Consider the following 255,584-nt stretch of genomic DNA (forward strand, 5'->3'; position numbering starts at 1 on the left):
TTTGTTGTAAAAGAAGTTTGCAATTTATTCTAATAGCAATAGCTACTGATGTGTTTTCAGCAGAGTGACATGGTTTGACTTGCAGGTTTCAAAGATCACTTGGGTGACAGGGGGGTAGAGGGGTGGGCAGGAGTTGGAGAAGACACCAGAGAGGAACTGGCTGCAGCATCAGGGTGAGAGGTTGATGTGAGCTTGGAATTGGATGATGTAGGAGAAAGGGATGGATATGGGGTGCTAGGAAAAAACTTCAGGAGATTAGTTTGAAGTGGGAAGAAGGGAAAGTAGAGGTTTTGAGCTGCTAGGAAGAGGGCATTATCAGGTTTGTGGGTATTATAATGTCTGTAATTTGCTTCAATAGAAGCATTTGAGTATTACCTAAATGCCAACTTATGGCAGTGATTTTTCTTTTTCTTTTTTGGCACCACAAAGTTTGCAGGATCTTAGTTCCCCAACCAGGGATTGAACTCTGGGCCTGGCAGTGAAAGCACCAAGTCCTAACCACTGGACCACCGAGGAATTCCAAGTCAATGATTCTTAAAAGTGTAGGCTGTTAGACGAGCAGCATCCTCTTTGCCTGGAACAGGTTAGCAATGCACATCCTCCCCTCCCCAGTGACTGAAACAGAAATTCTGGCTGTAGGGCTGGCAATCAGTGACTGAACAAGCCCTGCAGGTGGCTCCGATGTATTAGCATGCATGTGGGCTCAGTCTTCTGTCGTGTCCAACTCTTTGAGACCCCATGGACTGTAGCCTGCCAGGCTCCTCTGACCATGGGATTCTCCAGGCAAGAATACTGGAGTGGGTTGCCATTTCCTCTTCCAGGAGATCTTCCCAACCCAGGAATCAAACCTGAGTCTCCTGAGTCTTCTGCATTGGCAGGCAGATTCTTTACCACTCAGTCACCTGGGAAGCCCCAATGCACTTTTCAAGTTTTATTTATTTTTTTTAATATTTATTTGTTTATTTATTTGACTGTGTTGGGTCTTAGTTGCAGCACAGGGGGATGTGATCTTCATCGCATCATGTGGGCTCAGCAATTGTGGAGCTCGGGCTTAGTTGCTCCAAGGCATATGGGATCTCGGTTCGCTGACTAGGGATGGAACCTGCGTCCCCAACATTGCAAGGTGGATTCTTAACCACCAGACCACCAAGGAAATCCTAACATTCTCCAGTGTCAGAACCTTTGGTTTAAGCCCTGATTTGGGGGGATGGTTGCTAACTGGCTCTCAAGAATGCACAACACAGGAATGACTGACCCATCATCACAGAAATGGCCATGCTGCCAAACTAAGAGAAAAGTGACTCTCTGAGTTGTTCAGTTGCTAAGTCGTGTCTGTCTCTTTGCGACCCCATGAACTGCAGGCTTCATGAACACCATGAACAGGCTTCTCTGTCCTTCACTATCTCCCGGAGCTTGCTCAAATTCATGTCCATCAAGTTAGTGATGCCATCCAACCATTTCTTCCTCTATCTCCCCCTTCTCCTTCTGCCTTCAATCTTTCGCAGCATCCGGGTCTTTTCCAGTGAGTCGGCTCTCTGCATCAGGTGGCCAAAGTATTGGAGTTTCAGCTTCAGCATCAGTCCCTCCAATTAATACTCATGGTTGATATCCTTAAGGATTGACTGGTTTGATCTCCTTGCAGTCGAAGGGACTCTCAAGAGTCTTCTCCAGCACCACAGTTCAAAAGCATTAATTCTTCAGTGCTCAGCCTTCTTTATTATCCAACTCTCACATCCGTACATGACAACTGGAAAAACCATAGATTTCTTTGACTAGACCGACCTTTGTTGGCAAAGTGATGTCTCTGCTTTTTATTATGCTGGCTAGGTTTGTCATAGCTTTCCTTCCAGGAGCAAATGTCTTTTAATTTCATGGCTAAAGTCACCATCCGTAGTGATTTTGAAGCCCAAGAAAATAGAATGTCACTCTTTCCACTTTTTCCCCATTTATTTGCCATGGAGTGATGGGACTAGATGCCATGACCTTAGTTTTTTTAATGTTGAGTTTTAAGCCAGCTTTTTCACTCTCCTCTTTCACCCTCATTAAGAGGCTCTTTAATTCTTCTTTGCTTTCTCCCATTTCGCTTTCTGCCTCTTCCAGTATTCTTGCCTTCAGAACCCCATGAACAATATGACTCTTTAAGTGGAGACAGGTAAGAGACAAAGGGAGAGCTCTTAGCAAAGGCCCTTATCAGAGAAAGGGAAACAATGCTGGAGAGCCTGGAACAGCTCTTATAGGTGTGGTTCCCTAAACCCTGGGAAAAAAACAGGCCTTATCTTGAAAAGAGGAAGAATCGGATGCAAAGAAGTTTGCAGCAAACAATAGCAGTCCAGGCCTTGTTGTGCAAAAGTAATGAGGAAAAAAGGTTTTGTTTTTTCAAAAGCAGAGTTCTGACCAGAAAGAAAAAAAAATAGTATACTGTGGAGGGAGGTAAAAAAAATCAGTTTCCAAGAACAGAGAAGACAGACCAAGAATGTAGATTCAGAGGGACATGGGAGACCAGAGTTAGAGTCTGGGTTCACCAATAAAGGAGCAAATATGACCTTGACCAAGGTACTTCTCCTTTCAGTGATTTCAATACTTTCCCCTCTAAGGGGCTGGGCTGTCAGCTCTCATAAATTTAAAAATTATTCCCAAGAAGGACACACACACTATCACCTTTGTAGTACAATATTTGGCCAAATGTTTAACCGGAATCTAAACCTGGAAAAACAATCAGACAAATCCCAAACTAAGGGACATGGTGTAGAACTAGCCTAGACTCTGGGAAAAAAAAAAAAAAAATCATTGTCTTGAAAGGTAAAGGAAGGCCAGGAGGCTGGATTGCATCTAGACTAAAAGAGACTCAAAGGGACTTCTCTGCAGGTCCAGCGGTTACTACACTGCACTTCTACTGCAGAGGGCGAAGGTTCAATCCTTGGTTGGGGAAGTAAGATTGCACACATGGCCAAAAAAAAAAGAGAGAGAGAGATTCAAAGGAGCTGTGGCAATTAAAAGCAATATTCGATTCTCGACTGCTGATTTAAAAAAAAAAAATAAAAGGCAGCTATAAAGAAGTTTACTAGGACAGCTAGGGAAATTTGAGCACAAGAGGGTATCGTAGAAAACAGTTTTATGTTCATGATGAATTTCCTGAACGCGATGATGAATGTACTTCCATGAGGGAGGGCAGGGACCTTGTTCTCAGCAGATAGATGCTGGGTGACCTACAGGTGAAAAATGGGCTCTGTGTACATGGAGCTCTCAAACTGTGTAGGAGGAAAAAGCAAACCAAAAGTATCTGAAAGAACAGAACTGTTGCTTCTTTTAATCTTTGTCTTTTGAAATCTCCCCTCCATCCTCCAAATCTGAGCTGAGTGTGGGGTGACCAACTCCTCCCTATTTGCCCAGGACCTTTCCTGGTTTTAGCACTTACATGCCAGAAACCACCTCAATCCTGGGAAAATTAGGATAGTTGATGACTCTGAGGGGAGACCTAGATATTCTCAGCTGGGCATAATAATTTCCTCTCAACTAACATGAGGATATGTGGGGAGTTGCCTGGCATTCCAGTGATTAGACTTTCACTGCCCGGGTTCGCTCCCTGGTCAGGGAACTATCCTGATCTTCCCTGTAGCTCAGATGGTAAAGAATCTGCCTGCAATGCAGGAGACCTGGGTTTGATCCCTGGATCAGGAAGATCCTCTGGAGAAGGGAACGGCAATCCACTCCAGTATTCTCGCCTGGAGAATCCCATGGATACAGGAGCCTGACAGGCCACAGTTTGTGGGGTCGCAAAGAGACACAACTGAGTGACTAACACTGCTACTGCTACTGCAGGCAATTAAGCTCCCAGAAGTCACACAACACGGCCAAAAAGTTTTTTAAATGAAGGTATTTGGTTTTAAAGCCACCGTTTAGCTTCCCCTGGGTCCAAAGCGTTTTCTCTAGGATCAGGTCCCTACATATCTGAAAATCCTTGAGAGAGAAGCAAAAACAACAATGACTGTGCTAAATTTCCAGTTGCCAATGAGCTATGGAAACCAGGTGACCAGGACCTGGCGTCTGGGCCTGAGTTAAGTCCTGGGAAAATGTAAGAAGCCCTGTAATTGTTAAATTCAAATTAGTTAGAAGTTTTAATTGTGTTCCAAGCATTATTCTCCTAAGAAAGCAAATGCCCACAGACTAAATCCCTTCAGCCCTCAAACACCCTGCAGCTCCATGAGAACTCTGGTGTTGAGGAAGATGCTCTGTATCGAGGATGAATCAGCGTCCACTTCCTGGTTGTGATATTGTACTATACGTTTGAAAGATGTTGCTATGGGGGAAACTTGGTAGAGGGTACACAGGACCTATGCAATTTCTTACAATTTCACATGAATCTTCAGATATCTCAAAATAAATGCTTAATTAGGGGGAAAAAGAGGATATAAGGCCAAGAAGAAGCAACAGTTAGAACTAGACATGGAACAACGGACTGGTTCCAAATTGGGAAAGGAGTATGTCAAGGCTGTATATTGTCACCCTGCTTATTTAACTTCTATGCCGAGTTCAGTTCAGTCGCTCAGTCATGTCTGACTCTTTGTGACTCCCTGGACTGCAGCACGCCAGGCCTTCCTGTCCATCACCAACTCCTGGAGTTTACTCAAACTCATGTCCATTGAGTCAGTGATGCCATTCAACCATCTCATCCTCTGTCGTCCCCTTCTCCTCCTGCCGTCAGTCTTTCCCAGCATCAGGCTCTTTTCAAATGAGCCAGCTCTTCGCATCAGGTGGCCAAAGTATTGGAGTTTCAGCACCAGTCCTTCCAATGAATATTCAGGACTGATTTCCTTTAGGATGGACTGGTTGGATCTCCTTGCAGTCCAAGGGACTCTCACGAGTCTTCTCCAACACCACAGTTCAAAAGCATCAATTCTTTGGGGCTCAGCTTTCTTTATAGTCCAACTCTCACATCCATACATGACTACTGGAAAAACCATAGCTATGACTAGACAGACCTTTCTTGGCAAAGTAATGTCTCTGCTTTTTAACATGCTGTCTAGGTTGGTCATAACTTTTCTTCCAAGGAACAAGCGTCTTTTAATTTCATTTCTGCAGTCAGTCACCATCTGCAGTGATTTTGCAGCCCCAAAAAATCAAGTCTCTCACTGTTTCCACTGTTTCCCCATCTATTTCCCATGAAGTTATGGGACCGGATGCCATGATCTTAGTTTTCTGAATATTGAGTTTTAAGCCTCTCCTCTTTTACTTTGATCAAGAGGCTCTTCAGTTCTCTGCTTTCTGCCATAAGGGTGGTGTCATCTGCATATCTGAGGTTATTGATATTTCTCCCAGCAATCTTGATTCCAGCTTGTGCTCCATCCAGCCCAGCATTTCTCATGATGTACTCTGCATATAAGTTAAATAAGCAGTGTGACAATACACAGCCTTGACGTACTCCTTTCTCTACTTGGAACCAGTCTGTTGTTCCATGTCCAGTTCTAATTGTTGCTTCTTAACCTGCATACAGATTTCTCAAGAGACAGGTCAGGTGGTCTGGTATTCCCATCTCTTGAAAAATTTTCCACAGTTTGTTGTGATCCACAAAGTCAAAGGCTTTGGCATAGCCAATAAAGCAGAAGTACTCTATGCAGAGTACATCACTTGAAATGCCAAGCTGGATGAATCACAAGAAGGAATCAAGACTGCCAGAAGAAATATCAATAACCTCAGATATGCAGATGACACCACCTTTATGGCAGAAATCGAAGAAGAACTAAAGAGCCTCTTGATGAAGGTGAAAGAGGAGAGTGAAAAGGCTGGCTTAAAACCCAACATTCAAAAAACTAAGATCAGGGCATCCAGTCCCATCACTTCATGGCAAACAGGTGGGGAAACACTGGAAACAGTGAAAGACTTTATTTTCTTGGGCTCCAAAATCACTGTAGATGGTGACTATAGCCATGAAATTAAAAGACATTTGCTTCTAGGAAGAAAAGCTATGACAAACCTAGAAAGCATATTAAAAAGCAGACACATTACTTTGCCGACAAAGGTTTGTTCTTAGATGCAAACTATTTATAACTTTTAGAATGGATAAACAACAAGGTTCTACTGTATAGTACAGGGAACTGTGTCCGATCTCCTGGTATAAAACATAATGGAAAAGAATATAAAACAGGAAAGTATACATGTGTATAACTGAGTCACTTTACCATACAGTAGAAATTAACACAACATTGTAAACCAACTATATTTCTATATAAATAAATAAATACAAAGTGCGGTCCATGAAAATATAGGCCCTCACGCCCCAACTCAGATCTGCTGAATCAGAATCTGCATTTTAAAAATACCCCAGGGAATTCCCTGGAGGTCCAGTGGTTAAGACTCTGTACGTTCAATGCTGAGGGCCTGGGTTCAATCCCTGGTTGGAGAACTAAGATCCCACAAACCACGTGGCATGGCCAAAAAAAATTTTTTAATAAACAAACAAAAAAATAATCCCTATTATCCAGATTTAGCAGTATTTAACAGTGTTGTAGAATAAAGATGCACTTTTTAAAATCAGTTTGCACTTTTCACCAAAATAATCCAAATGAGGTATGATTTTAGGGAGACTACTGGTGCAAACCGAGGTCAGAAAAAACATGCTTAAACTTCCCCTCTGGGGTGCGTCGGCACTCTTTCTGCCACGTCAACCACCTCCAAAATAAATATGTGATGCTCCAGGGATAAATCCAAGCTGACATGAGCCATGGTTCCTTGAAATCAGGTGTTTATAATTGAATGAGTCAAAGAAGAGCAACCCAGGACAGACACACACAATCTTTACAGCACTGAGTGGGGCTTAAATCTGCCTGGTCAGCAAAGGCAAACTTCCAGAAAATAAACCAGCTAGGATCATTCCAGGCCTCAAATTCTGGACGCTACTCTGGGGTCTTGCCTGGGCTGCTAACTTTTATAAGTGTGTTTGGCAAGACTTCAAAAGCCAGATGCCTTGGCCGCTTGGTTCTTGCAACTGGCAGTTAGTATATGCCTTCTCCTCTCCCAAATATTAAGGTCTTATTCGGAGGAAAACAAAAATTGCCCCCAGGTTTTAAAGAGGCTGTGAATAAAGGCTGTTTGGACTCTGAAGCCTGACCTGGAGGAAGCAGCAGCTGTCTGTCTTTGAAAGATTTCTCTAGCACCAGCTTTCATGCAAGGAATCTTTGTCCAGCTCGGTTCAAAGTCCAAAAGAGAGCCTGGCTCTAGCAGAGTTCCGCAGATATCAGTCGGTCGTGTAATGCCTTTAGGAATCTTGCCATGGCCACAAACCACTTTTTTATTCCTTAATAGTTTTTTTTCTTTAAGTTGATTCACCTTTTAATTTACATTTCTTTAAAAAGGAAAGTTCATATTTTCTGATTCTCCTCCTAAGCCAACTGTGGCTTCCTTTAGAAGCTGAGAGCATATCCAGGAAGCACTGTAATCCTTTGCTACTCAAAGTGAGATTCACGGAAACCTAGCATCTCGGGTTCCAACTCAGAGATGCTGAATCAGAATCTGAGTTTTAAAAAGACCCCCACCCCTTCTCCCTACCCCAGATGTAGGCTTTGGGAAGCAGTGGCCTAAGAGGCTAAGTACAGAGAAAGAGAGACCAAGTCTCAGTCTCAGGGAGGAATCACTGAAGGAAACCAAGAAAGTCTGAGAAGCTCCAGAATGCTCTGCCTTGGACAAAGCATGCTGGGACCGGGAGGTGCCCTCAGGGTCATCCAGTCACTCCAAGTCCAGTTTAGTAGCCTTCTGGCTTCTTTTCCCACATTATGAATCTGTTTTGAGATAGTGATGACCTCATGTTCAAGAGGTGAACACAGGATTTATGCTTGGCCAGTGAGACTGTGGCCAAGGACAGAGTTGTGATCCAAGCCAATTCTTAAACTTTTGTTAAAACAACTGCCTAAGAGTTGCTAAGTAAGGAGTAAGCTTGTTACTTCTGGGGCCATCTCTTAGTGAACTTTTGCCCAAGAATAAAGGGCAAACAGAACAAGAGATGAAAAGTAAGAACATGTATTCAGGACATTGTTTCCTGGATCCAGCCATATCTGAAGATGAAGCCCTTGAACTTTTGAATTGTGCAAGCCCATCAATTTCTCCCTTTTTTTGTTCTTTTTTGAAAGTTTTCTATTTTTTGGAATTGACCAATATGCATGGGTGCTCAACCACTCAGTTGTGTCTGACTCTTTGGGACCCCAGGGACTGCAGCCCACAAGGCTCCTCTGTCCTTGGAATTTTCCAGACAAGAATACTAAAGTGGGTTGGCATTTCCTACTCCAGGGGAATCTTCCTGACCAAGGAATCGAACCCAAGTCTCTTGCATCTCCTGCATTGGCAGGTAGATTCTTTACCACTGAGCCATGTTGGAAGCCAATTGACTGATATAGCTATACACAAATAAGCATAATTAAATATTTATAATTGCAGACACTATATTTGCCTACTCAAAAAAAAAAAATTCTTGCTATTTACATCGGAATTCTGGTTGTGAACAGGTTTCCTTCTGGTGGCCATGTATTTCCAGGAAGATGGGTCCTGGTCCCAGCCTCAACCTGAAGAAGAGAAGCATGAGCGATAGAGCCAATCATGGGGACGCAGACACCTTGCAGTGATTGGTGGGGCACTGTCACGTGATACCCTCTAGACCAATAAGAGGAGAAGTCTGCTGAGTGCTCCTGGGAAAGGTCTTTCTTGTAAACAGAGGTATGTGACATTGTGATTAGGATGTTTTGAACTGTGGGTTACGTTTTGTCACCACAAGTGAGCAAAGCTAAGATGCTGAGTGAAGCAGAGAAGAAATGCAGAAAGAATGTTAAGTCCTGACCCTGCTTGAGCCCCTGGGAACCATCTCTACCTGCGGCTCCTTGTCAGCTCCAAGCATTGTTGTCTTGTCAGCAAAGTGATTTCATGGAAGCCTCACAAACCTACAGCAACAACTGGACAAAGAGAGAATATATTCAGGGTTCTCTCTCTGTTTTTTGGCTGTGCTGGGTCTTCGTTGCAGTGTGCAGGCTTCTCTTATTGTGGAGCATGGTCCACCCAAGAAGGTGTGGGCTCCATTGTTGAAGCTCACAGGCTTAGCTTCCCTGAGGCATGTGGGATTTTGGTTCCCCGGTGTGTGTGTAAGTCACTCAGTCGTGTCCGACTCTGCACCTCCATGGACTGTACCCCGCCAGGCTCCTCTATCCATGGGATTCCCCAGGCAAGAATACTGGAAGGGGTTGCCATTCCCTTCTCCAGGGGATCTTCCTGACCCAGGAATCGAACCCAAGTCTCCTGCATTGCAGGCAGATTCTTTACTGTCTGAGCCACCAGGTTTCCCAAGCAGGGCTCAAACCCACATACTCTGCATTAGAAGGTGGATTCTTAACCACTGGACCACTGGGGAAGTCCCCAGGGTTCTCTCTTGAAAGAGAAGGAATTGTTCCTGTGCAGGAGCCTCAGCTACAATCCTATATCATGTTGGCTCTGACTTGGTTATGTGCCCATCTGTGACCCAAAGACTGATGTTCAGTTCAGTTCAGTTCAGTCACTCAGTCGTGTCCGAATCTTTGCCACCCCATGAATCGCAGCACGCCAGGCCTCCCTGTCCATCACCAACTCCCGGAGTTCCCTCAGACTCATGTCCATCGAATCAGTGATGCCATCCAGCCATCTCATCCTCTGTCGTCCCCTTCTCCTCCTGCCCCCAATCCCTCCCAGCATCAGTCTTTTCCAATGAGTCAACTCTTCGCATGAGGTGGCCAAAGTACTGGAGTTTCAGCTTTAGCATCATTCCTTCCAAAGAAATCCCAGGGCTGATGTCCTTCAGAATGGACTGGTTGGATCTCCTTGCAGTCCAAGGGACTTACAAGAGTCTTCTCCAACACCACAGTTCAAAAGCATCAATTCTAAGGAAGATGAAAATACATTGATTGATTTCAGTCAGTCTGAACCCAAGACTGGAGCATCAGGTAAGGTAACTACCCCAGAAGACATGGGATGAGAGTATGAGAGCTGGTGTTTTGTGGTCCAATAAATGTGTCTTGGAAAGGTTACAAAAGGATACTTAAAATCTCTTCCAATCCACTGAGCCATATGACTTCAGAAGAAAAAAGATACAGGGTGCTTAGCCTTATGGGGGATTAAGAAAATGTGTATCCTATGATCTCTGCTCTCAGAGAATTTACAAGTGAGATTAACTGTTCCTTAACAGATTAGCTTGGAAAATCTGCACTTTGGAGACTATATTTTTGGTTGAACACTCTATTCGAATCATATGAGCCACTGTAACAAATAAACCCCAACGTTCCAGGGTTTGCATAACAGACTTTTATCTCCTGTTCGTGGGGCCATCCAGTGCTGGGTTGCCGGTTGACTGACAGTTTTTCATCACTGTCTACATCCAGAGGGGGCAGGGAAAAGTGTGTGGAAAGAGTACGTGTTTCCTGACTGCCTCGCCTCGAGCTAACATACATTACTTTTGCTCCTTCTATTCGCAAGAATGAATTGTCTGGGTGTGCCTAGATGCAAAGGAGGGTGGGAAAAATTCCTGGCTGAATAGCTTCTTTCCAGCAACAATCCTATCCCAAGGGTAACTACTCATCTCTGCTACTCAGATTTTGCCTATAATAACGGCAAGTATCTATGAGAATGCAGAAATCCTTGGACATGCTTAAGCAACTTAAACCCTATACCAGTTTCTCATTGAAATATGGGGCCAGATAATTCTCTGTGGTGGGGACAGTCCTGAGCACTGGAGGATGTTTATAGCATCTCTGGCCTCTATCCACCAGATGCTCGTAGTCCTTACTCTCACTGCTGGTTGTGACAACCAAAATGGCTTCTGGGGCACAGAACATTTCTGTCCTTTAGAAAGTTGCCTTCTCCCCCTCCCCCAAACCAGTTAGCCCCCATTCTGACCTCTATCACCATTAGCTTGGCCTGTTCTTGCACTTGATATAAACAGAATCATACAGAATGAACTCTTATGCATCTGGGTTCTTTCACCCAAATAATGTTTTTCAGATTCAATCATATTGACTGCTGGAGGTATCAACAGTTTCTTTCTTTTTTAACTGTTTCTTTTTATTGCTGAGTATTCCATTTTCTGGTGGCACAGACAGTAAGGAATCTGCCTGTGATGCAGGAGACCAGCGTTCAATCCCTGGGTCAGGAATCCCGGGAGAAGGGAATGGCTACCCAAGTCCAGTATTTTTGACTGAAGAACCCCATGGACAGAGGAGCCTGGTGGGCTACACTCCACGGAGTCACAAAGAGTTGGACACAACTGAGCAACTAACACTTTCATTTTTTCATTCCATTTTCTGACTGTACCACCATTTACTTATCTGTCCTCTTGTTGGTGGACATTTCCAGTTTGGTCTATTATAAGAAAAAGCTGTAATGAACATTCCTGAACAAGTTTTTTTGTGGTCATGTGCACATATTTCTCGTAACCCCAGAGTAGAATTACCGGGCAATGGCACCCCACTCCAGTACTCTTGCCTGGAAAATCCCAGGCTGGATGGAGGAGCCTGGTAGGCTGCGGTCCATGGGATCGCTAAGAGTCAGACACGACTGAGCGACTTCACTTTCACTTTCACGCATTGGAGAAGGAAATGGCAACCCACTCCAGTGTTCTTGCCTGGAGAATCCCAGGAACGGGGGAGCCTGATGGGCTGCCGTCTATGGGGTCGAACAGAGTCGGACACGACTGAAGTGACTTAGCGGCAAGGTAGGTATATGTCTAACTTTATTAGACATTGTATTGACCTTTTAAAAGAACTAGTCTATTATTTTTATTATTTTAAAAGTAACACATATTCATGCAAAAATACCAATGCTCAGAATCAGATCAGATCAGATCAGATCAGTCACTCAGTCGTGTCTGACTCTTTGCGACCCCATGAATCGCAGCGCGCCAGGCCTCCCTGTCCATCACCAACTCCCAGAATTCACTCAGACTCACGTCCATCGAGTCAGTGATGCCATCCAGCCATCTCATCCTCTGTCGTCCCCTTCTCCTCCTGCCCCCAATCGCTCCCAGCATCAGAGTCTTTTCCAATGAGTCAACTCTTTGCATGAGGTGGCCAAAGAATAACACTAGTTAAAATTTGTTGGGTGTTTACCATGTGACAGGGCACCATTCTAAGTGTTTTGTAGCTGTTGTAAGCGTTTTAGGACTGTCTTAAATCATTTAGGGGCTTTCCTGGCAGTCCAGCAGTTGAGACTTTGAGCTTCCACTCCAGGGGCATGGGTTCGAGCCCTGGTCAGGAGAACTAAGATCCCGCAAGCCACACAGGGCAGCCAAAAACAAACAAAAACTTTAACTCATTTAGTTCTCAAGCAACCCCAGGAAAGCAGACATTGATCATCATCTCCGTGTGAATAGGGAAACACTGAATTGCAGAGGAAGGCAGTCACTTGCTCAAGTCATTAGCCAGTCAAGTGGTCAAGCCCCACGCGAGTTTGGGTCACCTGGCTCTGAATCTGTGCTTTGATCTTAGCTACAACTGTGCTATTATCACCTGTCTGGCCAAAGTAGTAGGTGGACACCAAAAGCCTTCTTGCACCCTTCCCCTCACACTTTCCCCCTGCCCAGGCTCCATCCCCTGAGGGAACCACCTTGAACTCAGTCTCTGCTGTCTTTCTAGAACATTTTTTGTGTTTAGGCCGCTGGCCTAATAGCGGTTAAGAGACTGAGGTTCAAAGGCAGCCCACACCTAGCAGTGTGACCTTGGGAACGTCTCTGAACTCTCTGCAGCTTCCTCATCCCTAAGCTGTGCAGAGGAACAGCACCCATCCCCCAGCATGGTTGCAAACACAAGTTCCAGGCAAACACTCCAAGATGTTAACTTCCAGTGTCTCGGGAGCCCCTAGGAGGCCAAAGGCGGGGCGGGAGGGGGGGGTGGTGTCGGTGATACACACCTCCTTCCCTCCCCATCTCAGTCCAGAATGATAATACATGAAAGTGGAACCCAGGGAAGCTCCCGACATTAACATGAGAAAGAGATGTGTGTCTTACAAAAACACTCCCCTCTGAGAACTTCAGAAAGCCAAGTAGCCTCCTGCTAAAGCAAGTGAAATTGTTAGTGGCTCAGTCGTGTCCAGCTCTTTGGGATCCCATCATCTGTAGCCCGCCAGGCTCCTCTGCCCATGGGATTCTCTGTCGATGGGATTTCCCAGGTGAGAATATTGGAATGGGTTGCCATTCCAGGGGATCTTCCTGACCCAGAGATTGATCCCAGGTCTCCTGCATTGCAAGCAGATTCTTTATCATCTGAGCCACCAAAAAAGCCCCAGCTTCCTGCTAAGACAGCTCCAAATGCATTCTAGAGTGTTGCCATTTCAAACCACAACATCCCCAAGAAGCCCAAGATTGCAAGCTCCATCCAGGCCCAAACTGGATTCGGGGATGGGCAGAGAGAAGAGGGACCCAATCCCCTGATCCCAGCCACCCCACGTCTGTGTGCGTTTGTGTGTGTACATGTGTGCATGTGGCTTGTGTAGCAGTAAATTTGCTTGGTAATCCTGCCCACTCTTTCAGGCTCTGTGGGAATAAATGACGGTATTGCAAATATGTGCCAATAAAACACATTGTTTTTATACCAAATGGAAATACAGTGTGTAGACTGTTTTGTAACTTTTTTATTAATTTTCTTAGACATCTTTTCCATAACAGAAGACTTTTTTTCTTTTTAAAGCCTGCTGTACACCATTTTATAGACAGACCACCATATCTTCGGCAAGGTGCTTCTCAAATCATCAGATAGATGATGGATACAGGGCTTGGTTATATTCTTTTCTCTCCTTTTGAACACGTCTGAAATTTTTCATTATAACATAATAATACAATAAAGGAAAGCACCATGCTATAATAGAATTTTTCTGTGTCAGCCTGTAAAGCTGACTTCTCTCTAAAAGTCATCCTCCTTCATATGGATAGAAAACTACAGTTAAAAATCTAAGCACTATAAATGAAATTAGAAATTGGTGCATTAAAGCTGTCCAACCGTGAACTGGCGAAGGTTGCTTTCACGCTTGTTCAGAGCTCATCTTGATGGCTTCCTGATTCTCTGAAGACTGTTGGATAAGGCAGAGAACAACAGCTCTCAAAAGATCATGTGGTATCTTAAGAAAGTGACTCATTGGAAACTTGAAGTCAGGCCCTGTAGGTTACTTACAATAACAGTTAACTCTTATATAATGCTGTGCTGTGCTTAGTCTTTCAGTCGCGTCCAACTCTTGTGACCCCACAGACTGTAGCCTGCCAGGCTCCTCTGGTCCATGGGATTCTCCAAGCAAGGATACCTGGGCTTCCCTGATAGCTCAGCTGGTAAAGAATCCGCCTGCAATGCAGGAGACCCCGGTTCAACTCCTGGGTCGGGAAGGTCCGCTGGAGAAGGCAACAGCTACCCACTCCAGTATTCTGGCCTGGAGAACTCCATGGACTGTATAGTCTATGGGGTCGCAGAGTCAGACATGACTGAGCAACTTTCACTTATATAATAGTGATAGAATGCCAACCCTTCTTGCTTTATGCAAGTATTAACCCACTTGATTCTTCCATCAATTTCCAGATGTATATTCTAGTATTATGCCCATTTTAAGATGAGAAAACAAAAGCACGGAGAGCTTGGATGACTTGCCCAAGATCCCACAGCTAGTAAGAGGTAGGACAAGGATTTGAAATCCATGACCATACTCTTCATTCTTATTTTCCACTGCCCCTCTATTAATTTGGCAATGCATTGCTAGCAATTTACTAAGTATCAGATAACAGGGAACTGGGGGCAGGTTGGCAAGAACAATGAAGATCATTCTGTGCCATTCGGTAGAAATCTGGTGTCCCAATAGCAATAAAAATCATCAATATTACTTATGTTCCCTGGGAAAGCTATAAAAGAATAACCACCATTTTAGCGAACTTCTGAGTTCCACAGTGCTAGGAGAAAAATACATTGTGATCATCTTATTTATGTCAACAAATATTCTGTGTACCAGCTCTGTTCCAGGCACTGGGGAAACACCGTGACATGGTTTAAACCCACGTGAAGCTTATTGGAACCCGTTTCCATCAATATAATGAGTAGAAGGGATACTGTACGAGTTCTAGAGCTCAAACCTTGAAAGGCCTTGCAGCTTCTATGTTCACTCACTTGGAACTCTGCCGTAAGTCCACCAGGTCACCAAAAGCACTGAAGGAAAGACCTGAGGTGAAAAAGAACCAGGCATCTGGCTGTCCCAGCAAACCCAGAAGAACCATACCCAAAGACTCATAAGAAAAAAACATGTTTTAAGCAATTGCGTTTTGGGATAGTTTTTTTGTTACACAGCAATAGGTAACTGTTACAATGGACTATAACAATGAAATTGAATAAATACTGTGCAGCAAAGCTACTGGATGCTTTCAAATCATATAGTAGAAGAATCTGACTTAATCAGAGGAAGGAGGAGGGCCTCATAGTAGAAAGAACATGAGTTCCTAAGCCAGACACACCTCCATTCATACCCAAACTGTCGTTTCTCCGCTGTATGACCGTACGTAAGCAAGCTAGCCTCTCTGAACCTCATCTGCAAAATGGGGATAATTAAACTTAGCCTGTTAAATGAATGGCAAATAAGATAATACATACAGAAGCTGTGACACAAAAAGTGCATATTCAGTATATGGTGGTCATTTCCTTTATACAACAAATCACAACACATCATTCACAATCTACTTTGTGTGGGGTCAGGGAAACCAGGTCCATCTCAGATCACAGAGGCCCAAACAAGGATCAAAAAAGCTGGAGTTTTTTTGTCTATTTGTTTTGTTTTTGCTAATTTAGAGCTGGAGCCTCAGAAATTAATAGATGCATTAGAGTTTCAAAGCCAGCTTTGTTTTTCTTGGTGCATGAGGAAAGAAAACAGAGGGGGGAAAAAAAATTGCATTTCATCACTTGCTTGGTTTAAGGAGACCAAACAAGTCAATTAACTTGAAAGTGAGTGTCCAATCACTAGGCCAGCCCCCCTGCCAGGCACAAACACTTACAGGAGAGTGGATCAGCACTGGCAAAGTTTCACCTGATCACTGTCAAAATGTTTAAATACAGCACCACAGTGCACACACAAAACTTTATCTCTTTGTCACTCCTGGAAACCTCTGGTTTGATTCCAGCAGTTTAACCTTCTAAAGAAATGTTGAGTGAAGGCCGTGAGGGAGGAGCTGATGCTTACACCATCCCCCCAGGCAGGGCAGGCCCTCAGCTAGCAAGTTCCCTGGACTGGGTCCTATCTTCTTCCAACCCTGCATGCAAAATCTCTAACACTCCCAGTGTCACGAACAGCAGACTTATTTTGGGACCAGAGATGGACCCAGGTTTAGTGGGACCTGAAGATTTTGCTATCTGAGGAAGCCTTCCTTAAAAACTAGCAAATGGGACTTCCCTGGAGGTCCAGTGGTTAAAACTTCATGCTTCCACTGCTGGGGGGCACAGGTTCAATCCCTGGTTGGGGAACTAAGAACCCATATCCTGTGAGGTATGGGCAAAAAGAAAAAAATAGAGCCAAGCAAATGAACAGAATGATGAACACAAATTTAAGTGTAAAGGTGAATACTGACTTAAAATGAGAAATCACCAAAAAAAAAAACCTATGGGAGAGGGGTTTTAGTAGCCAAACCCCAAAATGGCCCCTAGTGATCCTTTGTTCCACTGGCTTTCACAGCTCTGTGCAGGCCTCCCCACTCCCACACGCATAGCAGTGGGCAGGTCTGTAAGACCAAGAGAATCAGGCAGAATGATGATACATTGTCGCTTCTGAGATAAACTTATAAAAGACACCAAGTAAGGACACCAAGTTTGTCTCGGTTGCTTTCTCTTTTTTTGGGGGGGGGCCACTCTATGTGGCACGTGGGATCTCAGTTCTCCCACCAAGGATCAAACCAGTGGCCCCTGCACTGGAAGCGCAGACTGTTAACCACTGGCCCATCAGGGAAGTCCCCTCTTTCTCTTCCTTAAATCACTTGCTCAGCCAGCTGCTCTGCCAGAAGCCAGCTTATGAAGAGGCCTGTGAGGCGAGGGACCATACTTCCTGCCAACAACCACGTAAAAAGAGCTAGAGCCCCATCCTGCAGTCCTACTGAACCTCAGGTGACTGCAGCCCCCAGGGGGAGACCCTGACCATTCAGCTAAACCCTCCTGGATTCCTGACCCCACCCCAGAAACTGTGCAAGAAATGTTGACTATTTTAAGCTCATAAATTTCGAGGCAGTTTGTACCATCTGCTAAGTCTGCTAAGTCGCTTCAGTCGTGTCCGACTCTGTGTGACCCCATAGACAGCAGCCCACCAGGCTCCCCTGTCCCTGGGATTCTCCAAGCAAGAACACTGGAGTGGGTTGCCATTTCCTTCTCCAATGCATGAAAGTGAAAAGTGAAAGTGAAGTCGCTCAGTCGTGTCCCGTGTCCGACTTGTCGCGACCCCATAGACTGCAGCCTACCAGGCTCCTCTGTCCATGGGAGTTTCCAGGCAAGAGTACTGGAGCAGGGTGCCATTGCCTTCTCCGAGTTTGTACCATAGCAATAGATAACTAATACAGTGGCCTTCGAGACTTGTGTTCTTTCCTTCTGAGGTTTCTGTAGGTAATTTACCATAAAGGCTTCCTGTTTACTGCCTGGCTTCCATCTGCACCAAAATCCTTGTATAACTCACAGGGTTACTGTGAGGCCCTACTTCCTAAAAGAGTATGGGGGCACAGAGCAGAAGCTCCAACTATGTTTGTTGAATAAATGAGTAAGTAAACCACCTGATGGTCCAATGGTTAAGAATCCACCTGCCAATGCAACAGACACAGGTTCAATCCCTGGTCAGGGAAGGTTCCACATGCTTTGGGGCAACTAAGCCCATGCTCCACAGCTATTGAAGCCGACACACCTAGAACCCGTGCTGCACAACAAGAGGAGCCACACATGAGAAGCCCTCGGACTGCAGCTAGAGAAAGTGCAGCAATGCAGGCCCAGCGTAGCCCTTAGTTAATTAATTATTTTAAAAAAGACTGGCAGGAATATAGTATATAATATAACATATTATATAGGAATATAAAATATCCTTATTTTACATTCAGGAAACAGAAGCTCAGAGATGTTAAGTAACTAGCTGAAGATCACACAGCCTGTCACTGAGAGAGTCTTATTCCTCTATGGATGGTCTGTAGGGTCCATTTCTTTGATTTTTTTCATGTATCAAGTCCATACTAAGTGTTTAATAAATGCAGATGGACTGAAAGGGTTAATGATATGGCCCATCTTTCTCTCCTCTGGGTAAATGTCTCTTTAACCAAGAAACTGGAACAATCTGGGGTGGAGGAGGCAGAGGAATTGTTGCCTTCTTTATCACAGATGGTGACGGAACAATGCGGGACTTAGTGAAGCAAAACCTAAAAAACTAACAAAATCACTTCAAAAGTATCCAGAGACTAAATCTCAGAATAAAAGTGTTTGTGTTTCATTTCAAAGCATTATAGTCAAAAGTTGGTTTTGTTGGCCTCAAAAGGCCTATGTAAAAACAACTTTTTGAAGGCTATGTGAAAACAGTTCATTACCGTCTGGTTTGAATTTCACTCTTTTGAACAATTACACAATCTCCAGATTGACGCACACAGTTAGGGGGCAGGGTCCTCAAGAGTAACCATGGGCAACGCTTGGCGAGCACTTTCTTTCCTTGAAGTGGTCATTATAAGTCAGTCAAGTTCAAAAGTTAGCTGTGTGTCCTGGGAGCCTGGGGGTGGGGGTGGGGATTGTGGTGAGTCACGGGACTGCTCTGGCTTCCTCTGAACCCTGGAATTCTCCGAAATTGTAATGATCTGGGAGGTTTATGGATATTCTAATTAGGCCATGGGTAATTTAATTTTGGAGTGGTGGAACTGTCTCCTACATGTTCACTGAATAAACACGAAAGCCTTTGAAAATTAATGGACTTGTCCACTGAGTTATTATTCACAAAAGTCTCTACAACTTCAAGCATATTCTCTGACCCATATTTGGTGCTCAATAAATTAACAAAGTTGTCAACTTCAATGGGACTTCATTAAATACCTAAAAGCTCTGACTTTTTTTATTACCTCCAGGCCTCTGGACTTTCTGTTCTGTCTGATGATCGGATGGCTCCTCAATGCCAAGGATAGTCAATAAGTCCATATCTGCTGTTTTCAACTCCCAATATCCATTCTCCTCCTCTCAGGAAACAAGACTTTATTTTCTTTCTAGGCATCTACCTCTCCCCATCCCTCTCCCATGTAGTTTTGGAGGACTGATTTCCCTCCAGAGACGGCCATGTACCTGGGCCTCCTCAACCTGCGTGCTCAGTTTCCCGGCCACACTCTGGATCAGAGAGAGGCATGTGAGCTAAGTTCATCTAGTCAGGCCCAAACCCTCTGCTTTGTTTTTTTTTATAGATTTAATTTTTTTTTTTTTTTTTTTTTTTTTTTAGAGCAGTTTCTGATTCACAAGGATTTCTGTACCAGTCCAGTGGCTAAGACTCCATGCTCCCAATGCAGGGGGCCTGGGTTTGATTCCTGATCCTCAAACTAGATCCCACATGCCACATCTAAGAGTTCTCATGCCGCAACTAAAGATCCTGCATGCTGCCACAGACTGAAGATCCTAGGTGCCATGACTAAGACCTGGAGCTGTCAAATCAATAAATATAAATAAATGCATTTTTTAAATTGAATAGAAAGTACAGGGCGTTCCCATATACCCTCCCTCCTAATACACACACACTTCTCTACCCTCAGCATTCCCCACCAGATGGTACGTTGGCTAAAATCTGTGAACCCACACTGACACATCATTGTCACGCAAAGTCCATAGTTAACCTCAGGGTTCAGTCTTGTTGGCAAATATTCTATGCCCGTGCGTGCTCCGTCGCTCAGTCCTGTCCAACTCTTTGCAACCCTGTGGACTGTAACCCACCAGACTCCATGGCCTGTGGACTTTTCCAGGCAAGATTATTGGATTGGTTTTGCCATTTCCTACTCCAGGGGATCTTCCCCAGCCCGGGATCAAACGCTCATCACTTGTGCCTCCTGCATTGGCAGGCAGGTTCTTTACCACTGGGCCACCTGAGATGTAGGATGGCATGGCTCCATGGCACAGGACTGTCTCACTGCCCTAAAGGTCCTCTATGCTCCACCTGTTCATCCCTCAACCACTGGTTGTTTCACTGTCTCCATAGTTTCACCCTTTCCAGAATGTCCTATAATTGTAACCACACAGTACAGAGCCTGTTCCTTTGCCCTTGCTGCTAAGTCGCTTCAGTCGTGTCCAACTCTGTGCGACCCCATAGACGGCAGCCCACCAGGCTCCCCCGTCCCTGGGATTCTCCAGGCAAGAACACTGGAGTGGGTTGCCATTTCCTTCTCCAATGCATGAAAGGGAAAAGTGAAAGCGAAGTCGTTCAGTCCTGTCCAACCCTCAGCGACCCCATGGACGGCAGCCTTCCAGGCTCCTCCATCCATGGGATTTTCCAGGCAGGAGTACTAGAGTGGGGTGCCATTGCCTTCTCTGTCCTTTGCCCTTAGTGATATGCATTGACGTCTTTCCGTGACTTGGCAACTCATTTCATTTTAGCACTAAATAATTTTGCACTGTATGAAAGTGGCACAGGTTATTTATCTATTCACTTAACGAAGGACATCTTGCTTGCTTCCAAGCTTGGCACCTATAAACATTTATTGAACTTCCCTGATGGTGCAGTGGTTAACAATCTGCCTTGCAAAGCAGGGGACACGGGTTCAGTCCTTGGTCTGGGAAGATCCCACGTGCCGAGGAGCAGCTAAGCTCCTGTGCTACAACTACTGAAGCCCTCACTCTAGAGCCTGTGCTCCAAAACACAAGCCACCACAATGAGAAGCCTGTGCCCCACAACTAGAGAGAAGCCCCTGATTGCCGCAACTAGAGACAAGTCCGCATGTAGCAACAGAGACCCAGGCTCTGTGCAGATGTAAGTTTTTAACTAATTTGGGCTAAATACCAAAAAGTACGATTTCTGGATTATACAGTAAGAACATGTTTAATTTTATAAGAAATTGCCAAACTGTCTTCCAAATGGCCATTCCGGGACTTCCCTGGTGGTCCAGTGGCTAAGACTCTACGCTCCCGATGTAGGGGGCCCGGGTTCAATCCCTGGACAGGGAACTACAGCCCACACGCTGCCACTAAAAGATCCTGCCTGCCGCAACTAAGACCGAGAGCAGCCAAATAAATAAATAAATAGAAATAAACACTTTTTCAAACGGCTGTACCATGGTCACACTGCTACCAGCAGCGAACAAGGGTTCCTGCCGATCCCCAGTCTTGCCAGCACTTGGTGCTGTCAGTCATTTGGATTTTAGCCATTCTAACAGCTCTGTAATGATATTTACTTACAGTTTGAGTTTGCATTTCCCTGATGACATTGCCATTTGACTATCTTCTTTGATGAGGAATGTGTTCAGATCCTTTGCCCATTCTGTAGATTGTAGGCTTTCTTATTGTTGAGTTTTAAGAGTTCTTTGTCTATTTTGGAAAACAGTGTTTCATCAGGTACGTCATTTGCAAATGTTTTCTCCCATCTGTGCCTTGCCTTCTCATTCCCTTGACAATCACTAGAGTTTTGTTGGATCATCTAGCGAAGTGGTATCTCCCTGCTGAGGTTGCTGAGAGGATGAGACAGAAGCCAGGAGCAGCTGGTAACTATTTTACAACCATAGGGAAGAGGCATCCTGAGATTAGAGTCAAAAAAAAAATGAAAACAGCTCATAGACAGATAAAGGGCAAATGGCTCATAAACGTATAAAAATAAGATCATCTCTTACAAGAAATGTATTTAAAGCTATAAAGTGGCATTGCTTTTCACCTACCAGATTGGTAAAATGAAAAACTTTTAATAATACTAATTTTAATTATTTTTTTATTTTATTTTGTGGCTGTGATGGGTCTTCGTTGCTGCTGGGGCTTTTCTCCACTTGTGGCGAGCCAGGGCTACTCTGTAGTTGCGGTGGCTTCTCCTGTTGTGGAGCACAGGCTCTAGAACACAGGCCCGATCTAGTTGCCTCCCAGGCATGTGGGATCTTCTCGGATCAGGGATGAAACCCATGCCTCCTGCATGGCAGGCAGATTCTTTACCACTGAGCCACTAGGGAAGCCCTAAGAGTTTAACAACTTAAATAATTTTTTTTTTACTAATAATAATTTGTAATTTTTAATACTTTTACCGATTTTTAATTGGTAAAATGAAAACAATGTTTTTAACATTAATTTATTTATTTTTTATTTTTTGGCTAGTGCAGCTTGTGGGATCTTAGTTTTCCAACAAGGGATTGAACCCACACTTCCTGCATTGGAAGTGTAGAGTCTTAACCACTGGACCACGGAAGTCCCCCAAAATTTTTTTAAATTTGCTGAGGGTGTGGGGAAAATGGCACTGTCAACTGAACTGGGGTTTGGATACAAATAACAGAGGCGTGACAAACTGGTGGCGTAAGTGAGACAGACGTTCATTCCTTCTATCATGTAAAAGAACTCTGTAGGTCAGCTGCCCAGGGCTGGTATGTTAAGTCTGTTTCCCGGAGGGTCCTGGTTTCTTTCTCTTTGCCTGCTTCATCTAGCCTTCCACTCTTAAAGCCACAGGACTCAGGATAGCGGCTGGAACACCATCTGTCCTATCTGCATCCCTGCAGCAGGAAGCAAGGAGAGAGAGAGACAGGTACACCCTTTCCTTTCTGGAAGCCTCCACTCGCTTCCACTTACATCTCACTGGCCAGAACTGAGTCATGTGACTATACCAAACTGCAAGGGAAGTTGGGAAATTTAACTGTGATTCTAGGTGACAATAAGCTATACTAGAAGTTGGCGGTCTGTTAATATGAAGGAACAAAAAAATGGATGTTGGGAAATAACTAGGCATTCTCATATGTTATTTGGCAACAACAGAAATTGGTATAACCTTTATATTCGTCTCAGTTGCTTTTCAATAAATTGCTTCACTTCACATTGTCAGTACTTTTTTTTCAGATAAGAAAACTAAGGCAACAACAGATGAAGTAACTCACCCAAGGACTGTATTAATCAGGATTCTTGACAGTAAGGAACAGAAATCCAAATCAAATTAGCTTACGAAAAGAGAAGTCACAGGTCCACTGGATTGCAATCACACCGACAGTTCCAGCTTCAGGTATGGACCTATCCAGAGGCTCAAAGAGTAAGATCATGATCCTCCCTTCATCTCTTGGTCATTTCCTTTGCTTTGGCTTCATTTCCAATAAGCTTTCCTCGGATGGTGGCCCACCAAAGCCCACAGTAGGTACAACCCTATATCCTATCATCCTTTGATGGAAAAAGAGCACGCTTCTCCAAGACTTCTAGTAAACATCCCAGAACTGACTCTCACTGGACTGCTTTGGGTCACGTGCTCATCTCTGAGCCAATCACCGAGATCAGAGAAGAGCTATACTGGGGACCAGGCAGATCTGAGTGACTTGCTTATTCATGGAGCCCAAGGGTTGGTTGGGGTAGGGGGTGGGGGACAGGGTCAGCCCCACCAGAACCAGTGACCAAGTGGGGAGGGGAAATTCCCCTGAGGAACCCTGGAGTGAAGTTCCTACAAGGAGGAGGAAGAGTTGCTAGGTGGACCAAACTACAGACATCTACTATAGTCATGTGGTGAACTTGGGCAAGGTCACGCCAGGAGCCCAGTTTCCCAGTTCCTAGTTCTCTGTGCACAACCAGGACCCCAGCTCTGCTGGTTGCCTAGGAACCCACTTTTAAGAAATCACAAAATGTAAACACAGACTAAAGGAGAAGTAATCAGAGGACAATCTTACACGAAGGGGAGAGGTTGAGAAGGCTCCCGGAAAAACGCTCAACTTTTGGACTCTGTTACCATATTCACCTTGTCAAAAAGTTTTTAAACTGATGAATTACATTCCAAAGGACTGAAATAATTTGCAGATGTGATCGAGGAAATGCTGTTAGTAATCTTTGAGAAATTGTAGCAAGTGGGAATGGCTAGAAGATTGTACTTGGGCAAATGTTTGTTGCTGTTTTAGTTGTTCAGTGGTGTCCAACTCTTTGCAACCGCATAGATTGTAGCCCACCAGGCTCCTCTGTCCATTGGATTTTTCCAGGTAAGAGAAGTGGGTTGCCATTTCCTTCTCCAGGGGGTCTTCCCAACCCAGGGACTGAACTCTGCTCTCCTGTTTCTCCTGCACTGGCAGGTGGATTCTTTACCACTGCAGCACCTGGGAAGTGTCTCTCACCCACCTCCAAGTCTATAGATTGACTCCAGGAGAAGAAGCTGAGAGTCAAGCAAGGTCAGTAATTTCCTTTTTGCTGAAGCCAGGGGAAGTTGGAATATGAATGTGGGTGTTTGTTGTTATCTGCAACCAAAACAGTCCTACCTAATACTGTGCATTTTACCACCTGTTTTTTAAATACAAAAATATATTTGGGGGAACCTTTCTGCATCAGGACACAGACTTTATCCACATTTATTTTAATGATTATATAATTACACTGTACACTTGTATCATATTTCACTTAAACAATTTCTTTGAACCATTCTTTTTTTTTTTCCACATTCTTTTTTTTTTTTCCCCCATATTGCCGGCATGGGGGTTCTCAATTCACCCCCCAGGGATTGAACCTGGGTCACAGAACTGGAAGTGCCAAGTCCTAACCATTGGACCGCCAGGGAATTCCATACACCGTTCTCCCTGACACTGTTCCTAAAGAGTAGAGACCAGTGTTTTTCAAGCCTCACATCTCAGTCCATGAATTTCATAGTGCATTAGTACGTTCTGAAATTAATTTTCCGAGTTATGATTAATACTTCATTTACAAGCAAACTAGACTAGACCAAAATGAAATGGGAAATAATGAAATGAAATAGAAGATATCACAATGCACTAAATGACATACATTGAAACCAGAACTTTTATTTCAGCATATGGGTACTTACGTGTATACTGGATCATAGTATGAAATTTATATTGTACAGGGGATCAGTGTCCAAAAGACTGAAACACACGGCTGTTGACTGTCCAATTGTTACCTAACTTTTTATATGTGTTCATTTTCACTGATATACCAAGAACTGAACTTTCAGAGTGGGTAAACTTTTAGGCTTGTTTTATTGGGGACAAAATACTCTTCTTACCATCAAACCAACAAAAACCAAAGCTTTGATTCAGTCTTAATAAAGGTTAAAAGAAGTTCTAGGCCATCTGGGGCTTTTTGTTAACCTCAAATACTTGGAATTTTTGGTAAGATAAGGTTGGGGGTTGGGATACTTCTTCTGACTCTGATGACCCCTCCAAGCTTAGAGAACAAGGCAATCCAGACAGGTGGTAAAGGTCTTTTTTTTTTTAAAGTTAATTTTTATTGGAGTATAGTTGATTTACAAAGTTGACGGGTAAAGGTCTTGAGTTTACAGGGGCCCTGGCTTTTCTAACATTCTCTAAGAAGAAGCCAGAAAACTCCCAGTTTCCTTTTGAGTTCTTCATGAGCCATTTAGTTTTTTTTTTAAAAAAAGAAAAAGGACATGTCACTCAATATGTATATCTTAATTTATTTGACTGCATCAGGTCTTATTTGCATCATACAGGATCCTTCATCAGCGCAATGAAGAGTTGACTTTCTAGTTGTGGCATGCGGACTTAGCTGCTCCAGGCATGTGGGGTCTTAGTTCCCTGACCAGGGATTGAACCCCATCCCCTGCAGTACAAGGAGAATTCTTAGCCACTGGACCACCAAGGAAGTCCCTGGTCATTCGATATTCAGTTAAAATATTCTATTTCTAGAAGCTTGCCAAAGATTGTCTTGTTCTTTAGTTTAGAACAGAGATCTACAAACTGTTTAGATCAAGGGCCAGATAATAAATATTTTAGGCCTCTTCCTCAGTGATTCAACTCTGCCACTAGAGGCCCCAAACAGCCACAGACAAAACATAAATGAATGAATGTAGCTGACTTTCAATTCAGTTTATCAACATGGAAACTTGAATTTTATATCATGTATTAAAAATTATTCTTCTTTTGATTTAAAAGAAATCAATTTTATTTTTTATTTTTAAAAATAAAAACCCTTCTTAGCTCACTGATTGTGAAGTGAATGTCTTTGTGGTAGTAAAAGAAATCCATTTGCTTTTTAAATTTTAAATGTTTACTTAGCTTTCTGAATAGGTAATTTACCATGGGTCAGAATTCAGAAGGTACAAAGAAAAATATTCCCTGAACTGCATTCCTGAGCCACACAATTCCCTGTACCAGAAATAAGCACTGGGGTCAACTATCTTGTTGATCATTATACAGTCCATGAATATACATTGTTTTTATACAGGTATTTTTTTTCTTACAAATCCATGTCGTTCTGAACTTGCCTTTCTTCACTTATTCTTGCAAGTCATTGAGTAACAAAACATTAATTAGCAGCTCATAATTACATTGCATAAGTCAGAGGCTGGCAAACTAAGGCCCATGGGCCAAATCTGGCCATTGTCTGTTTTTTTGTAAATAAAGTTTTATTGGAACATAGCCATGGCCACTTGTATAGTGTATGACTTCTTTTGAACTACAGCTGCAACAGAGACCGCATGATCTGCAACACCTGGAATATTTACTTTCCAGCCCTTTACAGAAAGAGTTTGCTGACTGCTAGTATAGGTGTTCTATAGTTCAAACATCACTTGACAATGAACATTTAGCCTCCAATCTTTTGTGACCACAAATAATATTGCAATGCATAATCTGCCTACGCACAATTTTCCACGCACATTTCTCATACGTAGTATAAATCTTAGAAGTGGAATTGCTGGGTCAAAAGGTATGTGCATTTGTAACTGTGATAGAAATTGCCAGATTATCTCCAAAGAGATTATAGGTGGATCTTTATACGCATGCTCCCATCAGCAAAACATGACAGCAATAAATTTCCCAATGCATCTGCCAACTAAGTGTGTTATCAGACTTCTTGATCTTTATCAAACTGGCAGGTTAAAAATGGCATGTCAGTGTGATTTTAATTTTCATTTCTCTCCTTGTGAGTGTGCAATGACAAATTACCGCAACATTGATGGCTTTAAACAACAGAAATGCATTCTTTCACAGTTCTGGAGGCTAGAGGAGGAAAATCAAGGTGTTGGCAGGGCTGCACTCCCTTCAGAGAATCCTTCCTTGCCACTTCCAGCTTCTGGTTGGGCTGGCATTCCTGCTGTTCCGTCTTGTAGATGCATCCCTCCAATCCTTGCCTCTGTCTTCACATGGCCTTCTCCCCTGTGTGTCTGTGCCTCTGTCCAAATTTCTTTTTTTTTTTTTTCAAATTTCTTTCTTCTTATAAGCACACCATTCATATTGTATTTAGGGCCCATCCTAGGGCTTCCCTGGTCGCTCAGCTAGTAAAGAATCCGCCTGCAATGCAGGAGACCCCTGTTCGATCCCTGGGTCGGGAAGATCCGCTGGAGAAGGGATAGGCTACCCACTCCAGTATTCTGGCCTGGAGAATTCCATGGACTGTACAGTCCATGGGGTTGCAAAGAGTCAGACGTGACTGAGTGACTTTCACTTTCACTAGTCCAGTATGACCTCCTTTAACTTGATGACATCTACAAAGACCATATTTCCAAGTAAGGTCTTGGTAGACATGAATTTTTTACAATTTTTATTGAACTATCATTGATTTACAATGTTGTGCTGGTTTCAGGTATACAGCAAAGTGATTCAGACATATATATATATTATATATATATTATGTATATAATATATATTCTCTTTTAAATGCTTAGCTATTATAGGTTATTACAAGATATTGAGTATAGGTCCCTGTGTTATACAGTAGGTCCTTATTGGTTATCTGTTTTAAAAATAGCTCTGTGTATATTTTCATCCCAAGCTCCTAATTTATCCCTCCCCCAACCTTTTCCCTTTGGTAGCCATAAGTTTGTTTTCTGACTGTGAGTTTATTTCTGTTTTGTAAATAAATTCGTTTGTATTGGACATGAATTTCTGAAGGATGATATTCAACCCAGTAAAATTTGCAATTTGCTCATGTTTTACACCACAAATGAATCGTATTAATCAGACATCACTATTAGATAGTTAGATATCTAATTCGTTATATAGTTAGAAGTCTTTAGTCCTCCAAGTCTACCTTCTTTCCTAGACCAACACACAACTCAAATAAAATTAAAACAGTGGCTCTGAGGGAGTTCCCTGGTGGCCTACTGGCTAGGAATCAGCACTTTCACTGTTGTGGCCCCAGGTTCAATTCCTGGACGAGGAACTGAGATCCCCACAAGCCGTGTGGCGTAGCCAAAATTAAAAAAAAAAAAAATCAAAATAAAATTTTAAAAATGGATGGTAGCTCCAGCAGATCTGATTCCAAGCACAAAGTTTGGATGTCTAGAAAGGACACAACCAGTATTTGATGAATTAAATTGGACTGTGAGGGGGGAAAAGTTTCCTTCTAAAATAATAACAGCTGATATTATTATTACTTATTGTTATTATAATCATGCTATTATTATATAGTATTTGTGAGTGTTTACTTAGAGCCAGGCACTTGTCTATAGGTATTAATTCAGCTAATCTTTCAAAGATAAACTGAGGCACAAAGATTTCCAACTAGGAAGGGGTAGAAGCAGAATTTCAACCCAGGTGATCTGACTCCAAACCACGCAGCTAAGCTTCTTGAATAAGTCTCAAAAGGAAGGCAGAAGGCTTCAATCTTAGAATTAAGAAGCTTTGGGGATTTTTTTCCCCCATCTTCTGTTAGATTTTAACATATGAGACAAAAATACAGTATATAGCTCAGCCTGTGATTTCGAAGTTTCCTCCTCTAATGGACATCTAGGATGGTGATCGTTCTGACTTTTTCATTTCTTTTTTTCTTTCTTCTTCCTTTTTCTTTTTTTAATCCTATGCATGACTTCCTCAACACTCTTCCTTTACCCTAAGTTGCTAGTTCAGATTGGAAAGATTAAGAAGCCATAAATAACTTTTCTGTGAATTATTCTACAGGAAGTTCAGTCTGATCAGATCCTGTTTGCCAGTGGTGAAGCACAAACAGACCAATACAAAACCCAAGTCAGAGTTTCTGAGTAAAAGACAAGCGACGCAGTCAGTCCCAGTCCTCACTACATTCCTCCCACAGAGAGATCCAGTGCAGAAAGTGCTCGAACTGCCGAGTAACTGATCAACTCCCCTGCTTTTTACATACAACGCACAACTGGAAAAAAAAAAAGTAGGACACTGCAAGGATCAAAAGTTGAATAACATACTCATGCATTACATTAGACTTTGCAGTTCCAATACTTAAAAATACATCACAGATCCATAATTATATTTTCCTTTTAAGATATAATGACAGAGGTCCATGTTTAGCACTTACACATGCTCCTTGATGGAAGCTTAAACATCCCTCCTTAACATAAAGACTATTTAATTTTTTTATGTTCAATTATTTTTTCCTGGGAGGGACAAGAGATGGCAGGGAGGAAAACAGTTTTCCATCTCTTCGGCCTGGTGGGCTGCAGTACATGGGGTCGTGAAGAGTCAGACACGACTGAGCGACTTCACTTTCACTTTTCACTTTCATGCATTGGAGAAGGAAATGGCAACCCACTCCAGTGTTCTTGCCTGGAGAATCCCGGGACGGGGGAGCCTGGTGGGCTGCCGTCTATGGGGTCACACAGAGTTGGACATGACTGAAGTGACTTAGCAGAAGCAGCTAGTAAATGTATTCAATTGTATAAATGTGCTCCAACGTGGAACCGCAGATCCTGAAAACTACTAGCAGTCATGCAGGCTGGATGGGCTGTGCCCGTTACTAGCTGTGTGACTTTGAGGAAATTAGTTAACTTCTCTGTGCCTCAGAATCCTCATCAACAAGTGAGCAAAATTACAATACTTCTATCATAGATACATGGTATGCAATATACTATACATAATATAAATAACTCAATGGACATGAGTTTGAGCAAGCTTCGGGAGTTGGTGATAGACAGGGAAGCCTGGCGTGCGGCAGTCCATGGGGTGGCAAAGAGTCGGACACAACTGAACGACTGAACTGAACTGACTGATGCTATCAATACATATAAAATACATACTAATATAAGATACCATATGCTAATAATGTATAATTCATAAATATTATAAAAACCATGTAGCAATTGGCATAGAGCAATGGCTCTTGAGAAATCTGTATGCAGGTCAGGGAGCAACAGTTAGAACTGGGACGTGAAACAACAGACTGATTCCAAATAGGAAAAGGAGTACGTCAAGGCTGTATATTGTCACCCTGCTTATTTAATTTATACGCAGAGTACATCATGAGAAACGCTGGGCTGGAGGAAGCACAAGCTGGAATCAAGATTGCCGGGAGAAATATCAATAACCTCAGATGTACAGATGACACCACCCTTATAGCAGAAAGTGAAGAGGAACTAAAAAGCCTCTTGATGAAAGTGAAACAGGAAAGTGAAAAAGTTGGCTTAAAACTCAACATTCAGAAAACTAAGATCATGGCATCCTGTCCCATCACTTCATGGCAAATAGATGGGGAAACAATGGAAACAGTGGCTGAATTTATTTTTCTGGGCTCCAAAATCACTGCAGATGGTGGTTGCAGCCCTGAAATTAAAAGACGCTTACTCCTTGGAAGGAAAGCTGTGACCAACCTAGACAGCATATGAAAAAGCAGAGAAATTACTTTGTCAACAAAGGTCCATCTAGTCAAGGCTATGGTTTTTCCAATGGTTATGTATGGATGTGAGAGTTGGACTATAAAGAAAGCTGAGTGCCGAAGAATTGATCCTTTTATACTGTCGTGTTGGAGAAGACTCTTGAGAGTCCCTTGGACTGCAAGGAGATCCAACCAGTCCATCCTAAAGGAGATCAGTCCTGGGTGTTCATTGGAAGGACTGATGTTAAAGCTGAAACTCCAATAGTTTGGCCACCTGATGCCAAGTGCTGACTCATTGGAAAAGACCCTGATGCTGGGAAAGATTGAGGGCAGGAGGAGAAGGGGACGACAGAGGGTGCTATGGTTGGATGGCATCACTGACTCAATGGACATGGGTTGGGTGGACTCCGGGAGTTGGTGATGACAGGGAGGCCTGGCATGCTGCAGTTCATGGGGTCACAAGGAGTCGGACAAGACTGAACGACTGAACTGAACTGAATGGCTCTATTAGTGCTTATTATTATTTTATAATATTCATTATTATTATCATTGGTATAGTAAAAATCGTCATACCAGACCACTAACCTTCTGTTATTGAAAAAGGACCATCACAAGGAGAAATTACTTTTTCCCAATCATGGTCTTTATGGGCATCTTTTACCTCCATATTTTTATCTAAAGGCAGAAGTTTTCTGAACAGAAGACCTTTATGCACTTGTCTGAAGTACTTGTAGTTGAAAAGCCTACATGTTTGGACTTGCTGCCTGTCAACTCGTCAAAAGAATTTGCAGACAGGTGCGTCTACAAGGTACACAGCTTAGGAACAAGAAAGAGAAGAATTGAATTCATGCCATTAGGTTTAACATTCTATGCATTTTTCTGCCCCTCTGGTGAGAGAAGGGGTAGGCGTGGGGGTGGAAGAGTCAGAGCTCACTGAGGTAGTGTCAGCAGACCCCCAGTGAGGAGAAGATCTGGAAGTTTCATGCTGAGCACCGTTTTGGAAGTAAGGAGCCAGCATCCTAACCTTGCTCCACATCACATCTCCGCTCCTAATGTGCCATCTGCTGTAAATTACTGAACCCCTCTGAGCCTTGATCTTGGTCTCAGATGGGCTGCCCCAGGGAACAGTCCCTGAGAGGGCGATTAGCAGGTGGAACGTTTACCAGGGGATGTTCCTGAAAAAAGAGCTATGAAGGGGTGAGGGAAGCGGGATGGGGCAGAGGAAGAAACGGAGCTACGAGACAATTACAGGGACCTCGGCCAACTCCATGAGGAGTTCTAATGCTGGAATAACCCTCAGTGATGTTCTGAATTGCGGCTGGGGGCCAGCCCTTTGGACCCTTGCATTAAGCAGGCAATGGATACAGCTGTGGTCCATGATTCAGGGAGGGGACCAATCCCCCCACCTCAGGGACACTTGGCAATGTCTGGAGACATTTTTGATTATTGCAAGTGGAGGGGAGACCTCTAGAGGGTAGAGAGCAGGGGTGCTGCTACACAGCCTCTAACACACAGGGCAGCACTCCCACCACGAAGAAGTATCATCCCCAGATGTCTGAAGCCGCAGAGGTTTCTCCAAGATTAAGGCTGCCCTTAGAGAGTTCTCCTAAGCTTAGACAAGGCAGCTTCCTTCAGCTAAGGGCGATTTCTAAAGAGGGACACAAGCGTGAGTCATCCCGGGTCCTGAACAGGAAAGTGGACAGCAAATCACAGTATCCACAACAACCTTTTATTAAAAAATCAATTTTTAGCTATGCAAGTAATATTGAATCTTACTTCCTTATAAAAAGCAAAATGTTCTAGGTAGGGGCTTCCCTGGCGGCTCAGTGGTAAAGAATCCACCCGGCCATGCAGTAGACTCGGGTTCGATCCCTACCTGGGAATATCCCAGGTCACAAGGAGGAATTAAGCCCATGCACAGTGATCAAGCCTGTGCTCTAGAACCCGGGAGCCACAACTGCTGAAGCCCACGTGCCCCAGAGCCGGTGCTCCGCAACAAGAGAAGCCACCGCAGTGAGAAGCCCGAGCACCAACTAGAGAGTAGCCCACACATCAACAAAGACCCAGGACAGCCAGAAATAAATAAATAAAATTGCTTTTAAAAAAAGGAAAATGTTCTAAATCAGGGTTTTGCAACCTCAGGTCTAGTGGCATTTTAGGCTAATACCTCTCCTCTGCTGTGGAAGTTGTCCTGTGCATTGCAGGAGATTTAACAGTGGGTGACCTCTACCCACTAGATGCCAGAAGCACCCCTCCCCTGACTATGACAACCAAAAATATCTGGAGACACTGCCTAATGTCCCCTGGAGGGGCAGAATCACCTCGGATGAGGATCCGTCTTCTAGATTCAGTGTAGGAGACCCGGGTTCGATCCCTGGGTCAGGAAGATCCCCTGCAGAAGGAAATGGCAACCTACTCCAGTATTCTTCCCTGGGAAATCCCATGGACAGAGCAGCCTGGTGGGCTACAGTCCATGGGGTCACCAGAGTCAGACACGACTTAGTGACTAAACCTTCTAGATAAATCCAAAATAGCCTTTGATTACTAATTTGCAGTCTGAGGCCTCTCCCCAGAAGTAAGCACTAATATAAGTTTGCAGTGGATCCTTCCAGTATTCTTCATATAGATTTCCCTAGACATATACGCCACCAGAGGAAATACATAGTATTTTTCACATAAATGTGAAATTTAATCATAGAAAATAGATCATACTGTCTTTGGAGAGTGCTTTAATTTTCAGGCCAATCACCACACTACCCCTGCCCAGAGCATGTATCTTAAGGAAAACTGACTGCACACCCACTTTGGGGGCATATAGTATACATCCAAATTAATTCACATAAGCCAATATCCGGGCCTAAATTCTCAGATCAAGGCTGGGCACACAGCTCAACTTAAGCCCACGAGAAGCTAGATTTTCTGGGGCATCTGGGAGAGGAACAGTCTCTCTGCACATGACTGAGGAACCATGAAACAGGTTGAGCTATGGCAGCCATCTTGTGATCATAGGGTTGGAAGTCAGCTTTTACTACTAACTGCTACCACAGGAGAAGATCAGATAAATGGGAAGGAACCTTGTCCTTGACAACACCATCAAGCCCACTCAACAAACTGAACCACACCCACCCATGTTCCCATGTACTTTCAAGGTTTCAGTAATACTTTATGGGAAAACACAAATGAACTTTTTGACCAACCCAGCATCTTTCCTGATTTACATGCTGCAGTCCAGCTTTCCCAGCACCACAGTCCTGAAGGTGCTGTCTTTTCCCCAGTAATGTACTTTTGAATTCAGACTTTTTGCTTTACATTTCTTTGACTCTGGACGATAAACAGATCACTCATTCATTCCACAAACATATTACGGATTCTTATGACCAACCTAGATAGCATATTCAAAAGCAGAGACATTACTTTGCCAACAAAGGTCCGTCTAGTCAAGGCTATGGTTTTTCCAGTGGTCATGTATGGATGTGAGAGTTGGACTGTGAAGAAGGCTGAGCGCCGAAGAATTGATGCTTTTGAACCGTGGTGTTGGAGAAGACTCTTGAGAGTCCCTTGGACTGCAAGGAGATCCAACCAGTCCATTCTGAAGGAGATCAGCCCTGGGATTTCTTTGGAAGGAATGATGCTAAAGCTGAAACTCCAGTACTTTGGCCACCTCATGCGAAAAGTTGACTCATTGGAAAAGACTCTGATGCTGGGAGGGATTGGGGGCAAGAGGAGAAGGGGACGACAGAAGATAAGATGGCTGGATGGCATCACTTACTCGATGGATGTGAGTCTGAGTGAACTCCGGGAGTTGGTGATGGACAGGGAGGCCTGGCGTGCTGCGATTCATGGGGTCACAAAGAGTCGGACACTGAGCGACTGATCTGATCGGATCTGATCTGATTGTACACTCATCTAAGTACTGAGGCTATAGAGGTAAATGGTGACCAATCTCTGCCCTCAGGGAGTTTTGATTCTTGTGAGGCAGATAAACTAAAAAATAAAATACAATATATATAGCATTACAAACTATAGCATTATAAAATAATACAATGTAACATCACACAAGAGCACAGTACATATTATATGGAAACACAGCTATGAAGACAAAGGAACAGAGTGATTGGGTTTTGCTCACTGTGACTTAAACCCTGGCTCTATTTTCTAGGAGGAATTCAATAGAGAATTCTGAGTATATACAACCCTCTTTACACGAGGAAAGTCAAACATTCAGTTGCTTAGAGCAAACTCCAGGGTAATATTTCAGGATGTGACTGAAGGTCAAAAGCCCCCAAGGAGGTGAATTCTCCAAGTCAAGCCATTAGCACTTGTTAGCACCCTTCCTTTCTATGAAAACAGCCAGGGGATGGCTGACAAAGTCCCCTTTCATTAAGTCTGATCATCACCAATAATTAACACAGCCACTCTCAATATGTAATCGGATTATTTTTTGAATCACATAGATTGAGACAAGTTTAAGGAAAGGCTTTCAAATCAGAAGCCCCAAGGGCTAAGAAGGCTTAGCTCTTGCTCAGTTCAAGATAAATGAAGAAGGTTAACTCCAAGAAGGGACTGGTTGGAAGTGGGAAATGTTGAGCCAGGATTCTCCTTGCTGTTACATTGAGAGGGTTGTATGTCTAGAGCTGTTGCTTATTGCTTATTTTATATTTTTCTCCAGGCTATTTAGCTCTTGACATTAAAAAACAGTTCAATTTGCCCTTTTGTCTGGAAAGCAATTGTGCAATCACATTAATGGCCTTTGAAAGACTTTGGAAACTGTCCCTCCCTTCTCCCCATCAAAACCACCAGGGGCATTATTCAGCCCTTAATTGTTGCTGGGATTTGGTGGGGTGCAGGGAGGGGGAGGGGTCTTAAGAAGCAACATCCTCTTCTCTCACCGAAATTCAGAATGTTGGTGAGCTGTATTGTAATTTACAGGAAAAATATCCATTTGGTCATTCAGATGACCAATATACCTCTGCAGTTCCTGGCTCACAGCCCCCGAAACCCTTGTAATTTTCTGAAAGATAAGAACAACAGGGGGACTTCCCTGGTGGCCCAGTGGATAAGAATCCACCTGCCAATACAGGGGACACGGGTTTGATCCCTGGTCCAGGAAGACTCCACTTGCTGCAGAGCAACTAAGCCTGTTCGCTAATACCAAGCCAGCGAGCTGCAGCTACTGAAGCCCTAGAACCTAGTGCACCTGGAACCTGTGCTCCGAAACAAGGGGAGCCACGGCGACGAGAAGCTCACTAGCCGCAGCAAGGAGTCACCCCTGCTCACCACAACTAGAGAAAGCCCTCGCACAGCAACAAAGACCCAGGGCAGCCATAAATAAATAAATAAAGTGGTTTTATGTTAATTGCATTTTAAAAAAAAGAATAAAGCGATATGGAATCTAGCAGGATGGTACTGATGAATCTATTTGCAGGGCAGCAATGGAGACGAAGACAAAACAGAACAGACTTGTGGACACAAAGGGGGAAGGAGAGGGTAGGACGGACGGAAGGAGAGGGTAGGACAGACGGAAAGAGGAGCATGGAAACATAAACATCACCATATGCAAAAAAGCCAGTGGGAATCTGCCGTAGGACTCAGGGAGGGTGGATCAAGAGGGAGGGAACATACATGTGCCAATGGCTGATTCATGTTGATACATGACAGAAACCAACACAGTATTGTAAAGCAATTACCCTTTGATTAAAAATAGATAAAAAATTTTTAATTGAAAAAAGAACAATGGGATAATATTTGGTCTTTTTGGTGGGGGGGGGGGCAGGGAGGAACAATGCCATGCAGCATGTGGGATCTTAGTTCCCAGCCCAGGGACTGAACCTGTGCCCCCTGTATCCCTGCATTGGAAGTCCCAAAATTCAGTCTCTTGTCCTCAGTTCCTTACTCAAGGGCAGGGGGCTGGTTGCCAGGAGCAAATGTGATTAGAGGGTTGAAATTTTCAGTCTCATCTGAGCACTGAAGAATTGATGCTTTCAAACTGGTTTTGGAGAAGACTCTTGAGAGTCCCTTGGACTGCAAGATCAAACCAGTCAACCCTAAATGAAATCAACCACAAATATTCACTGGAGGGATTGATGCTGAAGCTGAAACCAATACTTTGGCCACCTGACGTGAAGAACTGACTAATTGGAAAAGGCCCTGATGCGGGGAAAGACTGAAGGCAGGAGGAGAAGGGGATGACAGAGGATGAGATGGTTGGATGGCATCACGGACTCAATGGACATGAGTTTGAGTAAACTCTGGGAGTTGGTGTTGGACAAGGAGGCCTGGCGTGCTGCAGTTCATGGGGTTGCAAAGAATCAGACACAACTGAGGGACTTTAGTTTACAACAACAGGAGGGACCTGAGGTTGAACCAGTCTGCATTGGCCAATGACTTAGTTAATCGTGACTATGGGATGAAGCCTCCATAAAGCCCCCAAAGGACAACTCTGGGGTCCTTTCTCAGAGAGAATGCCTCCATGTGGCATTTTGCAGGGCCCCCACTCCACGAGGACAGAAGCTTCTTCGTCTGGGACCTTGCTCCCTGTATGTCTTCATCTGGTTGTTGATGGTGTGTACTGTGCTCAGTCATGTCTGACTGCAAACCCATGGACTGCAGCCCACTAAGCCCCCCGTCCATGGAGTTTTCCAGCCAATAATACTAGAGTGGATTGCCATTTTCTCCTCTAGGGGATCTTCCCAACCCAGGAATCTAACCAACGTCTCCTGCATCTCCTGCACTGCAGGCAGATTCTTTACTGCTGAGCCACGGGGGAAACCCTGACTGTTGACTTATACACTTTAATATTCTTTTTAATAAATCAGTAACTCGGTGAGTACACAGGTTTTCCAGGTTACTTCATGACTGAGGGGTTCACGAGTGACTGCAATTTCCAGAGTCCTCCTAAACACTGGAGATGGACTTGGAACATTAGCCACTGAGTTTGGGGGTACCTACTGGACACACCTGTGATTCTCCACCTGAGAATGTTCTCTGGCACGCATGGGCCCTGCTCTGGGCAGGCAAGAGTATTGGGAAGCTGTCCCAGGAGCAGCCCTAAGTGATAGGGGTGGCACTCATCCCTCAGGTGGCATAAATCGGTGATACGGCCTATGTGCCTTGGAATCTTCCAGAAGTCCCTGTAGGATCTTGCCTTGCACTTGGTAATGGAGGCAGCCTGTTCATCAACACAAATGTGGTGGCTTTTTCCCCTCCCTTGCCTTACGTCCTCCTTCCTTCGTGGAGCCTCCTGGAACCACCTTCCATGCTGACTATTTGCACCGCTATCTTTGCATCTGGCAGAGAGGAAGCTAGCCCAAGACACCATCTTTCCAAAGGTCCGACCTATGACCTCACTGGAGGGTTGACCACAGGAGCTAAAACGTGGCCGTGGGGAGGGAAGTAGGCGAGACCATCTCAGCTAAGAAACCAGGTTTCACAGGGCCTCTCAGAGGCTGAGAAGAGCCCAAGCCACTTCCATCTTCTGAGGCGCTCAAGTGATGAAAAACTGGTATTTCTTTCTTGCCCACGCCACACGGTCTGCAGGGTCTTAGCTCCCCGACCAGGAATCAGACCCAAGCCCCCTGCAGTGGAAGTGCGGAGTCTTAACCACTGGACCACCAGAAAGTCCTCCACCAAAGTTTAAAAAAAAATTTTTTAATAAATACAAATTTTGAAAAAAGAACCGAGTTCACAATCAGATGAGGCCAAACTGCCTCTTTAGCCTCCACAAATACAGTTATCAAAGACAGGGTGGGTGTGGGGCATTTCCCCCCACCCCCCCTTTCTGTATCTTTCCTTTCCTGGGGCATGAAATGCTGGATGTTCAGGCAATGCAGGGACAAAGCACTGCACACTGCAATGCTACTCTGCCAGGGCCAAGAAGGACTTGATTTTTCCATGGAAAAGCGTTAATTATTATAGAAGAAACCATTGTGTGGGGATTTTCTGCTGCTGCTGCTGCTAAGTTGCTTCAGTCGTGTCCAACTCTGTGCGACCCCATAGACGGCAGCCCACCAGGCTCCTCCATCCCTGGGATTCTCCAGGCAAGAACACTGGAGTGGGTTGCCCTTTCCTTCTCCAATGCATGAAAGTGAAAAGTGAAAGTGAAGTCGCTCAGTCGTGTCCGACTCTTAGCGACCCCATGGACTGCAGCCTACCAGGCTCCTCCATCCATGGGATATTCCAGGCAAGAGTACTGGAGTGGGGTGCCATTGCCTTCTCCGGGGGATTTTCTAGCATCTACCTAATGTTTCTGGGAGGCTAGTTATACTTTTCCAAATATCTGCATCCATTTTCCTATTTGATGCCTACCACAAACAGGGCAAGAATCTTTGACCTTGTGTAATAATGGGGCTTCTCTCATAGCTCAGTTGGTAAAAAAAAAAAAAAAAAAAAAAATCTGTCTGCAATGCAGGAGACCCAGGTTCAATCCCTAGGACAGGAAGATCCCCTGAAGGAAATGGCAACCTACTGCAGTATTCTTGCCTGGAGAATCCCATGGACAGGGGAGCCTGGCGGCTTACAGCCCATGGGGTCGCAAGAGTCAGACACAACTTAGTGACGAAACCACTACCACCAATAAACTTTGACCTCAGCTCTAAGCAATACCATTATCCTAGTCGCCTGGGCATTTGTGAGCACGTATATGACTAAGAATCCCCACCTTTGTGGTGATCATTTTATAATATACAAAAGTATTAATCACTATATTGTACATTTGGAACTAACAGTGTTTTAGGTCAATTATACTTTAATTTTTTTTTAAAGGGGACTTCCCTGGTGGTGCAGTGGCTAAGACTGCATGCTTCCAATGCAGGAGGCCTGTGTTTGATCCCTGGTCAGAAAACTAGAGCCCACAGGCTGCCTCTAAAGATTCCGCATGCTGCAATGAAGATGGAAAATCTTGCGTGCCACACCTAAGACCTGGTGCAGCCAAATAAATAATAAATTTTTAAAAATAAGTTAAAATTAAAAAAAAAAGAATTTCCACCCCCTCAGTACCCTAGTTTTTACTTCAAAGGGTCCGTAGCTCGGGAAAAAAGTCAATCAGCTACCCAGACCTCAATTCCTCCCCTAACCAACAAGTATCTCCCTACCAGCCAGAGCTTGTTCTGATTTCATGGTGCTAACTGGCTTTGCTCTCTGACTCCTGATCTTTGGAACTATTTAGAATTCCTTTTGGCAAAGGTGTACTGGTATAAAGGCTTTCCAGGGCAAGGTGGTAGGGGACACTCTGATTTGTAGCATTTTCCAATTCCTGTGGTGTAAATACACAATCGTTTTGCCATTGCTGATTTCAAGCTACCTGGAGTTCAGCAACTGGCTCCTAATGAGTTTTGAACAACTGACTCTCTGGACAGGAACAGCCTATTTAGGCACACTATTGCCTAAGTATAACGCATGAGAAAAGATAATCACTACAGCACTGTTTGTAGTAGTAAAAAGTTGGATGCAACCTAAATGTTCATTAACAGGAATGCTCTAAGTCAGAGAGCCAAAGGAACAGCATGCAGCCATTTAAAAGATGAGGCAACTTTACAGATAGAAAAATCTCTAAGAGACATGATTGAATGAAGAAAGCGAGGTGTAGGATGGGAGAGCAGAGCTCATAAACCAAACACTTCATATGAGTTGTAAAGTGAATGAGTAAATCTAGCTAATAGGAGACAACAGGGCATGGTGGGGACTGTGGAAAAATCAGGACCATACGCTCTGGCAGCAGCATTTTGTTGCCTTGTAGAAATGAGATGCTGTCCTTTCCAGATCTTACTTTTAAAGAGGAACAGGAAATTTGGGTTTTTATGTAACAATTGTCTTTGCATCAAAATACTGCCTGGACCAAACCAAATAACTCCACAGGTGGGACCTTGTTCATAGACTACAATCTTTGGGCAGCTCCCACCTTGTGAAGAAAGTAAAGAATGTTGAGTTTATACATATTTTTACAGGCTACCTCCCCCAGCCTAATGAGAAGGGACTTTTCTGTAAGTTTTTAAAAGGTCCCCTCTGGGGCCTTCCCTGTTGGCTCAGTGGTAAAGAATCAGCCTGCCAATGCAGGAGACACAGGTTTAATCCCTGATCCAGGAAGCTCCCACATGCCAAGGAGCAACTAAAAAGTCCCCTATGAAAGGCTTTTTTTCCCTCCTAACAGAAGCACAAGATATAAAGAACAGGTGGCAAGAATACACAGAGGAACTATACAAAAAAGACCTTCATGATCCAGATAATCACGATGGTGTGATCACTCACCTAGAGCCAGATATCCTGGAATGTGAAGTCAAGTGGGCCTTAGGAAGCATCACTATGAACAAAGCTAGTGGAGGTGATGGAATTCCAGTTGAGCTATTTCAAATCCTAAAAGATGATGCTGTGAAAGTGTTGCACTCAATATGCCACCAAATTTGGAAAACTCAGCAGTGGTCACAGGACTGGAAAAGATCAGTTTTCATTCCAATCCCAAAGAAAGGCAATGCCAAAGAATGCTCAAACTACCGCCCAATTGCACTCATCTCACATGCTAGTAAAGTAATGCTCAAAATTCTCCAAGACAGGCTTCAACAGTATGTGAACCGTGAACTTCCAGATGTTCAAGCTGGTTTTAGAAAAGGCAGAGGAACCAGAGATCAAATTGCCAACATCTGCTGGATCATAAAAAAAGCAAGAGAGTTCCAGAAAAATCATCTATTTCTGCTTTATTGACTATGCCAAAGCCTTTGACTGTGTGGAATACAAAAAACTGTCATAAATTCTTCAAGAGATGGGAATACCTGACCAGCTCACCTGCCTCCTGAGAAATCTGTATGGAGCTCAAGAAGCAACAGTTAGAACCAGACATGAAACAATGGACTGGTTCCAAATTGGGAAAGAAGTACATCAAGGCTGTACATTGTCAACCTGTTTATTTAACTTATATGCAGAGCACATCATGTGAAATGCTGGGCTGGATAAAGAACAAGCTGGAACCAAATTGCCGGAAGAAATATCAATAACCTCAGATATGCAGATGACACAACCCTTATGGCAGAAAGGGAAGAAGAACTAAAGAGCCTCTTGATGCAAGTGAAAGAGGAGAGTGAAAAAGTTGGCTTAAAATTCAACATTCGAGAAGTGAAGATCATGGCATCCGGTCCCATCATTTCATGGCAAATAGATGGGGAAACAATTACAGACTTTATTTTCTTGGGCTCCAAAATCACTGCAGATGGTGACTGCAGCCATGAAATTAAAAGACGCTTGCTCCTTGGAAGAAAAGCTATGACCAACCTAGACAGCATATTAAAAAGCAGAGACATCACTTTGCTGACAAAGGTCCATCTGGTTAAAGCTATGGTTTTTCCTGTAGTCATGTATGGATGTGAGAGTTGGACCATAAAGAAAGCTGAGCACCGAAGAATTGATGCTTTGGAACTGTGGTGTTGGAAAAGACTCTTGAGAGTCCCTTCAACTGCAAGGAAATCCAACCAGTCAATCCTAAAGGAAAACAGTCCTGAATATTCATTAGAAGGACTGATGCTGAAGCTGAAACTCCAATACTCTGGCCACCTGATGTGAAGAACTGACTCATTTGAAAAGACCCTGGTGCTGGGAAAGATTGAAGGCAGGAGGAGAAAGGGACAACAGAGGATGAGATGGTTAGATGGCATCACCGACTCAATAGACACAAGTTTGAGCAGGCTCCAGGAGGTGGTGAAAGACAGGGAAACCTGGCGTGCTGCAGTCCAAGGGGTCGCAAAGAGTCAGACACAACTGAGAGACTGAAATGAACTGAAGTTGACCAGTGCAAAGCTCAGTTTTCAACTCCTTCAGACAGGTGCTTTTCTGCAGTTCACATTCAACACATCTGTCTGTGTGGACCCTGCATGTAAGCTGTGTCACCAAAGAACTTTTGATTAGAATCCCAATTCTAATGAAAAGTGGGCAGGACAGGGTGTGGAGAAAAGGGAACCCTCCTACACTGTTGGTAGGAATGTAAATTTGTACAGCCACTAAGGAGAACAATGTGAAGTTTCCTTAAAAACTACTACATGATTCAGCAATCCCACTCCTAGGCATATATCCAGAAAAAAAAAACAAAAACAGGATTTGTAAAGGTACACACATCACAAAGTTCACTGAAACACTATTTACAACAGCCATGACATGGAAACAACCTACTTGCTCATCAACAGATGAGCGGATAAAGATGTGGTGCACATATACAGCAGAATATTACTCAGCCGTAAAAAAGAATGAAATAATGCCATTTGCAGCAACATGGGTGGACCTGGAGATTATCATACTGAGTGAAGAAAGTCAGAAAGAGAAAGACAAATATCATATGATATCACTTTTATGTAGAATCTAAAAAAACTACACAAATGAACTTATTTACAAAACAGAAACAGACTCAGGGACATAGACCACAAATTTATGATTACCAAGGGGAAAGGTGGGGGCGGGATAAATTAGGAGTTTGGGATTAACATATACACACTGCTATATATTTATAAAATAGATAATCATCAAGGACCTACTGTATAGAACAGGGCATCCTATGCGATATTCTGTGATAACCTGTATGGGAAAAGAATCTGAAAAGGATAAATAAATGAATATTTACAACTGTAAAACTTTGCTGTACCCCTGAAACTAACACAACATTGTAAATCACTATACTCCAATATAAAATAAAAACTGTTAAAAAGAGAGAGAAGCTTGGAGGTAAAAGAAATAATGTTGGCCTCGTCTCATTCTTTACACCAGTGGTTCTGTTCCTGGCTACATACTAGAATCACCTGGGGATTTTGAAGGCTCTGATACCAAGACTGCACCCCACAGAAATGAAGTAAGAACCTCTGAGAAGGGGGTTCAGGCACAGGCATCTTGCTAAAGGCCCAACAGATGCCATTTTCCAGCCCCGACTGAGAAATATAGTTTTTAACAGTTTACTTGGGCAATTCAGGCTTTCCTTGGAGAAGTCAAGTGAATACCAAGCCCTTTAGAGCTGTTTCTTCCCACGCTTAGTCTTCTCCAGCTGCTCTGACAAGATACCTTAGACTGGTGCTCAGACGAGACAGTTATTTCCTACAGTTCTGGAGACTGGAAAAGTCCAAGATCAAGGTGCCAGCCAATTCCACTCCTGGTAAGAACCTTTGCCCTGGTTTATCGATGGCTACTTATTTTTTTAGCTGTGTCCTCATGTTAGGGCGGAGAAGGCAATGGCACCCCACTCCAGTACTCTTGCCTGGAAAATCCCATGGACGGAGGAGCCTGGTAGGCTGCAGTCCATGGGGTTGCTAAGAGTCGGACACGACTGAGTGACTTCTTTGACTTTTCACTTTCATGCATTGGAGAAGGAAATGGCAACCCACTCCAGTGTTCTTGCCTGGAGAATCCCAGGGACGGGGGAGCCTGGTGGGCTGCTGTCTATGGGGTCACACAGAGTTGGACACGACAGAAGCAACTTAGCAGCAGCAGCAGCATGTTAGGGGAGGGCTTCCCCGGTAGCTCAGAGGTAAAGAAACCGCCTGCCAATGCTCTTGTTTGATCCCTGGTTCAGAAAGATCCCCTGGAGGAGAAAATGGCAACCCACTCCAGTATTCTCGCCTGGAAAATCCCACAGACAGAGAAGCCTGGAGGGCTACAGTCCACAGAGTCTCAAAGAGTCCAACATGACTTAGCTACTGAGCACAGCGCAGCATGTGAGCAGGGCAGGGAGGGCAGAGGACAGCAAGCTCTTTTCTTAAAATAGACACTAATTCCTTCAGAAGGACCCTACCCTCATGACCTCATCTAAAACTTACTACCTTCCAAAGGCCTCATCTCCAATGTCATCACATTCAGGGTTAGGGCTTTTGTGTATGAATTTGTGGAAGAAGGGAGAGACATAACTCAGTCCATAGTACATAGTACTTAGAGAAGTACCTTCTCTAAGATGTTCCAAAAAAGCATGATTTAGGGTTTGGGACACCAGCAAAGGGGGCATTTAGCTGGGGATGAGTGGGGATCTTCCAAGAAATGCTGGCTGGGTCCCATCACAGGGCTTTCTCCTGGCGTCTGCTGCCCCAGGCTAGACTGTGGGCTCAGTCCAGTGCTGGAGACCTTCCTAAGTTGCTGCTCTAGCCTTCCCCCAGGCCCTGCTGAGGCTGCTCCCCAGGACTTACTTGCAGGGTCACCTCCAGCCAAGCGATAATCTACCCCCTAGCAGATAGCATGCATGAATGCCTTGGGAGTGCCTGCCATCTGCCTGTCCACGCGCTTGCACTGTCTTTCATCAGCAGAGGCAACTTTACAGAGCCCCCTCCACATGGAGTCCACATCAGGCATGAGCGAAAGCCCTCTTCTCCCGTGTTCCCTGCATCTCACACCATCTCCGCTCCGGGCTTTCAGCTCCCTGGCTGTTCCCCCATCACGACCCACTAAGCCAGAAAACTTCAGGCTTTCTCTTCCCCTCTCTCAATTGTCTTCAAGCTTTTTGGTCATTTCTTTTCTGAAGGCATTCTCAAAAATGATGCAGGAGAACAGACTTCTGGTTGCCAAGGGGGTTGGGGGATGGGGAAGGGAAGGAATGGGAATTTGGAATTAGCAGAGGCAAACTATTACATATAGGATGGATAGACAACAAGGTCCTACTGTGTAGCACAGGGAACTATATGCAATAACCTGTAATAAACCAAAATGGAAAAGAATGTGAAAACGAATATATATATTTATAGCTGAATCACCTTGTTGTATAGAAGAAATTAATACAACACTGTAAATCAACTATACTTCAGTTGGAAAAGAAAACCATGCAGGGGACTTCCCTGCTGGTCCTACAGCTACGACTCTGAGCCCAAGGCAGGCGGACCAGATTCGATCCCTAGTCAGGGAACTAGATCCCACGTGCCACAGTTGAAGATTCTGCACGAAGCAACAAAGATCGAAGAAAGGAAATGCCACAACTAAGACCTGGAGCAGCCAAATAAATAAAAATATTTTTTTTAAAGAAAACTATGGCATATTTTTAAAAGTCAGTACACCTGAAAGTAACGTATTATAAATCAACTACACTTCAATTTTAAAAAATCAAATCACTAGAACAGCTGAAAATGATGTAATGTTTGCATACAGTAAGTACTGATATCTCAAAACAGTTTCATCACCCTAAAATTATCCCTAAAGCATATCAATACCATAATAATTTGATTTCTATCCATTAAAAAAAAGCCACAAACAACAGAATGGCAGTTTTACTTCACCCACTGTGGTTCTTTAATTTGCATTCTGCTCCTCCAACAATATTTTATCCTAAGGTATTATAAGTCTGTGCTTTAGAGTCTTTTATTGATCACTCTTTTGCCCTCCTTGGAAATAATATGTTTAAGGATTGAAATTAATATTTTTTTAAACTTTCCTGTGACCAGGTCTTCCCTTGGAAATCCAATGGTTAAGACTCCAACCTTCCACTGCAGGGGGTATGGGTTCAGTCCCTGGGCTGGAAACTAAGATCCCGAAAGCCATGTAGGCCATAAGTAAATATATATGTATAGACATAATTTATTTTTCAAAAAGTTTCCTGTGACCAAAAGTGTTCTTATTAAAAGTTTTAAAACTTTTGTTCTGGATCACTTAAAGAGGAATAATGGTTACCAATCTCTCAAATTGCATTTTTGGGTGGTGCTATGAAAATTTTTACACCTTGGGACAATTAACCATAATAAAAGTTGCTCAGGAATGGGGAGAAGTGTGACTTTCCTTTGTAAAGGGAGAGAACAGTTATTATGCAGGAGCAGTAGGGGGAAAAAAAAAACAACAGCTGGAGAGAAATGTGCAAAGGGAAGTTGAGGAGCTGTACACGGATTCCCTTAAACTCTTCGCAGCTCCTGATGGGCACCTGCATCCTGGTTTGAAGCCCGTTGTTCTCAATCGTGCCTGCCTTTTCCACAAGGGCTCCCAGTCCCAGGCAGGAGCCTGCTACGAGAGGCAGAAGAAGAAGGCTTTCTACACTTCGTAAGGGACCCTATGACCTCACTCTCCAGGCCAGGCCCTGGATCTTGGGCCTATAGAGTGTCTCGTCCTAGGACCCATGTATTTTTATACATTGGTTTAATATCCTCCAAACACACACAGAATTACACCTGCACATGCATAGTTCAAAAGAACACACACACAAAAAACGGTCATTCCAGAGGGAATGACTATGGTCAGCAGGTCAAGCATTTTAATTATAGAAATTTGTGTTGCAGTTTGAATAGTTTCCATATATATGCACACCTTTTTCAGGGATAAATTAAAAGAAAAGCAAGCTTATAGGCACATCATGCAAAGCAACATGAGCTTCCTTTTCTGTTTTGCTTTCATACTGGTACAATACACTCAGTATGAGAGTTAATGTCATGTGTCAACTTGACCCGACCATAGGGGCTTCCAAGGTGGCGCTCGTGGTAAAGAACTTGCCTGCCAGTGCAGGAGACACAAGAGACTCGGGTTCAACCCTTGGGTCGGGAAGACCCCCTGGAGGAGGGCACAGCAACACACTCCAGTATTCTTGCCTGGAGAATCCCCGCGGAGAGAGGAACATGGTGGGCTACAGTCCATGGGGTCACAAAAAGTCGGACACGACTGAAGCGACTTAGCAGAGTCCAGGCCATGGTGTGCCCAGATATTTGGTCAAACAGTACTGCAGCTACTGTTTGTGTTAGGGTGTTTTAAGATGAGATTAACATTTAAATTGGTAGACTGAATAAAGCAGATGGGCCTCCATAGTGTGGGTAGGCTTTATCTAATCCTGTAAAGGCCTGGGTAGAACACAAGACTGACTCTCCTCCAGTAGGAGAGAATTCTCCTGCTTGCCAGCCTTCAAACTGAGACATGAGCTTTGCCTGTTCTATGCTGGCCTTTGGACTTGAACGGGGACATCAGCTCTGCCGATTTTGGCACACCAACCTCATAATCAGGTGAGTCAATTTCTTATTTTTTACATAAAGATACACACACACACATATATATATGTATATATATTCTATTGGTTCTGTTTCTTGAAAAAATCCTGACTAAAACACAGTTGGGTTCTGGTTTTTGTGTTTTTTTTTTTTTTGCTTCACTGTGCAGTTTGTGGGCTCTTAGTTCCTCAACCAGGGATCAAACCCATGCCTCCTGCAGTGGAAGCACAATTCCCTAACCACTGGACAAGCAGAGGAGTGCCCAGATACTTTTTCTTTACATTTAAAAGAAAAAAAATATTGGGCTTCCCTGGTGGCTCAGTGGTAAAGAATCTGAACTGCCAAAGCAGGAGACACAGGTTCGATTCTCAGTCCAGGAAGATCCCACGTGTCTCAGAGCACCTAAGCCCAGATGCCACACTACAGCCAGGGCTTGAGAGCCTGGGGGCTGCAACGACTGAAGCCCACGTGTCCTAGAGTCCAGGCTCTCCTACAAGAGAAGCCACCACAATGAGAAGCCCCTGCACCCCAGCTAGAGAAAAGCCCATGCAGGAGCAAAGACCCAGCATAGCCAAAAATAAATAATTAAAAATATCTATTGTGCTTTATTTCTTTCTTCTCCAACTTTGAGATGAAATTTATGTACAATAAAAATTTCAATGCACAGTTAGATGAGTTTGGGCACCTGTATCCATATGTGTAGCCCCCACCACCAATAAAATATGCTTTTCATATGTGTATGTTTTTAAAAAATTACACCTAGCTGTGTGTCAATTTTGACTCATTTTGGTGATGAGTGATACAAAAATCACAGTGACTTAAGTAACAGAGGAAGAAGTGAACTGATACTGGAGGCAGGCACAGCGCTTACCCTGGAAGGCCGATGCTTCAAACAAAAAAGCTAACTGTTCGGTCTACCTGCTTCTAAAGCTCATTTTAGGAGCTTGGATATTTAATTGGTTTATGTATAATCAGTTTCACCAAACTCTAGAGAAGATGCCCTACGTTGATTATGCAGCACAGTTACTGTGTGAGAGTGCGCACGGCTACTTTTCCTAAGATTTATTCATTTATTTATTTTTGGCTGCATGGGGCTTTCTCCAGTTGCAGAGAGCAGGATCCACTTTCTAATCGTGGTGCTCGGGCTTCTCATTGCAGTGGCTTCTCTTGATTCAGAGCTTAGGCTCAACAGTTGTGGCACAGGGGTTTCGTTGTTCCTTGACATGTGGGATCTTCCTGGACCAGGGATCAAACCCACATCTCCTGTATTGGCAGGCAGATTCTTTACCACTGAGCCACCAAGGAAGCCCAAGCACAGCTATTTTAAGGACCTTTGAATTTGCAGCGTCCCACTTACCAGTCTCAGCTCAGTTGGTAAAGAATCTGCCTGCAATGTAGGCAGACCTTGGTTGGATTCCTGGGTTGGGAAGATCCCTTGGAGAAGAAAATGGCAACCCATTCCAGTACTCTTGCCTGGAGAATTCCCTGGACAGAGGAGCCTGGCGGTTGCATACAGTCCATGGGATCGCCAGAGTCGGACACGACTCAGCAACGTAACCACCACCGCTACCTCGTGTCTTATAAGAAATTTTCAAGTGTACCCACATTTGCATTATTTGTTTTGTTGTAGAAAATTCTGCCATTATTTTTGTAATTTAAATGATTCGATTATTATTCATTGAATTTGCTGTGGGCTGCAGCTTCTTGGCAGTTACCACACATCACTTTGCATTCTTGCAAAGTGAGATAATCTACCCGACAAACAGCTTTCCATATATAGAGGCATTTTTATGAAGACTGGCTTTCACAATTAATAATGCTGCTATAAAATTCTGTTTTATAGTCATATTCATTCCTGTTTTATGTTTTTTCTCTTTCTTTTAATTTGAAGTCAGTACACTTGCCCTTGGGGGTTTTTTTTGGGGGGGGGGCGGGGGGTGCCCTACTGCAGTTTGTGCTTGTGAAGATTTTAGTTCCCTGACCAGGGATTGAACCAGGACCCCAGCAGATTTCCTTTTATACAGACACCCCTAGCTTCAAGGAGAGAAGGAGCTGGAAATGTCATTTTCAGCCTTCTGGCCTCTAGGTAAGGGAGAAGACTTGCTCTTTCTTTTTTATTTTTATTTTTTTTCCTTCTTTTTTTAAAAATTTACTTTTTATTTATTTTTAAAATTTTATTTATCATTTATTTTTGGCTGCACTGGGTCTTCCTTGCTGTGAGCAGGCTTTAGGTCATGGTACACAGGCTCAGGAGTTGTGGCCCTCAGGTTTAGCTGCCCCACAGCATGTGAGATCTTAGTTCCCTGACCAAGGATTGAACTCGAGTCCCCTGCATTGGAAGACAGATACTTAACCACTGGACCGCCATGGAAGTCCCAAAGAGAAGAGTTTTGAACTTGGAAGTTGAAAGTTACCTGTAATGGCTGCCACAGAAGCCACGGGAACAATGGCACAAGACAGCCTGAACAGCTAAACTCAGCGCCAGAAAAGTGATTGGAGCTTTTGTAACCAATGAGCAACTTGCTGTTATTCAAATTCTGAGCCTCTAAGGAAATGGTTTCTGAAACTGCAATGTCCAATAGCTTTCTATTTTATGAGTCAGCTTTAGTATTCAAACTCGGTGGTTCTAACTTACATGCGTATTTAAAACACAGACTGCAGGGCCCACTCAGTAAAAGGAGGGTGGGGCCTGAGAACGTGCATTCCTAGCAAATTTCCAAGTGCTGCTGCTGCTGCTCTTAAAACCATATTTTGAAAGCCACGATTACTGCCAATCCTTTGTTTCGATAGACAGTAGTGCCATTTTCAATCGTTTGCCTTGTACCAAAGTTACAGAGAAGAACCCTGTTATCAAGGTGGAAGGTGATGGAGGCCGCAGAGGGAACAGTATGTCTGAAGGGCATTCTTTCTGCCTGCCAGCAGCCACTTTCCTGCTTCAGGTAGCAGCACCTTGGTTTCCGTTGGGCAAACTCCCTGGTTGTGGTGCCTGAGTTGCTGGTGAGGAGATTCTGCCTCAGGGCTGGTGGGGCCGGTGGGAGATAAGACCTGGGATTGGCTAATCAGTGTATCCTGATACCTAGTTATCCACAAATCGTCACAGCGATTGGTTCAGAGATAGTCACTCGATCCCAGCTGACTCAGTATGTGTCATCCATAGGTCCTTCTCTAGAGCGATTGGGAGGAAGCGAAAGTACCACTCTTTCCACTAGGGTAGCTCATTAGGATGCAAGCTGAGTCTTCACATCCCTTTGGGAAAGACTGAGAATAAAGATAGTACAGTAGAGGGCAGAGATAACCCATGGGGATGAGGCGTCCAGTCTTTATTCTAACTTTCTCTCTGGGGCTTTTCCATCACACAAGTCAAGAAGCTCCTTTGGGCTTCAGCCACTCTGACCTGGGTTTCTGCCTCCTGTAACTGAAAGAATCCCGGCCAACCCAGGACAAACCCGGAAAGGGCCTGGTGCAACTTTGAGGAAGTGAAAGACGGCACAGACAATCCGGGGGAGAACAGCCCCAGAAGAGTGGCTGAGAGCCAGGTCACCGAGGGCTTCGCAGGCTACAATACATACTTTGCATTTTTAACTCACTGAACTGAGACGCCACCAGATGACCTGAAGCACGAGTCATACAAATACGGCTTCTTCAGGGACAGAGAGCATTGAAACAGGTGGTTATTATCTTCTCAGAGCCAACAAGTAGTCTAAGATTCAACATGATGAATGGAATTTCTACTTTTAAGGGCACTGCCTCCTAGGACTTTTGTGTCCAAACACCTGCAGTGATCTCTCTGGACAGGAGCCATTGGAAAGAGAGCAGAGTAATACAAAAATGTTTCAGGGATAATAGCTATAGGAACAAACTGATCTCATTCTCATCTTTAAAAAAAAAAGAGTGGGGAGAGAAGGAGATAAGGAACTCTGTGTGTGTGTGTGTGTGTGTGTGTGTGTGTGTGTGTGTCTGCATTGATTTTATTGATTGGAAATGCCATACCAAACTGGTAATTCGAGCAGTGGAGGAGTATGTTTTCTTCTTTATATACTTCTAAATTTAATTATACCTTCCCTGGTGACTCAGACGGTAAAGAGTCCACCTGCAAGGTAAGAGACCACAGGGTTTGATCCCTGGGTTGGGAAGATTCCCTGGAGAAGGGAATGGCTACATACTCCAGTATTCTTGGCTGGAGAGTTTCATAGACAGAGGAGCCTGGAGGGCTATAATCCATGGGGTCACAGGGAATTGGACAGGACTAAGTAACTAACACTTTCACCTACAACAGTGTGTATAACTTTAATAAAGAAAAAATATTCTTTAAAAATATATAAAATAAAAAAAGAACAACAACAAAAAAAGGAGGAATATTCTGGGACTTCCCCGGTGATTCAGTGGCTAATATGCCAAGCTCCCAATGCAGAGGGCACAGGTTCAATCCCTGGTCAGAGAACTAGATCCTACATGCCACAGCTAAGACCCAGCACAGGCAAATAAATAATTTTTCAAAAAATAAAGAAGGAATATTTTTACTGCTGGGAAATAATTATGTCAGTATCTATTAAACATTTTAAAACACATACTCTTTTCCTTTTAACCAGCGTCTCCATAGTGGGAACTCTACCTTATGGAACAGGGATTAGCAAACTTTCTCTGTAAAGAGTCAGAGAGTAAACACTTTAGGCTTTGTGACCCATCCAGTTTTTGCATTAATGACTCAGCCCTGCCGGAGTAGTGAGAAAGCAGTTATAGAAATTATGCAAGTGAATACGTTTGGCTGTGTTCTAATAAAAGTTCATTTACAAAAATAGGTGCTGGGCTGCATTTGATCTGTGGAACCTGTGTTCTGATCCCTGCTCTAGAAAAAGAATATATACAGATATGTGTACCAAGATATTTAGTGCAGAATGTTTGAAGCAAAAAAAAACACCTGATAATATAAACATGCACAATAGTAGAATAGTTGATAAACTGTGGTGTGTTTCTAGGATGGAATTTGATTCAAATATTCAGAAGAACCAGTTAGATCTATACCTGCTGACCTGGAGGAACAATCATGAGGCCTTAAGTGAACAAAGAGACTTGCCGAATAACACAACACGCACAGTAGATTTCCACTAACCTGTGAGCACCTGGTGACTTTGCAGGTCCTCCCACTGTGGGTGGAATGCACTGCTCAGTTCCAGAGCTGAGCTCGGCCACGTGACTTGCTTCAGCCAATGGGATGTTAGCAGATGTCCTGTGAGAAGAGCCTTCCATGAGTTTGACTTGGCCTCGGGAGCTCCTATGGATGCATGATGAACAGGTCTCAAGGAGCCGCTGGTCCACAAAGGACGAAGAACACGCGGGGCCGACTCAGCCCAGCATACCTGCAGCCTGAGGCAGGACTGGCCCGCTGAGCCCAGCCACGATCTGCTGACCCAGGAGCATGAGAATAAGGGCTTACTAGTTTAAGGTTTTTGAGGACATGTCTTACTCAGCAGGAAGGCTGCGAATGTGAACTAATACAACACGATGGTTGGAGGGACTTCCTTGGTGGTCCAGTGGCTAAGACTCCAAGCTCCCAATACAGGGGGGCCCGAGTTCGATCCCTGGTCAGGGAACTAAGAACCTACATGCTGCAACTCAGAGTTCTTATGCAGCTAAAGATCCCATGTGCCATGACGAAGAATTGATGCAGCCAAATTTTTTTTTTTAATCTGATGGATGTGGAGAAGGAAATGGCAACCCACTCCAGTATTCTTGCCTGGAAAAGTCCATGGACAGAGGAGCCTGGTGGGCTGCAGTCCATGGGGTTACATGACTGAGCATGTGTGCATGAGGGTGGAGGGTGATGGGTTGGTAGAAATAAACCAGTAGAACTAAAAAAAAAAAATCTGATGGATGGATGTCACTGGACACTGGATGGACCTGTGTTGTTTTTGCCACTTCAGCATCTGATCACTCTTATTCCTATAACCACACCCTGATTTTCCTCTAAGGAACCACACCTTTCCCACTCTCAGTCCACATGGAATGCACGGAGTGGCTTAATTGCCTGGGCTAAAGGGTGGACTTGTGAGCAAGTGCTGTGCATGAGCTGACTCACAGCTCACACACAGGCTCACAAGAGCTGCTGGTGAAATTATAGGAGCATTGTAAGGCAGTTGACACCACATTGGTAACTTGAATTGGTTGTGGTAGGAGTATTTACACCACAGAACTTGGCAAATTCTATGAATCAAACCTTTCGTTTTATTTTTCAGCCATGCAGCAAGGCTTATGGGCTCTTAGTTCATTGGCCAGGGATGGAACCTGGACCCCAAGCAGTGGATGTGGAGTCTGAACCATTGGACCACCAAGGAATACCAAAATCAAACCTTTATTTTCCCAAAAAGCCATGTTAGACATTTATCAGCACTGTTGTGACTCGGTTGTGGTTAATCAGAGAGCCATACCTTCATGGCCACAGAGTCCAGCTGGGCAGGTAACTCAAGCCAGGCCAGGTGAGTCAGTTCAGGTGTTAGAATAGAAGTGTTCTGTTCTGGGGTTTTGTAACAGGAGAAAAGGGGGCAGGGCACAACTTTTGAGAGAATGACATAGCCCAAGGATGCAACATAAACCAATTAACACTGAATGGGTCTAAGACTCAACCTTGATCCTCAATCAGCAAGCTAAATGACACACCCAGAGGCACCAGGAAGGTTCCAAGGCACTGTCAAAAGACCAAGGAGTGGGTGGTGACCCAATTCCTGGAAATCTCCACCCGGTCCCCAAAATAGTTGGAAAAATCCTCCCACTCATTAGCATATGAAATTACCCAGCCCATAAAAACTAACCACATCACATCTCACAATAAGACTTCAAGAACCTGAGCTTCATTAGGTCCTGAAACCAGGTACCACGGGTTTTGGCTGAGACCCAGCCATGTAGGTGCTGGCCCATGTAGGTGAGTCACAGACTGAGTTTTGGCCAGGTATGATTCCAGCAGATGGGTCAAGTCCTAATCTGAGGTAAACAGTTTCAGTTCCTGGACCAGTAGGACTAAATCTGGAGCTGCTAGGAGCTCCCTGTGGAGCATAAAGCCAACAGAGAATTAGAACTAAAAGACAGAACCCAAGTTCTGTTGGCATTATTTGAGGTCCTTGATCCAGCACTGCCTGAAACTGGAATTCCCCCTGTATTCCCAATTCTGCAAGCCAACACACGCATTCTCTTTATAACCAATGCCCTTGGTGCCCCATGCCAAAACCCCGTGACCCACCTCTGAGGTCAGCTACAATTGCCGGACAGCGTTGGCTCGCTCTCAGCCTTCTAATTCACACACCTGGGTCTTCCAGCCTGAGGGCTACCTCTAGCACGGGCTTCAGGGCAGCCCAGAAAAAGTGCCAGGGACCTCCTGCCTTTAGGAGTCATCTTCAACTGCTAGGATACAGGAGTCAGTGGCTAAGTACCCCCAGCTTCTCAGTCCGCTACAGACAGCTCTGAGATTTGTGTGGTTTGTTGTTCATTTTTCCCTACTTGTATCAAAAAAGGAATCAGCAATTTACCCATCTTGCCATACCTTCTGCAGTTCAGGGATTTTTTTTTTTTTTTAATGACTAGATAGGATACCCTAACCCAGATACATCCCAGGTTTTAAGATTCAGATCTTAGTAGAACTAAGCTTTTGCATCCCACAAAACCCTGCACCATCGTGCCAGAAGCATCCAACCTGGGGAGGATACTCTGACCGTGGCTGATTTGCCCAGGAACAAATTCAGCCTGAAAATAGCAAACTAAAGTTAGCCAAGATGTTCTGCCTCCTTCAGGAACATCCTGTCCAGAGGAAAGGATATTTAAGGAGAGAGGAAGCAGCACAAGTTCAATTCAGCCAAGGGACAGAGGAAGAACTCCTCAAACGCCGTGTGATTTTGGTCTGTGTTCCAAACAGAGGACGGCGGGACAAACAACAGCGAGATACCTACGGGAGGCTTGGGTTTCAGAAATCATTCTCTTTAACCTTCTCCTTGTGTTTTTAATTTTCCATTTGCTTATTATTCTCTCCTTTCGTTTTCATCTTGAAGCAGCCTCCTTCACTTAAGCCTCAGAGACTTAAGCCATTTGATTAAGGAGTGGTAGAGCTTGTGGAGAAGGCAATGGCACCCCACTCCAATGTTCTTGCCTGGCAAATCCCATGGACGGAGGAGCCTGGTAGGGTGCAGTCCATGCGGTCGCTAAGAGTCAGACACGACAGAGCGACTGCACTTTCACTTTTCACTTTCATGCATTGGAGAAGGAAACGTCAACCCACTCCAGTGTTCTTGCCTGGAGAATCTCAGGGACGGGGGAGCCTGGTGGGCTGCCATCTATGGGGTCGCACAAGAGTCGGCCACGACTGAAGCGACTTAGCAGCAGCAGAGCTTGGATTTGAACCTCAGCCTCGCTTTTTTCCAGGTTGACAGGCACATAGTGAGCGACTGATAAGCACAGTATATAAACAAATGAAGAAAGGGATTCCCTGGTGGCTCAGATGGTAAACAGACTGCCCGCAATGCAGGAGGCCCGAGTTCGATCCCTGGGTCCGGGAAGATCCCCTGGAGAAGGAAATGGCAACCCACTCCAGTATTCTTGCCTGGAGAATCCCATGGACGGAGGAGCCTGGCAGGCTACAGTCCATAGGATCACAAAGAGTCGGACGAGACTTAACGACTACACATTCACTTTCAAACAAATGAAGAAAGCTCCAACGTATAGAAGTGGAATCTAAATCTACAAGGATTCTTGACCACATGGATTTCATCTCAACTCCTATCTACAGCAAAAAGGTAGTATAATAATATCTAACATAGCAACATTGAGAATGAGGTACTGTGTTCATATCCATTTTACAGATGAGGAAACTGAGATTCAGAAAAGTCAATTCCCCCTACTAGTCCACAGGCATGGCAATGTTTTGTCTTGCTTGTGACTCCATATCTTGAGCCTGGAGACACTCCATAAACAGTACTGTATGCTTGATCAAAATAGAGATATAATTTGAACCCAGGTCTTTGTGATTGCCCCACACAGCATGGCTTAGTTTCATTGAGTTAGACAAGGCTGTGGTCCATGTGATCAGATTGGCTAGTTTTCTGTGATTATGGGGCCACCATAAACATGATATTAGTTTTCTGTGTGGAGCCACCCAAGATGGACGGGTCATGGTGGAGAGGACTGACAGAATGTGGTCCACTGCAGAAGGGAATGGCAAACCACTTCAGTCTTCTTGCCTTGAGAACCCCATGAACAGTATGAAAAGGCAAAATGGTAGGATACTGAAAGAGGAACTCCCCAGGTCAGTAGGGGCCCAATATGCTACTGGAGATCAGTGGAGAAATAACTCCAGAAAGAATAAAGGGATGGAGCCAAAGCAAGAACAATACCCAGTTATGGATGTGACTGGTGATAGAAGCAAGGTCCAATGCTATAAAAAGCAATATTGCATAGGAACCTGGAATGTCAGGTCCATGAATCAAGACAAATTGGAAGTGGTCAAACAGGAGATGGCAAGAGTGAACGTCGACATTCTAGGAATCAGCAAACTAAAATGGACTGGAATGGGTGAATTTAACTCAGATGACCATTATATCTACTACTGCGGGCAGGAATCCCTCAGAAGAAATGGAGTAGCCATCATGGTCAACAAAAGAGTCTGAAATGCAGTACTTGGAGGCAATCTCAAAAACGACAGAATGATCTCTGTTCGTTTCCAAGGCAAACCATTCAATATCACGGTAATCCAAGCCTATGCCCCAACCAGTAATGCTGAAGAAGCTGAAGTTGAACTGTTCTATGAAGACCTACAAGACCTTTTAGAACTAACACCCAAAAAAAGATGTCCTTTTCATTGTAGGGGACTGGAATGCAAAAGTAGGAAGTCAGGAAACACCTGGAGTAACAGCAAATTTGGCCTTGGAATATGGAATGAAGCAGGGCAAAGGCTAATAGAGTTTTGCCAAGAGAACGCACTGGTCATAGCAAACACCCTCTTCCAACAACGCAAGAGAAGACTCTACACATGGACATCACCAGATGGTCAACACCGAAATCAGACTGATTATATCCTTTAGCAGCCAAAGATGGAGAAGCTCTATACAGTCAGCAAAAACAAGACCAGGAACTGACTGTGGCTCAGACCATGAACTCCTTATTGCCAAATCCAGACTTAAATTGAAGAAAGTATGGAAAACCACTAGACCATTCAGGTATGACCTAAATCAAATCCCTTATGATTATACAGTGGAAGTGAGAAATAGATTTAAGGGCCTAGATCTGATAGAGTACCTGATGAACTATGGACAGAGGTTCATGACATTGTATGGGAGGCAGGGATCAAGACCATCCCCATGGAAAAGAAATGCAAAAAAGCAAAATGGCTGTCTGAGGAGGCCTTACAAATAGCTGTGAAAATAAGAGAAGCAAAAAGCAAAGGAGAAAAAGAAAGATATTCCCATTTGAATGCAGAGTTCCAAAGAATAGCAAGGAGAAATAATAAAGCCTTCCTCAGAGATCAATGCAAAGAAATAGAGGAAAACAACAGAATGGGAAAGACTAGAGATCTCTTCTCTTCAAGAAAATTAGAGATACCAAGGGAGCATTTCATGCAAAGATAGGCTCGATAAAGGACAGGAATGGTATGGACTTAACAGAAGCAGAAGATATTAAGAAGAGGTGGCAAGAATACACAGAACTGTACAAAAAAGATCTTCATGACCCAGATAATCACGGTGGTGTGATCACTGACCTAGAGCCAGACATCCTGGAATGTGAGTCAAGTGGGCCTTAGGAAGCATCACTATGAACAAAGCTAGTGGAGGTGGTGGAATTCCAGTTGAACTATTCCAAATCCTGAAAGATGATGCTGTGAAAGTGCTGCACTCAATATGCTACCAAATTTGGAAAACTCAGCAGTGGCCACAGGACTGGAAAAGGTCAGTTTTCATTCCAATCCCAAAGAAAGGCAATGCCAAAGAATGCTCAAATTACCACACAATTGCACTCATCTCACATGCTAGCAAAGTAATGCTCAAAATTCTCCAAGCCAGGCTTCGGCAATATGTGAACTGTGAACTTCCAGATGTTCAAGCTGGTTTTAGAAAAGGCAGAGGAACCAGAGATCAAATTGCCAACATCCGCTGGATCATGGAAAAAGCAAGAAAGTTCCAGAAAAACATCTATTTCTGCTTTATTGACTATGCCAAAGCCTTTGACTGTGTGGATCACAATAAACTGTGCAAAATTCTGAAAGAGATGGGAATACCAGACCACCTGACCTGCCTCTTGAGAAATCTGTATGCAGGTCAGGAAGCAACAGTTAGAACTGGACATGGAACAACAGACTGGTTCCAAATAGGAAAAGGAGTACGTCAAGGCTGTATATTGTCACCCTGCTTATTTAACTTATATGCAGAGTACATCATGAGAAACACTGGGCTGGAAGAAGCGCAAGCTGGAATCAAGATTGCCGGGAGAAATATCAATAACCTCAGATATGCAGATGACACCACCCTTATGGCAGAAAGTGAAGAGGAACTAAAAAGCCTCTTGATGAAGGTGAAAGTGGAGAGTGAAAAAGTTGGCTTAAAGCTCAACATTCAGAAAACTAAGATCATGGCATCTGGTCCCATCACTTCATGGGCAACAGATGGGGAAACAGTGGAAACAGTGTCAGACTTTATTTTGGGGGGCTCCAAAATCACTGCAGATGGTGACTGCAGCCATGAAATTAAAAGACGCTTACTCCTTGGAAGGAAAGTTATGATCAACCTAGATAGCATATTCAAAAGCAGAGACATTACTTTGCCAACAAAGATCTGTCTAGTCAAGGCTATGGTTTTTCCAGTGGTCATGTATGGATGTGAGTGTTGGACTGTGAAGAAAGCTGAGCACCAAAGAATTGATGCTTTTGAACTGTGGTTCTGGAGAAGACTCTTGTAAGTCCCTTGGACTGCAAGGAGATCCAACCAGTCCATCCTAAAGGAAGACCAGTCCTGGGTGTTCATTAGAAGGACTGATGCTGAGACTGAAATTCCAATACTTTGGCCACCTCATGCAAAGAGTTGACTCATTGGAAAAGACCCTGATGCTGGGAGGAATTGGGGGCAGGAGGAGAAGGGGACGACAGAGGATGGTGGCTGATGGCATCACTGACTCGAAGGACATGGGTTTGGGAGACCCATGTAGACTCCAGGAGTTAGTGATGAACAGGGAGGCCTGGAGTGCTGTGATTCATGGGGTCGCAAAGAGTCGGACACGACTGAGCGACCGAACTGAACTCAGTATGTCTAAGGGCCATATTTAGGCAGTAGTGTGTCATTAAGATGAAGTCATAGTGATTAGAATGGGCTCAAACCCAATGAGTGGTTTCCTAAGCGGAGAGACACAGACCCACAGAGAAGGCATGAGATGAGGGAGGCAGAGACGGGAGTGATTCAGCTACAAGCTAAGGAAAGCCAAGAACGGCACCCAACTACCAAAAGCCAGGAAAGAGGCATGAAATAGATCCTCCTTCAGAATCTCCAGAAGGAACCAAACGTGCAACACCTTAATTTTGGACTTCTAGCCTCCAGAAGCGTGAGAGGCTAAACTTCTATCACTTTAAACTACCAAGCCTCGGGTAGGTCTTGGTCACGGCAGCCTTGAGACATGATACCCACTTGTTACAATTTCTAAAGAGGGAGCAATGAATTCAGTCCCATCTTTGAGTTCATGAAAATGTATTTTCTTCTGAAAGTCTCACTGGTTTTTGGACTATTGATTCAAATTGAAGTTGAGTCAAGATTAGTAACATTTTCGTTTTGTTTTTGGCCACGTGGCTTGTAGGGTTGAGCTCATGGCCCCTGCAGTGGAAGTGAGAAGTCCCAACTGTTGGATTGCCAGGGAATTCCCCAGTCACATTTTTTAATGCCTACCTTGAAAGTATCTTATATTTTCTTTAATTTTTATTTTTTATTGAAGTGCAGTTGATGGGAGGAGTTGATGGAAAGTAGTCAGCCACAGGGTAAGAGCAAAGTCCTAGAATCAGACGTACCATGTTCAAATCAGAGAGTTACAGTGTAACTTATCTGAGCATCCGTCTTCACCTCTGAGATGTTGGATTTTATTCCTGCTTCTCAGCATGAGTTTTAAATGAGGTTCTACATGAAATACTCTCAGCATAGAAACTGGCATGTAACAAGTGATTGACATATTCTGGCTTTACGTTCTTTCCATTTAATTTTTATTTATTTATTTTTAAATAATGTTTCTTTATATACATATATTTATTTATTTATTTGGCTGTGCCAGGTCTTGGTGGCAGCAGGTGGGATTTTCAGTCTTCATTCCGGCATGCAGTATCTTTAGTTGCGGCATGTGAGCTCCTAATTGCAGCATATGGGATCCAGTTTCCTGACTAGGGATCAGTCGCAGGCCTCCTGCATTGGGAGCACGGAGTCCTAGCAACCGGATCACCAGGGAAGTCCTCCGTTTAATTTTTAAACAGAAATTACATTTATAAGGTTAAAAAAGGAAGATGATATAGAAAAGGATATACAGAAAAAACTGACTTCCACTCATTTCTGTCCACTAAGTTCCTCTATCTCCACTGGTAAACACTTTTGTTAGTTTCTTGTGAACACTTCCTGTTCACAAATAAAAATATTGAGCCCCCTTGTACAAAAAAGGTGGCATCCTGTATAAATTTTTTCTGTACCCTGCTTTTTTCTCTTAATAATACAACCCGAAGATACATATTTTGCTGCTTTCAGTCACTCAGTCATGTCAGTTCATTTCAGTTTAGTTGCTCGGTCATGTCTGACTCTTTGTGACCCCATGGACTGCAGCATGCCAGGCTTCCCTGTCCTTCACTCTCTCCTGAAGGTTATTCAATAGCAATAAAAAAGAGAGCTTCCTCATTTTTTTCGTTTATTATTACATATTATTGCACGTGTGATTATGTCACTCCCTATAGATGGAAACTCTGGTTGTTTCCACTCCTACAATGACTAATAACACTGCAATGGGAACTTTGCACTCACTTTCTCCTGTATGTGCGCAGGTGTGTCTGAAATACAAATACCTGACCGTGGAGTTGCTAAGGCAAAGGGAAAATGCCAGTGTACACTTAACACAGGTTGTAAAGTATCCGCAGAGACGTTGTATCATTTTGTACTATCAGGATATGCCAGTGCCTTTTGTCTTATGGCCTCATCACCAGAGCATGTGTGCAAGTCTTGTTTTGATCTTTGCTGTTCAATGCTTTTTGTGCAAAAAACTTTCTTTTGCTATATTTTGTCTATACAACCACAGTCATCTCCAACTTTATTCCAAGATGGCACCTCAGAACAAGAATTTGGAAATTGAAAGAAAAAATTTCCATCTCTGTATATGCTGCAAAATAGAAAAAGACCAAATTAGTGTTTAGAAATATCAGGGCAAGGAAATCCTTCAGAATATGGAGCTCAAGTTTTAAAGCAAATAGTGCTTTAGGCCTATATTTCCATATTCAACAATCATAATCCTGCTTGTTTTTTAATAACTCAAGATGTACCCCAGAAAATTAAAAGTGGAAGTGAAAGCAAGCGGAAGACACATTGTGCAAGAGATGGTGGAATCAACCTAAGAATGCATAAGCATGGGCAGCAAGTCCGAGAAGACTTAAGAACAAGACAGAAAGTCAACAGGCTCTATGAAAAACGCCATCAAGAGGTAGATTTGTTTCATTTGAAGATGTTCTAAAAGCAAAAGGTGAAGAAATTCATCTCTTCTTTCAACAAGTTTAGTATCTCATTAGTGAAGGCAGAAATACAGGGGGAATTTGTGGGGAACTGTCACACAGGTAGTGGAAGATCGGAGAAGCTAAAAGGAAACCAAGAGGCAGCCAGGGTTAGGGACAGGACTAAGCAGTGATGTGCTGATACGTGGTTCACAACCGGCTCTAGGAAAAAGCTCTGATGTCTTGTTTTCCAATTCGGGGATGTAAATACTCCTACTATGGCCAGTTTCAAGCTGCCAACATGAGATAGCTGAACATGGAGTTGGGGAGAGATGTGTGCAATCGGTTTCTGTGAGCTGGAATGTGATGCCCCTGTGCACCATTGGTAAAAAGTACCAACACACTTCAAGACAATGGGATATTACTGGTGACCTAGGACCAGGGCCACGTAGCAGAAGACAGTACCACAGAGGAAGTTCCGTTTCCCGTTGTCAGGCCAGTAACATCGTTGTTCTGTGGTGGAAAATATTTACATAATCATATTCGTATAGATGCTATTTATTCAGGTTTTAGAATCAACAATCATCACAACATCATCTTATTAAGCACCCTAGTATATGCCATGGAGAAGGCAATGGCACCCCACTCCAGTACTCTTGCCTGGAAAATCCCACGGATGGAGGAGCCTGGTGGGCTGCAGTCCATGGGATCGCTAACAGTCGGACAGGACTGAGCGACTTCACTTTCACTTTTCACTTTCATGCATTGGAGAAGGAAATGGCAACCCACTCCAGTGTTCTTGCCTGGAGAATCCCAGGGACGGGGGAGCCTGGTGGGCTGCCGTCTATGGGGTCACACAGAGTCGGACACGACTGAAGCGACTTAGCAGCAGCAGCAGCAGCAGCAGCAGTATATGCCAAGCAGGCAAGTATTCTAGGTACTGAGGAGACAGAAATGAACAAGATCACATTCCTATATTAATATACCAACGTTTGTTTATTCACTCACCGATTTGATGGACATTTGGGTTGTTTCCTGTTTTGGGCTATAATAGAAAGAATTGCTTTGACTATTGTTGACCAAGCCTGTGTGGACATAAGCATTCATATATCTTCATCCACTCCTCTAAGTAGTGGAATTGCTCTGTTAGATGTGTGTTTCCCTGGTGGCTCAGACAATAAAGAATCTGCCTGCAATGCAGGAGACCTGGGGTCGATCCCTGGGTCAGGAAGATCCCCTGGAGAAGGAAACAGCAACCCACTCCAGTATTCTTATCTGGGAAATCCCATGGACAGAGGAGCATGGCAGTATTCTACAGCTCATGGGGTCACAAAGAGTCAGACACAACTGAGTGACTAATAGTTTTCAGTTTCAGGTGTGTGTTTAACTTCATAAGAAATCCCCAAAGAGTTTTCCAAAGTGGTGGTACCATCTATACCCCCATCAATGATGTAGGAGGATTCTAGTCACTCTGCATCCTATTACTTGGTATTGTGAATCATATTCTGTCTGTTTTAAAGTCATCACATTTCAGTTCAGTCGCTCAGTCGTGTCGGACTCTTTGCGACCCCATAGACTGCAGCACACCAGGCCTCCCTGTCCATCACCAACTCCCAGAGTTTACCCAAACTCATGTCCATTGAGTCGGTGATGCCATCCAACCATCTCATCCTCTGTCGTCCCCTTCTCCTTCCAGCTTCAATCTTTCCCACCATCAGGGTCTTTTCCAATGAGTTACTTCTTCACATCAGGTGGCCAAAGTATTGGAGTTTCAGCTTTAACATCAGTCCTTCCAATGAACACTCAGGACTGATCTCCCTTAGGATGGACTGGTTGGATCTCCCTGCCGTCCAAGGGACTCTTAAGAGTCTTCTCCAAAACCACAGTTCAAAAGTATCAATTCTTTGGCATTCAGCCTTCTTTATAGTCCAACTCTCACATCCATACATGACTACTGGAAAAACCATAGCCTTGACTAAATGGACCTTTATTGGCAAAGTAATATCTCTGCTTTTGAATATGTGTCTAGGTTAGTCATAACTTTCCTTCCAAGGAGTAAGCGTCTTTTAATTTCATGGCTACAGTCACCATCTGCAGTGATTTTGGGCCCCCAAAAAATAAAGTCAGCCACTGTTTCCACTGTTTCCCTGTCTATTTGCCATGAAGTGATGGGACCGGATGCCATGATCTTAGTTTTCTGAATGTTGAGCTTTAAGCCAGCTCTTTCACTCCTCTTTCACTTTCATCAAGAGGCTCTTTAGCTCTTCTTTCCTTCCTGCCATAAGGGTGGTGTCATCTGCATATCTGAGGTTATTGATATTTCTCCCAGCAATCGTGATTCCAGCTTGTGCTTCATCCAGCTCAGTTTTTCTCATGATGTACTCATCATGTGTATTGAGGTCCAATTTAATACAGTAAAACTTATCATTTATAGTTTCACGAGGTTTGACAAATGTGTATGGTTATGTAATGACCATCACAATCGAGACACAGACTATCTAGATAGGACAGCTAAGTCATGTAGTATCTGTTTGTTTAAATTTGTTTTAAAAATGCCAAACTCTTTTCCAAAGTGACCGCACCAGTTTCCATTCCCACCAGCAATGAACAGGAGTTCCAGCTGCCCCAAATTCTTAATACCACTTAGTACTGTCTGTTTTTTTCTTAAGTCATTCTAACAGGTATGTAATGGTATTTATTTATGGTTTTAGTTGCGTCTCTCTGATAACTAATGATGTTGAGCAATATTTCATGTATTTATTGAGCATTCATATATCGTTTCCTGTGAAGCAACTGTTGAAGCCTTTATCCGTTTGTGGTTTTGTTTTGGACCACATCAGGATCTTATTTTCCCATCAGCGATTGAATCTGGGCCTCAGCAGCAATAGTGCTAAGTCCTAACTGGTGCACCATCAGGGAATTTCCATTTTATGCAGTATTTTTGTTGGGTCATCCTCATATTACTCAATTGTAAGAGCTCTTTATATATTCTAGATACAATTCGCTTGTCAAATCCACGTATTACAAATATTTCCTCTAAGTCTGTGCCTTTCATTTTCGTTCTTTTTTCCTCGAAGTGCTTTAATTTTGTTCCCTAGTCATCTTGACAATTTAATATTCTCAAGTTTCGCAATCCAGCAATATGATATTTATTTTTTTAATTGACATAAAATTCACATTACATAAAATTCAAGATGTTACCCGTTTTAAAGTATACAATTCAGTGGGCTTTTTGTTTTCTAAACTGTGAATTATAAACAGCAGAATTGTCTTAATTTCAATGAAGTCCAATTTGTAAATTTTTCCTTTTATGGTTAGTGCTTATGCTATCCTGTCTAAGAAATCCTTGTCCATTCCAAGTGGGTCCTACATTTTCCTCTAGAAGGTTATTTTTCCTCTTGTGTTTAGGCCTATGATCTAGTTCACATTTTTCATGCATAGTATGAGGTAGGAATCAAGTTGTTGTTTTTTCTTTTTTAATTTTTTTTATTATTTTAGTTTTTAGTATGCATTTATTTAGCTGCATCCGTTTTCCGTTGTGGCCCACAGGCTACAGAACACTCAGGCTCAGTCGTTGAGGCTTAGTTGCCTCAGAGCACATGGGCTCTTAGTTCCCCAGTCAGGGATCAAACCTGAGCCCCCCATATTGGAATGTGGATTCCTAACCACTGGACCACTAGGGAATTCTCCTTGAGTTCATTTCTTTTCAGTTATGAAATTGTTCCAGCAATATTTATTTTAAAAAACAAAACAAAATTCTTTTGCCCACTGAGTTACCTTGGTACTTTTATTGAAAATGCCATGTATGTGTCAGTTTAAACTGGCCTCTCTGATTTCTTCCATTGATCTATTGGTCTATCTTGACTTCTTTTACCTTCTGAAACATGCACATGGGGTCAGTGTTCTCTGTCATGCAAACAAATCAGACTTGTTCTGGCAACAGATATTTTCTGAGCCTCGTCTGTGCTACTCCCCAGGAATATAACATTGCTCCAGACCCGATGCCTTCTTTTTCCTCACGACGCCTGGGATAGTGACGCCTGGGATAGTGAACATCTGCTGGGCTTGCCTGCTCAGAACCCTCTCCTCTAAGCGACAGCTCCCCAGTCCTTCACTGGAGAGCTGATCCCATGCAGTTCAGATGAGTCAGATCTCAACATCCCCTTCCTAAGGTGAGCATACAGACATGGCCAATGAGCATCAGCACCGGGATATTTTGCCAGAGTTTTCTTTCCTCTGTGGGTTGTTTGTGGTTTTTTTGTTCTTGTTTTGTTTTTTTGGGGGCTGCAGTTTGTGGATGGGGTTTCTTAGTTTCCCGACCAGGGATCAAACCCTGCCCCGTGCAGTGGAAGCACAGACTTCCAGACCACTAGGGAAGTCCCTCCTCTGTGGGTTTTAAAGCTGAGCTGCTGAAGGGGGCCACTCTTATATGAAATTGAGGCCAACCTGGAGAGCATCCAAGTTTATAGGTGGAGTATGTGATTCCAGCTATGCCTGATGTTCAAGAAACTCCTGGGCTTCCCAATTGTAAGTCAAAAAAATTTTTTAATTATTATTCTTTTTTTTAACTTAAGACTGAGTTGAGCCTACTTCCCCCTAATAAACACAAAGGAATTACTACAGGTCACTAGGGAAAAGGCAGGGTCAACCTGGGCTTCTCAGGAAATTTTTCTGGTCAGTTTTGAGACAATTCGTATTAAATTCCCTCCTCTTAGATTCCCAGCCCCTCTATCCAATCAACTAACAAGTCTCGAGAGAGCAGTATTCTTCACACTGAAGATTATGACCCATGAGACAGAGTGAGTCATGAGATGAATTAATGAGTTATGGCTATCACTCAAAAAAAAGGAAAAGAAAATATCAGGGCACTGCATGTTGTAAGGCTAAGAATCATTTTACAAAACTTTTCTTCCTGTTGTATGTACGTGCGTAATATATATAAAGTATTCTCTCTCCCTATGGACACAGTCGAGTAACCTTGAAAACCACTAGTACACAGCGCTCTGTGGCAAAGGCTGTGGGTTGCTTGCCCAACAGTCACTCTCCTTTCTCCTTGCTAAAAGAACTGTGTGATTTTCAAGAATGGCAGCAGCCATGTGTTCACAGGGAGGTTGGGCTGTGCGGCGTCAGGGTGGGAGCTGAGCATCTTCAGAGCCCAGGGAGTGAGCTGTTTTATTTTTCTCTCTGGCTTTTTTTTTTTAATTGGGGTGTAGCTGATTTACAACGTTGTGTAGTTTCTGCTGTACACTGAAGTGAATCAGCCGTACGTATGCGTGAACCTCGTCCCTCTTTAACCTCCCCACCATCCCATCCATCCAGGTCATCACAGAGCACTGAGTTGAGCTCCCTGCACCACGCAGCGGGTTCCCACTGGCTGCTTTACACGCGGCAGTGCAGGAACGCCAACCCCAGCCTCCCGATCCATCCCCTCCCCCTCCTCCCACTGCCGCCCGTGTCCCCTGTCCACTCTGTATGTCTGCATCTCGATTCCTCCTCAGCCATGAAAAGAACGATATTGGCTCACTTGTAGAAACACCGATGGACCTAGAGTCTGCCATACAGGGTGAAGGAAGTCAGAATGAGAAAAACAAAATATCGCATGTTAATACATACATGTGGAATCCAGAAAAATGGTACAGATGCTAATAGGGGACTAAGTTTTTATTGATCTAAACCAGTGAGTTTCAGTGTGTGATCCAAGAACCCTTGAGGGTCCCTGAGACCCTCCCGAGGGTCGCCAAGGCCCTGCTTTTTGCAACAACATATCTGTGTGAGGCCAGAATTTCTTCATATATCTCAAACAGAAAAACTTATCACAATGAATTAAAGGCAAAAATAGAAATTACAATACAGCTTTTTTTATGAAGCCATATAATTAAAAGCAATATAGAAAATTAAAGCAATATAGAAAAATCTAAAATGCCACTTTTTCACTGATTTTTTTGTTTGAGAAAATATACAATTTTTTATTTTGAAAAAAACGTATTTATATTAACATGCAAAGGGTAACTTTAAATGAACTAATGAACACATAAATTTTTCATTTTAACTTTGAATACAGCAAATATCAATTGATATAATCACACAAAAGAAGGCTCCCTGAGGTCATTAATAATTTTTAAGAGTTGGTGATCTCTGATTAAGCCACTCATAGCTGTTTTCTTCCCTGTGCCAAAGATTTTATCAGGAATGTGATACAATTCTAGAAAATGGGACTTGAAATCTGCTGAGGACTTCTGAGAAGTTTTCCTTCTAGATAACAAAAGAATAGCTGCGTGGGAGGAAACCGTGTCTTTTCTACTCCACTGGGTTAATGTGCATGCAACGTGATGCCTGGAACAGTGGCAGCCTTCTTGCACTCATGAGTTTACAAGGCTGAGGACAAAGTTTATACACTGAGGACGGCAGAGTAAAGAAATGGAAGGAATATGGATCCTTAAAGACAGTGTTGAACCTCCATATCTACCAGCCCAAGACCACATATCTATGGATTGTATTGTTTTGTGAGATAATAAATCTCCCTGCACTAGATCATAACATCTATGGGGGCAGAGTTATGTTTTGATTTGGCAAGTTTTGTCTGTTTTAGTCACTGCCAATCACCAGGACCTAAACAGTGCCAGGAACATAACAGGTGATAGGCAAAAGTTTGTTGAATAAATGAATTATCCCTTAAATATAGTCCTTGTTGGACTTTGTTGCTGTTACTTAAAATCAAAGAATCTTCATTGATTCAAGTGTCCAGCTCTACTGCAGTTTCCATCTGTGGGGATCCTTTTCAGGGGTCCTCCTCATTAGCCTTTATCAATGGACATCCCAGCCTATGCTGAACATATCCAAGTTTTGGGTTTTGGGTGTTTTTTTTTGCCACATGGCATGTGGGATCTTAGTTCCCCAACTAGGAATTGAACCCATGCCCCTTGCAATGGATTTATGAAGTCTTAACCATTGGACACCCAGGTTAAGTCTGAGCATGCCCTAGTTTAGAGCCCCACAACACCATAGGGGTATCTTTATTTCAGTACTTGTGACACTTTTTTGGTAACTACTTCTTTTGTCTCTTTCACTACAGGAGATTAGCAGAGACTTATGAGTCTAGGTACAATTTAGGCTGCCACCGGCTCAAACAAAATCAAGTTGATTTCTCTCTCACCTGCTTCAGACTTAGGTAGTTCTAGGGTAGAAACACTGACAACTTCAAGGCACAGTTTGAACCTCTGGGTCCAAAGTTGCTGCTCTAGCTCCTGCCAACAGACCATCATCTCAGCCAGTTGTAAAGGGCAGGAGAAAGAGCAAACAGAGAACATATCCATTATTTTATTTTGGCCAAGGCTTGTAGGATCTTAGTTCTCCGACCAGGGAACTAATCCAGGCCCTTGGCAATGACAGCGTGGCATCCTAACCACTGGACCACCAGGAAATTTCCTCTCCATTATTTTAAATAGGCCCAGATGGAGCATGCATCATTTCTGTTCACATCTTAACATAAATTCACATGAACATCTTAGAACTTAGTCACATGAACACTTAGCTTCAAAAGAAGCTCAGAAATGCAGTTATCAACTGAACAGGCATGTTCCAGGTAAAACTAATGAGTTCTCTTGTTCAAGAACGAAGGAGAGGCCAGTTCCCTAGCAGTGCAGTGGTTAGGACTCCACGCTTCCCCTGCAGGGGGCACAGGTTAGATTCCTGGTTGGGGAACTAAGATCCTGACCGCTGTGCTGCATGGCCAGAATTTTTTTTTTTTTAAAGGAGGTGCGGGGGGAATGAGGATATTGGTGGTCAACCAGCCATCTCTGCCATTATTGCTTGGTTTGATCTGTATTTGCAGAGCCTCAATCAAAGCTTGGCAGGTAGAAAATGTGGAAGAAATGTTTAATGAAACAAAGAACAGGAGAAGGAAATGGCAACCCAGTATTCTTGCCTGGAAAAGTCCATGGACAGAGGAACCTGGTGCGCTGCAGTCCATGGGGTTACACAATTGAGCACACAGGCATGAGGGTGGAGGGAGATAGGTTGGTAGCCATAAACTGGCAGAACTAAAGAAAAAAAAAAGGAAAGAAAGAACAAAGGGAAAACAAGCAGAACCGGAGTCTTGTCCATGATGGATGTGCCATTCATCTGAAGAGACAAAGGGAACCCAGATGAGGGGCTGATGTATTGCAAACAAGGATACCTGGTAGATGTTAAACCACTTTAAGGTGGTCTCTATAGGGGTATGCCTGGCTCCACAAGACCCCTCAGACTCATTTCCACAGGAGCTAACTCTCTAGACTATGATCCACTCTGCTGCTGCTGCTGCTGCTGCTAAGTCACTTCAGTCCTGTCTGACTCTGTGCGACCCCATAGACGGCAGCCCACCAGGCTGCCCCGTCCCTGGGATTCTCCAGGCAAGAACACTGGAGTGGGTTGCCATTTCCTTCTCCAATGCATGAAAGTGAAAAGTGAAAGTGAAGTCGCTCAGTCGTGTCCGACTCCTAGCGATCCCATGGACTGCAGCCCACCAGGCCCCTCCGTCCATGGGATTTTCCAGGCAAGAGTACTGGAGTGGGTTGCCATTGTCTTCTCCGATGATCCACTCTAGAGGGCAAAATCTCCATGGCCTATCCTTGACCTGTGATCACTTTCTACTGGACAAAAAAATTAATGACAACAATGGAGGGTAACCAGATAGTTGTAACCCTCACGAACTTAAGAGATCCATGTAGGCTTATCCTTGGAGAAGTCACACGGGAGACACAGTTCAACAGCTGAAAGTAATTACACAGGAATCGCATTTCCCACCCCACCCCCATCTCTCAAGAACAGAAACGAAATTCACAGCAATACTAATTAAAAGTTCTTGTCCCCCATGCCCCTCAGCAGCTCTAGTGCCTGACTTGCCAAGCCCCACATACAGCTCACAGCCTTTGCTCGTCTCTTCCCCCTTCCCCTCAGCCCTCTAGATGAGAAGGTCTTAAAAGTGTCGTCCATGGACCAGCAGTATCCACATTATCTGAGACCTTGTTTGAAGTGTAAATTCTTGGGCTCACCCAGACCTACTCAATGGGAATGTCGAAAGTGGGGCCTCAGTGCTCCCTGTGCACACTAAAGTTTAAGGAGCACCTTAGCTGGGTCAGTAATTCTCAACTTCGGCTGCCCATCTTAGGGGTTTAAAAAATCCGTCCTAAAGGAAATCAGTCCTGAATATTCATTGGAAGGACTGAAGCTGAAATGCCAATACTTTGGCCACCTGATGTGAAGAACTGACTCATTTGAAAAGACCCTGATGCTGGGAAAGACTGAGGGCAGGAGGAGAAGGGGACGACAGAGGATGAGATGGTTGGATGGCATCACTGACTCAAGGGACATGAGTTTGGGTAAACTCTGGGAGTTGGCGATGGACAGGGAGAACGTCCAGTCTATCAGTTCAGTTCAGTCGCTCAGTCGTGTCCGACTCTGCGACCCCATGAACCGCAGTACGCCAGGCCTCCCTGGCGTAAGTAAGCCCGTGTGCCGCAACTATTGAGCCTGTGCTCTAGAGCCCAGGAGCCCACCTCCTGAGCTCACGTGCTGAGACCACTGAAGCTTCTGTGCCCTAGAGCCCGTGCTCTGCAGTAAGAGAAGCCACTGCAGTGAGAAGCCCACGCGCTGCAACTAAAGAGTAGCCCCCAGCCGCCATAACTACACAAAAGCCCACCCAGAAATGAAAACCCAGCAGAGCCAAAAATAAGTAAATAAATAAATATCATTTAAAAGCAAAACAGTATCACATGGAAAGCTCTCCAGGTGAGAATGGCAGCAGCTGCTGCTGCTGCTAAGTCGCTTCAGTCGTGTCCGACTCTGTGCGACCTCATAGACGGCAGCCCACCAGGCTCCACCGTCCCTGGGATTCTCCAGGCAAGAACACTGGAGTGGGTTGCCAGTTCCTTCTCCAATGCATGAAAGTGAAAAGTGAAAGTGAAGTCGCTCAGTCGTGTCCGACTCCTAGCGACCCCATGGACTGCAGCCCACCAGGCTCCTGCATCCATGGGATTTTCCAGGCAAGAGTACTGGCGTGGGGTGCCATTGCCTTCTCTGGAGAATGGCAGAGAGCATGTTAATGGTTGTGTAGTATTCTGTGGTGTGACTATACCACGATGTATTCACTATCCTTTCAATGGGTATTCACTTTGTTTCCCATTTTTGCCACTATGAACAATACTGAATAAATCTTTCATGTATATCCTTCAGTTCAGTTCAGTCGCTCAGTCGTGTCCGACTCTTTGTGACCCCATGGACTGCAGCACGCCAGGCCTCCCTGTCCATCACCAACTCCTGGAGTTTACTCAAACTCATGTCCATCAAGTCGGTGATCCCTTCCAACCATCTCATCCTCTGTCGTCCCCTTCTCCTCTTCTTTCAGTCTTTCCCAGCATCAGGGTCTTTTCAAATGAGTCAGCTCTTTGCATCAGGTGGCCAAAATATTAGAGTTTCAGCTTCAACATTGGTCCTTCCAATGAACATTAAGGACTGGTCTTCTTTAGGATGGACTGGTTGGATCTCCTTGCAGTCCTAGGGACTCTCAAGAGTCTTCTCCAACACGACAATTCAAAAGCATCAATTTTTTGGCACGCAGCTTTCTTTATAGTTCATATACAATATGTATATCCTTACATATTGGTTCCTAAGAGTGGAACCTATCCCACAGAAGTGTTAAAATGTTAAAAGATATTGACCAAAGGCCACTGTAACAATATGCAAATGTATATGGACTTCCTCCATTTGGCCACCAGCAATAAATGTTATGACTCTTTCTTTCCCTTTTCTGCCTCCTCTTCCTCCTTCTCTTTCTAAATTGAGATTAAAGTCACATAACACAAAATTAACCATCACTGGAGGTTACACATCACAGTGTTGTGTAACCATCACCTCTGTCTAGTTGTGAAACATTTTCTTCGTCCTAAAATTTAGGAAACTCCATACCCATTAGCATCATTCCTCATTCTTCTCTCCCTCCCTTCAGCCCCCAGCAATCGTTAACCTGCTTTCTCTGTATATGGTTGTACCTATTCCATTCATTTCACATAAATGGAATCATGCAGTAAGTGGCCTTTCTTGCATGTGATTTCTCTCACTGAGCATGTTTTCAAGGTTCATACGTGTTTGTTGTAGCATGGATCAGTACTTCAGTCCTTTTTTTTTTTGGCCACTCCATATGGCTTGCAGGATCTTAGTTCCACAATCAAGGATTGAGCTCGTGCCCCCTGCAGTGGAAGTGTAGGGTCCTAACCACCAGACCTCCAAGGAATTCCCCTTCATTCCTTTTTGTGACTGGTTAGTAGTCTGTTGTACCAATATAATACATTGTGTTTATTTGTTCATGAGTTGATGGACATTTGGGTTATTTCTGCCTTTTTTTTTTTTTTTTTTGGCTTGTGTGAATACTCCTGCTATGAACATTCGTGTCTTTGAAAATTTGTTTTCAATTACCTTGGGTAGATAATCAACCAATTGATTGGTTCCAGGACCACCATCATCCCGCCAGCCCCTTGGATATGAAAATCCAAAGATGTTAAAGTCACCTACAGTCAGCCCTCCATATCCAAGGATGGAGGTTTCACTGACACGGAGAGCCTACTGTATACCCAGGAGCACAACTCCTTGGCCAGAGGTCCCTTTATGCTTAACTTTTGAGGAGGTGCCAAACTAGCTTCCACAGTGGCTGCGCCATTTTCATTCCCATAAACAGCGCACAAAGGTCTGTTTTCTCTTCTTAGAAAGATTCCAATCATTGGCTTAGGACCCACCCTAGCCCGGGATGATCTCATCTTATTTAATTACACCGCAATGCCCCTATTTCCAAATAAGGTCACACCAGGAGGAGGGTTAGGACTAGAACATACCTTCTTGGAAGCCACGATTCAATCACAAGAAGGTGCAATATCTTTTTGTATACAGGAAATAGAAGCAGGTCCTGAGAACCATAACTAATTTAAGATAACTTCGATAACAAAGTGTCTTTTCCTTAAACTGTAGGAATTTCAGCTATTTGTGCAAAGGCAAAGCCATCAAGCATTGAGTGGCAGCCAGACTGACTTGGCAGAACACTGGCGGGGATAAATGGGCTAATTTTAGTTCACAAATACAGCGTTTTAATAACCCTTAATAACTCACATAGTGACTTACTATTAAGTCTCCTGTAGACGTATACAGGCATGAAAAATTATGGCAGTGCCCGTCAGGTGCAAGAACTGAAGGAAAGACAAGAGCTTTCAATATTCCAAAACATTATGGCTTTTTTATGTTTCTTAGGACAGATATAGCCAGTTGGCTGAGCCAGCTACTGTTTCCAACCTCTGATTCTCTTCTTCCTCCTATTTTAGAAGTTGGAAAGATCCTCTGCAGCTGTGGCTGCCAACTATGCTATTGGATTTCCAGGAATACGTTTGCTTTCCTGATAAAAGGGACGGACGAAACTTGGCTCCAGCCCTTCCCCGACCTCTTCCTGCCTTGAACGCTGACATGGCACAAGGAGCTGCAGCAGCCACTTTGTTGCACCGTGAAAGAAAGGCCAAGATGACCACAGAGTAGCTGGCCGGCTCTGATATATCCTTCACCCAGCAACAGCAGCTACGTACTTCCGGATTCCTTGTTTTGGAAGAAAATCACTTTGGAAGAAAGTCACTCAACTGATTCATTTCTTATGCTACTTAGACACAGCAGTACCATGCCACCATTACATTTATGGTTTCGTTTGGCTTGGCAATTCAAAAGCCCATTCCCCGAAGTCAAATCTTAATGGGCCCTTTGAGAATTGGTACCCTCAGGATTTCTTCTCTAATGAGTTCGAAACTCAAGGCTTAACAATAGAGATAAAAACAAATCCGACCCTGCCCCTCCATCACAGGCTGATTGTCAAAGGGATCCCCTAAGTGCCACGGGGGGCCAATTACACCTCTGTTATCCTGGCGACTTTTTTCTCTTCTTATGCAGGACCAGGCTAGAATCTCTGAATTCTGTTGAGATTTGGACCAACAACTCTCAGATGTTTTTAATCTTTCTCACAATGTGTATTCAGTCATCCACTGTTGATTCAAAATCCTACTCTTTATGCTCTCTTGGCACCTTTGGGGCAAGATAAATTCTTCTGGACTGCTGTTAGAAGCAGAGACTGAAACAGTCACTTTCTTGGAAAGAAATTTAGCAAAATTTCTCAAAATTACAAATAAAGAGAATTTCTCTCCACCACCTGACCGTGGAGGCAGATAACCTGGGCAATTAGACGTTCCTGCCCAGGAGTTTCAGTTCTTGACTCAAAAATGCTGAAATCAACATACAGTGAGTTTGGATCTACTCTGCTGGTCAGGAATCAGCGACTGAGCGCTCAGGCAGGGATATGATCCGGCTCTCCACGTGTCCAGTGGTGGTAGCGACATTGACCTGGGCAGAATTTTCCATGCTTTGTTGTTCAGTTGCTCAGTTGTGTCCAACTCTTTGCGACCCCATGGACTGCAGCATGCCAGGTTCCCCTGTCCTTCACCATCTCCCGGAGTTTGCTCAGATGCGTGTCCGTTGAGTAGGTGAATCTATCTAACCATCTCATCCTCTGTTGCCCCTTCTCCTTTATCCTTCAATTTTTCCCAGCATCAGGGTCTTTTCCAAGGAGTTGGCTCTTTCTATGCTCCCTCATTTCCCGTCAGTTTTTATCCTTCTTACTGATTCCATAAGCTCCTCATAGTCTTCCAGTAAACCCCTTTGCAGTGTAAGCTAGCGTCTCTGTTGCTTGCAGTCAAGAGGCTTGGCTGATAGAACTTATATAGGCTGAGAATCTCTAAAAAGTGACAAGAGAACCTGGCGATGTGGCTGCCTCTGGAGAAGGCAACTGGGGCCTCAGTCAGAGGTGGAAAGGATCCTGCCCTTCTGTTCTTCTGGACCTTTGGTAATTTAAAAATCAAATGCAGGGAAATCCCTGGCTGTCTGGTGGCTAGGGCTTTGTACTTTCACTGCTGGGGGCTGCAAATCATATGGAGCAGCCAAAAAAAATTTTTTTAATCAATATACATATTACTTTCTTTTTGGCCACACCAGGTCTCAGTTGCAACTCATGGGATCTATTATAGTTGCAGCATGCGAGATCTAGTTCCCTGACCGGGGATCAATGGGAGCATGGAGTCTTAGCCTCTGGACCGCCAGGGAAGTCCCATATTACTTTTTTTATGCATAAAAAAATTTGAAGACAAAAACGTTCAAATGTTATGTTTAGTTCAAATCATTGTCAGCTGGGTGGCACTCTTGGGATTTGTTAGCACCTATGTCAACTCGATTTTCATAAAAATGAGTGCAAAGGAAAATATCCCTGGAAAGTCGTCGAAGAGAAAGTCTTGTGCGTGTTTGTCTGGACTCCATTCCTCTAGGGGGCAGGTGGCTGGGTTTTAAGTTACCTTCCTAGTTTAATGAGGATGACTTGACGGTCTAAAAGCAAAAAGAACAAAACTGAACGGCAGTGGGTGAGCTTTCCTATGTCTCTTTTGCTGCTGCTGCTGCTGCTAAGTCGCTTCGGTCGTGTCCAACTCTGTGTGACCCCATAGACGGCAGCCCACCAGGCTCTTCCATCCATGAGATTTTCCAGGCAAGAGTACTGGAGTGGGGTGCCATCACCTTCTCTGATGTCTTGTTTAGCTTTAGAATTTAAATTTAGCAAAAGGAATTTTTTTAAAGCCCATTTTCTTATTTATGGGCCTTCCCAGTATTACTACCTCATCTGAACTCTTCGAGAGCTCATGGGGGTTGTTTCTCAAGTCTTATTTATTCCCACACATGGAGTCACTCATTCAATCAACAAACGTTTGTTCTCTGACCCACGTGTGCCTGGCAGCAGGGTAGATGAGGCATGGGCTGCCAGTAAATATTTCTCGCTGTTAGTAACCCAAGCTCAACTCAAATTAGCTTCAGCAAAGAACGAATTTATGGACTTCTGTAAGTTTCAATGCAAATCAGCTTCAGGCATGGTTGGTTCCAGGGGCACACGCGATGACATCCATATTTTATCTTCATCTCTCAGCTAGGCTTTCTTCTGTGAAGGCTGCACCCCCTCAAGCAGCTTCTCCCTGGAGATGGTAACAATGATGGCCTCCAACAACTCCAGAATTACCAGCCTAGCCACCACAGGAGTCTTATCCCCAAAAACTGCAGTGAAAGTGCTAAATTAGCTCTAAACTGGCCCATCTTGAGTCTCATGCTTTCACTTGACTGAGAGATGCAACATGCTGATTGGCCAGTGCAGTCAAGGAGAGAGCAAGGTCAGTCCCCATGAATCACAAGGATTAAGACGAGAGGTAGTTTGGGACATCCCTGGCGCTCCATCTAGTCAAAGCTATGGTTTTTCCAGTAGTCATGTATGGATGTGAGAGTTGGACTATAAAGAAAGCTGAGCGCTGAAAATGATGCTTTTGAACTATAGTGTTGGAGAAGACTCTTGAGAGTCCCTTGGACAGCAAGGAGATCCAACCCCAGTCAGTCCTGAAGGAAATCAGTCCTGAATATTCAGTGGAAGGACTGATGCTGAAGTTGAAACTCCAATACTTTGGCCACCTGATGCAAAGAACTGACTCCTTTGAAAAGACCCTGATGCTGGGAAAGATTGAAGGCAGGAGAAGGGGACAACAGAGGATAAGATGGTTGGATGGCATCACCGACTTGATGGACGTGAGTTTGAGCAAGCTCTGGGAGTTTGGAATGGACAGGGTAACCTGCCGTGCTGCAGTCCGTGGGGTCGCAGAGTTGGACACCACTGAGCGACTGAATTGAACTGAACTGGCGGTCCAGTTGTTAAGACTCAACACTTCTACTGCAGGGGGCAATAGTTAGTCATTCAGTCATGTCTGACTCTTTGCAACCCCATGGACTGTAGCCCACCAGGCTCCTCTGGCCATGGGGATTTCCAAGCAAGAATACTGGAGTGGGTTGCCATGCCCTCCTCCAGGGGATCTTCCCACCCTAGGGATCGAACCCAGGTCTCCTGCATTGCAGGAAGATTCTTTACTGTCTGAGCCACCAGGAAAGCCTCACAGGGGGCATAGGTTCCCCTATTTGGCTGTTAGTGGGAGCAGCTCTGCTGGGAGCAACCTGCCCAGACTTGCCACCCACATACCTTAGGACATGGCATCACCTGAGTATAACTCCCACAGGGGACATGCACAAAAACGCGAACTGTGATGACACGTGTGAAGGTAGAGGCAGGGAGGAGGAGCATCACTAGGAGAGCTCATCGGTTAAATGTGGTGAATGCACAAATAGATTCAAGGGATTAGAGCCAATAGACGGAGTGGGGCTTAGTCTCCTATTCTTTTGGTCTCTGTACAGCTATAGAATCCACATTCTAATATGGTGCTCAATAAGGGTAAGAATTTCATATTATTGTTATTCATCCATGCTCAGTCGCTTCAGTCATGTCTGACTATGTGACCCCATGGACTGCAGCCCACCAGGCTCCTCTGTCTATGGGATTTTCCCAGCAAGAAGACTGGAATGGGTTGCCATGCTCTCCTCCAGGGGATCTTCCTGACCCAGGAATCGAACCCACATCTCCTGAATCTCCTGCATTGCAGGCAGATTCTTTACCACTCTCAATTATCATCATCATTATTTCATTGACCTAAAGCATTTCTGAGGTGCAGTTCAGTGAATTCTCTTTGAACCGTAAGGATTGTGGCCTATAATGGAAGCTATAATCCTTAGGGCTCTTTAGTTACAAATCACAGAAAACTAAATTAAGCCCCGCCCCCCAAAAGCCTAAATTAAGCAAAACAAGATGGAATATATTGGTAGGCTGTGGGGGAATTTATTGACTTAAAAGAAAAGCTGAAGAACCAGGCTTCTTGAAAAACCAGGACCTGGGGCTAGGAAACCAGTTGGTAGGAACTAATGAGCACTAGAATCAGTGATTAATTGTGGTTTACAGAGCAGGGAGGCTACATTTACACAAAAGCCTCTGCTGGGGAAGCCACGTTAGAATGGGCACCAGGGCAGTCCTCTCAAGGAAGTGACATTTCAGCAAGAATGGACGACAAGAAGGAGCTGGCAATGCGAAGACCCTGGAGGAGAGTATCTCAAGGGAAACTCCCTAGAAAGAGAATCTTTGAGAAACACAAAGTGGGGCTGGACAGGTTGGAGTATAATGGAAGAGTCAGAGAATGTATGAAATGAAATCAGAGGCCAGGGTGCCATCATGCAGGATCTTGGAGGCCATGGTAGAGAGGTTTTCTCCTGTTTGTTATGGAAAACCAGTGGAGAATTTTAAGTGAGGGTCTGGTATGATTTCGGAGAAGGCAATGGCACCCCACTCCAGTACTCTTGCCTGGAAAATCCCATGGACGGAGGAGCCTGGTAGGCTCTAGTCCATGGGGTTGCTAAGAGTCAGACATGACTGAGCGACTTCACTTTCACTTTTCACTTTCATGCATTGGAGAAGGAAATGGCAACCCACTCCAGTGTTCTTGCCTGGAGAATCCCAGGGGGGTTCTGGTGGGCTGCCGTCTATGGGGTCACACAGAGTCGGACACGACTGAAGCGACTAAGCAGCAGCAGCAGCAGGTATGATTTACTTTTTCCGATCCACCTGACTGCTGGGTAGGAAATTGGTTGCAGTGGGCATGGATGAAGGCAAGGAGAGCGAGAGATGGGGAGCTGGCGACCACAGGGCTGACCAAGCCCAGACGTGGGGTGGGAGGGAGGAGAGGACAAAGCCCAGTCCTCACTTTCGTGCTTATAAAGCCAAATGGAAAGGCCGTGGGTTTCAATGGAGCCGTCAAGCGTTCTGTTTTAGACAATGTGACAATGGCTGGAGACACATGCTTAGGAAACGTAAACGAGCAGACATAGTGGGGAAGTCGTCATCAGCAAAATGCCAATTAAAATCTTGGCACCAAACAAAATCATCTAGGAGGGCAGAATCCAGGACCCAAATCCAGGGGTCATCCAAGGTCCACAGACACGCGAAAGTGAAAGTCGCCCAGGCGTGTCCGGCTCTTGTGACCCCAGGGACTATACAGCCCATGGAATTCTCCAGGCAAGAGTACTGAAGTGGGTAGCCTTTCCCTTCTCCAGGGGATCTTCCCAACCCAGGGACCGAACCCAGGTCTCCCGCATTGTAAGGCGATTCTTTACCAGCTGAGCCTCCAGGAGTCTTACCTGGAGCCACCTGGATCTCTCCCGCCTGGATCCTATCCTAGATGTCCTTCCCAGGGACGCCACCATTTCTCTGCTCCTTATTTTAGTAAAGTTTCTTGAAGGTGTATTTATAGCTCCTGACTCCCCCTTTTACACCTCCGTCTCTCTTCTCAACCCACCCCGATCAGGCTGAAGTATTTATGTTTTAGAATTTAGTGAAAACCATTCCATTTATAACAGGGCAAGTGGTTCCTGGATATGAAAAAACATATCCCAATTTCCCCATCAAAAGCTTATTCTAAGCCCTGAAACATACATGCTTGCCCTGCCCCAGGGCCTTTGCTCTTACCATTCTCTCTTTCTGGAACATTCTCTACCCCAGATAATGGCCTCTTTCTCTCTCTCTCCCTTATGTTTTTGCTTAAATGGCATCTTCTCAGTGAGGTCTCCATTCCCCCTTTTAATTTTTCTCCATGTGTTCTATTCATTCATTGATTCGTTGTTTCACTGATCATCCTAGGGGTTTCTGTCCTGCATATTTCTGTATTCCCAGCACCTTGAACAGTGCCGGCACATAGTGGGCACTCAAAAAATATCTGTTGAATGATTAACGGAATGAACAAATGGACCGGATCAGGAGGGGGACACTGGCCTTCAGGGAACACACCGGACTTCGATAACAACTCTAGGAGATTTCATCCTGGACATTCCTCAGTAGGAGTCTTGGGGAAGGTCAAAAGGTGAAAGTCCCGATTGTTCTCAGCTGTGCTTTTACCAGCTTCACCATTTTACCCCAGCCCCTTGAAGTCCCCAGGGCCCGGTCCACCGCCCTTCCTTGACATTCCTCAGCTCTGAAGTCCCCACCCCCTTTCAACACCCGGAGAGTTCTTTCTGCAGATGGAATGAACTGAATCATATTTTCCATGTTAGTAACAGGGCCCAAGAATGCTGATGACTCAGAAGACCAAGAGCGCCCCGCTAGGGCCGCGGAATGCGGCTCTCCAAACAGCCACCAGGGAGCGCCGTTCCTCCACGGAGTCGGGCGCTGGCCGCTCTCCAAGCCGCTGAATAGAGAGCAGCCAGGAGGCTTTTGCCCGTTTGTAGCCTTGGGTGTGCCACGCGGATGTCTAGGCGAGCTCTGGCAGCTGGTGGGAGAGCTTGCTCTGCTGCCTGAAAAGAAGTTGATGGCACAGGTCCTTTCTTGCCTTTAATTATAGACAAGCGTTCAGACCCAGACTTGGGCAGTTTTCTGGCTGTATGACCCTAACCATGCCACTTCACGTTTGGGAACCTGGGTTGCCTCCTTCCTAAACTACTGATAACCATGGGATCCCGTGGCTGTGAGGATACAGGGTGATACACTTTACAGGTGTCAAGGATTGAATCTGAAACAGGAGATGGTGACCTGATCAGAGGTTATTACCTTGGCAATTGACGCAGCAATGATTCTCAAGGCCTGTTCCAGGGACCAGCGGCACCTAGAGAGTTGCTGCCCCCCCCCAGACCTTTTGATGAAATTATGGGGCGGGCCTTTGAATGTTCAATAAAGCTTCTCGGTGATTCTGATGGTGCTCAAGTTGGTTCAGGGAGGTAAAGAGATTTCCCCTAAACCACATTTGTTTGAAAAGTGGAGCTGAAATTGAATTTCAGCTATATATATATATATATATCGTCTTACTGACTGCAAAGCTTGGGGTGTGTATGTGTGCATGCATTTATGCATCGCATGAGATGCTGAAATTCACAACCACCCTTTGGAGTTCCCTTTCAGGATAGTTTAAAGCTTTTTATTCTCAAAGCTGACTGTACATTAGAATCAGCTGGAGTTTTTTTTTTTTTTTTCTCTTTTTTGGCTGCCCAGTGTGGCATATGGGATCCTAGTGGCCAACCAGAGATCACCCAGTGCCCCCTGCCTTTGAAGCACAGAATCCTGACCACCAGGGAAGTCCCTGGAGATCTTTAAAAACTGTCTCAATGTCTGGTCCTCTCCCAGACCAATTAATCCAGAATTTCCTGAAGCATCTGTGCTTTTACAAGCTCCTCAGGTAATCCTGACACCCAATGAGGATTGAAATCCCCAGCCAAGAAGCACCTGACTTGCTATTTATTAATAAAGCCTCCAGCTTTGGGTAAATAGGAAAGTGCTGGAGTCAGAAGGAGGCCAGGGGTCAGAGCCTGGTTCCTTCATCTGTAGAATCAGAATTGAGATGCAGGCTTCTCCTGGGTTGTGTGTGGAAGAGACTAGAGAAACTCCAGAAAGCTCCTGGCCTGGGCCTTGGCTGGGGGAAGAATTGGTAAAAAGACAGCAAACAGTTACGTGCTGGCTGCATGCCAAGCTCTGCGCACACCCCCTGACAAGCCCCCATCACCTAATCCTCACCAGGACCCCCATTTCATAGCTGAAGACCCCATCCCTGGGTCTGGCCACCTCCGGGTCTGTCACAGAGCCAGGACTCCCCGGCCCTGGACTGAAAAGCAGGCTGGGACTGGGGTGGGGCAAGGAGGCATCCAGAAGGCAGCATTTAAGGAGGCGCTGACACTCAGGGTCATGCGAGCATTGAGCGGATGCCTGAGAGCAAGTGCCTCCTTAAATGTGGGGCCCTGGGCCTCGCTGGACTCCCTGGGGTCCCAGCCCGGCTCCAGAGGCCGCCTTCTGAAGTCGCTAGGGTGGATCTCACTCAGAATGAAGGACGGGTGTCCTGGCCAGGCCAGGCAAAGGCAGCCTTGCTAAATAAAAAGCCTACGTTTTGTTACCATAACAGAATTTTCCTCCCCTTAAGCAGAAAACAAATTAATATATAAAAGGCAGAATGCACAACAGGAAGATACTTTAATAATTAATAAGTGATGCATGGTGGGCTCCACAGTGTCGCACTGTTAGAAATTTACATCTGGGGCCTGTAAGGCAGACTTTTCAAAGTCTGCATTATACTGTCCTTAGAATGAATGAACACATGAACAAATAAAGGCACAGTTTACTAAGCACCTAGCAGTGAGCTTCAGGGGACGGAGAACAAAGGGATTCCACAGCTGATGTCTCTACTCAAGAAACTGAGAGCCTCTGGGGAGAAAAGCACCGTAACTCAGACTCACATGCAGGTTGCGTAGCTGGAGAAACAAAGTAGTGGATCCTCCTTCTAAAGATCTTTACTTTTTAAAGATTTATTTATTTATCGGCTATGCTGGGTCTTCCTTGCTGAGGTCGAACCAATCACCACTGGCCAATGACTTAGTCAGTCATGACTGTGTGATCAAGCCTCCATAAAACCCCCAGAGGACAGCTCTGTAGTCCTTTCTCAGACAGCTTCCATGTAGGGAACCAGAAGGCTTCCACGTGCCATTGTGCGAGGTCCCGCACCCCTCAAGGACAGAGGCTTCCTTGTTTGGGACCTGGCTCCTTGTCTCTCTTCATCTGGCTGTTGATGATGCGTCAGTGCTCATTGGTGTCTGACTCTTTGTGACTTCATGGACCGTAGCCCGCCAGACTCTTCTGTCCATGGGATTCTCCAGGCAAGAATACTGGAGTGGGTTGCCATGCCCTCCTCAAGGGGATCTTCCCAACCCAGGGAGGAAACCCTGGTCTCTTATGTCTCCTGCATTAGCAGGCGGGTTCGGGTTCTTATCACTAGCGCCAAAGAAAAAAAGAAAGGTGGGCATATGTCAGAGGTGACAGCCTGGAAAAGGGAGACTGGATTCTATAATGAATTCATTCTTCCCAGTGTGGTACGCTGAAGAAGCCGAAGTCGAACGGTTCTATGAAGACCTACAAGACCTTTTAGAACTAACACCCCAAAAAGATGTCCTTTTCATTATAGGGGACTGAAATGCAAAAGTAGGAAGTCAAGAAACACCTGGAGTAACAGGCAAATTTGGCCTTGGAATACGCAATGAAGCAGGGCAAAGACTAATAGAGTTTTGCCAAGAAAATGCACTGGTCATAACAAATACCCTCTTCCAACAACACAAGAGAAGACTCTATACATGGACATCACCAGATGGTCAACACCGAAATCAGATTGATTATATTCTTTGCAGCCAAAGATGGAAAAGTTCTATACAGTCAGCAAAAACAAGACCAGGAGCTGACTGTGGCTCAGATCATGAACGCCTTATTGCCAAATTCAGACTTAAATTGAAGAAAGTAGGGAAAACCACTAGACCCTTCAGGTATGACCTAAATCAAATCCCTTATGATTATACAGTGGAAGTGAGAAATAGATTTAAGGCACTAGATCTGATAGATAAAGTGCCTGATGAACTATGGATGGAGGTTCGTGACATTGTACAGGAGACAGGGATCAAGACCATCCCCATGGAAAAGAAATGCAAAAAAGCAAAATGGCTATCTGAGGAGGCCTTACAAATAGCTGTGAAAAGAAGAGAAGCAAAAAGCAAAGGAGAAAAGGAAAGATATAAACATCTGAATGCAGAGTTCCAAAGAATAGCAAGAAGAGATAAGAAAGCCTTCTTCAGCGATCAATGCAAAGAAATACAGGAAAACAACAGAATGGGAAAGACTAGGGGATCTCTTCAAGAAAATCAGAGATACCAAAGGAAAATTTCACACAGATGGGCTCGATAAAGGACAGAAATGGTATGGACCTAACAGAAGCAGAAGATATTAAGAAGAGATGGCAAGAATACACAGAAGAACTGTACAAAATAGATCTTCACGACCAAGATAATCACGGTGGTGTGATCCCTCACCTAGAGCCAGACATCCTGGAATGTGAAGTCAAGTGGGCCTTAGGAAGCATCACTATGAACAAAGCTAGTGGAGGTGATGGAATTCCAGTTGAGCTATTCCAAATCCTGAAAGATGATGCTGTCAAAGTGCTACACTCAATATGCCAGCAAATTTGGAAAACTCAGCAGTGGCCACAGGACTGGAAAAGGTCAGTTTTCATTCCAATTCCAAAGAAAGGCAATGCCAAAGAATGCTCAAACTACCGCACAATTGCACTCATCTCACACACTAGTAAAGTAATGCTCAAAATTCTCCAAGCCAGGCTTCAGCAACATGTGAACCATGAACTTCCTGACGTTCAAGCTGGTTTTAGAAAAGGCAGAGGAACCAGAGATCAAATTGCCAACATCCGCTGGATCATGGAAAAAGCAAGAGAGTTCCAGAAAAACATCTATTTCTGCTTTATTGACTATGCCAAAGCCTTTGACTGTGTGGATCACAATAAACTGTGGAAATTCTTCAAGAGATGGGAATACCAGACCACCTGACCTGCCTCTTGAGAAATTTGTATGCAGGTCAGGAAGCAACAGTTAGAACTGGACATGGAACAACAGACTGGTTCCAAATAGGAAAAGGAGTACATCAAGGCTGTATATTGTCACCCTGCTTATTTAACTTATATGCAGAGTACATCATGAGAAACGATGGACTGGAAGAAGCACAAGCTGGAATCCAGATTGCCAGAAGAAATGCCAATAACCTCAGATATGCAGATGACACCACCCTTATGGCAGAAAGTGAAGAGGAACTCAAAAGCCTCTTGATGAAAGTGAAAGAGGAGAGTGAAAAAGTTGGCTTAAAGCTCAACATTCAGAAAATGAACATCATGTCATCTTGTCCCATCACTTCATGGGCAACAGATGGGGAAACAGTGGAAACAGTGTCAGACTTTATTTTGGGGGGCTCCTAAATCACTGCAGATGGTGACTGCAGCCATGAAATTAAAAGACGCTTACTCCTTGGAAGGAAAGTTATGACCAACCTAGATAGCATATTTAAAAGCAGAGACATTACTTTGCCAACAAAGATCTGTCTAGTCAAGGCTATGGTTTTTCCAGTGGTCATGTATGGATGTGAGAGTTGGACTGTAAAGAAGGCTGAGCGCCAAAGAATTGATGCTTTTGAACTGTGGTTTTGGAGAAGACTCTTGAGAGTCCCTTGGACTGCAAGGAGATCCAACCAGTCCATTCTAAAGGAGATCAGCCCTGGGATTTCTTTGGAAGGAATGATGCTAAAGCTGAAACTCCAGTACTTTGGCCACCTTATGCGAAGCGTTGACTCATTGGAAAAGACTAATGCTGGAAGGGATTGAGGGCAGGAGGAGAAGGGGACGACAGAGGATGAGATGGCAGGATGGCATCACTGACTCGATGGATGTGAGTCTGAGTGAAGTCCGGGAGTTGGTGATGGACAGGGAGGCCTGGCGTGCTTCGATTCATGGGGTTGCAAAGAGTTGGACACGACTGAGCGACTGATCTGATCTGATCTGATCTGAGTGTGGTAAGCACTACAGAGAAACGGAAAAGGAGTCAAGAGAGATTCAAACTGGAAAAGGGGGGACTAATTTAGCTGGAGGTGGCCACAGTGGGCCTTTGGGGGAAAATTCCGTGGAAGTGGAGAAGCAGATAAGTCCGTGCTGATCAGGCTCAGAGGAAGGCAAAGCAGGGCCTCGTGCAGAGGAAAGTGCCAGAAGGCCACGGGGAAGGAAGCAGCAGGAGCTCGGTTTTAGGAACTAACAGTAAAAGTAGCCCCACTGAGGCACAGGGAAGAGTGCGAGAGGACAGCCCGGCTCGTAGCAGTAGCCTGAGGTTCATGGGCCTGAGATGGCCCTGGCGTGGCCATGCGAATTTTGGGCTGTTGCATGGTTTTTTTTTTCATTAGTTATATATTTATTTTTGTAATGATTGAAATTTTTGTATGATTTTTTTTTTCTGTTTATTTATTTTACTTTGCAATATTGTATTGGTTTTGCCATACATTGACTTGAATCCGCCATGGGTGTACATGTGTTCCCCATCCTGAACCCCCCTCCCACCTCCCTCCCTCATGTTTTTTAAAAGTGGACTAAGTTGTGAGGTTTTTTTTAAAGTGTTCTCCAGAAAAATCTAGACTTCAGATTTTTTAAAAAAATCATAAGATCTGGCCATACTGGGCTCACGTTTCTGAGTAGTAGCTAACAGCTGGAGCTAAAGAGCACTGGAGGTGGTTTTAACTTCTGAAGTTGAAACTGAGTTGCTTGTTGGCCTTAAAATGTTATGTGTTGTGTTCACTCGCTCATTCATGTCCAACTCTTTGGGACCCTAGCCCACCAGGCTCCTCTGTCCATGGAATTTTCCAGGCAAGAATACTGGAATAGGTTGCCATTTCCTACTCCAAGGCATCTTCCAAACCCAGGGATCAAACCTATGTCTCTTGGGCCTCCTGCATTGGCAGGCAGATTTTCATGCTTTCTTCCAGTGTTTCTATGGTCTATTTGTTTTTAACCATTACATCTTTGATAGCCAAAGAATAAGGCATGAATCCAGCACCGTTCTTTTCCAAACAGCTACTGTTTCAAGGATTATTTACTGAATTAGACATCTTTTCCCCCTGATTTAATGCATCACTTCTGTTATGAGAATTCCATACATACTTGGGTCTATTTGTGGCTCAATTCTTTTATACTTTCTTTTACGTCCTTTGTAGCGGTAAAGAATCCACCTGCCAAGCCAGGAGACTCAGGTTCAATCCCTGGCCTGGGAAATCCCATGGACAGAGAAGCCTGATGGGCTACAGTCTATCAGGTGGCAAAGAGTCGGACATGACGTAATGACTAAACAACAAACAAAGTTTCTTTCTTTTTTTTTTTTTACAGTTCAATAGCTTTTAATATATGCACAGAGATGTACAACATTGATTTGAGAACATTTTCATTAACCCAGAAAGAAATGCTGTTGTCACTTCCAAATTCTCTTATCTTCCAACCCTGCTGCTGCTGCTGCTAAGTCGCTTCAGTCGTGTCTGACTCTGTGCAACCCCATAGCCGGCAGACCACCAGGCTCTGCCGTCCCTGGGATTCTCCAGGCAAGAACGCTGGAGGGGGTTGCCATTTCCTTCTCCACAAACAAAGTTTCATAGTTTTCTTCTTAAAGGTTAGGTGCCTATCAACTTAATTGGTTTTATTGTTATTGTTAACTAGATTTTAAAATTCATATGTATGTATATTTTTTGTTGTATAAGAATATGAGTAACAGAGAAGAGTATGTTAATCATTTATACTGCTAGTTTTTAAAAAATTATATTTATTTCTAATAGTTTTTCAGTTTAGTGTTTTGGCTTTTATGTTCCCTTTTTTTTTATGTTTGCTTTTCATATTTTACAAGTAATATGATACCATTATTAAAGAATCAAACCATGTCACCAACAACAACAACAAAGAAAATTAGGTTCTGGATTCCTAGGCTGGGTCTTGTAGACAGTGTCAAGAATTTTGGAAGAGGAATTTCCTTGGTGATCCAGTGCTAAGACTCCGTGCTCCCAGTGCTGGCAGCCAGGTTCCATCTCTGGTCAGGGAACTAGATCTCACACGCTGCAATGAAGAATTCCTATGTTGAAACTAGAGATCCCAGGTGCCATAACAAAGATCAAAGATCTTGCATGCTGTGACTAAGACCCAGCACAGGAAATAATTTTTTTTTTTTTTAAGAATTTTGGTTCTCACTTCAGCAGCACATATACTAAAATTGGAATGATACAGAGAAGAGTACCATGGCGCCTGCACGAGGGTGACACACGAGTTCGTGAAGTGTCCCATATTTTATGGAAGCTCCCCAGATATCCATGACAGATGCAGGGATAAAGAAGTCGTGGTACAGATACACGATGGAATATTACTCAGCCATAAAAAGGGACACATTTGAGTCAGTCCTAATGAGGTGGATGAACCTAGAACCTATTATACAGAGTGAAGTAAGTCCAAAAGAGAAAGATTAATATCATATTCTAACACATATATACAGAATCTAGAAAAATGGTACTGAAGAATTTACTTACGGGGCAGCAATGGAGAAACAGACATGGAGAATAGACTTATGGACATGGGGAGAGGGGAGGAGAGGTGAGATGGATGGAGAGAGTAACGTAGAAACTCACATCACCATATGTAAAATAGATAGCCAAGGGGAATTCGCTGTATGGCTCAGGAAACTCAAACAGGGGCTCTGGATCAACCTAGAGGGGTGGGATGGGGAGGGAGATTGGAGGGAGGTTCAAGAGGGAGGGGATACATGTATACCTATGGCTGATTCATGTTGAGGTTTGACAGAAAACAACAAAATTCTGTAAAGCAATTATCCTTCAATAAAAAATAAACAAATTAAAAAAAAGAAATTTTGCAAGAGATCCAAAGTGCAGTGAAAAGGCAGGATTTAGACATGGGGAGAAACACAATCCTCAGGTCACGCTAGGTATGGAGAAGGTACAGGACTGTGATGTGGGGGAAAGCGTAGCTGTGAGGGGACCAGGAAAGGAGCCATACGTGAAGGTCCAGGGACAAAACGATGGTGGTTCTGTCCAGGGTTGGGGCAGCGGGACGGGGTAGAGGCCCGTGGAATGTCCTTAACACCTGGACTTACACAGAATTAGGCAGCTTTTGCTTTGATTTCGCTCAAAACCACAGAAACTCATCGTCTCACAGTTCTGGAGCTCAGAAGTCTAGAATCAGTGTTACTGGGTCAAAATCAAGGTGTCGTAGAGCTGGAGGCTCTTGCCCCTTCCAGCTTCTGAGGCAGCTGGCTTTCCCTGGCTTGCAGCCACATCACTCCAGTCTCGGCATCCGTGGTCACATGGTCTCCTTTCTGTCTTCAAGTCTCCTACTGCCTTTCTGTTAGAGGGATGCATACATGAGGTTGCAGTCAGGGCCCACCTGGAAAACCCAGGATAATCTCTGCATCTGGAAATCCTCCTCCATTTAATCACATCCGGACTTGCCCCCTTTTCCAAATAAGGAAACATTTACAGGTTCTGATATCTTTGGGGGCCATCAATCAACCTACTACACTTCCCCTCTCTGACCTTTGACTTTTATCATCTTTAACCTTTCACACAGGCTTTTATGTATTTGGAGAACAGTGTCCAGACAGGACAAGACAGCATGTTTTTCCTATCTTTACCCACCCCTCAGTTATAGGTAACTCACAGCTGTCCTACGCACCTCTTCAGCCCCACACACTCCCTGCCCAGGAATGGAGCCCACACATGCCTTCTTTTATTCCTTCCGGAAATGTACCGACCCTCTACAATCTGCCAGATTGTACCTCTCTGGGCACACAGCAGTGATAAAAACAGCCAGAAATCAGGACTTCCCTAGTGGCCCAGTAAGCAGCTAAGACTCCACGCTCCTAATGCAGGTGGCCCGGTTTCCATCCCTGGTTGGGGAATTAGACCCTACACACTGCAGCTAGGAGTTTACAAGACACAACCGAAGATCCTTCCTGCTGCTGCAAAGATGGAAGATCCTGTGTGCTGCAACTAAGAGCCGGTGCGGCCAAACAAATATAAACAAATGTTAAAAAAAAAAAAAAAAAAAAAACAGTGGGAGGTGGGAGGGAGGTTAAAGAGGGAGGAGATACATGTGTACTTATGGCTGACTCATCTTGATGTATGGCGGAGGCTAACACCAGATCGTGAAGCAGTTTTCCTTCAGTGAAAAATTTTGGAAAAAATCAAAACATAAATCCCTGGTGCCCGTGGAGCTGACCTTCCCCTGGTGGTGGAGCAGGTAAGGCGACACACGCTTGCTTGGGCTGCCACAGTGAAGTCCCACCAATTGTGCGGCTTAAACCACGGACATGTGCTGTCTCACAGTCCTGGAGACGACAAGTCCAAAATCAGGGCGAGGGCAAGGAGGGAGAAGGACTTTTTTTCTGGGCCTTTCCCCCTGGTTGGTAGATGGCCATCTTTTCCTTGCCTCTGTTTACCTCATCTTCCCACTGTGCGTGTCTGTCTGTGTCTAAATTTCCTTTCTGGGACTTCCCCCGGAAATCCAGTGTTCAGACTCCACACTTCCAAAGCAGGAGGTGTGGGTTTGATCCCTGGAGGGGGAACAAAGATCCCACATGCCTGTGAGGTGTGGCCAAAAGATTAAAAAAAAAATAAAAAGGAGGGGGGTACCACTGCCAGGGAAGATGCTGGGTACTTTCTGTCAGCTGGTGCTAGTCATTGCCCCTGGGGAGGGCATCAAAAGATCGGAGAAACTTAATTTTTCCCTGGATACCTTTCTATATTTTAATTCTTTACCCTGTGTATTCATTTCCTATTCAAAATCATGCAGATTAACATAATATATGCATTATATCTTTGTTAGGCAGCGTGAAGGTTTCTGACCTCACGCTAACAGCACATACTGTCCTTGAAAGGTTGAGAATTCTCAGTCTGTTCTCTGCTGGATGATGTCAGCAGAAGCCGGGTGACCTTGAGTGTCGATTTCAGCGGTGGTGTCTTTACAGACACCAGCAACAGTCACTGCCCCCTACAAGGCGTTTCTGGGTTTATGAGGCTAAGAGCCTCTTTACTTATCATGATCTCATCTACTTGACAGTGTTGGGGGTAACTGGGGCATCGGGGCAGGCAAGAACATGTCCAAGGTGACATAACTAGAAAATGCCCGAGCCAGGCTTGAACGCACATGTCTTTCTCTGCTGCTTTCCCACGGCTTGAAGTGACCATCTTTTGAGGACGTCTGAGGCTGTCCATCAACAAAGGTTTAGGTTTGTGAAGCGCTTCTGTGGTCATCGTGTTGGTAAGTCTAGTCAATGGTCTGTTCTCAGGCTGCAGCCAACTTGACCGATCAGGAGCATTTGGTGAGGTGGCTGACTCCTCCTCCTTCAGACACGTTCTCCCCTAGGGTTCTAGGAAGCGCCTCTAGACTGGTTCTCCTCCCAGCTCACCGGACACTTCTTGGCATCTTTAGGAGTTCACTGTCAGGACCAAATGTTCCAACCGTGGAGAGCCTCAGGGATTGGCCCTTGGACCTGTGTCTTGTCCCTAGAACCTCCAGTTCTAGGAAATCTCATCCCCTATCATGCCTTTCAGTTCAGTTGCTCAGTCCTGTCTGACTCTTTGAAACCCCATGGACTGCAGCATGCCAGGCTTCCCTGCCCATCACCAACTCCCGGAGCTTGCTCAGACTCATGTCCATCGAGTTGCTGATGCCATCCAACTATCTACTGTCTATATGCTGATGCCTCTTCCCACATTTATACCTCCAGCTCAAACTCCCCCTTCCCCCCACTCACCGTCCTGGCTATTCAACTGCTTCCTTGCCATCTACCGGTAAGACTAAGAGTCCTTCATCCCATCTTCTGTCCTCCCTCAACCCACTGCCCCCTTTACCTCCACATCTCTGCCACACCAACCCCATCTTCTCAGCAACTCAGGCCCTCAAACCTTGGAGTCATCCACTTCTCTCCCACCCCACACAAACCCTATCAGCTGGACTTTCCAAGCAGATCTAGAACCTTACCCCTTTTCTCCACCTCCTCAGTCTCCACTCTGATCTGGGCCACCTTCACCTGGGGCCTGAAATAGCCCAACAGCCTCTCCACTGGACTCCCTCCTCTTGCCCTCACCCGTCACTTGGTCTACTTGCAGCCGCAAAGCCAGAGGCGATCCTTCAGAGTAAGCCAGCCTGTGTCTCTCCTCTGCTGAAAAGCTGCCAGTGGTTCCCTGTCTCATTGAGGATAACGACGGAGCTCCTAGGACTTCCCTGGTGGTCCGGGGGTTAGGAATCCACCTTGCAATGCAGGGGACACGAGTTCGATCCCTGTTTGGGGAACTAAGATCCCACATGCTGCAGAGCCATGATGCCCACATGCTGCAGTTAGAGTCCGTGAACTAGAACTAAAGATCTCGCCCGATGCAACTAAGACTCAAAGCAGCCAAACTAGGAAACAAACTGAGCTCCTTAAAATGGTCCCAATGGCCGTCTTGTTCCTCCCTCCCTTGGCGACCTCTGACCTCCTCTGCTGCTGTTTCCTGCCCTGGTGTAAATCCTTCCAGCACTGCTCCAACACCCAGCACCCAGCACCTACACTTGCAGGAAGCTCTCAGGGCGGGCCTTCCTCCTCCCCATGCCTTTGTGCTTCTTAACTTCATGCTACAGATGTTTGGGGCTGGTTAGTTAGCTTTGTTGTGGGGATGGGGGGTGGGGGGGTGCATTTCAGGATGGTCACCAGCATTCCCGGCCTCTCCGTACTGGCTGTCCACAGCATCTCCATATCTCCAGAAATTGCCACGTGTCCTCTGGTAGGGGCAAAATCTCTAGGCGGGGAACCGCGGCCCTTCCTGTAATGTATTCCCCAGATACCCTTGTGCCTCCTCCCTCATCTCCTTGGGGCCTCCACTCAGCTGTCACCTCCTTTTGGAGGTCTCTGTCCACCCCAATTATCACTGCCGCCCACCACAAAGTCCCTGGGTCCCTTCCTGCTATATTTGTCCCCATAGCACTTATCACCATTTCCTGTTTATTATCTGTCTCTTCTCCCTAGACTGTCAGCTTCAAAGGATATTTGCCAAATTCACTGCTGTACCCCCAGCACTTACAGAAAAACCTGGCACACAGTAGGCACTCAGTAGATGCTTCTTGAAAGAACAAATCCATGTCAGGCTTTGTAACAGATGCATGAGCATTAGACCTTGACCCTGAGAGACTTACACTCCAGGCTGGGTGCGGGGAGTAAAGAGACAAATGTCTCAGTGCAGTGGCAGGTGGTGGCAAGTGCCAGGAAGAAAAACAAGCTGGTGTCTTGGTTTCCTAGGCTGTGAACAAAGTTCCACAAACTCGGCAGCTTAAAGCAATAGAGCCTTATTGTCTTGCCCTTCTAGAGGCCAGAGGTCTGAATCCAAGGTGTCGGTGGGGATGCGCGGGGGTGGGGAATCCTTCCTTGTCTCCTCCTCACTTCTGCTGGTTTCCCAGCTCTCTTGGGCATTCCGAGGCTTGTAAATCCTGCAGACCAACCCTCCATCTACCCAAGGCCTTCTCCCTGTGCGTCTCCACAGCATCTTCTCTCTGTGCATGTCTGTCCAAAGGTCCCTTTTGAATAAGAGCACCGCGCTTCTTAGATGAGGGCACACCCCCATGACCCCATTCCATTTTGATCTCTGTACAGATCCTACTTCCCCAGAGGCCACATTCTCAGCTGGGGGTGGGTGGGTGGGTGGGCAATCCATTACGTTTCTTGGCGGGGACAACGCAGTTCAGCCCCTAATGGTGGGGCATGGGTTGAGGGGGTGCTGGCAAGGCTTCTGAGTTGCTGGCATTTGAGCGGAGTCCTGAATGAAGGCAGGGGGTGAGTCCTGTGGCTTTTTGAGGGAAGAACATTCCAGGCACAGGGAACAGCCAGTGCAAAGCGGCAGCCAGGGTACCTACCTCAAAATGCTGGGAGGATTCAGTGGCTTAATATATGAAAAACTTTGATTCGAGCCTCACCTGGAGACCAAAAAATAGTCAGCAGGCAGTTAACATGAGTTATTATTACTATTACTATTATTTATCCTTTTAACAGGCTCTAACGTGATGTCTGCTCTGGACTTGGCAGGCTCCTAGGGCTGGGGATACACTTTGAACTAGCCAGACAGCACCCTGTCTTTTTGGGGCTGAACGTCTAGCTGGGGGAGACCAAGAATCCAGTAAGTCAGCAGAGAACAGCTTGTGGTGTGATTGCTGACAGCCCCAGGGCTCAGTGCAACAGGGTGATGTCATACAGGGTGACTGCTGGGCGGGGCTGGGGTGCCTCCACTGGTTAAAGCCCTCAAGGAAGGCCTCTGGGAGGAGGTGACCTTGGAGCTGAAGGCTCTTTCCTCCAGGAGACGTTCGTGGAGAAAGGTCCACTGGTCAGGTCAAGAGCCATGACTAGGCTGCCATTGGCAATGGCGGGGGTGCCCCAAAGGTGAGAATTTAATGAACCTATAACACTGGCAAGTCAATTCAGGTTAACTGCAAAGAGCAGGACGTCTGATCAAACTGGTCTTAGAATTCCAGACTTCTTTTATCAAACCCCATGACCATCCAATCTCTCTCCAAATGAAGAAAACATTGATGAGAAACAGAATAATTCCCTAGGTCAGACCCCCGTGCTTCTGTCTGACTTTAGGTCCAGGGGGGCGCAGTTAAGAACAGGTACTGTGGTTGCCCCTGTAAACCCACTGGTGACTCTCAAAGCGGGTTAACCACGTGACCACATTCTCAGTGGGCTCTCTGGGCTGGATTCAGCACAGCTCCTCAGTTCAGTTCAGTTCAGTCGCTCAGTTGTGTCCGACTCTTTGCAACACCGTGAATCGCAGCACGCTAGACCTCCCTGTCCATCACCAACTAACTCCTGGAGTTCACCCAGATTCACGTCCATCGAGTCAGTGATGCCATCCAGCCATCTCATCCTCTGTCATCCCCTTCTCCTCCTGCCCCCAATCCCTCCCAGCATCAGAGTCTTTTCCAATGAGTCAACTCTTTGCATGAGGTGGCCAAAGTACTGGAGTTTCAGCTTTAGCATCATTCCTTCCAAAGAAATCCCAGGGCTGATCTCCTTCAGAACAGCTCTCAGATACCCTCAAAATCCTGTTCTTCTGAAAATCCCTTTATCTCCTAATTATTTCAGGACAACATGCCAGCAGACGGGAAAACATGAGGTGTCTAATGAACGCAGAATGGAACTGTGTTGAATTCAAGTTCTCAGAGGTCTCTCCTTCCCAGGTGGACAGCAACCCAAGTGGCTGTTTTGACACCCCCAAGGTCATGGTTCTTTCCTTTTGAATCTGCATTTTGTCACTTTGCTTCATTTTAGAAAAAGAAAAGAAAAAAACAAACAGGAATCTGCCTTAAGCTTAACCCTCCGCTGCTCCCCTCACCGACCCAATGTATTTGGGGTGATGGAGCAAGCACAGGAAGGCAGACGTGGGCTCGACACCCAGGGCATGCAGAGAGAGAACACGCAAGAGCAAGCACTCTTGCAAAACGGGGACTCTGGTGGACCTGCGTCCACCCGTTGCATGGATCTCTCTTGAATATTTATTTATTTGGCTGCTCCAGGTCTTAGATGCAGGATGTGGGATCTTTAGTTTTGTCACGGGAACTCAGTTGTGTGTGATTCAGCTCCCTGACCAGGGATTGAACCTGGTCCCCCTGCATTGGGCGCTTGGAGTCTTACCACTGGACCACTAGGGAAGTCCCCGGTTCCATAGAAATTTATGCCACACCTCCTGAGAGCCAGGCAGTGTGCTGGGTTCTGGGAGTCCATCATCAAAACCCAAGAAAGTCCCTGCCTTCCTGTTGCTTATAGTTTACTGTACATTTGCATCTGATAGTCAAGAAGAGCTATAGCATGAGAGTCCTAAAGATGGGGGAAATTCACTTCTTAGCCCTCCTCTGATTGGCTGTCCTCAGTTTTCCTCCTCTGTAAAATGGGTTCAGCAATTCATATTGAAAGCTTCGGGGTGAGACCCCAGGAGATGACATCAGGAGAAGGGAGTAGAAGAATGGCCTTACTGGTTGCTCTTTATGGCATCTCTACTGGGTGCTAAGAGCCGGGTAGCTCATTTTCTTAGAGTCCTAACTCCACCCTGGGTGGTTGACACTCTTATCTCTCTTACCCAGAGGCAGAAGCAGGTCAGAGGGGTTGAGTGACTCTTCCAAGGAGGCTCAGGACTCCAAAACAGAAAGGTAATTAAGAGAAGACCCTACTGGGTTGAGTCTGATGGTTCCAGAGAGTTAAGAGTTAGTGGTGCCAGAACTTTTCAATTTTAAATTGGGTGTCCTCGATTTTTATTTGCTAAACCTGGCCACCCTTTACAGGTTCTGACGTTAGGCTGGTTGAGGCCTGGGGTATAGCTAGGACAAGAGGAATTGGGGCTGGTGAGCCAGGGAGGTGGGGAAGCGGGGGTGGGGGGGTAAGAGCAAGGAGAAAGGGCTACAAGTATGGAAAGACCCAGATCCCAGGCAGCTTCCTGCCCCAGGGTAACACTTGAGCTGCTCTCCTAATTCTCAGGAGTCAGCTTAGGTTGACCGGTCCCTGTACGCCCCTCCCACTGTTGCTTTACATATCAAATCACTGTAGCTTCCTTTCTGTAACCTAATAACCCCCTCCCTTCCCAAGCCCCCTCACGCTGGCTCCAGTTTTCCCGAATTCTCATTAAAATTCAACTTTCCTAATTCTTCTTGAGCACTGCAGAGTTAGGCATCCTTAGGGTTGATTCATTCAGCCAGTCTTTGTTCAACACTCACCAGATGACTTCTGAGGTCTTACTGTGTGCCAGGAAGGTACAGACTTGAACAAAATAGACACTAAATACGGAATCAATGCTGACTTTATATCCAGTTATTAAAGGTATTAAGGATTCATTTATGATTGCCATAGCAGCATGAAGACAGCAAATATCAGATCAGATCAGTCGCTCAGTCGTGTCCGACTCTTTGTGACCCCATGAATCACAGCACGCCAGGCCTCCCTGTTCATCACCAACTCCCGGAGTTCACTGAGGCTCACGTCCTTCGAGTCAGTAATGCCATCCTGCCATCTCATCCTCTGTCGTCCCCTTCTCCTCCTGCCCCCAATCCCTCCCAGCATCAGAGTCTTTTCCAGTGAGTCAACTCTTCGCATGAGGTGGCCAAAGTACTGGAGTTTCAGCTTTAGCATCATTCCTTCCAAAGAAATCCCAGGGCTGATCTCCTTTAGAATGGACTGGTTGGATCTCCTTGCAGTCCAAGGGACTCTCAAGAGTCTTCTCCAAAACCACAGTTCAAAAGCATCAATTCTTCGGCGCTCAGCCTTCTTCACAGTCCAACTCTCACATCCATACATGACCACTGGAAAAACCATAGCCTTGATCAGACGAACCTTTGTTGGCAAAGTAATGTCTCTGCTTTTGAATATGCTATCTAGGTTGGTCATAACTTTCCTTCCAAGGAGTAAGCGTCTTTTAATTTCATGGCTGCAGTCACCATCTGCAGTGATTTAGGAGCCCCCCAAAATAAAGTCTGACACTGTTTCCACTGTTTCCCCATCTATTGCCCATGAAGTGATGGGACTGGATGCCATGATCTTCGTTTTCTGAATGTTGAGCTTTAAGCCAACTTTTTCACTCTCCTCTTTCACTTTCATCAAGAGGCTTTTGAGTTCTCTTCACTTTCTGCCATAAGGGTGGTGTCATCTGCATATCTGAGGTTATTGATATTTCTCCCGGCAATCTTGATTCCAGCTTGTGCTTATTCCAGCCCAGCATTTCTCATGATGTACTCTGCATAGAAGTTAAATAAACAGGGTGATAATATACAGCCTTGACCTGCTCCTATTCCTATTTGGAACCAGTCTGTTGTTCCATGTCCAGTTCTAACTGATGCTTCCTGACCTGCATACAGATTTCTCAAGAGGCAGGTCAGGTGGTCTGGTATTCCCATCTCTTTCAGAATTTTCCACAGCTTATTGTGATCCACAGAGTCAAAGGCTTTGGCATAGTCAGTAAAGCAGAAATAGATGTTTTTCTGGAACTCTCTTGCTTTTTCCATGATCCAGCGGATGTTGGCAATTTGATCTCTGGTTCCTCTGCCTTTTCTAAAACCAGCTTGAACATCTGGAAGTTCATGGTTCACATGTTGATGAAGCCTGGCTTGGAGAATTTTGAGCATTACTTTACTAGTGTGTGAGATGAGTGCAATTGTGCAGTAGTTTGAGCATTCTTTGGCATTGCCTTTCTTTGGAATTGGAATGAAAACTGACCTTTTCCAGTCCTGTAGCCACTGCTGAGTTTTCCAAATTTGCTGGCATATTGAGTGCAGCACTTTCACAGCATCATCTTTCAGGATTTGGAATAGCTCAACTGGAATTCCATCACCTCCACTAGCTTTGTTCATAGTGATGCTTTCTAAGGCCCACTTGACTTCACATTCCAGGATGTCTGGCTCCAGGTGAGGGATCACACCATCGTGATTATCTTGGTCGTGAAGATCTTTTTTGTACAGTTATTCTGTGTATTCTTGCCATCTCTTCTTAATATCTTCTGCTTCTGTTAGGTCCATACCATTTCTGTCCTTTATAGAGCCTATCTTTGCATGAAATGTTCCTTTGGTATCTCTTATGTTTTTGAAGAGATCTCTAGTCTTTCCCATTCTGTTGTTTTCCTGTATTTCTTTGCATTGATCGCTGAAGAAGGCTTTCTTATCTCTTCTTGCTATTCTTTGGAACTCTGCATTCAGATGTTTATATCTTTCCTTTTCTGCTTTGCTTTTCACCTCTATCTATCAGATCTAGGCCCTTAAATCTATTTCTGACTTCCACAGTATAATCATAAGGGATTTGATTTAGGTCATATCTGAATGGTCTAGTGGTTTTCCCTACTTTCTTCAATTTAAGTCTGAATTTGGCAATAAGGAGTTCATGGTCTGAGCCACAGTCAGCTCCTGGTCTTGTTTTTGCTGACTGTATAGAGCTTCTCCATCTTTGGCTGCTAAAGGATATAATCAATCTGATTTTGGTGTTGACCATCTGGTGATGTCCATGTATAGAGTCTTCTCTTGTGTTGTTGGAAGAGGGTGTTTGTTATGACCAGTGCATTTTCTTGGCAAAACTCTATTAGTCTTTGCCCTGCTTCATTGCATATTCCAAGGCCAAATTTGCTGTTACTCCAGGTGTTTCTTGACTTCCTACTTTTGCATTCCAGTCCCCTATAATGAAAAGGACATCTTTTTTGGGTGTTAGTTCTAAAAGGTCTTGTAGGTCTTCATAGAACCGTTCAACTTCAGCTTCTTCAGCCTTACTGGTTGAGGCATAGGCTTGGATTACCGTGATACTGAATGGTTTGCCTTGGAAACGAACAGAGATCATTCTGTTGTTTTTGAGATTGCATCCAAGTACTGCATTTCGGACTCTTTTGTTGACCATGATGCCTACTCCATTTCTTCTGAGGGATTCCTGCCCGCAGTAGTAGATGTAATGGTCATCTGAATTAAATTCACCCATTCTAGTCCATTTCAGTTCGCTGATTCCTAGAATGTCGACATTCACTCTTGCCATCTCTTGTTTGACCACTTCCAATTTGCCTTGATTCATGGACCTGACATTCCAGGTTCCTATGCAATATTGCTCTTTACAGCATTGGACCTTGCTTCTATCACCAGTCACAGCCACAGCTGGGTATTGTTTTTGCTTTGGCTCCATCCCTTCATTCTTTCTGGAGTTATTTCTCCACTGATCTCCAGTAGCATATTGGGCACTTACTGACCTGGGGAGTTTCTCTTTCAGTATCCTATCATTTTGCCTTTTCATACTGTTCATGGGGTTCTCAAGGCAAGAAGACTGAAGTGGTTTGCCATTCCCTTCTCCAGTGGACCACATTCTGTCAGACCTCTCCACCATGACCTGCCCATCTTGGGTTGCCCCACGGGCATGGCTTAGTTTCATTGAGTCAGACAAGGCTGTGGTCCTAGTGTGATTAGATTGACTAGTTTTCTGTGAGTATGGTTTCAGCAAATAGCAGGGGGCAGTCTAATTAATTGGAAAGTAACTCCAGGAAGGGTACTCTGAAGAAATGAATTTTGTGTTGGGTTTTGCGGGATGAGTAGGAGATTTCTGCTAACAATAGTGACAGCTAAGTAGTGTCAGACACTGTGCAAGTGACACTATTAACAAAGGAAACATTCAGGTATGACCTAAATCAAATCCCTTATGATTATACAGTGGAAGTGACAAGTGGATTCAAGGGATTGGATCTTATAGAGTGCCTGAAGAACTATGGACAGAGGTTTGTGACATTGTACAGGAGGCAGTGATCAAGACCATCCCCAAGAAAAAGAAATGCAAAAAGTTTAAATGGTTGTCTGAGGAGGCCTTATAAACAGCTGAGAAAAGAACAGAAGCTAAAACAAAGGAGAAAAGGGAAGATATACACATCTGAATGCAGAGTTCCAAGGAATAGCAAGGAGGAATAAGAAAGCCCTCCTAAGTGATCAATGCAAAGAAATAGAGGAAAACAATAGAATGGGAAAGACGAGAGTTCTCTTCAGAAAAATTAGAGATACCAAGGGAACATTTCATGCAAAGATGGGTTCAGTAAAGGACAGAAATGGTATGGACCTAAACGAAGCAGAAGATACTAAGAAGAGGTGGCAAGAATACACAGAAGAACTGTACAAAATAGATCTTCATGACCCAGATAACCACGATGGTGTGATCCCTCACCTGGAGCCAGACATCCTGGAATGTGAAGTCAAGTGGGCCTTAGAAAGCATCACTATGAACAAAGCTAGTGGAGGTGATGGAATTCCAGTTGAGCTATTCCAAATCCTGAAAGATGATGCTGTGAAAGTGCTGCACTCAATATGCCACCAAATTTGGAAAACTCAGCAGTGGCTACAGGACTGGAAAAGGTCAGTTTTCATTCCAATCCCAAAGAAAGGCAATGCCAAAGAATGCTCAAACTACTGCACAATTGCACTCATCTCACACACTAGCAAAGTAATGCTCAAAATTCTCCAAGCCAGGCTTCAATAGTATGTGAACCATGAACTTCCAGCTGTTCAAGCGGGATTTAGAGACAGCAGAGGAACCAGAGATCAAATTGCCAACATCCGCTGGATCATGGAAAAAGCAAGAGAGTTCCAGAAAAACATCTATTTCTGCTTTATTGACTATGCCAAAGCCTTTGACTGTATGGATCACAAAAAACTGTGGGAAATTCTTCAAGATGGGAATATTAGACCACCTTACCTGCCTCCTGAGAAATCTGTATGCAGGTCAAGAAGCAACAGTTAGATCTGGACATGGAACAACAGACTGGTTCCAAACTGGGAAAGGAGTACATCAAGGTTTTATATAGTCACCCTACTTATTTAACTTAAATGCAGAGTACATCATGTGAAATGCCGGGCTGGATGAAGCACAAGATAGAATCAAGGTTGCTGGGGGAAATATTAATAATCTCAAATACACAGATAACACCACCCTTATGGCAGAAAGCGAAGAACTAAAAAGCCTCTTGATGAAAGTGAAAGAGGAGAGTGAAAAAGTTGGCTTAAAACTCAACATTCAGAAAACTAAGATCATGGCATCTGGTCCCATCACTCTCGGCAAGTAGATGGGGAAACAATAGAAACAGTGAGAGACTTTTTTTTTGGGATTCCAAAATCACTGCAGATGGTGACTGCAGCCATGAAATTAAGATGCTTGTCCCTGGAAGAAAAGCTATGACCAACCTAGACAGCATACTAAAAAGCAGAGATATTACTTTGCCAACAAAGGTCTGTCTAGTCAAAGCTATGGTTTTTCTAGTAGTCATGCGTGGATGTGAGAGTTGGAATGTAAAGAAAGCTGAGTATTGAAGAATTGATGCTTTTGAACTGTGGTGTTGGAGAAGACTCTTGAGAATCCCTTGGACTGCAAAGGAGATCAATCCTAAAGGAAATCAGTCCTGAATATTCATTGGAAGTACTGATGCTGAAGCTGAAAATCCAATACTTTGGCCACTTGATGGGAAGAACTGACTCATTTGAAAAGACCCTGATGCTAGGTAAGATTGAAGGTGGGAGAAGAAGGGGACAACAGAGATGAATTGGTTGGATGGCATCCCCAACTCGATAGACATGAGTCTGATCAAGCTCCAAGAGTTGGTGATGGACAGGGAAGCCTGGTGTGCTGTAGTCCTTGGGGTTGCAAAGAGGCGGACACGACTGAGCGACTGAATTGAACTGATCAGATCAGATCAGATCAGTCGCTCAGTCGTGTCCGACTCTTTGCGACCCCATGAATCACAGCACGCCAGGCCTCCCTGTCCATCACCAACTCCTGGACTTCACCCAGACTCACGTCCATCGAGTCAGTGATGCCATCCAGCCATCTCATCCTGTCGTCCCCTTCTCCTCTTGCCCCCAATCCCTCCCAGCATCAGAGTCTTTTCCAATGAGTCAACTCTTCACATGAGGTGGCCAAAGTACAGGAGTTTCAGCTTTAGCATCATTCCTTCCAAAGAAATCCCAGGACTGATCTCCTTCAGAATGGACTGGTTGGATCTCCTTGCAGTCCAAGGGACTCTCAAGAGTCTTCTCCAACACCACAGTTCAAAAGCATCAATTCTTCGGCGCTCAGCCTTCTTCACAGTCCAACTCTCACATCCATACATGACCACAGGAAAAACCATAGCCTTGACCAGACGAACCTTTGTTGGCAAAGTAATGTCTCTGCTTTTGAATATGCTATCTAGGTTGGTCATAACTTTCCTTCCAAGGAGTAAGCGTCTTTTAATTTCATGGCCACAGTCACCATCTGCAGTGATTTTGGAGCCCAGAAAAATAAAGTCTGACACTGTTTCCACTGTTTCCCCATCTATTGCCCATGAAGTGATGGGACTGGATGCCATGATCTTCGTTTTCTGAATGTTGAGCTTTAAGCCAACTTTTTCACTCTCCTCTTTCACTTTCATCAAGAGGCTTTTGAGTTCCTCTTCACTTTCTGCCATAAGGGTGGTGTCATCTGCATATCTGAGGTTATTGATATTTCTCCCGGCAATCTTGATTCCAGCTTGTATTTCTTCCAGTCCAGCGTTTCTCATGATGTACTCTGCATAGAAGTTAAATAAACAGGGTGACAATATACAGCCTTGACCTGCTCCTATTCCTATTTGGAACCAGTCTGTTGTTCCATGTCCAGTTCGAACTGTTGCTTCCTGACCTGCATACAAATTTCTCAAGAGGCATATCAGGTGGTCTGGTATTCCCATCTCTTTCAGAATTTCCCACAGTTTATTGTGATCCACACAGTCAAAGGCTTTGGCATAGTCAATAAAGCAGAAATAGATGGTTTTCTGGAACTCTCTTGCTTTTTCCATGATCCAGTGGAACTGAAAGGAACCAATTGACTCTTGTCAACACTATGGACTAAGTTACATTTCGCATTTGCCCGGAGAGGTTAAGTTACTTGCACTAGGTCACACAGAGAATGAATAGCAGGGTCAGAATTTGAACCAGGTCAGAAGCTTTGTTGCTATCAGAGCCTCCCAAGATGGCTGGGGTCTGGTTGGAGTTGAGACTTAAGATGAAGCTGGGGAAGGGAAATCTGCAGACCCCAGAAGGCTTGGTTAAGAATGAAGGACTTTGACTTGAGAACAATGGGAAATCTTTGAAAGTTTTTTGGAGGTAGGGGGCGGGAAATGGGGGTGTGTCCTGATCCAAATTGAAATTTCAATAGATCTCTCTGGCTGCTGAGAGTGGGGGATGGGAGCGGACTGGGGCCTGGGGGCTGGTGGGAGGCTGTTCCCTTCCTGCCCAGATAACAGCTAATGGTGAATCTGGAGCAGGCCACCACCTCTGTAGAATGGAGTTACGTGGCCGCAGTCGACAGTGTAAGACGCTCAGAAGGTAAATCCTACGGAGCTCCCGGATGGAAAGTGGGAGAGTAGAGGGAGAGGAGAGGGAGAGGAGAGGTCAAGGGTGATGACCAGGTTTGGGACTTGCAGCACGGGCTGGGAAATACGAGCTTTGGTGGCCTGAGATCATCTGAGAATTGACTGAGTTTTGACCAAATCGCCCAAGTCTGGGATTTCTTTGGGGGCTTTACTGTCCTCTGTTTTGTTGCTGTGAAACTGATTTCGGATCACGTTTGAGTGTTTCCTGTCTGCCTTGATTCTCTTTCCCACAGTATTTGTTTCTTGAAATTTGAGGTTGGGAGTTCATTTTTCTTACGAATGTCTTCCTTTTTCAGACGAGTACGTTAGTCTCTCTGCCTCGGTTTCTTCATCTGTAAAATGAAGGTAATAATAGAACCTGATGCATAGAGTTATTGGGAGGATTAATTAAATGATAAAAGATTGTATCAGCACCTGGAGGTAGTAAACTTTGGGTGTATCTGCTCTTTAAGGTAAAGATGCTGCTGCCAGACACTGCTGATATCTTCTGACAAGAGTTGGAGGTGGGAGTGGCTTTAAAAGGAGGTGAAAGCTCCTAGAAGTCACTCTAGTTACTTAGCAAGTACATATTAACACATTATTGACCAGAGCCGGATCAATATCACTTACATAACAAATCTCCAGCCACAGGCTTTAGTTTCTGCAAAAATCTCCCCCATCAATAAAGGGTTAAACATCTTTTTATATCCAGTAACAAACTATTTAAAAAATGTGTACAGAAACTCAAGGGATTTCAGTCACCCAAACAAACACTGAGAGAGTCTTGAATTCTAGACCTGCTCTGGACTCTGCGGTGGTAACTGTATATGAAAACAACACGTTTCCTGCCTTAAAAGGAAATAGGACACTTAATTTTAGAATATGGTAAGCGTTGGGAAGGCAAGTCACTGTTGGGATGTGGCGTGATCCCAGAGAGCTTCCTGGAGGAGGTGACCTTTGGTCCTGGCTCTGAAGCAGAAGGACCAGGTGCAGAGGTCCAGAAACGATGGGAACCAGTCTGACTAGATGCAAGCGGCACATTTCCAGGACCCCAAAGTAGGTCAGGTGACTGGAGTCAATAAACAGTTGAAGGGGAAAGCTGTTTTGTTTATATTTCTCTATATTGCCATAGATAAAATGACTGGTTGTCAACTTTCTCTATTTGTATATAAATTATGACATTGTACGTTGCAAGAAGGTGCAAAATCCAAATTAGGGCCATGGTTGATCTACTGAAGATGTTGCAGAGAAACTCCTTTATGTAAGAAAAACGTGTGATTCATTGGCTAAATATTTATTGAGCAGCTACTATGGTACCCAGGTCTTCGGAGGCCTGGGGAATATTAGTAAACAGATTCACAGAGTTCCTTCCTTTGTACACAAGCAAAAAGTACTAAGTGAAGAATTAAGGTGCTTGTGTGTTGTGCTGTGTCCTAGGAAGGAAAAAGGGAGTCAGCTCAGATGGGTGCTGAGCAAAGACCTTGAGCTCAGTGATTTAGGGACCAGGCCTGAGGGGGCTCTGCAGGCCAGGTACAGGATTTTCATCTGAGAGGGAATTTGCAGAGATTTTTTGTAAATGTGCATGCATACTCAGTCATACGGTCGTGTATGACTCTTTACAACCCCACGGACTGTAACTACCAGGCTCCTCTGTGGAATTTTCCAGGCAAGAATACTGGAGTAGGTTGCTATTTCCTTCTCCAGGGGATCTTCCCCACACAGGCCTCTCTTGCATTGACTGGCAGATTCTTTACCACTCAGCCACCTGGGAAAGCCCTTCTGTAAAGGACCAGGTAGTAATTATATTAGGCTCTGAGGACTATCCCTTGTGGCTCAGCTGGTAAAGAATCTGCCTGCAATGCGGGAGACCTGGATTCAATCCCTGGGTTGGGAAGATCCCCTGGAGGAGGGAAAGGCTACCCAATCTGGTATTCTGGCCTGGAGAATTCCATAGACTGTATAGGCCACGGGGTCGCAAAGAGTCGGACACAGCTGAGCGACTTTCACTTTGAGGACCACGTATGATCTCTATTGCAACTATGCTATGCTATGCTATGCTATGCTAAGTCATTTCAGTCGTGTCCGACTCTGTGTGACCCCATAGACGGCAGCCCACCAGGCTCCCCCGTCCCTGGGATTCTCCAGGCAAGAACACTGGAGTGGGTTGCCATTTCCTTCTCCAGTGCATGAAAGTGGAAAGTGAAAGTGATATGAGACCCTATTATTGTAGCATAAAAGCAGGCCTGGATAACAAGTGTGTGCCCAAGGCTGTGTTTCAATAAAACATTACTTATAGACACTGAAACTTGAATTTCCTGTGCTAAGTTGCTTCAGTTGTGTCCAACTTTGTGCAGCCCTATGGATTACAGCCAGCCCGGCTCCTCTGTGTGTGGGATTCTCTAGGCAAGAATACTGGAGTGGGTTGCATTTCCTTCTCCAAAATTTCGTATAATTCATGCATTCTCCAAATTGCTTTCATTTTTTACTTTTTTCCCAACCATTTAAAAATGTAACAAAACTTTTTTAGCTCATGGGCCAGACAAAAACAGGTGGTGGGCTGGATTTGGTCTGTGGGCCGTACTTTGCAGACTCCTGTTCTCAACTCATGGGAACCCATGGAGGGTTCTGAGCCAGGGAATGAAAAGGTGTGATTTAAGAGGGGAAGGTATGAAGACAGGGTGTGATGCCAGAAAGTGGATGTTAAGAATCCATTCCAATCAAGCAAGTAGTTCGTCACTCAACAAACTCTGACTTCCCTCAATAGTCCTGGTGCCACTGCAGGGGAACCCAAGATGTAAACAGCAGTTTTACACTTGTGGCCTTTGTAACAGCAGGAGAGATTCAAGAGCAAGACAGAAATACTGACAAACTTTAAGGTCAAAAGAGAGATTGTTGGCGGTATTTAGTCACTAAGTCGTGTCCTACTCTTCTGCGACCCCCCAGGCTCCTCCGTCCATGGGATTTCCCACACAAGAATACTGGAGTGGGTTGTCATTTCCTTCTCCAGGGGATCTTCCCAACCCAGGAGTTGAACCCGAGTCTCCTGCATTGGCAGGCAGAGTCTTTACCACTAAGCCCCGCATGAGGGGTAGGAAAAAGCAAAGGGTGCTTTGAAAAACAGCAGGGTGGCAGACAGGTGGCTGGAGTGCAGTGAGCCAGTGGGAAGTCGGTGAGAGTAGAGGGGAGGGCTGTGGAGGAGTTGGGATTTTTATCCAAGGTGACATAAAATGTTGTGGAAAGTTTTGTTAAATTGTCATATTTATAATGCAAAATTTACCACTTCACCCATTTTATTTAATGTTTCCTTTTATTATTTCCCTGTTTGGCTGCGCTGGCTCTTAGTTGTGGCATGAGGGATCTAGTTCCCTGACCAGGGATCGAACCCAGTCCCCAGGCACTGGGAGCATGGAGTCTTAGCCTCTGGAGAACCAGGGAAGCCCCGTCACCCATTTCAGCATGTGCAATCCAGTGGCATTAAGTACATTCACAGTGTTGTACAACCACCACTGTCCAGTTCCGGAACTTTTTCATCACCCCAAAAGGAAAGCGCCAATGCCCATTAAGCAGTCCCTCCCCATATTTCCCCCCAGCCCTCTCTGGCCCCCGGCAGCCATCAGTGTTCTTTCTGTCTCTGGGTTTGCCTCTTCTGGATCTTTCATTTAAATCTGGCTTTTTGTATCTGGCTTCTTTCACATAGCATAAGGCTTTCAAGGTTCACTCCTGTTGTCTACATCAGTATTGCATTCCTTTTTGTAGCTGAATCCACTGTGTACATACACTGAATTTGTTCATCCATTCATTTGTCAGTGGACAGTTGAGCTGTTTTTACCTTTTGTCTGTTGCGACCAGTGCTGTCCATGGAAAGTTTTGAGCAGGCAGGTGATATTTTTTAATAGGCTTCCTCTATGCTGTGAGGGGAAGCGCCCAGAGACGGCAGGATGGTAGACTGGAGACCAGTCAGAACAGGATTCCTAGTCTTGACTGCACAGGGTGAACTTCTGGGACGTGAAGCAAGCCTCTCACACCGCTAGAACTGAATCCTCAGGTGATTCAGCAGGAAGATGGCAGATTGGGAACCATTGGGAAGAAGGCCGTAGGGGTCCCCTGGGTGCTCAGAGGCCATGGTGCTGATTCAGGGTGTTAGTTGACAAACAAGAGCCAGGTTCAGAACACTGTTGGGGGAAAGGATGCCCAGGCGTGTTGATGGTTTGGAGCAGGGTATGTGTGGAAGTGGGAGTCAAGGGTGGGGGTTTGAAACAAACCCATCAAAGGGTGTGATTCTGTTGACTGGGATAGAGGCGACTTTTGAAGGAGCTGGTTTGGGAGAGTCTAGAAGTTGAGTTTGCCTTATTCAGTGGGAGGTCCCAGGAACCCCCACGCTGAGAATTCATACAGGCAGGGGCCATGAGGAGTTCGGGGGCCTAGAAATCTCCCAGGTGAGAAATCAGGAAAGACCTCCTGGAGGTGATGTGGCAACCAGGACTTGAAGAGTGGGTGTTATGCCAGCAAGCAAGGGAAACAGGAGAAGGAGCCCCAGGGGGACAGACTTGGGACATGCTTCCCAGCTTCACTGAAAAACAGGGCAATGGGGTGGGAAAGTCAGGTATGGGGTTAGATGAAGGGGTGCTGATGGGGGGAGTCAAGGTTGCATTTAATTAGTAAAGAATCGCTCAGAAAACAGCAATGAGACAGGTCATTGTGAATGTTTTGTTTAATGGCGGGTACTTTCATACCCTTTATTTGTTTTAATCAAGGTTTTAAAGTTGAAGAATGGTTGATTCGCAACCTTGTGTTAGTTTCTGGTGTACAGCAAAGCGATTCAGTTATACATTTACCATTTTTCATATTCTTTTTCATCATAAGTTATCACACGGTTCGCTATGCTATCCAGTAGCACCTTGTTTATCTATTAATATATATAGTAGCTTGAATCTGACAGTTCCAAACTCCTAATTTATCCCTTCACACCTTTTACTTCTTTGGCTCTTCAGTCCAACTTTATGAGATTGGAAGTGCTGTTTGTAGGTAGAGAGCCAGGTGTAGGGCGTTATGGAAATTAGGGGTTTTGTCACCTGGCGGCGGTAGACTTCGTTCCCAGCGGCTCAGGCCCTGACTGTACGTGTCCCAGGGGCCTCTCATTTGGGGTAGACTTGGAGATGGTGTGGACTACGTGCGTGTGGGGGGTGTGTATGTGGAAGGATAAAGAATATTCTGGAAGATTTTTGAGTCTGAGTAACGGAAGGATGGCAGGAAGTGGTGAGCTTGTTTCTCGCTTCTCCACGCTCAAGTATAGCAGTCACACTTGGACTTTTATTGTTCCTCTGGAACACCAAGCTAGCAAGCCAGGCCTGCCTCAGCAGGGCCTTTGTCCTGCTGCCTGCTCCACCTGGGAGGCTCCATCTCCTTCATCCTTCAGCTCCTATGTCACCCCCGCATTCCCTACCTGTGTAAAGCAGGCCTCCCCCCACCATCTTGTGACTTGTCTATACCCTCACCCAGCTGTTTCTTCACAGCGCTAGTCTCAATTTGTTCTGCTATTAGTATATTTGTTTAATAGCTCCCTACCTCCACTGCCCAGCTGTCAGCTCCTTGAAGACAGGAGGAACAGACAATAAATCTCAGAGCTAGAGCTAGGGCTCCCTGCATATTTGCACACAGCTTGGATCCACAGCAAGAAAATGCCTGCTGCCCAGGGAAAAGGTTGGACCTGGGTAGTTACATTCGGAATCTGCTGTGGCAATGGACGAAATGACTACGTGAAAAGTTTCGAGGGAAGAAAAAAACATCTAAGGTTTCTTAAGCCCGCACTCTGTGCCTGTTGTTAAACTAATCCTCACAGTGTCTCTGCAGCCGGGACCATAATCCCCATTTCACAGACTTGGAAACTGAGGCATAAAAAGGGCAGTCACCTGCTCAAGTTCCATAGGTACGAAGAGAGGGAGCTTGGAATGGACCCCTTTCCCCCCATAAGCTGGCTCCAGAGCCCAGATGAGAAGCACTGTTGGCCAGGAAGATGGAGCAGAGTCTGGAGTTACAGGTGCAGATGGAGAGTTGGAGTCTCTGGACAGTTGGAGACTCAGAAATGCCCAGTATCAAACGTGGACCCAATACTAACTAGCTTGTTGAAGTAGATTCTTGGAGGTCAGTGATGACCTCTTTTTTAAAAATCACTGCTCAAAAATAATATAAATATAAAATGAACACATTAGAGATTTTATCTAACTCATTTAAATAATGATGCTTCTAAGGTGTTAGGACCAAATTCAAAGGAGGATTCCAAGTACTGCACAGCTAAGGAAGGAATGCTGAATTTACAAATAGATGCAAAAACCGGCAGTTCAGTATCCACCGGGCAATAATCAATTGCATTCCAGGGGATTCCATTTGCATTTCTATGGACGAGCATCATTTGCATAACTATTCCTCTTCTACAAGTTGTAAAATAGAGTTGTAAAATAGTGCCAAAGCCATGAAAGGTACAGGTAACCAATGGGGAAGCTACACAGGCTACACGTTAATCTTTCTTTGCCCCTTTACAGTCTCCAACAACTTTCCTCATATTACATTTATTAATTTATTTTTGAAGAAGTAATACATTCACATGGTTGAAATTCAAAAGATATAGTGGTGAACACAACATTGTAAATCAACTATACTTCAATTAAAAAATAAAAAGATAAAATGGTAAAGTCTCCTCCCTACTCCTGACCCCCAGCCACCCAGGACCCCTTGCAGGCAACCATTGCTATCCATTTCTTACGTATGCTTCCAAGAAATTCTATGCATAATAAGCGAACATGTTAAAGAGACACTCACACAGGTTTGCTTATTAAAAAACAACAAATGACTATATTCCATGTTCTGTTGTGTTTTTTAAACTCAACAATATGTCTTAGAGTTTGTTCCATAAAAGGGTTCCCAGATTATTATTTTTTTTTTGTAATAAAGTTTTATTAAAGTATAAAGAAGATAGAGAAAGCTTTTGACATAGGCATCAGAAGGGGGCAGAAAGAGTACCCCCCCAGATTATTTTTTTTAAGATTAAAAACATTGGGAATTCCCTGACAGTCGATAGTCCACTGGTTAGGACTCGGCACTTCCACTGTGGCGGCCTGGGTTTAAGCCCCTGTTGGAGAACTAAGATCCAGCAAGCCACATGGTGTGGCCAAAACACAAATTGCAAAAAAACCCACACCATTATTATTTTTATTGCAGTACATACAGTTGTACATGCAGTACATACATACATGCAGTTGATACAATAGTTTATTAGTTTCAGGTATACAACATTTATATGCATTATGAATTGATCATGATAAGTCTAGTTACTGTCACCATACAAAGTTATTGCAAAATTGACTATTCCCTATGCTGTACACTACATCTCTGTTATTTATAAGTGGGAGTCAGTTCAGTTCAGTTGCTCAGTCGTATCTGACTCTTTGCGACCCCATGGACTGTAGCATGCCCGCCAGGCTTTCCTGTCCATCACCAACTCCCAGAGTTTACTCAGAATCATGTCCATCGCGTTGGTGATGCCATCCAACCATCTCATCCTCTGTCGTCCCCTTCTTTTCCTGCCTTCAATCTTTCCCAGGATCAGGGTCTTTTCCAGTGAGTCGGTTCTTTGCATCAAGTGGCCAAAGTACTGGAGTTTCAACTTCAGCATCAGTCCTTCTAATGAATATTCAGGACTGATTTCCTTTAGGATGGACTGGTTGGATCTCCTTGCAGTCCAAGGGACTCTCAACAGTCTTCTCCAACACCACAGTTCAAAAGCATCAATTCTTCAGCATTCTGACTGTGTACCTCTTATTCCCCTTCCCCTGTTTAGTCCAACCTCTCCCATCCCACTCCCCTCTGGCAACCACCAGTTTCTTCTCTGTATTTATTCGTCTATTTCTCTTTCTTTTTAGACCCAGATTCTTCCTTCACAGCTGCATAGTATTCTGTTGTGTGGCAGAACCATGTTTATTTAACCATTCCCTTATTGATAGCATGGTGTCTTCTGAGTAAATAGCTAATTGAGAGGCATTAAGGAGTTGGTGAGTAGTGAGGCAGAAGAAACGGGAAGTTTTCTTCAGTTCAGTTCAGTTCAGTAGTTCAGTCGTGTCCAACTCTTTGAGACCCCATGAATTGGAGCACACCAGGCCTCCCTGTCCATCACCAACTCCCAGAGTTCACTCAAACTCAGGTCCATCGAGTCGGTGATGCCATCCAGCCATCTCATCCTCTGTTGTCCCCTTTTTCCCCTTTTTCTCCTGCCCCCAATCCCTCCCAGCATCAGAGCCTTTTCCAATGAGTCAACTCTTCCCATGAGGTGGCCAAAGTACTGGAGTTTCAGCTTTAGCATCAGTCCTTCCAAAGAACACCCAGGACTGATCTCCTTAAGGATGGACTGGTTGGATCTCCTTGCAGTTCAGTTCAGTTCAGTCGCTCAGTTGTGTCCAACTCTTTGCGACCCCATGAATCGCAGCATGCCAGGCCTCCCTGTCCATTACCAACTCCTGGAGTTCACTCAGACTCACATCCATCGAGTCAGTGATGCCATCCAGCCATCTCATCCTCTGTCGTCCCCTTCTCCTCCTGCCCCCAATCCCTCCCAGCATCAGAGTCTTTTCCAATGAGTCAACTCTTCGCATGAGGTGGCCAAAGTACTGGAGTTTCAGCTTTAGCATCATTCCTTCCAAAGAAATCCCAGGGCTGATCTCCTTCAGAATGGACTGGTTGGATCTCCTTGTAGTCCAAGGGACTCTCAAGAGTCTTCTCCAACACCACAGTTCAAAAGCATCAATTAAGGGACTCTCAAGTCTTCTCCAGCACCACAGTTCAAAAGCATCAATTCTTTGGCGCTCAGCTTTCTTCACAGTCCAACTCTTAGATCCATACATGACCACTGGAAAAACCATAGCCTTGACTAGACGAACCTTTGTTGGCAAAGTAATGTCTCTGCTTTTGAATATGCTATCTAGGTTGGTCATAACTTTCCTTCCAAGGAGTAAGCTTCTTTTAATTTCATGGCTGCAGTCACTATCTGCAGTGATTTTGGAGCCCCCCAAAATAAAGTCTGACACTGTTTCCAGTGTTTCCCCATCTATTTCCCATGAAGTGATGGGACCAGAGGCCATGATCTTCGTTTTCTGAATGTTGAGCTTTAAGCCAACTTGTTCACTCTTCTCTTTCACTTTCTTCAAGAGGCTCTTTAGTTTCTCTTCACTTTCTGCCATAAGGGTGGTGTCATCTGCATATCTGAGGTTATTGACATTTCTCCTGGCAATCTTGATTCCAGCTTGTGCTTCTTCCAGCCCAGCGTTTCTCATGATGTATTCTGCATATAAGTTAAATAAGCAGGGTGACAATATACAGCCTTGATGTACTCCTTTTCCTATTTGGAACCAGTCTGTTGTTCCATGTCCAGTTCTAACTGTTGCTTTCCTGACCTGCAAACAGGTTTCTCAAGAGGCAGGTCAGGTGGTCTGGTATTCCCATCTCTTTCAGAATTTTGCACAGTTTATTGTGATCCACACAGTCAAAGGCTTTGGCATAGTCAATAAAGCAGAAATAGATGTTTTTCTGGAACTCTCTTGCTTTTTCCATGATCCAGCGGATGTTGGCAATTTGATCTCTGGTTCCTCTGCTGTCTCTAAATTCAGCTTGAACATCTGGAAGTTCACGGTTCACGTATTGCTGAAGCCTGGCTTGGAGAATTTTGAGCATTACTTTACTAGTGTGTGAGATGAGTGCAACTGTGCGGTAGCTTGAGCATTCTTTGGCTTTGCCTTTCTTTGGGATTGGAATAAAAACTGACCTTTTCCAGTCCTGTGGCCACTGCTGAGTTTTCCAAATTTGCTAGCATATTGAGTGCAGCACTTTCACAGCATCATCTTTCAGGATTTGAAAGAGCTCAATTGGAATTCCATCACCTCCACTAGCTTTGTTCGTAGTGATGCTTCCTAAGGCCCACTTGACTTCACATTCCAGGATGTCTGGCTCTAGGTCAGTGATCACACCACCGTGATTATCTTGGTCATGAAGATCTTTTTTGTACAGTTCTTCTGTGTATTCTTGCCATCTCTTCTTAATATCTTTTGCTTCTGTTAGCTCCATACCATTTCTGTCTTTTATCGAGTCCATCTTTGCATGAAATGTTCCCTTGGTATCTCTAATTTTCTTGAAGAGATCTCTAGTGTTTCTCACTCTGTTATTTTCCTCTATTTCTTTGCATTGTTCGCTAAGGAAGGCTTTCTTATTTCTCCTTGCTATTCTTTGGAACTCTGCATTCAGATCCTTATATCTTTCCTTTTCTCCTTTGCTTTTTGCTTCTCTTCTTTTCACAGCTATTTGTAAGGCCTCCCCAGACAGCCATTTTGCTTTTTTGCATTTCTTTTCCATGGGGATGGTCTTGATCCCTGTCTCCTGTACAATGTCACGAACCTCAGTCCATAGTTCATCAGGCACTCTATCTATCAGATCTAGTGCCTTAAATCTATTTCTCACTTCCACTGTATAATCATAAGGGATTTGATTTAAGTCATACCTGAATGGTCTACTGGTTTTGCCTACTTTCTTCAATTTCAGTCTGAATTTGGCAATAAGGAGTTCATGATCTGAGCCACAGTCAGCTCCTGGTCTTGTTTTTGCTGACTGTATAGAGCTTCTCCATCTTTGGCTGCAAAGAATAGAATCAGTCTGATTTCGGTGTTGAATATCTGGTGATGTCCATGTGTAGAGTCTTCTCTTGTGTTGTTGGAAGAGGGTGTTTGCTATGACCAGTGCGTTCTGTTGGCAAAACTCTATTAGCCTTTGCCCTGCTTCATTCAGTATTCCATGGCCAAATTTGCCTGTTACATCATTTCTTGACTTCCTACTTTTGCATTCTAGTCCCCTATAATGAAAAGGACATCTTTTTTTGGTTGAAAAGGCAAAATGATAGGATACTGAAAGAGGAACTCCCCAGTTCCTCCCCATATTGGTCGGTAGGTGCCCAATATGCTACTGGAGATCAGTGGAGAAATAACTCCAGAAAGAATGAAAGGATGGTGCCAAAGCAAAAACAATACCCAGTTGTGGATGTGACTGGTGACAGAAGCAAGGTCCGAAGCAAGGGTAGAAGCAAGGTTGCTGTAAAGAGCAATATTGCATAGGAACCTGGAATGTTAGGTCCATGAATCAAGGCAAATTGGAAGTGGTCAAACAGGAGATGGCAAGAGTAAAGGTCAACATTCTAGGAATCAGCAAACTAAAATGGACTGGAATGGGTGAATTTAACTCAGATGACCATTATATCTACTACTGTGGGCAGGAATCCCTTAGAAACGGAGTAGCCATCATGGTCAACAAAATGCATGGTCTGAAATGCAGTACCTGGGTGCAATCTCAAAAATGACAGAATGCTCTCTGTTCATTTCCAAGGCAAACCATTCAATATCACAGTAATCCAAGTCTATGCCCGAACCAGTAACACTGAAGAAGCTGAAGTTTAATGGTTCTATGAAGACCTACAAGACCTTTAAGAACTAACACCCAAAAAAGATGTCCTTTTGATTGTAGGGGACTGGAATGCAAAAGTAGGAAGTCAAGAAACAACAGAAGTTTTCTTAGAATAGGACTATTGATTGTTCCTACCTCAGTTTCATCATCTAGGAAATGGGTTGATGATTCTAACACTACCTTACAAAGTTGTATTGGTAAATGGATTAGTTCATGTAAATTGCTTAGAACAGTATCTGACATAGTAATTGGAATATGGTAGGTATTGGAATTTATTATTTTTCTCCTTTGGAAAATTTGATGGTGAAAGAACAAAGAAAACTGAGTGGGAACCATCCAGGAAATATCCTTTTAAGAGTAAGTAGAGAGGGAAAAAGGAATAGCAAACGAGTGCTGTGTTGCTGCAAGTCTTGATGGGATGGGTCCCTTCAATGTCTCCAAGTAGGCATTACAATTGTGCCCATTGTACAGATGAGGAAATCAAGGCACAGAGAATTTTGTTGCTCAGGCAAGACTGCCCAGCTGGCAAGTAGGGCAGGTGCATTCACACTCAGACAGCCTGATGCCAGCAGCCACACACTCAACCACTGCACCATTCTCCCTCTTGATGTGGGAAAGAAAGGAAAAAGGTTAAAGACGTAAGAGAAAGGCTGTGGAGCCTGGGCTCAGATCAGAAGGCATCTGATAGAAGGAGCAGGGCTAGGGGGGATGCGGTGATGGCTGTGGGAATGCAACCTCCTTTCTGAAACCGACAAGAAGGCAGGAAGGAAGAGGCAGCCACATGCAGGCAGAGGGCGGGAATGGCTGCTTTGGGTGCTTTGGGGAAGTTGGGAGGTCCACTGATTGGGAGCTTGGGAAGATCAAGTGCAAAGGCCCAGAGGGGGGAGTTTCGGAGTCAGGCCCTGGAAAGAACAGATGGACAGAGGCTAGAGCAGAGTAAGCCAAGGGAACAGAGAAGGAGATGCATGAAGTCAGAGATGCAAGGGCCCTGATATTCCTGGGAGGCCCGTGGGCCGTATTTAGTCTTTGGGCTTTTACTGTGAGTTGGCAGCTATTGATGGATTTTGAGCAGAGGAGGGATGAGATCTGACTTGTTTTTAAAGGATCTGTGTGTGTGTGTGCGTGCATGCGCGCGCGTGCACAAGCATTTGCAAGGGCAGAAGCAGGGGCTTAGGTAGGAGACAAGTGTAACTGTCCAGGCAGGAGATGATGTTTAATTGAGCTCTAATACATATTGATTACAGTGTTAGACTCTAAGGGGACAATGGTGAAGGATTCAGGCCAGATCTTTGCCTTGTAGAAGCTCTCAGGCTAATGTAGGGTTTCTCAGCGTCAGCCCTGAAGACTCAGGGGCTGGCTAGCTCTCTGCTGTGGGGGCCTGCCCTGGGCACTCTAGGACATCTAGCAGCATCCCTGATCCTTACCCTCTCGATGCAGTAGCATCGCCTCCCTTCCTCCAGGTGTGACAACCTAAAACGTCTCCAGACACTGGCACTGGTCTAGTGGGAGATGAAAACAGAGCATATAAATATGTGCTCTTCTTTCCATAATGGTAATGGCTAGGGAAAAAAAAGAGCAGGTCGGGAGGTCTTGAATCTTCCTGATTTTGATTTTTTGTTCTCTTGCATCCATTACATCTCTGCCCACCCACACTGCCACCATCTGCCTGATGGTCAAGTACCATCCCCTCCCCCACCTCCACCTGCCCTTCCTTCCCTCCTCCCTCCATTAGCGTAATCCTGCCAATCCCTCCTAGAAAGAAGACAAAAACAAAACAAAACGAAGAAAACCTTCTAGAGGACCCCTCTTCTCCGAGGTAGGGGACCAAATCCTAATTGCCCCTTTACGGCTGTAACATGACTCGGTCAGCTTCATGCTCTGAAGGTGAGTGAGCTTTTCTGTTTCCGTGCCCGAAGTCGGCCTTGGTTTCAATTGGCCAAAAGGGAACAAAACAAAACAAGATATTTAAGACATTTCCCGCCCTCGGCCCTGGCCGTTTCACGTAACGGACAGGGAGGCCTGCTGCTCGCTGGAGGCAGATAACTCCAAGGGTGCTTATTTTCATAGTCAGCCCAACAGACTATCTTGGGATGCAGCTTGCAGAGGCGGTCGCTCCTGCTGCTGGCCTGGCTGTGGGCCATTTCAGTGGGGCCAGGCCTGGGCCGGTAAGAAGCCCAGGGAAGGGGGCTGAGGTCAACCCTTTGCTCTCTTCGGAGGCCCTCAGCTTTGTCACTGAGACACTCTGGCTTCCTTCAGCCAGATTTTATCCCCAGATTCTCTGTCTCCTGGAAATATTAAAAGAGACATGTTTCATCTATTCTTACTAGCTCATGGCTTATTCATATCACCACAAAACCTGCTTGTTTAGGCCTGTGCTGGCTTTGCTATCCAGAGGCACAATGGTTGGATTTTTCTTCCTTTCCTTTAAGCCAAGGTTTCCCACCTTGGTGCAGTGAATGGTTAGATCATGTAAGTCCTTGCTGGGAGCTGTCCTGCACGCGGTAGGATATTTAGCCACATCCCAGGTCTCTACCCACTGGATGCCAAGAGCACTTCTCTTCCCACACTGTGACCGCCCCAAAGTCTCCAGACATTGCTACCTATCCCCTGGGGGGCAAAACCACCCTTTTGAGAAAAGCTGATTTCCAGGGATTTTATATTTCTGATTTTAGAGTTAGCAAAGTGTCACCCTGGACATCTTGCTGGAGGTTTGTAGGGAGAGAGGAGCTTTCTCTGAGTCTTTGAATGATTCTGACCTAAAGGTCTCCCAATTTCATTATTCAGTACTTAAAACATTCTCAAAGAAGTCAAACTCCTAAAAGAAAACACAGAGCATGCAGTCGCTGTTGGTAGATTTCAGCCTCGTTTCTGCTCTGCTTGGTTCGGCTTTTTTCTTTTCTTGAGAGGCAGGCAAAAGTACAGGCTTTAGGGATATGACGTCTTCACTGGGTTGGAAATCTGACCTGTAGCATTGGCTTGCTGTGTGACCTTGGGCAGTTCACTTCACCTCTCTGGGCTCAGTTCCAGCTCTCAAACAATGCTCCCCACTTCGTGGAGTCAGTCTGTGTAAAATGCTGATTTAGCCAGCGCCAGGCCCAGGGCGAGCATGCAGAAGCTGCTGAGATTACTCTGTGCAGTGGGGGGTTTGAGAGGGGCCCACTGGGTAATCTCTCGATTGAAGCCAGCAGCATTTGGTTTTCTTTATTCCCTGCTTATCAGCCACATTCCATCAAACCCTGGGAACTGGCCCTTAGTAGGCCTGCTCTGGGCTTCCTTTTTCAATCCGCGTCCCTCCCAGGATTCCATCTGCCACCATACCTTTGTCTCTGTCCCCAGCCGAATTGCTGTTTTCCAGATAACCTCAGACCTACTCGAATGCCAGCAGCATTCCTCAAACAGAGCGGAGCTGCCAGAATAAGCCGGCAGCTTCCTGCTCTTTGCCCCAGAAAACATTTCAAGTGATCAAGTGATCGGGGTGGAGGGGGGGAGGGGGAGGATGCTGCAGCTGCTTATGCAACCAGCTTTAATCCGGGGTTAAAATCCACCACGCCAACCAGCGCTGTATTTTATTTCCTCGTCCACTTGGGAAGTGAGCTGTTTGGGAGATCCGCCACAAACTCGTTGTCCTACTTGTCTCCCCCTCCCCCAGAGCGGCACCCATGGACACAGAGAGTATTCCTGGACACAGAGAGTATTCCTTTGGGGACGGCGGTGGGGGGCCCCTGCCCACACTGCTGGGAGGGAGAGCACAGTCCGATCAGCTCTGGCCTCCTGTCCCAGTCCCCCCCACCCCGCCCTCTCTTTGGTCTCCGGGCACCCAGTTCCACCCCCAGGAAGAGGGGGCCCCTCCCTTCGGGTGAGGCCCAGCCTGCTGTCCTGAGTGCTAGCCCTTTGTGGAGGTGTCCCTCCCTGCATCTTGGCCTCTTCAGCCTAAAATGCAAGACAGCAGCCACAAAATCCCCTCCCTTTTCATACAGCCTGGGCCCTTCCCCTGTGCTGTACAGTGTGCTGGGCTGGATTCCTGGCTTGTTCCTGTCTTGATGGGAGATTCCCGGCCAGGAGGAACTGATGTACACGCGGTGGGCATCTGTTGTCCATGGGGGTGGGGGGTGGGGGCAGGGCGAGCAGGCCCTCAGCTCCACCGTTTTCTTTGTGGCAATGCACGGGGTAGGAAGGAGAAAGCCCGCAAGTCCTAATTTTAGGAGAAGGGGAGACTTTCCTGGGCTATGGTTTTTACCTCCTGGCATATGTGCGTCACCTCTGGAAGATCTCTCCAGCCTCTGAAGAACGGTGTTTAGTTTCTGTTGTTCCAGCTTGCTGTTTTGTTTTTTTTTAAACTTGTTCATTAAGCACCTTGTCTTAAAAAAGAAAAAAAGAAGCAAGCGAGCACCAAATGTTTTAAGATCCTTTTTTGGATCTGCTTTTTCTTCCTCAGGCTACAGACCCACGGCAAAGCAGCCCGACAGAGGAAACAGGCAGAGATGTCCTAATACTGTTGAGATGGGTGGAATTATAAATGGTTCTGAAATGCTAGTTAATATTTTACTGGGGAGCAGGGCCACAGATACGGTGGAGGTGGTGGGGGGTGGGGACTGCCAGGGTAGGGCTAAGCGTGAAATAGCCATTCCGTCTGCCTTTGGGGACCCGAAGAAGCCGCTCTCTGTAGAAATAAATTTAAGCAAGAGTCCTTAATAAAGCTCACGGGATCTGTCTGCCCACCGAGGGCCCAGTTTCCCGAGCACCACCATACAAGGCTGATTGTGGCAGGAAGGTCTAAGCAGTGGGTGTAGGCCTGACTAATAATGGGGGTTCTTGTTCCCGGCTGAGTTTGACATCTTTCTTTCTCCCTCTGGATTTAAATGGCTTCTCAGCCCGGGAGGCACTGCCTGTGCCCTGGATTCAGAAGGTACACGCCTCCTTGGGAAGCCAAGGCGAGAGAGACAGCGGCTCGCTCACTCTCTCTCTCTCTCTCTTTCTGCATCTGCCGGGGGAGCTGCCGCTGGTATTTTTCCACAGGCCTTTTCTGCGATCTCAGGGCCTAGTTCTTCCCAGCCAGGCCCAGAGTCCGAGAGAGGGTTAATAGGCAGGAAGCTGAAGCCATCGCAGACTAATACGGAAGTCAGATTTTTGTTTAACTGACAGGTTTAGCAGGCCTCAGCCGTGGGGGAGGGGGCCGGGGAGGGGAAGGGAAGTTTGTAGATGTAGGCATGTGGCCTGCTAGGAGCGCCTTTGGCTTTTCTTAGGGTAAGGACGGAGGTGGGGGTGGGGGTGGGGGCCCTGGCATCCTGGCAGGGAGGCTGGAAACCATTTTGGTTTTTCCTTTGAGTTCTGGCTGGCGGGGGTGGTGGGGGTGGTAAGAGGTTAGATTCTGGGCCGGGGGACAAGTGGCCTCCCTGGTCTGCTTTGTCCAGAGGAGGCATTTGGACAATGACGATGCAAACTTTGACCACTTGGTTCCCCTCCTCCCCTGGCAGCCTGAGTCCTCTGGCCTCTGAGAAGCCCAGGACTGCTCTGGGGTGATTTCGGGGTGGGGTCGGGGGGCTCTTCTGGCTTGTCTGGTTTGCTCAGAGGCCTGCCTCCAGCCTCTTTCTCTTGCCCCTGGGCCCTTTTCCTGGGCCTCCTCTCCCTCCAGCCATCACTCCCCACCCTCCCCCCGCGGGTGGGGTGGGGGGCAGAACATTCTGCTGGATTGTTCCAGAAAAGGGTTAGCCTTCCTCCCAGCGAGAGAGAGCCGTTTCTGAGGGGGCAGATGAGGTTGAGTCCGACCAGCTCACCCCCCAAAACTCTCTTGCCCGTGGCCTGCGGGCCTCAGGCTCTGCTGGAGCAGGTCAGGCTGGCTGCACTGGTTCGCCCGCGCCGGGAAATCTAGTCAGGGTGTGGGAGAAGGGCGTCTGGGGGCCCCTTTCCTCAGTTTTTCTTGCTGCAAAAGGCCTAGCTTAGCCTGTCTTTCTCTATGCACAGGATGGCTCTCTTGCTCACCAGAGCCTCACAAAGATAATCGCTCAGGAAGTGTCTCAGCCAATCCGGGGCCGCCTTACACTCCGATTTGCCGGGGCAGCCAATCGGGGGTGCGCTTTCATGAAGCGGCCAGATCATCAAGCCGAAGTGCCAAACCCTTTTTCTGTGAGAACTAGGAGCCTGTCCTCCATGTTTTATAAGTATTGACATTACACAGTGTTAACAATGCATCCACAGAGGTAAGCTCGACTTTTTAACCATCTTTTCTCCCCCTCCCTCTGAGACATCCGCATTTGTGGGCGAGCCGTGTGATTTCTTGTGGCTGGCCGTGCCACACTCACCCCCACAGCACTTAGGTTAACTTGGAACTGTTTAGAGAGAAAAAAAATTTTTTTTTTTTTTTTTGCTTTCTTGGGTCACATGGCTAAGTAGCCATTAGCCAGAGCTCGATTTTGCAAACTGGCAAGGGCCTGGCACACCTTTTCTTCCACCAGGACATGGTGTTTCTAGAAGAGTGTGAAGCTAGATCCTGGTATTGCCAAAAAAGAAGCTTTTTTTTTTTTTTTCCTTCCTCCCTCTTCTCTCTCTCTCTCTCTCTCTCTCTGAGCAGTTCCCCCCTCCCCCCCCAACCCTGTACTATTGTCTTCTCTTGTGTCACATGCCTGCTGGGGAAAGAAAATGGAAGGTAAGCAAGCAGGCTCCCCTCCAAGGAGAGCTCATGGCAGACAGCAAAGCAGGCAAGTTTACCTCCAAAGAGGTGCTGGGAAGGCCGGACTCAGTGCTGGCCAGAGAGGACGTGTGTTTGAAACAGAACCAAAGGCCTCAGCAGAAGAGCAGTGCTAAGGACAGATCCTGGGTCCTGGGGCCTAGGTGGGTGGTGGTGTCTCCCTATGGTCTTTTCTCTTCCTGCAGGGTTTCTTCACTTGAAACTACATTGTTCAGCCTTTTTTCCTGACTTCTGTTGATAACAGAGTGTTCTTCTGCAAAGCCAGCCTACAGCCAGCAAATGTTTCTGAAAGTGTTTTCTAGGCTTTGGAGGAAGTTTTTGGAGTAGGGATGGGGATTGGGGGTGGGGGGGGGGAGTGTAGGAGGTTGTGGGGGGAGAGATGTTGGACAACATCCTGCAATAAATCTGAGGAGTCTTTTGAATCCCTTAGTTTTCTCCTCTTGCATGGTTTTCAGTGAACTCATGTATCCTTTCTCCTGCCTTTTCATTCTCCTTTCCTCTTACATTGTATCATCCTCTGTCCTCCTGTGTGATACAGTGCAGAGGAAATAAAATCACATCTGTGGCTCATGACAGCATTCCATATTCAGTGGTTGGGTTGTGGTGTTGTTGTTGTGTGTGTGTTTTTAATAATCCCGTGTAACTGTTTAAAAAAATTTCCTTTTTGATCAAGTCCCAAATCTGCCAGCCTGTTCTCTCTTCTTAACTGTGGAAAAATGAGACGGTTGCTTGAACATTTGTTGGGTAAGTAAAGCAATCCATTTCTGTGACCATGTATAAAGAGTTTGGCGAACATTTGGGGTCTGTTTGTAACAGGGGGGTCTTGGCTCCAGCCGTTGGGGGCTTTTTTTTTTAATGAGCAGGAACCCAAGGAGGGCTTTTAAATAGTCTTGATTTCAGGTGACTGTTTGAATCCACTGTTTTTCCTGATAACCTGGGTCTAGGATTGAAGATTATACTTCCTGTTTACCCTCAGACAGGGAGAAATTGTTCAGTTCATTGTGACTTGACTTGAGACCTTGAATTGGGTTTGTTTGGATATTAAGTATAAAACTCTGGGGAGGCAATCTGCTTGTGAAATGTAAGGAAACTGCTTGGTGTTAGAGTCACAGAGCAGGGGGTGGGGGGGGAGGAGCTGGGGTGGTGGTGTGTGTGTGGGGGGGTGGTGTCAGTACTTATGTTTTAAGATACTTAACATGTCTGTAAAAATCCCACCCACCGCCAAACTTGGTCTGATTCAGGATTCAGTACATCCCAGACCCGGCCTTTTTCCAAGCCTGCCCCACACATCTGTATGCACGCCTGCCTTTACTTCTGATTTATTTCTTACTTTTTACATTTCCCCTTGATCTCTCAAGGCTGCAGCTAGAACTTCAGAGTCAAAAAAGTAGCTTCTTGTTTAGCGTTCACTTCAGAATTTCCCTAGACGTTCCACTTCATACATTTCCAGCCTGGAGACCAATCCAGGACTGTAAAAGCTGGAAGTATATTCAGTTGCTGTATTATGCCAACTTTAGGGAGTCAGTAGTCTTTCTTTTAAAGTGGTGTTCAGCAACCGACCTTTGAGAACCCATTGGGAAAAGGCATTTAATAACGAGGCATGTACCTCATTCTAAGCTTGAGAAAAGTCTGTGTAAGACAGGCCAGCTTCTCAGAGTAAAGAGACAGGCCATTAATGATGAAACGTACTTAGAACTGTGTGCTTGTACCCCACACCAGAAAGTTCAGACACTTTAGCTCTTTTCTTTGTTCTTATCTCCTGGCTGTAAATGAAAATTACATATTGAGGTTCATAGGCGCAGTATCTAATCACAAGACTGCTGGTTTCTTGCCGTCAGTGTTTGCATAATGGTGTATTTGTTGGGCTGGAAGGAGACCTAAGGGCAGGGCACTTGTCCTCCAAAAGCTTGCATTAAAATGGCTCCCACAGGTTTGCAAAGCCAAGATCTGTTTTCAGATGTGCAGCCCCAGCAAGTTCTCAGCCCTGGACCAAGCCAGCCTCTTGCCTCTGGTACTGTGGCCAAGCAGCAGACATGAGTCTGTAAAAAGTTAATTGCTCTCAAAGTAGTATTGTTTTCCAGCTTTCACTCAGGGTGGGGGGTGGTGGTAAATAAATGTCTGCATTGCAGCAGGACTAGGTAAGAGGCAGCAGACCTGCCTCACCGTGCAGCCTAATGGGCTTCCTCTTTCCAGCTTTTGAACCAATAGACTTGGAGGAAAGGTTACAGATTGACAATTGCAGTGGCCGGACCCAGATCAGGCCTTCTGGAAATTTCTACCATCTTTGTTCCTTTTAGGAAAAGGAGGTCTGCTGAGCTGAAGCATCCCCTAGGTTCCATGCCTAGGGCATCTCCCTCCCCCCGCCTTTTCTTTTTTACATCAAGGTAGACTGGTTTGCTCTGCCACATTTGTAAATTGCAGAAGGAGGACCAGAACTGTTGGGCTGTTTTCCTTTTTCCTTCTGCCTCCTCAATCCCCAAAGAGGATGCACAGCTGCAAGGAACAAACACAGACACACTGGAGCTTTTGATTCCTCTCTTTCTCTCTCTCTTTTTTTCCCTTCAAGACCCTCCAGGATGGATTCACTTTCTGCTTTGGGAAATTAAGTGGCATTCGTGTGGGGGAGGGGGAGTAACTGCTTTTATTAGCTCCAGAAAATGGTCAGTGTTCTGTCTGTAACTAAGAATTAATTATATATAATCACTCAGTAAACTTTCTACAGAGTTTTTCTAATTGCTGCATAGGAACATGGTTTGCCTGCTGAAGCTGAGTCTAGTTACTTTTATAATTAACAGCTCAAAGATTTGAGTCAGGAAGAAAAGCAACAATGGGGCCTCCTGGATTATAAATTAGAGATGAAAACAATAGCTTTTTTTCTTTCTTTCTTTCTTTCTTGTTACCCCTTTTATTTTAAACAAAACATTCCCCTTTTTCTTACCCGGGGAGAACAGTGGGGAAATGGCTTCAGGTTTTAAACAGGAGAGATTGTGGTGGGGGGGGGTGGGGGGGTGCGATGAGTCACTCTTTCAGAAAGCGGGGTGACAGCAACCCAGCAAAACCTGAAAGCAAAGGTAGGTTTTTCTTTTTTGCAAAGTCCAGCCACCTCACATGTGTGTGATCTCTTTGTTTCTCTTGACTCCTTTTCCCCTTCTGTCTCCTGGGCAGAGGCCACAAACATTTGTCAGCTGGAAAGCCCTAGGTCTGGCTTTGCCTCTGCTTTGACCCTGAAAAGAAGGATACCTGCAAAAGTGCCCTGGTCACCCCACCGCAGAGAAGGAGGAAGGGCGAGTCAGTGTAGCAAGCCAGCCCTTGCCTTGCTTGCAAAGGCAGAAGCAAGTAAGGATTCACCCTTGGCTTCAGGTTGCTAAGGCTATGGCCGCCCTTCCCCCTCCGCCCCACTCTGCTTACTGATAAACAAGCAGGCAGGAGCCATTTCAGCAGTGCAGCGAACTGGGCTGCCAGCCTGTCCCTCCTCATCAAGATTACCTACCTACCGGCCGGCCAGGAGCCAGCCGCCCGTCCTCGCCCTGGCACAGCGTTGGGCACTCTGCCCTCCTTTCTCTCCTGAAGCTCCAAAACAGTCACCTTGAAAACTCTGAGGCCATGCTCAGACCTGTAACCGTAAATTACATTATCCACTATGAGGCTCTTAGCTCGGCCTGTGAAAGCAGGTTTTGCCAAACCCATGGTTAATTTTGAGGGCTCTGTTGGGGGTGGACAAAAATTAATTTGTGAGTATTCTTCTGCGCCTTGGCTAAGGGGGAGGTTTTCCTGTTGTTTCTCCTCTGCAGACTCGGATTGTCTTTTCCTTGATGTTAACTGTCTTAGGACTGGCTGGGTGTTGGGGGCCGTTTCCAGGCTTATTAAACGGCCTTTTTATTTTCCTCCGGCCTCAGACTGGGGTACAGCCCTTCAGATGCCTGCTGCCCTGGAAGCACTTTTCATTTTCCCCAGCTCCTCTTTGGTAGGGATGCAAGGCTGGTTTCTAATCTACCAGCAAGGGGAAATGGGCTTCCTTCCCCCTCCCCAGCCTGTGCCCTTTTAAGATTTTTGTTGTCTGCGCAGACACCTGTCTGTCTGCACTTTATGCCACAGGGCTGCCTGATTCCTAACCTTCCACCCACCTAATTCGAGGGTAAGGGGGCCTCACTGTAGAGCCTCACGTTGAAGGCTCAGGATCTGAAAGAGAAGGGTTTTCCTTAGGAACCTGTGACTTCACAAACTCCCCCTGTCACTGCAGATTTTTTTTTAAGCCTCTAAACGTTGGGTTGTTGGTGTCCTTTGGTTGAGCTTTTTCCTAGTTCTGATATTTAGGAAGGTGGCTTTGAAACTAGCAGGGCTGCTTAAGCCAGAGCTACAGCTATTGAACAAACTGCTACCATTTTAGCTTCAATACAGGAATGAGGCAGTGTTGCCAGACGCCATTTTAAGAATCCTGCATAAATAGCTTAGCTCCCGATGACTCTGCCTGTTTTAGGTGAGTGCTTATATAAAGCTGCTAACCATTCCCTCCCTCCCCCGCCCCCCCCATTTTTAAAGAAATTAATTGCAGATTTAGGGAAGCATGGTGTTTGGATTTTGATATTCCCTCTTTTGTGATCTGGAAGAGGAAAGATGTTTGTATCTTGGGGATGAAATATTTCTTACAGCCTGGACCAGTTTGGTATTTTGAATGAAAGTAAAAAGCTGAAGGAAAAGTCCTTTCTACTGATTGCATGATTCTTGAATTGCTGTGTGATGGTCCTCAGCTGTAGACCCAGAGTCTTGTGCATGCTGGTTATATATTCTAAGAGGGGTTAGATATTCTTGGTTAAAAGTCAAATAGTAAGGGCACTTGGGGAAAAGAAATATCTGGGCATTGTGTTTCCAGGCAGTTTTCTATCCAAACTAGCTATTTTTCTCTTTTCTCTCTCTACTGGAAGTGTGGAGGGGATGGGATTCCTGGGAATTACGGACCAGCCTTGAGTCTTCAGAATTAATAATCAGAAGGCTTAAAACATCCTGGAGGTGCAGTTCATCTGCAACTTTTAATTGCTCTTTTCCAGTGCATGCAGGTTAAGTAAGCAGAGGTTTTCTTGCTCAGGCATTGGGGGAGAAACCTTTTATTCTTTCTGGGCGGGATGGGATGGTCTTGGTTGTGCAGGCGCTGGTTATTTCTTCTTTAATTGCCTGAAATGTATCAGTGTGTGAAATCCAGGGGCAAGTGACTTAGGCGAACCTGTGAGTGTAAGAGGGGATGGTGGGGGGAGCATACAGTATATACAACTAGTTGGTGGGGTATTTTCCTGTTGGGGTGAGAGGCTGTTGTTTGATTTTCAGCTAATTTTACTCTTTCCCTTAGCGGGCCCCCAGCCGACCTAAAAAAAAAAAAAAGTAATGTCAGTTTGAAACAAGGACTGCTTGTTCCATTGTTTTGGATTTAAATAATCGGGGTTGCTGGAAGCTAGCAGATATGGAAGGAAAAATGCTGTGTATTTTGTAAGACTTTAATGTGTTAATGACAAGAGTTCAACGTCTTTTCTCCAGACATAGCCTCTTTTTCTTAACAGTTATTATTTGACTGCTTTTTTATTTTCCTCCAAATGACTGAACAGGTCTTAACCTAAATTGACCGAGATCTGTGGGGGCATTCAGACAGGTACAGATCTTTTCTCACCACCACTTTTGATGTAATATTCATATTTTTCCCACCTAACAACATACTAGTACTTAACACTAAACCAAAAAAGCAAAAAAAAAAAAAAAAATGAGATCAGTGGTGTAGAAAAAAGGAAGTCCCTTTAGATGTGGCTATTCAAAATGACTAATTTTGCATTCTGGTCTTTGCTTTTGTAAATGAATTTTTTTTTTTTTTTTGCCCTTTAAATGCATAGACATTGCAGTTTCCTTTAGTCAAATACAAGTTATTTTGTGTGTGTGTGTGTGTGTGTGCATGCATGTGCATGTATGAGTTCCCTTTGAAAGGATGGCTTGCTGATCTGTGAAAAAGATGGTTTTCTGAAATTGTTGTCCTTCAAATCCTTGGCTAAAGCTGGTGGTGCTGTTGTTAGAGTTAGGTGATTATGGTGCCCACTTTGTAATACTTGGAAAGATAAAACAGCTTAACTTTTTTCCCCCTCTTTTCTGCTCCAGCATTGATTATCTTAAACTCTGCAGCAAATAGCTACCCCTTTGCTAGTTTGCATTTTCTTAGCCTCTCAGCAGCTTTACTCCCTGAAGTATTCAGCCTCCTCTAGGCTGTTACAAGCCAAATAATTGTTCTCTTGAATGCAGCCCTCCTCCGTGATCAATACACCTTTGAATGTTTTCATCACTGCAGAAATCCTTCAAGTGGGTCTGGGGGAGGAGGGGTGGGCTCTGTAAATGCATAATTGTTTCTTTTCACCACCGAACATTTTGGTTGGATACCAGATTAGCGTTTCTTCCATCACTCAAAATACGGGATCAGTTTCAAGAAGTTTAGTATTTCACATACTTCGTGCTAGAGAGGGGAACAGAATTCTAGTTGCTAGAAAGATCAAGGTTGCTTTTTGTGCTTTTGAAGCTGACCATTTCCCCCCCTCTCTGAAGGGACCGCCTGGGGCTTTCGGTTAAAATTTATTTCCAGTCACCCCAAGCAAGAAACCATCAGCAGCATCCATTTGACTGGGTGTGTTGCATGCAGGGGGTGTGTTTCGAAGTTGAGAACGTTTGCCTCTTAAGTTGGAAGAAAAAGTACCCGTGCTAAAATCACCTGCCACAAATCACTGTTCTATTAGTGCATGTTAGCGACATGTTTAAATTTCAGAGGCGCTGGCTTCTGACGAAAACCGCTTGTGACAACATGTCTTGTTTCTCTGGTGGTTTGTGTCCCAAGCTTTCCCTACAGATGCAGTGTGAATGAAATTGTCAACAGGGTTCAATATCAGAGGCCTAAATGTGTTAATATTCTGGTTTAAAAGCAAACTACCTTTCTCTTTCTTCTCTTTGCTGAGACCAGTGAAGTTGGAGGCCTCCAAGTTCTTCTAACTAAGTCCTGAGCTCTCGTCTCTTCCGTTTTCTATCTAGTCTCACCAAACACTGAACTCTCCTAAATGCATCTCCACCTGACCCTGAGGTTCCAAGCCATTTGGGATTTTGTCTCATCACTGTCCCAGACCACAAAACACAGGCGGGACATTCTGATTCTTCCTGCCTTACCCAGCCTCCCTCCTGTCCTGGCTCTTGAGGCTTCCAGAAAATTTCAGCCATCTCAATTGGAGATGCACTCATTTCTTCTTGTTGAACCACAGTCCGATGGAAATGCATGTAGAATAATTGCTCAAATTCTTATCACTTTGTTGTCAGCTGAATGTTTGGAAAGTTCCAACACCTCAAATAGTTGGCACTTTTAAAAGCAGATCTTCCTGGCATGGCCTGAGAAGTGTATGTGTATCCATGGGAAAAATGGAAATAGCCTGCACTTTGTTCAGCTGGGGAGAGTTCTGGCCAAGAGAGGGAGAGAAGATTCTGGTGAAGGGGCCTGGTTTTCCCTACTTCTTGTCCCAACCCCCAACTCTCAGCCTGTCTTTTAAATAATCCTTCCTCATTCCACTTTGGTGGGGGTGGGGGGGGGGGGAGATAATTAGTCACAGCTCAGAAGAGTGCTGAATGCTTTCTCTAAGCCATGCCTGCTGCAGAGAAGAAACATCCCAGGGGCTGGGAGTATGGAGACCCCAATCTTAATTCCTGGGCTAAATGCTGGTGGTTTGAATGTTTTGAAGCCAGGCCTTTTGCTTCTAGCCTAGGCATATTTTTCTACTTTGTGATTTAATGTATGTATTTTCATATTCTTGCCTCATCACTGCCTCATCGGGGAATTTTAAGATTTAGCAGGGAGGTCTGCAGAGATACTCTTTGCCTTGCAGAACTTAAAGAGATCAGAACTCCAAGTACCCTGAAAACCATCTCCAGCCTGAACCCAGTGTTAACAAGAAACTTACTCAGAGGCTGGGTTTTCACTGGTCCAGGGCGGTAGATTATAACTGTGTGTCTCATTTAAAAAAAGCCTTTTGCATCCCTCAATAGCATGACAACTGGAATAGTCATTTGACTTCAAGAACAAACTATTATTTAAAAAAACCCCTATAGGAATCTTGACACTTCGTTTGAAATCAGATGTGGGTTTCTTTCCCCCTGCCTCATCTAAGGATGGGGGATTGTCTTAAAAAGGTGGCTTTGTTGTTAGAACTTCTGAATAAATGCCCCCATGGGGCAAGTTCTCAGTCTACCTAAAACGTGAACATAATTTGCTCTGTTTCAGCTTGGCTGAAGAGGAAATAAAAACAGAACAGGAGGTGGTAGAGGGCATGGATATTTCCACCCGCTCCAAAGGTAAGTAAAAACCTTGTGTTATCTATTCCAGAGCAGAGGAGGAAATTGGAATTCCTTTTTCTTGTTGTTGTAGTGCAGTCAAGTGTGGCTTACGAGCCGAGGTTGCAACACTCCTCCCATTTTGAGAGGTTGGCGCCTTTGATGGATGACCCTCATTTATAGAGAAATCTCCTCCTGATTTTCTTTCCCTTGCATGTCTGGCTAGGTGTTCTGACCTGTTAGGAATTGTCCCGACAGTCAGTTTTACATGGTGTGTGTCATGACTGAGGATGGCTGGCTAGCTCTCTGCAGGGTGACTTTTAGGAATCAATTTAAATAAAGCATGTTCTAGAAGCAACGGGCATCTCCAGCCGCTTCTTGGTTTCCGATTTTAATAAAAGGTCTCTTTGGAATTGCGAAGGTGGAACGAAGGTGATCCACTTCCTGGAAAACGGTGGTCTTGGTTAGTGAGTAAAAGAAAATGTTAGGACCTCCTGGAATTCTGGGGCCAGTGTTAGAATTTTGCAAGTCAGAGTAAACACAGGTGTGTGCTTTTGTTCAGAATCCTGTGTTAGAGCGCCTCAAAGATCTTCTAATTGCGATATTGCTAACTTTTTGTTTGGTCTGTATGAGATTTTACTAAGTTTCCTACAAGGAAGCAGTTACCCACGTTGCCTTAGGGGTGCTTTTAGAAGGTTGATGAAAATGCTCCTCTCCAAACTAAGTGGTTGTACCATGGTGTTGTTATGCCTTCGACAAGTCTCTGGGTACCTGTGCTGGGGGCGGCGGGAAGGGCTAGACAGAGGATGAGTACAGACTCAGCTAGAAAGACTCCTTTCCAGCTCAAGAGTTTCACAAAATGTGGTTCCGTAAAGGCGTTTGAGACAACAGAGCTTTTTGAGGGTTTTTATAAGACAGCCTGTCGTTCTGGGCGATGAGGAGCGTCAGCCGGTGGTGGCTGTTGTTGGGTCTGGCCAGTCTGATAGGGTCTGGCCTGGTTCAAAGAGGTGGGCAGGCTGGGCTGCCCGGGTGGGTGGTCAGTGCCTGGGGAGCGGGAAGAGGATGTTGGGAGGGAGACAAGGCCCATTCTGAGGCCTGCTGCCCTTCCCCACAGCCCCCAACCAGCTCAGGCTAGACCAGCAGCAGAGCCGCAGGGGAATCTGAACAAAAGGTGTCCGGAGACAGCTGCCGATGGGAAGCAGGTCCCAGCTCCCCTTTGTGGTCAGAATTGACTATGGAAAAGAAACTCGAGAGAATGGGAGCTGGAGGCAGGCTCTTTGTGCTTGACCTGCGCATCTTTTCTGGCTCTGCTGCTCAGTTTTCTTATCTGTAAAATGGGCTGTTGGGTTAGATTCCAAGAGTCCTTCCACCTTGGGCTTCTCTTGTGAAGACAATGCATGCTGGCGGCATTTATGCAGGCTGTGCTTGGAGGGTCCAGGAGCCTTTTCTTAACCTGGGAGGATGTGGGAGGTCGTGTTCCCATTTTACAGATGAGGAAACTGAGGCTCCGAGTGCTAATGTCTCCCAGGTAGTAAGTGTAGGATGGGATCGGACCACATCGATTCTGATTCCAAGGAGGTGCTTCTTCCCTGAACACTCAGGGCCTGGAAGGGCCCGGAACCCAGTCGTTCTCCAAAAGGGTCCAAACTGGGGACTATCAGCCTGCTCAGGCCCGTCCGTCTGTGTGTGGAGACCCCACTTCTCATCTTCTTGCAGACCCCCTGGACGTTCCTGGCCCTTCACCCTATGTCTGGGCTGCCCGAGGTGTGATCGCTCTGGGATCATCTCTGTCCCTCTTTCTTATCTGCCCCTCCCCATCCTCTCCCAACAGCAGCCAGGGTGATCTTGGAAAAACACGTCCGTCGGATCTGTCTGCTCTTGCTGAGTCCCTCCACTGCCCTTCCAGTGCCCTCAGGCTCCAGTCTGCAGTCACTGTGACCGTCCTGCCTGGCCTGAGCCCTTCAGCTTCCTTCACTTTTGTTTACCTGGGACGCTCTGTGCACCTGACCTCACTTGAGCTCCCCGTTCCTCCTCCCCACTCCGTCTTCTCCTGGGGGCCCTTTTCTGGGAGCATGCCGCCCTGGGTCTGGCTGCCTAGTTTTCTCATCTCAGCCGTCTCAGACGTCATCTCCTCAGGGAGGCCTTCGGTGGCCACCCAGTCCACGGAGCCATTCCATTGTTTTCTGATAGGTTTTCAAAATAAGCCTCATTTTAGAGCAGTTTTTAGGTTTCTGGATAAGCAGAGTGTTCCCATATTACCTCCTGCCCCCGCCCTACACACATAGGTACACACACCGTTTCTCCTCTCTTACTAACACCACATATTGGTCTGGCCCATATGTCACAATTAATGAATTGGTGTGCTTCATTCAGATTTCCTTAGTTTTTTCCACAAAGATCCCTTTTCTGTTCCAAGACCCTACCCAGGCTTCCACATGACATTTAAGTGATGTGTCCGTTTTAGAATCCTCTTGGCTGTGACAGTTTGTTAAATCTTCCTTGTTTTTGATGGTTTTGCTAGTTAGGCGGTATTTTGTAGGATGATCCTCATTTGGGGATAATAATTTTCTCATGGTTGGACTGGAGTAGCCTGGAATTACGGGTTTCTGAGAGGAAGGCTTTAAAGTGCCGTTTCCATCACATCATATCAAGGGTATGTATTGTGAACATAGTTCACCACTGGTGATGTTGACCTTTTTCACTTGGCCAAGGGGATGTTTGTCAGGTTTTTCCCCTTCCTTTTTGGAAGGAAGTCACAGTGCCCAGCCCACATTTACAGAGTGGGGAGCCACGTCCCATCTCCCGAAGGCCAGAATATCTACATAAAGTATTTTGTATTCTTCTGTATGGGAGATTTGTCTTGTTTTCCTCATATGTTTGTTCAGCCATTTATTTATATCAGCAGGGACTAAACTGTTTTATACTTTGGGTTATAGTTCAGTACTACTTACTTATTTTGTTGCTCAAATTGTTCCAGCTTTGGCCACTGGGAGCATTTTCAGTTGGCTCCTGTGTCCCTTTGACGTCATTGTTGGTTGATTGATTGAATACTGTTTTACTTTCTTCCACTGCAGAAGTGCTCTCGGCATTTCTTAGCATGCTTCAGGCTCGTTTGGGTCTTCCCTGGTGGCTCAGGGTACAGTAGAACGCTGCCTGCAGTACAGGAGCCGCAGGAGCCACGGGTTCAATCCCTGGGTTGGGAAGATCCCTTGGAGAAGGAATTGGCCACCCACTCCAGTATTCTTGACTGGGAAATCCCATGGACAGAGGAGCCTGGTAGACTACAGTCCATGGGGTCTCAAAGAGTCGCACACGACTTAGTGACTAAACCACCACCACCACATAGGCTCATCTTGTATGTATTTTCTGCCTAGAATTAGCCATTTCCCTAAGGTCCCCTGTTTGTTATTGGAGAATAGCTTTAGAAACCAAGATCTGGATGCTGGATGTGCTCATTGCTACTGAGGTGTCTTTGCTTCTAGGTCCTTTGAGCTGACAGAGTGAAGAAACACGTATGTGTATGGGAACCTACATGTAGGCACGTCTATAAGTATTTCTATCTGTATCTATGTTAAATTGAGTTCCTACAGTTGTCTCTGATTCTGATCCATTACCACCTGGATCCTTCTAGCTTTCTGTCCTTAAAGTAATCTCTGATCTCCCACTCTCACAGTGAGAAGTGGCTCCTACCATCTGCCATTCCTTACCATTTTCTGGTAAGGAATCATAAAAAAAAAAAAGTTCATTTGGCTGTACCAGATCTTAGTTGCAGCATGTAGGATCTTTAGTTGCAGGCATGTGAACTCTTAGTTGCAGCATATGGGGTCTAGTTCTCTGACCAGGGATTGAACCCAGGCCCCTTTCATTGGAAGCATGGAGTCCTAGCCACCGGACCACCAGGGAACTCCCCATTTAAAATCTTACGTTCAGCATTCAGCTTGATGCACTTTAACACGTGTGTACACTTGTGGAACCATGGCCCAGATCAAGGTAGTTGAACATTCACGGCATTCCAGAAGCTCTTCATAGCCCTTGTCTATGATATTATGCTACTATTTATTTGTTTGTTGATGGTCTCCCAGGCCATGTTGCAGGCCCCTTCTCTCTCCAGGGCCTTCACCACCACTGTCAACCTTTCCCTTCCACTTGAGAGGCAGGATGGCATGGAGGTTTAAGAAAACCTGCTCTCGTGTCAGACTCCCTGAGCTTGCATTCTGGCTGCCCTGTGCCTAGCTGGGCCATTCTTCATGGCTCAGTTTCCCCTTGTGCATGGAGGGTGATAAAAACAGAGGGTTATGGTGGAGATTAAATTTGCTCACATGTGCAGAGCACCCAGAACAGTGCCAGGAACATGGCTAGTGCATGGAAGTGTTAACCATGATTAGAATCAGCTGAGGAGGGATACACTTGTGTTGATAAGCCTATCAGATGGAAGCCTTACTCAGCAAGTTCTGCTTCTTTCCCTGCTTTCAGTCTCCAGGAGGAGGGCATGTTATGCTATGCTTTGCTATGCTATGCTATGCTATGCTAAGTCACTTCAGTCGTGTCCGACTCTGTGTGACCCCACAGACGGCAGCCACCAGGCTCGCCCGTCCCTGGGATTCTCCAGGCAAGAACACTGGAGTGGGTTGCCATTTCCTTCTCCAATGCATGAAAGTGAAAAGTGAAAGCAAAGTCGCTCAGTCGTGTCCGACTCTTAGCGACCCCATGGACTGCAGCCTACCAGGCTCCTCCATCCATGGGATTTTCCAGGCAAGAGTACTGGAGTGGGGTGCCATTGCCTTCTCTGGGAGGAGGGCATGGAGGTCGTTAATGAAGAATTGTATAATCCAAAATATATAAACAGTTTATAAAGCCCAGTATCAGAAAACAAACAACCCAATCAAAAAATGGACTGAAGACCTGAATAGACGTTTTCCCAAAGAAAACACACAGATGGCTTTTGGGCACGTGGGAAGATGCTCAGCGTCGCAAATGTCAGAGAGATGCAAATCAAAACTTTAACAATAAGAGATCACCTCATACCTTTCAGAATGGCCATCATCAAAGAGTACAAATAATGAGAATTGGCGATGATATGGGGAAAAGGAAACCCTTGCTGCATTATTGGTGGGATGGTAAATTGGTGCAGCCCCTATGGAGAATAGTATGGTGATTCGTCAAAGAAACTAAAAATAGAACTACCGTGTTACAACAGTTCTACTCCTGGTTGTGTGTGTGTGTGTGTGTGTGTGTATAAGTAATTTGAAAAGACACGTGCACCCTGATATTCATAGCAGTACTATTTATGATAGTTGAGATATAGAAGCAACCCAAGTGTCCATCAACAGAAGAAGGGATAAAAAAGATGTGTGTATACAAATGAATATTTGTATACACACATCTTCTTTACGTCTATTCAGGTCTTACTCAGCTATAAAAAAGAATGAAATTCTGCTTTTTGCAGCAACGTGGATGGACCTAGACAATATCTGGCTTAGCAAGATAAGTCAAAGACAAGTACTGTATGCTGTCACGTGTGGAATATATATATATGGGCAACGTAGGGGTATGGGATTAAGAGCTACAGACCACTATATATGAAATAGATAAACAATAAGGATATACACACAGCACAGGGGATTCCAGTCACTTTGTCATAATGGGGTATAATCTGTAAAAATACTGAATTGAAATGCGATATACTTGAATTTAATATAACATAAATCAATAAAAAATTGTACTTCAGTTGAAAAAAAGAGGATTGTATAGGGTAGCCCAGTGAGTATGCTCAGGACAGGCATCCTATCCTCTGAGACATTTGGACTGATTTTCTCAGGACCTTTGGAGCCTCTGTTCTGGTGGGGAATCGGGAGGGGAAGGGGTACCTGGTTTCGAGGGAGACCTTTTACTCTCCCCAGGGACTGCCTTGGATGGCTTTCCTTGTGTGGAGCCGAGCTCCCACCCTCCAGGGTCATCGGATGGCCAGGTTAGGATTGACTGGCTGCTTCCATGTCTAGGGAACCTTTCTGATAGAACCTCTGGGGTTAGGTGAGGACGCCGCATACGCAAAGAAAGGCCTGGAGTTATGATACTGGGTTGCTGGGGCTCTGAGAGCTAAAGTTAGCCTGGTCCAAATGTGACCCCCTTGCAAAGGCGGGAGTGAAGGCTTATCTCTCTCTTAGTCCCGATGATTCGAAATCTACGTTGTGAGGCTGTGGGCTCCGTGAACACATACTTGCTCCTCTAGCCTGCTTTTCTTACGGTTTGGGAAATTCATGCTTCGGCCCCTACCTGATACCGTCCGATTGGGGTTCTTTTGTTGTGAGCAGCAGAAGCCAGGTCGGGTTCTTTGGAGCAGGGAAGGGATGGACTGGAAGGTGGTCAGTTGCCTCGTGGACTCAGTGGAGTGGCTGAAGGCCCAGGGCTGCTCTGGGGAGTGAAACTAAATGTACAGTCTCTTCAGATCAATAGGACAGAGTCCCCAGGGAGAGTCCCTTACCTAGTGTCTTTTTTTTGCCCTTTGGTCAAGGAAGTGCTGGTACTAGACACTTGGACCCCCCAGGATTGCCCTCACTGGGGAAGAGATAATTCCTCAAAGGAGGATGAGGACCACCGGGCATCTTGGGAAACTGGCAGCATCATGCCCTCCTTGTGGGTGGAGAGGAGACCCTGAACTGTACTGGAGAAACGTAGAAACCCTAACAGGAATTGGCTCAGAATTCTTTCATTCTGTTCCTATGTCTAGTTTGTACGACCTTTTAGATTCTCTAACTGAATTTCAATTTGTGTACCCTCTTCCCCCTGACACATACTCACTTATTAACTGAATAATTCCCAAGACAGTCATTGCCATAACGCCAGTCCTGGCATTTACTGGAGCGTTTTAGTTCTCAGGAGACAAAGCTTTCGCACTTTCAAGATGTCAGGTTGACATTTGTGTCCAGGGGTAATGATCTGCTGAAAGATGCTAGAGCAAAACTCGGAAGTGCTGTCGAGGTGCCAAGTGTGTTTGCCTAGCTGCTGTTTTTCTGAGTACTTCCTAGGTGTCAAGTATTAGATGTAGATTACTTCGTTTTATTCTCTTAATAATGCTGTGTTACAGGTGTGTTGTTAATTCCCATTTTATAGTTCAGGAAACTGAAGCTCAGAGGGATTAATGAAGTGGCCAAGTAGAGAAGAGAGGTTAGGTTTTATCTTTGATCTTCAACCTTTGTACGTGGTCATGAGTCCCCAGGATCCCGGGTGAGATGTCCTCAGGGGCCAGCAGGTGGACCAGTGAATGTAGCTGGTATTCAGGGTTTGGGGGCCTTTGGTGGGTGGGAGACCGTCTGTCCTAAAGGGGTAGGGTGCCTCCATCTGATTGCTGAACAAAGCAGGAATATGTCTCACTTGGTGTCACCAGCTGGGATTTTATTCCCCTCTGCGCCCGCCTCCTGTAAAAATGCCTGATTTAGAATCGTGATCTGTGTAGCCCAGTTTCTGAAAGACCATGCACGAACCCAGCAGAACACATCTCCGGGTCACAAGTGGTGGGAGACTTGTGGGTTTGCATTCTCTGCAGGAGACTGGACACAGCACAGTTCAGTATGGGATTTTAGCCACACGACGTAGGAGTGTGGCTCCTCCAAGGACAGGGACTTAAAGTCTGGAAAGTGATGGATGCTGGGTGCTCACGGCCCCGTACAAAGGCTGCCCTGTTGGGCTGCCTGCGTCTCGATCCTGCTGTGTGCGCGTTTTGCAGTAATGATTGTGCTGTGCGGATGCCAGGCTGCCGAAGCTGAAACCATTTTTTAAAAATGTCTGTGTAATGTCACCCGCGCAAGGGAACGAGCCACTTGGAAACCGTGCACAGATGCAACGGAAGCCCAAGATATTAAAATCTTGAACAGTATCATTCTTGCTGAGATTTGCCTCGGTATGAATATGTTTTCCAAGACAGGAAGCTGGAGAATATACAATTACAGCAATTTGCTAACCAGCCCGACCTTAATTAGTACAGGATCCTCGTTCTCACTGTTGTATGTAAATTAAGCTTGTTTCACAAAGGGACTGTTTATGAGGACGGCTCTCAGAGACCTTGTATCATTCTTTTTTTTTCCTCCCCAAGGAAACTTTAAGAAAATACAACCGTAAACACCCATTAAATCACAGTGCGAGGCTGAAGTGCTGAGAATATTTCTTTTCAAAAATGAGCATCAGTATTTTTAACTCAGTTTTGGCTCTTTCACATTTCCTCCAGCCCGAGAAGTGCCATCCTTGTACTGTGCAGTGGAAGGAACTGATTTGCGAGTTAGATAACTACCAGATTGTTCCTCTCCCAACAAGGTCTAAAATATCCTGCAACTCTTGAGAATGTTGGATACGGCTTTCTGAATGAGAAACCTACCTTCTCTTGGCCTGCAGAGCCTCGGTGCAGTCTGAATGAGAAACCTGCCTTCTCTTGGCCTGCAGAGCCTCGGTGCAGTCTGCTCATGGAATCCTGTCAGCACCTTCTGTGCAATTTATCTCTGTGGTTCACTCGTGGAAAACCTTGCGTTTGCCCCAGTTTTGAAGCCTGACTTACGTTGCCATGTTTATGTGACTGCTGTTGTTCCACAAGACTGTGATCTCCAACGAACCATTTTCAACCTTAGTTTCAAAAGAACCATCTCTCCTTTTTCCTCCTCCCAGTGCCTCTGGAGTTAACATTCTAGGTCTGAGGCCTTTTAGAGATCCTGGCACTTTTTTTTTTTTGCTTGAAAGTTTCAAAGAGTAGTTATTTCACTTTGCTCCATTGGTGGAGGCCCCTTGATGATTAACTTGAGGGGAGCAAGCTTGGCAAGCCCACATCTCAGAGTTGGGGTGAGTGGGGGTGCCCCCCTGCCCAATTCTGTCCTGCCTTCAGCTTTCCTGGAACCCAGAGATCCAGCGTTTCAAAGGGAACAGTACCATGGTTTTTATTTTTAAACTATTAGTATTATGTTTGGCCGATATGCTCAGCATATGGGATCTTAGTTCTCCGACCAGGGATCGAACCAGTGCCTTTGGTGCTGAAAACACAGTGTCCTAACCACTGGATCACTAGGGAATTCCCAGCAACATGTTTTTTAATCCAGTCACAGAATTGTTCAGTGATCATCTTGTTGTTTAGTCGTTCAGTCACGTCCAACTCTTTTGCAACCCCATGGACTGTGGCCCTCCAGGCTCCTCTGTCCATGGGATTTCCCAGGCAGGAATACTGGAGTGTGTTGCCATTTCCTTCTCCAGGGGACCTTCCCGACCCAGGGATCAGACCCTCATTTCCTGCATTGGCAGGTGGATTCTTTTACCGCTGAGCTACCAGGGAAGCTTCATTCAGTGAATCACCACAGTCTTGTTTTGGAACATTTTCATCACCCTAGTAAACACTCCCTGACCCGTTAGCAGTAACTCCCCATTCATTGCCCAGTTATCCCAGCCCCTGGTGACCACTAACCTGCTTTCTTCCTCTCTGGATTTGCTTACCTGGATCATTTCGTATAGATGGAATCATTTAGTATGTGATCGTTCATGTCTGACTTCTTACTTGTAGATTAAAGTTCTTATGCTTATTCAGGTTGTAGCACATACCACTTAAAAAAAAATTATTTGCTTATATTAAGGCTGTGCTGAGTCTTAGTCGTGGCAAGCAACTTTGTGGCATGTGAACTTCTTAGGTGCAGCATGTGGGATCTAGTTCCCTGACCCAGGGATTGTACCCCGGCCCCTTGTGTTGGGCGCGTAGAGTCTCAGCCACTGGACCACCAGGGAAGTCCCCTCATCCCACTCCTTGATTCCTTTTTATGACTGAATAATGTTCCATCGCATTGTTCTGTTGTCACGTTTTATTTATCCATTCATCTGTTGATGGACTTCAGTTGTTTCTTTTTTTTTTGGCTGTCATGAAGAACGGAGCCGTGAACATTAGTGGATGAGTTTTTATGTGGGTGTATGTTTTGATTTCTCTTGGATGTAGACCTCGGCGTGTGATTACGGGGTCATAGGGTAGCTCTGTGTTTAGCCTTTTGAGGAATGTACAGAGTTTTGAACACGCGCAGGTCTTTTCCACATTCCCTTTCTTGACCCTGCATCCTTCCTATTAGTGTTTCTCCTTTTTCTGGCCTCTCCATAGCCAAATTTGGTAAAAGGAGTGTCAGTACTTAGGTCTTGGTTTCCTTACTTCCTGCTTTGTTCTGCCAGCTCCGCGGTGGCATCCACCGAGACGCTGCGTGTTAGCAGCTCCCGCCGGGCTTCCTGTAGACTCCAGGGGGTGGTGTCAGCACTTGGTGCCCTGATCTAGCAGAGGCAGTGGACACTGCTGACCATTCTTCTCCTGGAACCTGCCTCTTCTTGTGCTTTCCCTCTGACTTCCCTGGCTCCTCCTCTTCTCCCCACCGTTAAGTGTTGGCGTCGCTGAAAGCTTGGTTTCTCATCTTGCCCAGCATGTTCTTTCCCTGGGTGATCTCGCCCACATCTGTGGCTTTATGACTCATGAGTATCTTACTTCCAGCCTAGATGTTTCTTGAGTTACGATGCAGAGGGCTAGCTGCCTACCTGACTGCCCGACCTGTTGGTCATGGGCGTCTCAAACTCAACATGTCCCAAACTGACTTCATTGTCTACCCTCTCTCCTGCTCCCCCAACAAAACACCTGCTTCTCCCCCATGGTGAATAAGCCAGGACTCTGCCAGTTGGCTAGGCCAGGGATATGGGACTGAGCCTTGATTCTTCTATCCTTTTGCCCTTTTTTTGTTGCTTTCTTACAATAATACATTGTACATACCACTCTTCTTCAGGTTATCACCAGTGAACTGTACTAGTCTTTTTTTTTTGGCTTCACCCAGCAGCATGTGGGCTCTTAGTTCCCCCAAGCTTGCACCTCATGCATTGGAAGTGGGGCGTCTTGGCCACTGGACCACCAGAAAAGTCCCCGCAGTAGTCTTTTAATTGGGCTCCCATCTCTTATCTGCCCTACCCTCCTGATCTTTCTAAAAGGAACCTCTCTTTCAGCTACCACCTCCCGCTTTGAAGTCTTAAGGGCTCACTTCTTGGTATTAGGATGAAGAGCAAAATCCTAAAATCCTTGTGTGTGAGCCTTGCCTGCTTTTTCAGCCTCCTGCCTCTGTGTGCCCCTTTCTCTCTACTCCAGCCACACTGATCTTTTCAGATCCTCTGAAGGAAGGTCCTCCCCGCTCTTTTTTCTCCCAACATCCTACCTGCCCTGGGTGCTCAGGCTCCAGGTGGGGGTGGGTCCTGCCTCTTGTTTTCGTGCATCTCATTTTCCCCGGTGCCCGTTTTACCACCACTTGTTCCTGTTCCAGATGGAGCACAATAAATATATCTCTTGAATGAATGAGTGAATGACTTGACTTTGTCTACCAGGTGGATAGAACTCCTGGAGAAGGAAGTAAAAGCAGCCTTTCAGCTAGAGTGGATGGCTTTGTTTCCAGCATCTTCCGCGCCTGGAAATAATTACCTAAGCTCAAATTTCTTCTCTCTGAAATGATCGGTGGCTTATCTGTCTTTCCCCCCAGGGATATGGGGCTCTTTGAAATGGCCCCCTTCCCTCTGATTTCTTTCCTTCCCCAGGTATTAAGCCCACTTGTAATGGGCCCTTTTCCAAACACAAGTGCGATTGTCTTGCTTGCCTGATTTGGGTTGCTGGTGGCTCCTGAAGATGACCCCAGTCCTGAGTCGAGATTCAAGGCCCTGCTCCATCTGTGCTTTCTGGGACTCTGGTCAGTGTCCCTGCAGAACCTGCCCCTCCTATTCAGCCTGTCCAACCTGAGTGCCTGCCGGCTCCCTCCTGCTCCTTACTGGGTCATACCTTTGTTCATCCTTCTAGGCTGCTCTCCCCGAGGACTTGTCTTCTCCACGTCCTCGGGGACCCAGGCTCCCCTCTTGTGGAACCTTCCTGGGGGAAATTCCCTAGCAGTCTGTCGAGTGGTTAGGATTTCATGGTTTCACTACCCGAGGGTACAAGTTCGATCCCAGGTCAGGGAACTAAGATCCTGCAAGCTGCAAGCGTGGTGAAGAAAAAAGAAATCACCCTGGAAAGTCCCCTAAATTGGCCAGGAAAAGGACAGGATGGTAATCTGCTCGGATCAGACATTCTCACACATCCTGAAGGTTTGAGAAATTTCCAACCTAGGCTGAAGGTGGCAAGTCCACAAACATTTCTAGCCCCCAGATCATTTTGCTTTGAAGGCTACTACCAGATTCTTCCCTTAGGCATAGGTGGAGGATTCTGAAGGATCCCGCTTGCCTGCTAACTTCCTCTCTTGTCTGTTGTATCAGATCAGATCAGATCAGTCGTGTCTGACTCTCTGCGACCCCATGAATCGCAGCACGCCAGGCCTCCCTGTCCATCACCAACTCCCGGAGTTCACTCAGACTCACATCCATTGAGTCAGTGATGCCATCCAGCCATCTCATCCTCTGTCGTCCCCTTCTCCTCATGCCCCCGATCCCTCCCAGCATCAGAGTCTTTTCCAGTGAGTCAACTCTTCGCATGAGGTGGCCAAAGTACTGGAGTTTCACCTTTAGCATCATTCCTTCCAAAGAAATCCCAGGACTGATCTCCTTCAGAATGGACTGGTTAGATCTCCTTGCACTCCAAGGGACTCTCAAGAGTCTTCTCCAACACCACAGTTCAAAAGCATCACTTCTTCGGCGCTCAGCCTTCTTCACAGTCCAACTCTCACATACATACATGACCACAGGAAAAACCATAGCCTTGACTAGACTAACCTTTGTTGGCAAAGTAATGTCTCTGCTTTTGAATATGCTATCTAGGTTGGTCATAACTTTCCTTCCAAGGAGTAAGTGTCTTTTAATCTCATGGCTGCAGTCACCATCTGCAGTGATTTTGGAGCCCAGAAAAATAAAGTCTGACACTGTTTCCACTGTTTCCCCATCTATTGCCCATGAAGTGATGGGACCAGATGCCATGATCTTCGTTTTCTGAATGTTGAGCTTTAAGCCAACTTTTTCACTCTCCACTTTCACCTTCATCAAGAGGCTTTTGAGTTCCTCTTCACTTTCTGCCATAAGGGTGGTGTCATCTGCATATCTGAGGTTATTGATATTTCTCCCGGCAATCTTGATTCCAGCTTGTGTTTCTTCCAGTCCAGCGTTTCTCATGATGTACTCTGCATATAAGTTAAATAAACAGGGTGACAATATACAGCCTTGACGTACTCCTTTTCCTATTTGGAACCAGTCTGTTGTTCCATGTCCAGTTCTAACTGTTGCTTCCTGACCTGCATACAGATTTCTCAAGAGGCAGATCAGGTGGTCTGGTATTCTCATCTCTTTCAGAATTTTGCAGTTTATTGTGATCCACACAGTCAAAGGCTTTGGCATAGTCAATAAAGCAGAAATAGATGTTTTTCTGGAACTCTCTTGCTTTTTCCATGATCCAGCGGATGTTGGCACTTTGATCTCTGGTTCCTCTGCCTTTTCTAAAACCAGCTTGAGCTTCTAAAGCGAGGCTTGTCTGATTAGGTAGCTACTCCGAGGCTGTTTCAGTTTATATTAATTGAAATAAAAATTCCTTTTTAAGTTGGACTAGGCACATTGCAAGTGCCCAGTAACCACACGTGGCTAGAGGCTGTCCAGATATGTAGATAGCACAGATACGGAATGTTGCCATCACCATAGAAAGTTCTGTTGGACGGCACTGCATTACAACTCTCGATACATCAACATGTCGTGCTGGATGTAGTAGGTGGAAACACCTAGCTACGGATTGGCTCAGCATAGAACATGCTAAAAAAATTATTCTATTGGTGTCTTAAATTTCCCTTGATTAGATTCTCCTGGGCTTGCTGTTTTTTGAAAAGATGTGCAAAGAAAGAACACAGCTATCTTCCCATCTTCTCAACTGGTATTTGCCATCCAGGCCCCTCTGAACTGCCTTTCTGCCAGGCTCTTTGGCATCTTGGTGCACTGGCTGGGGGAAAAAGAATCCAGGATGTGCTGGGCCCCCGTCTCCCCAGCCTTCAGCCTCTATTGTTGCATTCTTTTCTCGTTGTGTCTCCTCCTGAACTGATAACAGGGACCAGGTCTTCTTACCTCTTTAATGTGGGCTAGCAATTTCTAGTCCTGGCTTCCTTTGTGGCTCAGTCAGTAAAGAATCTGCCTGAATGCGGGAGACCTGGGTTCAATTCCTGGGTCGGCAAGATCCCCTGGAGAAGGAAATGGCAACCCACTCCAGTATTCTTGCCTAGAGAATCCCATGGACAGACGAGCCTGGCGGGCTACAGTCCATGGGGTCACAAGAGTTGGACACGACTTAGTGACTAAACCGTGATTTGTAGTAGCTGCTCAATAAATGCTTTTTGAATGAAGACTCTCTTGCAAGAAATAGAAACTAAGGGAATAAAGTGGTTGATTGGATTTTCTTTGCTTTTTTTAAAAAAGAAATTTTTATTTATTTACTTTTGGCTGAGCTGGGTCTTTGTTGCTGCGCAGGCTGCTCTCTGGTTGCAGAGAGCAGGGGCTACTTTCTCGCTGTGGAGCGTTGGCTTCTCTTGTTGTGAAGCATGGGCTCTAAGATGCACAGACTTCAGTAGCTGCGGGTCCCAGGCTCTACAGCACAGACTTCATAGCTGTGCATGGGCTTAGCTGCTCCGTGGCTTGTGGGATTCTCCCAGAGCAGGGATTGAACCCGTGTCTCCCACATTGGCAGGCGGATTCTTTACCACTGAACTACCAGGGAAGCCCTGGATTTTCTTTTCTTTTTTTTAATCTTTTTTTTTGAGCACACCTTGCAGCATGTGGGATATTAATTCCCAGATCAGGGATGAACCCGCACCCACTGTAGTGGAGACGTGGAGTCTTAACCACTGCACTTCCAGGCGAGTCCCTGGATTTTTTCAAATGATAAAGTCAGTTCATCTCCTGGCAACAAGCTGAAGTATACAAAGAAAAAGCTCAGATATCCTCTGCCAGGTAACCTAGTTGACAGTTTGATATGTTTTCATCTGTCCTTTGTCTTCCTCTTAGAAAAATATAAACAAAGGTATACCATGTTGGGCTTGCATTGTCTGGATCTTGGCTATTTTAGCAAAGCATCCTTTATCTCTTATCCTACTATTTACCTGCTTTGCCCTTCTCTGCTCTGCCTTGAAGGGATTTTCAAGGTTACGATTAATTATCTTGACAGTTAAGAATGATGGAAACCTTGGCAAATGGGGAATTTCATGTTCCATCCTAAGGGTAGGGGAAGCAGCCTGGAGGATCGTACCATGTGGAAATGGGGACTTTTTGTGGCTTGATCTTAATTTTCTTTTTTTAAAGAGGAGCTAGTAATCTGGATTTCTAGATCAGTTTTTCCCAATTTCTAAATATCAACAACTGAAGAATCACACAGTTGTGAGGGGTGGGCTGGATGCAGTCTGGAATCCTTCCGTGGGGCCATCTCCCACCCAGGCCAGGGCTGTCAGTTTGCTCAGATGATTTCCTGGCCATTGCTTCTCTTCTAGATCACTGGCTCATTTCATCAGCTGTCACTTGGGCCCTCTTCCTAGTAAGACTGATCTGGTTTTGCCCTTCACCTTCTTAACCAGCCTCTAGTAACCGCCCATACCCACACAGGAACATGGGGACCATCTTTTAAACCAGGCTGCTATTTCTTGGGTTGAGACCAGACATATTAGTAGTTGCTGAGAGTTACTTGACAAATATCTTTCAAATCGAGACTCCCCTCAAGCCGGGTGAAAATGCTTTTATCTGAGAAGCCCAGGGAAACAGAGATGGAGACAGAAGAGAGCAGAGTTCATTTCTCTTGTCGCATGCCTGTTGAGTGGGATGGAGGGAAGATGAACTTGAGAAGTCATTTTTTACTCTCCCCTTTTTGAGGCTGAGCCCATCTTGCTGGCTTCCCATGGATGAGTGCCCATGCGATGGGCCCCTTTTTTCATCTTGCAGGGCCATGCTGGACAGTCCAGGCGAGCCTTCAGGGAGGCGTGGAAAAGAGAACCTCGGTGGCCTTAAAAAGGTCTGATAAGAAAAAGGGACAAGAATCTGGGTTAAGAGGTGTGGTAAACGATCATCACAGTGGGGAGTCTCCCAGTTGGGAGTGTGTTTTCCCTGGAGAAAGTCATTCTTTTCTAACACTAAATCTTTCTGAAACAACAGCTCTCCCCAAGAAGAATGGAGGGAGTTAGGAAATAAGTGGCCAGAGAAAACCCTTCTGAGTTTTCCGCCTTTGGTTTCGCTGTAATTGAGTTTAGTTGCTAGGCCCCATCACGTTCAAGATATAAATCCTCATTTAATCTCCTCCTTTGGGGAAAATGGGCTCTTTAGGCCAGAAGCGAGAATAGCCGAGTACCTGTTGAAAGGGAATTTCCTCCTTCAGTTTCTTTCAGACCCTGGAATGGCAAGGCTCCCTTTTGTGTAATCCTCCCTGCCCGCTTCACCAAGACCCTCTGGCCGTCTTGGTTTCCCGGGACAAATGCTTAGACCTGGGAAGAAAAACTGAAGTTGGCTGTGATCACACTTCATTTAGCTGGTCCAGTGTGTTTGGGGACTGCCTCTGAGCCACATTGGGTGTCAGGCATTGAGCTACAGCAAAGAAAGACAGAAAAACTGAGATTGAGTTCGCATTCTGGAGGAGACACAATAAGCTAGTGAATCAGTAAAAAAGAGAATGTTTTGATAATTTCCAGCTAGAGATGACTTCAATGAAGGGGCGGGCTGTGGGGGCGGAAACTATTTTAAGATGATAGAAGAAGCACGGAGACTGGGTTGGTAAGGGAAGGCTTCTCTGGGGAGGTGACTATTGAGGCTAAAAGTAGAAGTTGCCAACTATGGGAAGATTGGGCATAGGACGTGCCAGGTTGAAGAATCAGCCAGGACAAATGAGATTGGCCCTTCGGGGCTGTTTGTGGTTAAAAGTGAAAGTTGCTCAGTCGCGTCTGACTCTTTGCGACCCTCCAGGCCAGAATTCTGGAGTGGGGTAGCCTTTCCCTCCTCCAGGGGATCTTCCCAACCCAGGGATCAAACCCAGGTCTCCCGCATTGCAGGCAGATTCTTTACCAGCTGAGCCATAAAAGAAGCTGTTTGTGGTTAGCACTGAGTAAAAGAAAGGTGGAAAAAGATGGGCATGGCTGATCCCTGCGGGTGTGGTGAGTCCTGATAAGATGATGGGCGTCTGCAGGAAGCCCCTTGGCAGTGGGTTTTAAGTAGGGGACGGCTTATTTTCTTTAGGTTTGAAGAAGGCTGCTGGCAAGGGCAAGTGAATAGTCCCAGGGCTGGGATCAAGATGGTGGCCACTGTGAAGGGCGGGCCAAGTGGGAACAGGCAGGAGGAGGGTGGGCAGGGGAGGAACAGCCCTCTGCAGAGCACTTGCTGTGTGCCAGACACCACGTAGGCACTTCCATGCCTCCATCCTGACCCTGCCAGGTCTGGCATTCTTCACGCATGTTGCGGATTACTAGGATTCTGAGGCCAGTGCTCACCCAGGCTTCCTGAGTCTCACTTGAGTAGGGAGGAGAGGGCGTTAGGAGGCATACCTAGGGTGGAAGGTCACGGCGGGGCTGGGTCTGTGGGCCACCAACCTGGTGCTTCTTCTTTGATCTGGGAGGAAATCCTGAGCCCTGAGGGGATTTGAAGCTGGCTTGGTTGAACTTGTGCCAGCCTGGGAGGACTTACTATGAAAGTCTGGTATTTCCCATCAGTGAACCCTTTTCAGGAACAGGCTGGGAAGGGCTCATTGGGGGGCAAATCAAGGTGAAGAGGCAAAATGATTGGGGGAAACTGGTTTGAGATTTCTGGGTTTATGTCTTTGCCCTGGCACCGAGGTTACTTACCAGTAATAACTGGTGGTGTTTTGAGCTGTTCACTGTGCTCACAAGACCTCTTTTATTCCTAACAGTCCTTGAAGGAAGAGTCTTTAACAGTTAACAGCTGGGTTGACTAGGCACAGAGGTTAAGTCACTTGCCGAAGGACTTGGTGACAGGGCTCGGATTTAGACCTGGTGGGGTATGGCTCCAAAGGCCATGTGCTGAACAACAGCGTTGTGTTGACGTTGGCTGGCACCAAACATGCCCTTGTGTGTGAAAGTCACTCAGTTGTGTCTGACTCTTTGTGATCCCATGGACTATACAGTCCATGGAATTTTCCAGGCCAGAATACTGGAGTGGGTAACCATTCCCTTCTCTAGGGGATCTTTCTGACCCAGAAATTGAACTGGGGTCTCCTGCATTGCAGGCGGATTTTTTTTTTTACCAGCTCAGCTACCAGGGAAGCCCCCCACTGGTAAACATACCCGTAGTGATGGAGAATTACTAGGTGACACCCTGGACTTCAGGAAAGTCAGCTTACTGATTTGGGGGAGGGGGTGTTGTCTTTGGAGTGGGACCCAGCTATGATGGAGCCCCAGCCTGCTGCTTTGGCCTGCGTGCCTTAAGGCACAGGTAATTTCACCTCTCACCTATGAAATGGGTACAAAACCATCATCGTTGGACTTCACTGGTGGTCCGTTGGTTTAGGATTCTGTGCTTTAACTGCAGGGCCCAGGTTTGATCCCTGGTCGGGGAAGTTCCAAACGCCATGTGGTATGGCCAAGAACCAAAGCAGAAAGTCCAAACAAAAACCATCCTTACCTCATGGGATTTGGGGGAGGATTTGTAAAGTAGCTTCTTAATAAATATCAGCTGTGACTCACACAAGCCAAGTTTGAGAAAGAAAGCGCAGAGATCCTTTCCTGGTTATGCTCTCTCCCCAGTGTGTTATTCACAAATTCCCGGTATTTGTCCTGCTCAGCTTTTTGTCCATCTGTAATCAGTTTCTCATTCAGTATTTCTAGGTGGAATATATTCTGTATCCATTATTTACTAGTCACTTCCTCCTGGGCTTGCTTTTCTCTGGGCCTCAGTTTCCTCATCAGTAAAACGGGGGGAGTCTCTGGCCCCACTGCCTCCTAGAGCTGCAGTGGGGAGTCAGTCGGTTCGTCGAGAGCAGGTGATACGTGGTCCACCGACGGGAGCTGTTGGTGCTGTTTGTCTCTGGCTGTCCTCCCAGCGGGGCAGGGCCCTTCCCTGGGTGGTTTCTCAGGGAGCCCAGATGTCTAGGAGTTTCTCAGTGACTATTTGTTGACTGACTGATCCCATTGTTTTCTTCTCTTTGAAATCTGAAGTCAGGGCCGCCAGGTGAAACATAAGGCATCATTTTCCTTCTTAATGGCTGCAGAAACCTTCGTGGGTGGTGTATTGACACAGAGTTAGACCTGCCTGGCAGCTCCCTGTTAGTTTCTTTACTGCCAGGGTTTTTCTCATCGGGTGCTATTGACGTGTCCTGTTCCCGATCATTTACTGGGATGGGAGTTGACCTGAGCACGGTGGGGTGTTGGGCAGCACCCCTGGACTCAGAGTCCAGGTAGCAACCCCCTCTCTTTGTCTGGTTGTGACAGCCAGAACTGTCTCCAGACATTGCCAAGTGTCCCCTGAGGGGAACGGGTTGAGAACCAGTTTTTCACTGTTTCAGACACCTGAGCCCCTTAAGAGCAGCTCCTCATTAATGTCCGGGTAGGGAGAGGGTGGTGGGGTGTGGGAGATGTTCTGAATTTCTCCTGCGTGCGGGGGGTGGGGTGCAGACGTGGTCCCTGGCATGTACTGGGAGCCCCGTAAATCTTGTTGTTATCATCCATTTCTCCCCATGGCCATTTAAAAATACCTTAAATAGTTAAATACGTGACTGGGATCAGAAAGCATTCAAAGAGGAGTTCCGTGCTGGCTGATTTTCCTGGGTGTTCCTCCAGGCCTTTGCAAACCCGGAGCCCACGCAGCTCCTATTTCTTTCACCCAGGTTCTATTTCTGGCCTTTTTGCACTTGGATTTTGCCCCACGCCAGTACATAAAGACGTGCTTCCTTCCCTATTTCATTTTATGATGGTGCGTCAGTCCCCTGTGGATGACATTGGAGTCACTGCCCATCTTTGACTTTGCTCTGACGGCGTGTTGTACTGGCCGTGCTAACCCATGCTTCTGTACACGCTGAAGCCTGGGGGCCTCCATATCCAGGTGATGTGAGGGCGTCCTTTTGACCGGGGTAATTTGAGTGACATTCTGGGCCTAACATCTTTGCTTCCTCCAAAAAAAAAAAGAAAAAAGGCAATGAGGTGACTAGAGGGCCTGTCCCTTCTTCTCTGGTGTCTTCTAGAGAATTTTCTTTGTCTTCATTAAGGCGATTTATAGAGAGGCCAGACCCCGCCCAGGGTGGGTGGGGAACGTTGCCTGGTTACCACCGGGGGCAGCACCTCTTCATCTGCCCACCCCCTTCCCTGTGGCCGCTTTCTTCTCCAACCCACTTTGCTACTTCAGCTGGCGGCTGGCAGTCTTTTTGTTTCGGAACTGGCCTTCTGATGCTGCAATTCCCCATTGCAGTTTGAAAGCCACCCACCAGCACCTGAGCTTTCCAGAACCTGAGCCGAGTCCCTGCCGCCCGGATAAATAATGCACACGGGCTTGGGGCGCTGGGACCAACTCCTCCTGCGACCTTGCTCCTCTGCCAGCTGCACTGTAAAGGCCGGGGGCAACTGGTTCCTCCACATTTTCTTTGTGGCAGTCTGGCGGGTCTTTAAAGGCCTCGTCTGTGTACACGCGTTGGATTGCCAGCCTTCTGGGCCTAGACCTGCTGAGGGGGGTGGGTGGGGCACAGCGGGTTTTTTTCTTAGGGAGTTGGGCCCTGCCTTCGCTCTGTAAAGCCTGAAAGAGCTTGGCATTCGGGAACCAGGAAATTCCTGTTGAGATGTTGTCGTTTTTTCCAGAGGCTTCATCCCAGCTGGGATTGGGGGAGGCGGGGTGGGGGAAGGAGAAAGGGCTACTGGGTTGCCATTGCCTCTAGATATTGAAGGCTAAACAGGGAATTCATTTGTAAATCAGCCTCTTCTCCTTCCCTTGGTGGAAGCCATCTCTCTGTCTGGCCGGGAGAGTTTGGAAGTTCATCTTTTACATATGAATGTGCCCATTAATCACCACTTCTGCATTATTGGGTGGGAGAGAGAGAGAGGAGAAAGAGGGAGGTGGAAAGGGAGGAGGGTGGGGGAGAGGGAGACTGAGTCTGTACAGTGGGAAGATGGTTTTCTCATTTCTGGGAGAGGCGCATCAGAACTAAATTGGAGACAATTATTGAAAAAAAAAAACAAACCCACCTTCAAAATGCAAGCCACCCCAACTTTCATTCCCCCACCCCCACCCTCCCTTTTGATATTCTCAGTCGGGCCAAGTAGAACCATGCAATTTGTTGTGTTTATTCACATCAGCGAAATAAATGGCTCTCTGGTGCTGGCACTGAAGATTTTCAGCTCAGCCGAGCCGCTGTCTGCTGAGGGTGATAAATGAGAGCCTGCAAGCCTGGGGGACACAGAGGCCTGTCGTGGGCCTCGGGCTGTCTGATTGCAGGGAGGCGAGGCTGTCCCGGCCCCGCTGGCCGGCCTGGGAAGCGGTGACTCTTAGCCTGCCGGCCCTGCCGCTTCCTCCTCCCCCTGGGAGAGGCCGCTGAGCATCCGGAAGCAGGAATGTGTGCCATGTGTGAGCCTCTGTTCTCTTTTAAAGAGAGGCTAGGCCCTCCGAACGGCAGAGCTTTCTCAATGGCAGGTAAGTGCCCCGTTCGCAGGGTTATCTGCCCCTCGCTCGCTTGGATCTCCGAGGTACCCAGATTCTGGTCCAGTGACGTGTCCCCCAAGTTGAGAACGACCCGTTTCCTCATCTGCATTCCAGCCCTTCTTTCCCTGATTTGGAAGTTCACAGTCACATGCGGGAGACCTTTAAAGGAGCCCGGCTTAGGCCAGGGTGGCCTTTCCCTGGGAGGCCCAGGTCGCGGCCGTGTCTTCCAGCTTTTGTGGGTCCCTGGTCCGCAGACTGTTCACCTGAGCGTTTCGGTCACTCACTGATTCCTCGTGGCCGGGACCTGGTCCGTGGCAAGAGAACCGTTGTCCCCTCCCCGCCCCCACGTTTTGCTCTAGATTCCTCTCCTTTTCTGCTCCGGGCCTGGAGGAAATTCCGGGCTTTTGTTTCATTATGATGTAATGACTGGCTGGAGAGGGCCTGAAGGATTCCTGGGGAGGGAGGTCTGTTAGGGTACCTGCTCTGCGTCTTTGGGAAAGGCTCGGAAAGGATGAGCCGCACTGGGCTCTGCTGCTCCTGGTAAAGAGCGGCCTGTGGTCATGCTGGAAGGAGGCCACGATGAAGGCGGGCAGCTATGGCGCCTGCTTTCGTGGTTGAGCCTCCGCAGGCCTCCGGTCTGCCCCTGCCCCTGCCTTCGCTGTGGCAGGGGGAAACCTGGACTCTGTACGATCTGATGGACGTGGAGACATCACGTCCTGGGCTCTTTCCCGTCTCCACTTTATATAGGCTGGTATTTCCATAACAGAATTTGTGGCCTTGATTTAACACGCTTTCTCGGAGAAATCGACTCTGTTTTTGGAGAAGGATGGAAGAGGAGGAAGATGAGAAAGAAGGGGGATGTGGATGTGTGTTGCTTTTTAAAAGAACTAGCTGCAGTTTATCCAGTGCTTCCTCTCTGTCTTACCAAGTGCATCTCATGAATTAACTCTGTTTAATCTGTGGATTACTCCATGGGGTACTGCCATCTCCATCTGCCGGAAGGAAGCATGGAGGCACAGAGAGGTTAAGGAACTTGCTTAGAGCCACACTGCACTCTCACATGTCCTGACTGCCCTGTATCCTGTGCCGCCCGGCCTGACTTCAGTGTAGGGTGACCAGCTTGTCCGGGTTTGCCTGAGACTGTCCATCTCCAGCCAGCTGATGGTGGGTCACCCCACCTCTGTGGCCTTTGGTGCTGGTCCGGGCCTGTTTCATTCAGCCCCTCCCTGGCCGCCTCGCTATTGACAGCATCAGGGAAATTTAACACCCATAAAAACACACTACTGGGCTGGTCCTCCCCAGGAAGCGCCTGGCCTTCGGCTGGGGCCCCTTCCCTCTCTGGAGGAGACAATTCCCTGTAATTGGTGTGTCATTTCCTGGACTCTGGAGAAGGGCGGGGGAGCTGTGACTCAGGTGCCGGATGTGGGTGGGGGCAGGGGTGCCTGGATGGATGGATGGATGGACACTGGGGAGGAGTGGTGGGGGAAGGCAGATGGCCGTGGAGCGCCGCTCCCCACTGGCCTGTTCTGTGATGCCAGCCAGGCTGTGGTGCCACCTGTGAGGTTGGGAGGTGGGATGTGCTTCAATACCGTGCATCGTTGCAGGTGACACAGTCACAATTTTCCATCTTCCTCCTGGTTCCTGGAGCACCCCAACCCCCACATCCCGCGTGATCGGAGCAAAAGGAGTGTGTGCTGTTGAACACAAAGACCCTGAATTAGGAAGTTTTCGGGCAACAGACCTGAGGCAAGCCTCTCTCCCTGGGGTGAGGCCCAACCCGTGGGCCTTGGAGTTCTGCTGCCTGGGCTTGAATCCCAGCCTGGCCGCTTGTGTGCTCTTGGGCCAGTGACTTAGAGGGAAGGACACGGGAGGCATTTTGAACAGGGCTTGGTGCATTGTGTACAATACAAGCGCATCTTAGCTGTTACTACCTGTGGGTGCGTTATCTGGGAGGAGGGCGTCCCTTGTGTCAAGGGACATCTAGGAAGGGCTGAGTGGGATTATTTCTGGCCTTTCACAAGACCCGGGTTCGGGGAGGATGGCGTCACAAGCCTGGCTCCTAATACCCAGGAGACTTGCCATATTATTAAGATTTCAGCGAAATGTCACAGGAGGGGAAATTCTCCTGCTTCCTGCTCCATGCCAAGCTGTTTTCCTGAGTCACAGCTCCTGGCCTTTTCTTCTCTGCTCTGCTCTCTTGCCCATGTTAACTCCTTCAGAACCAGACTGACTTTGGGGGAGTGGGCGTGGGCCAGGCCCAGAGCATCCCAGGTCCTGCCACTTTGCCAGGAAGGTCTCTCAGATCAAGGGTGAACCGTTTCCCGGGTGATTCGGTGCACAGTGGGTGTGTATCATCATCATTCCAAATTTATACATGAAATGCATTTAGAAATATGTCCCTGTCAGAATTAAATCATCAAAAAGGGAAAAAAACCCCAAAAACCTTTGACTCAGCTTTCTGGAAAAGGTCTTCAAGGCAGCTTTGTTACCATGACTACAGCAAGGTTCCCACCCACCATTCTATCACCAGCAGAGGCCTGGCCTCCACTGGAGTGGGTAGGCTGGTAATCGGAATGCTGCCGGCCTGCTGTCTCGTATCTCAGAAGGACACTGAATCCAACAGGCATTTCTCAGTTTTTCTCCCTAAGAGGCTTCAGTGAGAGCCTCTGCTGTTGACAGATGTGTCTGTTGTTTGGATCCTATTAAATTTCTTGTATCCCCTTGGATACAGCCACTGTACAGATACTCACCTTAACTCTGGAGTGAGTTGCTGTATGTGTAACCGTGAACAGAATTGGGCATTTTCTTCTGTTTTGCTCAGACTAGAAGGTTGAGGATCCTCTGGGGTGTGGGCAGCCTTGGGTCAGACCCCCTCCTCTCACTGAGTTAGACCCTCCTGCCCTTTTATTTCCCGGTGGCCTTGGGGAAAACTGCTTCCTCCACTCTCAATGGCTTATGAGTATATTAATTTCTAGTGACTCCCACCCCCCCTGCCCCATCCTACTCTTTCATGTATCATTAAAGAATTTCAAAGTTAAAAGACTTTAGGATCCTCTGGTCCTATAGCTTTTTGATCTTTAGAGTCGATTCACCTTTAAGAAGGTGAAATAGGCTCAGGCCCCCTTTCTCAGGAAGCTGCATCCACGTATAGAACTGTGGCAGGTAGCTCATGGGGCCTTGAGGCACTTTCATGGACTCCAGGTAAGAACTGGTCTGGTCCCTTTCCTTACCTTTCCTCCCATTTTACAGATGTGTCCCCGAGGTCCTGAGAAGGAGGCAAAGTTGTTCAGCTGTTTCAATTCTTTCTCCTTGCCTCATTCTTGGCTTCTGTTTCCTGGGGTCCTGAACCAACCCTCCAGATAGCGATGAGGAAGGCAAGGCAATTCTTTTTTTTTTTTTTTTTTTTTTTTTTACATTTGTTTATTTATTTTTGTTTGTTTGTTTTTTAAATTTTATTTTATTTTTAAACTTTACAAAATTGTATTAGTTTTGCCAGATATCAAAATGAATCCGCCACAGGTATAAGGGCAATTCTTGAGACTGGAGAACTCAGACTCTGTCTCCCAAACACATAGGCGAGAGCAGCTCAAATTAGCGTGCTCCCGAATCCTCCAGAAGCCTGCCTAAGCCCCAGATTGCTGGGCCTTGCTCCAGTTTCTGATTCTGTAGATCTGACATGGAGCCTGAGAACATGCACTTCCGGCAAATTCATAGGTGATGCTGCAGCTAGTGTGGGAACAACACTTGCATGGGGAACCATTGTCCTAGGAGATCTCAGCCACAGGCGGATGATTTAGATGGCTCAGGGAGGAGCTGGAGCCATTTCTGGCCCGAGGTTGACCAGGCGTGGGCTGGGCTGTGGGTTCCATCCACTGTGCCCCATACTCTAGCTCTGAGGTGCTCCAGGAGGCTGGTACCACTCCTGGGAGGGTTCAGGAAGTATTTGGGGGTGCTTTTGTTTGTCACAGTGTTTGGGACCGTCAATGGCAGCGGGAATGAGGGGGCTGGGGTTGTCCTTGCTATGAGGAGGGGCCATCCTTTCCAAAATCCACTAGTACTCCATCGAGAAACATCGATACGCTAAACTTGACTCTTGAAGAACATGTGTTGAATCTACTCTGATCCACTTACACGTGGATTTTTTTTCAATACATAGAATACTTGTCTTTTCATTTTGGGCTTCCCGGGTGGCTCAATGATAAAGAATCGGCCTGCCAATGCAGGCCACACAGGTTGAATCCCTGGGTCAGGAAGATCCCCTGGAGTAGGAAATGGCAACGCACTCCAATTTTCTTGCCTGGGAAATCCCATGGACAGAGGAGCCTGGCAGGCTGCAGTCCATGGGGGTCACAAAGAGTCGGACGCAACTGAGTGAGCACGCACGCGTTTTCATTTTACCAATTTTTAAGTGCGGGGAAAAGTTTGTGTTTGATTACAGATCACAGTATGTGGGATCACAAAAAACCAGGGCTTGAGTCCTGATTCTATCCAGATTGCTTCAGCTTCCTGCTTTTTGGTGAGTCCTTTATCAATTCCTTTGTTTTTGAGGCAGAGATAGCAGTATGTGGATTTTCAACTGCGGTGGTGGTTGAGGGCCCAACCCCTGTTGTTCAAGAGTCAGTGGTTATTTGTGTTTTCCCCAAACACTTTCCTAGCTTTCCACTGGCCTGACTTTGCTCATGTGCTCTCCTCTTTCAAACTTTGTACACTAAGGGAACAGTACGTACAGAAGCAACACCTTGGCCCAGCAGCTTTCAGTTTTGCCTGGCCCGGGTACCATTTCTTCTGGGACACATCTCCTTTGAGCCCCCAAAATGATTTTGTTAAACACTTGTCCTCTGATACATAAATGGGGTTATTTGGTTTTATTAGATGCACACAGAACAAATTTCAAGCTCCTTCCTGGGGTCTGTAGGCCCGCACGGATCAACCCTAAGCTTGTACATCTGGTCACATTTTTTATCCTGAGTCAGGCCTCTGTCATTTGCTCATTACTGGCTTTGGTTTGCACCTACTGTTTGTTTTTTTTTTAAATATGACACTGTACCTTCTAAATACTTCCTTTTTATTTTTCCTTATTTTGTTAAAGTAGTTCAGGAACATGGTCAAGTACAGCAGGATACACAGTGGAAAGAAGAAAGAAGTCCTGCGTCCACTCCTTGCAGATTCTCCTCCGCCGAGGCAACCTCCGGTCCCCATTAAGAACTTACGCTTTTGGGTTCAACTAGGAGTATTTTAGGCTTATGTAAATATGAGTATATATGAAAACATCTTTTTCAAAAAGAAACAAAAAACCCAAACAAAATGGAGGAGAAAAAAAAAAACCCCCGAAAAAAACCAAGCTAATTCAAACCAACCCATCTTTTTTGGGCTGTGTCTTTTGGTCTATTAAGGGTGCTAGACATGCATTACTTTTTTGTATATGGTGTTAGAGAATGTTCTAATTTTATTCTACATGTAGCTGTGCAGTTTTCCCAGTACCGCTTATTGAAGAGACTGTCTTTTCTCCATTGTATATTCTTGCCTCCTTTGTCATAGATCGACCATAAGTGTGTGGGTTTATTTTTGGGCTCTCTGTCTTGTTGCATTGATCTATGTGTCTTGTTTTTATGCCAGTACCAAAGTGTTGTGATGAGTGTAGCTTTGTATTAAATAATATAGTCTGAAGTCAGAGAGTGTGATTCCTCCAGCTCCGTTCTTCTTTCTCAAGATTGTTTTGGCTATTCAGGGTCTTTGTGTTCCTATACAGATTTTAAAATTGTAATTTTTTTAGTTCTGTGGAGAACGTCATTGGTATTTGCATGCTGTTTAACCTGACCCAGAAGCTCGGAGATTATCACACGGCAGTTTGTCTCAAGGTGATTTGTTCTTCTTCATGGCTGTATCCCACTGTATGTTCAGGCCAACTCCCAGTTTGTGGACACGGAAGTCCTTTCTAGTCTTAGCTGTAACACCAAGTGCTGCAGTTGAATCATCTTGTATATGCTTTGCTGCCCTGTGACCAGGCCTGTAGAATGTTTCTAGGAGGAGATTGTTAGGTCAGAGACCCTCTGGAGAACGTGCGCATTTTCACGTATGATGGTGATGTGAGGTGAGGATCCCTGTGGGAATGAGAGGAGGTTCTCACCGGGGAAACTTGCCAATCCTAGGCTACATCTTTTTAGTGCATTTCCCCACTAACTAGCTGTTGTGTGCCTCTGAGCCATCCCTTTGGGCTCTCCAGGCCTCTGTTTTGATGTCTGTGGGGTGGCCCCTTGACTCGGAGGTCTCTTCTCCCTCAAGGTGCCTGTGGTTAGCATTTAATTTCCTCTCGGGGCTGGTCTCAGTGCAGCACTCCAAACATTTGTTCAGGATTTTCCTGCAGCCTGCCTGGTGAGCAGAGAGAACTCCCTGGTGTGGATTGGATTTTGCAAAAGTGGTCCATTGTCTGAAGCATGCTGGAGGGTGCTCCAGCCCTTGGACCATGGTGATCTGCCCCAGCAGCTCTGGCCACCATCCCAGACACAGGCTGGTTACACACAGCAGAGCCCGCATGCTGGGACTTGCCCGAGAGTTAACCCTGGAACTGGGGAACGTCATCAGGCCATCTTCGCAGATAGTCATCTTTCTGAACTCTGTATCCCATTCTGCCACCTGTGTTCTTGGCACAGTCCTGTGCTCTTCTGGTCCCTGGAGTTTTCATTCCTCAAGCATAGCAGGGGCTCCAGGCCTCCGTCAGCTAGTGGGAGAGCCATCAGGCATGAAACGGATTCAGATCTTTGCAGGTGAAGATAGGATGGTTGTGTGAATGTTTGTGTTAAAATGAGGTACGGGGAGAATAAAAATAGAAACGGATTGTCGAGGGTGGCGTTGGTATTTTTCAGATGAGACGCGGGTGAGAATGCAGCTTTCTGTTGATCTCTGTTTGGAGGATAGTCACAAACAAGTTATCTACGGGTGATTGGGTCATGGGAACTCCTGTGGGTGGGGTATATGTATATTTTTTACATAGTTATACTTTGTTAATCTGATAAACGTGAATAAATATTTGTCTTCTACCACGAGTTATGTTTGCCTTCATTTTCTTAAAAGTATGTGGCCTTCTTTTCTTGGCCTGTCTCTCATGGTTTCCTGCTTTTGCCATCAGCCTTGGGTTTGTGACTCGGGTAGCTCAGACGGTAAAGCGTCTGCCTGTAATGCGGGGGACCTGGGTTTGATCCCTGGGTCGGGAAGATACCCTGGAGAAGGAAATGGCAACCCACTCCAGTACTCTTGCCTGGAAAATTCCATGGACAGAGGAGCCTGGTAGGCTATAGTCCATGGGGTTGCAAAGAGTTGGGCACAACTGAGCGACTTCACTTTCTTTTCTTGGGTGTGTGCAGCTCATGGCTGCTGGTTCATGACCTGGTCAACAGGGACACAGTAGGGAAGGCTGGTGGTGGTTCTTGTTCAGTCGCTAAGTCATGTCTGACTGTTTGTGACCCCATGGGCTGCAGCACATCCGGCTTCCCTGTCCTTCACTGTCTCCCAAATTCATGTCCATTGGGTCAGTGATACCATCCAACCATCTCATCCTCTGCTGCCCCCTTCTCCTTTCGCCTTCAGTCTTCCCCAGCATCAGGGTCTTTTCCAATGAGTTGGCTCTTTGCATCAGGTGGCCAAAGTATTGGAGCTTCAGCATCAGTCCTTCCAATGATTTGATTTCCTCTAGGATTGACTGGTTTGATCTCCTTGCAGTCCAAGAAACTCTCAAGAGTCTTCACCAACACTACAGTTCGAAAGCGTCAGTTCTCTGGCATTCAGCCTTCTTTATGGTCCAACTCTCACAGCCATACATGACTACTGGAAAACCATAACTTTGACTAGATGGACCTTTATCAACAAAGGGAATGGTGGGGATTTGGGCAAAATAGAGGGCATATTCCCTTCTAAAAAGTGGCTGGCAAGTGTTCAGCTCTATCTGGTTGTATAAGGCCCTGCAGGCTCTGATTTTTTTTTTTTTTTTAAATAGAAGCCCCAAATCTAGGGTATTATTTGAAGTTTCTCAATTTTTTTATTTTGGCCATAAATTACAAATTTCACAGAAATGTTATGTATGCAAAAGAAAGACCGTCTTACCTCTTTGAGACATGCGATGAAGACAGTGGGGTAAGTATATTCTAGGAGGATCAATAAGATAGCATTAAGTTTGGGGACAAAATGAGTGTGTCCTCCACACCCCGCTTACTGCGGGGCCTAGTCCTGACTGCGTTAAAATACGTGATCCTGTGTGTCTCTTTCAGATCCTGGCTCCACAGAGAGAACAGCCCAGAAAAGAAAGTTCCCCAGCCCTCCTCATTCCTCCAATGGCCACTCGCCACAGGACACATCCACGAGTCCCATTAAAAAGAAAAAGAAACCCGGCTTACTGAACAGCAACAATAAGGAGCAGGTAAGAGGCCCGGGAATGGCGTCTGCACTCTAGAGGGTGGGGCGGGGCTGCAGACACAGGCTGCTGTTTCTCTAACTGCCCGGCTGCTTGGCATTTAGGAAGCTGCCTTGCTCCAGCTGTCATTTGCATAGGACAGAAAGGGGAGCTCAAAATGGGCCTGGGGAGAAATTCCCAGTGGCTTTTCAGATCTCTTTGTGGGGACAGGGCAGTGACCCAGATAAGATAGAGATACCATGCTCTAGGATTTGGGGATTTTCCTTGGATTTCTTTTTTTCTCATGTTGGCACTGTTTGCCCTCGTAGCCTGAGGGTGTTACCCTGCCAGGCTGGGCTGGTAGGACAGTGTGGAGTTCTGCCTGGAGGATGTGGTATGGCTGAGGCCTGTGCTCCCTTCTGGTGTCAATTTTCTCATCTGTAAAAGAATGGGTTTAGGACTGTGGTGAGAGACAGCCACCCTCCCAACCCACTGCCCACCGCGACTTGGGTAATTGGTCCCCATCTCTTCTCAGAGTGCCCGGTCCCTGGCAGACCCCATCCTCGATGCAAACATCGATTCGCCATCTTATATCTTATCTCGGGGACCTTCTAGCTCTAAAATTCTGTGCTGCAAACTAGCTACTCTTCTGACTTAGAAAGATGAGAGGTGCTTTTGTGGTCCATGAGGTCGAGTCTCCTAGCGTGGAGCAAGCAGGATGCCCGGTTTCCTGATAACCATTTTAGAGGAGATTCCTTGGGATGTATTCACACATTTGTGCAGATTATGGATATGGAAGTGGGCCCTGGGGATTTGAGGTCGAATAAAATAAGATTCTTGCTTTCACGGGAAGGAACCCAGCAACGGTTAAACGCCCGGGACTCTGAGAGGGGCCGTTTCTGGGCACGAATCTATTTTCTCTCCAAATTACACAGTGAAATGCCAGCGCGGCTGCTGCCCTGTGGCTGTGGGCAGGTTAACCTCTTTGTGCTTCATTTTCTCATTTTCTGAAATGAGAATAATGATCTTACTGCTACCAAACTCGCAGGGCTGTTGTGAAGAGGAATTGAACTAAATGACATAAATAATAAAAGTTAAGCGAGAGTCTACACTAAGTGAAATAATCACACAGACTATCTGTGAAATAATTAAATAGCTCTGGAAATGTTCCAGGCCTGTGCTGTTCAGTGTGATAGCCAGAAGCCACGTGTGGCCACAGCACTTGTAAAAGTGGCAGCTGTGCCTGAGCAACTGAATTTTTAATTGAATTTAAATTTACGTGGCCACCTCTGGTTTATAGCTGCCATGTTGGTCAGCCCAGGTTTAATGAGTTGGAACTTCCATCACAGGAGAAACTGATAGCTTCTAAATAAGTTTTTGCAATTGGAAAAGATCACTTCTTTTCATTGATCTTGATCATTTCAAGATCTTGATCAAGAGCATTTGAAAAGATCATTTCAAATTGCAATTTGAAAGATCATTAACAGTGTTGGAAAAGTGAGCGAAAGTCGTAAGTCACATCCGACTCTTTGTGATCCCATTGACTGTACAGTCCTGAATCCTCCAGGCCAGAATACTGGAGTGTATATATAGCCTTTCCCTTCTCCAGGGCATCTTCCCAACCCAGGTTTCGAACCCAGGTCTCCCGCATTGTGGGCGGATTCTTTACCAGCTGAGCCACCAGGGAAGACAAAGAATACTGGAGTGGGCAGCCTGTCCCTTCTCCAGGGGACCTTCCCAACCCAGGAATCGAACCAGGGTCTCCTGCATTGCAGGCGGATTCTTTACCAAGTGAGCTATGGTGGCTCAGTAATAGTGTTGGTGAGACTAATACTAAAAGCAGAACTTGCAGTGTGCCTCTCCTTTCATAAGCCTTTTTTTGTGTAAATGTTTGTAACGATGCTGTGAGGAGGGGTAGTCGTCTCTGTTTTACTGGCAGAGAGGTTAAGTTACTTCCCCAAGGCTTTATAGCAAGAAGCATAGGTCTGCCTGTCTGGCTTGAAGCTGCTGCCCCCACCCCAGCCCCGGTCCCCCACCCCCCATCACCATTAGCCATCCCATAGCTGTTGGGCTTGAAGACTAAGAAACACAAAGGCTATAAATAATCCTCGAATCTTAATTTAAGGCAAGCCCTCTTTTACCAGTTATCATCAGTAAAGTCACGAAGCAGATATTGTCCTCTGGGGAGAGAGAGTCTCCTAGTGGTTCTCTGTGTGTGTGCGCTCAGTGACTTCCTCCTGTCCTTTAAGAATTGGCTCACATTAAAAAAAAAAAAAATTAAAAAGAATTGGCTCACATCTCTCTTCCTAGAATCTGACCAACTTAGGCAATTCACAGATTTTCTTTTCCCCCTTCCTCATCCACGGGTCCTCTTAACACTTAAACCTCATGACCACAATGGTGTATTTGTAAATCTGTGGCCAGAAAGTGGCCAGTGGCTGCTGTCACCCCAGAGCTTGACGCAGGGGGAGCTCATGAATACAGAACGCACCGTGCATGTGGAGCCGAGCAGCAGGGGTGGCCGGACACAGGGCGTGACTATACGTCTGCAGAATCGGTCATCTTCCATAGTGATAAAGAGTTTACAGAGCCGTGTCTCTGGAGGAGAAGGGGTCCAGACCTGTTGTCCAGACTCCTTCCTGCCCCACTGCATCTGGGAAATGACCTTGTCAGTTGCTTTCCCATCCTGGTAAAATGGGGGTTTGAACTGGGAAGGAACATTCTAAGGTTGATTGTAGGTTTTTGTTTTTCACATCTAAAACTCCCTGGGGCTGAACTGCCAGGAGTTGGCAACAGAGAAATAGCCTGAACTGTAAAGAAAAGAAATTCCTGACCCTTGACTCCATAATTCACTCTAGTTTATAGTGTTTGCATAAACTATGCAAACCTTCCCTCGAGGCAGCTTCCCTTGAGCACAGTCTGTTTTCCTAAGGGTAACTTAAATCCTTAAAAAAAATTCTTCTGGACTCTTTTTTATCTTCTCTTTCCCTTTTCTTTCTTCTTTTAGATTACAGAATTGGAAAAAAGTTATGGAATTAAATGCAAAATGTATGTCTCCATATGCTAGGTTTTACCAATGTAATTTCTGCTAGTCATCAACATTTGATGATCATGAGATGTCAATATCAACTTATAGTTCCTACAAAAACTCAGAAAAATCCAACAATAGCTGGACACTGAATCTGTGTGCTCTATCTTTCTGCACTCCCCATCCCTCCCTATAGTGGTGTCCCCTGCCAGCTTTGCTCATTCCTTCTGCCTTTAGTGCTCTCTAGGCGTTCATACTCTTGATTTTTGGTATATATCAAAATTCTTCATCCCTTTCTTGTTTTTCTTCACGCTGAAATTTCTCTGTGTTCCATTGTTCTAAAAAAGAAAACCATTCTAGCATAATAACTCCCCCCACCGCCCTCATATTTTCCTGTTTTTGGTAGAGATGGGTTATTATGAAGTAGAGTTATGGGTTTTAAGTTTCCACCCATTTTTCATGTATTGGGGGCTCATTACTTTAGGTTAAAGCCTCTGCCTGGAATGCGGGAGTACTTTTAGGGGAGTTCTAAGAGTTTTAAGAAGAACTTTAGAACACACTTTACTTTTAGGGGAAGGGTTCTAAGGTTTGTATTTAATTTTTTTCAACCTTTTTGTTTACTGATTTTACTTCTTTAAAATACCTTTTTTAAAAAAAGACTTAACTGATTTTATTTTTTGGCGGTGGTGAGTCTTCATTCCTGCACGCGGGCCTTCTCTGATTGTGGGGAACAGGGGCTGCTCTTTGTGGTGCGAGCGCTTCTCATTGCAGCGGCCTCTCTCGTTGCTGGGCACAGGCTCTAGGCTTGAGGGCCTCAGTAGTTTCGGCCTGCGGGCTTAGTTGCTCTGAGGCATGTGGGATCTTCCTGGACCAGGGATCAGATTCGTGTACCCTGCATTGAGAGGTGGGGATTCTTAACCACTGGACCACCAAGATTTCGCCACCTGGAATGGACCACCATCATCTTGTTTCACCTTCTAACAAAGGTGAGAAAGTATGTAGGCGCTTTTTTCTTGGAACTGGGGATGGGGGACACCCCAGAGCCTGGAAGGATGCTTCTGGTGTGTGGAGGAGGGTCAGGTTGCTGAATGACCTCTGGTAGATGGGGCGAGAAATACCTTTTCTCAAGTGACATTGGACCTTTGTTGAGAAATTCCAGTCTATCTGCAGTTCTTAGGACATTTTTGAGTTTGAATCCTTTGGGAGGTTCTCTCTCCCTCCTCTCTTTACTTCTTTTCTTTCTTATTCAAGTATTGAGCAATAATCTGCTAACAGATTTGTGCATAATGACCTTAGGTGTACCTTTGATCAAATATGGCGGAGAAATGACAGGGCCCCTGTTGCCTCCTCTGAGTTCAGGGCTATACATATTCATAAGGAGGCGAGCTGGGACTTATTTTGTTGGGCCCATGCATTGTCTTGGGCTTCCCTGGTGGCTCAGACTGTAAAGAATTCGCCTGCAGTGTGGGAGACCTGGGTTCGATCCCTGGGTTGGGAACATGCTCTGGAAGAGAGCATGGCAACCCACTCCAGTGTTCTTGCCTGGAGAATCCCCATGGACAGAGGAGCCTGCGGTCCATGGGGTCGCGAAGAGTGGGACACGACTACGCACAGCACACAGCACATGCATTGTCTTAAAAACAGGTTCCTTATTGGGTGGGAGCAGTATATTAACAGCCAAGATAGATCAGGGGACAGTCAGTAGGATTGCCGATCACTGGAGCCGAGGGCCTTGAGGATGCTCTGCCCTCCTGCTGTTTCTCTCCAGCACCATCCTCATGCTCCAGGGCCGAGCAGTTTTTCTTTATTTTGCAGCCCTTGTGTATTTTTATCAAATGCAGGAAAACACATGCTGGAATGAGGACAGTTTTCCTTCCTCTGTGTTTCCTGTGTGGCCCCAGAAGGCATTTGAGTCTGTGGTCCTCCCCAGACATGTTCTCTGGTTTTCACAGACCAGGTGTGGCCCAGCGCCTGTTTCTGTAAATGAAGTTTACAGGCACAAAGCCACGTCCACTTAGTGACACCTCGTTTGTAGTCACTTCTGCTCTCCTGTGACAAGAGTGTTGCAGTAGAGACCATTCGACCTGCAAAGCCTCAGCTGTTCACCTCCTATCTTTATAGAACCCTTTCGTAGAGAAGGTTTGCTGGCTGCTGGTATAGGCTGGGGTGTTCCATGGGGTGTTCCAGAAGCCGATGAACAAGCCTGTCTGTTTCTCGTTAAGCTGACCTGTGGAAGGAGCAGGGACATAAGAACGTGTGTGCTCGGAGCTTGCAGTTAGTCCTAGAGCAACGCGTGTTCAACCTGCTTGCCTGACTCTGAGAACACACCTTGTGCACGTGGGGGAGAAAAAAAATCATAACTCATTCTACCTGAAATGATTTGCCTTTCCTTTTATTAAATGTTGCATATTTATCAGGTTATTTTTATGGCCCAGAAAACACTTACAAGCAGCAGATAAGGCCCGTATCTGATTGGCAACGTGATTCCCAGCCAGCTAGTTCTCATCAAGGATGAACCCTCCTAAAAAAAGGGCAGCCTGGTCTGCCCGCCTCTTGGTCCTCCCAGGAACGCCCACCCCTGGCCAGGTGGGGGTAGGGGCAGGGACATGGAGGAGGGGAGTTTAACTTCTCAAGGGGCAATACCCTGGCTTCTGTTAGATGGAAAGGACTTGGGTTGCCCGCTCAAGAGATGATGAGCTGTCACATTCTGATTCTTCTAGTTTCATTGAGGTTTTCATGCCTCTTCCTGTTCTATTATTAACTTACTGAAAGGAAGTTGGGCCCTCAAATACGCCTTCCTGCTATCTTGCAGAAAGCCGCAGCGCATCCTGGAGGACCCCACTCGGGCTAGAAATCGTTCTGCTTGCTCGATAGGTCCAGTTTATCTCTCTGGGGCTTCCTCCGTCTTCCCCTCCCCTAGCCCCTCCACTTTCACACCCTCCCCCGTAGAAATTCAAGCACCCATTTTCCTAGGCAGAGAGCAGGCCTCTGCCTGGGTGACTCTCAACTGAGGGCAGTTTTGCGCCCCACCCGGGGACCTTGGACAGTGCTTGGAGACACTTTTGTTGTCCCAGTTTGGTGCGTGGCGGGTGGGGGTGCCCCCGAATGATGCCACAAATCCTCCAGTGCACAGGAGCAGGTCCCCACAACCAACCCTAACCCTAACCCTAACCCTAACCCTAACCCTAACCCTAACCCATCTGAGTTGAGAAGCCCTTACTCTATATGCTGTTATCTTTTCCTGCCCCCTGTATTGTTTTTAGTTGTCTCCCTAAATTTTAGATTTTTTTTTTCCGCTCTACTTTTTTGCATTAGCAGAAGTTACTTTTTTTTTAAATTTTTACTGGTGTATTGTTGGTTTATAATGTGTTAGTTTCAGGCATACAGCAAACAGAAACAGGCACATAACGTATATCCATCCAGTCTTTTTTAGGTTCTTTTCCCGTATAGTTCATTACAGAGTATTAAGTAGAGTTCCATGTGCTATATGGTAGGTCCTTGTTAGTCTTCTGTTTTATGTATTGTTGTGTAGTCACTCAGTCACGTCCAACCCTTTTGCGACCCCATTTCCTGTAGCCCACCAGGCTCCTCTGTCCATGGAATTTCCCGGGCAAGAATACTGGAGTGGGTTGCCATTTCCTGAACCACTTCCTGAACCAGGAAGATCCAAACCTGAGTCTCCTGGTGGATTCTTTATCACTGAGCCGCTGGGGAGGCCCATCTATTTTATATATAGTAATGTGTATATGTCAATCATAATCTTCCAATTCATCCCCCGCTCCCTTTACTCCCTGGTAATCATAAGTTTGTTTGGCAGAAGTTATTTTGAATTACAGAGAATGTTCTCTGAGGGGGTCACTGAATCATCAAAATCTCTTTTGCATTCAGCTTCATCTTCTGTGGGGCATAGGGGTGAGAGAAAGTGCTAGGACACCTGGGTGGGAGTCCTTGCTTCTGGACTCGAGGGGTCAGATGAGTCTTTTAAGCTTCGTTTTCTCATCTGTCCACTAGGACTAGTGGGGTCTGCCCTGAGTGCCTCTCTGGGGGATGGTGAGGACAGAGTGAAGATGGTGTGTGTGACAGTGTGCTGAAAAACGTAACATGGAGAGAATAGCCTAATGATGACATTATCCGCTGGAAACCAAGTAGAGTACTCTAAATGTTGAACTGAAACAGGACTCAAAAATTACACAACCACCCTTATTAGTCTTAGCTCTTTTCTTAGTAGAAGTGAGTTGGGAGGCTTAGAAGGATTGATTCATGGAGATCTGCTAAGCAAGCATCTCTGAAACTCTTTATCAAGAAAGGTGGAAGTACCAGGCATTTGGGAGACATTAAAACCTCATAATAAGAACCAGGAGCAAGATGGATGCCTGCAATTGTGGTCACTCGCTCCCGTTATCCTGGGGGGTCCTAGCTGGTAAAATAAGGAGAAAACTAAAATGATACACGAATGGTAGACATGGGCAGACAAAACTAAGGTTACTTAGAGATGATAAAAGTTTTTAATCAATAAACTATTAGAACTGTGTGTATATAAGTAGTATTAAAAAATCTAATAGCGCTTCTATGTACCAACAATAACTATTTAGAGACTGTAATGGGAAAATGACCCATTCACACAGCAACAAAAATTATGCAGTCCCTAACCAATACATGAAATCTTTATGGAAAGAACTGTAAAGTTTTACTGAAGGACAGGGAAAAGCTTGTTAACAAGGAGGTTTTTGTCGAGGTAGGCATTGTGGCTGTGGCTGCCCTGTTGTCCATGGAATCAAGGCTAAAGTGGGTTGAGTAGCTTTCCCAAGGTCACATGGGAAGTTACCAGGTCATTTTGAACACTCACCCCTAGACTTTCTCATACTTCCTAAATAAGATTTCTTACTGGTCTCCAATAGGCATTTTCTGAATGAGTTTCTTCTGAGGGATTGTTTTCAGAGAGTAGCTTTGCCGGATTTTGTAATGTATCATTTAGTTCAGTTCAGTTGCTCAGTCGTGTCTGACTCTCTTTGACCCCATGGACTGCAGCCTGCTAGGCTTCCCTGTCCATCACCAACTCCCAGAGCTTGCTCAGACTCATGTCCATTGAGTTGGTAATGGCATCCAACCATCTCGTCCTCTGTCATCCCCTTCTCCTCCTGCCCTCCATCTCTCTGAGCATCAGGGTCTTTTCCAATGCATCGTCAGGGAAGCATTTCTCTTGCTATTTTGGCGTAGGGAGGGGTCTAGCTCTCATGAATTGGCACTTCCAGCTCTTATCTTTCTGCCCTTGTTTGTCTTCAGTAAAAAATGTGGCTTCTCTGCAAATACCAGGGCCTCCTGTGTTTGAGAAGCATGGTTTTAGGAATGCCTCTTGTTGGCTATAATTCTTTGTGCATTAGGGGTGGCCTTCAAAAAAATGAACGATCATTTTTGGTGACTCATTTCCAAACGGATCCATTCTCCCATGGCCCATTGTTGAAAGACTCCCAGGGCAAATTGCCATACTTGCTTGGCTTTTTACATTTAGACTTCCATATGTTGGACTTTAAAGTGTATTAGCAATATTTGTCATGGTGGCGCTGTGTTAATTGCATACATTGTATGATTCCTTTTAATTCCAACCACAATCCCATGGAGTTAGATGTTATCAACCCCATTTTACAGATGAGAAAATTGAAGCTGGGGGGTTAAGAGACTTGCCCTGGTCCTGCAGCTGGTAGAGCTAAATTTGAACCCAGGCATGCCTTGGTTTTAGCCGTTGTGCCCTCTTGGTAGGCTGCCTGTTAACTCTCAGACACCAGCTTTTCAAGTCATGGCCTCTTCAAATACAATATCGAATAAATAAATTTTAATACCTAATAACTTGCAAAGTCTATATTAATATAAAGTAGAGTAACCCCAGATAGCTTTTTAATGAATGTGTGTAATGCTCTGATTTTCTTTTGTTGTTATTGTTGTATTTGTTCGAATTCCTTTTGAGAATGCACATTTGTTTTGAAACCAAACCTGTCTTTCTTGCCTACATTTCAGTCAGAACTAAGACATGGTCCGTTTTACTATATGAAGCAGCCACTCACCACAGACCCTGTTGATGTTGTACCGCAGGACGGACGAAATGATTTCTACTGCTGGGTTTGTCACCGGGAAGGCCAAGTCCTTTGCTGTGAGCTCTGTCCCCGGGTTTATCACGCTAAGTGTCTGAGACTGACATCGGAACCAGAGGGGGACTGGTTTTGTCCTGAATGTGAGGTTAGTTCCTGATGAATGAATGCATTGTCTGCCTCGTTTACTCTCCTTTCTGTTTCCTCCTTTGATATCAAATTTTTCAAATAATCCAAACACAAGGAGAAGAGAAGTTTTTTGCCTTCCCTCTGCTCGATCCTGATCATCCCCTTTTTGGGGACCGACACTGGCAGTGGCCTTAGCACTCCAGCTGTTGCAAAGACAATCGCACTGAATATTGATTTTGATTCTCCGTGGGTTTTTGGATCACTCTGAGATCTTCAGTCTTCTCTGATTCTTCTGGAGTGAGCATTCCAGAAGTTACAAACTTCTACCAGTTCATACGTTTCGAAAAGATCCCGAGCTCTTTTCTTCCTTCTTGGATGTTGTTTCCTGCTGCATCATTGAATCCTCGGCAGTAGCCAAGCTGGAAGACCAGTGTTGTTTGTATGTCCCACGTGTCCGTCTGATGCTCTTTTGCATACCTCTTAAATGAAGAGGTCCAGGAAGTCCTCTTATGATTTGAGAAAGACTTAAAGAAGGGAAAGCGCCATGGAGCCATGGGAAAAGGCAGTGGGTACGGAACTGAGTCAGAAGCACGCTGGCACAGTGAAGGGAACGTGTATATTTCATTTGTAGCAAAGCCTGAACACTCTTCATGAAAACAATTATGATTTCCACTCTTCTGAAGTGTCCTCTAGTCTTGGGAACATCGATCTGAGATGCTTTTTCCAAATGCTGAAAATAAGAATTTTATCTAGAAAACAAAAATGAAGTGAAACAACAGCAGCAGCAAACAAAAAGAATGTCATCTACAAAGTTATTTAATATGGAATGTCACCTGAATTCAAAGGTACATTGGTATTAGGTCTCAAATGAGGATGCTTTCTATGTAGGAAATGGAAAGTTCTCAGATGTTGATCATGGGGGAAAAAAGGCAAGCTTTAGGACGGTGTCTGTAGTACTGTTTTTGTGTACAGTAAAGGGAAAATCTATGGGAAGAAATTAGGTATCAGATCAATATGATGACATTTTAATGGTGTTATGCCCCTAGAATTGCAAAAGATGATCCCTGATTCTCTCTGGGTTACTTTAGACAGAGACATTGTTCAGCAGTGGCCTCCTGTTCAGAGTCCAACCTCATTCTCTGCATTTAATTGTGGAAATTGGAGCCTTCATCTGTTTCCTTTGTCTTGACCATTCCTTCCCAATTGTTTAATAATTTCTCAGCGAAGATAGTGGCTCAGAAAGGATACTTTTGCTGTAGAGAATAGAGCTTGATGAAAGGCAGCTGAAACCATAGGGATTTATTATCCTGTATAGAAAGAAACCAGAGGCAGGACCAGGACAGAGTTTGTTGAGAGCCAGAATCTTCACATTTTGTTGTTGAGGTGACGTGTCCCTGGCCATAAGATGGTGGCTGGAGATTTTATCACGTGTGGCTAGACAGTAGTCCTCCTGGGAGAAGTGTGTCTCCTCACATCCCTTTTTATCAAGCAAAAGACATGTCCTTGGGCTCCTTGGTCAGGATTGGCTCACCAATCCCCAGGCAGGAAAGGCTTGCAAATGTCTGTCTGGCCCCTTTTCAGTCCATATTGTAGGACCCAGGCATTGCCAGCCAGGAGGACTGGGCTGGGGCTGGGAGAGAAGAGGTCTACAGTTGAGTGAGCAACTCAGGTGTTCACCATGGATAGTTACCTGGAAACGAACTGGAGTTCAAACAGATATGTGATCTGTGTCTAAGACTTTTGAGTCCTGGATTTCTTCCAGGAGTGAATGGGCGAGGCAGTCAACTGGGAAGACCAGCTGTTTCCTGTTCCGGTAGCCGAACAGTTAGATCCATGCGTCATCTCCTCTTCCGAGCACCTCTTGTGTTGCCCTTTTTTCTCAACAACCAACCATGAAAGTTCCTTTTGGAGGATCTGGAGATCTGAAGAATGGAAACAAAATCCAGATCAGTTGGAGAAACCTTGCTTTGCTCTCCCTACACAGGTGATTCAAGAGTGACATCATCCGAGTTGGCTATTTTTGTTCTTGCTGCTACCTAAGGATTCCACAGCTCTGAGGTCTGGTACCAGTTTATATAGCAGAATCTGGTTTCAGACATGTCTTTGATAGGAATTTCTCTTTTCTTGCCCATGGAGGCAGACATGTAAGATTGCTCCTTGGATAGTTTGCTGGAGTGTCCTGAGTGGGTTCACGTCAGTGGTGACGGAGAATGAAATCATACTTATTCGTTCGCTTTCACGCATTAGACTTTTCTATAGGGAAGACTGTCCTGCCCCATCCATGATGTCATTGCATCAATGCCTTGTCAGTTTCCTGAAAGATAGCCCAGAACCTTTAGAGGCTCAAGGAAAGTGGTTCATTCATTGTGTGAGGAGAGTGCTCTGAAGCCTCCAGTGGCCTTTCACGTCCTATTTTTGAAACCCAAGGTTATAAGAATGACAATTTTTCGGGTCCTTGCCCACCCCCCCTCTTTTCAGATTACATTGTCTCCATGAGCTAACAACACTTCATAATCAGGTCATCAGTAGATTGATGTGCTGCTTCATTTTTATCCACAGATCCAGCCCCCAGGTCAAGTAGATTGGAGTCCTCATCAAGCGAAACAACTGGTCTCGTTTAGATGGGGATCATTTTGTATGTGTGAAGTTACTGGAAAGTTAGGAAAGGGAAATGAATACACGGGATCGTAATATTCTTTCCTAACTGGGTATTTGTGTGATTTTGACTTGCAGAAGATCACAGTAGCAGAATGCATCGAGACTCAGAGTAAAGCCATGACGATGCTCACTATCGAACAGTTATCATACCTGCTCAAGTTCGCCATCCAGAAAATGAAACAGCCAGGGGTAAGAAGACACTTCCCCTTGATACATGTGTTAATGAGAATGGTGGTTTTTGTTCTGTTAACATTTTTGTTCCTTGTAGTTACCTTGGCTTTTCAGACACGTGTGCTTCTTACTCTTTGGGTCTTGTGTGCCCAGATGCAAATCCCTGAAAATTTAACTGGACAGAGGCATTCAGTGAATTCTCAAAAGTGAACACTTGGCGTCCCCTAGGAGTTTAGTCAGGAAGTGACATATATTAGGAAGCTGGTGGGGATTTAAAATTCTTAGTGGTTGCAAAGTGAAACCTCAGACCACACTAGATAAGGGGGAGTGGTAAAAATTCCATTTCAGTGAGAGAGCTGAGTGCAACCCAGTTGATTTGTAATCAGGGTCTAATGAGGGGGAGCCTTCAAGTAAAACTCAACCAGTGAGATTCCTGTAAAGGGTGAGGATTTGCTTAGTTTCTTTAAGTTTGAATTGGGCTGTGATGCGCAGCCTTTGCCCTTAGGAAAGCCGATGTGAAAGCAGGCCTGCCGTGCTCAGCTGGCAAGCTGTGCACTTTAAAGCGGCTTCTCTCAGAGTCCCAGTTATCATAGCTGCAATTTTGTAGGTTTTTGCGACTGTTGTCAGAAAGATGGCAGTAACATACCTTGTTTTTAAAAATAATACTTTATGACAAGATTATCAACGTTAGGACATTTTTCCTACAGAAAGTTGGGTTCTTTTGTAGAGTTCTTTGGTAGATTTACACAAAGGCACCAGATGGGCTAGTGGTGACCCTGTGTGAAACTCTTCAGACTTTGCTTTCTAAGTCAAAGGAATATATGGAAATACAGAATCTGAATGCTTTTAGTAGCCCTAGTGGTTTAATTTCTTTAAAAATGCAGAAACTTTACTTTTGAGATTCTATTCTGAAATTTGCTATCATGATGGAAAAAGTTCAGAGCATGCCCATTGGGTGTTGCTAAATTGCGAACCCCTTTCACAAAAACTCCCATCAGCGGAAGCAAAAGTATATAGCCTCATTAAAAATAAAACACCAAACTTTGACAAGAAGAATTGATTTATTTAGATTTGTCAACACTGTAGAATTATAAACCAAAAAGAAAAATCAAAGAAGGTATTAATTTCTTACCTAACTTGTTTGTTACAAAATCAGGGCAGAAAGTTGCTGATTTTATGGAAGCATCTTTTAAACTGACAAAGCCAAACTTATTCTGGATGAGAAAGAGCTTGGGTGACTGCAAATGGTAACCCATTCACATGCCTTGCTTGAGCACAATTTGGTCGTTAATTAAATCTTGTCTATAAGTGTGTGTGTGTCTGTAAAAATTGTATATGTGTGTTCCTGGTCATAGTTCCTTGACAAGGGATCAAACCTGGGCTCCTGGCGTTGAGAGTGCTGAATCCTAACCACTGGGAATTCCCTATATATTTTTTTATTAATAAGTAAATAGTGCCCATTGACAAACCAGGCCTCACATTTTGAACTGATTCAAATAGGGCTTAAAAAAGTGGAATAAGATACAAAACCTTTACTCCAGGGCCCCAACCTCCAGGCCACGGACTGGCACGCCTGTCAGATCAGCAGTGGCATTAGATTGGAAATAAAGTGCACAATAATTGTTATATGCTTGAATCATCCCCAAACCATTACCTCACCCCCATCCATGGAGAAATGGTCTTCTACAAAACATGTCTCTGGTGCCTAAAAGGCTGGGAACCGTTGCTTTACATAGTCCCTGTGTTGAAAGTAATTTGGCTCCTAAGAGGAGGAGCAAAATCTCACTAAGATTTCCACCCATGTGTAAAATATCTGTTGGCACTTAGGGGAACTTTTTGGCATGTCATCTCTGCTACTGCTGCTAAGTCGCTTCAGTTGTGTCTGACTCTGTGCGACCCCATAGATGGCAGCCCACCAGGCTCCCCCGTCCCTGGGATTCTCCAGGCAAGAACACTGGAGTGGGTCGGCTTTTCCTTCTCCAATGCATGAAGGTGAAAAGTGAAGGTGAAGTCGCTCAGTCGTGTCCGACCCTCAGCGACCCCATGGACTGCAGCCTTCCAGGCTCCTCTGTCCATGGGATTTTCCAGGCAAGAGTACTGGAGTGGGGTGCCATTGCCTTTTCCGATGTCATCCCTAGGTGTAGCCAAATTTCACCGCCAGTCAGTTTTAATCATGGGCATTTGCAGTGTACTACAGATGAGCCTCCTTCAGAGTTGAGGTCTAAAGTAACTGATAGCCCATTGTTCTTGTCGATCTTAACTGAAGAGGCCTGGACCTGTTTTTGAGTTTACACTGAAAACAGAACAGATGACAAAACTGGAACATGGCTGGGCCCATGATTATTGATAACCAGGCAGAATTAGAAGGTAAACCACTTCGGAGCTTTCAAGGGCCTGTTTTGTAGAAAGGTTTAGAGCGGTACTTTCTGGAAAGATGTCTCATTGTGGAAGCGCTTCGTAGGCGTTAATGCTTGCGGTCTTCCGTGGCAGTGACGGGTTTGTGTTTGTGTACACGCGTCCTTTCTTTTACAGACAGATGCATTTCAGAAGCCTGTCCCCTTGGAGCAACATCCTGACTATGCAGAATACATCTTCCACCCCATGGACCTTTGTACATTGGAAAAGGTGGGCTTCCATCAGAGAGCCCACAGCTGTCGAGATGACTCGAGACTCGCCCTCACTTCCCAGCCCTGTCTCAAGTTAGATGGCTCTTCTGTGTCTCCCCTGCGCCACTTTCATTTGGATGGAAGAACGCTCATTCCCCTAACGTCTTTGTAACATTTTCCCAAGGATTGCAGTGGGCGTTGAAACCCACTGCTTAGCGCCAAATAGTATTTCTGCTGGTGATTCTAGCCTTTTATCTGAGAAAGTTACAGCCTGTAAGCATTAGTGATTTGATTGATTTGGGGTTTACCCTTCTCTTTCTTTTGGAGGTGTTAATGAGAGCAGCAGGAAGGAATCAGAGAAAATTAAGTATCTGGGAAACCTTCATGTTAGCAGTAAACATGTGGCTTCTTAGATCTTGACTTATTTCACGGAGAAGGGTATTTCAGTAGTGCCTAACCCTGGTTTTCAAAGGTTTGAACTGAAATTCCATGCTGAAAATTACACTGGTAGCATTTTAGACTGTGTGTCATCTTGGTGCTGATTTTCAAATTTTTGGCACCAAAATATTCTTAAGGAAAAGCATGAATGAGGAGAAAACATTACTTTATATGGTGTGTATTGATGGACCCACTCCCCCAACCTCCAAACAGTAAATTCAACCTGCTTTGGAAAATTGCTTACACCCTTATGATGTTAAACAAAAAAGACATTCCAAAAAGATGAGGTTAGAATCTTAATTTCAGAAATTAATAGCTTTGGAACTTTGGATTAGTTCTTTAACATTACTATACCTCAGTTTCTCTGTCTGTAAAATGGGGATAAGAATGGCTTCATTGAGTTTTCAATTATGAGGCTTATGGGAGACTGTACAATTAATAATAAATGTGTAAATATATAAAATACCCTGGTTCATTGGAAGAAGCTGCTTGATAAATGACAGTGCTATAAGATGAGAAGATTCAGGTTAGTGTGATGAATTCAGTGAATGCATTTTTATAGAGTTATAGATCTCAACTGTAATAGCATCTTGGGAAATGAGTAAAAGCATTAATTAATTTGGCAAATGACTGCTAAGAAAATTATGTGGGGACGCAGGTGTTACAGGCTGTGGCTTATAGAGACTCACTGGTGATTATTTTCTGTGGCTTTTCTCCCCAGAATGCTAAAAAGAAAATGTATGGCTGCACAGAAGCCTTCCTGGCTGATGCAAAATGGATTTTGCACAACTGCATCATTTATAATGGGGGTGAGTGGCTTAGATGACTCTTAGAAAAGAGAGTGTGCTGTGTGTGTTGCCTATTCTCTTGCCTTTCATTAAAAAAAAAAAATCAGGATCTTTTCTCATGCGTCAACCCAGAGCTGAAGAAACTTACGTGTAGATTGCTAATATGTGTGAATAGGGCGCGGTGACTACATGCATTTTAGGGTATGAGCTGATGTCCACTGTTGCTTGTGACTATGTGATGCTTTTACCTGTCCTCTTAATTAAAAAAAAATACTTATTTATTTATCTTTGGTTGCGCTGGGTCTTTGCTGCCTCGTGTGGGCTTTCTCTAGTTGCGGCGAGTGGGGGCTACTCTTCGTTGCTGTGCATGGGATTCTCATCTCGGTGGCTTCTCTTGTTGCAGAGAACAGGCTCTAAGTGCTCAGGCTTCAGTCATGGTGTGTGGGCTTAGGTGGTCCACGGCATGTGGAATCTGGGATTGAACCCGTGTCCCCTGCATGGGCACGCAGATTCTTAACCATTATATCATCAGGGAAGGCCTCCCTGTCCTTCTTAATGGAGGAATAATTATATAAAATAGAAAGCACAGGTTTTACAGGTACATTCCCTGAATCTGACAAATGTGTTCCACCTCCATAACTCCAACCACAAATAAGACCCTGAAACAATTCTATCACCCTATTATATCCCAGTTGCCTCTCTCCACTAAATCCACACTCCTCAAAAGGAATTACTGCTCTGTTTTCCATACCTGAGAATTAATTCTCCATATTCTAGAATTTGATATCAGTGGAGTCTTGACTATGTGGACAGAGTATAATATTTTGGGGATTCATTTCTGTTGTATGTATTATTGCTTTGTTTCTTCAGTATTGTGTCAATATACAATTTATCCATTTCCTTTGTTGATGTTGATGGATATTTGTATTGTTTTGAGTTTTCGGCTATTACAAATAAAGCCCCCACCCCGTCAACATTGTTACAGAAGTCTTTGTGTGGACATAGGCTCTCATTTCTCTTGGATAAATACCCAAGAGTGGTATTGCTAGATCATTGAGTAGGTTTGTATTTAAATTGTAAGAAATTTTACCAAATTATTTTGTCAGTTGGTTGTATTATTTTACACTCCTTCTAGCAAGTATGTGAGGGTTTTTGTTGTGCCATATCATTGCCAACATTTGAGTTTGTGTAGCCGTTCTTGAAGGCATGAAGTGTTATGCAGTGGCCGTTTTATTGGTCTCTAATGACTAGGTATTGAGTACCTTTTGTGTTTATTAGTCATTTATGCATCTTTTGTTGGTAAAACGTCTATTCACATCTTTTGTTCATTTCAAAAATTGAATTTTTTTTTTGTTATTGAGTTTTAGGACTTTTCTTTAGATTCTGTATAAAGTTTTGTTAGTTATGTTTTTGTGGATTAAGCCTTCTGGACAGATTGGAGGAGACTTCCCATTAAAACCTATTCCATGGGCACCTTTGCCATTGCCCTATCTTCTCCCATAATCCTCTCTGTCTGCCTTCTTGCCAGGTAGATCTTTAAGCGTGTCCTGCCCCATCCTGCTCCTCTAGTCCCCTGCTGAAACACTCCTCTCTCTTTGCCTTGATGATTTTTCCTTGTCCTTCAGTCTCAGCCTTTCCGTCCTGAGGAGTTTTCCTTTGTGACCCAGACCGTATTACATACTTTTGTTAAGGGCTCTCAGTACCTGTCCTTCTGCATGACAGTATTTATCGCGCTTTCTTGATGGTGCTTTTTAAATTTTGAGTTGCTCACCAGGGTGTAAGGTCTTTAAGGGCCTATCTTGTTTCCTATACACACTTGGGCCTAGCATAGACTGTTGTTAGCTGATGTTTGAAGAAGGAAATATGAGTGGATGACTATCTGCTTAAAGTACATATTTTGCATTACTAATGTGTTTGCAGGGCTGGGGATGCAGGGATGAGAGAAAGATATGTATCTAGGCATTGGGAATTTGTGTAAAGGTTATAAACTCAAATACAGAGAAAGGCCAGTAAGATCATATAAACAAGTGAATGAAGCCAGGTAGCAGAAAAACAGTAGAATAAGCCAGGATGACCAGTGTGGGGAGCTGGAGACTGCAGACAACAGGGAACTCCTGCCCACTCTGGAGAGGTTGCCATTGGACACTCCAGTGCTTTATTGGATACAGAGTTTTCTGATCTGAGTTTTCAAACATGTCAGAAATCTAGGTATTTGTGTGTATGAAATCTTTTGCCACCAAATCTACAATTTCTGAAAACATACTGTTCAATACAACATGGCTTTTTGACCTTCTTGTTCTCTGGTTTAGTGCAAAGGTGAGGGATTTAAGAGTTAGACCTGGAGCCATAATCTCAATTCATTAGCTCAGTGATCTCATATATGTGATGATTCCTGAACCTCGGTTTACTCTTAGGTGAAACGAGACCATTCATGCTTGCTTCCTAATAAGTCTTTTTTAAGGAGTTAATTTCATTGCACCAGGCACACTGGAGTTAGTCAATTAAATGTTTTCTTTTCCCTGGACTCTTCTTAGTATTCCCTGGTGGCTCAGAGGGTTAAGCATCTGCCTGCAATGTAGGAGACCTGGGTTCGATCCCTGGGTCAGGAAGATCCCCTGGAGAAGGAAATGGCAACCCACTCCAGTACTCTTGCCTGGAAAATCCCATGGACAGAGAAGCCTGGTAGACTACAGTCCATGGGATCACAAAGAGTCGGACACAACTGAGCGACTTCACTTTCACTTTTTCTTGGGTTAGGGTCTGGGACAATGGGCAGAAGATGGCTCCTTTATATATTTATTTATTTACGGCTGTGCTGGGTCTTTGTTGCTGCGAGGGCTTTTCTCTGGTTGCATAGAACAGGGGCTACTCTCTGGTTGAGACGCGTGGGCTTCTCATTGTGGCGACTTCTCTTGCTGCAGAGCATGGGCTCTAAGGTGCTTGGGCTCAGTAGTTGTGGCGCATGGGCTCAGTTAACTCGTGTAATTTTCCTGGACCAGGGATCAAACCTGCGTCCCCTGCATTGGCATGCGGACTCTTTATCACTGGACTACTGGGGAAGTCCAGAAGGCTCCTTTCCACTAATTTGGGCCTTGAAACTCTAAAAGCATCTTTCAAATGTTAACTTGTGAACTATTGGGAAACCACCACAAATTGTCATCTTTCAGGGAGTATCTCAGCACCAAAGGCTGGTTCCTGGGAAGAGTCATCTACACTGATGTTAGAAGCCAGACATGTCTTGTTTTTAACCTTTAAAGGGTTACTGCCAAGGGAAAGCAAGTGAAAAGGTTGTTAATAGAGGTGTAAATCCTAAGGTGTTTCTGTGTTTCCATTTGAATTAATCCTATTGTCTTATTCCCTTAGGAAATCACAAATTGACACAAATTGCAAAAGTAGTCATCAAAATCTGTGAGCATGAGGTATGTGTTTCTCACTGTCCCCTTTTAAGTGTAACTGGAATGATGGGTTGGGTGATTGATGTTCCCATTGGTGGAATTGTCTGAGGGTAGTTGTGGAGATTTGAGTATTTGTTGACGCACAGACAGCGTCTTTTGTCTGTAAAGCAACAGAGAGGACCCTAGTATGTGATGAGATAATACCCTTACCTTATCTGTGATCTAAGAGAGAGGATTTTTTCAGCCTTGACTGGTGGTCAAGCACTGCATGTAGCGTAGAGATTATGATTCTTTGCCCCATAGTCTGTGGCATTTCCCTGGGTCCTTTTTAGTCTTCTTTTTTGGTTATAGCACAATTTATATATTTCAAATGGACAAAAAAATTAGTATCATTTACAGTATCTTAAGATAAACTGCCTTTGAATGGAAGCTTTCTTTCCAGTACTTTGAGGTCTACAAGACGAATCTAGAAAATTTACTACTGTGGAAAATGAAGACTGCTTAAGTCGATGGGGGCAGGGGAGGCCTGTGGTTTTTCTTTTTGATTAATTGCTGTAACGCTGTCCTTCAGGCGGCTGAGGGAGTTTCATATTTTCTTTAGATATCATTAGGCGCCGAATCTCTTGCAGGACAACTTTGATGCTATACGAATTCTGCCATTTTGCTAGCACTGATAACGTTAGGCTCTTGGGTCCGCCACTCCATTAGAACTATTAGCTCCATTCATATTAGTTTTTGTTACAAATCTTACAAAGGGGGGTGCTTCTGGGTATTTAGGTCCACATTCTATTTTAAGGCTGTATATTCGGTTTTCATAAATTGTCCGAGCCCGTGGTGGCTGCCATCTTGTGTCGCTGTTGCTCAAAGGCCGACCCCTTCTTCCCTTTCAGATTTCTTGTGGCAGGTGTTTGCATTTGACATTATTTGCAGGAAATGTCCTGAATTTCTCCAAGAATGGCCTAGGTGTTCTGGAAAAATGCCCCCTAGTTTTGATGGTGTGGATGAAATGAACCTCCTGGGCTGGGCTCGGGCTGTTCCATGTGTGTGGGGAATGGACCAAGTTAGGACGCTGAGGTTCAGAAAGAGATGATGATGGCTTGGGCTAGGTGAATGCATCAAGGTTGGTGAGAAAGAGTCCAGTTAATGTCCAGGGTGTTCCCCACCGTGGCACTTAGTTTAGCTAACCTTACCTGCCAGTATCGTCATGTATTTCTTGAGGACTTGCAGATATGAGGCCCCTGGGAGTGACACATTCTAACACCTTTTTGCTTTACAGATGAATGAAATTGAAGTTTGTCCAGAGTGTTATCTAGCTGCCTGCCAAAAACGAGATAACTGGTTTTGTGAGCCTTGTGTAAGTTGGGTTTCCTTTTCTATCTTTGTTTTCTGAACTCTTTGCCTTGGATGACCCAGGACAGCTTTCATCAGGTGACTTACTGGATGGAACTTTGGATGATGTTTTTAGATGATTTTCTTGCTGATACAGTTATAGTCAGAAAGGGAGTAATTCAGGTGGGATAAACCTCTTTGGCTAAAAGTTCAAAGCATCATCATTGACGGGGTCTGTTAGTCCTTGAAAACAGCAGGATGCAGAGTAAAAGAAAAACTCATCAGAGGGAAGACACACCAACGCCATGCAGACCGTGAGCCAGTAGCGGCGAATGAGTCTGTCCCTTACGAATCACCCGGGTCTATTTTAAGAGGTTTGGAAATCCCTTCTAGGATAAACTCCATGATCTCGCCAAACCATGGTTCTTTTTTTCCCCCTTTCTTTAAGATTTGATCAACGATTTAATCAACACTGACATAGTCAGAGTTCAGGAAAGAGCAGGAAAATACAGGGTTGTCTGGATTTCCTTTTAAAAAAAAAAAAATCTGTTTTTAATTGGAAGATAATTGCTTTACATTGTTGTGTTGGTTTCTGCCATACACCAGTCAGTCATAGGCATGCGTAGTCTCCTCGCTCTTGAACCTCCCTCCCACCTCCCACCCCATCCCACCCCTCTAGGTTGTCACAGAACACCAGGTTGAGCTCCCCTGTGTTCCATATGTAAAATCCACTAGCTGTCTATTTTACATATGAAACCATGGTTCTTGAGGATGGGATGGGGGTAGGGAGAGAATGTCAGTCACCCTTGTTGTCCCCAGGGATCTACATTTTCCAAACTGGTGCTTTGTAGAGAGAGGTGTGTTTTGGGGTGGGCTGGGAGTATGGGGGTGGGGGTAGAGGGAATTGGGCAGCAAGACTTGTCATTAGAGTTGAGAATCAAAGCATAGTTGATAGCTTTTCCTGCCTTTGGAGATGAATATCTGAATAGTTAGGCTCTGAGTAGCACTTGATGAAGAATAAAGGTATGTAGTGCTGCCTGTTACTCTGTGCTCGGTGTCATGTGCATTTAACCCTCCAACTTAACGGAGAGTTGTAGGTATTACTGTCCCCGTGTTGCCCAGAAAGGGTCAGTCTCCTGCTCACTGCCATCCAGGTGGTAGTGGCACAGCCAGGATTCAAGCCTGGATTTGTCAGTGCTCACTTCTTCTCAGTTTCCCCGTTTAACTGCCAGCTTTGCCCAGGCTTACTGGCCACGCATCTGGGGACTGCTGCTTGGGGAGACAGACCCTGTTTGAAACTGTCCTTTTTCACTTTGTGGCCTGTCTCACCGCTCCCTTGCCTGAACCTCACCTACCGAGCTTTATATATGGTTCTTGCTGTCGAATACGTACAAACTCGGGATTTTGTTTTTCTTTTCCTAGAGCAATCCACATCCTTTGGTTTGGGCAAAACTGAAGGGGTTTCCATTCTGGCCTGCGAAAGCTCTGAGGGATAAAGATGGGCAGGTGGATGCCCGTTTCTTTGGACAACACGACAGGTGGGAGTTAAACACGGGCTTCAAATGCGTAGCTCCGAGTGAGCCTTTGATCCTGCCAGTGTATGCGAGACGGGGCGGGGGGGCATGGCTATTATTTGATTGTCATGATACCCACCGATGATCTTGTACTTTAAAAATACTGGCCTGGGCTGTGTTAAGCCTGATTGTGCACTGGCTTCCGTTTTTTTCAGGTAGGTTGGAAAGGATCTTGCTTTTGTGATTTTGTGGATGTAGCCAGCATGGGCATAGGTTCCATGGCTATTTTAAGCTCTGCTGTTCTCTTTTTTTTTCCCCCCTGCAGTAAATTAAATCACCGCACAAATTGCTTTTCAAAATAATGCTTTCAGGGATCAGAAACATTTCCCCAGATTGCTGGTAAATGAATCTCCCATCGTCATGTGGGGTAGTCCCCTCCTGTTCCTTTTTCTGTGGAGCTAAAATGGGAAATTAGAAGGGGTTGCTGTTTTGACAGGTAGGAGCCCTCCCTCCTAGCCTTCCTGCCCTCCCCCTCCTAGCGATGCGAATTATTCTAGCTAGATGTGAATTACTCTAGCTAATAGCAGCTCTCTGCAGAGCGCAGCCCCCCACCTGCTTCAGAACAACAGGTAGATGGAGATGAGCAGCGGTTAATATCTCCAGCTCTCTTTCAGCAAGTTATGTTGTGATTAAATGAGGCAAACCGCGGCCCCCCCCCCCCCCCCCCACCCCCGAGCCCTAGCAGGCAGGCTGGGAAAGTGTTTGTGTGTGTATATATTTAAAAGACATATTTTGAAAATTATACCCACCCACAGAACATACAGAAAATACAGTTTATCATTTGAAACAACAGCAGAATCTGAAATAATTGCTCCTTGTAAAATTTTGCTTGTCATCTTGGGGAAAAAAAACAAAAAACAAATTTCAAAGTAGTCTGCAAAGTCACTTACCAGGAATCCAAGCAGTGCATTGATAGGAGACAAGGTGGAAATTAGCGGAGATGGTTCTGGGTTTGATAGCAAGTATTATATTTTGATCTTGACCATTTTTTGTTGGGAAGCTTTCTGAAATTCCCTTATTCGTTCATTCATTCAAAGAAACATGTTTTCAGTGTGTGCCGTGTGCCAGGCCGAGTGCATGCTACTGTGGCAGCTGACATTAAGTGCTTTTTTAAATAGAAGCTGCTTTTATCCCCATTTCACTGATAGGAAAACCAAGGCCCAGAACTAGAAAGTAGCTCAGCTGTGTGACTGTGTTGCCTCTCAAGACATAGCCTCCTAGAGGCTTCCTGTCACTAAGCAAATAGGATATCCCTTTCAATATTTCCTGGGTCTCCTTTAAGATAAAGAAACCCTTTTCTGAAATCACTTGTAAAATAACTTCATGGAACTTAGGATACCAGTGCCGGACAAAAATGGGAGAGGGTACAACCCCAGTGACTGTGGCTGCTCAGCTCCTGGGGGTGCAGGGTAGCGGTCAGATGCGTCTCCCCAGCACCCCTCCAGGCAGGGGCTCATCTCCACCTCACCGGCAGAGTGGAGGCTGGCCCAGCGAAGGGGCATCAGCTGTCGGGGCCGCTTGGGGCTCCCCGCTGCTCCTCAGAGCCCCATTTTGGTCCAGACTCCTGCCCACTCGACTGAAAGCCCCGGAGGCCCCACAGACGCTGGCCCTGGGGCATCTGGCTCCTGCCCAGCCCTTGTTCTGCCTGGCTGCACCTTTGTTTCCTCGGGCCTCTGCAGAATGACAGCAGTGAGTGGGAGCGGATGAGAAGAGGGTGGTTTCCAGCACTCTGAGGGCGCGGGTGGGTATTTTGAGGGGTTCCATGTTCATTTGCATCGTGACCTAGCATCACCAAGAGCTGTGAGCTGTGGGCAGCCAGCCTGTGCCCTGGACTCTGCCCCATGGCCAGGTTTTGTTTCTCCTTGGTGGTTTTCTCTTAAAAAATAGGAAGGAGATGCTCTTAACATTTGGGTAAAAGAGAAGATAAAAAGTTTCTATTTTCTACTTTAAAATTTTGGAAGACTTGGTGTTGGGTCCAAATTCCCAAGGCACTTTGATAGCACCTGAGTAGGGGGTCCTTGCATTAGACTGGGTGTGAGTTTCCCACCTGCTCTCCCCACTAAGTCCACGTTGCTCCCCATGGCTTTGTACCTGAGTTGAGTTTATGGTCTATGAAATCCCTGAGGTCTCCTTGGAAACGCTTATTCCTACCAGATTCCCATCTATACGCTGGGTTGAGGCTAGGGGCATCAGGTATCACAAAGGCACACCCCGAACGCTCGTATATCCACTCTTGCCTTCCCCAGAGCATGGTGGTTTTGTTTCCATCTCCTGCCTGCCTTCACTTGGGTGGCTGATTCCAGAAAAGCAGCTCACATTCTAGTGGATTTCTGCAGAGCACACTAGGATGTGAAGGTTGATGTAGGAAGACAGAACTAGCCTGAATCAAGAGTTGAAGGGCTTATACCCCAAGGCTAATAGTCTGTTTTCCCATTTTTTCCATGTGAATTATCTCATGTTCAGAACCATGCACCCCTTTTAGGGTTGTGGTTTTCCAACCTTTCCTTCTAGTCCCATGGAGAATCGCAGTTTTAAGAGAGAAAAGAAACCTCTTTATGTCTGAGTGCATGAGAGTGAGATTTGGGGAATAATTATCTTCTCGGAGGTGTGGTCTAGGATCCAGACTGTTTTCTTACTCTCTACCAACCCAGAGGCAAAGGGGATTTATTATTTTTTTAATGGATTAAACTGACTAAGCTATTGAGCCTTTTAATGTAGCTGAGTGTCTTGTTCACATTCCGTCCTTGTGACAGAACATGCCTGTTAAGTGAATTGTTAATTAACCATTCAAACCAAGTCATTTTTTAAAAATGGAATACGTGTTTAAGAATCTTGGTAATTCCACCAGGATAATTTGGTTTGCGTTAAGGAAAAAAAGAAAAAACACCATTCTGGAAACAACCTAGGTGGCCATCGAGAGATGAATGGATGGAGTAAATGTGGTCTCTGCACACAGTGGATACTGTTCTGCCTTAAGAAAGATGAAGCATCACGGCTGTATCAGAAGGACTTTGGGCAAAGTGGAATAAGCCAGTTCCACGAATACTGCGTGATTCCATTTGTAGGAGGTATCTGAGATAGTCAGGTTCAGGGGCTGGGGACTGGGGAAAAAGGGAGACTACTGATTAACAGATACAAAGTTTCAATTAAACAACCTGAATAAGCTGTAGAGAGCTGCAGTAGCATCATATACCTACAGCTAGCTGTTTAAAAAATGTTGCCTGCTCTATCAGTAGGCAAAGGACGGTACTGCCATCAAGCCAGTACAGACTCCCAGATGATGAACCCTGAGGGAGCTTAGGATGTAGACAAATGGGTACTCGGCTGCCAAGCGCTCAGCCGCTGCAGCCGACCCCCAGCGGTGCACCCTGAGGGGACTCAGGCTGAGAAAGCCCCAGATAGCTAAGCTGCATGTCAGAGGAAAGATTTCAGTGAACCCAGACTCTTGCATCTTCCCAGACTGAGAAAAATGCTGAATTCCTTAACACGAGATACCTGGTTTTTCTTTAATAGGAATCTTTTGAAGTTCTGGCTACCTGGTCTTTGTTGCAAAAAATCTCCTGTATATCCTGACTCCTCCCTTGCCTCTTTGGAGCAATCTCTCAGTGTGATCTGAGAGGCTGCGTCCTGGGCTGAAGTCCTCAGTTTTGTCCGCCAAATAAAACATAATTCTCAACTTTTAGGCTGTGTTGTTTTTCCGTTGACACAGCAGTAATGTATGATACACTTGTTAAGAGAGTACATTTGTTAAGAGGGCAGATCTCAACTTAAGTGTTCTTGCACAATCAAATTTGTAAAAAAAAACAAAAAGCAAAAAACTTAATCTTGGAAATGACCAAGGCTGATTTAAACTCCCTTTCTCTTTTGTGCTCCCAGGGCCTGGGTTCCAATAAATAATTGCTACCTCATGTCTAAAGAAATTCCTTTTTCTGTGAAAAAGACTAAAAGCATCTTCAACAGTGCAATGCAAGAGATGGAGGTTTACGTGGAGAACATCCGCCGGAAGTTTGGGGTTTTTAATTACTCTCCATTCAGGACACCCTACACGCCCAACAGCCAGTACCAAATGCTGCTCGACCCCTCCAACCCCGGTGCTGGTGCCGCCAAGATGGACAAGCAGGAGAAGGTCAAGCTCAGCTTTGACATGACGGCGTCGCCCAAGATCCTGATGAGCAAGCCGATGCTGAGTGGGGGCGCAGGCCGCAGGATCTCCTTGTCCGACATGCCGCGCTCCCCCATGAGTACAAACTCCTCCGTGCACACGGGCTCCGACGTGGAGCAGGACACTGAGAAGAAGGCCACATCCAGCCACTTCAGCGCCAGTGAAGAGTCCATGGACTTCCTGGACAAGAGCACAGGTCAGCCCCAGGGAGAGAGGGTGCAGGGGGTCCCTGCGACACAGGGGTTCTCATCTGGGGGACACCTGTCTGGCCCTGACTACCTGGTGAGCATCACAGAGTCAGAGGGAGCTGGGTGGGGGGAATCTCATCCCAGTGGAGCTGATTTTAAATTTTAAGTGAGTAAACCCACTGGGATTCTTGCTGTTGTCGTTCAGTCGCTACGTCGTGTCTGCCCCTTTGTGACCCCATGGACTGCAGCACAGCCCCACAAATGAGAAAAGCGTTCCCCAAAGGCCAGCTGGAGGTCATTCCTAGAAGTGGGCAGAGGTGGCCAGAAATCCTTCAGAGTTCGGTTCAGATGCCTCGGAGATGAATCACAACTTCCTGCAATCGTTTTTTTCATTCTCAAGAATTTTATTTTAATGGAAACAGTATTTTTCTATCAAAACCAGATACTCGCATTACTGAAGGCTCAAACATTAGAGAAACATGTAAGGGAAACAAGAATATTCTCTCCCCAGAGAGAGCAGAGGACTCCCACTTCTTGAATGGTCCCAGTCCACTCCTCCCCGCGTCCCACTCAGGTTAACAGTCATGTTGCATCTTGCAGCCTGGCTGCTGTAGCAGAGGTGAAGGAGGAGGATGCTGGTCTCGGATCAGGTCCCAGCTCTGTCATTTACTAGCTCTGTGGCTTTAGGCAAGGCGCCTGACCCTCCCATGCCTTGGTTTCCTCTCCTGTAACACAGCCATAATGATAGGCCCTGCCTCAGTGTTTCTTGTGAGGATTAATGAACGATATACATAAGGGGTTTAGAATAGTACCTAAGATAATAAGTGCTACAAAAATGTTGGCTGCTCTGTTATTCTGGTAGTCACTCGTCCCGTGCTGATACGGATCCAGAGGGGTGCTGCAAGGGAGGGGTGCTGGCTGAGTGTGACAAAAGCAAGGATGACTTAAATTGAATTCTTTTCTATCCAGACATAATTCAGTTGCATGTTAAAAACCTATGAGGGGGCTTCCCAGGTGGTCCAGTGGCTGGGACTCTGAGCTCCCAATGCAGGGGACCCAGGTCAGGGAACTAGATCCCGCATGCCGCAGCTGAGACCTGGTGCGGCTAAATAAATAAATATTAAAAAAAAAAAAACCCTGTGAGAACTTTATGGTTTCCTCAAGGAAATGGGTTTACTGTCATTTTTCTTGAAACGTGGCCTTTACTGTTTGCTCTTTCTTGTGCTCTGAGAGGCACAGGGAAGAAAACAAAGCTTTACACTAAACGCGATGCTGGACGCAGGCAGCCTGCAGGCTCTGGGCTGAGGACACTGTTGGTGAACCTCAGGCACAGGCCCCATTCTCAAGGGTTTCAGCCCATGGTTGCTGCCCAGAAATGTGGACTTAGGGTTTTCACGTTTTAACATTTTTATAGAGAAATGGGGAATCTGCCTTTTTATGTAGACTCGCCAGTTATGAAAGTTCAGCTCAAACTGTCTTAAGATATTTGCCAGGATGAATAAAGCACATCCACAGGTTCGACCACCAGTATTTAGGCTTCTGGCCAGAGCATTACCCTTGGATAGCCTTTCAGATCAGCCCCTCTCCCCACCTCCCTCCTTTCCTCTTTCCCTTCTTTCCTTCACAGAGAACTCTTGAGGGAGCAGGCATCGGGAATTTCCTGGTGGTCCAGTGGTTAGGACTCCAAGGTCTCGCTGCTGGGGCCTGGGTTCGATCCCTTGTTGGGAAACTAAGATTCCACAAGCTGCATGGCACCCCCCTCCCCTCCCCCCCAAAAAAAGAGGAGCAGGCATCAGTTAAGAGAACATCAATATCCCCAGAAGATAAATGATGACGCCTTAGTCAATGGTGAACTCAGAAGATTTCTACTCATTTTGGTTCACGCTGTGGCTTCTTTCTGGGTAGCCGCTTATTTTCAAGTACTGCTTGTAGCTGCTCTGAATGGCTCTAGGTGGAGCAGAGTTCATCACCAGCGGCTTTTGATTCTTCAGAGTAAAGGCTGCAGTCTCTTCTTCAGTTCTGATCCAGCCACGTGGTTGACGGATTCAAGGTTGAGTTAAGAGCTTTGTTCTGGGATGACATAACTTCTGTTGACATAGCTTCAGAAAAAAGCTTGCCCTTTGCCCCCTTGTTTCTGACCAGAGTCCTTAAAGGCTTACTTTATCCCATGACATGATTTCATTTAAGCCAAGTTAACAACATATGATGTATAATCACACAAGCTCCTTAGCCTCTGAGTTCCTATTGAAATCCTACTGCTTCAGAAAGTGTTTCAATGGGCAGCAATCCCATGAATTACTGTTGCCTGAACTTTTCATATCTGAGGTTATTGATATTTCTCTCGGCAATCTTGATTCCAGCTTGTGCTTCTTCCAGTGCAACGTTTCTCATGATGTGCTCTGCATATAAGTTAAATAAGCAGGGTGACAATATACAGCCCTGATGTACTCCTTTTCCTATTTGGAACCAGCCTGTTGTTCCATGTCCAGTTTGAACTGTTGCTTCCTGACCTGCATATAGGTTTCTCAAGAGGCAGGTCAGGTGCTCTGGTATTCCCATCTCTTTCAGAATTTCCCATAGTTTATTGTGATCCACACAGTCAAAGGCTTTGGCATAGTCATAAAGCAGAAATGGATGTTTTTCTGGAACTCTCTTGCATTTTCCATGATCCAGTGGATGTTGGCACTTTGATCTCTGGTTCCTCTGCCTTTTCTAAAACCAGCTTGAACATCTGGAAGTTCACAGTTCACGTATTACTGGAGCCTGGCTTGGAGAATTTTGAGCATTACTTTACTAGCGTGTGAGATGAGTGCAACTGTGCGGTAGCTTGAGCATTCTTTGGCATTGCCTTTCTTTGGGATTGGAATGAACACTGACCTTTTCCAGTCCTGTGGCCACTGCTGAGTTTTCCAAATTTGCTGGCATATTGAGTGCAGCACTTTCACAGCATCATCTTTCAGGATTTGGAATAGCTCCACTGGAATTCCATCACGTCCACTAGCTTTGTTCGTAGTGATGCTTTCTAAGGCCCACTTGACTTCACATTCCAGGATGTCTGGCTCTAGGTGAGTGAGCACACCATCGTGATTATCTGGGTCGTGAAGCTCTTTTTTGTACAGTTCTTCTGTGTATTCTTGCCACCTCTTCTTAATATCTTCTGCTTCTGTTAGGTCCATACCATTTCTGTCCTTTCTCGAGCCCATCTTTGCATGAAATGTTCCCTTGGTATCTCTAATTTTCTTGAAGAGATGTCTAGCCTTTTCCATTCTATTGTTTTCGTCTATTTCTTTGCATTGATTACTGAGGAAGGCTTTCTTATCTCTCCTTGCTATTCTTTGGAACTCTGCATTCAAATGGGAATATCTTTCCTTTTCTCCTTTGCTTTTCATTTCTCTTCTTTTCACAGCTATTAGTAAGGCCTCCTCAGACAGCCATTTTGCTTTTTTGCATTTCTTTTCCATGGGGATGGTCTTGATTCCTGTCTCCTCCTGTACAATGTCACGTACCTCCGTCCATCTTGATGCTTTTGAACTGTGGTGTTGTAGAAGACTCTTGAGAGTCCCTTGGACTGCAAGGAGATCCAACCAGTCCATCCTAAAGGAGACCAGTCCTGGGTGTTCATTGGAAGGACTGATGCTGAGGCTGAAACTCCAATACTTTGGCCACTTCATGGAAAAAGTTGACTCATTGGAAAAGACCCTGATGCTGGGAGAGATTGGGGGCAGGAGGAGAAGGGGACGACAGAGGATGAGATGGGTGGATGGCATCGCCGACTCGATGCACATGAGTTTGGGTGAACTCCAGGAGCTGGTGATGGACAGGGAGGCCTGGTGTGCTGCGATTCATGGGGTCGCAAAGAGTCGGACACGACTGAGCGACTGAACTGAACTGAACTTTTTATCACCCATGATTTTTTTGTTTGCTATAGTGTGCATACCACCTGTTTTATTATATTCTTATATATTAGATTCACAATTTAGCTTCATGTAAAGCTAAATAAAATACACAAGCTCATGTGTTTAAATTGCTTGCTGTTTTTTTTTTTTTTTCCCCTAATGTACATGAAATTAGCACATAGCTTGTAAAGTAAAACATGTTGGTCCGTGAACCACTGTGGATGTTTCTACACCATATTTCAGGAAACACAGTTCAGAGGAGTGTGAGGAACACATATCGTGGGTTTAATTAAACTTCTCTCATCCCTCGAGAGGGGCAGAGGTTGAAATGATGCCAGAATTCCTGACAAAGTTCCTCATTATTTGAGTGACTTTTGAGATGGTGAGTTAGCAGATGCCCCGTTTCAGTAGAATTTAAAATCTGTTTCGCGAAACATAATCTGCTTGCTAGTATGTGTCTGAGTTATTTTGCTGATCATTAGTTAGGCAGCCAATGAGTAGTGTAGGAAGAGAAGGTATTTATTAAAAATCTTTTTAGTTTTAGAAACTGTCCCCTTTCTGGAGCCAGATGGTAAATATTTTAGGCTTTGTAGGTCTCTTGTCACAACTCTGCAATTATTCAACACCTTGTTTGTGTTACTAAAATAGCCATAGGCAGTAAGTATGTGACTGGGATACTGAAATTTGAATTCCATATGACTGTTATGTTTTCAGGAGCTATGAATCCTTTTTTTCTCCCCTAAACCACTTAAAAGTGGTAAATACCCTTCTTGGTTTCCCAAGTGACTCAGCAGTAATGAATCTGCCTGCCAATGCAGGACACACAGGTTCGATCCCTGGGTCGGGAAGATCCCCAGGAGAAGGAAATGGCTACCCACTCCAGTATTCTTGCCTGGAAAATCCCATGGACAGAGGAGCCTGGCGAGCTACAGTCCATGGGGTCAAAAAGAGTTGGACGTGACTTGGTGACGAAACAAGAACAGCACCCTTCTTAGCTTGCAGGCAACATGGGTTGGTTTGCCAATATGTGGTGCAAAGTAAGAGAAACTCTGAGTCACTCTCCTCCTTTTACAGAAGGCAAGGTGAGGTCTCTGAGAAGAATGAGGGGGTTCCACAGCCAGATTCTGAGACGGGCTTTCTTTGCCCTGCGTGCCACTGCCCTCTGCTGTTGGCAGTGATAATAGCATTTAGTGGAAGAAGACATGGGATATTTGTTGACATGCCCCCACAATCATTGAGAATGTAAGTGAGACAAGACTGTGTTTTGTCTAAGATTGTATTAAAATAGTAGCTTGTCATAGGATTGCAAAACATTAGTTTCAGCAGGGAAAAATTTATAGTCTGCAGCATAAACGTACACATTGAAATAAGTTATTAGATAAAAATTTCATGAGAGTTTAGAAACCCTCCTTTTGTTTAGGGCATTGAGGAGCTCAGAATCATGTGTCTGTAATCCTCAGGGCTGGTTTTAGTCTTCGAGGAGCACTTTGGTCAGCCAGAAGCTGTTCACTCCTGGAATCTTGTCATGTTACAAGTCAGAGTAGTTTATTCTCCATGCTTTGTTTGCTTCCTCTATCTAGACCTCCTGGCCAGAATTGATGCCTTGCCAGTATTTTGCTTGCAGGATCCTGTTGCATTTTATATGCATATTGAAATTATACATATAAAATTACAATTAATATGTATTAGGGTAAGAATCCTGGGGCCTGGCTTTCACCAGCCTCTGGGCTAATGGTGGTTCTTTGGTCTTGCAGCTCCACATGGGTTACTCCAGGGAAAAAGGAAGATGGTTTCGTATACACTTTGTTCTGTGAAATCAATATGTATTTGTCATAAACCAATGGTTAGTTAGAAAAACTAAAGTCAGGGATAATCCCACCTTCCACAGTCAGCCCTCAGAGATTGTTTCCTGAACTTTTTCTTTTTTGTCACACGGCATGCTGGATCCTAGTTCCTCGACCAGGGATCGAACCTTGGCAGTGAACATGAGGAGTCCTAAGTACTGGACTTCCAGGGAATTCCCCGTCTTGAGCTTTTTTCTATGTTGGTTGACACAATCATATGCCAAGTTGAAAATTCAAGTACTTTGGGAGATCAGGCAGATACAGAAATAAGCGAGGATTGGAAGTGACAGGGACTGAACTGAAGCAGAAATCTGCTTGTCTTCACGACCATTTAACCAACTCATGGGTGCCTGTGTCTGTAACGCTTCTCAAAGCAGTACTGACTCTTCTGTATGTGTGTGCTGAGCTAGAGACCTGTGCATTTTTAAAGTCACTGGCGGCCCTCTCCCCTTGCTGGTTCTAGCCAAGTGGGAAGGTTGGCTCAGTGTTGCCACATTTCTGTGTTGTTCAAGAGAAATCCCAAATATTTTTTAAAATGCAGACTACCCCAGCTTTTACACGTTATCTTCCATTTTTAAAAATAGCTCAGAGGGACTTCCCTGGTGGTCTAGTGATTTAAGACTCTGCTCTCCCAATACAGGGGGCATGGTTCAATCCTTGTTGGGGTACTAAGATCGCACATGCTGTGGGATCTTACAAACCAAGACAAGTGAAAAAACTACAGGCTGCATCAAATGCGTCCGTGAACTGTTTGCTTCGTGGACCACCTCTTTCGTGTGGACCTATTTAACTTAGCCTTGTATTCTGAATGGGCTCCCCTGCTGGCTCAGGTGGTGAAGAATCTGCCTGCAATGTGGGATACCCTAGTTCGATCCCTGGGTTGGAAAGATCCCCTGGAGAAGGGAATGGCTGCCCACTCTGGTATTCTTGCCTGGAGAATTCAATGGACAGAGGGGCCTGGCGCGAGCCACAGCCCATGGGGCCCCAAAGAGTGGGACACGACAGAGCGACTAAAGCTGATCTGAGGAAAATAAAACTGTGTTCTGACTGCTTTTCCATGTTACTAAATAACCATCTAGAGCAGCATTTCTGTCCTGTACTGATCATCCAGTGATGCTGTGCTATATAGGTCCTTTGGACAAGCCACCAAGAGCGGTGCAAGATGCCAGCAGCCCTTTGAATGTACAGGTTGCTTCCAAAGTTGTGTAAGAAGAGGAGCTGAAGCATGAACCATGACTCCTCCACCGGCTACCCCACCCAGAGTGGTGGGGTGCGTGGGAGGAAAGGGCCCCTTTTTTCTAGTTTAATTCTGCAACTTACATTTCATGTAGTCAAAAGGGCACTTAGCACAGGCTGGGGGTTTTGTAAATGTAGATAATAAATGATGTGTTTTAGCCGGCACTCGTGAATTGTACATCAAAGTAGATTATCTGATTAAATTATTTGTGACTTCAAAGGCAATTAGGTCTTCCTTTGGGCAAGATTTATGGCTTAATAAAAGGATTGGCATCCATTTGAAGGCATAATTGAAACGAGCATTTCCAAATGTCTTTCTGCTTTTGAAAATGTCTAGAGTGATTTAAAACAGGGTTTCTCAACCCCAGCACTACTGACATTTTGGGCCGGATGTTTCTGTGTGGTGGGGCTGTCCTGTGCCCTGCAGCACCCCTGACCTCCACCCATTTGATGCCAGTCTGTACCCCTGCCGTGGTCAGAACCTCTCCAGACATTGTCACACACGGTCATCTCTCCAGTCCTCATCGGAAATCATGGATGTAGGTACCATGCTTTTGATTTTCAGCACCGATAAAACTTTGCTCAGCCTTCAGGTTTGAATCTCTTCAATATTTATATTTCATCATTTCCCCCTGAATATAAAATATTCCTCTGAAATTTTAACATTGTAGAATAAATAGTCCATTATTCCATCCTGAGAGGTGACAGCTAGTAAGAATTGGGTGGTCCTTCAGATTTTTAACGTGTGTAATCACATTGATGATGACAGTAAGAAAAATTATTTTTATGTGTGTGATAGAATGGGATCATACTGAACTTTTTGCTTCTTTCAACTTGGCATTGTGTCTTGGACATCATTTTATTTGCATGCACTTTTTATTGGGCTTCTCTGGTGGATCAGTGGTAAAGAATCTGCCTGCCAATGCAGGAGACACAGGTTTGATCCCTGGGTCAGGAAGACCCCCTGGAGAAGGAAATGGTAACCCACTCCAGTATCCTTTGCCTGGGAAATCCCGTGGACAGAGGACTCTGGAGGGCTACAGTCCATGGGGTTGAAAAGAGTTGGACATGACTTAGTGACTAAACATCAACAACAGTTCTCATTATCAATAGTAGTAGGTAGATTTTATGAAATCATACGAATGCAGATGTTTTAAACAGATACATCAACTTGTTTTCTTAATGTCAACTATATATAAATATATATATATAGAGAGGGAGAGAGAGTCCTTGCTCACTTTCTAACCCCCAGTGCTGAAGGTGTTTTGGCCAGCTTAGTATTTTACATGTTTCTCTAGATGGTCACAAATAAAAGTCTTCAAGAACATATCTATTGAATGTTACTGGAATCATACAGAATTCCTCTCACTTCCTTACATTTTTTATATTAATATATTTTTGCACCCGATTTAATGCTTCTCCCCCACAACAAAACCATAGTAAAAGCATTTTAAAAAGAGCAAAATGGTCCATAATCTAAATGCCTCTAGTTGACTTTATTTAAAAAAAATGATGAAACGACTAAATGCATATGGTTAGAATTAAAACAAAATGAAGCCCAGGCAATATTAGAGCAGGTGAGAAAGGTATATAAGAAAAGGTAAAGGTTTTTTTTTTTGTTGTTGTTAATCTTTGAATTCTGGGCTCCAGTTTTTCTCCAAAGTTTCTATGGCTATAGAATGTGCTGATAGGAAAAAAAAAGTATGCATTCATCTAAGGATGTGGGACTGCTTTTGGAAAGTCTTTACACATATGGGGGCATTTCTGTACACTTGATTTTACCTCCCTCTCTTTTTTCCACACTTCTTATTTTTTGGCTGTACTGTGTGACTTGTGGTCCAACCCAGGCCCTTGGCAATGAAAATGCAGAGTCTTCACCACTGGGCTGCCAGGGAATTCCCTGTATGTTTCATTTTTATTTTTTAAAAATATTTATTTGACTGCTTCAGGTTTTAGTTGCAGCACGCTAGACCTTCAGTCTTTATTGTGGCATGCGGGATTTTTTTTAATTGCCATATGCGAACTCTTAGTTGAGGCATGTGGGCTCTAGTAGGCTGACTAGGGGTCAAACCCAGGCCCCCTGCACTGGGAACACAGAGTCCCTGGACCAGGAGGGAAGGCCCAAGTTGTTATTTTTTGTAACAAGTGTACCATGCAGATGAAGAGGCTGTAGGATAGAGCCTATAAATAGACAGACTGTATCTATTTATCTCTGTGCCTGTTAGCTGAGTTTACCTTTATTTATATCCAACTCAAGTTTCTCTCTAAATGTGCTTCTTGAGCTTTTGTATTTTTTTCTGTGGGCTGCTTATCCATGTTTCTTCCTTGGACGCTTAATCACTCAGAACGCTGCAGAATATCGAGGAGATGGTGTACATTGGCACCTGTGTATGAGAGAGGTTTCATTTTGATTGTCATTATCGTTTCTTTATTGCTTATTGTGACCACAGTCACGAGAAGAGAAATGGAGACCTGATTCTTCAATTAATCATCTCACATATTGACTCATTCTGTCATCTCCGGTGCCTGGCAGTGTCAGAGGCCGGCAAGGAGGCCGTGCTTGTGGAGCTGGTATTCTCAAGGCAGAAGGGGCACTGGGGCCACCTTAGGTGGGGCCAGCAGGGAGGGCTTCAAGGAGATGGTGTTGGACCCAAATGTAGAGGACTGCCAGCCAGGATGATCTGAGTGGGAGTGGTGGGTAGTGGGGAGGGTGTCTTTCCTGGGAAAGTCCAAGTGTAAAGGTTTGAGGTAGGAGCAGACTTGATCTTGGAAGGGCTAAGCACAAAAGGCCACGTGGCTGGAGATTCCAGAAAGAGACAAGGAAAGGTCCTTGGATTTTATGCTGGCCGGCAGGATGCCCCTGGGTGCTCCCTTTCCTTGTTTAGGTGGCTCACAGCTGCTAGGTGGAGGTGCCCCGGGAGAGGGGTGCTGTGGCAGGCAGTTGGGGGACCAGTGGGAAGCTTTTACAGGGTCTCTGTGGAAATGGTAGGTAAGGGCAGTGTTTCCCAACCTTTTTTTTTTCCATTGATTATCACCCCCTAAGGAGCCTTTTTTGACACTTTCTTCCTAATGGTTCTCCCGTGAATTTTTTAAGTGGAGGTGAGAATCACATAACAGAAGATCGATCATTTAAAAGCCAACAATTCAACGGTATTTAGTGCGGTCACCACGTCGTGTGATATTGTGCATTCACCGCTGTTACCTCGATCCAAAACTTTTCTGTCACTGCAGAATCAAATCCTGTATCTACCAAGCCACCCCTCCGCCTCCCCCGCCCCATCCTCTGAGCCCAGCCCCGCCAGCCACCAGGCTGCATTCTATTTGAATGTGCCCATTCCGGATACTTCATTTTAGTGAAATCCTGTAAAACGTGGCCTTTGTGTCTGGCTCCTCTCACGTCATATGATGTTTTCACCCACATTGCAGCGCGCATCTGAACTTCATTCTTTTGCACCATGGCCTGTCTGTTGATGGATGTTTGGGTTGTTTCCATCTTTGGGCTGAATAGGGCTGCTTTGAGGCGTTGTTTGAGTGCAAGTTTTCAGTTCTTTGGGCTCTATATCTAGGAGTGGACCCTCATGAAATTTGAAAGTGTTATATGTCCCATTACATACTGTGAATGCGCTTTATATATATAAAGAGTAAGATTTTTTTCAGGCCCTAAGATCTATTTTGAGGGCCCACATTACCCCTGTTCAGAATTCACGGACTAAGGTAATAGCCCTGGAGATGGGGGTAGAGATAAGTGGGGAGATTTGGCTATATTTTCGAAGTGGTGTGCAGAGGCCTTGCTGAAGGTTGGGTGAGGCATGGTTTAGACATGTTTCTTAAACCTTCAATACTTAAGTTTTATTAACAAAGGAAACTTTGTGAAATTAAAGGCTCATTTTTCCAATAATTATTTTTTTAACTCTGTGAATATATACACAGACACACATACACGTATATATACACACACACACACACAATTATAAAACTAATGACTCTCCTGTGTTTTTGGTAAATTCCCTGCAGCAGGCTCTCAGTCGGGGAGGGCTCTGCTAGACTGCCTGCTGGCTGCTTCTTCTTGCTTTTGTAACTTGATCTGTTAAGAAGGGAAATATGGACACTACTTGCTTGAGTTCTCCATGTGACCCCACACTTTTGCAGGCTTTTGGTTCCTGCTACCCTCTGGGGTTCGAGTTCCTTGTCAGAGTTGCCTGCAGCCAGAAGCAGAACTTCTGGAGTGTGTTAAGACCCTCTCTTGAGACTTCATGGCTCCCTCGTTTACTTCAGTTAAGTTCAGTTCAGTCGCTCAGTCGTGTCCGACTCTTTGCGACCCCATGAATCGAAGCACGCCAGGCCTCCCTGTCCATCACCAACTCCCGGAGTTCACTGAGACTCACGTCCATCGAGTCAGTGATGCCATCCAGCCATCTCATCCTCTGTTGTCCCCTTCTTCTCCTACCCCCAATCCCTCCCAGCATCAGAGTCTTTTCCAATGAGTCAACTCTTTGCATGAGGTGGCCAAAGTACTGGAGTTTCAGTTTTAGTATCATTCCTTCCAAAGAAATCCCAGGGCTGATCTCCTTCAGAATGGACTGGTTGGATCTCCTTGCACTCCAAGGGACTCTCAAGAGTCTTCTCCAACACCACAGTTCAAAAGCCTCAATTCTTCAGCGCTCAGCTTTCTTCACAGTCCAACTCTCACATCCATACATGACCACAGGAAAAACCATAGCCTTGACTAGACGGACTTTGGTTGGCAAAGTAATGTCTCTGCTTTTGAATATGCTATCTAGGTTGGTCATAACTTTCCTTCCAAGGAGTAAGTGTCTTTTAATTTCATGGCTGCAGTCACCATCTGCAGTGATTTTGGAGCCCAAAAAAATAAAGTCTGACATTGTTTCCACTGTTTCCCCATCTATTTGCCATGAAGTGATGAGACCCGATGCCATGATCTTCATTTTCTGAATGTTGAGCTTTAAGCCAGCTTATTCACTCTACTTTCATTTTCATCAAGAGGCTTTTTAGTTCCTCTTCACTTTCTGCCATAAGGGTGGTGTCATCTGCATATCTGAGGTTATTGATATTTCTCCTGGCAATCTTGATTCCAGCTTGTGCTTCTTCCAGTCCAGCGTTTCTCATGATGTACTCTGCATAGAAGTTAAATAAGCAGGGTGACAATATACAGCCCTGATGTACTCCTTTTCCTATTTGGAACCAGTCTGTTGTTCCATGTCCAGTTTGAACTGTTGCTTCTTGACCTGCATATAGGTTTCTCAAGAGGCAGGTCAGGTGCTCTGGTATTCCCATCTCTTTCAGAATTTTCCACAGTTTATTGTGATCCACACAGTCAAAGGCATTGGCATAGTCAATAAAGCAGAAATAGATGTTTTTCTGGAACTCTCTTGCTTTTTCCATGATCCAGCGGATGTTGGCACTTTGATCTCTGGTTCCTCTGCCTTTTCTAAAACCAGCTTGAACATCTGGAAGTTCACAGTTCACATATTGCTGAAGCCTGGCTTGGAGAATTTTGAGCATTACTTTACTAGCGTGTGAGATGAGTGCAGCTGTGCGGTAGCTTGAGCATTCTTTAGCATTGCCTTTCTTTGGGATTGGAATGAAAACTGACCTTTTCTAGTCCTGTGGCCACTGCTGAGTTTTGCAAATTTGCTGGCATATTGAGTGCAGCACGTTCACAGCATCATCTTTCAGGATTTAGAATAGCTCCACTGGAATTCCGTCACGTCCACTAGCTTTGTTTGTAGTGATGCTTTCTAAGGCCCACTTGACTTCACATTCCAGGATGTCTGGCTCTAGGTCAGTGATCACACCATCGTGATTATCTGGGTCGTGAAGCTCTTTTTTGTACAGTTCTGTGTATTCTTGCCACCTCTTCTTAATATCTTCTGCTTCTGTTAGGTCCATACCATTTCTGTCCTTTCTCGAGCCCATCTTTGCATGAAATGTTCCCTTGGTATCTCTTAATTTAAGAGATCTCTAGTCTTTCCCATTCTGTTGTTTTGCATTGATCACTGAGGAAGGCTTTCTTATCTCTTCTTGCTGTTCTTTGGAACTCTGCATTCAGATGCTTATATCTTTCCTTTTCTCCTTTGCTTTTCGCTTCTCTTCTTTTCACAGCTATTTGTAAGGCCTCCTCAGACAGCCATTTTGCTTTTTTGCATTTCTTTTCCATGATCTTGATGGAATGGTCTTGATCCCTGTTTCCTGTACAGTGTCACGAACCTCCGTCCATAGTTCATTAGGAACTCTATCAGATCTAGTCCCTTAAATCTATTTCTCACTTCCACTGTATAATCATAAGGGATTTGATTTAAGTCATACCTGAATTGTCTACTGGTTTTCCCTACTTTCTTCAATTTCAGTCTGAATTTGGCAATAAGGAGTTCATGATCTGAGCCACAGTCAGCTCCTGGTCTTGTTTTTGTTGACTGTATAGAGCTTCTCCATCTTTGGCTGCAAAGAATATAATCAATCTGATTTCAGCGTTGACCATCTGGTGATGTCCATGTGTAGAGTCTTCTCTTGTGTTGTTGGAAGAGGGTGTTTGCTATGACCAGTGCATTCTCTTGGCAAAACTCTATTAGTCTTTGCCCTGCTTCATTGCGTATTCCAAGGCCAAATTTGCCTGTTACTCCAGGTGTTTCTTGACTTCCTACTTTTGCATTCCAGTCCCCTATAATGAAAAGGACATCTTTTTGGGGTGTTAGTTCTAAAAGGTCTTGTAGGTCTTCATAGAACCATTCAACTTCAGCTTCTTCAGCGTTACTGGTTGGGGCATAGACTTGGATTACTGTGATATTGAATGGTTTGCCTTGGAAAGGAACAGAGATCATTCTGTCGTTCTTGAGATTGCATCCAAGGACTGCATTTTGGACTCTTTTGTTGATCATGATGGCCACTCCATTTCTTCTGAGGGATTCCTGCCCGCAGTAGTAGATATAATGGTCATCTGAGTTAAATTCACCCATTCCAATCCATTTTAGTTCGCTGATAACTAGAATGTCGACGTTCACTCTTGCCATCTCGTTTGACCACTTCCAATTTGCCTTGATTCATGGACCTGACATTCCAGGTTCCTATGCAATATTGCTCTTTACAGCATCGGACCTTGCTTCTATCACCAGTCACATCCACAACTGGGTATTGTTTTTGCTTTGGCTCCATCCCTCATTCTTTCTGGAGTTATTTCTCCACTGATCTCCAGTAGCATATTGAGCACCTACTGACTTGGGGAGTTCCTCTTTCAGTATCCTATCATTTTGCCTTTTCATACTGTTCATGGGGTTCTCAAGGCAATCCCTTGTCCAGTGGACCACATTCTGTCAGACCTCTCCACCATGACCCGCCTGTCTTGGGTGGCCCCACGGGCATGGCTTAGTTTCATTGAGTTAGACAAGGCTGTGGTCCTAGTGTGATTAGATTGACTAGTTTTCTGTGAGTATGGTTTCAGTGTGTCTGCCCTCTGATGCCCTCTCGCAACACCTACCGTCTTACTTGGGTTTCTCCTACTTTGGACCTGGGGTATCTCTTCACGACTGCTCCAGCAAAGCGCAGCCGCTGCTCCTTACCTTGGAGGAGGGGTATCTCCTCACCGCCGCCCCTCCTGACCTGGAACGTGGAATAGCTCCTCTAGGCCCTCCTGCGCCGGCGCAGCCACCGCTCGACGTGGGGTAGCTCCTCCCCGCCGCCGCCCTTGGCGTCGGACGTGGGGTAGCTCCTCTCGGTGCTCCTGCGCTGTTGCAGCCTGGCACTCTCGGCTGCCGCCCCTGACTTCGGACGCGGGGTACCTCCTCTCGGCTGCCGCCCCTGACTTCGGACGTGGGGTAGCTCCTCTCGCCGTTCCTGCGCCATCGCAGCCTGGTACTCTCGGCCGCTGCCCCTGACCTCGGACGTGGGGTAACTCCTCTTGGCTGCCGCCCCTCGGGCATGGGGTCCTCCTGGCTTCTGCCCCTGACCTCGGACGTGGGGTGACTCCTCTTGGCTGCCGCCCCTCGGGCATGGGGTCCTCCCGGCTTCTGCCCCTGACCTTGGACGTGGGGTAGCTCCTCTCGGCCGCGCTATGTGCGCCGGTCGCAGCCGCCCGCGCTGTGTGCGTTTACTTAAGGGAATGCAACTAAAAAGGCCCTGACTTAAGTCTTTGCGGAGGGAGCACACTACCCTGATGTTTTCAGCCACTGCTTATCTCTTTTGGAAACAATGGACATGAATGAATAATCATAATTTTAAAGTCCTAATGCTGAAGGTTTTGTTGGTACTACTTACATCTTTTAAAATGCCTTTATCTTTGTTTATTCTTACTTCTTTGTGTGACAAGCAGTTCTGCTTGTTGGAGTGCCTGCAGTTAGAGAACAAGTGGGAATCAGGGTCATGATTTGAGAGGATGTTGTCTGCCAGGTGCTGGGGCAGGGCATTTAATCCTTCCAGTAAAACTGATTATATTTTTAAACAATTTAATTTCTCAAGATAATGTGAAATGTTTATTGAACACTTGCTAAGCACCAGTTGGCATGTATTTGCTTATCTCATTTTGGCCTCCTCACCTTATTTGCAAATGAGGTGAAGGTTTCCTGGAGACACACCTCCTTCATCCCTGTATGGATTTATCAACCTTAGCACTGTTAACATTTGAGGCCAAAGATAATTATTTGTTCTGAGGGGGGGTGCTGTGTTACACATCATAGGATGTTTAGCAGCATCCCTGGTCTCTACCTACTAGATTCCAGAGCACCCCCCCTCCCCAGCTTTGACAAACAAAAAAGTTTATAGACACTGCCCAGTGCTCCTTGGAGGGCAGAGTCACTCCTGGCTGAGAATCACAGGTTAGACGATTGAAACCAAAACCCTGGAGGTTAATGGGGAAATAATGGTGAAATTATATGATACTAATAGCAGATGATAATATAGTACTTAATAGAGATAAGGCAGTGTTTAGATAATTGATGAATTTATTTGTTCCTTATAGTTGATGAGTTAGGTGCTTTTTTGGTTGTTTTTTTAGTGACTTTAAAAAACTTTACTTATTTGGCTGTGCCGGCTCTTAGTTGCAGCACTCAGGATCTTTTAATTGTGGCATGTGGGGTCTTTAGTTACAGCATGGGAACTCTTAGTTGTGGAATGTGGGATCTAGTTCCCTGACCAGGGATTGAACCCAGGCCCCCCGCCTTGGGACATGGAGGCTTAGCCACTGGACCACCAGGGAAGTCCCCAAGTTGGGTACTTTTATCGATCCTTTTGTATTATATTATCAGTGTCCCTCCTTGTAGCCATCAGGAAAGGAGATTCAGAGACATTAAGTCACTTGCCCAAAGTCACGTAGTATGCCAGCCACAGAGCTGGGATTTGAACCTCGCTTCTGGCTCCTGATCTGTGCTTGGATCCATTGCTCTCTACGTCTAGAGTCTTTCCCACTGTGTTGTGTTAAAAATAGCATTGGCAGGTCTTGGCCCTGGAGCTGGGGCTGCCTCATGTAGGTTGACTGGCTGAACCTGATGTAGAGTTAAATCCATTAAATCTTCACTTTGAGGATCCCTGTTTGGCAGATAAGGAAACCAAGGCAAGAACCCACCAGCGAGTCTAAGCACGTGTGAAGTCCCCGGGATGTCTCAATTCTAAACCCGTCACCATCCACAGCTTTCTTGAGGTTTCCTGTGCGTCTGAGGGGATGGACAATCATTTGGTTGCCTGTCACACGTTGTTTGTTTGTTTTTTGAATGTTTGTTTATTTCAGCTGCTCTGAGTCTTAGTTGTGGCATTCAGGATCTTTAGTTGCGACACATGGGATCTAATGCCCTGATCAGGGATAGAACCTGGGCCCCCTGCACTGAGAGCGCAGAGTCTTAGCCACTGGACCACCAGGAAAGTCCCTGTCACATATTTATAGTAACAGGACAGCCCAGTAATATAGAGCCATTGCAGCAAAGGGGCGGTATCTCAGAGATTCTTGGCAGGTTCCAGTTGGCCCATTCGAATGCTTTGTTTTGTTAAATGGTTTGGTTTCTGTCCTGCCTCCCGCCACCCAGTGGACAGGGCTCAGGGGAGCAGTAAGTAGGGAATTTTAACTTCTTTTTAAATGACTTGGGCATAGGTATGACTCTGTCCTATAAGAGTTTGAAACCCAGTGAGGAGGCAGATAATTGACCAGACACTCCCTCACTTCATCTGGTGTGGAGTTTGGCTTCGTTCAGCGTCGCAGGACCTTTGAAATGGGAAGCCCACGAGCCCCCAGCGGGTCAAGCTGGCCTCTGGGGCAGGTGCCGTGGCTGTGCACACGGCCCCTGTGTCTCCCACAAACGGATGACATGCCATTTGTAAGCCTGGCTCTGGCCTCTGCATCTGGACTGTGGTGGGGGCCGGTTTAATCGCTCTTTATTTTGAGATTTACACCCGTGAATGGGCCAAACCAATTTCAGTGGCAGCTTAGCCGATTTGTCTTAGAGCTTTGTGTTTAATAGAATGACTGGGGTGGCCTTTTTCCTTCGTGGCTTTAACGGTTTAACATTGGGTTAAAGCTCTTTGCTCGAAATAAATGGCCAGCTCTTCCCGCTTCATCCCCTCCATGGTGCTCTGGGGGTCTGGTTGAAATCAAATACAGTTTCTGTACTCTCTTCTCTGCCCCACACCTACAAGCTTGATGTGTTCCTTTATTTGTAAATCTGTCTTTTAACAAGTAACCTGCTTTTTCAGCTTCACCAGCCTCCACCAAGACAGGACAAGCGGGGAGTTTATCCGGCAGCCCAAAACCTTTCTCTCCTCAAGTATCAACGCCAGTCACCACGAAAACGGACAAGACATCCACCACAGGAAGCATCCTGAATCTTAACCTGGGTCAGTTGAAATTTTGGGAAGCTTCTTTCTGTGGCAGCTGTGCATGTTTCTGCAAGTTAAAATGTCCTCTCTTTTGTGTGGTTCTTTTTTTTTAAGGTTGGTATTTTTATTTTATTTTATTTTATTTGTTTTTGGCCATGTGGGATCCTAGTTCTCCGACCAGGGGTTGAACCCATGCCCCCTGCATTAGAAGCATGGAGTCTTAACCACTGCACCACCAGGGAAGTCCTTGTGTGTGGTTCTTGAACCACTCTTTTCTCTGTGCAAAATATTGAAAAGATACAGTGGGTGGAGATGAAGAGACATCAGTAGAAGGAACTGGCACAGGATTGCTCGGCACTTGTTGAAATGCAAGGCTGTTTTATTTTGAAATACTTTAGGCCAGTGTTTACCACCTTACTTGCCCTTGACCACAGCAGCCCAGTTCTTACATGTGTAAACATGTATATTTAAAGTTATGTGTATACACATAGTATCTATTGTTTTATGAATCAGTATTTACTTTCTTTTTAAAAAAACTTACTGAGTCTCAGTAGATTCTTTCGAAAGCATTATCTCAGGTCAAAGTCTTTAACAAAACTTGGCACCAGGAATGCTAAACACTCAACTGTGAAGTTATTTTATTAATTCATTGCATCATGAGCCCGGATTTTGATTGAGCATCTGTTATGTGCTGTGCACTGTTTTTGGCCTGGGGCAGAGAGTGGTCAGTGTGGGCCTTGCTCTCTTGTGGAGCTAGGTTCTACAGAGGGAGAAATAATAATCAAACTGAAGAAAAACAAGACAGGTCATGTCGTCATGGAAGGTAAAAGGCGTTCCTTTGATAAGGGGAGAGCTGGGCAGGATGGCGGCGGGGAGCAAGAGGCAGTGGTTAGGGGAAGCCTCTGGGGAGGTGATATCCCATCAAGGGTTTGTCTGACAAGGAAAGATAACCGTTCCAGTATTAGGAGGAACATTCTAGAAGGAAGAGGAATGTCAGGGCCTTAGGATCAGTCTGAACTTGGTGTTTTGTAGCAATGGTAAGGAAGCCCAGTGACACGTCCCAGTGGGTGAAGGGGCGGAGGTGAGGTGTTGAGGTCAGAGAACACTGTGACCTTGTGGACTTTGAGGTGGGGCCATCTGGGCAGAGGAGTGATGTGACCGGGCATTTTAGAAGGACCTCTCTGAGTGCTGTGTTGGGAATTAGCCTGTGTCAGCCATTCTTCACCAGGGACAGCCCCCCCCCCCAACCCCCCGCCTTGTCCCAGGGGACACTTGGCAATGTCTGGAGACATTTTTCAGTTGTTGTAGCTCGCGGGGGAGGCTGTTGCTACCAGTATCCAGAGTGGGCCCCGCAAAGGAGATCTGCTGGGTCATGCCTGGGTGGACAGATTTGATTACAGCAGGAGAAACAGGAGCCAAGGGTTCAGTTTTCGATTTCATAAGTTTGAGATGCCTGCTAGATTCCTAGGTGGAGAGGACATGAGGGCAGGTGGAGGCCTGGATCAGGCCAGGTCAGGGCAGAACGTGTAATTCTGAGAATATTGATTTATTCGTGGGATTGGGTTCAAAACAGTAGGTCTCATAACTTAGGGGAAGGAGGGACGCTGCTGGCATGTGACTGCCGACCGGGGATGCTGCTAGACTTTCTGCAGTGCACAGAGCAGTCCCCACAATAGAGAATTGTCCAGCCGCGATGGGGGCACTGCTGAGGCTCAGAGACCCTGGCCCAGAGCATAAAGGAAGAGTGAGAGGCCGGGGCCACCGGCACACGTTGGTGTTTAGTCGCTCAGTCGTGTCTGACTCTCTGCAACCCCACGGGCCGTAGCCCCCCAGGCTCCTCTGTCCATGGGATTTTCCAGGCAAGAACACTGAAGTGGGTTGCCGTTTCCTTCTCCAGGGGATCTTCCCTACCCAGGGATGGAACCTGAGTCTCCTGCATTGGCAGCCGGGTTCTTTGCCATCAGGGTAGCCCATTCGCGCATGTAGACCTTAGGAAAAGTGAGTGGAGGAGACTGAGAAAGGAGCAGGAGAAAAGCAGAATGCAACGCTCGGGGTGTATGATCCGGAGCCCTTTGAATACACCAGGTTTTAGGGAGGGAGGGCAATGGCACCCCACTCCAGTTCTCTTGCCTGGAAAATTCCATGGACGGAGGAGCCTGAATGACTGAGCGACTTCACTTTCACTTTTCACTTTCATGCATTGGAGAAGGAAATGGCAACCCACTCCAGTGTTCTTGCCTGGAGAATCCCAAGGACGGGGTTGCCTGGTGGGCTGCCGTCTATGGGGTCGCACAGAGTCGGACACGACTGAAGCAACTTAGCAGCAGCAGCAGGGAGGGAGAGGAAGCCACCTGTGTGGAGTGATGCTCCAACCTGAATTCACAGACTCTGGTGGTCAGTGCCTCTGGGGTCATCTTGTCCTGAGATGCCATTTTCAGATGGAGGAGCTGAGGCCTGGAGAGGGGGCCCTAAGGGACTGGGATTGCAGAGGCAGAGGTGGCAGGGCTGGGGCGCATCTCTGTCCCCACGGAGGCCGAGGACATGTTCACCCCCGTCACCTGATTGTCCGGCCCAGAAGTGACAGGACAGGCTGGGCAGTGGCTTGAGGGGCACCCACTCAGGTTGGCTGGTGGGAACTCCTTATTTGAACACATGAGGACCCATGTGCGCCCCTGGGGATCACTCCCGTTCTCAGCAGTGTGGTTTGTTTTCTCACACTCTGCTCCACACCCTCAAAAAGAAAGCTGTATGTAGGCGTTCTCACGGTCACCCTTCCTAATTGCCAGTCATGCGTGGCAGGACTAGCTCCTTCCCTAAACAAGGCTGTCCTTGGGCATCTGTGCAATGCTCTGGGTCTTTCTGTTTGACTTGAGTCATGCGGTGGGAGAGAAACGTTTTCTCCTGGCGTGTGTATTGGTGGTGGGCACAGCGGAGTCCCAGGCTCTCTTTGCAGAAGCTCCCTGCCAGCTCCTTCCATTCCTGGGACATAGGCTTCATGTCAGTGGAAACAAAAGCGTTGGCAATGTTGGCAGTTTATGGGCTGGCATTTCAGTTACCCGATGCCAAGAGGATCAGATAGGGACTGGTGAAAAGTGCTGTGAATGGGTAGAAAAATCAGAAAGTGGAGGGAAATAATAATTCTCATGGCACTTGATGTCTGGCATCCCTGTAACTACTTTGAGCAGAGAGAGGTGAGAGTGCCAGGGATAATAATGACATTATTCTGTCTAACAAAATAGTGTTTCATTAAAAAGAAAAACAAAACCAAAAACTAGAAAAGGCAAAATTATACAGATGGAAAAAAGATCAGTTATTGTCTGGAGTTGGGGAGGGTTTGACTGTACATCACAAAGGAACTCTTTGGTAGAGGGAATTGTTCTGCATTCTGTTTGTCCTGGTGGTTACTTGCATCTGCGCAGGTGTTAAAATTGATGTATTCTACAAAAAGTGAATTTTACTCTCTGTGTTTGAAAACTATTAAAAAATATACAGTGACCTTCAAGGTAAGGTAATAGCACCATTGCACAGAGAAATAAAGTTACCTCCCAGGATCACACATGGTTTGTGGTTGAGTTTGGCCTTTAGATTTGGGTATGTCTGCCATGTGTAGCTTGTGTTTTTAACCAAGACACGTGAACTGCAGCGCTGCAGGACGGGGCATATTTTCACTTTCGTGGGCTCTTACCGCTTACTGCTGTACGGTTAGTTGGCCCAGCTGTAGGGGTCAAGGGTCAGGTGAGGATTTGGATGGCAGTGGAATGAAGCACAAAGTGCGTTTTTCAAGGAAGCCGCTCCCACCCATTGAACTTGTGCTGTCCAGCCCTGAATTTTCAAGAAAACAGAAATCCAGGTTTTTAATATGAACTCTTCTAGGTTTTAAAAGTTGACCATCAGTTTCATTAAAAACGTCTGTTTGGGGATTTCCTGGAGGTTCAGTGTCTAGGACTGTGCTTTCACTGCCAAGGGCGAGTTTGATCCCTGCTCAGGGAACTTCCCTGGTGGCTCAGACGGTAAAGCGTCTGTCTACAATGTGGGAGACCCCGGTTCGATCCCTGAGTCGGGAAGATCCCCTGGAGAAGGAAATGGCAACCCACTCCAGTACTCTTGCCTGGAAAATCCCATGGACAGAGGAGCTTGGTAGGCTGCAGTCCATGGGGTCACTACAAGTCGGACATGACTGAGCGACTTCACTTCAGGGAACTAAAATCCCAGCAGCAAATTAAAATAGATAAACAAGGAAGTAAGTAAGTAAATAAACCAAGCCACCCATCACCTTTTAGACCAAAGAAACAAGTACAACCAAAAATATAGCCAGCCCACTGGTTAGATACCAGTTGGATACTGTTACGGTTTATTTTACAGCATGACGGAGGGGAAGGCCCTGCTTGCTCTTACACTGCGCCTCACTTGCTGTCTTGGGCCCCTTCTTCTGCTCTAAAATAAGGAGCCAAGTTAGGCAGATGGTTCTGGCTCCTTCTGTGCCTCTCTGGCAGTTAATAAGATGAGTCCTGAATAAGAATGTGCTTGTGGCACGTGGTGGGATGGAGGTGGGGTGGGGTGTGTGTTTCTTTCCTTCACCTCGACTCCTTTTTGCTTTTTCTGGGAACCTTCTCTCCTCCTGTCTCATGCACGGTGTTTGCTTTGGGCTCAACAGACTCAGCAGTTAGTCATACTGTTAGTGACAAAATGTGCCTCGATGCCCCGTCAGAGATGCCGATGATGGAACGTCCTCAGACCCGTAAACCTCTAGTTTATTCTTCCACTGTTGCTGTCGCCAGCAGGAGGCAAGACTTTGGAGGCCAGGCATTCTTTGAGGATGTGGATGCAGGGCTGGGTACCCCGGTTGTCCAGATGTTGTCTTGATTTTTTTTTAAGAGTGAATAAGGTGAGGAAGATCTCTGCTTTACTGATTGATAAGAGCATCTGCCCGGGTGTCTTGTCTAAAGATATTGTTCCTTTGAAGGAACCATTATCTTGTGCCTCCTGAAAGACCATTCTTTATAGTCTGCCTATGTCTTTTGAATAAAGGAGTTCTTTTTTTTTTTTTTAAGTTTAAAAAGAAGCACTTATATTTTTGTTTTAAAACTTTTTGTGGCGGGGGGAGGTGCATGATTCATGGCATGCAGGATCTTAGTTCCCAGATCAGAGATGGAACCTGTGCCCCCTGCAGTGAAAACTTTGTCTTAACCACTGACTGCCAAGGAAGTGCCCTTAAAGCATTTTGTTGTGATGGCTGTTTCTCTTGTGGCTGGAGCCTTTGGTCGTGGGATTTTAGTCTGTCATATGTCTAAGCTGGCTTGTCTTCTCTCAGGACACCACAGGGATGGCTCGGCTGTTAGTGTGTTTTGACTTGTGCAGAATCACACGATTGAAGAAAAAAAAGTGTTTTTATAAGTAATGAATGCACACCGGTAACAAATAGTCAAAGTACGATCCCATGGTCTGTAGCCCGCCAGGCTCTTCTGTCCATGGAGATTCTTCAGGCAAGGATAGTGGAGTGGATTGGCATTCCCTTCTCCAAGTCAAAGTACAGAAAGATGAGTAATGAAAAGGCAGTCTACACCTGTCACCTCTGATCACCTGTTCCTCTCTTCATCCTCCCCCTGCTGCCTGCCGAAAAAGAGAGTGACCAGTGTTGGCTCCTTTTTTTTGGTCCATCCTCTGCCCCTGTTGGCTCTATTTAATCTCCTTGGAGAGCTCTTTTAGACATCAGTCTGGGTGATCTGGTCCCCAGTTAGCAACGTCTAGACATTTTTGAATCAGGGAGTCCAGGTCGGGACGCTGCACTGTGTATCTCATGTGGGATCTTAGTACCCCAACCGGGGATCAAACCTGTGCTGCCTGCTGGAAGGTGGAGTCCTAACCACTGGACCTCCAGGGAATCCCCTGGGCCCCCTTTTATTGTCCCAGCTGGGACATGAGTGCTACTGCCATCTAGCGGGTGGAGGTCAGGGTTGCTGTCAAACATTCTGCAGTGCCAGAACCTCTCCTGGCCCCCTCCCCCTCCCCGCTAGGCCCAAATGCCCACACCAAGAAGCCCGAGAACACATATATTAGTATTTGCATTTCCTTTCCTCCTTTTCTGCCCCGCACCAGCGCTCATGTCCTTGACTGACTATTTTCCTTTTTATTAAACAGATGGGCTTTCCATATCACCACACAGAGAGCTATGCTGCTGTTATTTTAGTGGCTGTATTTTATTCACTTGAAAGGTGACCAGTAATTTATTCATCCAGGCACTTTAGTTATTGAGTAGATCTCCATTTTTGCTGTTGGAAACAGCTGTGATGAAGACCCTTCTGCCCAGGTGGTAGTGAACAGGATCTAGAAACAGGATATGTTCCTAGAAGTGGAGCTGCGGGTCAGAGGCCTCGAGCTGCTGACATTTGGAAAGATATTGCCAGATCGCCCTCTGAAGGGTGGTTCTGATTTATGCTCCCTCCAGCAATGTGAGGATCGTGCCTTGTTTCTCTAGCATGGGTGGTTTTTTTTTTTTTTAATCCCTGGTTTCCATTTATAGCCTAAGCTGTCTTCCTATCAGCTGAGAAGTTCAAAATGTTGACAGCCAGGGTGGATTCTGCAGATATTCCCGATATAGAAGGGCAGAGGTGGAAGGAGTCCTGATAAGCTACTAGGAGCTAAGTGAGAAAGAGAAGCTCATCTTTTCTCCCCGCGGAGGACAGTTGTGTCCACACACAGCTGAAAGTTTGAGAAAGATAATTACATCTGGCTTAACTCCTGAAGGTCCGCTCTCAGGGACCCTGGAGCAGCCCCCTCCCTGGCTTTTGGTGGTTTCTCGTTAGAATAAACATCACAGTAGAGAAGTGCTTTATCTTTTCATTCTTCTTGATTATGAATAATCAATCTGTAGGCTAAAGTTAAGAGATTGCCCTTACATAGACACACAAAGGAGGCAACATGCCCTTTAGGCCTCCCAGGTGGCTCTGTGGTAAAGAATCCACCTGTCAATTCGGATTCCTGGGTCAGGAAGATCCCCTGGAGTAGGAAATGGCAGTCCATTCCAATATTCCTGCCTGGGAAATCTCATGGACAGAGGAGCCTGGTGCGCTGCAGTCCATAGGGTTGCAAAGAATCAGACATGACTGAGCGCACGTGCAAAAACAAAACAAAACAACGCAGTGTAGACACACACAGGTGCACACACGTGCTCATACTGGATTATTTTGGCGATGTGTAGATCTGTTTGTATGCACCCCAAGGTTTCATACAAGGTGCATAAGGGTTAAGGCTAATCATGAGGCATTTTCTTTCCTCACAGACAACGTTGGTCCAATCCGGGGGTTTACAGCCTTACCTGCCAATTGTAAACACCTGGGGAACCTTTATATGGCCAGTGCTCAGGCCTCCCCCCATGCTGGTGAATTCAGTCTCTGGGGGATGGGGCCAAGAAGTCAGGGTTTTGTTTTTTTTTTAAAGCTCTGGACTGGACAGTGAGCAATTCAATGTGCAGCCAAGGTTAGCAGTCAGGGGTCCACAGTTTCCAGCCTGTGGACCAAATCTGGCCCCCAACTTGTTTTTGTAAATAAAGTTTTATTGGAATGCAGCCACATTCATTTAACACATTATTTTATGGCACTCAGCAGAGCCTATACACCTGCAGAGCTTCATTTATTCTGTGGCCCTTTATGGAAAAAATTTGGTTGACCCTTGCCTGATATGGTCAGTTGTGTTTTTCGGTAACGGCTGTGTGGAATCTGTTAACTACACAGGAATGTTGTAGAGGACAGGGTGTCCTCCTGTAACGTAGGCAACACCGCCGTCTCCTGCTTCTCCACTTCATGGAAAGTATTTTTGTGAGATACTTCTTTTCCAACTTTATGCTTAAAAAGGCTGCCTGCAGTTTCCCTCTGGAACGCAGTGCTTCTTCTTTTCTGAAAGCAGAAATGACGAGACGGGCCTTGCATCTTCCCCCTTTTACTGTCGTGTTCTTGGCTCAGCAGTTGAAGTCCTTAAGTCCTGATCACACTGTTGTTTAATCAGATCTTCCTCTTTTCTCTGTTCCCCAGTTGTCCTTTTTTTTCTTTTTTTATCTCTTTCACTCTCTCTGTTTACTTTGTAAGATGCCTCTCCAGTAAAATTGAATGAATATTCTTCCCCCTCTGAAGTAGTTGTGCATTCAGCCATTCTCCTTGCAAGCATCTTCAGTCCTGGCCCCCAGAGGCTCTCTGAAGGTCCCCTGATCAGCTTGTGCACGCACACCAGACAAACACATGCGTGCACACACAGGTCAGTTTTTTTTAGAGCTGTTGCTTTAATGACAAGGATGCTGTCCCTGTTTGCTTTGAAAGCTCACTTTTGGAATCTCGCTGGTGGCCAACCCGAAGTGTGTCTTTGGGAGAGGGCTCTTCCTAATCTTACCTCGTTATGGTGATAAATGAAGTTGGAGCAATTTGTGACTCCAGTCGTCTATGAGTGGGTTGTGTAGGACTTTGGGGAGACTACCTGTGGCCCCTTAAATGGGTAAATCTCTGGTGTGTGGTGGTAGGAGCATGCCCCCTTCTTGGGTACAGGGCGGAATGCAAGGGTCATGTTAAAGGGAAGAAGGAAGGCTTTGGAGGAGCCCTGCAGTCCAGCACTCAGTCTGTATCTTGGTCTTTGTACCAGGTTGGTGGCTGGAGGTGGCCTTCTGGGTGGGGGTAACAGAGAGATGGGAGAAGTCAGGTAGTGAGAGCGTAGCCGGTGGAACTAGCTCACAGGTGGCTCATCTTTGTTCTTGATGGATCCTTGAGGGATCCCACATCCTTTCTGACCCTGACCCGCTTTCAGGGATTGAGAAGAGGCGCTGGGCACCCCCCACCCCCTTATCAGACCCCAAGCGCATTCTCTGCTTGGGGTCTTGGAGGCGACGTCAGGGTGAAAGACCATTCCTCCTTCCTGCAGAGTCTCTCACTGTTTCCTGGCCTTTGCTAACTTCCACCATTTTGTCCCCTTTTTATGTTTTGGGGAGTAGCTAGAGGAGGCAGCAGAGGAGGTAGGGAAGGAGTTCAAGACATACAAGCTCATGGATCCTTTGGAATCTGGGCCAGCTTGGTCGTACAAAGACCCACAGCAGCCATGGGGTGGGGGTGGGCAGTACCTCTGGACCTGAGTCATTAAGCAGAGGCCTTTGCCTGCAGTCAGGGTGAGGCGGAGTTGACATCTTACTGTAGCAAGAAGACACAGGTTCATGTCCAAGACTAATCGGTCCCCATTCCTCAGATAGATGCCAGGAGCCAAAGGGAGGTACGGCATACCGGCTGGAGGGTCTGCCCGTCTTGTATTTCCCCTTTCCTTAAGTATTTATTTGTTTATTTGGCTAGGCTGGGTCTTATTTGTGAGACGCGGGATCTTTGGCCTTCCTTGGTGGCATGTGAACTCTTAGTTGCAGTATGTGGGATCTAGTTTCCCGACTGGAGATCGAACCTGTGCCCCCTGCATTGGGTGTACAGAGTCTTAACCTCTGTACCACCAGGGAGGTTCCCGTTTACCGTTTCTTTCTAATTTGAGCTCCAGACTAGGTCGGCGAAGATCGAAGTGTCTGTGGTAAAGGAGGAGCTGGGCTCCTTGTCTTTAACAACATGTTCTCCGCAAGGCTCAGCGCCTCTCTCGGTTACAAGCCCTCTCTGATCTGGGCCTGAAATTCAAAGCAAACTGGCCAGACTCAGTGTCACTTTATCTGCTGTTGTTGAGGTTGAACATAATGTAACCTTTGGCTTTGGAGGATCCACAGTGATGCTGAGCTTCCTAGAAACCAACGATCTGGCTGGGATTGTGCATTTTCTGTATTGAAAGCAACCCAGGTGATAGTTCAGTAGAAACCGGCCAAATGTTCTCTCAGGCTCTTATCGCCAAGTCAGCCCAGGCCGTCGAGTAGATAATATTGTTGGGATAAACAGACACATTTTAGGTTTTTTCCCTCCTGGGCTCAAAAGTGTGTTTTCGAGAAGAAGCTGAGTGATGAGCATAATTCACTAGTTCCCTCCAGTGCTTGATCTCATGAGGGTGTGGTGGTGTCTTCCAGATCGAAGCAAGGCCGAGATGGACCTGAAGGAGCTGAGTGAGTCTGTCCAGCAGCAGTCTGCTCCTGTTCCACTCATCTCTCCCAAGCGACAGATTCGCAGCAGATTCCAGCTAAATCTTGACAAGACGATAGAGAGTTGCAAAGCACAATTAGGTATGTGTCTCGGTTTGCTTATGTCATCATCACCATCGTTACTGTCTTTAGGGGGACCACCTGGATGAAATGAAATCCCGATCCTGGCTGCTGTTTGCGCAGCAGGTTTAACTTTGGTGTGTTTGTTGAACAAAAAATTATTTCTCATGGCAGAATATTTCACATTTGCTAGATAATTGTTCAGTGGGGTATTTTGAGTTTGTCAGAGTGCATTCTTTGATTGTGGCAGCCTGCTGATTCGAGGTGCCGCTTGTAAGAAAGTTTGGAAGCAGGAAGAGCCTCTTGAGTTTGCTGTTGTGCTTCTCTGCACATGTCGGTGTCTCCACTTCAGCATCATGTGTATCCCACAAGTGTCCCCAGCACAAACCCTGCCCCTCCAGGCTGGGCCACACCCCCCTGTCCCCGCCCCCGGCACATACATCCTGTTTCTGTATCTATTGTCCCCTTTCCTCGTCCCCATGCTGCCTGCCTTTTTACACTGCCTACCTGAATCCTATCCCTAAGGCTGAGCTTGGGCGTCACCTCCTCCAGGAAGTCTTCCTTGACTGCCCTCCCCATCTGCCCACCTCCTTTGGTACTTTATGGCTCCAAAGCATCAGTGGTCCTTTTGTGTGGGGGTACTCCTCCCAGTCTAGACTGGAAGCTCCTTGAGGGCAGAGAGGTTTGTCTTATAAAGACATTATAAAGACTAGCCTTCTCCAGGGTTCTTGGTCTTATACACATAGTGATGCTCTAGAATGTTTGTTGAAGAGGTCAATGAAGTCAGAAGGTATTTATAAGGAAATAGGGGGTGGCTGGGTCTCAGTAGAGAAAGCCAGTCCATGATGAGATTTCCATGTCACTGGGTGCTCTGGACCTTTGGCTGAGAAAGGAGCTAGTTGGGAGTCACTTAGGCTGTCCGAGGAAAGCATTCCTTGCTGGGTTGTCCATTTGGTTAGGACACTGAGTGACATGGATGAAATTTTGCAGGGTATATCCCTCTTGGGTTCTTCCAAGCAGCTGGTCTAGCTCCTCAGTTTGTTATTGTTAATAAGGATTTATGGAGGACTTCCCATGCCTCCTGCACTGTGCATAGGTTGTCCTGGAAGTTTGATACTGTTAACAAACCCATTGTACAGGTGAAGAAATGGAGGTTCAGAGAGGAAGTTCACTCTTTCAGGGTCACACAACTAATAGAAGCGGGGGAGCAGGATCTGAATTCATACCCTCTGGGCTCCAGTGTCCAAGCATGTGTGGTCCTGCTCGCCAGCCTGGTGTCCAGCCTTTAGTTACCAGTTGCCCAAGCCCTGAGATCAGAAATTAAACCAGATTTGGTTTTTAGATTCTTTCAATTTGAGCCCTGGAGGAGGTGGATATAATTCACTCCTGATCCTGCTGGGCTGTTTGTGGCTCTTAGCCTTTTACAAGTTTCTCTTCCGTGACCCCACTCATGGTAACCATTGCTCTAGAATGAAGACAATACAGAGTTGATGGGGATTTCCTCTTTTCAGAATTGTAGGGTATGGGATTACTTACCTCCAGGTGGATGACGCTCACTACCGAGAGCAGGAAACCTGAATAGATTAAATGAAACTATTGTAGAAATATAGGCTTTTGCCCATTTGGGCTTGTGTATATAGGAAACTCCTGCTGTTCTATCGTTTCTCGTTGTGCTTGAGACATGGAAATGGGTAACTTTGCTCTGCACTCGGTTACAAGTAGAGAAACAGTAGAAACACAGTGGTGTTGACTCTGCCTCAGGGCGGGGAGCCCGGTGGGGGCTGGGCAGCTGGGTCACTGGAGACAGTGCTCCCCAACCGAAAGGGGCCAGTGGTTCTCAGCCCCAGCCAGCCTTGCAGGCCTGTGACCCAGAGTGGCCAGGGCTTCTGCTCTTGCAGCACAAGCCTAGCATCTTAATTTTTGTGTGAAACTTCCCGATTTATGAATTGGCCAGCACGTTCTAAGTTAAAAATAACAAATAACACAATGTTGGAAAGCACTGAGTCAAACCATTGCTTCCTAAATAACACGTCTGCTCATGTGGCTCATGGGCTGTGAGTTTGCATCCCATGCTTTAAGCCTTGGCTTATTTCTTTGAGTCCTGGACACAAAGGGTAAAAGACTTAATGCTTTGGGAATTCGTGGGAAGAGCCCTAGTGGTGACTCGAGCCCATGTCTCTGGCCCCGCCTCTCTTGATTTTCTTTGTGTCCCAGGACAAGTGATTTCTCAGGGCCTCTTTTTTTCTCATCTGTAAAATGGATCAGTTTTAACAACTCCTTTGTAGCATTCCCTTCCATCCCTCCCGTTCTCTGTGTCCCAGTGAGTTACCCATGCTGCCAAGATTGAGCTCTGGATAAATTAGAAATTCGTGTTGTTTGGTCCCATGTCATCTTGGAATGTCAGTAACTGAAACCCTCAGCAGACAAGTTCCATTTGTCACCTGTAGTCAGCTGCAACTTGAGTCTACTGCTAACCCCCACCAGGCCAAATGTGATGCAATGTGAAATGTTTCTTTTTTTTATTCCAGCGTTGGGCGTGGAAAATGTTTGCGTTTTTTTGGTCCTGCTCTTTATTCTGTGACTACGCCACATGCTGGGTTTTCTTTTTGAATTTAGGCATAAATGAAATCTCGGAAGATGTTTATACGGCTGTCGAGCACAGCGATTCGGAGGATTCTGAGAAGTCAGATAGCAGCGGTAGTGACTCGATCAGTGATGAGGAGCAGAGGTCCCAGAACGAGCCAGAAGATGCCGGAGACAAAGAGGGGGCGCGGATGGACAAAGAGCCATCTGCTGTCAAAAAAAAGCCCAAATTGCCGAACCCAGTGGAGACGAAAGAGGAGCTGAAAGTCAGCACGTCACCAGCCAGCGAGAAAGCGGACCCAAGCTCGGTCAAGGAGAAGACGAGCCCCCAGCCTGAGAAGGACTTTTCAGACAAAGCAAAACCCTCGCCTCATCCCACAAAGGATAAGCTGAAGGGAAAAGATGAGACAGATTCCCCAACAGTGCATTTGGGCCTGGACTCCGATTCAGAGAGCGAACTTGTCATAGATTTAGGAGAAGACCACTCTGGGCGGGAGGGTCGAAAAAATAAGAAGGAACCCAAAGAACCGTCTCCCAAGCAGGAGGGTAAGTGCTTGCGCCCGTTTCCGGTTTCTTGGTTTGGTGTGAGAGTGCCACCTTGCCGTTTGTAGTATCATGTGTCATGTCACGCTCTGACATCGTGAAGGGTGGCACAGCAAAGCTTGGATTGGCTCCTGGTCACCTAGCTTAGTTACTGAGTGGGACCAGGCCTTAACCTGGGCCTGCCCACCTTGTACCTTCTCAGTACCCGATGTGGTTGATGTTGACACAGGAAAAGAAGTCTCTTAGAGAGTAGTAGTTGCTTCTAACAGTCAAGTCATTTTGAACCTAAGCAGTTTCTTTTCCAGTGTGTTCACTTACATGCCTAAAGTGTTTGTCAATGTTAAGACATTGAACAGGGCTGAAATTGTTAAAAGTGTTCAGTTCAAAGACCTTGATGAGTTTATTCTCCTTTACCTCCCCTCACGCTGCCCAGGCATCTCAAAACACATTTTCTTACTAGAGTATAAGACCTTTTGGGTCGGTGGCACCAGCCTGCTGAGTTCTTCTTAAGGCCTCTAGAAATCCAAGGGGGCATTATTGTATGATGCCCACCTGAGCCCGTGTTCTGCCATATTTGCATTTAACTGACATGGGCCCGAGGTTTCTCAGCCTTGGCACTAATTGACTTTTTATGCTAGATAATTCTTTGTCCTGTGTATTGGAGGATGTTTAGCAGTATCCCTGGATGTCAGTAGCATCTACCCAGTGGTGGCCTTCAAAAGGGTCTTGACAAAACAAAATCGCCCCTAGTTCTGGACTACTACCTAAGTTCTCCCTTCGCTGCTGTTAGGGACCAAACTAGCAGTGGCTGGTCTCAAACCCACTGCATCCCAGGCATGTTGGCGGACCACCCAGTGGAACATGGGAATGATTTGAAACATGTTTGGCCCATGGGCGAAGCAGTCAGCAAATTTCTCAGCTGGCTTGGCAAGTGGGTGGTGAGGGATTCCAATATACCCAAGAAAGATAATGAAGAATTAATTCAGGGTCCAGGAGTGACATGGCCAAAAGACAAATTGGAGGTTGCAGCCCTAAAACCTCTTGTACTTTGTGGGTTACATAAGGGGATAGCCAGGTTTAATTCTGTGGCTCAGTGGTAAAGAATCCTCCTGCCAATGCAGGAGACGTAGGTTCGATCCCTGGGTTGGGAAGATCTCCTGGAGAAGAAAATGGCAATGCACTCCAGTATTCTTGCCTGGAGAATTCCATGGACAGAGGAGCCTGGTGGGCTATAGTCCATGGGGTCACAAAAGAGTTGGACATGACTTAGTGACTAAACAGACAACACACAACTTCTGACAGGAGGTAACTTCTCAGTTATGTATCCCCTGGGGATTTCTTAGTCTGGCTGCTTAAACAGGAGGGGGATGGGCTTTGAGCATCTTCCTTCTGTGTTTGTATCAACATGAACTGTTCTGGAACCTCAGTTCCTGCAGTTCATTGAAAGAGGATGGAATATCTCTCAGTGATATAAGGCAGGAAGAGAGAGAGGCAGTTGAGTGGGTCAGGAAGGATGGATTACTGCCCTATCCCTTAGAATTATGAATGGCATCTGAAACATCCATTTCTGTGTGGATTGGGGTTTGAGGTACCACTTCTGATGCTGCAGAAAGCAACAGGAGTAGCAATTATTCCATGAAGTTTGTGGAATTGTTGGGTCCCAGATGGCAGTGTTCTTATGAATGATACATTTATACTATTCCTCTCTTTCTGGAATCGATCTTTTGTTTGGTTGTGGGATTTTTTTGCTCCTTCCAGAAAGGATTTGTGACATACTGATAAAATGGAAATCAAGACATCAGTGAGAAAGATGAAAATAGAACAGTGAGAAATCTGGGGAAAGTTTGTATACAGAAATAACTATTTCAGCCTTCAGAATTAGCAAAGCTAGGCTTCCACTTTGGCTCCGAGCTTCCTGGCAGTCAAAGCGAAAAGGGAAACACATATGAGTGCCCTAAAAGATCTCCACCTAAATAGAAAGCACTCCAGTTGATAAAATGAAGCTGAGCTGTTCCTCTCACTGGTATCTGGAGCAAATTTCTTTAGGAGCCCCTGAGTGTGTGGTGGGACTTTCAAGCAAAGGATGATTCTGAAACATAATTCAGTTAGAGGAACTTTGCAGGGGTTGAAACCCAGAGCCACCTGAGGATGATTTGCGTTATGAAGATTCAACTTCGTGTCCAACTCTGCAGTTGAGCATCTTTTCAACAATGTGCTTTCACTTATGAGTTTATTAAGTGAAAGGTGTGTTGGAGAGTGCTTGGTGACCTCCAGCTGATCTTCAGTTTGGAGTGCAGCTTATACACAGAATCTGAATCCTCAGATAGAAAGACGGCTGTTCTAGCTAGAGATCCCAGAGCAGAGGCTAAGGGAGCTCACTTCAGGACCTTGACTATGCTTACCTGGGTCACATCAGTCATTTCCAGCCTTCTCTTAAAAAGTCCATTTTTAATGTACAGGACAGCAACCTGAGTCTGATAGAAGTAGGTTAGTTGGGTGGGGTCGTTTTTGGAGTGTTGACCTTTAAGAAATTCACTTCTTTTTGAGACTGCAGGTGATTATACGCTCCCAAATTTTTAGGACAAATGGAATTTTCCATGGCCCTTCCTCTTCCTACCCCTACCTCCAATAAACCATCAGCATCCTCTAGAAATTAAAATGTTTTAGTGTCTAAATGAAACACCCACCCCCCCCACCAAGAGTGCATCAAACCTGGAATTTTTTTTTTTTTTAATTTGGAAAAGAGCTCCAAAGGGACTCTTGCAGAGCAGTTACCCATCTACAAAGCCAGCTGTTTGCTTTTGCAAGATAAGAGAGAGAAAAAGACCTTTTGTGGTTGCCCTTTGCCCAAGGAAGGTTCAGGCTAACTAATCAACAAGGCAGTATATTTTTTAATCACATGGCAGAAAAGAGAGGCACTAAAGATGCTTTTGCAGGTTAGAAGCCCTGCCTGTGGGATCTCTGCTTTTTTAGAAGGGCTAAGCTCAAAGCCACTTTGCCCCGGAAGGGGAAGGGGCAGAGGCTGCATCCAATATCTGGAAGGTTGTCCTGGGCAGGGATGGGGGCTCCTCACTGTAGGTAGGGATCTTCTCCCAGCCCTGCCCTGTGTTCTTGCCCAGGACCTTGGCTGAATTTTTCCCCAGAGGAGCCAAGAGGGCCAGTCAGTTGTGATAACCACCGAGACACCCCCAGCCCCAGGCAGTAAAGTCAGCCTGTCAACACTCCTTTCTTTTCATACTCCTTGGTTTTTCCAGACCCACCGTTAACTGAAAATTTCCCCTAGAATGATCAAGAGCTCATGTCTTTTCTGGGTGATAGAAATCTAAAAATGACAGGCATAGAGTCACACGTCAGAAGCATGCTGAGCCCCTAAAAAAGGTGTAGTCCTTATTAAGGGCTTCCTTGGTGGCTCAGCTAGTAAAGAATCCACCTGCAATGCAGGAGGCCCAGATTCTTTCCCCGGGTTGGGAAGATCCCCTGGGGAAGGAAGGAAAAGGCAACCCACTCCAGTATTCTTGCTTGGGAAATCCCACAGACAGAGGAGCCTGGCAGGCTAGTCCATGAGACTGCAAAAGAGTTGAACACGACTGAGCGACTTCACTTTCAGTCCTTATGAAAAAGTGTTTGATGTCCAGGCACATCGTCTGAGATCAAGGATGCTGACTTGCACCCGTGTTTTTTGTGTGAATCCCGGGGAATCCTCTCTGGGGATGCAGGTTTGTCTCTGCAGGGCCTGGGGCCCCCGCAGTAGTAACTGACCCCCTCCCCCTTATAGACGAGCACTCGTGTGGTCATCCCCTCTCCACCGCTCAGTGCTTCTGGCTCTAACTTGCCTTCTGACCAGCCCTTCTCACTGCCTGCTCTCACTCACCAATATGCTGCCGATTCCTGGACATGTCTTGGCTAAAGTGGTTCCCCTCCAAATTCTCCCTGCTGCCTGTTGACATCCTGCCCTCCTCCCTTACAGCCCAGCTCCTCCCAGAAGATACACTCCAAAAGGCAGCTTTTTTCAAACCCGAGTCACTCGCATTCATTCTTTTTGCCATACCCAAGACCTGCTCATACAATTATTGACTTAATATATTTTTATTTGAAGCAGCAGCTCTTTTTTTTTTTTTTTTAAATTGAACTCAATTTTGGACTTAAACTAGACTACCACACAGTAGGTGAAACAGTATTTTGTGCTCTGCATAAAAGACGTAACAGGAATAACTGCAGTCAAAACAAAACCAAGGCTTCTAAATTCTCCATAAATACCATTGTGCTGGGGAAGGTTCTGGCCTTGGGGTGGAGTTCCCTTGCGTGTTAGGTGTCAAGGCTGCCAGGACCGCACTGAGACTATTCTGGAAGGAATTAGAAGAGATGAAAGATAATACTCTTCTTTCTGGGTGATTCATTGTTATTGGCCATTGGGAGGCTGTCTGGTTCCTTGGGGTATATGCTCTGTAGGTTTCCTGGCCAAGGAAAGGATTTCCAGATGGACTTTGGCTAAGTCTTTCTCAAAGTGCTTACTGAACTCTTAACTTTGTAAAACAAGGTACTTGCAGTGATTCTGTTCATCCACTGGGTCATCGACTAGCAGGTGGGCAACTCCAGACCAGGGGCTGGGTCATGTTGGCCTCAGTCCCCCGGAGGCCTTGACAAGTATCTCAAATGTGAGCCAGCACGTAACCCAAGGAGGCTGATGTTTTACGCTAGAACCTGCTGCAGAAGTGGCCTAAGCATGTAAAGTGACAATGTGCCCATTCACGGGGAGGTCCTTGGCGTGCTAGCCTGGGATGGTCACCTAGAACTCGCTGGCCTGGAGACCCTGCAGGTTAGCCTGAGTCCCATCTACTTTCTGTTTTGTTTTTTCATGCCTTGGCTTCAGTCGTAGGTAAAGCTCCACCATCCACGACAGCAGGCAGCCAGTCTCCCCCCGAAACGCCGGTCCTCACCCGCTCATCCTCCCAAACTCCCACGGCTGGGGTCACGGCCAGCACCACGTCCACGGTCACGGCCCCGGCCGCCACTGCCGCCGCCGCCGCCGCCACCACCACGGGAAGCCCGGTGAAAAAGCAGAGGCCGCTTTTACCGAAGGAGACTGCCCCGGCCGTGCAGCGGGTCGTGTGGAACTCCTCAAGTAAGTTTCAAACGTCCTCCCAAAAGTGGCACATGCAGAAGATGCAGCGCCAGCAGCAGCAGCAGCAGCAGCAAAGCCAGCAGCAGCAGCAGCCTCAGTCTTCCCAGGGGACGAGATATCAGACCAGACAGGCTGTGAAAGGTACCGAGCCTCCCCCTCTGCTCTCCGTGGCGCCCGCTCCCTTTTCGCCACATGGACAGGAGAAAAATCGTCCTCGTTTTATTTTTTCAGTTCCCCTTGGTTGCCTGGCCACTGTACCCTGGAGGCCTGACACATTCCATTTGGCATTATTTTTCAAAGTTGTTTTGTAGCTTGCTTTTTGTACTTTTCTTTTTCCTTTTTCATTTTATAAACGGTACATGCACGTCTTCTTAGAAAGGGGTGAAATAGATGCCTAGACACACAAAAATCTGTTGTCTTGATTGACTTTCTATTTCATTCTCCACCCTTTCTCTGAGGTTATTGTTAACCATAAGATCTTTTTTTAATGCATGTATGCATATATATTTATGTATATATATATATGACTTCATAAAAGTATTACTTTTTTTTTTTTTTCTTTTTGGAAACATAAAAATGGTACCATCCTTGCCTTTTTTTTCCCCCCACCCATCAGCATGTTTTGGAGGTCCATCCATGTCAGTACATAGAGATCTCCCTGATTCTTTTGGACTGCTGCGTAGTATTCCAGTTTATTTAATAAAGTATTCCCCTATGGATAGACATTTAGGTTGCTTCCAGTTTTTCCCCGTTGTAAACAGTGCTGCAATGAATACCTTTGTATAAGTTTCCTTGTGCATGCCCGTGTACCCCTGGGCATTATTTTTGAAAGAGTACAGTATGAGAAGTGGATAGTAAAGGATACCTTAATAAGTAGGGATTAGCCTCTCAACGCAAGAAGATCCAGCCTCAGGAATCGTTGCTGAGGAGCGGAATGACAGCTCCCAGCAGGAGGCTCCATCTGGGCTGACGTAAAGCCGAACAAAGCACTGATCTGATGGGTGCTAGTTTGTCCAGCTCTCGTGAGGACTGACACAGGGCTTGTTTCCTGGGGAAACCCGCATCGAGATCCTTCGTGGTTGGGCTCCTTGATCGAAACTCTCATGTACTGAGTGCACTATTGTGAGTAGAACTCTTAAGAGGTGCAGCAGGTTGTGAAATGAAAGAGTAGCCAGATCTTGAACTGGGCCCCCAGTGAAACCCTTCAAAGATTGGGGTGGAAGGAGACTGAGCGATTGGACACACAGTGTTGGAGTACAGCCGGAGTGATCCTGCTGTCTGAAGAGTTGCTGGGGCAGAACCGAGTCTGGGATCTTTCAGGTTGGGACGGTCAGTTCCAGTCTCCTGGGTTCATAGCCCTTAAGTATAATGAGCCATCCTGGGGAACTTGGGAGCTGGCGAGAAGGAGCTCATTGATGGTATGGCTCCTAATTCCCAGATTGTTCTGTTAAAGATAAACAAAGCTGGCCACTAGTTGAAGTGGCTTAGATGGATTTTAATCTGCTATATACTGTTGCAGTGGGGCGAAACGTCTGACATGAACTGAAGTCAACTTGAACGTGTACACAGGGGACTGGGGTTTTAAAGGGAGAATTTGGGAACAGGGAGGGAGAATCATGGGGGCTCTGTAGAGTCAGAAAGGGACAGTTTTACACAAAGTGGGAAGGGGGTGTTGGTCCATGTGAAATGTCTGGGTTTGCTGACTCTGGTACGTCTTGAAGGTAGGCTTCTGCCCTCCCACAGAGACTGGACACTGGGCCCTGTCATTAGGTGGTGACTGGAGCAAATAGGCAATTCTATTGGCAGCCTTGAGTTTTCTTAGGTGGGGACTTTAAAGGGGTGGGGGTCATCCTAGGGATGCAGCCTTGAGCTGTTGGAAACCGTATTAGTCCTTATAGACCCAGATGGAGGTCTCACTGAGAAAGGGCTCGGAGGAACCTCGCTTGAGTTTGGCCGACGAGAGAACTTTTGTCCCTTAAAAGCAGAGAAACTCGAATGGTGTGGATTGGGCCCTGCTCCCACCACAGCTTCAAGCTGGGGTAGCCTTCCTGAGGCAGTGGGGTGACCAAGAACCTTTGCTTTCCCAGCTGTCCAGCAGAAAGAGATCACACAGAGCCCATCCACCTCCACCATCACCCTGGTCACCAGCACCCAGTCGTCGCCCCTGGTCACCAGCTCAGGGACCACAAGCACCCTCGCATCGTCGGTCAGCGCAGACCTGCCCATCGCCACCGCTTCAGCTGATGTCGCTGCAGATATCGCCAAGTACACTAGCAAGGTGAGTGCCTGCGGCGGGATCGGGGAGGACCAGCCTTGGATCTTTCCAGGAATTGAAGGGGACCAGGAGGTGGTGGAGTTTCTTCCCAACTTGCCTGTCCTCTTGGCGTGTTCCTTGTGGAGGCGTGTGGTGGGCAGGCTCGCCTGTTCTGTGTTCACTTGTGGGCACCCTCTCCATGCAGGTTCTGTCGTCTCTCTTTTAAAATTTATTCTCTTGAAGTATAGGTGATGTACAATGTTGTATTAATTTCTACTGTATAGCAAAATGATTCAGTTATATACACATATACTTTTTCATATTCCTTTCCTTTATGGTTTATCACAGGACAATGGTTGTAGTTCCCTGTGCTATACAGGAGGACCTTCTTATTTACTCTATGTATAATAGTTTGCTTCTGCTAATCCCAGACTCCCGATGCATCCCATCCCCGACCCCAGCCCTCCTCTCCACTTCTCTCTTAATTTGCCAAGTGCTTTTATGCTCACTGTTGAATTCGGGCAAGTAAAGCTTGCAGCTCTCCTCGCTGTCAAATGAAAGTGCTCTGGAGTGATATTCAGGTTCATGTCTGTGGAACCCAGGGAGTGAAAATTACCACCAGAGTTGCAGCTCCTTGGGGAGTCCATTCTGCTCTCTGCTGGGGCCTAGAACAGTGCTTGATGCATAGTTGTACAATGAAAGCAGGTTGCTGCCTAACTTCTCATTGGGCTTCTTATCAGCACCTTTTTTTTTTTAAATGCGTACAGTTTTTTAAGTCTTTATTGAATTTGTTGCAATATTTGTTTTATTTTCCTTCTTTTAAAATGTTTTGGTTTTTTGACTGCAAGGCATGTGGCATGTTAGCTCCCTGACTAGGGAATCAAACCCGTACCCCCAACAGTGGAAGGCAGAGTCTCAACCACTGGACTGCCAGGGACGTCCTCACACCCATTTTATAGATGAGCACGCTGCGAGCTAGCCAGGCCATACAACTTGTCCAGGGTCACATAAACCGTGAATGTATAACTGGCATTTGAATGGTAGCAGCCAGGATCTAGAGTATCCGCTTAACCCGGCTTTGAGCTGACTTGTGAATTCACACCGGGCCTGCTGACCACAGTTGTCCAGTGTCCACAAACCTATTGTTCTTACATGTGGCTTTTTAAAGCAGCTGCGCTTGAGTCAGTGTGGCTAAAAGAGATAAAATCCAAGTCTTGGGGTAACATCTCTTTATTTAGTATTTCTGTTCCCCCCCTTTTGAATAAAACACAAGAATTTTTATTGAGTCCCCGAGTTTCGGAACAGGAAGGGTTCAACTGTTAGGTATGGTTGCATCCCCAGGGTTTTCATCTTACCTGTTCATCACCTTGAACTAGGACTGACTTCATATTTTTACTTATAGTGACTTAATAGAAGTAAAATTAAGTCTAAACTCACCAGATCCTGTTCTTCAAGGCTTGAAGCCTAAGCCTATCTTTCTTCTGTTAAAGAGTGATTCGCATGAAAGTGTTAAAGAATTAATGCAAGCTTCCCTGGTGGCTTGTCGGTAAAGGATCCGCCTGCCAATGCAGGAGACATGGGTTCCATCCCTGATGCGGGAAGATCCCACACACCCTAGAGCAACTAAGCCCATGCATGCACTGCAACCACCGAGCCCGTGCTCCAGAGCCTGGGAACCGCAACCACCGAGCCCGTGCTCCAGAGCCTGGGAACCGCAACCACCGAGCCCGTGCTCCAGAGCCTGGGAACCGTAACCACCGAGCCCGTGCCTAGAGCCCACGCTGTCCGTCCAGCACAGGAAGCCACCGCAGTGAGAAGCCTGTGCACTGTGCCTGGAGAGTAGCCCCGGTTCGCTGCCACTAGATGGAAGCTTGTGAAGCAACAAAGACCCAGCACAGCCAGAAATAAATGCATAAATAAAGTTATATTAAAAAAAAGAATTATTATTGGTACCACGTGGAGACTTTCTTCCTAACAAGATCTGTTGTAGAATTACAAGAGAACTGAAAGAGGGTAATTTTTAAAACTACTGACTTTAGATGTCTGGTATTGCCTAAATGGCTTTTTAAAAAAAATTATTTATCTGTTTGGCTGTTCTAGGTCTTTAGTTGTGGTGTGCAGATTCTTAGTTCGCATGTGGGACCTAGTTCTGTGACCAGGAATCAAACTCAGGCGCTCTGCATTGGAGGTGCAGAAGCTTAGCCACCGGACCACCAGGGAAGTCCCCCCAGATGGCTTCTCGTTTGCTTGCCATTGATTGGACTTCTTGTATCGCCTTCCGTTGATTTGGTCCAAGTTGTCCATTTACAAATGAGAAAAGTGAGTTTGCCACGCAGCTCAGGCTGGTGTTCACACCAAGCCCAGTGTTCTCCGCTCCTGCAGCCCTTCTTATTCCATCTCCTAAAGTTCTCCCCCTTACTCATGGAGCAAAACTGAGGAATGAACTTTTTGATAGGCATTTTCTTTGTAGTTAAGAAAATACACTCAGCGACGTAGTTTTGGAGCTGGTGAACTTGCTTGTGTCTGAGGTGACCCAGAGTTGAAGACCCAGATTTGTGTGTTTTGGCAGGAGGGCTCTTTTTATTAATCTTGAGTTCTTTGCTATATTTGGAAGTGAGAATGAAGGTCAGCCCACAAATTCATGATTTCTTTAAAATGGAATGTAACTATGGCATTAGTAAAGTATTGGATTTCATCCAGTCTCTAAAGTTTTCTCGTAAAGCAATTTCGTTTGAATATTTTAAATGGACCTGATCAGGGAGGCCCGTACAGAATGACTGACCATAAAGCACAAAGTGTTTTTGCTGGCAATGTCTGCCTGTGGTCCCTGCAACAAGGGGGAGAACTAATATTTCAACAGATACTTTATTCATTTTCTGCCTATTTTGGGGGTGAATTGGGGGTTACTCTTTTGGGGGTTGGCAGCAGTTTTGCGATCACATGTTCTTGAGAATTAATTCTTCTGTGAAAATAGGAAAACAGGTATTTCTTTATGAACTCCTCAGCAGGTACGGAACCACAGTCTCCTCTTTTCCTCATTTAATCCTTGTACACACCCTACAAGGGGGCACTGTTGTTATCCTTGTTTTATGCCTGGGGCTCAGAGAGAGTTGTGGATGGCAAGATAGAATGGCAGGAACAAATCTCGGGCATCTGATCCAAGGGTGCTCTTCATCCTCTTTTCTTGCTGAATTGGAGCAAACGGCATAGCGCCAGGGCGTCTTGGCCGGTGGCCCGCCAGATCCGAGACCTGGTTTGGCCTCCTGTCCCCTCCTGCCCCTCCGGTGATGTGGGAGGGCTCAGCGGGTGTGTGCCCATTTAGGTCACCACAGAGCCTTGAGGAGAGCTCCCTGTGCCGAGCAGTAGGCTCTCATGAGTTATCTGTTGTATACATAGTAGTGTGTATATGTCAGTCCCAGTCTGAATCTCCCTACTCCCGCATCCCCTCATTTGGTCGCCGAAAGTTTGTTTGTTATATCTGTGACTCTGTTTCTGCTTTGCCAGTAAGTTCATCTCTGCCATTTTTTTGGATTCCACATAGAAGTGATATTGGACAGTATTTTTCTCTTTCTGTCTCACTTCACTCTGTATGACAGTCTCTAGGTTCGCACACATCTCTGCAAATGGCACCATTTCCTGCCTTTTTTATGGCTGAGCAGTACTCCGTCGTACATAGATACATTTTCCATATCCGTTCCTCTGTGGTGGACACTTGAGGCTTTGTCTGAGCCCCGGCTGTTGTCGACAGCGCTATGGTGGACACTGGGGTGCGTGCCTCCCTTTGAGTTACGGTTTTCTCCAGACACATGCCCAGGAGGAGGATTGCTGGCTCACACGGTAGCTCTCTCTGTTTTTAGTTTTTTAAGGAACCTCCATGTAGTTCTCCTTAGTGTCTGCACCAGTTCACATTCCCACCAGCAGTGGAGGAGGGCTCCCTTTTCTCCACCCTGTTTCCAGCATTTATGGTTTGAGATTTTTTGATGATGGGCATTCTCTCTGGTGTGAGGTGGACACCTCATGGTAGTTTTGATTTGCATTTCTCTAATCGTTAGTGCTGTTGAGCATCTTTTCGTGTGTTTTTGGCCATCTGTGTATCTTCTCTGGAGAAATGTCTATTTAGATCTTTCCCCCCATTTTATGATTGGGTTACTTGGGGTTTTTTATGAGCTGCATGAGTTGTTTGTATATTTTGGAGAGTAATTCCTTTTTGGAGAGTAATTCCTTGCTTTATTTGCAAATGTTTTCTCCCATTATGAAGGTTGTCTTTTTGTTTTGTTTATGCTTTCCTTTGCTGCCTACAGGTAGATTTTGGATATATGTCATCTAGAAAAAGTTGCAGGGAAGTTGATCACCCATACTGTTTCTCTTTTTATCTTTTCAGATGATGGATGCAATAAAAGGCACGATGACGGAAATATATAACGATCTTTCTAAGAACACTACTGGAAGCACGATAGCTGAGGTCAGAGGTGACACATGTCATTCTTGTTTTATTTTTTTAAAGTGTTTAAAAATTGGAGTAAAATTCCTTTACAGTGTTGTTAGTTTTAGCTGTACAACAGTGTGAACCAGCTGTCTGTATACGTGTGTCTCCTTTCCCTTGAGCCTCCCTCCCGTTCTTTACTCCCTGTTTGCTAAGGGTGTTTTCTCTGGGCTGATATGGGGGCGCCCTGAAGAACTTTGCCAACAAAGGTCCGTCTAGTCAAGGCTATGGTTTTTCCAGTGGTCGTGTATGGATGTGAGAGTCGGACTGTGAAGAATGCTGAGTGCCGAAGAATTGATGCTTTTGAACTGTGGTGTTGGAGAAGACTCGTGAGAGTCCCTTGGACTGCAAGGAGATCCAACCAGTCCATTCTGAAGGAGATCAGCCCTGGGATTTCTTTGGAAGGAATGATGCTAAAGCTGAAACTCCAGTACTTTGGCCACCTCATGCGAAGAGTTGACTCATTGGAAAAGACTCTGATGCTGGGAGGGATTGGGGGCAGGAGGAGGAGGGGACGACAGAGGATAAGATGGCTGGATGGCATCACTGACTCGATGGACATGAGTCTGAGTGAACTCCGGGAGATGGTGATGGGCAGGGAGGCCTGGCGTGCTGCGATTCATGGGGTCGCAAAGAGTCAGACATGACTGAGCGACTGAACTGAACTGAAGAAGTTCTCTGGAAAGCCCTCTCAGGCTCCGGCCCCGGTCCCCAGGCTTGCTCTGCCTTGATGGTGTTGAGGTATTTCTTCAGTTGCCTGGGAAGCTGGTGCCGTGGAGACACACCCTGCTCTCTGCGATCACCTCACTTCTAACCAAACAGCCGAAACCAGAGCCCGAGTTATTGACCCACTGGTGAAACCAGAAACCGGTTATTTTGGCCCCATATAAAATTGGCCCCTTTGTCATCTCCTGAAGTTTGGACTTTTTTATTCAAGTGATCTTGGTGTTCAGGAGGTAGTATCCCAAACTACCTCAATTTAGGCAATTACTTAGAGAATGGAGGGTTAAAACATGGAAATGTCCACTTATGAAGTGACCACTTATTTTTTTTTTTTTTTAAAGAAAAGCCTCCCTGAATTTTCTTCCTAGGATAATGTCAGCTCAAGCCGGCTGCAAACGGGTCCCTTGGGGAAATGACAGGTGGCAGGACTTGTTGAGATCATTGAAAGTCACGATGGAAAGTGAGGGGAGCCTCACATGGAGCCACTGATGTGAGAGGGCAGGCAGAGTGAGGCTGGCACCCGGAAAAAGGGGAACATCTCCAGGAAGATGCTCTGATGGGCCTTAAACAGAGAACTGTGTGCTTCAGCTTTTTTTTTTTTTTTTTTGTGCCACACGGAGCCGCTTATAGGATCCTAGTTCCCTGACCAGGGATTGAACCTGTGACCTCTGCGTTGGGAGCGTGGAGTCTTAACCGCTGGACTGCCAGGGAAGTTCCAAGAGAGCTGTGTGAATGTAAAGATTTCAGGGAGGTCCCAAGAAAAATCAGTGAATCTCTTTAGGTATTTTTGCTATATGACCGTCTTTATGATTATGCTGGAGTGTCAAACAACAAGGCCAAATGCTGTTTTTAGAAAAACCTCCTCTCCCTCACCCTGACCTGTCGTCATACTTCATTCCTTTTTGTTCATTTAATTGATGTCGGGTTACCTGAAACCTTGGGTCTCTATAGATGTCAGAACATTCCAGATTTTAACGAGGTAATACACAGCCCCCTTCCACAATTAGAGGCAACACGTCTGCAGTGATACAGTATGATTGTTCCCACCGTGTTGGAGGAATCAGAATTTCTCAGCCTTGAAGCTCCTGATGTTGGTGCCAGATGTTTTGCTCCGGTGGGGGCCATCCTGTCCGTTCGGGATGTTGAGCAGAATTCCCGGTCTCTACGCCCTGGATGCCAGAAACAACCCAGAGTGTCTCCAGGCACTGCAGCGTCATAGAGGAGGGGGGCAAAAGTCATCCCAGTTAAGAGCCATGGCAATGATTAAACACTGTCTGCAGCCTTGTGTCAATTCAGTTTTGGTTTATATTTTCTTCTCTCCAGATGAATTTGGCCCCAAATATACTCCTCCTCCTCTCCACCCCAAATAGCCCATGGTTTCCAGAATGGTTAAGCTTTGGGATTTCAGGTGAATGATTATGGCCCCCACCCAAAACTTTAGGTCAGAGATAAAATAAAGCTGTTTTTAGGATGTTTTAGTTTTTTAGGCCAAAGTCCTGCCCAAAGCTTTTACATATAGTAAGTCTCTTAAGTGTGAACCTTCAAATTGGGAATTTTCAAAGACGTGAACGTTTGCGTGTCCAGCCACGTAAGTTAGCCCACGTGTCTGGCGCACATTGTCACATGCGTATGCCCTCTGCAAGCGGTTGTGCTTTGTGTGCTTTATAGAGTGCAGTATTACGGTGTCTTTATCTCAAGCCCGGATGTCCAGAAGCAAGCGTAAAAGCGGCGGGGATGGAGCTGGTCCTGTACTGTATAGCCATTGTGTTAGTTGGTTGCTTAGGCTAACTTTGTTGGACTTACGAACAAATTGGGCTTATGAACAGGCTCTAGGAATGGAACTTGTTCGTATGTAGAGGACTCACTGTACTATTTATTTTGAAAATCTGGTCGTCTTTTTCGCTTTAAATGGCTTTTCCTGGAGTATCTCTTAGAAAAGATGAATCACTTGTATTTGGTTTTTTGAAGCAGAATTTCTCATGGATTTGGATTAACTCACTGGCACCCATCTGGGGGAGGCCAGCAGAGACCAGGCTGCCCGCCCTTTGACTCAGCACGTGACATAGTGAGAGCTGGAGCTTCTGAGCCCTGTTGGCAGTAGGCACCCAGATGCGCTTTCTGAGCCTTTCCGTCCCCTTACAGATCCGCAGGCTGAGGATTGAGATAGAGAAACTCCAGTGGCTGCACCAGCAGGAGCTCTCGGAAATGAAACACAACTTGGGTAGGTGCTGCTGACCTGGTCTGCACTGATGAAGGTTCTGGATGGGAACTTCTTCTTGCCGTGTCTAGAGTTGGGCCCAGATGTGAACTGGGTCAAAACTAGGCCAGGGGGATGTAGCACTCCTGGGGAGAACACAGCATCCTGGGGAGTCTAACCTGGAGAAACCAGGTATGAAGCAGGAGCTGGCGGGAACCCCCTTTCCTCTCTTCCAGATACTGACGTCAGCAACCAGTTCATCTCAACAGCTGTGGTAGCTGCTCCTGCTTGTGAGCTCTGACCTGCTGTAAAATTGAGAGACTTCTCAGTAGCCTGAGCAGTTTGATAATTGTCCTGTCAGCCTAGTGATCAGTCCTGATGTCCTGTCTGGCAGATTAGATCCACTGCCACTAAACACATCATAGAAGGAAGTATATCCAAGTTGTAGCCCCAGCTCTGCCCATCTTAGCAGCTGTGTGCCTTAGTTTCCTCATCTGTGAAATGGGTATTATAGAAGTAGTCACCTCCCTAAGATTAAGGATTAAGAGAGTTCATATTTATAAAGTGTTTACAGCAGTGCCTACAGATCATAGGTGCTGTATAAGTATTTGATAGAAAAAAAAGCTTATATGAATGATAAATTTTAGAAGGAATTGAGTGAAAATTGTTCTGAGGATGTATGTGAGCACTTCCTGCAGAGTCACCACGGGGCCCCGTCATCAGTATCCTCAGGACCTGACATTCCTGATCACAAATAGTTCCTCAGATCAGCTCGGTGGATGCCCATTTTACAGATGAGGACGTTGGAGCTCAGGGAGGCAGGGTGACTCTCTGCACTGGCTCACATGACCAGGACATCCCTGAGCCAGGGATTTGCAGCTGTTAGGATCCACCCTCTGACCTGCTGTGAATGAGCCCACGGCTTGGGATCGGGGAATGAAGTTGGTGTCCTCTCCCCTCCCCTCTCCTGGCAGAGCTGACCATGGCGGAGATGCGGCAGAGCCTAGAGCAGGAGCGGGACCGGCTCATTGCCGAGGTGAAGAAGCAACTGGAGCTGGAGAAGCAGCAGGCCGTGGACGAGACCAAGAAGAAGCAGTGGTGCGCCAACTGCAAGAAGGAGGCCATCTTCTACTGCTGCTGGAACACCAGCTACTGTGACTACCCCTGCCAGCAGGCCCACTGGCCCGAGCACATGAAGTCTTGCACCCAGTCAGGTAGGCCTTAGGAGCGCCCCCTTGCCCAGGCTGTGGTGGATGGGCCCTGGGCCCCCCGTGGACCACAGGACACTCGCCGTGCTCACTCACCACAAGTGACTCCTGCACACAAGAGAGCAGGCAGACATGTAGCCAGGTCTCCAGGCTCCGTTGTCTCCACCCTCTGGTTTCCTTGGTGGCGTTCCCTTGTGTGAACGGAGCTTGTAATGACAGCCCAGATGACTTCAGTTTCCTGTGGCTTGCTGTGGTTCTCCACTGGGGGCAGTATCTGTCTCTGCCCAAACCAAATGTGGGCGTCCCTGGTGGCTCAGATGGTAAAGAATCTGCCTGCAATGCAGGAGACCTGGGTTCGATCCCTAGGTTGAGAAGATCCCCTGGAGAATGGAATGGCAACCCACTCGAGTATGCTTGCCTGGAGAATCCCACAGACAGGAGCCTGGCAGGCTTCAGTTTATGGGGTCACAAAGAGTCGGACATGACTGAGTGACTAAGCAGACACACACGCAAATCAAATGCATCTTCTACCCCATTCTCCAATGCACAGGACAGCCCCCCACCATGGAGCCCATCCTGCACTGAAGGCTTTAAACAATCACCAGTTCTTATATGAACGGCAAAGTGTTGGTTTGGAACTAATCTGTCTTTGAAATCTCTTTCTAATGCAGAGCAAGCAGATCCCAGGCCAGGAGACTCGAGCAGGAAACACCGTCTAGTTAGAACTTATTAATAATATTTATTAGTAATATTTTACAGTTAGCGCTTATTTATGGCCAATATTAGATTTCTGTGTTTAGAAGTAAAAGTCTCCACTTCAAAGAATTTATTTAAATGCAAATAACATAAATAATATGACAAAGGACTGTATCAGTGGACTGGCCAATTTTTCAAAGGTGGTAGATGAATGACCCAAGTTTGAGAAGCTCTAGGCAGGGGTTGCTGAGCTTTTTTTATGAAGGTCCAGAGAATAAATGTTTTAGGATATGTGGCCCATGGGGTCTGTCAAAACCTCTCAACTCTGCTGTTACCGGGTGAAAGCGAGTGCATGAGGTGAACACTGGTCTAAAATCAGAAATTATGAAATGAGTAATTGAAACAGCCGTACCAGGCTGTTTGCTTCATGAACATGCTTTTGTCTCCAAAATGATTTAATAAAACTTAAATCACAGACTCGGAAAAATGAACATATCATGCACAGTTTGGAATTCTTGCGTCTGGGAAGGCTCCAGTCCAGCTATTCTGGGCCGGCGCTGTGCCCTGGGCGGGGTTGGCTGGCATCTCTTAACACGTGGTGGTTTGCACGGAGCAGGGCCTGGGTGCTACTACGCTCGGCTTATACATGGCTTCTGTCGCCCTTTGCCCTCAGCTACCGCCCCTCAGCAGGAAGCAGACCCTGAGGTGAACACAGAAACACTAACTAAGTCATCCCAGGGCGCCTCCTCCAGTACTCAGGCAGCCCCCGCGGAAAGCAGCGCCTCGAAAGAGAAGGAGACGCCAGCTGAGAAAAGCAAGGACGGTGGCTCGGTGAGCATCCCACACGCCTTGGGGCCAAGCAGAATCTCAGACCTGCCCCGCTCCCACCCGCACGGCGAGTCCCGTGCTGTAGGAGCTTGTCTGTCTTCAGGCTGCAGGTGGGGGCGATGGTCTCTGCAGGGCTCCTTCTCTCCAGGTGTGTGTTGAGGGCAAGCATTGTCCAGTAGAACCTTCTGTGATGATGGCGGTGTTCTTTATCTCCTCTGCCCCTTGTGGGAGCCACCAGCCTCAGGTGGCTGTTGAGCACTTGAACTGTGGCCAGTGTGACCAAGAACCTGGATTTCAGATGTTACTAAATTAATTTAATAATAACTAATTTAAATGCAATCGCCATGGCTGGCTGGTGGCTGCTGTATTGGACACAGAGGTTGCACCTCTTATTTTCCCTGGGTGTGGTATGTAGATTGTATGCAGACATTATTTTAGATGACACGTTGGCCATTTTTTACTTTTGTAGTCATTATGGGCTTACTTCATGTGTACTAGGGAAAACATCAAGTCATCTCAGAAGTCAAACCTCTTTGATTTCATTGATAGTATTGCCTAGGAAGAGGTTATTGTGAAATAAAAGTGAATCAATATAATACGGTGTAATATGTAGTCAGCCTTTAGTATCCATGGATTTCTCATCTGCAGATGCAACCTGCCAAAATGGCATTCTGTGTTTGGTTGAATCCGTGAATGCGAAACCCTCAGATACAAAGGCACAGTTTCATCCTTCTGGGCCATTTTATATAAGGAACTTATGCATCCTTGGGTTTTAATATCCTTGAGGGCTCCTGGAACTCATTCTACCTTGGGTCCTGGGGACAGCTGTACTTCCTTTTTGGGATAGGGCAGAAATTCGGAGAGGGGAGTAGGTCAGAGAGAGGGCAGTTGAGGAACAGTGTTCTTGACGCTGTGGCTCTAGAGTGGAGTAAGGGGCCCCCTAGTCCTGTGTCCAGGGAGACAGGGCAGAAAAAGGCACAGGGGTAGGGCCACCCCAGCTGACCTGGCCTCCCCTCCCTGAGCGCGCCAGGCAGGGGCCATGAAGGTGCTGGTGGGGCCGTGATGAGCACCCCCATAGATCCCAGGGCTTTCCTGGAAGGGCTCCGTTGACCCCAGTGGCTTGCCTCCATCTCTCTCTTTTTGTGTTTCTAGACCCTCGACCTCTCTGGCTCCAGGGAGACGCCCTCCTCCATTCTCTTAGGCTCCAACCAAGGCTCTGGTATGTTGCCCCCCTGGTGGGTGAATGTGCTCTCACATTCCACACGGGCAGAGGGGAACCATGTCCTCAGGGAGAGCCTGAAGGGTTCAGGGCGGTGGTTTGCAAACTGGGTTTCCTTAGGGATTCTCGGGGGTGCCCTGGGCCGGTCAGCAGGGGTGAGGGAGCAGCTGGGCAGGCGGCGTTGAGGCATTTCTCCAAGCGGAATGAAATTGAGTGAAACTGTCCCTGAGGTCCCAGCGCCCGCATTCCGTGGAGGAGGGTACTTGAGCCTTTAGAGGAAAAAAACCATTTCTAGTAGATGGTTCTTCTTTAGCAATCTTTCCTCTCAAGGGATAACCTGGCAGGCTGGCGCTAACTTTTCTGGTTCTCCTCTTCTGTGGCGTTTGCACTGTCTTCTAGCCCAGTGGGTGTTTCCCCTACCCCCTCTCAAACCAGTTTTAGGGCCTTCCAAAAGGGTTCATCCTCGGTGAGAACCGTTCTGCTGCTTTCAGGGTCCTTCAGCTCCAGCCAGGGTCTTTTTCTCTTCTAGATCATTCTCTTCTGTTGCAAACCAAACTTTTTTTTTTTTTTCATTTCTGCATATTGAGTACCTAGAGGAAGAAGTCATGTCCCTTGTTAGGGTGGCTGGAGGTTTCCCAGTGGCTCTGGAAGTGGGGTTTAGGTTCAGGGGACATGAAGTGGGGGGGGTGGGATGAGCTGACTTCAGGGGCAATATGATTGAGCCACCTGTCACTCCCTTCTCACTCTCAGGTCTTGTGATTGCATTTTGAGGATACGCTGAGTTTGGAGCTGAGGTGTCTTCCTCATCCCTTCTTCTAGCTTCTCTTTTTAACAAAGGCAGAGTGGACTCGAGACCTCAGCAGCATGGCACCCGCCTAGAGCTTCTTGCTACAGTTTGGGTTTCATTATGTTGATTTGTAGAGTTGCCTGCTGTGTATGGCAGGTATTATGCGTTCCTGCTTTTGGTGGTGATATAAGAGTTTCTGTTCAACTTAAGTGGAGAGTGAGTTTAGAAACATCAGCTGAGCCATAAGTAGGAGGATTTTGGATGTGTAAGAGCTGCAGAGGTGGTTGACGTGGGGAAGGGTTCAAGTTGGGGAAAATACTGCTGCGGGCAGGGGGCGCTGTTGAGGTCTCGGAGCAGCAAAGTGGCGGCATCCACGTGGGAAGATTAATGGACCTTAGGAAGGTCAGCGATGCTGTGGGGTATGGAGTCCGGTGGGACAAGGAGGCTTCATGCAGGAAGGCGGTTGGGAGATGCAGCATCTCCCAGTTGTGAGGTGGATGAGGTGTTCCCTGGCCCAGGGGTTGATAGACTTGCTGTAAAGGACCAGAGAGTACAAGAGGTGAAGCTTCGAGGGCCACACCGTCTTTATCAGAACTGCCATTGTCGGATGAAAGCAGCCGCAGATGGCATGTAAACAGATGGGCCTCTGCTGTAGTGAACTTGGACTTGGAAAAGCAGGCGCTGGGCTGGATTTGGCCTGTGGGCCGTCACTGGCTGACCCCCGACCTGAAGCACCCTGGTGTGTGAGGGAATGGAAGGGGAGGATAGAGAGAGGAGGTAGGGAGGCTCCAGTTGCTGGGGAGTTGGTGCGGAGGGTGGAGTAGGGAGAAGACCATCCCAGGGAGTCTGATAACTAGAAGGGGAGGGAGGGAAAGATCCCGAATTGTCAGCATTTCTTAGGGAGTGCTGCAGTGTTACTCTAGAGCGGGGGCAGAAGGGAGCTGAACCAGAGGTCCCTGGAGGCTGGATCAGGACTGGGAGCTCATGGCTCCTCATTGCCCCCCGTTTGCGCTCCACAGCCGTCTGGCTGACGGGCTGTCGTCAAAGTAGACAGACCAGCTCATTTTCTGATTCCTCATACGTCTTTGGGCTTCTGTTAGTGCTTGCTGCTCGCTGACAGTGTAGAAAGAATCTGGAGAAAAGTGGGCTTTGCAAAAACATGGAGGTTCCTGTGCTCTTTATTGGCTTCTGGAACCTGGCTGATAGGAGACAGGAGCTTCCTGGGGGTGGGCGTGGGCCTCTCCTGTTCACTTGTCTCTTCATTTTAAGATTTTAAAGCGATGCCTGCCTATTGAGTTGACTCTTAAACAACATAGGTTTGAACCATGCAGGTCCATGTCTGTGTGGATTTTTTTCCCCATAAATGAATACAGTTCTACACAGTCTGTAGCTGGTTGAATCTGTGGATGTGGATATGGAGGGCTGACCATGAGACTTAAGTATCCATGGAATCTGGTATCCATGGTGGGTCCTAGAATGAATCTGCTGTACCACCCCTGATACCAAGGGATGACTAGTCAGAGAAAATCATACAGGGAAAAAAAATTCCTTGTCCCAATTTTCATGGCTATCTTTTTGCATCTGGTACTTATTTGTAAATAACTTGTTTCCCCATATTTCTGTTTCTCGACTTTATCTAGACATTGCTTATTGACTTCTGGCTTTAGAAGATGAGAATCGGGGTCACTAATCACCCCTCTTCTCCCCTCTCTCCCAGACCACTCTGTCCCTGTTTGATGTGCTCTGTGGGTTCCCTGGGTCCAATTCAGCACTTACTCCTTCGTCCTTGTTCTCCAGCTGGAGGAAGCAGTGTCCCTGGACCCCTCTCTTGGTGCTCCTCGCCTCCCTCACCTCTCCTCCACTGTCCTATCCAGCCTTTTCCATCTTCCTGCTCTGACTCCCCATCATCAAGGTGGAGAACATGTGCATTCTCTTTAACTGCAGCTGGTCCTTCTCAGTTCCGGCTGTTGGCTCTCTTAAGGTTGACAGGTGATCATCTGTGTTTCCATCATTACGGTCGTGCTGTTCGTTGCAGAGTCAAATAGTACACTCTGAATACATTCCCGTCTCTGTATAGCCACTTTTCCCTGGAGGTTTTTTCCTCCCCCCTGTATCGTATCTTCAGCGATTTCCCTGCCAGGTTGTTCGCCATGACAGTTGTTTTATTGAGACATTTTTCCTGTCGCACATTTCGGGCTCTTCCATCTCAGACAGTTACGTGTTGGTGTCCTGAGATTCAGAGTAGCCCACTGAATCTCACCTGTGGCTCCTCCCTCAGTCCTTTTCACCACACACACCTCCATTGCCCTCTCTTTTCTGATCTGTCCTCAGCCTTGGCAGTAGATTTGTGATTATACTCGCCCTAAATAATCTGGGTTCCTTGGGTGGAGCCATCCCACCTAAGTGTGGTGAGGCCGGCACCTCCCGTTTCCCTAGCTGAATTAAGCTCTTGGTAGAGCTAGTGGTTCCGAGAAAAATTTGCTGTCAGAATTCTGGGAGTTGATGGCTTCACGTGGTTGCTTTTCTGTCCTTGTATGCCGTATTTCCACCTGTATTCTCGTGCTGTGTCCAGTGATCCTGTTCATGGTTTTAATATGCATTTTTAAAAGCCTTAGTCTCCTGTGAATGCCTTGAGTTGGAAAATGGTGACATCAACCCAGCAGCTCCCCCATGCTAAGACCAGTAGCCTGTTGATGAGCAGGAGAGCGAGCCCGTGGGGTTGGCGGACTCAGCTCTCTGCCAGACTCTGAGGGGGCCTGTGCTCTCTCTCCAGTTAGCAACAGGTGCGACAAGCAACCTGCCTCTGCCCCAACCTCCACAGACCACCAGCCGCACCCCAACTACCCAGCCCAGAAGTGTAAGTATGAACCGCCTCACGGCAGCCAGCGGGGAGCTTTTCCCGGCAGGCGGAGGGCTCGTCTTGTGTGTGTGCGTGTGTGTTTTCTTTGTGGGCGTGTCTTCTCCTGTTCTCCTGAGTGATAGGTCTTGGCTTTGCCTGGTTTCTTCCTCGGTGTGCCTCTGATGGCCATCAGAAGCTGCAGTAGGAAACGAGAGAGCCAGGACAGGTGGTCTGGCTTCTTTTTTTTTTTTTTGACCATGCTATGTAGCTCATGGGATCTTAGATCCCCAAGCAGGGATTGAACCTGTTACCCTTGGCAGTGAAAGCACCAAGTCCTAACCACTGAACTGCCAGGGAATTCCCCATCTGGCTTCTTGAAGGCGCTTCATCCTTGGTCTTTTCATGATGAGTCCTAGAGTCACACGCTCTGCAGTGACCAGCTGAACCAGCCAGCACGCCCTGTCCTGTCGGCTGTGCAGTTCCTCAGGTGGCCAGCCTGGCTCTGGGATGCGGCTTCTGTGCTAAGAAAGCTAAGTCCTGCTGCCCAGCTGGAATCGGCCTTCAGCAGAGCTGGGGAGACTCCAGTGTGACTTGACTGCCTGTGGTCAGAGTCTCCGTGTCGTGATGACCAGCTGCATCACTGACCTTCCAGAGGAACAAGAGTCTAGGTGTCACGAGTAGGGAAGAACGTGTAAGAAGAGGTGGATTCAAGGACCGTAAGAGAGCTGGACCCCAGCTCTGCCCACCACATAGTGCCCCCTTTGGGTCACAGATGCAAGTGACGAGGAAGCATTTCCTCCTGAGTGAATCCAGGACTTGGGAGATCCGTATCACTGTCTTTGCTGCTTCTCTTCCAGAACCAGAGCTCAGGACTGCACACATGCCTCTATCACCAGGCGGTGATACGAGCGGTCACCCTTCTAGGTGGTGATCCGGTCCCTTGCTCCCTCACTCCAGTTCTGTCTCTAAGCTTGACAGCCGACTTCTTTCGATCAAATATTTTCATCCCACCTCAAGAAGTTAAAAAAAGTGTTGTCCCAATCTGTCTGAACTTGTAAATGATCTAGGATATGATGGGATCTCAGTGATGTGCTGGTGGGTCTCTCAGAGTCGGCCATCCCGCTGAGCCTGCAGGCTGGACTGTCTCCCAGCTGGACAGACACCTCCTTTGGCTCTTCCTTCAGAGTCCTCACGTCTTACTCATCCACGACGTAGCTCCTTACAACGCACACGTCCTTGAAGCTCCCTTAGGTCTCACTCTGGTTCTTGCATTCTTCAGTTGACCCTTAAGCTCATCCTTACTGGGAGCCAGTTGGTCTTAACCATTAAGCCCAGGTGGGCTTAACCATTCTGGTCCTCACTGCTTTTCCTTTGGCTGGTTTAGGTGTAAGTCTGTTTTTTCAAGTTGCCTGTACAATGATTAAAGAAACCCCATTAACAGAAGTGAGTAGATTGAACGCCAAATTTCAGTGCCTTTTTTAGTGGCCAAGGTCGGACGCAGTGAGGACATGGGTACGTGGCATCTGCTCATGCAGCAAGGGTGCCTGGTCCCAAGTGGCACAAAACATCTTCCTCGATAATTTAGTACCTTTTCCCCACTTGTCTTTATTTTCTCTGAGCATGATGCCCTCCTGTTTTTCCAACCAGCTCTTGTTAAATCCTTACAGACCCCCCACCAAATGCAGGGCAGTAAACGGTGGCAGGATTTTGCCCCTGTGTGTTGTGGGGAGTCGGGAGGGGAAGGTGGCTTCCTGGGGGACCAGGTGCAGATCACGTATAAGGGGATGGTTGCCCTTGTCCAGGGGTGGGCAGGGATGCTAAGGCTCCGTTTCCCCTTGGCTTCCCCCCTCCCCAGACCATTCCCGGAGCAGTAAATCCAGTTGCTGGAGCGGCAGCGAGGAGAAGCGAGGATCGGCCCGCTCCGAGCACAACGCCGGTACCAGTTCAAAGAGCCTCATCCCGAAAGAGTCCCGCCTGGACACCTTCTGGGACTAGGGACACGCTGGGACACAAGCCGCCCACCCCATGGAGGGAAACAACCCAGACACCAGGGAAACCGGAAACCGCAAAGAAACGTGAGACCGGAAGACCGCCACCCTCAGCCTGGAGGATGCCAGCCATTCAGACTCGGCCTCTGCACCCGGCACGGAGGGCCGCCCACACTACGTCACGTCCGGCGATAGCCTTGACTGAGGACTGTTCCACCCACGTGAAACCTTTGCTTTAGATGTAAATAATGTACAATTTGTGGATGTCATCGAGCCTAGAGTACCTTCCCCTTTTTATATTTGTATTGACTTTAACTTATAAAAAAAAAGAGAGAGGAGAAAAAAAACAATAAAAAACAGAAAACACACCCAACAACAAAAAGAACGTCTGGATGCTGGAGAAAGGATGGTCATCCAGCCCGTCTGTCACAGGGGTGCGGAGAGGGCGTGGGGCTCGTTCTGGGGCGCACAGCTCCTCCTCCTCCTCCTCTGATGCCCCGTGAGCTGTTTCCATTCGTATGTCAGTACACGGCACATTGGGATCAGGAATTTCCGGCACAGAATTCGGTGCTGCTGTGGACACATCCCATGCACCCATTGGCCCCTTTCAAATACTACGTTATCATGTTACAAAAGGCAAGCTCTCTGGACCAGAAGGACACACGGAGGAGTTCATTAATTTTATGGGGTTTCCACGATGACTCTACTCCTATAAAAGGGAAAAAAGACAAAAAAAAAAAAAAACAAAAAACACCCACATCCTTGTTTACAGAAGATTAACTAGAAACAAGCCCCGCTCAGCTCAGTTTGCAGAAGAGGACCGTAGAAAGCGTTCGAGTCAGAAGCTCCGAAACAGAGAGGTTTGCTTTGCTTTGTGGTTCCTTTAAAGACACTCACACCCGCTCGGTAAGAGGTGGTTGCGCTTCACGGAAGGGAGAGGTCAAAGGCGAGACGCACGCGGAGAGGACATGTGAGTCTTGAGATGAAGCATGTATGTAATATTTATGCGATGGCATTTTACGTTCTTACGTCAGCATGAAATAAAGGCAGTTTGAGGGGAAGCAGAACGCCGCCGTGCTGTCTGTCACACTACGTATGCTGTAGTACCATTTTGTATGTTGTGTAAACAAGAAGCGTTGAACAAAGCAAAAAGGCGATGTATGTATATGAGAAAAATTACTTGTACGATATCATTCCAGTACATTCTGTTGTACATCTTAGTCTCGTTTCCTTTCTCTTCATTGTTGATAAGAGGATGCGAACTGTACAGTTTCCAGCTAGTTACCCATATTAGAAAAGAAATAAAAAAGAGAGTCCTAGAAGAAAACAGGAAAGAACATTTGTCGATTGCAGTTGTCAAAAAAAAAACACAACAAAAAAAACCCTAGCCTAGCTGGCCTTATTTGTGAAGCATAATTGCTTTTAGCATATGGAAGTATTTTTTCACATTTTCTTTGTATAAAATTTGTATTAAACTTAAATATCTTTTTTGATGATGGTGTTTCTTTGTGACTGAGCCAGTGGACTCACGCGGTATGCTCTCTTGGGTTCCCCCCACCCCTTAAGTTTTTCAGATTCTTCACCCTTTTTTTAATTAAACTGTTTTGGAAAAATGCCTTGGTCGTCCTCAAATTTGCAGTTTTCCCTTTGGTTGGGATGGCCGTGTCAGGTTTGGACCAAACACAGAGACAGGGCCACACAAGGTCAGGAACCCCTCTCTCCACATTATAAATAATGGCCCCCACTGGGAGCTTTCCTGGGAAGTCCAGTTCTTGGGGATTTACTGACAGAGATGGAGACAGAAGGGAAATCCTGGGTCAGTCTTGGAAGAACGCTGGGAGGGAGTGAATTTGTGTTTCTGTGGCTGGGATGGCAGCCTGCGCTACAGGGAGCTCTGTGGGCAACGTGTCACCTTGACTCTGCCCAGGCACACCCTGATCATTTCATCTTCATGCATCATGTAATAATTTTGGTTTTGTTTTTTTCAATCATTTAAACATGTGAACACACCTCAGCTCATGGCTGGACAAGAGCAGGGCATGGTTTGGCCCCTCAGGCCATCCCTGGCGGGTGCTGTGAAAGGACCGGAATGGGACTGATTTAGAGAGGACTGTACGAGAGCTCCTTTGTCCTTCGTGGGTGTGGGAGCCTGCCACGTGGAAGGTGACAGTGTGTGTCACGGCCCCCAGTTGATGGATATTCAGGCGTGGCTAGCACACCTGCCTCGTGTGCAGGTCATGAGTCAGCGGAGGGGCCTGTGGGAGTCATCCCAGGTTACATCCAGGGCTCAGTGAGAGGCCAGGTAAGGGGGGAGGACTTGGAGGTTCCAGACAGGGCAGCGGGACCTTCTCCCTCTGACTTTAGTCTGAGTGGAGTGTTCTCAGGGCTCAGTTGCTGTGAGTCTAGGAATGAGGAGAGGGAGAACCCCATGCTGTCTTCTGTGGTTCTTGCCCCTGTCTCTGAGCTATGGCCGGGTGCAGGGCAGGATGGGCCCCCCTCCCCACCCCGCCCTGCCCAGCTGGCCTGGTGGGTCTCAGTTCAGTTTAGTCGCTCAGTCGTGTCTGACTGTTTGCGACCCCATGGACTGCAGCACGCCAGGCCTCCCTGTCCATCACCAACTCCCGGAGTTTATCCAAACTCACGTCCATCGAGTCAGTGATGCCATCCAACCATCTCACTCTCTGTTGTCCCCTTCTCCTCCTGCCTTCAATCTTTCCTAGCATCAGGGTCTTTCCCAATGAGTCAGTTCTTCGCATCAGGTGGCCAAAGTATTGGAGTTTCAGCTTCAACATCAGTCCTTCCAATGAACACCCAGGAGTGATCTCCTTTAGGATGGACTGATTGAATCTCCTTGCAGTCCAAGGAACTCTCAAGAATCGTCTCCAAAACCACAGTTTAAAAGCATCAATTCTTCGGCGCTCAGCTTGCTTTATAGTCCAACTCTCACATCCATACATGACTACTGGAAAAACCATAGCCTCGACTAGACGGACCTTTGTTGACAAAAGTGCCGTTTAATGCAGCCAGGTACTATCGCCACCTTGTGGCCTCCCTGGAGAACTGCAGCCCCTAGAGCTGGCGCTAGACCCAGGCAGGACCGGTGGAGGTTCACTTCCGGCAACAGCTGTGTGCTGAGCACCTGTGTGAGCCAAGCACTGAGGACCCAGCCTCTGCCTTCACCCATCTGACATTCTCACTGGGAAGCAGTCAGATACGTATATGACAGAATCCTAGGGGGGACAGAATGAAATAAGCAGGATATGGAAGGGAGGTAAATGGTGTGATTGGGGACGGCCTTTTGGAGAGCTGGCCTCTGAACTGAAACCTGAAGATGGTGGGGACTGAGTATGATGTGTAGAGCAGTGATTCTTAACGCTGGCTGAACGTTAGACGCACCTGGCAAGTTTTAAAACAACACACCAATCAATGTGCATGTGCCACCCTCCTTCCCCAAGTAATGACATCGGACTTTCCGAGGTGGGGCTTGGCCCTCCATAAAGCTCTTCAGGTGATCCTGATGGGCAGCTCGATCTCAGAGCCTGTAGCCTGGTTGGAAGAACATCCCAGGCAGAAGGGAGAGCAAATGAAAAAGACCCGAGGGGGCGTCTGGATCCTCTAAGAAGAGGAGGAAGGCGAGAGAGGCCAGAATGAGGGATTCAGCGCTGGAGGTTGATGAGGTCAGAGAATGAAGAGAGGTCGGCGGGCGCGGGGTTGAATTAGGATCAGAAGGAATTGGGAAGCCAGGGTGGTTGGTATTTTAAAAAGCTTTACTGACATAGCATTTAAAGTGTATTACTGCTATGGGTATTTCACATTATTATTTTTTTAATGGGGTAAAAGAGATGTAACAAAATTTGTCCTCTTAAACATTTTTTTAAAGTGTATGATCCAGTGACATTAATCAAGGTTTGGTTTTAAACATGTAAATGTTTTCTAAACTTCAGCGTTCACAGACCATCTTCATCTTGGACTCCCTCAGGACACCACCTTTATTATTACTTATTTTCTTTAATCCAGCGAAACAAAGGTCACTCGCATTCCCTCTAGCATCCCTGGTGTGGGTGCGTCCCGCACCCTGAGCTGTGTGCTGAGAGATTGCTCCGTACTGGAATCTTTTGGTCTCCATGATAACCCCCTGAGGCAGGCACTAATCCCAGTCCATTCTCCAGATGAGGAAAGTGGTCTGCTCAAGGTCACAAAACAGGTCAGTCAGCGCCAGAGCCGGGATTCAAATCAGTCTGCCTGACTCACGACCCAGGTCTGTGACGGCCTCCGATGACATGGGGCCAGAGTCTGTGGCACTGTGGTAAGTGTACAAAATGCCTCTGTCCGACTCCACTGCCCCCGGGAGTGGTCGTTGTTTCCCTCTGTCTAGGCTGGGAAACAGACTTGGCGGTTAAATGAAGTTAGAGGTGCGTCAAGTTTTTACTTGAAAACAGTAGAATCCATCCATTATAGGTAAGTCTGAGCAGGAAAGGAACTTACAAAGGAGATTAAGTGACTCAGATCTCTGGGAGGGAGGGCTGGAGAGACAGCAATGAGCAACATACAAATTATACTGCAGGACCTTCATGTCACCACCACTGGTCCACACACAGCGCCTGTCACTAGTAACACTAGTTATGTCTCTTCCACTTCCTCTAGATGGAACTCTACGCAGCAGAATCCGCCGGCGTTGCTTTCACCTGTAGGTGTATCCATTGGCTAAGCCTACGTTCCACGTGGCTGTAGCTAATTGAGGCCCAAGTACCATCTGCATGTATTTGATTGGCTGAGCCTGGGTACCATCTGGGTGTATCTGATTGGTTGAACCTACATCACATGCTTACATTCTGACTGCAGGGGAGGCTGGGAAAGTGAGATTCAGGCTGTTTCTAGTGCAGATTTGTAAGATGGGAAATTAAAGCATTGGCCAAAAATGTCTACCCACTGCAGACTTGTCCAAAGTCTCTCTATCAGTCAGGTCAGTTTACCTGAGCAGAAGTCACCCTACTAATTGAAGCAGAAGGGTTTACTGAGCCAGTGGTCTGTGCTCCGCTGTGTTTATCTGGCTAGGCTGGGACTGTATTTCCCAGAATCCCTTTCTTTGGTTCCCAGGTAGAAACTGACCGACAGTAACTTGGGAGAGAGTTTGAAGGTGGATGGGGAGCAGCAGTCTGTTCTCTCACAAGGTCGCTGCGGTTTGATGTGGTGACAAATAGCTGCAGACCTGCCTGCAGGCTCCGGCGTGTCCTTGCTGTCCTCTGGGCTGCGTCCATGTCTTCCTCCTGACTCCTGGGCATCAGCACCTGGCTGTCACCGGCCGCTTGGCCGCAGAGGCAATGGTTGCCTATCCATTTCTCTACTGTTGGCCCTCAGCAGCCTCACTTGGTGACTAGATGGACCCCAGGGCCTCTCAGTTTGCCTGGTTAGTGGCTCCACAAGTCCCTGTTCAGACCTCACTTCTCAACCTCCTCCCACATGCTGACATATAAGGCTTATTAATGATTCTCATAATAAATTGTGCATGCATGTGTGCGTGCTAAGTTGCTTCAGTCGTGTCTGACTCTGTGTGACCCAGTGGACTGTACCCCGTCATGCTTCCTTTGTCCATAGGATTCTCCAGGCAAGAATACTGAAGTGGGTTGCCATGCCCTCCTGCAGGGGATCTTCTCCACCCCAGGCTCGAACTCGCATCTTTTGCATCTCCTGCATCGGCAGGCAGGTTCTTTATACCCCAGCCACATGGGCTGGATCTAGCTGCTTCCCTGATTGGGTGTGACTGATTCTTGTTGTTCAGTCGCTAAGTCTTGCCAATTCTTTGCAACCCAGTGGACTGCAGCATGTCAGTCCTCTGTCCTCTGCTGTCTCCCTGAGTTTGCTCAAATTTCCTAGGGTATGACTGATAACATCATGAGTATTTACAGAATCTCAGGAGGGCTGAGGAAGCCACACTGCAGGCCTGGGCCCCAGGGGAGCCAGGCCCCAGGATCAGGAGGCCCTGCTCATCTGCAGGCCAGTCTCTTGTGCTTAGCCATTTTCCCTTTCTCAGCACAAGCTCACGGCTGATGGGTGAGCCCTTAGAAGCTTCAGATCCCTGGCTGCAAGGGAGTCTGGGAGATGAAATTTTCTGCTCTCCAGCCTCTTCAATTCAGGAAGGTAAGCAGCAGGAGGAACGCTTGGACGTTGAAAAAGCCAGTTCTCACCCAGAGATGTGCCTGGGGATCGAATCTCTGATGTTGCCATCTGGCCCAGGGCTTTCTTTTCAGGCCATGATGTTAATGGGAAACCATCACCTCCCTGGCCCCGCAGATAATCCAAGGCCAGGCTAACTGGTCACCAGATGACTTGTTAACATGATTGAGTACTGACCTGGGTTCACCTTGACGAAATGAAGGAGGAGAAGGGAACTTCATTTATCCTGCATTTTTCACATTCCCGGTCACTTATGTACACGGTGCATTTTGCAGCTGAGGACACAACGGGGCCCAGAGAGACGGAGGAAGCTGCCTGAGGTCACACAGCTAGTTACGGCAGAAGCCGGACTCGAGCCGTCCTGTTGACCACAAAGAGTGCCTGCTCCTCACCGTTACCGCGTATTTGTTAATGTTGGGAGAAGCTTTTGTATAAAAGCCATTCATTCTTAATTAGGCACTTTTTCTTGGCTGAGCAGTTTCGGGTGCTGGGGACACAGTGGTGGGCAAACCAGGCGGAGGTAGATAAAGGTAGTGTTAGGATGGGGGTTGCAAATTCTCAACAAGTCAGGGAATAGAGACAGGTGAAACAGGTTTGGGGTTAAGTTGATATCGATGTGTTTTCTTTGTATTTAAATATGTGAGAAAAGATTTGTGCTTTTTTCTGAAACGTAGGTCCCTTGGTTTAAGTTTTTGTTTTTTCTTTTTTGAAAAAATTTATTTATTTTGGACTGTGCTGGGTCTTCATTCCTGTGAGAGAGCTTTCTCTAGTTGCGGTGCGTGGGCCTCTCTTTGGTGGCTTCCCTTTTTCCAGAACATGGGCTCTAGAATGTGGGGTCAATGGTTTTCATGGGCTTAGTTGTTCCATGGCATGTGGGATCTTCCCAGACCAGTGGTCGAACCTGTGTCCCCTACATTGGCAGACAGATTCTTAACCACTGGACCACGAGGGAAGTCCTGATTTTCCTTTTGTGATAGAAAAATATTTCTCCATTCTGAAAAAACCATAGACTCCAGCAATTGATGGTTTGTCTCAGTGTTGGGGACACAAAATGGCAGTGATTGCTGTTGTTTAGTTGCTAAGTCATGTCTGACTCTCTGAGACCCCATGGACTGTAACCCGCCAGGCTCCTCTCTCCATGGCACGGTGGGGACTGGGGTAAACGAGTGAACCTGGAGAGCAGCTCAGAGTGGCAGCCCTGGTGTGGCTCCTGCTGATCCCGTGAGTACGCAGGTTCCCGTGTTGCCAGATTGCCCACTTTTTTAAGTGGGAAGTTGAAGATTCATATTTTGAGTTATGTCTTCCAAGTTGTCTATAGTTGTACCAAATTTTGCAAACACTGTGAAAATCAGTCAAACTTCTCTGTGGGTCAGATCTGGCCAGTTTACATCTTGTGTGGAAGAGCCTTACTTTAGGCGTCAGAGATACTGGGTTGGAGTCTGGGCTCTGCTACCTTCCAGTGGGTGGGGTCACAGGCAAGACACTCTCTGGGCCTCAGTTTCCCCTTCTGTAAAATGGGACTCCTGAGAACAACATGGTCTGCCGAGCCTTTTACTGAACTGGTACTTTCTAAATGGTGGGTCATGGAGTCGATTTAGTGGACTGTGACCTGCATCTTTTAAATAGAAACCAGGACAGGATGGAAAATATCAGGATGTATCATAGTATTATAGGTAAGCATTGCTTTGTGGAACATATTTTAGTTTTAGACACATAATATGCACACACATATCTACGTTAGACTAGGCCTTGATATATATAATATGCATTTCTCATGTGCAGTGACCGAAAAGGAGGCTTTCAAATAAAAAATGTTCATGTCTGAATGCATTCAATGCTGGCAACATTTCTGTGAGGTGGGTTTTCTCATCAACCCCATTTTACAGGTGAGAAGGCTGAGGTTCAGAGAGTGAAGTTTCCACAAACAGGAAAAGGAAGAGCTGGGATTTGACCCCAGGCCACATTTTAACCACGTGCAATCTGTCCTCTCCAGACAGCACCTGTGTGACTGCGATGAGAGGAGCTAGTGCAGGTCAAGGGCTTAGCCGGGTGCCTGGGGCAGAGCAGGTGTTTAATAAATGCAGAAGTCAGGCTTGTGTGCAGCTCCTCATTCAGAAACGCCAGGTGGCGTCCAGGAATCTAAGGGCTACAGGAAACAGGAGGGCTGGGCTTCTGTGGTCCCGGTACCCGTGCGGTGGGGACGGAGCTACAGGGGCAAAGAGACACCCTCTCCCCTGCAGCCTGAGTTCCCCAAATACTCATTTTTGGCCAAATACTTGATGGTTGAATTTTAAAATCAGTATTTGGCTGGAGCTGGCTTATCCATCATCCTTGAATGAACTTCTGCATATTTTGCTATATTGAATTTATGGATAAAAAACACCCCCAACATTTTGGTAAACAATTTAAACTATCATGACGATGGTATTATTAAGCATGAGGGCAGTTAACTTTTAAAGCCAGGCTCAGTGTAGGAAGAAGCGCTTCCAGGGCAGTGGTTACTGATGGCTCGAGGCCACCATGCTGCTCTCTGCTGGAATCCCCATTGTGACCACAGCAGGTCAGTTAATCCTTAACTCTTGGGCCTGAACATATCCTTGAAGGTGCTGCAGTTTCAGGGAAGCACTCCCCGAAGCAAGGGCGCAGCCTAAGAAAATGCTTCTGGAATCCTTGCAGTGCTATTTCCAGGCCTAACTTTGGGTGGCACCTGCCGGCAGTTGGGGCCAATGGCGGGCTCGCACTGCCCTCTGGTGGTCACTGGCGAGCACAGCGTCGCGGGTGCTGAGCCGGCAGCATCGTTGGGGCTGTGGGCGCTGGGGGAGAACCGCAGAGCGCGCTCAACTCAGATTTTCCCTTACCCAGAATGAACTGTCTATGGATCCGGACGACATGTGAGTAAAGAAACCAGGCTGCATTCTGTATGGGTCCATTTATAGGAGCTTGGAGATCTGGGGTGACAGAAATCAAGAGAGAGGTGAAAGACCGGGGAGAGGCTGGGAAGGACCACGAAGGGCACTTTAGGGGACCTGGAGACGTCGTCCCTCCTCATCTGCGTCGGGGAGCATGGTTTCCAGTGGGAAGGATGGAGGCAGGGTGTCCGGGCAAAAACAGCTGGTCATGGGCTTTCTCATGACCTTGAGGGTATTTTCTCCCTTTGTAACCTACACCCAGCTTACTGCACCAAGCTCAAGGGCGCATCGTGACATTTTCTTACACATGGTTATACTTGGGTACCCATCCCCCAGATCAGGATGATTTTTAAAAATAGAAGTCAGATCATGCCCCTCTCCTGCTTTAAACTTTCTGGTGTCTTCTCACTGGATTTGGAGTAAGATCCAAACTCCAACGAAATAAAAAGTCCCACAGCCAATATGTATCAGTCCACTGCTGATGGATATTGGGTTGGTTTTCATTCTTTGCTATCACAGATGGTATTGTAGAAAATAACTCTATACAGAATATGCACGCTTACGTAAATATATCTGTAGATAGAGTCTCAGAAGTGGAATTACTGAGTCAAACTTACAAATTGGATAAATATGGCCAACTTTCCCTCCTTAGGTGTACCGATTTCAGCTTCCATAAGCAATGCACGAAGCCCCACAGCTCCACCAGCGCTGTGAGTCATAAAACTTTCGAATTTTTGTCAATCTGATGTGAAAAATGGTATCTCAAAATATCTGCATTTCTCTTATTATGAGTGAACTTGAGCACCTTTGTATAAGTTAAAAACCAGTTGTACTTTAAAAAAATACAAAAATGTCTGTTCATGGCCTCTGATCATTTTTTATTTGGGTTGTTGGCCTATTATTTATTTCTAGGAGCTTTTTATGTATTAAGGGGGATTCACGCTTGCTGTTGTCTGCGATTTGAATTTCAATTTGACTTTTGTCTCATGTTTTTATTTTTATAATTTATTTGCGGCTGTGCTGGGTCTTCGTTGCTGCGAGGGCTTTTCTCTCGTTGGGGAGAGCAGGGGCTACTCTCTAGCTGTGGTGCACAGGCTTCTCATTGCAGTGGCTTTTCTTGTTGTGGAGAACAGGCTGTAGGGCAAGTGGGCGTCAGTATTTGGGGCTCCCGGGCTCTAGAGCACAGGCTCAGTAAGCTGTAGTGCATGGGTCTAGTTGCCCCTCGGCATGTAGAAACTTCCCAGACCAGGGATCAAACCAGCATTTCCTACATTGGCAGGCGGATTCTTTACCACTGAGCCACCAGGGAAGCCTTACTTACGTTTTTCAGTAAGTTTTTTAAGGTGGTCAAATTTCTCAATTTGTTTTTGAAAGCACAACGTCTTACTCAAATATGTGTCTGTTGTACCTGGGACACTGCCAATGCATTGTAGATACTCGATTAATATCTGATGGAAAAATGTCCACTCCATTTGAGTGATTGATTTTCTGCGTAGATGTATGAGCCCATGTGATAAAATACTACTACTATTTATTACGTGCTATATATGTTGAGATGCTCTTGGCTGCAAATAACTAAGGAAGAACAAACTCAAAATATTTCAACCATCAGGACACTTTAATCTCACATAATAAATTTAACCTATCTTTCCTAAGCAATTATCCTTCTAAGAATTAACCAATGCTCAATCAATAGAAATCTTTGTTGAATCACTCCTGCCACATCTTTTACCCCAAGCGTGTGAATTATTGTCCACAAATGAAGCCAAGTTAGAGGAAACAAGAGTCCAGGGGTGGAGACAAAGACTGAATTTAAAAGAATTTAAAGACACTTGTTGAATTCTACATTTGGGGTGGTGATGGGGTCTGAGATCACACATTCCTGAACTTTTCAGTCAAGTAGGCCAAAGGCATCTTTTTTTTAAAAGCCACTTTGATGGTATTCATGCCATTTGCAACTGAAAAATCCCCATGTTAGCTCTCTGATTTCTAAATCCCTTGTGAAACAAATACCTTCAGCCCTGGAGGCTGACCTGAAGACTTCTTTGATTCTCTGTCCTTCTGCTGAGCTGGCCAGGAAGTGCTGGTGCCATGCTCAGACTTCCAGAAGGCCAAGGGCTTTTGTTTGGGAGTACTGCACAGTCCAGTTACTCTACTTCTAAGAGTGTCCCAGAGGGCTGCAAGATACTTTTGGATAAACAGTGAAGGCAAGCAGCCTGGGACTACTGAATCTTAGCTACCCATCCATCCGTCCATCCATGTATCCATCCACCTGCCTATCGTCCACCATCCATCCATCCATCATCCAACATTCATTAATTGCCATCTCTTACAGAATGAGAGATATTGTCTTTACCCACTGAGAGCTCCGAGTCATCTAGAATTCAGAAGGAAACACTTTCCGACTATGGACTGTCAGCACCAGCCTTCAGCAGTCAGTCAGCACACAGAGAAGCAGTTGACCACCTAGGCAGTGTCCCTTAATTTCAGGATTAAGGGACAGGTCTGTCTCACCCCAAACCTCTTTCTGTGTGGACAGCTGAGAGTCTACTATTCGTGCCACTAACGGAAGCCTTTTAAAATAAAATTTATTTTTTATAAGTAAATTTACTCTTTGTTAAACTCTAAACAGAATTTTTCTTGACAGCAGTTTTTGTCTTTTTTTAGTATTTGGAGGTAGCACTATTTTATTTTTTTCAAATTACTGAAGTATAGTTGATTTACAGTGCTGTGCCAATCTCTGCAAATCAGCAAAGCACCTCAGTTACACACATGTACACATTCGTTTCCATTATGGTTCATCGCAGGATACTGAATATTGTCCCCTGTGCTGTACATTAGGATCTTGTTGTTTATCCACTCTAAACGTAGTAGTTTGCATCTACCAACCCCGGATTCCCAGCCCGTCCCTCTCCCCTCCACCCTTGGCAAGCACAACTCTGTTCTCTACCTGACAGCGGGTTGTGATGGTGACTGCAAGGGAAGGGTGGATACCACGTGACTACAAGTGGGTACCTAAGTAGCCAGGGTGTCAAGGGGGAAACAGGGCGGATCCAGGAGTGTTCACATCTCTGGTTCCCTGAGTGGCTCTGCTCCAGGCTCTCTCTTCTCCAGCCAGAAGTCAATTCATCCAGTATAACTCCACTCATCGAAAGAAACCCACTTTGGCAGATTACAGTGAGGTTGACCCATATTTTCAGCAGCCAACTCTGGGGATTCTCTACCTCCATTTAACCACCTGTCCATCTAACCATTATACCATTCTTGCAATCACTATCCAACTATCACAGTATTACTATCAGTCACCCATCAACCATTAGTCATTCTATCCAATTACTCATTCAAATACCCATCCATTTAGCCACTCGTTCACCTACTTAACCCTCTATCCATCTTTCCATCTCACCGTGCAACCGTCCATTCATCCAGACAAGCATCCACCCATCCACCTCACCATCTCACCATTTGGTCATCAATTCAGGTATCTATCCAATCATCCAACCACTCATAGTCTATATAACCATCTATCTAGTCA

General features: G+C 45.9%; 1 protein-coding gene, 2 long non-coding RNA genes, 3 other non-coding genes and 1 pseudogene across 33 annotated transcripts; 4 read left to right on the top strand and 3 right to left on the bottom strand.

Moving 5' to 3' along the window:
- Nucleotides 1–444: 444 nt before the first annotated feature.
- On the bottom strand, nt 445–516 carry TRNAE-UUC. Its single transcript has one exon. It is a non-coding gene; the product is annotated as a tRNA-Glu (tRNA).
- Nucleotides 517–23,499: 22,983 nt separating this feature from the next.
- LOC112578682 lies at nt 23,500–26,232 on the top strand. Its single transcript, XR_003102988.3, has 3 exons — nt 23,500–24,124; nt 24,215–24,310; nt 25,603–26,232. It is a non-coding gene; the product is annotated as an uncharacterized LOC112578682 (long non-coding RNA).
- A 62,588-nt stretch (nt 26,233–88,820) lies between these two features.
- On the top strand, nt 88,821–88,927 carry LOC112578990. Its single transcript, XR_003103426.1, has one exon. It is a non-coding gene; the product is annotated as a U6 spliceosomal RNA (small nuclear RNA).
- Nucleotides 88,928–120,796: 31,869 nt separating this feature from the next.
- Nucleotides 120,797–243,163, top strand: ZMYND8 (zinc finger MYND-type containing 8). 28 transcript variants are annotated; one of them, XM_006049980.4, is made up of 25 exons: nt 121,109–121,260; nt 121,978–122,213; nt 123,375–123,445; nt 130,983–131,053; nt 160,885–161,033; nt 170,047–170,265; nt 172,980–173,093; nt 175,608–175,700; nt 176,841–176,928; nt 180,271–180,326; nt 181,579–181,656; nt 183,054–183,169; nt 187,082–187,563; nt 205,221–205,361; nt 215,365–215,517; nt 218,113–218,625; nt 223,493–223,885; nt 225,832–226,022; nt 230,380–230,460; nt 233,347–233,425; nt 234,376–234,615; nt 235,979–236,136; nt 237,286–237,352; nt 240,913–240,996; nt 242,834–243,163. In XM_006049980.4, exons 4-25 carry the CDS (start codon nt 131,029–131,031, stop codon nt 242,971–242,973), a joined length of 3,660 nt encoding a protein of 1,219 aa, XP_006050042.1. In that variant the 5' UTR covers nt 121,109–121,260; nt 121,978–122,213; nt 123,375–123,445; nt 130,983–131,028; the 3' UTR covers nt 242,974–243,163. The 28 variants fall into 28 exon arrangements, with proteins under 28 accessions (XP_025119118.1, XP_006050049.1, XP_006050052.1 ...); XM_025263333.3 differs by lacking the exons at nt 121,109–121,260; nt 123,375–123,445 and adding an exon at nt 120,797–120,922; XM_006049976.4 differs by lacking the exon at nt 123,375–123,445.
- LOC112578686 lies at nt 146,936–147,481 on the bottom strand. The gene is made up of 2 exons (XR_006544324.1): nt 147,348–147,481; nt 146,936–147,016 (listed from the first exon to the last, which is right to left on the bottom strand). It is a non-coding gene; the product is annotated as an uncharacterized LOC112578686 (long non-coding RNA).
- LOC123329054 lies at nt 180,841–181,508 on the bottom strand (annotated as a pseudogene).
- LOC112578963 lies at nt 210,571–210,713 on the top strand. The gene has a single exon (XR_003103402.1). It is a non-coding gene; the product is annotated as a small nucleolar RNA SNORA79 (small nucleolar RNA).
- Nucleotides 243,164–255,584: the final 12,421 nt, after the last annotated feature.

The sequence above is a fragment of the Bubalus bubalis genome, chromosome 14 (assembly GCF_019923935.1).
Source record: "Bubalus bubalis isolate 160015118507 breed Murrah chromosome 14, NDDB_SH_1, whole genome shotgun sequence".
Taxonomy (NCBI): Eukaryota; Metazoa; Chordata; class Mammalia; order Artiodactyla; family Bovidae; genus Bubalus; species Bubalus bubalis.

Bases quoted from the DNA above. Each gene is read 5' to 3' on its own strand.
- ZMYND8 (XM_006049972.4), top strand. From the start codon at position 122,693: ATGGCAGACAGCAAAGCAGGCAAGTTTACCTCCAAAGAGGTGCTGGGA. The intron at 173,094-175,607 runs GTAAGAAGACAC...TTTCTTTTACAG, and splicing joins AGAAAATGAAACAGCCAGGG to ACAGATGCATTTCAGAAGCC. The intron at 237,353-240,912 runs GTATGTTGCCCC...CTCTCTCTCCAG, and splicing joins AGGCTCCAACCAAGGCTCTG to TTAGCAACAGGTGCGACAAG.